At 38.3% G+C, this 258809-nt stretch overlaps 7 protein-coding genes and 1 pseudogene across 18 annotated transcripts in view; 1 reads left to right on the top strand and 7 right to left on the bottom strand.

Moving 5' to 3' along the window:
- Positions 1 to 37979: 37979 nt before the first annotated feature.
- auh (AU RNA binding methylglutaconyl-CoA hydratase) lies at positions 37980 to 78903 on the bottom strand. The gene is made up of 10 exons (XM_039677991.2): positions 78632 to 78903; positions 78289 to 78356; positions 76523 to 76610; positions 74841 to 74927; positions 72059 to 72151; positions 65941 to 65997; positions 46020 to 46207; positions 45883 to 45933; positions 41675 to 41722; positions 37980 to 38495 (listed from the first exon to the last, which is right to left on the bottom strand). The coding sequence occupies exons 1-10, from the start codon at positions 78849 to 78851 to the stop codon at positions 38418 to 38420; spliced, it is 978 nt and encodes a 325-aa protein (XP_039533925.1). The 5' UTR covers positions 78852 to 78903; the 3' UTR covers positions 37980 to 38417.
- Positions 78904 to 80382: 1479 nt separating this feature from the next.
- nfil3 (nuclear factor, interleukin 3 regulated) lies at positions 80383 to 86388 on the bottom strand. Its single transcript, XM_039677779.2, has 2 exons — positions 86240 to 86388; positions 80383 to 82158 (listed from the first exon to the last, which is right to left on the bottom strand). Exon 2 carries the CDS (start codon positions 82030 to 82032, stop codon positions 80707 to 80709), a length of 1326 nt encoding a protein of 441 aa, XP_039533713.2. The 5' UTR covers positions 82033 to 82158; positions 86240 to 86388; the 3' UTR covers positions 80383 to 80706.
- A 1377-nt stretch (positions 86389 to 87765) lies between these two features.
- ror2 (receptor tyrosine kinase-like orphan receptor 2) lies at positions 87766 to 184110 on the bottom strand. Its single transcript, XM_039675351.2, has 9 exons — positions 183699 to 184110; positions 113958 to 114038; positions 102458 to 102745; positions 100477 to 100504; positions 93684 to 93805; positions 92850 to 93152; positions 92148 to 92405; positions 91847 to 92052; positions 87766 to 91340 (listed from the first exon to the last, which is right to left on the bottom strand). Exons 1-9 carry the CDS (start codon positions 183787 to 183789, stop codon positions 89925 to 89927), a joined length of 2793 nt encoding a protein of 930 aa, XP_039531285.2. The 5' UTR covers positions 183790 to 184110; the 3' UTR covers positions 87766 to 89924.
- On the bottom strand, positions 162637 to 163292 carry LOC120481616 (peroxisomal membrane protein PMP34 pseudogene; annotated as a pseudogene).
- A 2564-nt stretch (positions 184111 to 186674) lies between the features above and the next one.
- sptlc1 (serine palmitoyltransferase, long chain base subunit 1) lies at positions 186675 to 202074 on the bottom strand. The gene is made up of 15 exons (XM_039675353.2): positions 201975 to 202074; positions 199903 to 200010; positions 198697 to 198791; positions 198478 to 198571; positions 196912 to 196984; positions 196697 to 196829; positions 196485 to 196614; positions 194278 to 194367; positions 193942 to 194049; positions 193761 to 193856; positions 190594 to 190690; positions 188387 to 188441; positions 188082 to 188199; positions 187284 to 187357; positions 186675 to 187189 (listed from the first exon to the last, which is right to left on the bottom strand). The coding sequence occupies exons 1-15, from the start codon at positions 202026 to 202028 to the stop codon at positions 187096 to 187098; spliced, it is 1419 nt and encodes a 472-aa protein (XP_039531287.1). The 5' UTR covers positions 202029 to 202074; the 3' UTR covers positions 186675 to 187095.
- Positions 202075 to 204689: 2615 nt separating this feature from the next.
- Positions 204690 to 240636, bottom strand: cdc42se2 (CDC42 small effector 2). Of its 4 annotated transcripts, none has more exons than XM_039675354.2 (5): positions 240394 to 240636; positions 219174 to 219414; positions 211097 to 211198; positions 209063 to 209182; positions 204690 to 208786 (listed from the first exon to the last, which is right to left on the bottom strand). In XM_039675354.2, the coding sequence occupies exons 2-4, from the start codon at positions 219225 to 219227 to the stop codon at positions 209081 to 209083; spliced, it is 258 nt and encodes an 85-aa protein (XP_039531288.1). In that variant the 5' UTR covers positions 219228 to 219414; positions 240394 to 240636; the 3' UTR covers positions 204690 to 208786; positions 209063 to 209080. The 4 variants fall into 4 exon arrangements, with proteins under 4 accessions (XP_039531288.1, XP_039531290.1, XP_039531289.1 ...); XM_039675356.2 differs by having other exon boundaries at positions 219174 to 219357; XM_039675355.2 differs by lacking the exon at positions 240394 to 240636 and adding an exon at positions 226438 to 226638.
- A 3381-nt stretch (positions 240637 to 244017) lies between these two features.
- LOC120482121 (uncharacterized) lies at positions 244018 to 248688 on the bottom strand. Of its 3 annotated transcripts, none has more exons than XM_039676130.2 (5): positions 248575 to 248688; positions 246530 to 246743; positions 244737 to 245122; positions 244573 to 244658; positions 244018 to 244328 (listed from the first exon to the last, which is right to left on the bottom strand). In XM_039676130.2, exons 3-5 carry the CDS (start codon positions 245110 to 245112, stop codon positions 244182 to 244184), a joined length of 609 nt encoding a protein of 202 aa, XP_039532064.1. In that variant the 5' UTR covers positions 245113 to 245122; positions 246530 to 246743; positions 248575 to 248688; the 3' UTR covers positions 244018 to 244181. The 3 variants fall into 3 exon arrangements, with proteins under 3 accessions (XP_039532064.1, XP_039532065.1, XP_039532063.1); XM_039676131.2 differs by having other exon boundaries at positions 246640 to 246743; XM_039676129.2 differs by lacking the exons at positions 246530 to 246743; positions 248575 to 248688 and having other exon boundaries at positions 244737 to 245543.
- A 7-nt stretch (positions 248689 to 248695) lies between these two features.
- Positions 248696 to 258809, top strand: part of sec31a (SEC31 homolog A, COPII coat complex component) — a 34828-nt gene continuing 24714 nt past the window's right edge. For all 7 annotated transcript variants that reach the window (XM_089126368.1, XM_039676126.2, XM_039676128.2 and 4 more), the window contains exons 1-10: positions 248696 to 248836; positions 249349 to 249428; positions 250875 to 250998; positions 252246 to 252444; positions 252545 to 252640; positions 255402 to 255542; positions 255746 to 255888; positions 256786 to 256885; positions 256962 to 257123; positions 257214 to 257366. In XM_089126368.1, coding sequence (XP_088982494.1) covers positions 249350 to 249428; positions 250875 to 250998; positions 252246 to 252444; positions 252545 to 252640; positions 255402 to 255542; positions 255746 to 255888; positions 256786 to 256885; positions 256962 to 257123; positions 257214 to 257366 — 1197 coding nt within the window. In that variant the 5' untranslated portion in view covers positions 248696 to 248836; position 249349. The remainder of the gene's footprint in view (positions 248837 to 249348; positions 249429 to 250874; positions 250999 to 252245; positions 252445 to 252544; positions 252641 to 255401; positions 255543 to 255745; positions 255889 to 256785; positions 256886 to 256961; positions 257124 to 257213; positions 257367 to 258809) is intronic.

Genomic DNA, 258809 nt, shown 5'->3' with positions numbered 1-258809 from the left:
AAATGTTTTTTGACCCTATATAATCGTATATCTCTAATCAAACTACAAAAATGGCCGGATGGGGTGGAGTTGAACCGAGTGCGAACTCAGCGATCTGGAGAGCGGGCGGAGTACGACACTTCTCCTTTTTATTTAAAGGGGCCGCTCCAAAACGAGTCGCTCACAGACGCACATCAGAAAAGGGGTAGAAAAGGGGCCTGTGGCGCTATAATGTGGAGGAATTCAGACCCAAGCATTGCAGTTTCACTTTATATAGACCACAAATGCATGATTTATAAGTAAAAAGGAATGATTTAAAAGCTTGATATGTACCCTTTAAAGTCCCTGTCAGACACCCGCTGGTCTGCACATGCCTCAGCAGCTAAACTACTGTGCTACAACTATTCAAATATTCAGCGGTCTCTTATTGACTTGTCTGAGGACGAAAATCTGAATTTATCCACGCGTAACGAAGCTAGAGTGCTATCAAAGCAAATGGACAAATTGGAAACCGCTCTTCTTTGCAAATACTGGAACTGCGTACTTCAACGATTTGATGCAACTAGTATAGTCCTACAAACATTGACCTTGATCCCTCCAAAGCTGTGGAAAGGAATGTCACCTACTACTACTCCCGTTCAAACTCGTTCATCAAAATAAACAAATCTTTTTTCGAGTCAATTCATTCGTTTCATTCGTTCATTCGTTGAATGAACCACATGACTCGGAAAAAGATTTGTTCATTTTGATTTTTTCTAAAACTTAAACTTTGTTATATATTTATTAAATGAGCGATCGTTTCGCTTGATAAGACCCTTATTCATCGCCTGAAATCGTTTAAAGCCCTTGGAAAAAGTTTGCACTGAAACTATTTTTTGGACCTTGAACTGTTTGGTTCGCAATGAAGTCCATTATATGGAGAAAAATCCTGGAATATTTTCATCAAAAACCTTTATTTCTTTTCGACTGAAGAAAGAATGACATGGATATCTTGGATGACATGGGGGTGAGTAAATAATCAGCAAAAGTTTTTTCAAAAGTGAACTACTCCTTTAAGAACTAAATCTGATAGCAAAGCTTAAACACTCATTTTTTCCCACCAAGCACAATAAAAATAAGTATAACTACAATAGGCTAACTATAATCTATATAAACCAATGCATGATAATGTTATGTTTATTATAAGCGCGCTGCGTTTTTTGCATCTGCCGCTTTAAATGATCGAGCTCTTCAAAGCAGGATGGATTCTGATTGGCTGACTGTCAATGTTAATTTCTTTTTAATCAGCTGGAAAGAATCGTTCTGAAAGTGAATATTGTTTCTCGGTGTCGATATCGTTGTATGAGTAATAAATACTGTGTATTTATATGAGTCAGTATGAGTGTATGTAGTTCTCATAATCATGTGACCTACCAGCATCGCTGTCGTTCATAAATCCTCAGGTTAATCATGCCATACTGAAATTAAAACAGATGAAAATGATGCTGTGAGGGATGGATGTACAGTCTTACAATTACATGCATAAAGGTCCTAAGTAAGCCTCAATTCCATTCCTCTCAAAATGTATTTATTTATTTATGTATATTCTATAGTAGTAGAAGCATAATCATCTGGGATTAAATGTGCTATACACAGGATGAGATAGGGGAATACAGACATGAATCGTGACTATTATTTGTCACGAATGTGTGGCTTGGGTCATGTTATCCAAAACATAAATGTCATGGTTTAGCAATCATTTGCTTTGGCATTCAGCTCTTTCTGGTATTATCAAGGTTATAAATACGGGCAAAAGTATTTTTGTTTTTATATTATTTTATAATATATAATATATTAACTAATTAGCACTAGCACTTAGCAGTTTCACACGGTAAAGAGCAGTTTCAGTGATCTCAGAGCGGTTGGTCATCAGAGTGAGATCGCTTTGTTCACAGGATTGTCTTGTGTCTTGAATTGCTGCTAGGTGGCGCTGTTCTTCCACTTTACAACGCCACTGTGTCCCTGTAGCAAAGCAATGCTGCACAAACACACCTCGAGCGAAGCTGGCTGAATCTGTGAATGGAAACACAGTCTGCAACCATTAACATGAGCACAGGTAACTTATAGACATTTGTATACTGAATTACAATAATGATAATAATTTCTTGTGCTCAACCGGAATAGACCTTCCATAATTACAGTGACAATCCACTTATTATATTTATTTAATTAGTGTTAGTAAGAGTGTGAGTAATAAATATTTAAGGGCATCGTAACTTAATATACATTTGGATATTCTGTTTTAAACACAGTACAAAGAGTTCATAAGTGATTAAATTAATAATACAAATGTACTGAAGGTGATTAGGTGGAGAGTTTGGTTGTAAAGTTGGTGAAAATATTTTTTAAAAACTGTTAACTTTTTTTTTTTTAAACCGTGATTTCCTATTACTTTTCCAGTTGTTCATGATTATGATTTTTAACAATTATTTTAGATTTCAATTAGTGCAAACAAAGTATTTAAGAACTGAGCATAACTAAACCTTATTCTATAATATTATATAATAGTTTAAAATACAATAGAAAACATTCTTTTATAAGAAGCCTTTTCCAGGAATGGAAATCACAGTCATGAATTGTCCAGATTCTCCATGACCACTGGGACCCTGAACTGGGGCTCTGATGCGCACATGCAAAACGTACGAAGTTGGGTGCATGAAAGATCTGGGCCATTCTCTGAGATATTTAGGTTGATCAGAAGATTGAGGGCAAATTTCAAATGGAATTTTAAAAGGCACTGCAGAAATTGGATGATTCCAAACAAATGTGAGGAACTGGATGCACAAGATGCAGAATTTTATTTTCCTTAAGATTATTAACATTATTGACAGTATAAACTTGAATTTGAGTTCTTTTCTATTTTACAGGATCTTAATTGTGTTTTGGATGTCTCCTAAAACATCACCTCATTTCTCAAAGACCCTGAAAGGGATCAATCAAAGATTCAGTCTCTGAAAACCACCCTTTCCAGGAGTGTACTCTGCTCTGATTGGTTAGAGAACCCAGTCTGTTGTGATTGGTCTACTCTGCTCTGATTGGTTAGAGAACCCAGTCTGTTGTGATTGGTCTACTCTGCTCTGATTGGTCGGATGACCCAGTCTGTTGTGATTGGTCTACTCTCATCTGATTGGTCAGATGGTCCAATCTGTTTTGATTGGTCTACTCTGCTCGGATTGGTCAGATGACCCAGTCTGTTGTGATTTGTCTACTCTGCTCTGATTGGTCAGATGGCCCAGTCTGTTGTGATTGGTCTACTCTGCTCTGATTGGTCAGATGGCCCAGTCTACTCTCCTCTGATTGGTCAGATGATCCAGTCTTTTGTGATTGGTCCACTCTGTTGTGGTTGGTCTACTCTGCTCTGATTGGTCAGATGGTCCAGTCTGTTTTGATTGTTCTACTATGCTCTGATTGGTCAGATGGTCCAGTCTGTTGTGATTGGTTTACTCTGCTCTGATTGGTCAAATGACCCAGTCTGTTGTGATTGGTCCACTCTGTTGTGGTTGGTCTACTATGCTCTGTTTGGTCAGATGGTCCAGTCTGTTTTGATTGGTCTACTATGCTCTGATTGGTCAGATGGTCCAGTCTGTTTTGATTGGTCTACTCTGCTCTGATTGGTCAGATGACTCAGTCTGTTGTGATTGGTCTTCTCTGCTCTGATTGGTCAGATGGCCTAGTCTGTTGTGATTGGTCTACTCTGCTCTGATTGGTCAGATGGTCCAGTCGGTTGTGATTGGTCCACTCTGTACAAGTGGTGCAGCACACAGTAAAACATAGAACAACAGGGAAACCACCACATGCACCTGTTCATTTTCAGGGAATAAAGAGGAGGCCATGCTTTTGCTGGGGATCAATGGCACATTAATGCTGCGAACTGCCCGGCTGCAACTGCAACATGCAGGAAGTGTAAAACGATTGGACATTACTCTAAACTGTGCTGAGTACCTGCGAGGTCTTTGAAATTACTGTACTGTACACAGAATATTTAGCTTGTACTCCCAGCATTACAATCACAGTGACTGCATCTACTTCTGACTCACAGACTTGAGTGGTGGACTTGATGACTGACACTGGGTCTTCTTCATCTCTCCTGCCCTACAGCACTTATGCATGCCATTTCAATAATGTTGTCACAACCCCCAGCCAGGCTGGTGACATTTTCAAAAAACAAATTTTGGTTGTTGGGTTGGGGTGAGCGAATGTTTCCCTACATGACCACTCAGTTCCTATGTAAGATACACTCAGTTTCGGTAAGATCCGAAGTTCTGCCTAGCCAGTGCCAAGGCCTGATGATGACCGTAAAGAGTGACATTACAGTACAATTTTAAAGATGAGGAGGCCATGTTGTGACATTACTCAAACTGAAGCCTACACTTGTCTGTCTGTAGTGTGCATCTCAAAGTAGGAGACAACATATATAGTGTGTAACGAGACTAAAAGCACTGGAAGCCGGGACTAAGATCCCTCTGTTATCTAACAAATTTCCCTTACAAGACGGCCTAAATACCCCATTACATCATGTAGCCAAATCTGTGCTGGTTTGTTTTGGCTCCAACTAACACCGTAACATAATTGTGACGTCAGTGCAAAAATAATCTATAAACTGACGAAGCAGAAATTGATTTACAGGAAAACATTTCCTTACAATGGGAATTTACATTGAGTTTACACCTTTGAGAACAGGAGGCCATTTGCCTGAAGGCCCACCCACCTTTGTGTGCAATTTATCTCTAAACTCTTAAAAACTTTATTACCTTTTGTTTTACTTCTTTGGGAATGATACATTTATACCAGTCGCACTGTGACATTTCAAATGATACCAAACATGTAATACTGTATGACAGTGGTTCTCAACCTGCGGCCCATGGGCACATCGCAAATGCCGTTGCGGCCCATGATGCTGATCACGTTAAAAAAAAAAAAAAAAACACTTATAGTTTTACAATTCATATTTCATTATTGTTTTTTTTTTATTTAACCAGTAAAAGTATGAACAATATCAATTTTTTTGTCAAAATATTTTTGGTGATTATTTAGGCAACTGGTTTCACATATGCGCAGTACTGATGCAACTATGATCTCACAATAACACAGTTAACGTACACAATTACAAGTGCGCGCTCTGGCAGATTTTAAACGCATCAATTTACGATCAAAATGGACAAATTTGTTATTAGAGGATAAAAAAGACGCAAGGAAAATGCTGATAAAGGAACACGTGCAAACAAGAAGAGTCGTAGTATCAGCAGTGAAGGTAGGAAAGTGCTTGAAGAATGGAAGAATCAGTTTGCTCTCAAAGAGCGAGATGGACAGCCTTTCTGCTTGCTCTGTAATAAAATACTGGGCGTATGCAAAACTTACAATGTGAAAAGGCATTTCGATACCACCCATGCAACTTTTGACACGAAATATCCACCTGGAACTCAGGAAAGAGCTTTCAAGATAACTAATCTTGAAAAAAATGTGATTGTTGAACAGAATACAATGCGAGCTAGCTTAAAAGTGTCTCAGGCCGTAACATTAACAAAGTTCAAAATTTCCTGGCTCCTTGCCAAACACGGCAAACCATTCAGTGATGGAGAGCTAGTTAGGAACTGTTTTCTTGAATCACAATGTCTGTTTGATGACATGAGCAACAAGAGCAAAATAATTTGCAGGATAAAAAGTTTACAGCTCCGCAATGACACAGTTACTCGTCGAATTTCTGAAATGTCTGAGAATTTGACAGAACAACTAATAACTAAGCTAGCCACTGCTTCAGCACTCAGTTTGGCTGCGGATGAATCGACAGACATCGAAGATGTTGCTCAGCTTTGCATTTGGGTGAGATGTGTGACTTCTGAGACTTTTAAGGTTACAGAAGATTTATTGGCATTGAAATCACTACATGAATGAACAAGGGGCGAGGACATTTATAGAGCACTTAGTGAAGCATGCAAAGACATGAACATACCGGAGTCCTCAGTTGTCTCCATCACTACTGACGGTGCGCCCTCAATGACGGGAAAACACAAGGGTCTCGTAGCTGAAATGCGAAAAATCTCCCCTGACTTGTTGGCATTTCACTGTATTGTGCATCAACAAGCACTATGCAGCAAGCTAGATGATGGATACTTCGTGGAGGTTATGGACACTGTGGTCAAGGTGGTCAATTTCATTCGAGCGCGGCCTCTCATGCACCGCCGTTTTATTACGTTGTTGGGCGAACTGGACAGTGCTTACGGAGACCTCATTCTGCACAGTGAAGTGAAATCACTTTGCATCACTTTCTGGCTGTACTCCGCAAGATTGTAAACTTTCTTAATGACATTGGCGAGGGAGAAAGATTTCCAGTCTTGAGAGACAATGAGTGGAAAACAAACGTTGCTTTTCTTTCAGACGTCACAGCTCACCTAAACAAGCTGAACTTCCAACTTCAAGGTGATGAAAAACATCTTGATGACCTGTTGAGCTGTGTTGAGAGTTTCAAAATGAAGCATCAGCAGTGAAGGTAGGACAGTGCTTGAAGAATGGAAGAATCAGTACACGGCACAACTCAAAGATGATGATTTTTAACTCACTTTCCACTTCTGAATGACGTGTGTGAGGGTGTACTGGACATACAACAGAAAGAACGATTTGTTAAAACTCTCAGTCAAATGCAGGAAAAATTCACCTCTCGTTTTTCTGATTTTGAGAAAATAAAATCTGCAGGACATTTCATCAGAGAGCCGTTGACTTTCCCTGTGGAAAAAATCAAGGACTTGGCTGCAACATTCGGTTTGTCCCGCCGCGCACTCGAAGATGAACTGATGGATGTTCAGGCAAGAGGACACAGCCATTCTGTGCAACAGTCATCCTCAGTTAAGGCGCTTTTCCACTGCATAGTACAGTACGGTTTGGTTCAGTACGGCTCACTTGTGGTGCTTTTCCACTGCATGGTACGGGACAGTATGGTTCGCTTCAGGTCGCTTTAAATGGGACCTGGTCTGTTGAGGTTCCAAGTGTACCGTACCGGTACTAAAATGTGACGTGAAACACTGCAGATCACTGATTGGTCAGACAGAATTGTCACTACCAGCGTCACTACTAGCGTCATTGGATTTGCGACACGAGACACGAGACACTTTTTAGCAGTATTTTTGTTTTGCTGCCATCAGCCTCATTTTAAACACATTTTTCCGTCTAGCAGTTAAAAACAACCACATACCGAGAATCAGGAACACCATCCCCTCGATAGTCTCCATTGTTCCTGTGTTGTGGGTTTGAAAATGTGGCGCTTTTAAGATGATGTCATGGCAGTAGAGGCGCGCGCAAATAACGATCAGTCCCACACACTTTGAAGGGGTACTACTACTGCAATGGAAACGCAAAGCGATCCGAACTGTTCCGCGCCGAGTCGAAGCGTACTGGGCCGAACCGTACCGTACTATGCAGTGGAAAAGCGCCATTACAGAAATGTGGCAAACATCTCTGGACAAAACCTCAGATTATTAAGTTCAAAAGTGCTTTCTATATTTGGGTCGACACACATTTGCGAACGCACATTTTCTGCATTAAGTCACGTTTCTGTGCGCGTCTTACAGACTGCAACTTACAGTCATAACTTCATTGTGCTGTTACTCCTTTTGAGCCAAATTTCACCAAATTGGTCAGCTCCCGACAACATCAGGTGTCCCATTAATGGTAAGTAAAATTATACTCTCTAATAATAATAATAATAATAATAATAATAAATCTAACTGTAATCATTTAGATACCTTAATGGTCTATCTTAGTTTGCATTGGTGACGGCTTATGTAAATGATATGCGGCTCGTGAAACTTGAACTTAGACATAGTGTGGCCCAGTGAAAAAAAGAGGTTGAGAACCACTGCTGTATAAGATAATTATTCACATTAAACCATATAGATTTTTGGGTGAATTTCAGGAGGTCTCAGCATAAGAAATAGGGAGTGGAGGAAGTGGGAAAGAGATGTATTCTGAGGATTTCTCAAATGGAGAAAATTCAGATGTTAATTTCCAGAATGGTCCTTTCAGGGAGTGGTCATTCTTCAAGTAGACTGCCCGGCATTTTCAAATTTCTCAAGTCTTACACTAGAACTGTTAAGGACAACTTCATCTTGTGAGGCTCACAGCTGATAGCAGCTGGTTCACAATGCTGACTATTCCTGCCAGTGTTGTGTGTAATGCATTACAAAGTAACTACTTTTTCAGGTAAAAAGTAGTGTAAGGCACTACTGCTAAAAAAAAATGTTAATGTTAGTTCCTTTTTTAATTTGGCGAAACTTTACTTTTCCCAGGGACAGATTTTACAGTGACCTCCGTCATTTGACAGATTTGACAGCGATCGCCATCTCCGTTGTGAACGCCTACAGAGAGAAATGCTCATAATGGATTACATAATCTTACATAATCAGAGAGTAGCCTATTTCTTTTCATTTTGAATTGTTTTGTTTAAAGACATTTCAAGCTTTCTATATATAGATATATTTATCATGTCTGTTTCGGTTAATTTATGATGAGGTGCACTCCTGTTGACGTCCAATGCAAGTGATCGTGCTGGCGCCTACATGTCATGATTATATTGTCTGCTATATACTTCTTATTTATTAAATCCAGGCAATAGGGCTTGGGCGCCACGTTGCATTCTAGGACGTGGCGGCCATCTTGACAGCTATACGAATGTAAACATACAGCAAGTCGAACGAGGAGAAGCAGAGCTGAGAGAAAGAAAAGAAAATAAATATGTTAAAACACCTAAAAGGATGTGCAATTTACCGCGATAGCCAACGCATTCTCACCCCAAGGCGTCACCTTTGACCATGCTTCAATATTTGGCGTTTTAGGCGCCCTTTAGGCGCGATCCTACGGCGTCATCTAACTGACGCTAAAGGAAAGCGTCAGTTAGAGGACGCGGTTAGGTTTAGGTGTGGGGTGGGGGTAGGGTACACGCGATCCTAGGGCGTCATCTTACTGACGCTAAAGGGCGCCTAAAGCGTCAGATATTGAAGCATGTCCAAATGCTTCCCAAGGCATCAGTTAAGTGACGCCTTGGGGGTGAGAATGGGCTGCGATAGCTTGTCCAGGAAAGCCGACCAAAATGTGGACAAAATCGCCATTATAAATGGTTTGGATCCTTATGAAATTTCACATAAAGAGTGGAGCACCGACGAGGATTTGCTTGTTCAGTTCACTAATGGATGGGTTCAGGAGCAGCAGGACATACCGAACAGTGGGAATGCAGTAATCCGGACAAAGGTAAGCTGTTAGTTTAGGAACTGTTAGTGCTAACAACCATTCACTCATGTACTTTTAACTTCATCACTTCATCATGCAATTTTTTTTGTGCTCTCCACATCTCTTGCATCAAGCTGACAGTGTCCTTTTGTGAAAGCATGGATCTTTCCCTCGGCACACATAAGTCCCACACTGTCCTGTATGTCAAAGCCACGATCAGTCAACACCAAATTCCCTGCTAACAGTTCGTCCAGAATCCCCCAGTTATCAGTTATGTGCTCATCAGACCTTCGCCTCTAACCGAACGCCACTTTTGGATCGATTTAGACGGTCTTACACTCTCTTCACTACCCAGCAGATAATGGTGTTGTAGAGACGCTCAAATACACTATCCATCCAGCAACATCAGCCATGGACGCCTGTGGTAACTGGCTTCTTTCAGGTGAACTGTGCCTGAAAGAACACTTTTTTTAAGAAGTAACGAGATATTGAGTTAGACTACTTTTGAAAAGTAACTTCCCCAACACTGACATCCAGCTGAAACCGCAGCCAGGTTGACCATGGCAGAAAGTGGCTGATAATATAGTCGGGCCATTTGACACTGCTGCATCTGACAACAGGTTTACTATTCCCTTAGCTGACTATTACAGCAAATGTCCTGAGGTCTCCTTTTCTCATTCTGTCGATTTGGTGGTTTCGTTTCTATCAGTCTTCAACCGCCATGGAAATCCATTGACTAAATAATTACTTATAACAGTTGTCAGTATTCATCTGCTGCTTTCTCTGCTTTTCTGGAGTGAACGACATATACTCCTTCCCCACATCCCCCAACTCTTGCAGAGATCACCCACACTCACAAGAATTTATATGGGTTTAATGTGAATTATTAAGGATTGTTTAGTATAATTTTAGAGGTCTCAGAGTGACTGCTATAGATGTCTCATTTCCAAAGAAGTAAAAGAAAAGATAATAATAAGGTTTGGCTATATAAGGAAATGCAACGGAGATCAGATCAGCCTGTGATATGCTGTGTCTTCGAGGTTTAGCATTCATGTAGTTAATATGTTAGGTAAAGTTCTTTGTTCTAGAAACATTTGATGGTTTGCATTGATTTTCTAAATTGATTATGGAATTGAAATAATACATTTACCTGGCATAATAAATTGTTATATTTGATTATTCTGACAGACTTTGACTTTATTTTCATTACAGTTAAAATAGTCAAACATTACCGTGTATTTAATGATGCACAGATATCATTGATAAACCTTTTTCATTTTATGGAGTCAGATGAAATAAGATATAATTTATTGGATTTAATTAAAAATAATTTTGCCATGGGAAAGACGGAACGCACGTCAGACCTTTGCCTCTAATCGAACGCCGCTTTTGGATCGATTTAGACGATTTTACACTCTCTTCACTACCCAGCAGATAATGGTGTTGTAGAGACGCTCAAATAAACTGTCCATCCAGCAACATCAGCCATGGATGCCATGTGGTAACTGGCTTCTTTCAGGTGAACCGTGCCTCTCCACGTGCCTAAACACTTTCTATGGCAGGCAAATGCGCACAAAGCTGTCTGTTTTGCCATGTGCTCCTGTGTGTTGTGTTCATAAGTGAATTGTGTTGTGGACTACTAAGTCTAAACTGTTGTGTTATGATGTAACGTTTGTGAGAATGGAAGTGAATGGGTAAAAAAGACCGATAAATTTAGCTATCTTGTCTCGTGCGCTTTATTGTTCAATAACTCCTGACAGATACCACAGTGCTCCTGAGTTTCATTACTTTTGGATGCAGGCCCAACAGAGCCTCGCATATTCACCAGAGAAACACACAATCGCACCACAAAGAGCAAACACATCCGGCCACATGCACACACTCGCCAGCCTTCCGATCAAAGGCCCTCACACACACACAGCCTTTATAGCAGTAATTTTGTATGTGATGGGTTGATAATCGGATTTGAGAGGGAAGGTGCAAGAGTGCAAGGCCCGGCTGCGGTTTTGAAGCATTATGACTTGTATGTGTTTCTGTGGTTGGTTACAGCAGGAAAGAAGCTTTTTATAAGGAGAAAAGCCACCAAGACAGAGATGGTTCAGATAGGTAACACTTAGGCAGAAAATTGGCCATTTGAGTCCATTGAGGCCATTTTCTGGTAACTGAGGGACAAAATTGAAATAAATTCAAGTCTAACCAACAGAGTAGCGGATGTCCTGCCAATCTATACTCCATTTAACCCTCTGGGCTTCTTCGGTCAAAAATGACTAAAAACTGTTACGTTTTGTAAATGTTTAGTTTTTTTTGCTTTATCGGAATAGGATGAAAATTGGTGACTTTTGTTGTATTATTACCTATGTGAACACACAAAAAAATCAAGGAGATGATTCGGATATGTTAAAGGGTCGTAAAAAAATAGTCACACTTAGGTTCTTCCCGGTCAAAAATGACCGACCATAGGAAATGAATGGGAAATATGAAAAAATAGGAAAACACAGAGAAACTTTTGGTGTTACATACTACAGATCAGCCACTGTGCAAAAAAAGTGTACAGCAATGAAGGGGTGGCACTCTAAAACATCAAGAGTGAAAACATTTTGAGATTAAAACATTTCGAGATTAAAGTCGAAACATTCCGAAATTAAAGTCGAAACATTTCAAGATTAAAGTCGAAACATTTCGAGATTAAAGTCGAAAACATTTCTAGATTAAAGCCGAAACATTTTGAGATTAAGTTTGAAATATTTACAGATTAAAGTCAAAACATTTACAGATTGAAGTCAAAACATTTACAGAGATTACAGAGATTAAAGTCTATTCACTGATTTCACGCAGCCGCCATTTTGAAATCGAAAGTGAGGCTCCGGTGGAAAGAGCCCCTGAAGTACAGATAGACAACAATGCCTTGGACTACCAACCTGAAGCTGTTGCCGCGATTTACACTATTGGATGTTAAAGGGGGGTTGACTGCGATTTCACTTTTTTCATTTTAAATAGTGTGTAATGTTGCTGTTGGTGCATGAACAGTGTCTGCAAAGTTGCAGCGCTGAAAGTTCAGTGTAAGCAGAGATATCGTCTTTTAAAAACGACTCGATTGGGACTACAGCTGGGTTTTAGACGTCACTAACCCGCACATTTGCATCAACCCCTCCCTCCGGAATATGCAGAAAAGGGCATGGGCATATTTCTGCTGCTCGTCGAGTGTGTTGTGTTCACGCAGCTGTCGGGTCTTCTGTGTTCGAGCTTCCCACGGACGCTGTACTTCGTCAACAATGGATACAATTTATGTTTGCTTAATGTTCCTGAAAATGACGATCGTAATTTAGCTCTCTGTGCTGCGCATTTTACGGAAGACAGCTTCCAGAATCTCCACGAATTCAATGCCGGATTCAACAAGAAACTGTTACTAAAACATGAAGCAGTTCCGACTTTAAAACCAGAGGCAGCAGTTGTTGGACCACAACCTGTAAGTAGGCGAAGACTTCATCATTTTAAATGTGTTTCATTTTTTTTTCAAATGCCAGCATTGGCTTTATCCATTAGGCTACTAGTTATGCTATTTTGTGTCTACGACAAACGTGTACAAACATGAATTTTGTATAAGTACTAATGTTGTAAATGTATTTTTCATGTATATATGCTTTATGACGTTATTTTCGATTTGATCAAGAACGTAAACTTGCCAACGCTGTTTGAGTATAACATTAGTAGCCAGTCAGATGCTATTGTTGCCAGTCAGATGCTATTGTGTAAAACAAATGTGTATAAAGTTAAAAAATGTAGCAAATTATCATTCAGAGACGTTTAGTAAGAGCCGTGTGTGGTGAGATTCTGCTTGACTCTCTTCATCGTCTGATTCTGCCTCAAACTGATACTGCAGTTCGAAACCATTATTTACATCTGGACCGGAGCTCATGACATGCACGTTTCGCCCGTAAAGGTAATGGGCGTTAGTATCTGGACAACGCGCACTACTTAGTTTAGCCAATCACCACACACCGGGTCAAACTAACCAATCTGAGCCCACTGCCTGTTTCTGAGGGAGTGGTTTCATAGACTCAGGAAGTCAACCACTCGTTCGAGGGCAGAGGAGAGCGCGGCTGACAATAAAGGTGAAGTTTATGAAAAATAAGACTTTTAAAAAAAGAAAAACCACAAATACATGTTATATTTCACCCCATAAACACAATCATGCAAAGAAAAAAAGCAGTCAACCCCCCCCCCCCCCCCCCCCCCTTAAACTGACTTTAAAAAATGCATTGAAACTTGGACACCTCATAAGAAAAGATGAAACTTTTCATGAGTTAAGCAATATAAAAACATTATATATATTTACAGTGCATTTGCAGGCAACTATTTAAAGATTATGTTGCACATCACTGACTGCATCTGAAAGAGCTCGAGCTGAGGGTCTGAAGAACATTTAACACATTCAGTTTTGGGTTTTGTGATGATTTGTTGCTAATAACCTTTTGACCACCAAATTTCACATATTTCAGCAGAGAACGCCTTTCCATTACCAGAACAATGAAGGATATTGAACACTGAATATAAAGGTGAAACAATGACACAATCTGCAATACTAACATACCAATTCAGTTTCATTTACCATTCGCAGGCAACTATTTAAAGATTACGTTGCACATGACTTGCATATCTTAAAGAGCTCGATGAATGAGTTCAAGCTGCGATATATTCGATCCCCACAAATACAAAGCTCTAAAGCAAACTAATACGCAACATTCATCAAAGCCAGTACGGTTGCTGGTGAGAGCTGAGAGAGAAAGGCAGGTCTCTTGTTCTCATCTGCAGTCGTTGGCTCTCTGGCCCAACGGAAGCATCGGCCCCACACCTCACAGCAAGAGGAGAACCACCTTTACGCAACCCCCACACCCTGCACCCCTTCCTCCTCGCGTTTCTGTGGTGGAATCGTCCTCGGCCTGCACTGGGACATCTGCCGGAAGCAGGTCACCCACAGTGGGATGTGCGTTGCCTGACAAAGGCCCCTGAAGCTCAGGGACTGAAGCCACAGCTCAGGGTCCCAGGTCAAGGCAGATCGCCTGCAGGCGTGTGATAGCAGCCGTCGGATCCTGTGCTCAGACACGCAGACTGAGGCGATCACCGCAGAGACGCTATTTCTGTTGTGGCAGAACTCCAACTGTGCTTCTGCAGAACGACACACACGTCAACGCAGCCTCTTTCCACCTCAGGTGCTTCAACAGTCACTCTCAAATCCTCAAAAGATGGTCTATCAAAGGAAATCAATGGCCCGAACAACTGAAGCTCCGGTCATCGGGTTCAAATCTTTTGGCTTTTGTGAGGGCCCTCTCCCCTTAGATGGATTAAGACTATAGCAAAATGTCAACTTTAAACCATGAGAATCGTCTTTGACGCTGATTAAAGGCACATTTTGCGACAGTTGCAAAACTCTCGTTGGAACACATAATTTAGGCATTATTGTTACTCAGATTGAATATCTATAGATTATTATTGTTGAATTGACGCGCTCTGAGGTTTAAACTCAGGCTGTTGCAGCAGCAGGCGGGGAGCTAGGAGGTGTGTGCTTCGATGTTTAATTTATTATGCAGTGGATGGCAATTCAGCTGCCAGTTCAAACCACTGGATATCCGCTGGAAGTCTATTCAATCTTCCCTAAGCCCTATGTGGTCGCCCTGCGGTCAAAACACAAAGGCCACCACTCAGCTAAGGACAGTATATGCTTCATTTGTTGTGGGCAAAAAAATGCTGTGGGCTTCACTGTAGAACAGACAAGCACACCTAGGTTACTTCTACGAGCCACTGAAGTTCACACACCAGTAAATAAATGTTCATTATATTCAGCAGCTGCCACTGAGCATGGTATTCTCTGATGACAAATAGCTTGGGTTTTAGTAGGTCTTGACACATGAGCAGAGCTTTGAGACAGAGAGACGAGATCATGTACTGAAACTGTCATATACTATTTAATGCTCTTTCTGTTCCCTACACTCTCAGAAAAAAGGTGGGCCTACAAAACCTGTCACTGGGACTGTAGGGTTCTAATTTATGTACTAATATGTACACTTTTGGTACCTTTGAGGGACTAATATGCACTCTTCAGGTACAAAGGTGTACCTTTTTTTTTATCAAGTGTTGAATGTTGATTTCACCAAGTACCACATGTTCCTTGATCATCATCTTTTTTCAAATTAACCAATCAGATTTGAGGACAAGTTTACAGTTTATGTCAAGTTAAGGCTAAGAACCAGGGTGAAGTACTTAAACATCAGTGTTATTCACCTATCATTATCCTATAATTTTAGGGAAAGGTTATGGGTGGGGTTAGGTTTAGGGGTAGGGATTGGGTAAGGACTGTAAGTTGGTATTTTGGGACAGGAATGTTGATCCAGGATCAACAAAATATGTTGATCCAGGACCATGTCTTATACTTGGCAAAATCACTGTGACCAAGGGGGTCGACAACGATGAAACGGGCCACAAAACACTCTCACTGGTATAACATTATACTAATGAACTTTTTTTTATAAAGCTATTTTTTGTACCATTTGACTTTACTGATGTACTAAAGCGTTTTTGTGGTTTGGCATAATCACCTTCATGTGGGGTGCCTGAAATTAAGCAGGTATATTTATTTTCTTAATAATACTTTCAATGAGCTTGAGCATACATGACTAAACAGTAAAGCTATCAAATATGTAATAACTTTGAAGAGTGGGAACTATATAGTCCAGACTATGTTTTGTTATATATATATATATATATATATATATATATATATATATATACTTTTGCCACCTTTATATATATATATATATATATATATATATATATATATATATATATACTTTTGCCACCTTTTGCCATGATTCTGCGATACTTTCTAGGGAAAAAAAATCTAAGTTATCACTTGATTGCGGGTTTTCTGGTAAAAAAAAAAAAAGCATGCACTTTTTAAGCATGAACCTTTAGAAACATTTCACTCTCTCTCTTATTGTCTTTTGTCACATTAATATTTAACCATAAACTTCTAAATTAGACAAATGGTCATGTACCATGGAATATATTATACAGTCCTATTATAACATATTTTAAATTAGTGTTCACCCTTTCAGGACTAAGTAGCTGCCCTACACAAGTGTATACTCATTAGTACACACTACAAACGGCAGACTGCATGGTTCGTAGGTTGATCACCAGTAGGCTACCATTCTGCAGCACAAGAGGGCGTGCGCAGAGAATAAAACTACTCGGGTCTTTCTACGATAGAGAGTAAAAGAGCTTTCTACTACTCGAGCGCAGAGACCTTCTCCTGAGAGACACATACTGAGAGATACATGGGGTTTGTAGGCCAGGTAGCCATAACGTTTTTTTAGGCTGCGTTTCAAATCGCTTTAACTTAGAGCTTATTAAATAATTCAAGAAAAATGATACTTGAATAAAGTATAAATCATAAAACCACTGGGGATAAAACACTAGTCTGCAATGCACTATTCTCCCGTTATATATCACATTTTGCCCGATTACTGTAGCCTAACACACTTAGGCTATAGGCTATGCAGTATCCTCAACAACAAATAACGCTTTTAACAAGAGAAAAGTTCCGCTTTATCTATGATAACAACTCAGACTCGATCATAATCGTAACTGTGAGACATATAGGCTAGTGCATATGAAGAGTTCAGATGCAAAAGCCTCTAAATGCCATTTGAAATTTTCTTCTTTAATGATGATTTTTATCAAACTTGTATATTTAAGTTAAGTAATTTCACTTAAATAGCCTAACAATTAATAGGTAATTATCATTGCCATTTAAGTGAAATTACTGAACTTAAATATACAAGTTTGATAAAAATCATCATTAAAGAAGAAAATTTCAAATGGCATTTAGAGGCTTTTGCATCTGAACTCTTCATATAGTTTGATGTTTGAAATTAAATTGCTGTGTCTACACTAGCCTAACGTTCGCATGCAGGATCTGTGAAATTTGGTGACGTGTCCTCCGGCGCGAAATTAGTTTTATTTTCATTGTTTAAATCTACAAACACTTATTGACCTAGATCTATTTGGGTAGCCTACGTTAGTTGGTAAAAAATGTTTTCTGTAACAGTCAGGGAAGTGAAAGTAGCATAGGCTTTCTTCAGGGCTTAAACAGGTCGGGATGAACCCTTGTTTTAGATCAGAGATGACAACTCTCCACTGTCCTGCAGAGTTTATCCTCATCCGTGTGTCAGGAATGTTGGACAAGGGTTGACATGCTTTTGCACTCAGGTCAAAGTCTCACAGCCCTCTATCATAATCCAGAGTTTTGAGAAGATTGGAGAAACTTAATTTTTCGCCCAAAAACAAAAAACAAAATGAAAGGGGTAACACTGTCGTTTTTTTTTTTCGGGTCGAAATTTTGAAATTCGAATTCTCAGCTCTGGAAGGGTCTAGAGCCTCCATTTTTGCACTCAGGTCAAAGTCTCACAGCCCTCTATCATAATCCAGAGTTTTGAGAAGATTGGAGAAACTTAATTTTTCGCCCAAAAACAAAAAACAAAACAAAAGGGGTAACACTGTCGGTTTTTTTTTCGGGTCGAAATTTCGAAATTCGATATCTCAGCTCTGGAAGGGTCTAGAGCCTCCATTTTTGCACTCAGGTCAAAGTCTCACAGCCCTCTATCATAATCCAGAGTTTTGAGAAGATTGGAGAAACTTAATTTTTCGCCCGAAAACGAAAAAAACCGAAAGGGGTAACACTGTCCTTTTTTTTTTCGGGTCAAAATTTTGAATTTTGATATCTCAGCTATGGAAGGGTCTAGAGCCTCCATTTTTGCACTCAGGTCAAAGTCTCACAGCCCTCTATCATAATCCAGAGTTTTGAGAAGATTGGAGAAACTTAATTTTTCACCCGAAAATGAAAAAAACCGAAAGGGGTAACACTGTCGTTTTTTTTTTCGGGTCGAAATTTTGAAATTCGATATCTCAGCTCTGGAAGGGTCTAGAGCCTCCATTTTTGCACTCAGGTCAAAGTCTCACAGCCCTCTATCATAATCCAGAGTTTTGAGAAGATTGGAGAAACTTAATTTTTTGCCCGAAAACGAAAAAAACCGAAAGGGGTAACACTGTCCTTTTTTTTTCGGGTCGAAATTTTGAATTTTGATATCTCAGCTATGGAAGGGTCTAGAGCCTCCATTTTTGCACTTAGGTCAAAGTCTCACAGCCCTCTATCATAATCCAGAGTTTTGAGAAGATTGGAGAAACTTAATTTTTCACCCAAAAACGAAAAAAAACAAAAGGGGTAACACTGTCGTTTTTTTTTTCGGGTCGAAATTTTGAAATTCGATATCTCAGCTCTGGAAGGGTCTAGAGCCTACATGTTTGCACTCAGATCAAAGTCTCACAGCCCTCTATCATAATCCAGAGTTTTGAGAAGATTGGAGAAACTTAATTTTTCGCCCGAAAATGAAAAAAAACGAAAGGGGTAACACTGTCGTTTTTTTTTTCGGGTCGAAATTTTGAAATTCGATATCTCAGCTCTGGAAGGGTCTAGAGCCTCCATTTTTGCACTCAGGTCAAAGTCTCACAGCCCTCTATCATAATCCAGAGTTTTGAGAAGATTGGAGAAACTTAATTTTTCGCCCGAAAATGAAAAAAAACGAAAGGGGTAACACTGTCGTTTTTTTTTTTCGGGTCGAAATTTTGAAATTCGATATCTCAGCTCTGGAAGGGTCTAGAGCCTCCATTTTTGCACTCAGGTCAAAGTCTCACAGCCCTCTATCATAATCCAGAGTTTTGAGAAGATTGGAGAAACTTAATTTTTTGCCCGAAAACGAAAAAAACCGAAAGGGGTAACACTGTCCTTTTTTTTTCGGGTCGAAATTTTGAATTTTGATATCTCAGCTATGGAAGGGTCTAGAGCCTCCATTTTTGCACTTAGGTCAAAGTCTCACAGCCCTCTATCATAATCCAGAGTTTTGAGAAGATTGGAGAAACTTAATTTTTCACCCAAAAACGAAAAAAAACAAAAGGGGTAACACTGTCGTTTTTTTTTTCGGGTCGAAATTTTGAAATTCGATATCTCAGCTCTGGAAGGGTCTAGAGCCTACATTTTTGCACTCAGATCAAAGTCTCACAGCCCTCTATCATAATCCAGAGTTTTGAGAAGATTGGAGAAACTTAATTTTTCGCCCGAAAATGAAAAAAAACGAAAGGGGTAACACTGTCGTTTTTTTTTTCGGGTCGAAATTTTGAAATTCGATATCTCAGCTCTGGAAGGGTCTAGAGCCTCCATTTTTGCACTCAGGTCAAAGTCTCACAGCCCTCTATCATAATCCAGAGTTTTGAGAAGATTGGAGAAACTTAATTTTTCGCCCAAAAACGAAAAAAACAAAAGGGGTAACACTGTTGTTTTTTTTTCGGGTCGAAATTTTGAAATTCGATATCTCAGCTCTGGAAGGGTCTAGAGCCTCCATTTTTGCACTCAGGTCAAAGTCTCACAGCCCTCTATCATAATCCAGAGTTTTGAGAAGATTGGAGAAACGTAATTTTTCGCCCGAAAACGAAAAAAACCGAAAGGGGTAACACTGTCGTTTTTTTTTCGGGTCGAAATTTTGAATTTTGATATCTCAGCTCTGGAAGGGTCTAGAGCCTCCAGTTTTAAATACTTCCACACATGCTACATAGAAAAAAGCGTCAAAATTCAGAAATCTTTGAAAGATAGCACTATTTACCATAGCAAATTGAATTTCTTAATTATATAAATTTTTCATCTCTATTTTTGGTGTTAATTTTAAATTATGCAAATATGATATTATTTTAATCACTAGCCGGATTTAAAGGAGTAGTTCACTTTAAAAAAAAAAAAAAACTTTTGCTGATAATTTACTCACCCCTATGTCATTCAAGATATCCATGTCTTTCTTTCTTCAGTCGAAAAGAAATTAAGGTTTTTGATGAACACATTCCAGGATTTTCTCCATAGGCCTGTGATGATGGCATGTGTCTCATCTACTGCGGCATCACCACCCCCATAGTTTGTAACATGAGAAAAATGTGAATAAAGACTGAGAGTCAATGTTCAGAAATTAAGTATTATTATGTTTTGAACTATGTTGTATAGCTGTGTTTTCTGGTGTGTTTGTTGACAAACTCTAAAACTATTTTATTTTTAATTATTTAAAAAAGTCATTTTACATGAAAAAGTGAATAATTGTATTTTATTGAGAAAATATATTACTTTGTCTTGTATATATTTTTTCAATTCAGCATTTTAAGTTGTCATATGGTCATGTTACATTGTGCCCCACCTATGGGGCATGTTACATTTCACTTTCAATCTTTCAGGGTATCAAGAAAAAGGTATAGACTGTATTAATAAAACAAAATCACATAATTGTACTAGACATGTGGAAATGAATGTGGGAAAGTGTACATGAATGGTGTACCAGTGTACATGAATGGTCAAAATGTTTTTAGTTGAAAATGTTACAACCGTTCGCAGGCCTGCTCTGAATGTGATCCATGATCCATTTTTAGCACACATAACCACCTATTACAAAGTAAAATATTATGAAAAAATTTCATAAAAGAACATTTTAAAAAAATGGCGTACTTGACATATCAGAACAAAATGTAACTATGATCTGATGGCGAGTGAACCGCACAGCAGGTGCCGCACAAAACGTGAGTGTGAGAATCTGTCAGTGACACAGAAGCCGAGGATATGGGTGCGTGGTGAATGAACCTGGTGGCCTCGAGTCGTGGCAGTATAAACAGGCCTTCAATAGGGCTCCGCGTGAGCGAGCAGAAACACACAGGCCGAGGGCCGACTGGATTAGGTGTTGGCTCTTGGAAGGCAGCCAGGGGATCAGCGTTCGATTCCAGCTGCATTCAGCATAATAGCCAACTAATGTGACGGCTCAATCTTACATCAGACCAGCCAGCGCTTCAGCCATCGACCCACGGCTAAAATTAGGCCAGCAGCTGCATGCTCAAAAACAACTGAGACTTCGAACCTGGGCATGTGTAACGGGTAAATGGCTATCAGTGTCTGAGTGAAGGACTCGAACACCCAAAGCAATCTGCGACACTGCATTCAAGATATACTACTGTACATTTTATCAGCTTGTGTGTTTCCTGGGAATCAAACACATGACCTTGACATTTTTTGGTGCTGAACTAAGCTGTCGCAAAATCCGCAATTTGACATCAAATTATGGTAATGCTTTAGAGTATATCCAGGAAACTAAAGGAGTAATTCACTTAAAAAAAAAAAACTTTTGCTGATAATTTACTCACCCCCATGTCATCCAAGATGTCCACGTCTTTCTTTCTTCAGTCGAAAAGAAATGAAGGTTTTTGATGAAAACTTTCCAGGATTTTCTCCATAATGGACTTCAATGGGAACCAAACGGTTCAAGGTCCAAAAGACAGTTTCAGTGCAGCTTCAAAGGGCTTTAAACGACACCAGACGATGAATAAGGGTCATATGTAGGACCCTTCAAGTCATGACTCGAAAAAAGATTTGTTAATTTTGATGAACGAGTTTTGAACAGGAGAGTCACGAACACACCAAGGCGAGCTTTTGTGCTTATAAAACGTAAACTTTTTTATTTATTTTTTAAAATGAGTGATCGTTTCACTTGATAAGACCCTTATTCATCGTCTGGTGTCATTTAAAACCCTTTGAAATTGCACTGAAAATGTCTTTTGGACCTTGAACCGTTTGGTTCCCATTGAAGTCCATTATATGGAAAAAATCCTGGGATGTTTTCTTCAAAAAACTTGGTTTCTTTTCGACTGAAGAAAGATGCATGGATATCTTGGATGACATGGGGGTGAGTAAATTATCAGCAAAAGTTTTTTTTTTAAAGTGAACTACTCCTTTAAAGCGATTCTACAGTGTAACTTTTGTCAATTAGTGTACCTGTAAAGTACTTGTAAGTATAAGGGAACAAGTTTGTGGAACAAAGGGGTAACAACAAGGAGAATATAAAAATACTTATACTGTAGTATTATAGAAGTAAGGGTTGTTAGCAATTTAGCGAGAACATACACTGCGTACCTTATTGTAGTATAGGCTTTTTGTTTAAAAATGACAGGGTACATATCTATGTTACATCATCATCATATCAAGAGACTATGCACTTCTCCTCACCCGTTCATCCTGTGTTCGCCCTGTAATCCCTACAAAAGCTTTTCTGGATTCACTTAACCTCTGTTTAAGTGTATATTTCCTGACAATGACTGAATACTAAGATTAAATTAAGATGCCAGATTTCATTTTGCTCAGAGTTTCCAACATGCTTGCGGGTTTGCATGACTCATAAAGCTAAGCAGAGTTTCTGGACTGCTCTTCCATTACCTTGTTTTGCAATGATTAGTTTTACCTTGATAAATAGGAGGTGATTATCAGGCATGTGGTTTGAAGTTCCCAAAGGTTGTTATGGCAACACTCATGTTACTTTACTCATAAATAGATGTATTTTTGTTTCTTCCTTGAACACTGTGCCATGAAGCTGATGTTGAACTTGTATTGCCCCTTCTCGTGCCGCTCCACGTCCTCATGCCCACTCCCACTCCTGGCTTCTGCTTACGGTTGCCGAGCAACACATCTTCACTCAGGTCGTTGCATGTGATGTGCACATGAAGTTATTAAGCTGATGACATCACTCTTTTCAACCAATGATTTCTTCTCTGAGCAGAAAAACATCATCAACACTGAAGATGATTGTGAAGGCTATAAATAACAAAAGGTTTTGAGTAAACTATACAAACGAAGTATAGTTTCTACATCAATATATTGCAGAATGGCCATAACAAAATTTATATATATATTAGAATATAATGATATTTAAAAAAAAAATATTTTATTTATAAGTATTAATATTAAATCTATCTATCTATCTATCTATCTATCTATCTATCTATCTATCTATCTATCTATCTATCTATCTATCTATCTATCTATCTATCTATCTATCTATCTATCTATCTATCTATCTATCTATCTATCTATCTATTTATCTATCTATCTATCTATCTATTTATCTATCTATCTATAATGTCTGTCTATTTATCTTCTGACTGTCTGCATGTACTGTATGTAGTACCCCAAAAATGCCCCGAATATAACATGTATAACAACAGCTAGAGCTTTTCCCAGCTCATGTTCTTCTTACAGTTTTTCTCCGTCGCTTTGGTGCATTTCTCACATCACTATTTACATTTGCACAACAGTTAATGCAGTTCTCAAAACAATTAGTACAAACTGCAAAACGTAGTTGATAACCTGCAAAAGTGTGTCACTTGCTCAAAATGGATAACTCATCAAAAGCAAGTATTCATGTCATTGAAAGTGTCAGTGTCGCCAAGATGAAAAGTCCTAACACCAGTGTTTATGAACAAGATAGTCAAATGGCTTTTTCATGTTTTCATTATGACAGTTTACTCTGTAAGTGTTTGCCAATACAAAAAAAAGTCAGATATTGGTGACACTACCTGAAAAAAGGCTCAAGACAGTCCTATAAACTATTTGCACAGCCATTTGAAAACTACAGTAAAGTTTCACATTACTGTATTTACGTACTGAGGTACAGTAATTGAGTTCAAGACACTGAATATGTATGTTTCACATTTTTTCTGCATGCTCTTTGCAATTCTAATTTGTTCACAACATTGTACAAAAGAAAAAATACACCTTTGTTTACAACAAGCATACAGTAAACTCCCTTTGGGTAGATCGGTGCACAACTGTAAACGATATCACAGTACATATTGGAACTGAACAAACAACATACATATATACTGTAAATCATTCATGCACATCTCTTCTCATCAGTCAAAGCTGAGGTTCACCTGTGAGAAATTGTTCAATTTAGGATAAAAAAGGTTTTTTTAAAAGATTAAAAAAAAAATACTTGACGGATTTTGACAACTAGTTCAACATTTTTGTATGTGATGACTCAAGCAATGAAATGAGGACTATTAGTTTTATATGACTATTCAACATTCACAAGTATAGTTAATTTGGACTAATATGAAGCAAATGATAATGTTATAAAACAGCAGTGAGTTGTATATGAAAGCAATTGATGCATGTCCAAAAGCATTTGCAATTTGTTGGAAGGAATGAGAAACTGCTACTATGATGTGCACAAATGACAAAAAGTTGTGGAGGTTGAACTAACTGTTGTGCAAATGTAAATAGTGATGAAGCGAAGCGACTAAGAAAAACTGTAATTTTTGCTCTTGTCTCTTTTTTCTTTTTTTACTTTCTAACAGATTTTTTAACCAAATGCTGTTACTGTAAGGTGATTTTAGTGAATGTAGAAGTCAGTTCTTCACCACAGGTGTAATTCATCAAATGAACTACTATTAACATGTTCCACTATTGTTGACAAAAGTTTCTTGATGATTTTGTCTCTTTTTAATGAACTTTATATCTATAGTTTTGTCAACAATCTGTGTTTGTGCTTTCTTGTAAATGAATGCCCCCTTACTGGATACGCAGTACTGTCTTCTAAATGCTTTGTCATTCAGATATAAATGTGACTGACGAGTGCAATATCTTGAGCCCCTTTATATCGAATAAACTGTGTTCCACGGCTGATGCTTAAGACGTGTTGAAAGCTGAGCAATTTAACTGTAAGAATAACATTCCTCAACCCAGCAATGTGGTGAAGGACTGTCACTTGCGCTCACTCACACAATCACAAATATGACCAAAAATTTCATCTAAAAAACCCCCCCAAAATATCACATGGTCCCAGTTACTCAACAGTTCCTCCCAGTGATTGGCTCCAGCTGCCAGCACGTGTCCCAGCGAGTCTGCAAAGAAAGGCAGCTATTTATAGCCCTGGGTGCGGCTAGGAATAGCAACACGTGAGTCTGGAGCAGCTGGACTGGAGAAGCAGGAGAGAGAGACAGATTCCCCATTCATTGTTATCCTGGACGACCTTTCTAAAGTCGGCAGTCTGAACACTCGGGCTCTGTGTCAACACCACCGTGAGCTCTGCCGTGTCTGAGGCCTTGCCGAGCCCAATCCTGACTCAACCTGAACCTCTTCACATGGGCACATCAATATCGGCACCACAAACATTTCTGTCACGTTCCCCTATCTTGAGTTTCTTCACTGAGTTTATCGAAATTCTTGGGATTGCCATCACTTCAAAAGATACATGCAATTCTGCCTTAAAATGTGTCCCTAAGAAAGTATTTTGCTAACACTTTGAAGTAAGGTTCATTAGTTATTGTATTAAAGGAGTAGTTCACTTAAAAAAAAAAAAAACTTGCTGATAATTTACTCACCCCCCATGTCATCCAAGATATCCATGTCATTCTTTCTTCAGTCGAAAAGAAATTAAAGTTTTTGATGAAAACATTCCAGGATTTTTCTACATATAATGGACTTCATTGGGAACCAAATGGTTCAAGGTCCAAAAGACAGTTTCAGTGAAAACTGTTCAAAGGGCTTTAAACGATTTCAGACGATGAATAAGGGTCTTATCAAGCGAAACGATCGCTCATTTAAAAAAAAATAATAACAAAGATTTACTTTTATATGCTCAAATGGTCGCATTGCTCTGTTCTGTGATGCGCGTTCGTGACTCTCCTGTTCGAACTCATTTATCAAAAAGAACAAATCTTTTTTCGTGTCATTTGGTTCATTCAACGAACAAAATGAACGAGCTGACGAAAAGATTCGTTCATTTTGATGAATGAGTTCGAACATGGGAGTCACGAACGCGTATCACAGAACAGAGCAAGGCTTTGAGCTTATAAAACGTATTATTATTTTTTTGTTTTAAATGAGTGATCGTTTCGCTTGATAAGACCCTTATTCATTGTCTGAAATCGTTTAAAGCCCTTTGAACAGTTTGCACTGAAACTGTCTTTTGGACCTTGAACTGTTTGGTTCCCATTGAAGTCCATTATATGGAGAAAAATGCTGGAATGTTTTCATCAAAAACCTTAATTTCTTTTCAACTGAAGACAGAATGACATGGACATCTTGGATGACATGGGGGTGAGTAAATTATCAGCAAAAGTTTTTATGCTCCTTTAACTAATATGTCATGAACTAACATTGAGAAATACACTTGTTACAGTATGTATTCATCTTTGTTAAAGCTAAAATACAGCTGTTCATTGTTTGTGCACGGTCATTAACTAATCTAAACAAATACAACCTTGGATTTTAATAATGCATTTGTAAATGCAGAACATTTATATCAACTAGGATTATAATAAATGCTGTAGAAGTATTGTTCATTCTCAGTTTATGTTAACTAATGAACCTGATTGTAAAGTGTCACCAGTATTTTGCAAATCAATTATGCCGTAACATGTTGAACCGTACTAGATTTGGGCTGTTGTACACTGTATACACACACTGCCATTGACAAGTTTGCGGTAGTACACTTTTGAAATGTTCTCGAGGCACTGAGAACACATTACTGCATCTGATCAAAAACAGTAATAATGTGAAATATTACAATGTGAAATAACTGTTTTCAAAGTGAATATAGTCAACTGTAATTTATTCCTGTGATCAAATCTGAGTTTTCAACATCATTACTCCAGTCTTCAGTGTCACATGATCCTTCAGAAATCACTATATGATGAAACATTTCTGATCATTATCAGTGTTGAAAACAGCTGTGCTGCAATATATTTATGTAAACCACAATACATTTTTCTTTTCAGAAGTTCCTTGATGAATACAAAGTTAAAAAGAGCAGCATTTAAAGGTCAATTGAATGAATCCTTGCCCAATGAAAGCACAACAAATGTACAATAACACTCTACGAACATTGTGTGATCAATATGTAGCAGAAGACGCATGGTATAAGTGAAACGTGCATTAAAGCACCCAGTACACGTTTAGAGTAAAAGCAGGAAATAGATTAGGTATAATAAATAGTTTATTTGGGATTTGTGGAAATAAACGTGCTGTTCCAGGAACTAAGATCTATTTGTCTCTCTTTCTGGAACTTTGACAAAAGCGAAGATGAATCATGGAACAAGCTGGATTGCACAAGGATATATATATATATATATATATATATATATATATATATATATATATATATATATATATATATATATATATATATATATATCACATCTGCTTATTTTCATTCGGTTAATGCACAGTGAGTTTCATTCAAGTTTCTAAATGTTTCTTAGTATGTGGTAGGGGTGTAATGATGCCCTCATGTCACGATTCAATACATATCACGATGAACTCATGGTTTAATATTATTGCGATACTCCAAGACCTATGATAAAAGGTTAAAGATAAATGTACTGTTGATAAATATTGTGTGTGTAAATGAATAAGATGGACTTGATGATGGAAACCCAAAGCACAGGACAATAGAGACACCAGTATAACAATATTCATCTGGAGCTGAAAATACTGAATTATTTCAGACAAATATGCTTGTTCTTGTAGATATTTAAAATAATGTAGAACACTTTTTACTGGTAACATCAGACATTTGACATCACCAAGACACATATTCCCCCATCGCATTATTATACATTAGCCTATATATAGTTTAAAGGGGTATATCATGCTAAATCCACTTTTTTAGCCCTTAAATGCATTTTGTTGTATATATGGAGTGTTTATAAGTACAGAAAAGTGGAAATTATTCTCTTCAGGTGCTTCGTTTATATCTTTATATTCTGTTTTGGTCATATTTTTCAACCTGTTCAGATTTTTCTGTTCTCTATTACGTTTTTTGAACAATTACGTCACAGTATTTGCAGCGGAACTGACAAATAAGGACATCGACTACCAACCCAACACTTCGAGCAATCCGCAAATATTATTTCTCGCTCCGATTTTGTAGTTCAAGCTCAATGATGCAGAAGTTACGAGAGGGCAAGTCAAAATGTTCGGTTGTTGGATGTACGTTAGTGACCTGAAGCACTTCAAGGATTCCCACTTCAACAACCTCCGCCAGTATAAAGAAGGGTTTGCTGATCAACTTCGTCTGAATGAGAGGTAACGTTAAATTCCTTCTATCTTTGGAGACGACGAACAGAGCATTTCGATAAGCTGTAAATATCGTTAATATTAAAAATAAAGTACTTTACTTTCTTATAACACATGGTGGTCATGGTTTAGCAGTACCTTTGTCTTTCTTTGTTTTTGTTTCGAAGTAACGTTACACGTCTGCACTATCATTGTTCTTGAGTTTTATCAATGGTCATTTAGCTGCTGTGTTTTCGGATGCTTTTCTAAACGTATCATATTATCAATACAGATTTTTAGTGCTAAGATTAGACCGTAGTCATTTATCTTGTTAGTGTGCTTGTTTTAGCAAAAGAAATAATCGACTTTCACTTATAACACAATTCAGTTACATACCACTGCAATACATCCATATGAAGACGTTTTGCAGGTTCGTCGTCTTCTTTTTCAACTCGCTCGCTCTGGCTCGAACATGTAAGGCTTGATGGACAAGTCTTCCGTTGTTGACATTTTGTTGAAGTGTGAATAAAAATGTTCTTTGACGCTATATAATTGTGTATCTCTAATCAAACTACAAAAATGGCTGAACGGGGTGGAGTTCATCTCCTTTTTATTTAAAGTGGCCGCTCCAAAACGAGTTGCTCACAGACGCACATCAGAAAAGGGGTAGAAAAGGGGCCTGTAGAGCTGTTATAATGAGGAATTCAGAACCAAGCATTGCAGCTTCACTTTATATGTATAAAGGAACGATTTAAAAGCATGATACGTACCCTTTAATGTAGTACTGACACTAAAACTTGATGTTTTTTTTACAGACAGTAATTTTTTCTTTGTGGGAACTAAACACAATACATATTTTCGATATATCCACCTTACATAATGTAAATCCACCATACATAATGATGCATTTTTGTATTGCGTAATATTGTTACACCCCTAGTATGTGACCAACATTTACTATCAGAAAACATCCTCAGGTTTGGTGACTCCACATGTTCAGGCTCGACTCCTCACGCTCACTCTGGTCCTGTGACCATGGCATGACCTGCCGGACACATGGGTCAATGAGAAGAAAGCAGACGCATGACGCAAGGCCACGAGGATCTCTCCGGCAACAGCTGAGGATTCAGATCGTATGAGCTCAAGAGATGAACCGTCTGCCAGACACACACACGGAAACGCGTGTGGATGAGTCGCACAAACACCACAGTTTAGGTTAGTCTACGTGACTGACAGCACCTGGTGGACATCACAGTACAACTTAAGTGTGTGTGTACTTCACGTCGGTGTGTACAGACGAATGCTCTCACATGCAGCTGACGTTTGGATGAGTGAATGTTTACAGGTCACTTCACCTCCGGGAAGGGATGTAAGCTGTGTGTATGTGTGTGTGGTCCCGCACGTAGGCTTGGATTCTGGCCCTTAAACCAGCTCATTCCCCCTTCCCTGTGTGTGTGTAAGAGAGAGGCCACTGAGATTCCTCGCAAAACTCCCAACGAATGTTTAACCGTACAAAGATGAAGCCGAGAGTTCCCACTTCACTTTAGTTTAGATGGTCAGAACATAAAAGCTCTGAAAAACTGTGTGTCTGTGCATGCACATAAACATCATTTACACAGGACACATTCAGAGCCAGAAAACACTGTTAATTCATTGGAGTCAAAAGATGATGGAAAAATAGTTCAATGCTCTTGCATATACTCACAAATCTTCTGCATTCCTGCAAGAAACATTGTTTTTTTTTTTTTTTTTTTGCATTCCTCAAAAAAAAAAAAAACGTATTTGCTCCAAAAGGCATTCCTCCCAGAAACTGCATTTGCTTGCAAACATATTGTTTCTTCAAGAAATGTTCTGCTCACTCACAAAAGTTTTGGGTTCATCTGAGAAATTTTGCGTTTGCAGGCAAAAATGTTTGCGTTTCTCTAAAAAAAAAAGTTCAGTCGCAAATATATGGCATTCATCAAAAAAAAAAAAAAAAAAAAATGTGCGCTTACTCAAATTTTGCAATCCTCCAAGAAACATTCAGATCCCTTTCAAAATGTTTGTGTTCTTCCAAGATACTTTGTGCTGATATTCTGAGAAACTTTTGCTTGCAAACGTATTTTATTTATGAGAAATTTTGCATTTACTTGCAAAAACACTTATTTTGTGTTAAAATAGTTTGTTCGCAAAAGTAGTTCTCTGAGAAACTTGCTCACACACAAGTTTGCTCCAAGTTTGTGTTCCTCTCCAAGAAATTGTGTTTGCTCACAAGTTTTGCATTCCTCTGAAAAACATTGCGTTCACTTGAAAAATGTTTGCGTTCTCCAAGACACAGTTCCCTTGCAAAATAATTGCAAGTTTTCCATTCCTCCAAGAAACTTAGTGTTTCCTAGCAAAAGTTTTGTGAGTAAATGCAAAACCATTGAAATGTAATTTTTCCTCTCATCTATTTTTTTCCTAATCAATGTGTCCCACAAGTGGCTCCATAACACAGTAAACTAGATTAAAAATTGGATTTCATGAAAAAGTTATTTTTGAAAGGGATAATACTGAAAACATGTTCTCCTCTTTGGCCAAAAATTACCAAATCCATTTGCATCAAAAAAGACAGATCTGTCTGTCTGTAAACCAATAATACTAAACATGATCAAATTTCAATAACATGACAAGTGTTTAAAATATGTTCTTGCAACTTGTATAAATTTGTGACTGATATAATGAGCCATGACATTAGTCTTTCCAAACATGTTAATGCCAGCTCTGCTGCATAATAGCGCAAAGAAGCCAGGGCCCAGCAAATGTCACTATAGCACCACATTATTTATAGTATGCTTTGAGCCAAGAATATTTCCAGCACACAAACAAAACCTGTTATGGGACTACTGCGCTTGAAGAAGCACATGAGTGGATTAAATAACTAGTGTTATGCTGTCATGCACACGTTGAGCAAACACTGCACTGTCATCTCATGCAGATTCTGCTCTGTCATGACATGTGTCTACATGCTGTAACACACAACATATGTCTACATATTGTAACACACATGGCGTATGTCTACATGCTATAACACACATGGCATATGTCTACAAATTGTAACACACACAACATATGTCTACATATTGTAACACACATGGCATATGTCTTCATGTTATAACACATATGACATATGTCTTCATATTGTAACACACATGACATGTGTAACACACATGACATATGTATGTTGATTTATGTCTTCATGTTGTAACACACATGATATACAGTATGTCTAAATATTGTAACACATGTGACATGTCTACATATTGTAACACACATGACATATGTATACATATTGTAACACACATGACATGTCTACATACTGTAACACACATGACATGTCTACATATTGTAACACACATGACATATGTGTAACACACATGGCATATGTATGTTGATTTATGTCTTCATGTTGTAACACACATGACATATGTCTGCATATTGTAACACACATGACATGTCTGCATATTTTAACACACATGGCATATGTATGTTGATTTATGTCTTCATGTTGTAACACACATGATATATGTCTACATATTGTAACACACATGACATATGTGTAACACACATGTTGATTTATGTCTTCATGTTGTAACACACATGACATATGTCTGCATATTGTAACACACATGGCATGTCTTCTTGTTGTAACACACATGATATATGTCTACATATTGTAACACATGACATATGTGTAACACACATGGCATATATATGTTGATTTATGTCTGCATATTGTAACACACATGACATATGTCTGCATATTGTAACACACATGACATGTGTAACACACATGGCATATGTATGTTGATTTATGTCTTCATGTTGTAACACACATGATATATGTCTACATATTGTAACACACATGACATATGTGTAACACACATGTTGATTTATGTCTTCATGTTGTAACACACATGACATATGTCTGCATATTGTAACACACATGGCATATGTCTTCTTGTTGTAACACACATGATATATGTCTACATATTGTAACACATGACATATGTGTAACACACATGGCATATATATGTTGATTTATGTCTGCATATTGTAACACACATGACATATGTCTGCATATTGTAACACACATGACATGTGTAACACACATGGCATATATATGTTGATTTATGTCTTCATGTTGTAACACACATGATATATGTCTACATATTGTAACACACATGGCATATGTCTTCTTGTTGTAACACACATGACATGTCTACATATTGTAACACACATGACATATGTCTACATATTGTAACACACATGACATATGTCTACATATTGTAACACACATGACATAGGGTATGTCTACATATTGTAACACACATGTCATATGTCTACATATTGTAACACACATGACATATGTCTACATATTGTAACACACATGACATATGTCTACATATTGTAACACACATGACATATGTCTACATATTGTAACACACATGACATATGTCTACATATTGTAACACACATGACATATGTCTTCTTGTTGTAACACACATGATACGTCTACATATTGTAACTCACATGGCATGTCTTCATGCTGTAACACACGACATACAGTACTGTGCAGAAGTCTTAGGCACACTAGTATTTTCGCCTCAAAGAAATGGGTTTAAACCAGTTATTTATAGATTTTGTTGTAGTGTCTCAGTAGGAAATATCAGTTTACATTTCCAGACATTAATTGTGCCATTAATTGTAATAATCCAGTGAAATTAGGATTCTGACAACAGCCAATGCTCCACACGGAGGTCGGATCTCACCATCATCGAGTGCATCTGAAATTATATGAAGAAACAGAAAAAACAGAGACTAAGACCAGAAGAACTGCAGCAACGTTTCCAAAGACGCTTGAAAAAACCTGCAAAACTAAAAACTATGTGCAATACCTGGACAAAAGCTGTTTTAAACGTAAAGGGTACTAAACACCTATTGATTTGATTTAGTTAACTGTTAAAAGTTAATAACAGTTAATAATAGTTAACTAATAAAAGTGAATTGATAAATAACATCTATTTATGATTATGACATTATTTTTGAAAACATTCTCATTCACAGCATTTTTACACAAGTGCCTTAAACTTTTCCACAGTACTGTAGCTTTGCAGGCAGGCAGGCACTACCTTTGAGATGTTACCGCAGTTCTTCTGGTCTTAGTCTCTGTTTTTTCTGTTTCTTCATATAATTTCAGATGCACTCGATGATGGTGAGATCCGACCTCCGTGTGGAGCATTGGCTGTTGTCAGAATCCTAATTTCACTGGATTATTACAATTAATGGCACAATTAATGTCTGGAAATGTAAACTGATATTTCCTACTGAGACACTACAACAAAATCAAAATAAGCCTATAAATAACTGGCTTAAAACCATTTCTTTGAGGCGAAAATACTAGTGTGCCTAAGACTTCTGCACAGTACTGTATGTCTTCATGTTGTAACACACATGACATATGTCTTCATGCTACAACACACATGCTATAACACACATGGCATGTCTACATATTGTAACACACATGACATGTCTTCATGCTGTAACACACATGTTATATTATATATTCTATTATAGTATGTTGATTATATAATACTATATCACAACATTTCAAAGATTGATTCATTTCATTAAATATTTCTGTAAATACCCCATTTTGTTTGTGTATGATAAGATGTTTATGGGTAATTCATACAAAAAAATTAAATGTAGTAATATTTTGATCTATTTTAATTGTTCTTTGTTATATTTAAATGTGAAGTACAAGTGTGTATAGTGTGTGCTAGGAGAAGGTTAAGCATCTGTGTGTGCTGAGAGGTCCTGGCGCAGGTGTGGAGCTCGGACCTTTTCATGGAGATGAATATAACGAGGAACTGATCGCTGGAGCGCATGTGAAGACATGCTAGGTCTTAAACCATGGGAATAAAGGCTTCATTGAGCACACAGGAATGCAGACTGACGCTGTGTAAGATGTGGTTCACATTCCTGAGCCGCCGCCACACGCTGCGATGCCGTCATTAAAGAGAAAACACCACTTTCAGTACCCAAGTATGCATGTCATTTCCTGCTCAATATCTCTGCTCTACCAATAAAAGAATGCTTAACACGCTTAATAATGACCTACTTTGGCCTTTAAGTATTCTTTCAGGATCTATCTTCTATTCTGCTGTTCAGGGTTTAAATACATCAACGTATTCTTGTTTGCTCAAATGTAAAGGGAAAATGATAACACTAGTTTTAACTGTAATGCATACATTTTTGTGCTAGTAATAGAAAGTTTTTAGAGACACAACCAATGGTGTTGCTTTTCGGTCGACTAGATATTGAAGAATTTAAAACATCACTGTGTTCTACAGAACAAAATACATTTGTGTTTTATACTTCCGAAACAGTAACGAATCACTCAAAAGTCGAAATATTACTGTTCATATTTACAGTACTTATCTCAGACAGTTATAATTCACCAACCAATTATAATGTGGCAGAAAAGCTCTAATTTCATTGGAAAATGTGAAGTGGAAGGATCATTTCCTGATCTTGTTAATTGATCGGTTAAAAACTGTTGGTTTAAAGTTTATTAACAAAGGTAAAATTGCTATAAGCAAAACAGAGTCTTGTTCTTTACAGTCTGACTGGACAGAACAATGTGTGGTTCGTCTCATTTTAAAAATCAGAAGTGAATGGACAAAGCACTCCACAAAGAAGTATATATATATATATAGAGAGAGCGATAAACTTGACATTTTTGACATCTGAGCCTGCTGCAGAAGCTATGAATGAAATGAAATGAGAATAAAAGCTGACACGAGCGAACACATCCTAGGCTTATATGTATTGTGGCAGTCATGTGCTTTCCTGCTGTGTGTGTGTGTATTAGATGAGCATTACATCAGTGTGTTACTAACCCGATCCCCCATGAGCCCCTGGGGCGGTGCTCCGGCTGGCTGACTCAGCTGATCTAGCAACAGTTGGGGGTTTTCCTCTCCTGCCAATGAAACTCAAATAACAAAGACTGTAAAACCACAACTGTAATATTAAGCCACAACTAATCCATCATGATGGCAATTAACATTTTTAGCCGAAGACCAACACATGAGTTTTGAAGATTTTTATCAGTTCCTGTGAAACGATCGCAGAGCTCCTGGGAATGGAGAAGCTGGGAAGCATGACTCAGTGTGTCAATATTACAGAACAATGGGATTTTAAGTTGCAAATAATATATATATTGTTTAATTATGTCTTATCGAAATTTACATATATTACATCTTAATTCTACCAGAGTGCTTGGGTCCTTTTGGAGCGTGATAGCTGTGGTGACGTTATTTCTGTCATTCCTTGATGTTACTACCGTTCATAAGTTTGGGGGTTTCCTTAAGTCTTTTCTGCTCACCATTTATTTGATGAAAAATACATTAAAAACAGCAATATTGTGAAATATGATTACAATTTAATATAGCTGTTTCTATGTGAATAAATTGTAAAATGTAATTTATTCCTGTGATCAAAGCAGAATATGATTCTCCAGTCTTCAGCATCACATAATCCTTCAGAAATCATTCTGATATGACAAAAGATTTCTGATTATTATTAATGTTGAAAACAGTTGCTGATTCATATTTTTGTGGAAAATGATACATTTTTGTCAAGGATTCTAAAGAATAGAAAGTTAAAAAAACAACATTTATTTGAAACAGAAATATTTTGCAACATTAGAAATGTCTTTAGTGTCACAATTTAATGCATCTTTGCTGCAATTTAATGCATCTTTTACTTATTTTTTTTTTTAAATCTGTCTAACCCCTTTTAAACAGTAATGCATTCATACTGTATATGATTTTCTTGTTATACATTTCCTTGTTTGCAAAGTTTGCATGAATAAAGCCCTTTCTAGTCCAGTGACGTTCAGTAGCAGATATCTACCCTATGAAGACACAACTGTAAGATAACATGAGTAATCACTGAGGGCACAGGGTCAAAACTTACGGGAGTACCTGTCAGTATTATCTTGTTTTTAAAGGGGTGATGAACTGAGAAATCAATTTTCCTTGAGCTTTTGACATCTAAGAGGTCATCATATTATAAGAATATCCTGTAGCCTAAGTTTCAGAACTGAAAACGTTCTTGTTAGTCCAATAAAAACTTTTATTGACACCAGGCTCAGCAAACGACTTGTTTTTAAAAGTGAGGAACTATGACGTCAAAGAGGATAAAACACCACCCCCACAGAAGAAGATCAACACCTACTTCAACACGGCCGGTTCAGCCCCGCCCACCGGTTCGCGTATTAAGGCCCGTACACACCGTGACGAATATCATCACGCATTATTCGCCAGCGTTTTTCAACGTTTTTTGTGTTCACACCCAAGCGATTTTCGCTGACGATGAGCCGAGTGAACATGCAAATTCATTCCCTGACATTAGATGGCGCCAATTTGCTCTGCAATACCACTCCATAACAATTCTCTTTTATCAAGATGTTTGTAGTCCCTGTCGCGTTTGTCATATAGTAATTTATGTTCTAGCACCAACGAGACCAGCAGCTCTACATTCATCTTGCGTTGCATCTTCCTCGTCTTATTTCTTCCTGGCTGTGTAGACGGCGACGGGTATATCTTCTTCACTGTTACATATGTGAGCTCGGCAAAACCGTTTTGTGTTTGAGCGCCCCCAAGTTGTGTTTTACTGTCTCCTCAGAAGCTCCAAACACGTGAGTAAAAGCGCCAATCTCATTGGTCGGATAGTTTTTGATGCGGCGCGTCAAACTAAAAAAACGAACCCGAGGCGTTTTTTTTAAAAATGAAGTTTTTATGCATGCCGTTTTACGAGTCGGTGTGAACACTCACATTGGCGCCCTTTGTTTAGTCACGAGGCGTTAAACGTCGGCGAATAACGCGCGCGAAATTCGTCCCGGTGTGAACCGGCCTTTACACGCATAGCTAAATAACATAGGCCTACCTCGTGATGACAAACCGGGTCAAGCTACCGAGCAATACAGAATATTGTGCAGAGCCTGGTTGTGGAAGAAGACAGTGGCTGCATAAGCTTCCTGTGGATTCCAATAGGACTGCAAAACTTTATTTTTAATGACGTTCCAGCTGATGAGGGTAAAACATCGTCCGTCTGTTCGCTTCATTTCACTGAGGATTGTTTTGTAAACAAGACTGGATTTGCAGACCGATTAAGAGTAAAGAACGGTGCTGTGCCGTCTATATTGGATCTGACAGGAATTGTGCAACACACGGACTCTGGGTCGAACATGTATGGGCCAATCATTCTGGTTGCCATTTTACAACATTGGACGTTTTCAAAACATTTTTCTCCAAGTGTATCGACGAGGTGAGTTGAAACTCATTATAATATTCAAAACTGTTATCCACTCACAGCAGAGGACGTTTACTTCCAAGTCTTCCGTGCGAGATGCCCATAAAAACCGAGTGTTTCTGAGCAGTTCTCAAAACTATGGTAGAAAATTACTTATTAGTTATTCATTTTGATGTTTTTAAATGCAAAAACCAAGTGAACGTCATAAGTTGACCTCAGACAACAATATAATACAATTTTAAAAGCCGCTTCATGACCCCTTTAAGATATTAAAAAGTGGATACGTTTTAATGCATAAACAACAAATTTCAGTACTTTCTCCTAATAGCTTAGCTTACGTCACTTCATTATGACATACACCTTGACCCAGAGACTGAGACAGATCAATATCCTCAGGGAAAACACTGTAGCTGTTGAGTGAACTAATTACACACACATGTTTGACGGGAAAGCAGCTTTAATGCTTAATATCAGTGCTGATTCCTGGAATCACCCGACACAACCAGATTTAGTGTGAGACTTACAACTGTCTTATAATGACATGTAATAGTTCATTCCCATTTTGAGTTAGTTTGAAGTGCATTCTGTATTATATGAACTGATGAGAATGAACAAAGTCTCTTTACATTATGTAACAAACAAACAACAGAAAGAAACAAAGTTCATAATCACAAAGGACATACCATGCCAAAAAAGCTGATCCACTGGCGAAGGCATAGCTTTCATCTTTCAAGCTCTCCCACATTTCAGCTGAAATGCCAACAGATCTGACTATCATGGCAGTGCTCACAATATTTCAGGTGTGCAACGATCTTTACGGGACCCGAAAAGGCGGTGTAGAAGGTGGCTGCTTGTAACTGGGTTGGTTAGGCCAGTGTCACTCGCCCTTAAAGCGAGGAGGACGCTTTTCTTTGAACGCCAGCAAACCCTCCAGCCGGTCTTGGGTTGGGATCACCTAGGAGACAACAGTCGTGTCAGAGGAGCGCCACAGCTGTGCCGTCTCACGAGCTAAATATAGTGGCTCTCGGAGCGATCTAGGCCAGCGCTCACTCTCTGCATGAAGCGCATCGTGTTAGCCCTCGAAATGGCTGATACACAGACTGATTACATGAAATTAAAGGAATTCTTTTTATGTAGCTACTATTTATTTTTGCCTTTACTTGCCAGGACACGATGAGGACGGACAGGAAGAGAGGGGAGAGGAGAGAGGGAAAGAGGATCGGGACTTGACTTAAAGGTTCACTCCAGAATTAGTTCACTCCAGATTCTAGAATTAAAAATGTCCAGATAATTTACTCAACACCATGTCATCCAAGTTTATTTATGTCTTTCTCTCTTTAGTCCAAAAGAAATGAAGGTTTTTGAGGAAAACATTCCAGGACTTTTCTCCATATAGACTAGTGACTTCAATGGGGTTCAACGGGTCAAAGGTCCAAATGTCAGTTTCAGAGCAGCTTCAAGGTCTCAACATCAGTGATAATGAGCTGATGAGTTAAATCCGGTGTGTTTGATTAGGGAGTCAAAGAAAACGGGTACTCTAGGAGTCAGGACAGGTTTGGGAACCACTGCTCTACACCATCCCAGCCGAGGGATACAGCAGGTCTAATCTAGACAAACCATCGGCCATTAAAAAACATTTATATACTTTTTAACCACTAATGCTGGTGTTGCACTAGCTCTGCGATGCGCCACACATTACGTAATCAGGTTGAAAGGTCACATGTGACGTAGGTCGAAGTACCAACCTAGTCTTTACAAAGTGAACGTGCAAAGAATAAGGCCACGTCCACACGTTCCCTATCCGTTTTTTTTCCTCGTTCTAAAAAAAAAAAAACGTAAACACGGCGTCGTCTCAAGAAATATCTGCGTACACACGAAACCACTGAAACCGACTGAAAACGGTGTAGTATATATGCCAGACCAGTATGGGGCGCTGTAATTCTGCCACAGAGATACACTATACACGGAGAAGAAGACTTTGAGTATGCGTATAACCTTTCACGCTGTATACGAACCAAGAAGAAGAACACGAAGATGGCGTGTGACGCAGCCGACGTGTGATGTGATGACATCATCGTTTCACAAAATATACGGATTGGCTGTACGCATGAAACCGCAAGGGTGTCGTTTTCAGATTTATCCACTTTTTCAAAAAATAGCAGTTTCACTCTCCCAAAACGCCAGATCCGTGTTGACAAAACGCCAATACGATAAAAAAAATGTATACGTATACAGTGAAACACGTCTTTGTGTGGACGGGCCCTAATTCAAATGCCATAAAAAATACATTAATAAAAGGTAAAACAACAAATGTTGGATGATTTTGACGTTGGAGGACAAAATGAGATTTCTACATTTTCCACATACACTCACCGGCCACTTTATTAGGTACCCCATGCTAGTAACGGGTTGGACCCCCTTTTGCCTTCAGAACTTCCTCAATTCTTCGTGGCATAGATTCAACAAGGTGCTGGAAGCATTCCTCAGGGAGTTTGGTCCATATTGACATGATGGCATCACACAGTTGCCGCAGATTTGTCGGTTGCACATCCATGATGCGAATCTCCCGTTCCACCACATCCCAAAGATGCTCTATTGGATTGAGATCTGGTGACTGTGGAGGCCATTTGAGTACAGCGAACTCATTGTCATGTTCAAGAAACCAGTCTGAGATGATTCCAGCTTTATGACATGGCGCATTATCCTGCTGAAAGTAGCCATCAGAAGTTGGGTACATTGTGGTCATAAAGGGATGGACATGGTCAGCAACAATACTCAGGTAGGCTGTGGCGTTGCAACGATGCTCAATTGGTACCAAGGGGCCCAAAGAGTGCCAAGAAAATATTCCCCACACCATGACACCACCACCACCAGCCTGAACCGTTGATACAAGGCAGGATGGATCCATGCTTTCATGTTGTAGACGCCAAATTCTGACCCTACCATCCGAATGTCGCAGCAGAAATCGAGACTCATGAGACCAGGCAACGTTTTTCCAATCTTCTATTGTCCAATTTTGATGAGCTTGTGCAAATTGTAGCCTCAGTTTCCTGTTATTAGCTGAAAGGAGTGGCACCCGGTGTGGTCTTCTGCTGCTGTAGCCCATCTGCCTCAAAGTTCGACGTACTGTGTGTTCAGAGATGCTCTTCTGCCCACCTTGGTTGTAACGGGTGGTTATTTGAGTCACTGTTGCCCTTCTATCAGCTCGAACCAGTCTGGCCATTCTCCTCTGACCTCTGGCATCAACAAGGCATTTCCGCCCACAGAACTGCCGCTCACTGGATGTTTTTTCTTTTCGGACCATTCTCTGTAAACCCTAGAGATGGTTGTGCGTGAAAATCCCAGTAGATTAGCAGTTTCTGAAATACTCAGACCAGCCCTTCTGGCACCAACAATCATGCCACGTTTAAAGTCACTCAAATCACCTTTCTTCCCCATACTGATGCTCGGTTTGAACTGCAGGAGATTGTCTTGACCATGTCTACATGCCTAAATGCACTGAGTTGCCGCCATGTGATTGGCTGCTTAGAAATTAAGTGTTAACGAGCAGTTGGACAGGTGTACCTAATAAAGTGGCCGGTGAGTGTATGTCAGGTTACCACCTGACCTTTCCAACGGGATTATGTAATGTGTGAAGTTGTGGTCGTGCAGGACGAGCATTTGTGGTTAAAAGCATATAAAAGATTTTTTTTTTTTCAGAAAATGGCAGACGGTTTGGCTAGATTAGACCTGTATTCCTCGGCTGGGATCCTGTAGAGACTTTGAAGCAGCACTGAAACTCACATTGATCACTATAAGTCACTATATGGAGAAAAATCCTGGAATGTTTTCCTTAAAAACCTTGATTTCTTTTCGACTGAAGAAAGAAAGACATGAACATCTTGGATGATGTGGGGAAGAGTAAATTATCAGGAACTACTGCTTTAATGTGAGAGCGCCAGGATATGGCTTCTTGAAAGGTATATCAATCATTGGTAAAAATATATTTCTCCATGTTTAAAACAAATGTTTTTTTTTTTTACTTTGGATCCCAACCATTGCGCTCTATTGTAGAACAGCATTTTGGCTAAAAACAAAAGTTCATTTTTGATTCTCAGATTAATGGGAATTTATCATCATGTAAACATACTGTACCTGAGAGTAACATGCCTCTTCAATAGCCAATCCTGTCTTCAAATCCACCTGGAAAAAACAAAACAACATCCAACACTAGTTTTGCATCAACCGTTTTCATTTGCAGAATGTTTGCATGAACCACAACAACTGTATAAGTCAACAGAGAACTAAAGTCTGATTCGATGTCGAGTGCCCACACAACCTTTCTTTTCTCCTTGTAGCCGTGGGAACAAACCATCCAATAAACGTGCAAGAGCTCCTTATGAAAACACAGAAGAACAGAGACCTACTTTTGTAGGTGACCTTGGCATTTCACAAACACAGAAATATCTGAACTCCTCACTAGAAAAACAACTAAAATTTAAGTAAATGTCCTCAAAAGGCTCAATAGAGCTCTTTCTTCATTTTAACAGCGACAGCTCTTCTAAAGAAGGCCAGATGAAAACAAGTTATTTTGCGTCCTAGTGAAGCCTCTTCAAATATAAGAAATTGATTTTTTCAACCAAGGCTCATTGGGAAAAACTGCTTTCATGGTTTGCAACACTTCCAAAAAGTGAAATGTCCAGTGAGTGACACTAAAAGCATGTTCAGTTTTCTCTGAAACAGATTCATTTGAATCTCCAAATATTTTACTGTATGTAAGCTGACAGTTCAGAAATTAAATGCATGTTGAGTGATGCTAAAAGGTTAATGCTCTACCGCCTTTGAAAATAACGTACCACTTACACTAAACCTGACCGTGTGTTAAAGCAAACATGAGATAAAAACCATTTGCTGCAGCAACGATGACGCTTTAGTTTGCTGCTTTAAGTCTTTGAGCTCTTCTGTCAAGACTGGTGGACTCGACGAGTGGACCAGCTGAGAAAAGCCACGCATATGGAGCTAGATACGGGACACAAACAGCAAAATGTATTGGTTTACAAAGGATGTTGGCATACACTGATATGAAAATTTTGGCCGGTACGGATAAATCTTTCTATTTGAAAGCCGATAACCGATATATTGGACGATAAATCTAAATCAAAATTTTTATATAATTTTTGAGAGCCTGATTACTAAAACAAAAGTCTCAGCATTAAAAGCCATGTCCCAAACACACAATTATAATGTTCTCATTATAATCTGATGTAGCCTATATGACAGACTTGCGCTGGTTTAAGGTTTTTGATGAAAACATTCCAGCATTTTTCTCCATATAATGGATTTCAATGGGAACCAAACGGTTTAAAGTCCAATAGACACTTTTAGTGCAAACCGTAAACTGTTCAAAGGGATTTAAACGATTCCAGACAATGAATAAGGGTCTTATCAAGCGAAACGATCACTCATTTAAAAAAAAACAAAAAAAACAAACAAAGTTTACGTTTTATAAGCTCAAATGCTTGCCTTGCTCTGTTCTGTGATGCACGTTCGTGACTCTCTTGTTCGAACTCGTTCATCAAAATGAACGAATCTTTTTCCGAGTCAATTCATTTGTTTCGTTCGTTGAATGATGAACGAGTTCGAACAGGAGAGTCAAAAACGTGCGTCACAGAAAAGAGCAAGGTGACCATTTGAGCTTATAAACTTAAATTTTTTTTATTTATTTATTAAATGAGCGATCGTTTCACTTGGTAAGACCCTTATTCATCCTCTGGAATCGTTTAAAGCCCTTTGAACAGTTTGCAGTTTGCACTGAAACTGTCTTTTGGACCTTGAACCATTTGGTTCCCATTGAAGTCCATTATATGGAGAAAAATGCTGGAATGTTTTCATCAAAAACCTTAATTTCTTTTCGACTGAAGAAAGAATGACATGGACATCTTGAATGACATGGGGGTGAGTAAATTATCAGCAAAAGTTTTTTTAAAAGTGAACTACTCCTTTAAAAACAAACATATGTAAGGCGATACTGTGGCCGATATATCATGCATCCCTAAAAGGATGTCCTATGGTAAAAGTGCAAAAGGTCATAACACACTACGCCCTTATTAATTAATAATCGGCCCCTGTAGTCATAATTTGTGTACAAAAAAATAAACGTTGTTGGAGTTTTACTGCCTCTAGTGTTCATTTCAGTGAATTTCATGTTCAGGAACGTTTTCAGGAGTTTTGCTAACATGTTTACTAAATACTAATATGGCACATTTTCCAATGAGCCTGTGTTAGCTTTTTTCCTCTTTTAATGAGATCCACAGAGAAGATGAGGAGCTTACTTCCTAAAGGACGTGTGGCGTTGACAGGCCGGCCTCTAGGGTCAAGGTAAGGTCACGGAGCAGACGCATACTTTGGTAACTCGGATGACAGCTGCACATGACTTCACGTACAAAACACTCTTCTACTGGTAAGCATATACATGTTGAGAGATAGATTATATGTTTGCTCACAAACAGCAAGGAAAAGCAATATTTATTTAAATATTATTTTTATTATATTATTTATTATGCCCCATTCTCAAGATATAATACAAGTCTCAGGTGTCCCAGAATGTGTCTGTGAAGTTCCAGTGTGTCCCTTTAAATGCAAATGAACTGCTGCTCCCTTTACAGCTTGTGCTTCAAATACACTGACAACAACAAAATTGGAGAATCTCATGCAGCTAATATGTCAAAAAAATTGTCAATAACGTGTTCAACCAAGCCAGAGTTGGACACTGATGGAGAGACTCGGGAAAAAGTTACAACTTTTAGTATGCAACTGTTACTGAATAGTGGATGAATTAACATAGTAAAATATACAAATATTTATTGGTTTTAAAATCCGATATTCCGATATATCGGCCGATATTTTTTATTTAATTATTTATTTCAGAAACACGCAACAAAACATGAACAGATTTCCCTAACATTAGTTATTTGTAGTTATTTATGAGTTTTAACTAAAATAACATGATAATGCATTTTAAAAAGAAACTTATTTCTTTTATTGTCACAACAGAACCGAGGAATATCAAACTATATTAAAGTTCTGATAAATAAAATAACAAATAGTCCTGACAGTCTGCAACGCACACTTGGCGTCATTGGATTTCACACACGTGTAAAAGAAAAGCTAACTTTTCTGCACAAGATACATTTGATACTTTTTCTCTAAATGTTCACTCTTCGCAAGTCTAACTTACATTTTACAATGCAAGGACTGTAACTACAGATATGCTAGTTATAAAATACAGTAATCATTACTTTATTTAGGCAGAAAAAGTTTGTTGTGGTTTCCAAGCTCATTAATATTAACGTTAGCGGTCTTCCACTGATGATAATGGCATTAGCTAGCTTTGTGGTTAGCTAGTCTATGATGAGCCAACACTCATGACATAGTTGAAGCGTGATTTGTCCATTTTTATTTTATTTTCGAAATATTAATTTATCGGCCATTATAACTGCTGCTACCGATATTTAGAAAAATGCCTAATATCGGCCGATAATATCAGCCTGCCGATAAATCGGTCTGGCTCTATTGTGGAGTTCAACTAGCATGTAGCATGTACCGTAATGTTAATATAAAAATCGTTCAGAAACAACATTTGCGCAAATCCAGCGTTAAACTGACCCTTGTTTGTGAAGCTGTCCGGCATACAATGATTTGTGCAAATAAATATCACTTTAATGATTTTCTTTAGCACATTTCCTGCCTAAATGAAATGTAACCACAGTGTCCTCAGTGGGATCGATGCCAGGAGTCTGTAGAGATTGGTGTGTGTGCTAGTACATCCAATAACAGAACATTTGTTATGTTTTTTGACGCAGACGTATATCTCCGGCTGCTACAGTGAGGAAACAGAGACGGCGACTGCAGCGGCTCACTCGGGCTGGGATCTATGCTAATAGGGCAGATCGTTAAGAGTACGAGTAGAAAATCTGGAACCACTCATTTGGAGACACTGTTTATGATTTATGGGGATTATAAAAAAAAAGGAGTGGGTGGATATACCATTATAGGCTGGTTGTTTACACACACACACACACACATCAGTGTTCAAACACCTTATTAAAGTGAATTATGCATAATAGGTCCCCTTTAATAGTCATGGTACCTTATATCAAAATAATGATCAACTTTTAACTTTTAAAATGCTCCCAGACTTTTTTTTTTTCTTGACATCAAAGGAAGTTTCATCAATCAAACTCTTATGGTATTTTGGCAAGTCCCTTGGTAGAAGATGCCAACACAGATTGCCTCACTCACACCCAGGAAGAAAACAGCCCTTTATTTTTGACCAGATAAGTCAGTACATTGTGCAATCTTACCTCCATTCCTTGGTTGATTGCCAACTTCGCCATTCTAATCGCAATCGGCCCCTTGAAGATAAAAAGCGTCACACCTTCATTAGAAGGATACAGTAAGAAACTGTTGAAGCTGATTGAGCGAGCATGGCGGTTCATACCTGAGGGATGAATTCTCGAGCCAGATCCAGAGCTCGCAGATACGCCGCATCTCCACTGGGATTCTGCTCCACCGCATGATTGACTAGGCCGAGACGTTTGGCCTCTTCGCCGCTCAGCACCCGCGCCGCGAATATCAGCTCTTTAGCTACGGACACTCCTACAGTTCGGGGCAGGCGCTGAGTTCCCCCTACAGACAGAGTATGAGGACACATTAATCTGTGGCATTCAATCACATTCACAGCATGTTTGATTATAGGGTTAGTAAGATTTTCAAAGTTTTTGAAATAACTCTATTATGCTCACCAAGCCTGCATTTACTCGATCAAAAACACAGAACAAACTGTAATATTGGGAAATATTACCACCATTTATAAAAACTGTTTTCTATGTGAATTTTGTTTTCTTCCGGTGATGCAAAGCCGAATTTTCAGCATCATTACTCCAGTCGTGGACCAGCTGAGAAAAGCCACGCATATGGAGCTAGATATGTGACACAAACAGCAAAATGTATTGGTTTACAAAGGATGTAGGCATACACTGATATGAAAATTTTGTCCGGTACGGATAAATCTTTCTATTTGAAAGTCGATAACCGATATATTGGCCGATAAATCTAAATCAGAATCTTTATATTATTTCTGAGAGCCTGATTACTAAAACAAAAGTCTCAGCATTAAAAGCCATGTCCCAAACACACAATTATAATGTTCTCATTATAATCTGATGTAGCGCTGCACGCGTTGAGCTTTACTGTATTTTCATGTGGCCAAAGCCGAATTTTCAGCATCATTACTCCAGTCGTCAGTGTCACATTAAATTTCAATTAATTTCAATTAATCTCTTTGACTCTCTACCTTCCAAAGACATGTTCTCTGATCGGCTAAACTATAGTGTCAAATTCTTCTCTATTTTTGTTTGCGGTGTCTAGGGCTGTCTAAGAGAAAGATGCAACTTCCCAGGACGCCTTTTGTTGATTCTCTGATTTTGGGAAAACAAAATCTTTAAAGTGTTCCAAAAACTCCCCATGTGGCCACAGTCGAAGTTGGAAAATTAAGCAAAAAGTTAGTGTGGGAAGCTGATGAGGAGTGAGAACAAGAGGAGTTAGTTGCATTGTGCTTCAATGCTGTTAACACTATATCAACAAATACACATAATACACAACTGCAACAGAACACCTCTCCATACACAACTCCAGACACTTATATGATAAATATCTGTTGCACACAAACATTTAAAGCTGCTGGTCATTCATTGAAAGTGTTGTGGTTGAAGACAAACACACACGGCCTGTGTTTTAGCATGGGATCTACTGTGCAGCCGGAGCTTTAGAAGCACCCGTCTTAGAAAATTGTACAAAACGAAGCTAATTGCTTTGTAATGAGTCTTGAAAATGACTGGCCACTCGCAGCATCAATGTTCAAAGGAGCTTCATTTATTTCAATTTACACAAAGATTTTTACTACTTAAACTAAACTACCGGTACACTATTTCAGAGGGCAGTTTAAGTCACAATCCACGTACATAATTGGAGGTATAATTATGATTCCATAATTACCTTCAAAGCAAATCAACAGAGGCAAGGAAAACTGTACAAACTATTTTTTATTCAATTTAGAGCAGAAAAATAAAAATAAATTGCCAGCAGACAAATGAATGCACAACGAGTGTGTGTGTGTATGTGTGTGTGTGTGTGTGCACACCCATGTTTGAGAATCTGAAGCTGTGCTTATGACAGGCTGTAAAGTTTGTAAACAATAGACAGCATTTTATCTATTCAACAGCAAGAAAGGCATTTCATTGATATCTAGGTACTGTATGTTGAAAACTTGTTTTGCTAAATGGGATAGATGTGGAAAGTGATAAGAAGAAAAATAAATATGTACTCAAGTTATAGATGAGGGCAAACAGTGTATTTTTCAAGTCTATTCCAAACTTCTTAACCGGTAGACTACAGAAGAACTCAAAATGACCAGAGTTGTCAAGTTCAAGGAAACAAAACAAATAAATAGCAGTATAAAATCATATTAAAAGTAGATCATAGAAATAAGGCTGAAAACAGACTTCAGACTGCAAAACGCCACTGGTTTGTATGTGTGGCATAACTTAATAAAGGTGCAAGTTTGTGATACAGTATGTTGCTTTAAATGGAGGAAGTTTTGGTGGAAGGGAATTTCTATCTTTGCTGCATAAAGCTACCAGCATCAGGAGACGTGGAATATACTAGTAATTCTACTACAGTATAGAGTACTAGTCAAATGGACTAATTTATGGTTCTGTCTGTGGTGTTTTATTGGAGTTAGAGGGATAGTTCACTTTGAAATTACCTCAAGGGAATCCAAGATGTAAGTGTCTTTGTTTCCACAGTATTTTCAATTTTGATATTTTTAGGTCAAACCGTTGTTGTCTGTCAGTCATATAATGCAGGTTTAGGGGGTCCACCTCAAAGAGCATGCACAGAGAAGTCAAAATTAAACTTGATTTAATGACTCGTGAATGTAAGTACACATTGATGGCCTAAGACACGAAACGAGCGGTTTGTGAGAGAAAATGAGCAGTATATATATATCGTTTTTACCTCTTGTAAACACAGCCATGTTCAACTGATCTGAATCAGTTGGCCAATGTCCAACATTCCGCCGGAAGTGATCTCTTGCTCACTCATTGTTTACACAATGAGTGAGCAAGAGATCAATGAGTGAGTTTCATTGTACGTCACTCATTGTTTACACAGAGATTTCGGAAGTTTTACCTTTCACTAAAAATATTTAGATATATCGAAATCGTCTTCCATTGCGATTTCCTGTGTATCTAAATATGTTTAGATCTTCACAGTGAAAGGTAAAACTTCCGAATTCTCTGTGTAAACAATGAGTGAGCAAGAGATCACTTCCGGCGGAATGTTGGACATGATTCAGTTGGACATTGCACAACTGATTCAGATCAGTTGGACATGGCTGTGGTTACATGAGGTAAAAACGATATAAATACTGTTCGTTTTCTCACACGAACCGCTCGTTTCGTGTCTTAGGCCATCAATGTGTACTTACATTTACGAGTCATTAAATCATGTTTAATTTGGACTTCTCTGTGCATGCTCTTTGAGGTGGACCCCATATACCTCCATTATATGACTGACAGACAACATCGGTTTGACCGAAAAATCAGTATGTCAAAATTGAAAATACTGTGGAAACAAAGACACCTACATCTTGGATGCCCATGAGGTAAGCTAAAACATATCAATAATTAATTTCAAAGTGAACTATCCCTTTAAGAGACTTATACTTGGCCTATTCTTGTATGGAAAAGAGCCATTTAAACTTTCCTAAATGTTTGCATTGTACACACAAGACAACAACAGACAATTGATACATTTCCATTTTACGGATATTTTAATGTGCAAAATGAGTTATAACTCAACCATTGATTTCCTGAAGAGTGTAAACCAGGGGTTTCAAACATACGGCCCCGGCTTGGGGGATGATTCAAACAACTAATAGAAAATAGAGATGCCCATGTGTCGAAGCGGTTTCAAGTTTTACTTTGGCCGATCTCTTTTCTGGACTTGCACAAAAACTGCTTTGCAATCATATCCCAAAATAATAGTAGTAATTTGTGTGTGACGATTACAAAGTCTATAAACATGACGTTAACACAGGCCAGAGATGGGAAACGCTGGCCGGACGCAGAGAAAACACAGACGCTCAAGCAGAGCAAAAACTGTTCCAGACACAGAAAGCTCACTGTTTCTGTAGGAACATGTGAAGTATAGGAAGACAACATTGTGGTAGGGGTTTATATCAATATCGATTAAAGGGAACGGTCTTCAGAATAGTTGCGATAAAATTACCTCGCCCTCTTACCTCCGTATAAAGTAGTGTTATACAAGCAGCGCTGGTTTGTGTACAGCATTAAACAAGCAAGCGCTATATTGCTGCGGTTTCATAAGCGCCACCTACTGGCAAAAGCGTGAATTTGCATTTTCATTCATTCCGTCTGCTGTGTTTGGTTTGTGCAGGTGTCTTCTAGAGTGATTATAGCATTTCATTAAAAAAAAGTCAGACTCTGTTTTTGCTAAAAATGTAGAAGTTCCATCTAATTTAAATTAAAAACAACTGTTCGCGCTTCAGCATCTGTGCAGCATCTTTGTTTGCATCGTGATGTAAATGTGATGGTAAATGTGATGATGGTTTCCTCTAATTTAAAATGGCAACTAATTTATTTTTGTTTAACAGTGGCCTGTACAGAGCAAATAAACAACAAACTAATGTCCTTAAAGAAAAAATAAATCGGCAACGGGTATCGGAATCGACCAACAGGTGGATTGCCGCTGCTGTCACTGCTAGTCGTTTGTCTGCTGTCTGTTAGCGTCACCCTCAGCTGTGTTTGTGCTTTCTTCGGGATTATTTCATACAATTTTATACACGTATTATACCTTCGCCCGTGCACACCGTCAGATTCCGTCGTTGTCGAGTATGGAGAGAACAACCAGCGCCGTATTTCCAGTTGTTTCCCTCGAATGCACTAGCACTAAATGGATGTCTGACAATTTCAGTGCTTTCAGTGGATTTCTAGTGCATTTACTTGAACTTCTGAGGTAATATCTTTGGTTTGACCCATCTGAGAAACTGAGAGGCGGCCAAAATCAGATTGTAAAATGGACTGAATAACGCTCTTTACGAGCTTGACGTGCAATGCCATGCTGACTAACATGTATGCATGAATCACTGTCATACGCACAAACTCAGAGCAATATTGTAAGTAACTGTCTGCATGATAATACATTTTTAACTAGCAGAATAATAATTCATCACAATACACATAGTTGACTGCTTATGTTGTGAGTAATGTATGTGATCTGTGTTATGTACTTGTATACATGTTAACTAATTGCCCCTTGTGGGACTAATAAAGTTGATAAAAAGTAAAGTAAATAGTCTCACTTTAAGTTACGTCTTAACTATTATAATATTTCGAAGGGCAAAAACATGAACTTTAACTTTTGGCTTTACTTCTTCAATCAGCTGTCTCTTTAGCCCGAGGCCAGTAGCATAAAGCATTAACACCTCAGCTCCACAAGTCCCGCCTCTTTGCCCATTTTATTTTATCAGGTAATGACGAGAGGTGACGCGCAGCCAAGATGGCTTCAAAAACGCTTTTCAGAAACCTACGGGTGACGTCACGGACACTACGTCCATATTTTTTTTACAGTCTATGGCATATAACAGAGACGCGATGGCTGAGCGTGAAATCCAAACACCCTCGTTAAAAGCTGACGTGTGGAAATATTTTGGCTTCTATGAAGTTGAAGGGGGAAAGGAGCTGGATAAGAGCCACACTATTTGTTAGCTTTATAGAATAAAACTAAAATATTTCGGAAACACGACAAATATGAAAAGCCATACGACACGTTTCCACCTAGAGGAGGAAAAACACTCGGCTGTACTGGTCGTTGTAATATTATTAATTTACAACAACTATGCTCCTAGTTCAGGCACACATTTATTTTCCTGTTGGTTCTTTGCAATGTTAATAAAATATATTGTATGTTAATTGTTTATGGGTCATTACTTTGTACTTTTAAAGCCCTTTGAATCGTAATCGAATCGATTACGATTACTAGAGATTCCCACCACTATATTTATCATTTCTAAGACAACTTGCATTCATAATCTTTGAATCGTGAATCTCTTCTTGAGAAATTTGCAGTTATGGCATGTAACCGCAACTTACAAGGACAGGTTCCTTTCACAATTGTAATCAGGTCATCTCTTAACTCCGTTGCACAACTCTTACTCAAGAACTTGTGTGAGAAAGATGTTTACACATGAAAGCAGAGACGTGTTGCATAAGTACTCACTAATAAAGAAGTTCACAACCTACAAACCCCACATGAATAAATCATAGTGTTTAATAAATCTAGGACACAGCCACGCTGACTGTCTGACTATTTCTGATGCACAACGCATGACTTTTATACAGAAGACAACCACACTACAGAAACATGCAACTCAACCGATTGGGCTGAGTGTTACATATGACACACTTTATTTATTCATCTTATGTCTCATCTTTCTTAAACACAGTTTGATCTTACCCATTTTAATTCAAGTACCATCATCCGTTAAGGCCGATCATTACAAACACAACCATGACGAGATCTATTTATACTGCAATCCTCTTATTCAATAGCCATCTTTCTGTTTCACCAACATTTCTATATATTTGGCTTCCTATTGAAAAGTTTTTATGATAATTGTTGATGTAAGCGTTTCATGTCATTTTTTGAGACTAAACTAATGCAACATTTTGATATGCGCCAGAGATTTAGCAAGAATTTCAGGGAAATGATTGCATCACATCAGTTCTGGCCCATGAGAAAGTGGCCTTTGCCTTTATACAATGCATTTACAACACCAACCAAACAAGAAAATAAAAAAAAAAAGAAAGAGGAAGATCACCATACACGGAGTCAACATGCAGAAGAAAGACTCCGGACAGAGAATGTGACAGAGGGTAGCTCAGGGTTGTTTTGAAATCAAGCAGAGGCTGGCGAGTGTTACACATTTCATTCCAAGAAACTGGAGAGGCCGTGAAGAAAGAGCATCACAGTCGAATATGTGCTGCAGTTCCTGGAAGGGCTACACAATCCCTGCAACCTTTAATCTAATCTGGTCATATTTGACAGGGCAGAGAGACTGCAGAACAGTGAAGTGTCGCACGTCTACTTTCAAATAACGTGTATTTGAAGATTGATGATGGAAACATATATTTTGTGTTTTGCTTTGGGGTCTTGAGTAACCTAATAATAAGGGCCTAATTCCTAAAGGGCCTAATTTCTTTGTACAAATTACGGGTCTCATTCATAAAACACATGCAGAATGCAAATAATTCTTATATAAATTGCAGCATTTAGACATTTTTATCTTATTAAGGAATGAAGCCCAATGTTTGCCAGGAAATCTGTAAATTTGTATATTATAAAATGTGTTTTTTAATGATATATGTGCACACATTCTTATTTGACTACTGAGAAATGTCACACAAACACTCTTTTAAGATAAAGATAAGATACAAGTTTGTCTTTCAACACCATGAGAAAATAAAACATCAACAAGCACACACACACACACACACACACACACACATATCATCTACTGTAACACTCCCCATTAAACTGGTATTACTGCTTTCACACTATTTTAAAGTGAGTCATTTATGTCTTATGTCTGCGCATTTAAACACACACCTACAGAATTACAGAAGACCTATAGCCTGTTCTCCTGGCCTGGTCCGAGCTCCTGTTCTTCCTCATTCCCAGCACAGGACAGGAAGTATGAAGAACTATGAAAATAAGCAAGGGAAGTGATCTGCCCACGTACAACATCATGACTTAGAGGGAAAGTTCATCTGAAAATCAAAATTGTCATCAAAACTTAGTAACATTTTACAATAAGGTCCCATGTGTGAAAGGGTTAGTTCACCCAAAAATGAAAATGATGTCATTAAATCAGTCCAAGCCTGTAAGACCTCAACAGAACCGGAAGACAATACAATGCTGAATAAAGTCGTAGTTTGTTATTTTTGGATCAAAATGTATTTTCAGTGCTTCAAAACATTCTAACAAACCCACTGATGTCATATGGACTACTTTGATGATGTCTTTATTTCATTTCTGGACAAGGACAGTATACCGTACATACATTTTCAATGGAGGGACAGAAAGCTCTCTGCCTAAAATAGTCTAAAATATCTTAAACTGTGTTCCGAAGATGAACGGAGGTCTTACAGGCTTGGGACGACATGAGGGTGAGTCATTAATGACATTATTTTCATTTTTGAGTGAACTAACCCTTTAACAGGGCCTGGATTTCGGCACGGAATTTTGCAGAATTTTACACATTCCTGCAGGTTTTGCGATTCTAGACGTTATTTCACAAAAAGTGATTCAGCTGTGCCTCATCTTCTCACTCTCTCTGTGTTACAAGACAGTTGAGGGAATTGTCACTTGCCTATTCAGGACAGTGTTGCATCATCACTAAAGTTTATTTGCACGTCATTTTAATTCTTACCCATTTAAACATTTACGCAATTTTAAACTTGTGCGCTCTCGGCCAAAGCGTGCGCATGTAAAGCCGCCTCTCAAACAGATCGCAAGTTTCGTGGCACATAGACAATTACACACAAAATGATGTCAAAATTTGCCATTAACACAGCCAGTAGCCGAGTTTCCACTGCCGGGCCGTGCTAGTGCGTGCCAGGGCTAGTCGCGTTTCCACTGTCACTTCCGGGGCTTGATCGGGGCTAACTCGGGGCCAACGGCCAGGATTTCTGGCCCGTCGAATACCTTGGGCCAGAGCGGGCCAGCTCGGGCTAGAGGCGTGCCCAAGGTAAAAGGCGGAGTTTATCGGTGTTATGGAACGTTAAGATCTGAAGCAATATCGCGCAAAAAACAAAAACAAAAATCGCTGCTTGAAATGGAGAATCGCCTGTACTGGTCTGTCGAGGATACCACAGCACTTCTGAGCATTTGGGCAGAAAAAAGGGTACGACATCAATTTCTACAACGTCACAGCGTGTGAAGAAACCAGGATGTTACAAAATACATCGATGCTGAACTTTCTAAGCTAAACATTCAGCGAGCAACGCTTCAAGTTCAGGAAAAAATAAAAAAGTTGCGGGCGCAGTATCGTACAAGGCGATTAAAATGCACAATGGACAAAGCGGAGTTCAGAGAAGGATTTTTCCATGGTTCGACTTGATGGACGGTGTGCTGGATCACCGTCCCTCTGTTAGTGGCGATTCGGGACACTATTGCAGCCACGGCCGGTGAGTTAATATACATGTTATCTTCCTAGCTTAAAAAATAAATTAATTCATAATACCCGCTGAAATGGGCTGGGTTGTATGACGTTTGATCCAGAAAGGCGTGTTAGGGGCGGGGTTTAGGGCAGCGTTGTGGGGCTACTGGCCCAGCAGTGGAAACGCAAGCCCGGTGTGAGATCTGACTGTCAATCACAGATCGGGCACACGCCACCCCTCGCGCACGTTACAATCACATGCACACGCCTGAAGTTCGCGCAGTGAGTGATGGCGGAACACTAACAAACCAAGTAAGCTCATTTACAGTATAAATGACGTTAGCAATTGTGATATATTGCTAGATTAGCCAGGGCAGCATACCTCCAAATAATCCATGGTGTTGATGAATGCTGATGAGACGGTCGCGTTCACAGATAACCTGGTGCGCACGCACTCGAGCACGAACTCTGTGGGAGGGTATTCGTTGATGGGGGGGGGGGGGGGGGTCAAAATTTTGCCAAAGTCCACTCAATCTGCCAAACTTGCCGACTGCAGCTTTAAGTAAACAGTATGTGCTACAGTATTTTAAACCCATGCTTAAAGAAAGCGTAATATAACTACTGAAGTTCAACAAAAAAATTGTTCAAAAAAAAAAAAAAAAACAGGAAATCACTCACTGCTCTTGACTGAATAACTTTAACAAGGAATAATATATATTCAATTTATACAGTTAAGACTATGCAGAGATATTTTATATTTTATTATTCAATTTCTGTGGTATTTTCATGAATACTATACTGTTCCCTGAAAAGTGTACTTCACTGTTTCATTTCATTTGTTTCTTCTATTGTATTTTTTTGTGCTTCTGCTTGTAGTCTCTGTACATTTTCTTGTTTTTTCCTCTCTCTAAATTCAGTTCAAAGTTTGAAATCAAGCTTCCTTGTGTTGTGTGCAAAAACACAACTACATTGAGCAAACATTTAGGTAAGATAATTGTAATTTATTTCTTTAAACATGTATAAAAATGCAATAAACAACAATAAACAGAGATAGCTCAACCTGAAACCGGTTGCGACGGTCGTTCTAAAGAATCTGGGCCAGGAAAAGCAAGGCATATCGAAGCACTGAGAAGTGGGTCAGTAGACCTGTCATAAACTCACTCTTACAGGTTTATTATAAGGAATGATTTAGTCAGTAAAGAGCTCACGATATTTCAGTACTTCCATTCAATAAGCTTATTAGTGCCTGGAACTACTTAATATCAAATAAACATTGCTTGAAAGGGTGTGAAAAACTAGACATTTTCCAAATTGCCTAGTTGATCAGGCACCACACCTAAACTGATTTACTAGATTTAAGGAAGCACACTATAATTAAGGTGGTTTCAGTATTTAAAAAGCAACTTTTGTGACATGAGGTCTAAAAAAACCAGCATGATAATAACATAGATTCCCCCCTCGGGCCCCTTTCTAGCTATGAAGACGGCACCTGGTCTTCTATTTCTGGCCGTCTAAATCATGTTTATTTTTGTATAATTTGACAGCGGTTTCAAAAGCTTTCACGAGTCAAATGTGTTGTTCAACTAAATCTGGTTACAAAAATAAATATGTTTTTTAGAAAGACATGGTCTCGAAAAGCCCTTATATGGCAATGCAAATGGATATTGAAAATTGTAATCTCCTTGTGATTTAATTTGTAGGAAGGCAGCAGAACTAGGATGGGTTATAAATGAGATACTGTATATTGCATCGGTAGATGGACAAAAATAACTTTGTCAGCAGTGCTAACTGCAAATTGCACATGCAAATAGTCTGTGGGGAGGGGCAAAATAGCAGATATTACAAATACAACACAGGATCATTGGAAATATTTGCCTCAAATTCTTGGCAAAACTGCATAAAACATATCCATAATTATCCACCTGAAATGAACTAAAACCATTTTTTTTCCTTTTATGGGGCACAATTTATGGGGGCAGATTATTGATTGATAGAGTCTTATTTTTGAGTAATTTCTTGCAAAATCTTGTTATCAAAACACATTTGTCATAGTTCATGGTTTGTAAACTATTTTGACATTTGCATCACATAATCAGCTCAACAAACACGGTTGCTTCAGTATTTGCTGTTGTTTAGTGTAGGGTTTACTGTAGGTGGTATTGGTTATTACTGTAGAAGTATTAATCTTTTAACACCACTCAACAGATATTTAAGTTTCGAACTGCCATCATACATACAACAACCAACACAATAAAACGTTGCCAGATTCACGTTTCATTGGTTTCAGATTGAATGCAGCTTAAAGAAGTAGTTCACTTTTGAAAAAAACTTTTGCTGATAATTTACTCACCCCCATGTCATCCAAGATGTCCATGTCTTTCTTTCTTCAGTCGAAAAGAAAATAAGGTTTTTGATGAAAACATTCCAGGATTTTTCTCTATATAATGGACTTCAGTGGGAACCAGACAGTTCAAGGTCCAAAAGAAACTTTAAGTACAAACTGCAAACTGTTCAAAGGGCTTTAAACGATTCCAGACGATGAATAAGGGTCTTATCAAGCGAAACGATCGCTCGTTTTATAAATAAATAACAAGTTTTATTTTTATTTTTTTCTATTTTTTGATTAAGTTTTATAAGCTCAAACGCTCGCCTTGCTCTGTTCTGTAACGCACTCCTGTTCGAACTCGTTCATCAAAATGAACAAATCTTTTTCCGAGTCATTTGGTTCATTCGGCGAAAGAAACGAACGAATTGATTCGGAAAAAGATTTGTTCATTTTGTTGAACGAGTTCGAACAGGAGAGTCACGAACGTAGACCACAGAACAGAGCAAGGCAAGCGTTTGATCTTATAAAACTTACACTTTGTTATTTTTTTTTTTAAAAATGAGCGATCGTTACGTTTGATAAGACCCTTATTTATCGTCTGGAATCGTTTAAAGCCCTTTGAACAAGTTTGCAGTTTGTACTGAAAGTTTCTTTTGGAACTTGAACCGTTTGGTTCCCACTGAAGTCTATTATATGGAGAAAAATGCTGGAACGTTTTCATTAAAAACCTTAATTTCTTTTCGACTGAAGAAAGAAAGACATGGACATCTTGGACGACATGGGGGTGAGTAAATTATCAGCAAAAGTTTTTTGAAAAGTGAACTAATCCTTTAACACCACTCACTGGAAACCTCACTAAATGTAGCGAAACATTCATGCAGCAATGTGACATTTTGCTACATGCACACATTTCCAATGAACATGAATTTTACATCATGGTATCCATAAATAAATCAATAAAACTCTTGTTCTCTTGCAATTCTATAAGTGTTATATTATAAACACAATTCATCATTTTTTAGCGTGAAATACATTAACGATGTTGATTGATATACATTAATATGCCCAATCCCAAACCTAAAAGATCATTATAGAGGAGTTACTTCCAACCTACACCACCAGAACTGCATGGATGTTTCCAGTACTACGGATCACCTTGATTATTGTGTAGTTAGGGGTGGAGATGAACTCTGCAGGAACTCTGTCGGAAATGCAGCAACTATCGCCAAAACCAACATGACATCATGACTTTTGCGTAAACATACACGCCATTTACAAGTCAAGTAGAGCGTTATCTATACGCATTTTGAGCTATCCGCGTGTATGTCTACGCCGTTAAATGTCTGAGTGACTCCGCGTGTATGTACACACTGTTAAATGTCCGAGCGAAACGAAGCAATATTTTCTTCCCTAGGATGGTAGGGGAAGACTCATAAATGGTATTAACCCCAGTGACAGGTAGGTTTAGGGACGGGGTTGGGGTAGATCATGTATTTTATTGTAACGTTAAGTCAACGGCATTCATAAACACGCTGAAAAGCGATTATGCGTGTCGATAGCACGCCAAAAATGGAAATACGAATTGGCGTGTCATACATACGCCATTACATGAGATCAGTCATCTTTTGCCAAAAGTGGTAAATACCTTAATGAAACAGGGGAAACATGGAAAATCTCAAATCTTCATTCATTTTCATTAGCCGCGTTTCCACCGCAATTACCAGGAACTATTTGTCCCAGGAACTTTTTTCACAGGAACTTTTTTCCCCCCAGACCGCTTGATTACAGCATGTTCAAAGTTGGTTCGGAGTTGGTTCAACTTGCGAACCCGTTCAAAACCTGTTTGTTTTTCCACTGACTAGAGCGCCCAGGGAACGACGTTGTTACGTCACTGTGCACGTCGCATGAAACTTGTGTACCAAGAAAACTTTAAAAACAATTGAAATATGCAAGTCTTTTAATCTTTTCGTTTGATATGTAATCTTTTCTGATAAGTTATGTACCCCTGTCTTGTGTCTTTTTTCTTTCCATTTATTTGTTCTATATTGTGACAGTTTTTTTCTTTGCTTATGTTTCAAATAAAAAAAATAAATAAATAAAAACGCTTGCGTGTTTCTGCAGTTTCTCCTGGCTTTGCGATAGTCCGAAAAGATGTTTAGAACACATCTAACCCCGCCCCAGCCCCCGACGTAAATATAACGTGCCAAAAGAACGGTTCTAGTCCAGCAAAGAGTTGGTGCCGCTTTGGAACCAGTTTTCCCGACCGCGAACCGGTTCTTTGGCTGTCGAAACACAAAGAACTGGTTCGCGCGCAGGCACCGGCTCCGAACCGGCTCCCCTTCATATTTCCCTTCATAAGGGCCAAACAGGCTGTGAGATCGGTCCTCTCGAGTGGAAGGTCTCTCCTGATCGTCCTCATTCTTAGAAGAGCTCAAAATAATATTCATCACTGCTAGAAGCATTTCTATTGTCCCAAATTGACTTCCTAAAGGTTCTGTGCTATAAAAGCATTGAAAGTTTGTTATGACCTACAAAATCTCTAAGGAAGAGGCAAATCGGGTCCGCCCTGCCCTGCTCCATTGGTGCCGACGGCATGTGGCCCTGTGATTTGTCAATCCGGGCGTGAATATTCCTTAGCATAACAGTTGCTATTCTGACTCCGCCATGTGCTGAGTCATTGGAAACCAGATTTAAGCAGGGAAAACGCTGGCATGATTAAGCCAGGCACAGGCTATGATCCCACATACTTAATTCAATACCACTAACTGAAAATGTTCTGTTTTTTAAGTTTTTTTTATATAATTAATGTGCATCAAACAATTTAAAAAATGAGACGTTCACCTCTTTAGATGTGCCAGGTCAATGAGGAAATTGGATCAAGGGTACAGAACAGCAGCACAACACCAAAAAAAGCACCAAAAGTCTTGTGCTGATGTCTAAGGCATGCTTTTTCCAGGGACTCTCAGCCCGCCGAATAAAAACCTCTGACTGGTTGGGTGTGTGCCAAGGCTCTGGTGACCTATTTCCATCCTGAAGAGAGAAAACCTCTGGCGGCAAGTCAAGTCTTGAGTGATAATCATACAGGCTGTCTGGACTGAGATTATTCCCAAACAAAAGGTATTTTCAACCTCATGTACAGAGATCTAAGGAAACTGGAACAAACTGCCACTGGTTCTCACCCAACAAACAATTCTTCAATAACAAATCTGCTTGTTGCAGAATACAAATTGATGAGCCACAGTCTTTGAACTTACTGTAAGCCACATTCGAACATGTCTAAATGTCACTGTATTAGATAACCAAACATCCAACCAGGTGCCATCAGTAAACAATGCAAACACTTTAAAGGCAGTCATGTATAATTAATAATAAAAGTATTTATAATGCATTAATTATGCATTGTAATGCACCTAGGGGAGACCTAATAAAACTTGAGGCGGTAAAAAAGAAACCAAACATGAGGCGGTCAAAACAAGCTATATACAGCGTGCTAACCTCGAAAATCCTGCTGTATTCTAACAATAACTTAGCTCTCCTTATTAGCTAGGCTCCTTGCATGCTGGCTAATAACTTTTTTTAAAGCTGGGTCTCCAACATTAACAGCGCAGTGTTGGACAGATGTGTGCAGCCGTGTTTCATGAGGGAGAGGGAGCGCGAGGTACGGGTGAGAGAGTGCGCTGAGGTAATGCTGCGTGAATGAGCTACGGCCCTCTGCAATCAAATACGATTTTATATAGGCTTAGTAAAAATTGAAAATCAATGTGTGGCGATCGTTGATATTGCGTCGGGCCGCCACAAATAAATGAACGTATGGGAAACTCTAATTTTACTGTAATCTTCCTCAGGGATGATTTAAGTTGTGTTCGGTTCTATATTTGAAGTATCCAGGTCTAGTAATTTTACTTTTAACTTTCTCAGTCCAAGGGGGATTATACTGTAAGTGCTCCTGCTAATGTTCATATGTAGCCTTAATATACACTCACCTAAAGGATTATTAAGAACACCAGTTCAATTTCTCATTAATGCAATTATCTATTTAACCAATCACATGGCAGTTGCTTAAATGCATTTAGGGGTGTGGTCCTGGTTAAGTTCACTGTACTAAAATGGCACCCACAGTTGTACATATGCCGCAACACAACCTAGCCAAGAATAATAAATAATCTCATGATAGAGAAATTGATCATAAACCAAAAAACACCTGTTAACGTCGTAATCGTAAACAATTAAATTATTATATAACCAGTTAATGTAATTAATGCAATATTGGTGTAATCGATATATGAATATGATAGGCTATATGTCAGTGTCAATAGAATATTTTACTATTGGCAACACATTTTCAAAATGATGAATATCTGGTTTCTGAGCATGACCATAATTAACTGGATAACCGAAAGTAAGAATTTTGATGGATTATTACTATCAGTTAAACGGTTAAAGTAATTTAAAGTAACACGTTACGTCAAAATTGACCAATCAGAGCAGAATAGACCAATCACAACAGACTGGGTCATCTGACCAATCAGAGCAGAGTAGACCAACCATAATAGACTGGGCCATCTGACCAATCAGAGCACAGCAATCACAACAGACGGGGCCATCTGACCAATTAGAGCAGATTAATCACAACAGCCTGGGTCATCTGACCAATCAGAGCAGATCAATAACAGCAGACTGGGCCATCTGACCAATCAGAGCAGAGAAGACCAATCACAACAGACTGGGTCATCTGAGACAGAATAATTTATCAGACACTGGAGAAAAGGACTGATGCTGAAATGTATTTAATGAGAAAATGAAAGCATTTCTTGACCTCGGATGTTAACCTGCGTGAAGTTGGCCCCCCACCCAACGCAAAACGTCGTCAAAATATGCTCAATCGTTTGTGCTCCGTTTGTGCTGGTTTGTGCTGTAAAAAGTTTCGTTTGTGCTGCTTCGGTTTTTTAGATATTAAAATAATATTTTTAGGTCATTCTGAGGTCACTCAGCCCCCCCACATGATCAAAATTCACCCAAAATAGTCTCGTTCGTTTGTGCTTCGTTTGTGCTGGATTGTGCCAGTAAAATTTTCGTTTGTGCTGCGTCGGGTTTTAAAATAACAGACTTTGAATTATAGGCGATGACGTCATCAGCCCCCCGCATGCTCCAAATTAATCCAAAATAGTCTCGTTCGTTTGTGCTCCGTTTGTGCTGTTTTGTGCTGTAAAAAGTTTCGTTTGAGCTGCTTTGGATTTTTAAATATTAAGCATTGAAGGTTAGGTCGATGACGTCACTCAGCCCCCCACATGCTTCGAATTCATCCAAAATAGTCTCGTTCGTTTGTGCTCCGTTTGTGCTGGTTTGTGCTGTAAAACGTTTCGTTTCAGCTGCTTCGGTTTTTTAGATATTAAAATATTTTTAGGTAGGTCACCTGAGGTCACTCAGCCCCCCACATGATCGAAATTCACCCAAAATAGCCTCGTTCGTTTGTGCTTCGTTTGTGCTGGATTGTGCCGGTAAAAGATTCATTTGTGCTGCGTCGGGTTTTAAAATATTAGACATTACATTATTGATGACTTCACCAGCCCTCCACATGATCGAAATTCACCCAAAATAGTCTCGTTCGTTTGTGCTGGATTGTGCCGGTAAAATTTTACCGTGCTGGCGTCGGGTTTTAAAATATTAGACATGAAATCAATTAGAAATGTTAGAAATGTCAATAGGCCTATTTAAGCTGCAGTTTTAAAGTTTTTAAAGGTCAATATTTTTTTTTTGTTATGATCATAATGTTCGATATGATTAAATTTCAAAAGTTAAATCATTTTGACTTAATTCATTGTCATGAGTTTCCACATACATAATAATAATAGTTATTAAACGAATTAGGCCTATATATAGCCTAGTCTACACATACAACACACACAGTACCAGTAAAAAGTTTGAAAATATTTGAATAGTCCCTTCTGCTCACCAAGGCTGTATTTATTTGATCCACTTATTTCAAAATACAATTATTTCACTGCTGTTTTCTGTGAATGTATTGTGAAGTGTAATTTATTCCTGCTCTAAGCTGAATGTTCAGCATCATTACTCCAGTCTTCAGTGTCACATGATCCTTCAGAAATCCGGATAATATGCTGATGTTATTAATTTGATGCTCAAGAAACATTTCTGATCATTATCAATGTTGAAAACAGTTGTGCTGCTTAATATTGTTCTTTTTTCTTCTGGAAACCAAGATACAACCATTAAACGCTTTTTGGTTAAGTAATATAAAAGAATAATAAAAGAAAGTTGATTGATTAAAAAGAAAAAGACTTTTATTTAGCAAGGATGCATTCAATTAATCAGAAATTATTTTTTATTTTTTTATGGTTTCCACAAAAATATTAAGCATCTAAAACCCACGCAATGGGTAGGCTATTCAACATTGGTAAAAAAAAATACAAACCTTTCTTAACTGAGCACCAATAATAATTGATCAATCAACATTTTACTATGATTTCTGAAGAATAATGTGGCATTAAAAACTGGAGTAATGACAGTAATTTCAGCTTTGACATCACAGGAATAAATTGCTATGTTTAGGCTAATTAAAACAGAAAATCGTTATTTTAAAGTGTAATCATATTTTACATTATCAGTGTATGTTTGATCAATAACAACAAGAAAATCAGCCTTGGTGAGCTTAAGAGACCTTTAAAAAAATATCCAAACTTTTGACCTGTACTGTAGCCTATAGATCTATAGCCTACACGCACGCTGCCATAAGGCAAAGTGCAGTAAATACGCAAACAAAGAAACGGAGAAAAAAGCCTTTAAAGTTTTTATACCAACCAGTCAAAAATGTTATGGGTAGATTAGTGGTAATGCATCTCCGAAACGGGACATAATTTAACCCCGATATTTTTTCACAAGACAGAACACATGTCATAAAGCCCTTTACAAGTCTTAACTCATTTTTGACTAAATGTGTTTACTGCGCTTTGCCTTTGTAGGGCACAGCAAAACAGATTATGGTGCATGTATTTTTGACAATGTATTATTATAGACTATTAACAAAACCTCATAATATGTAAAAACCGGTAAAAACACTTAGGCTACCTTGGAGTTTGTGTTACATTCCACACATCCAATGATCCTTAGTGTCCGTTAAGAGTTGAATTAGGCTACACACAGGATAGGTAACAGAATATTGTGATTTGGTTTGCCGTTTCGGTCTTCCTTTAACTGTTGTCTTACTGTTGTGCTGCTGTCTATAATTCTCTCTCATTCAGTCTCATATTTTCGGATCATTCGGATCTAATATCCGACGCCACGGTAAAATTTTAGCACAAGCACACAGTAAAATTTTAGCACAATCCAGCACAAACGAACGAGACTATTTTGGGTGAATTTTGGATTTGTGGGGGGCTGGTGAAGTCATCATTATAATGTAATGTCTAATATTTTAAAACCCGACGCAGCACAAATGAATCTTTTACCGGCACAATCCATCACAAACGAAGCACAAACGAACGAGGCTATTTTGGGTGAATTTCGATCATGTGGGGGGCTGGTGAAGTCATCAATAATGTAATGTCTAATATTTTAAAACCCGACGCAGCACAAATGAATCTTTTACCGGCACAATCCAGCACAAACGAAGCACAAACGAACGAGGCTATTTTGGGTGAATTTGGATCATGTGGGGGGCTGGTGACGTCATCAATAATAATGTAATGTCTAATATTTTAAAACCCGACGCAGCACAAATGAATCTTTTACCGGCACAATCCAGCACAAACGAAGCACAAACGAACGAGGCTATTTTGAGTGAATTTCGATCATGTGGGGGGCTGAGTGACCTCAGGTGACCTACCTAAAAATATTTTAATATCTAAAAAACCGAAGCAGCTGAAACGAAACGTTTTACAGCACAAACCAGCACAAACGGAGCACAAACGAACGAGACTATTTTGGATGAATTCGAAGCATGTGGGGGGCTGAGTGACCTCAGGTGACCTACCTAAAAATATTTTAATATCTAAAAAACCGAAGCAGCTGAAACGAAACGTTTTACAGCACAAACCAGCACAAACGGAGCACAAACGAACGAGACTATTTTGGATGAATTCGAAGCATGTGGGGGGCTGAGTGACGTCATCGACCTAACCTTCAATGATTAATATTTAAAAATCCAAAGCAGTTCAAACGAAACTTTTTACAGCACAAAACAGCACAAACGGAGCACAAACGAACGAGACTATTTTGGATTAATTTGGAGCATGCGGGGGCTGATGACGTCATCGCCTATAATTCAAAGTCTGTTATTTTAAAACCCGACGCAGCACAAACGAAAATTTTACCGGTACAATCCAGCACAAACGAAGCACAAACGAACGAGACTATTTTGGGTGAATTTTGATCATGTGGGGGGGCTGAGTGACCTCAGAATGACCTAAAAATATTATTTTAATATCTAAAAAACCAAAGCAGCACAAACGAAACTTTTTACAGCACAAACCAGCACAAACGGAGCACAAACGATTGAGCATATTTTGACGACGTTTTGCGTTGGGTGGGGGGCCAACTTCACGCAGGTCGGATGTTAATCTTTTGGGGGGAGACTCCAACACTAAATTAGGAACCACTGATTAGGAACCAGGAAAAATTAATTAAAAAGCCCCCAAAAAATAATTAAAAAAGTAAATGAATAATTTGCAGCAGAAGTCATATATATATATAATTACTTTCAAAATAATTTACTTTCAGAAGTCAGAAGCAAATACTGAAAACATTACAAATAAAAACACAGAGAGAGAAACTTACCAGCGCCGGGGATGATGGCCAATTTAGTTTCAACTAATCCCATCTTAGCAGAGGCAGCTGAAAAACAGGTAAAGTGCGGAGAACCAGTTAGCATATGCTTTTTCAAATGAGATAAATGTCTAGTGAGCATCAAAAAAAAACCCTGATAAATATGAATGCTTTCAGAAGGCATACATTTAAAACCAAGCAAATAGTGACAACTTTTAAAAAGTAAGGTTTATGTATTACATACTGTACAATATCTCATAAAATAACACAAGTACTAACAGTACTGTCTCCAAATAAAAACATGAAGTTTCGTATTGTTTTCATTTTGGATAAATTATATATATATATATATATATATATATATATATACACAGTATATATATACAAAATATACTTATATTTCTTTTTTTAAGGGACAAGACAGAATATTACTTGCCTGATCTGATTAGAACAAAAATGCGTGTGTGTGTGTGTGAACGGAGACATAAAAACTAGATATTAGATATTATTCAAAGTGCAAAGGCCTTATATTTGTGTACACTCGCAATAAAACACAACCTTGCGCTTTTGTCTCTTATCACCCAACCAAAATCTCTCTAACACACACACACAGAGTTTAAAAGCAAAAAATATTTATCCAACTCATTTAAAAACAGTCTGTGGGTGCCATCATTTGAGCATTCTTCATATTGCATTGGTTTTAATTTCTTGTCCTCGAACAGAGCCCTAATCTCTTCATTTTTCAGTTACACACTCTACTTTGATTAAAAAAGAAAAGTTTTTATTTATACAGAAATACATTATTTATAATTAAGCTGAGAATAAAGTTAGTGTTAGTTCAAATTTTAAGAAAAACAAACAAACATATGATCTGAACTATAGCACATTCGTTTGAAATATAGCACATTCGTTTTAAATTCATTCAGGATCATTAAGACGTTCGCCTGCCGACAACTTATGGTGGTTTAGGGTTATGTTTAAAAGTATCGTTCTTTCCAACGATTTTTAATTGACTCTAATTAAAATTGTTTTAATTAATGATTTAATTGATCTCATAACATTATGTAATGCATTTCAGTATCTAGGGTAACAGCTCTATAGTGTCATATTATTCTAAATAATTGAATTTATTTATCAAATTTACAAATTAAAAATGAAAGATGAAGCATACATTTAATAAGACTAGACTAGGGGTGCCCTGCAGATATTACAATATTCATGACCATGAATGACCATATTCAAACCAAAATATCCGACTTTCTGTTGGTCAGAGCTAATCACTGTAAATTAAAAGTTGTCCGGCTTGATGAGTACAATATACGTACTGAGTTTTGTTACTGTAGAGAAAACTAATCCCCCAATTAAGCCCTCACTACCCCCGTTTCTGAAACTTTGCACATCTACTGGATAATAAATGCAATGTGTCTGTCAAGTTTCATGCAATTTCAAGCATGTTAAGAGTCTCAAAAGCATCAAACAAGAATATCAAAGTTTGATGCGTTGCCACAGCAACAGTATCAAAGATATCAATAATCTTTTCACAGGTCTACATCTGCCGTGTGTTTGCATTATACACAAAGTTTGAAGCAAATCTAGGGCCCTATAATTTCCGCAATCACGGAATCGCGGACGGAATCGCGGAATTGGCCAATTAACGCGGAATCTAGTGTTAACGCGGAATTTAGCGGAATTTTACATATTTGGAATGAAATTCGGTTTTTGTGTGGGAGAAGAACGTATGTCTGGGGAAAATGCAGAGAGACGGGGAAGCAAATCTGGTCGACACAACCCCTCTCGTCATTTCAGCTCATGACGGCATCAAAACAATAGCCGCGTTTCCACTGAAAGAATGGCGAAGCGGCTCTCCACGGCTCTGCTTTCGTCTGCGAAAAAGTTCAGAAACTCGTCGCACACACGCACACACGCACACACACACAAAGTCCCCTCCGTGCACGCATGTCTATGAGGTGCCGGACCGAGTGTGTGTGTCCGAGTCGAGAGCGCACGAGAGAGACGAGACCGCACGCTCAACAGTGCGCGCGAGAGAGACCGAGTGTGTCCGAGAGAGCACGCGAGAGAGGCCGAGTGTGTCCGAGAGAGCACGCGAGAGAGACCGAGTGTGTCCGAGAGAGCGCTCGACAGTGCGCATGAGAGAGACCGAGTGTGTCCGAGAGAGCATGCGAGAGACCGAGTGTGTCCGAAAGAGCGCGCGAGAGAGACCGAGTGTGTCCGAGAGAGCGCTCGACAGTGCGCGCTAGAGACAGAAGCTGCGTCCCAATGTGCACACTATGCCCGAAATAGTATTGACAGTTACTAATGTCACATACTATTTAGGATGGATAGTATGCACATTACGACGCAGCTAGAGTGTGACTTTTATTTTAACTTATATAAACTAATATAATTTATTTTTACAGGACAGTTTAAAGCTCATAACCATATTTTGTTGTTACTTGAAGTACTTAGAGTGCAGTGTTATGTTGCATCATGCAGTATTTGTCATTTTAAGAGTAAATGCCTATTCTATTTGTGTACAATCACAATTTAATCATTAACATTAAAAGCCACATTAAAAGCTCTTTTTACAACTAAAATAACAGTAAAGGGTAAAAAAAACAACTGAATTCCCAAAAATTAAAACGGAAAAAACGGAATTTGGGAAAAAATAAAACAGAATTTGGGAAAAAATAAAACGGATTTTATAGGGCCCTACAAATCCGGTAAAAATAAGAGGGTGATTTTAAAGCATTTTCTTTAAAATCACACTTCCTGCTGCCAGTTGGTGGTGCTATAACTTTGACTCACAATAGTCACATCCATGTGATCAGCCTCTTACATCAAACACACTGGTGAAGTTTCAACAAGATCAGTTAATGTATAAAGAAGTTACAACACACTTCCTGTTTCTCAATTTCACGCCATAATTTTGTTTCCTCGCCACGGCCAAACTGTTCAAGATATCAAAAAAATCTTGACTTCACGCTGACTGAGTTTGATGGCATTTGTTGGAATACTCTAGGAGGAGTATTTCAAATTCCATTGAATGCGTTTTCCAAACAACCCTAAATAGCTGACTTCCTGGGGTAAAAAGTAAGAGTATGAAGGATATATGAACCAATGAGATCTATAGGTGTACCGAGTTTCATATTATTACATGCAAACGTGTTTGATTTATGGACCAAGCCCCCATTCCAGGGGATGCTGTCGAGCCACCCTGCCATGCCCGGGTACCAGCTTCAGCCTGGCCCTGATGGCCGCGGGTTCTGACCCGTGTGCAAAGTTTCTAGAGCTTTAGAGCACATTAAGGGCCCCAAAAGTGCCCGAAAAGTCGTTAGAAAAAAAACACACACACACACACACACACACACAAAAAGCAAAACAATAGGGCCTTCGCCTTTTCAAGGCTTGGGCCCTAATAATAATCCTAAGGAAAACAACAGGGCCTTCACCTTTTCAAGGCTTGGGCCCTAAAAAAATTACAAAATTACTTTGACAAATTGCTTTAAATTTACCTAAGTGATATGTTCCTGTAGATGGAACTGGTAGAGCAAATTGCTAGCAAAGCATTGCCATGGGAACACACACTCTACAGAGAAATACTGAGAAATAATAATACAAAAAACACTTAAAGGCATTAATTTTTTTTTTTTTACAGCATGGCAAGTTTGAGTCACATTACACCAATAAAGTTACTAAAATAGCCACAAATGAAAAGAAGGTGCCTTGTGTGCATATGGTCCATATGGTGTGAATTGATCATTGCAGGAGACTTGTTATCGCATCATTTCTATCTAAATCTGGGTGTGTGAAGAGAACATATGAAAGAATACATCTGCTAACTAACTGACAGCATAATGAAGAAATGCAAATTCATTTAATGTCCCCCTGTGGTGAAAATAAAGCTTTTAAATGTTGTTTATATGTCTATGTGGTGTTTTTAGTGTGCTTTAAGACAAACCAAGTGTACATCCATAAGTCGACAGCATTGCTGAGTATTTTGTGATAAAAACTGCAGTGAACCAAAGACAGTCTCAAAACCATGGTTTGAAATCGCTGGTGTTTCTGACGTCACACACTACCTTGTAACCAATCAGATCAAAATGTGATTGTCAACCAGTGGATCTCTGAGCTGAGTGAGTGAGTGGAGGCAGGGCTCAGTTGCATATTCATAGAACCGCGTATACTAAATGAGGCAAGGGTGTAGAGTTACATTCAAGATATTTTAAGGCCTGATGAATTTTTCAAGGAAAAACTCAAAGTTGAGTTTTAAGGAATAATATTATTGACTACAGGGGGACTTGGGAATAGATCACCCAAAAATTTGCCAACCTAGGTGTATATTACTTTCTTCTTTTCTTCTACAATCGGGGTTATATTACAAAATATCCTGGCTCTGCCCAGGTTTGTAATGGCATTGAATAGTCAGGTCAGGTCACTCATCAGGTAAGAGGTAACTCTTCAGCCGGAAATAGACTTGTGTACGGCTGTTACCGGAAGCCAGTGATTATAGTTTAAAAAGTTATAAATATGGATATTTTTCTAACAAAAACGCATGGCTTTGCTTCAGAAGGCCTTTATTAACCCACATGAGTCGAATGGATTCCTTTTAAGGCGGATGTGCTTTTTTTGTTTCAAATCTCGTACACTATTCAGTGTCATTATTTTGTATTATACCATGGTCTGGGTGAATACTCGATTCTGATTGGCTGCAGGGTGTCCGTTAAAAAGTGATAGAGGACACCTAGTAAAGTAGTTCTGGTGAAACTGCCTGTTTACCATTCGAAATGAATAAATAAATGCGCTGCCTACAACGGCTGTGAGTAACCATAGCAACAGGCAGTCACATGCTCTATCATCTAACGTTAGATATTATAGCCTAATACAACAATGAGCGACTTCGTGCTATTTCTTTTAACATTTATGGAGAATATGGCAACTTTGACGACTGGTATGCTGCTGAAGAAAGAAAAAATGTAAATAAAACGGAGAAAATTACACCGCTGCTGCTCTGCTCCATTGAACTCTATTGGTAACGACGTAACTTGCGACCATAGTTGGATAACGATGCTTTCGGGAAACGCACCCCTGAATGAGACCCTGCGGGAGTTTTACGCAGCTGTCCAGACAACCAAGGCAGGAGAAGGCTGAACGTTACAGCGTTTCAAGCCTAAGGAGCCTGAGGCAAATGACCCTCTCTTTGATCTGATTAATTTATTGCCCTCTATAACGTTAAGCGCAAATCGCTGGAGATCAGAGCTAATTGTTTTCTTATTGTTGTTTGATTAATGTGTAATAAAAAAAAAAAACTATGCCTACCTTTGTGTTTCATGAAAAAAAATGCCTTTGTGAACCTGAAGGGATACGAGCTAAGCGGACTATATCTCCGGTTGCTAAATAAACAGTCAGGCAGGCAAGGCAAGTTATTATTTGTAAAAACTAGATTTAGCCTAATTAAAATATAAACTAATGTTTTATTTGGCAAGTGACCATGGTATAAGCGGGTTAATGCCCTCCGAGGTGTCCATTGTCAGGTTTTAATGGACTTCGGCGGAGGCAACCGTCCTCCGCTGCGCGTCGGCCGGTTTACGCCTCGCCGTCGTCCATTAAAACCTGACAATGGACACCTCGTCGGGCATTAACCCTTACATATAACTCATAAATAATTTTAACTTCATAAATAATTTTTGGGTGAACTATATCTCTAAAAATATTCTCATGAGTGAACCAAGATGAATTCATTAATTTATAAAACCCTTAAATCATTTTGGGTTGTTCACATTTACCACAAATTAGACCCTGACTACTCCTGATTTCCAGTGGAGCTTTAAACATAACTAGTGTAGTTAAATCAGTGGCCGGTTGCATAAACTAGTCATCAAATGTTTTCTTCAAGACTGTTCCTAACTTTTTAAAGTCAGTCTTAACATAGTGGCTAAGTTTATGCAACTGGCCCCAGGACTAACTTTGAGGATCTCTCTACATCTCTAACATGGATTCACATTGGAAGCATGTGGCAACAATAATATTTTGCAATAATTATTCTGAAAACATTCATGTTGCACTGCGTGATCAGCTTCAGGTTGTGTTCATATAACCTTACGAGGAAAACCATAAAAGAAACATGTTGTACCTGCCACTCTGATGTCACAGGCAAGAGCCATTTCAAGACCCCCTCCGAGAGCCGCCCCATCTAAAGCTGCAATCGTTGGCATGGGAAGATTACCTGAAAAACATTTCATCAATGCTAAATCTGTTTTACACATAAATACAGCTCCTACACAAAAGGATCACACCCCAGCCCATCTTGATGCCTTCGCCTCCACATTCACGTTACGACGACTACAGCAGACTCTGCTGTGCCTGCCGCCCGAGGGTATGATGTCATCAATAAGTGAAAGCAGTTTGTGTTACTGTGATAATTCAGGTCGAATGTCTAATTGCTATCTAGCTCCTCTTCTCCTTTGGTGGCCCATCCCAAAATACAATTACTGTTTTCATGAACAGCTCCACGATAGTCCAAGTAACTCATATATTACAAATGTGACAAGATTAGGGATGGGACGGTATGAAAATTTCATATCACGATTATAGTGTCCAAAATAATCGTGATTATCAATATTATCACGGTTTTGTTAAAAATTTATGAAAGTGCTCAAAAAGAACTGATGCTCACACTGAAAACATTTCAACAAGTTTTATAATTGAAAATCAACAAACAACAAATAAAACAAGCCTCTCTATGCAGTTTTTTTAAGCAAGATTCTATTCTATGGCATTTGCTTCTTTATAATGCCCGTCGTCAATAGCAACGCATTATTACACAGCGCACATCCATATCACAACGGACGCGCGCTCTTGTTTCATTCAAATACAACTTGCCATCTTGCGTCTCTGGTTTTTGATTGTATTGCAAAAATGAAATCAGAGTTGATTTATTGCTTACAGAGTTTGATAATATTGGTGAGATATATCTTGTCTGGACGATTGTTTTACAAAATGAATTCATAAATAGGTAAGATTTAAAACATTAGCTAATCTCATTATCAATTCAATATGTCCCCGTAATTATGTGGTAAAAAAAAAATCGGTTTAATACGTGATGTGTCTATACTTTACTATCCCTTAAAATATCACTCTTAATAATAGTCTTGTTTGAAGTTGTTCGTTCGTCTTTAGCTCAAATCCACTTGCTACGAACTTTTCTTCGCGGAAGCTTCACGTCTATTTCAAGTGAGTGACATAAAATGTTTCAACTCAAAACAACATTTCGTGCCCAATTGTTTCCCAGACGTAGTTTTGGTATTAAGGTCAAAGTTAACTTGCCTTGCGTTCGGGTGATGATCACACAAGACGACTCGGCAGATTTGAAGTGTTTCTATTGCATTGACTTTTTGTTCGGCAGACAGGGTGACCATTCCTCGATCAAGTTTCCCTCAAGACTTTTGTAAAACCCAAAATATGACCACACCTCAGATTTGGTCCTTTTAAAAGGCTGAAAAATCTCCTGAGCACAGTCACTGCCTTCCACCATTCCTTCTCGAATAGTAATTAAAAAAAATATTGTGTGCTGCGCGCCTGCGTCAGACTGGCCGACAGGATTCAGTGAGTTATTAAAATCACGATAATCAAACACGGTTTTAATGATAATTAAATTTTAAACGATAATACTAACCGTCAGTACATTTTATCACGGTTTATCGTGAAACCGGTTATCGTCCCATCCCTAGACAAGATTAAGGGGTTATAGTGATTACTGAAATGATAAAATCTTGTTGGTGATTTTGTTTTTCACTGTAAATTCAGTTTAAAAATTATTACAGGTAACGTTAGGCATATAATTTTGCATCCTACTGCTGATTGGCGGTCTCTCTCTCTCCTCCCCCATCATGAGTAGACACACCCCCTCTTGCTAATTGGCTCACTCTCTCTCCTCCCCCATCATGAGTGGACATGCCCCTTACTGCTGATTGGCTCACTCTCTCTCCTCCCCATCATGAATGGACACACCCTCTACTGTTGACTGGCTCTCTCTCCTCTCCCATCATGAGTGGACACGCCCCTTACTGATGATTGGCTCACTCTCTCTCCTCCCCCATCATGAGTGGACACGCCCCCTACTGCTGATTGATCACTCTCTCTCCTCCCCGATTATGAGTGGACACGCCCCCACTGCTGATTGATAACTCTCTGTCCTCCCCCATCATGAGTGGACACGCCCCTTACTCCTGATTGGCTCACTCTCTCTCCTCCCCATCATGAGTGGACACGCCCCCATTGCTGATTGCTCCCTCTCTGTCCTCCCCCATCATGAGTGGACACGCCCCTACTGCTGATTGGCTCGCTCCTCCCCATCATGAGTGGACACGCCCCTTACTGCTGATTGGCTCGCTCTCTCCTCCCCATCATGAGCGGACACACCCTCTGCTGTTGAGTGGCTCTCTCTCCTCCCCCATCATGAGTGGACACGCCCCGACTGCTGATTGGCTCACTCTCTCCTCCCCATCATGAGTGGACATGTCCATTACTGCTGATTGGCTCTCTCTCCCCTCCCCCATCATGAGTGGACACGCCCCCTACTGCTGATTGGCTCACTCTCTCCTCCCCCCTCATGAGTGGACATGCCCTATACTGCTGATTGGCTCTCTCTCTCCTCCCCCATCATGAGTGTACACGCCCCCTAATGCTGATTGGCTGACCCCATCAATCCCAATAAAGAACCTTTTTATTAAGAGTGTATGATGTAAACTAAATTAACAATTTGTTCATTTAATCAAATTCTTCCAAACACTATCCATCTCTGCTATTGTTAGTTACTGTACATTTTACACACAATGACGCAAAACGTAACAGCCTATGAAATTTTCTCATTGTGATAACTTTATAATTAATAATAACATAATAGTTTAACTTACCAAGCTCTGTTATAAGTGTCCTTGCTTTAGTAACAAAAGGTCCTACTTCACTCTGGTGCATCTTTGCTCTTTCTTTTAAGTCTGCACCTGTTCGAAAAAATGTGTGTTAATGCACATTTGTGAAAGATACTGTAAAATCCATTTTTTCTAATGCAATGGAATTAAGTAGTTTTTAATAAAGTAATGGAAATGTAACCACAACAGGTACTTTTGTGTGTACTAAAATGTGTGTATTGTGTGTATTAAAATTAAAATTCCCTTGTCAAATTTTTTTTGTTTTTGTTTAAATTACAAAGGAGAATACAAAGGAGTAGTTTGTATGAGTTTTGAGAGTTTAAGTTATGAGTCTGTGAAATGAATTTATAAAAGCATGTCACAAACAACTGAAAACAACTGATCAGTTAATCAGATGATCCGGTGACTCCCTGACAACTCAATGGAAATGTACTTTAAATTTAAATTTATAGACAAAAAAAATAAAAGGAAAGAAATCTAAATGTAAATAGACTAACCAGTTTCCTGATTTAGTAAATAAACAAAGGTGTTCCAAAGCTGCGGTCACCTTTCTTCTGATCAAGTAAAACATAAGTTTAAGTTTGATTCTACATTTGCGTACTCTTTCTAGTGTTCAAGAGTCTCTCAAACTTTGGTATGCAGGAGAAGACTTTCTCGTACTCTCGAAATGTTTCGACTTTACTCTCGAAATGTTTCGACTTCTATCTCGCAATGTTTCGACTTCACTCTCGCAATGTTTCGACTTCACTCTCGCAATGTTTCGACTTCACTCTCGCAATGTTTCGACTTCACTCTCGCAATGTTTCGACTTCACTCTCGCAATGTTTCGACTTCACTCTCGAAATGTTTCGACTTCACTCTCGAAATGTTTCTACTTAATATCTCGAAATGTTTCGACTTCACTCTCGAAATGTTTCGACTATACTCTCGAAATGTTTCGACTATACTCTCGAAATGTTTCGACTTCACTCTCGAAATGTTTCGACTTCACTCTCGAAATGTTTCGACTTCACTCTCGAAATGTTTCGACTTCACTCTCGAAATGTTTCGACTTCACTCTCGAAATGTTTCGACTTCACTCTCGAAATGTTTCGACTATACTCTCGAAATGTTTCGACTATACTCTCGAAATGTTTCGACTATACTCTCGAAATGTTTCGACTATACTCTCGAAATGTTTCGACTATACTCTCGAAATGTTTCGACTATACTCTCGAAATGTTTCGACTTCACTCTCGAAATGTTTCGACTTCACTCTCGAAATGTTTCGACTATACTCTCGAAATGTTTCGACTATACTCTCGAAATGTTTCGACTATACTCTCGAAATGTTTCGACTTCACTCTCGAAATGTTTCGACTTCACTCTCGAAATGTTTCGACTTCACTCTCGAAATGTTTCGACTTCACTCTCGAAATGTTTCGACTTCACTCTCGAAATGTTTCGACTTCACTCTCGAAATGTTTCGACTTCACTCTCGAAATGTTTCGACTTCACTCTCGAAATGCTAGATTATTATTATTTTTTATTTTTTACGTTGCAGTTCAGGGCTTCTGTAATTTTCTGTTGATCTAACTAAGACTGTGTAACCAACAATAATATCATACCAAAAACAAATCCTGAAAATGTGCATACAACTTGCGTTAATCAATTTAATGGCTCCATACCTGCGCAGAATACTCCAGGCACCAGACTGCATAAAATCACAGTACGCACTTTGTTGTTCTTCTTCAATGACTCTACGGCTTCAGACATCTGGCAAAAAAGAAATCACAAAAGTGGGGACATTATGTAGGCCATCGCTCTTATTTGTTATCCAATCAAATTCTAGTCTAGTCTATCGAGCCCTTCAGTGTTCTAGGAATTGGTACAATTTCAACATTAACCCTCTTCAGACAGGACTGTTTTTTTCGGGGGGAGGTTATAGAAATTCATATTTCAGACGTACTTTGTAATTATAATCCCGTCTGAATCTGCCAAGTCCCATCAGAATGAAATCACAGATTTCGAGTGAAAAGAATTTTAACGCAAACGTATTTTGGAAAAGTAAATGTGCACCAAGGCAGGGGTTTTCAATCTTTATAAAGATTTGCCAGAGACCCCCAAATATGATCAACCTTGTGTGAGGGACTTTGTGTGAGGGACTTTGCAAGACTTCAAGGGCATCAACCTTTTACAAACACCTAAAATTAGTTACTATTAAGTAATTTACATTTTTATAGATATATTCTACTTACTATAGTAATGTACATAGCCCAACATATTCATATATATACTTATTTAATTTTAATATTTTAATTTTATAAATCAAATGTTTTAATACAATTCATGCTATTGTAAAGACTATGTCTATTCCTCACAGCCTCATTTTCATCTGTGTTAAATTCAACATGGAATCTAACCTGACTATGATCTCTATAGTACAACAGCGGGCGTCCCTTTTTCAGTGGCGCTGATTCCGGAAGTGTTTTTTTTTATTTTTAAAATATTTTAAAATATTTTTTATTAAAGACTTAAAGCAGGGCCTAAAATTAACACTCGACAAGTGCCAAATGAGAGTTTTGGGAAGTTCAAGAAACACTGGCAATCACCAGTTGGCCAGTAATATTTTTATGAATTTTAACAATGCTTGTTGATTTAAATATTCAAGTGCAAGAAGCAAGAGGGAACTCAATTCATTACTCGTTACTGAAGCATGCATCTAGAAATCTGCGTCTCAGACAGTGAGAATAGTGAACCGAGCTCAACATCCTCTAGTTTGAACAAACATATTCAAACAAAATGATGTCAAAATGCCCATCTTGGCAAGTATCCTCGTAAACATAGTCAGCTATGTCTTAAGTGATCGTAAACAGTCGAGAAAGAAATCGTAACAGTGTAATGGATCCGTGCATTCAGTCTTAAAGTGACAGCAGCCTAATATTCCTGTGTGGCTTTTATGTTTTTAGTGAGGGAAAGAGCAACAATCCCTTGAAGCATTGTGAACAGCATAATCAAAAAACAAAACAAAAAAAAACTACCATTACCAATGCTGATTCTATGTATAAAAATAAAAACAATACATTTTAAGTGTATTGCAAAATATGCATATACAAAAATGTCAGTATTTTGAGAGAGTATGGGAGAGGGGTGGAGCTAAAGAGCTATTTTGCAGTGTTGCTTTTCTGATTGGTGGAATTTTCTGTACAGCATCATGGGTAATGTAGTTTTCAACCAGGAATTTCAGCAAATACTGAATTGATTATTGACTGTAGTATGCAAATACTACAGATGAACAAGCGCATAGCTCACAGTAGGTCTGTCTGTAAAGGTTTATAAGTTATTGTTCAAAATGTATTTCCTAATGGAGAAAATGAGAGGAACTTGAGTACTTCCCGAACTTGACTGTTGTGTTACATTACATTTTGACAAGAAAATTTTTACAAATACTCACCATCGTAACAAGATTCTTGCTGATGGCATTTTTAGATTCAGGGCGATTTATCCCCAAAACAACAATCCCTAAACACAAGAACAGTTAGACTGCAGAAGACAGACAAAAATAACTGCAGGAAAATGAACAGCATTATGGAAAAAAAATGCTATATAAAAATAAAAACAAAACAAGTTAAGAACATTTAATTGAAAATATGTTATGTCGGGGTAAGGTTAAATCCTAAACTCGGGCATTTGTCAAGGACAGGCGGTGGAGAAACTGTCTGCGTGGCTTTGAGTGACAGCTAGACTCGTATCCTACAAGACTCTGTGATCATCAATGCCTGCATCTGGTTGTCTACCTGAGTCTTCACCGTCCAGGTGTCTAACGATAAGGTCATCTCCAGACTTAACCTCGGAGCTGTGCAGTCGGACACCTCCGTTGAAAACGTGACGCGCACAATGCGCCCTCTCGGTTAGAAATGTATGCAAAACACTGTCCGACCTGCACACGCCGTTAATAATGCTTGTTTGACATCGGAAAGCCTGAACCAGCACTCTGCACTTCACTAAAGCCGCCATGCTGAAGCTTTCCTCCACTTTCAACTCTGAACTGTGTGAGTGACGTCATCCGTGTCTGAGGTCACGTGACCGCTGGCTGGGATTTCTTCTCTGAAGAAAAAAGCTGGATTCGCCAAGACGTCACTAACCTCAGCACACCGGTAAAAATAGCCTATGATATAGCCTGTATATGTTATTTAAAATTTAAATAATACATTTGTAAAGACCTGTGCAGCATTTGTTATTGACTTTTATGTGTTCATTTTTAACAGACGCTTTTATCCAAGCGACTTACAAGTTACAAAAGGGACATCACAAACAGTTTTTCAGAGGTTTACCGCCCAAATATGACCGTCACCTTTTCTATCTGTGTTAATCATTTGTACAGTCAATGGGAATTAATGGATTTCGTAATTTTGAATACATTTTTGTTTACATTTGTAGAAGAACCAATCAATGTTGTTCTGTTGATTAGAAATTTTCAATGGTTAAAAAAATAAATACAACCTCGCATTATGTCAATCACGCTTGCAGACTTCCTCCGAAACTTTCGTCCGTCAGAAAAAAAAATCGAATCGGCTTCGATTTTCTGCGTTATATTGATATGGTTTGAGATCTGCATAATATTTCGCTAGGCTACATCTTAATGGGCTCTATGCACGGCGGTATTTCCGGTAAAGGATTAAGGATGCTCGATAACTTCCGCCGATCGTAGAGTCCAATGCAATACCGGGAATTTATATTGAATTTTATACTCCATGGTCATAATAAAGAAACGTTAGTCACAAAAACAGACACCCCTCGTTGTGTTTATGCTTCTTTTTAAAATTATATTAAATAAACATAACTATATATAAAATTACATCTAAGCGTATGTACGTTTCGTTTCAAAGACGGGAGGACATTACATTTTGAAGACCCATAATCCCGTTTTCCTTGGTTCTCCTCCGCTTAAATCTCCACAACCTGAAATGGACGAGCATCCTTGCGTCAAATGCGGAACTTATGCGTGCATATAGCCCATTAGGTGGTTGTTCATATGCAAGTGTTTCCTGTGAAGCTAATGTTAATGTCTGCGTGAGCTAATTTAAGTTCACTGGTAGCTTAAAAAGAATGCAATTTGGGTGTGCTGATATTACAATGGCTAAATACTGTAAATGTCATATGATCCATTCATGATATATTATGATTGTTTAAAAGAAAACTTTACTTAGATTACTTTACTTAAAGCAGTCAAAGACCACTTGTAAATATTATGACCAATTTATAAAGCCTTTTCGATATTTACAAGTCTTTGTATTTGTAACTTGACAGTAACTAAATAGATAGGCCTATAAGATATTGTGTAAGTCTTAATGTCAAGATATGAGCCTCAGAACACATCATAAAGGAACTAGAATACATTATCTATTGTTCAATATGTTATCATGACACTTATAAATGTTATAACCACAAATAAACTAAACATTCAATAGTAAATGTTCTTTTAAAGTTGCAAAGACAAGTTGATATTCTTACCTAGGTGAGCGAGAAAGGGGAAAAGAGACAAGTATTTCAGTGCTTGCATTTATTGTAAACAAAAGAGAACATACAATGTACAATACATTTCGAGAAGTTAACATTAACAGTAGCCCAATTTTTGGCTTTTGGGCTACAAATGGAGTCATCAATAAGACACGCCAAACTACAACAGTAAGTGCACAAAACACCATTCTTCTCAATGAAGTGCAGCTTTTTGACACCATAACCACACAGTGCAATAGCGAACACAGTGGAAAACAGGCGTTGTGCAAATAGAGAGAACTCTGTTTCAGAAACGTCCTTTTCATAAGTCAATTTCAGTAGTGCTTTTTGTGAACTCGATTACAGACCCCTTTTAAATCAGTCTTTTCAAGGAGGCCACTTCTGCCGACAGATCGGCAATGCCCTGTTTCAAGTACAAGTTCTCAGATCCGGAGTTGGCATACGAGTCGTTTTCAAGGTCGGCGATGAGTTTGTTAGGTCTGGGAGAGTCTGGACTGTGCCGGTGTTTGCAGCTGGTTGGTTCCTCTTGGTGATCATTCTGCCACTCATTTGGCTGGTGACTCCAGTCCTGAACATTGTTCACCTGGAAGGACATTGGGCTAAGAGATGACTGGATGTACTCAGGTGTAGTGTACTGACTCATTTGGTAGCATCCACTTGCAGACATGTCAATGGGACAGGAGGCCTTGCCAGATGATTCATAGTCGGGATCGATAGCCTCCACTTTGATCTGGATGGCCCGGGCTTTGATCCTCAACTTGTGAGGCAAAGCCGAGGCACTGGCATCTGGCACTCTGAGGGTGGACACAATCACACTCTGTGAATCCGCCCTGGGTGGAACTGGACCCTTCGGGACCTGCTGTTCGTCCTCTCCATCCGAGGACTTGCTCACGGCCCCGTCATCACCATCAGATATTCGTGGCGAATTGCTGGAGGATCTGGTGATTTGCAAGAACGGAGATGGCTGGGAGAAGCTACCGGGGAAAGGGCTACTAAGGTAGTTCCTGTACAGTTCATAAGGACTGGCCCTGTCTTTGGCATATCTGCCGGTTTCCAGGGGCTCTCGTTTGATGCTGTCAGGGGTTCTGGAGATATTTATAAGTGGGCTCCCTTTGGTCACTGTGCTTGAGTTGGATCTATCGGACGAGGCGCTGTGAGGTGAGTGCTTGATGACCGATATGCAGCTGCTTGTCAAGCGTGTCGGTTCCAGTTCACTCGGGTAGGAACCATTGCTAGCACTGGCTGGCATAAAGTCCTGGTAGAGCGCAGCAGTGGAGCTGGAGATGTTTTGCACCTCCTGAGCATAAGCTGCTGAGCTCACTAGACCAAACCTGAGTTTAAGAGACAGAAGCTCAGACTTTAGCGACGCGTTCTCTTCCCCGAGGGCCATGAGTTTGTTCTCCAGAACCATATCGTTGAGTCTGCGCTTTTCTCGTGAGCGCTTGGCTGCTTCGTTGTTCTTACGCCTTCTCTCCCAGTACGTGTTGTCTTTCTTCTCATCTGGTATGAACTCACGTTTTCTGCGACAGGTGTTGGACTTGGTCTTAAAGGGCATTGTGGACAACTTGTGGTTAATCAGGTCCTGGTCTGTCCCTTGCAAAGCCACTGCCAGCACCAGGGCATCATCTCCACCATAGGGCTCCTTTTTAATGGCTTGCATATTACACAGGGTTGTCATCAAGACTGCGTATAAGCTCTTTAGTTGACTCCAGTTTTAAGTAAACATCTCATCGTAGACCACGTGCTATAGAAGTCATGTGTGTCCTCTTTGTGAAGTCAGTTCCAGAGCATCTTTTTAATGGATCTGGGGAGATAGAAAAACAGAGACACTTCATCATTAATATGGTCAGGAGCGTTTCAAGCCTTTTATCAGGAACCCCACCTCATCACAAAAGTGTCTTCGATGCGTTTTGGTCGATCTACCAATAAGTGGATGAGGTAGACACATTCCTCTCTTTTTTCCACTTTCAACCACCTCTGTTCTGATTTATTCGAGGGGAGGGTCAATGGACGGGTTAATGAATGGGTTTTTCCAGATCTTTCGATCTAATGGACAATTTGGACAATGAACACACTCGGAGATGACAGAGAAACACACGGAGAGCATCAGTTTTCATTTTTCATCTTCAAACCAAACTTGGGTCTCTAACCATCAAAGTTTAAGTCTAAGGATTTAAGGTTAAAGTTTAAGGATTAGGCCAGTAGACGGAGAGTAGACGGTCTACTGTGGCTGTTTGAACACATTCGATCACATGAGTGTTTACACTATAAAAGAAATCCGGTCAAATGCATTTTCGGCTACCTCTGGAAGTGGTCAAAAGTGGACAAGCTTAAAACGTTTTACACCTGTATTAGCTTCGTCCACTTGGGCCCCGATCAACAAAATGCATCTTAATACCAGCTGTAAAGAGGACTGTCTATACCTGCAATAAAGAGTGATATCTGCACGAGCAATAAATATCTTCTAATAATCAGATGAAGACATTTGCAAGTTTTGTTCCCTATAATGGGTTGTAGGTAAATATCTACCTCACCCAGCACTCTTTTTGTTTTCTGTTTTATAAATAATTCTTAATGGCGTGAGAAATTGCAAATGTGAGTGAACTGTCTGAATGACTCTCGAACAGTTTCAGATGATCTGCAAACCTGTTTGACACTGGTCAGATCAAAAGAGAGATTCGTTTGTGGTCTGGCATCGCTAGTTCTGATCATAAACAGAAAACAGATGGGACAAGTTTGCTGAAATATTATAACAAGGAAAAATATTTTTAAGGACGCCCAAGTACGTAACACAATTAAAGTCACTGACCAAAGCTGTGTTATTTTAGTATCAGTAGTGAGAAGTTTTTTAAGGTGCAAAGTGTAAAACGATTTAGTATCTATTAACAGAAACATAATATGACATCCATAACTATGTGTTCAGTGGTGTATAATGTTTTTATTACCTTGAATGAGACATTTATATCTACATAACCGCGGGCACCCCCTTCTATAAAGGTCGACATTGTGATGTCATGTTTCTACCAAAGCCGAACGCGAACAAACAGCATTACAGAGCGCGTTTCGTCACTACCTTGAATGAGAAGCCGCAGAAACCTAGAAGCTAGCCATGAACACTGTGAGTAGTGACTTTTGCCTTATCAGTGGTGTAAAATATGTAGTTAGACTTAGTTCTTCTCCCTCTCTGTGTTATGGCTTTGCTATGTGGGAATAAATGTGCTGGTTACGTTCGTGAGACAGCTCATTAGTACTCTTGTCATTGACCGTAAAACAGTATGGGAATCACCAACTCGTCGATCGCGGTCGACAAGTCGATCTTGGAAGCATTTTAAGTCTATTGCGAAGAGTTTTCAAAATCAGAGAAAAAAAGCCTATTGTGCGTAGTAAATGGTGTCTAGGGGATGTGGACGTCATTTTTCAATTCTCACTTTAAATGGTATCACCTCTGTTGAGGTTCCAAGTGTACCGCACCAATACTAAAATGTGACGTGAACACACTGATTGCTTAGACAAAATCGTCTCTACCAGCGTCATTGTATTTGCAGACATCAAACCCGCTAGATTTAAAAAACCACTTTAGCCACCGCTGTAGCACCAGTTTTAAACTGCTTGCTTGACTTGCTTGAAGAAAAAAGAAAGAAAACTTCCAAAAAAGAAATGGCTGAATCATAGTCAGTGCATGAACGACGTGCAGACGTTCCTCTCATTGGTTGCAGAGGAGAGGATAAACTATAACGGTCAGACTATAAAGCAAACCGAGCCGTACCGAGGCGAGTCGTACCACGCAGTGGAAAAGCGAAGTGAGCCGAACCACGCCACGCCGAGCCGAACCATACTGAGTCGTACTAGCAGTGGAAAAGCGCCAAATGTTACACACTCTTGGCTTACTCTAGCCAGGCTCTGACTCTGCTGTCTTAGATGAGGATATGTTTGTCCCTTTTTAGCCACCGTAGCTTCTTCGAAAGGGAGGGGTGAGCAGTGGGCTGAGCTAGACCGAACTGCTAGATGTTGCTAAAAATCACACACTGCGCCTTTAATTCTTATATTTTATGTTTTCATTCTAATTTTAAAGTTTTTGTAATTTTGCTGTGTTTTTGTCTTTTGTTTTCATCTAAAATCGGTATATAGATTTTTTTTTATTAATTATTATAATTTCAGTTTTAGTTTTTCTTTTTGGAGGCTACATCAACTTTATTAATGAAAATGAAAAATTTTGCCATGGCAATGTCGGCCAAATATTTATTTTATTACTGCATTTATTTATTTTTATTTATTTCAATTTAATTTTTTATTTGTGACAAAAGGTTTTTATGGTTTTAGTTTTAGTTAATAGCCCTTAACCAAAGTTGACTTTGAAACTTGAGAAGAGTAAGAGTGTTTCTATTTTAAAAAGGACAGGAAAATAGTTAGCCTACATGTTGATGCAAGGCGAAACGTGCGTATTAAAATGATGCTCTGACCCATTATGTCATCATTTCGAGGCGGATCGCGCTCAAAGTAATATAAGCAAGCTTTCAAACGTAAAGGGCTTGAAATTTGGCTCTGATTAAATTAAAATACGGACACCCTTTCGAAGCAGTGCGTTCATATAGAGGTCGCTATAATTGTATCATATTCATCATTCACATCGTTGCCGGAGACGAATTTGAAGACCGGATCTGACCATGACCTTTACGGTGCAGATCAAATAGCTGGAGTTACATCATCTAAAGCGAGCTGTGGTCATAAACTAAAGTTTTCCGTGGTAACAAGCACTGCGGTTGATCACAACACTAAAGAGAGTTAAGAGCCAGGCTGAACTCAGGCTCCAGTGCAGGCGCAGATCGAGCAGGGAACAAAGGAATGCGAGCATCACACACACATACACACGTGGCTGATCACAGACTAATTCATTCATACAGACAAAAGCGGTCGAAACTCTCACCTCCAAAAAACACGGAAAAGGACTTGTGTTATTATAGTATAATGGTTTATGGCAACACATTAGTTCTCTAAGTCGAACCGACACATTTCGGGTGAGTGTTCTGGTTTTGGGATTCATGGAATAATAAAGAGATGGCTAAAGTTAGCTGGCGTGGATTGACACTTAAACCTGGTTTAATATGGAAAACGCATCATAGGTTACCCCTGTTGTGTTGTTCTTTGACAGGCCGTTAATGCACACCGTCACCCCATCCCGACAGACACACTCAGGACAGTCGCATCTGTGCGCGTGAAACATTAACCCGAGCGATTCAAGATATGGATTTGTACAGATTGTCAAGAAATATCAGTCGTCTCTGAGCATCAACAGCTCGATTGTGATGTCGTGCCGTTGCGGTGTTTTTTTGTCAGAAGTGTCCCAGCTTCCGTTATTATGCAAGGACTGTAAGTAGCCTATCAGTCACTATTACACAATGAACGCAAACAAGCGGAGCGACATTTAATTTATGCACGTATTATTAACATTTACTATTAAAGCGATTTTAATTTGGGAAATATTAAATCCACCAATTATCTATAGGCTATGTAACATCTTCATTTTTAAACTGTATTAAATGAACTTGCACAACGTGTCAATGCCTTATGTGCTGACCCGAGAGCTTGATACACCCACATGGATACTGGGTCACTTGGTCACAAATTTCTCCAAAATATCATAGCCTATATGATTATGAGCGGTACAAATGGATAGGTAATAATAACGTTGAAAACTAAAATTCGTCTGCATTGATATGCCGTTGAGCGAAAATTAAGTATGGCGCACATATTGCAAATAAGCCACGTTAAAGTTGCTTTACTGTATTCATCTGGTACAGTCATAAACACCGGCTACTGGTTGAAACCCCTAAACGAGCCCTATCCGTTCATACAAGCCTCACAGTAAAAGAAGAAAGCAGTAGTACCTCTAATAAGCAAGGGTCCAATTAGACGGAGGTCCGGGATAAATAATGTTGGCCTATATGAAAACATTCAAAGCTTCAGCAGCGGTCATAAAAATCCCATCTGGAAATGATAGTTGTGTTTCTCCTGCGCGTTTTCCTGGCGGAGTGATTGCTGCCTCATGGATCTGTGTTAGTAGGTCACCAGTGAAGCGCATTGGCGGCGTGCTTCGACTGGCACGTCGAGCGACCAATCAAAACACAGCATCTTCCGACTTCAGCCAATCAATCGCTCCTCTAGCGCACGTATGCAGTAACAACTCAATAACAATATGAACCGTGATAAACCTCACGCGCTAGAGAAGGTTTATTCTCACCAGTCAAAAACTCTACTAGATATAAAGCAGTCACAACTCATTCTGTAATTTGGGTACATTTAACAGCAGTTAAGAAATATTATCTAATGTGGTTAGTGCACACCTTTAGATCTTTGTGTTTCCGTTTTTTTAGCTCAGTATATTTCTATGGCAGTGTTGAAGAGCAATCTGGTGTATTTACTTATTGTAGAGCATTGTAATGTTTGAAGGATGTCATAACAAAATACCAGTAGAGCAGGTTTGATTTTACAACTATGCGTTCATTCATAAATCCGTAAGATCTTATATCCACATGCTGTGGAAATACAGAAAAAGGGCTGGGCTACATAAGAGGAATACCTTTAAAAACATAATCTTATGAAATGCTCACAATGAAACCTACTAAAAGCACGTTCTCCAACCGGCAACCACATTTAGAATATATAGACGTGAATTTCTGCGTGCCAAACATTATTAAACTATGTCTGTGACTATAATACATTTGCTAGCCTGTTATTATCATAATTACTGCTGCATATAGTAGCCTAGTAGGACTAGTATTATTATAATTGTAAATCTTGATATAGTTTTTCTAACTATTATGTCGTGTGTGCAGTTATTAAGAGAAATATCTGTTTGAAAGAAATAAACCCAGCTAGTGGTATTAAAAGAAAATTTTACAGTCAAATATACCGTTTGAACAGACTTACATAAAGGTGTTATGTATTATTATTACATAGTTTCAAAGGACACAAGCTCCCATTTCCATCACAAAACTCACTTACCATCGTATGCTTTCCCCCAACAAATAAAACTAGTTTGATATATTTGTTATGACATGTAATTTTTTTTAAATATAATTTATGATTGTTTAATGGTCGATATGATATAACAGGTGTGAATCTGTTATGTAACCTAAAACTAAAGGAGTTGCACAATGTGGCGCCCGAGATGACCTACATTAAAAGATGTGTGCGACTGCGCCATCCAGTGGAACACACACACATCGTTGATTTCAGAAAGAGTTTCATGCAAAACATACACACATATTAAGCATAAACCAAGAAGCACATGCGCGGAGTTTACGCTCATTTCATATTCATTAAAACATTTTAAATATAATTATTCTTTTTTGTAAGTGGCAAAAGGTTTGATGTTTAGCAATGTTCAAAGCATAACACATAAAGCACCCACTTGTGCAGAAACAACACCTTTTATTTAAGAGGTATTATAACTAAAGATTCACAGTGCAAGGTGAGTGATTTTCTCTTGATTTAAAAGTGACCAATCAGAAAAATGCAATAAAAATCTTTTTATAACAGCCAGGAACACATTTGCAATGAGGAAAATATAGCACAAACGCACGGTCTGCTTTTCTTATTTTCCATCAGGGTGAAAAGCACGTGGACGCAAACCTTGCGTTTCCAACTTTGTATCGCAGTTTGTGTGGAAGCAGAACGGACTGTTTGCTCGCTTGTTTTGGGCAGGTTCGTTCCACAGCACGTGTTTGCGCGGCTCCGATCGGTCCAGCCAGGCGCGCGCAATTCTGTGCCATTTCAGACGGCGAGCTATACGTGCGCGACAGGTCGACCAGTGCACCCCTGTAGACTGGCAGCCCAAGCATCGTTTGAGCAGAGTCATTTCCATTCGCAAAACTCCTGTTCCTCATATAACCCGCGCTGGTGCACGCGTTTGTCCCGTTACTGTACCTGCCCATTGGATAATATCCATCCAATAAACTGATGCGCGGCGGTTTCGTAGCATTATAGGCAGCGCTCAAATCGAAAGCCGAACTAAAATGATTCGTTTGAGGACATGACCCGCAGAACGCAGAAAACTGGCAATGCGGCAGACTACGCAATGGCAACGCAGTTGTAGCGGGTAAACCGCGCGGATGGGGCAGTCCGATGGGGAATCCGAAAGCAGCCTCCACTGGTGGTGTTTGGAGATGTACAGCAGAGAGGGCAGCCTTTAATTTGTCATTTTCCCGTTGAAGCTCGACGGCCCGAGTTTCCAGGAGATGTTCCTCCATCCTCTTGCGCTGGCGAGACCTCTTCGCTGCCTCGTTATTGCGGTTCCGTTTCAGCCAGTAATTCGTGTCTTTCTGCTCGTCAGGCGTGAACTCTCTTTTCCGTCGCGTCGCGTTGTTTGCGGGGAGGCTCGGGGTCGCGTGAAGTTGGTAGGCATCCCGTGCATTACTGATGCAAGTCAGTTGATCATGCGTGGAGCAACAAGTACCCGATGACATCTCAGCAGGGGGAAGCTGGTTTCGGTATGCAAGTGTAAATTATGTGCAGTTTGTGTGCCTAAAAGTGGAGGATATATCAGTTATTATTTTGGTCCCGCCTTTCTTGGGAAGTGGCATGAGATAAAATACACCTACTTTACAGTCATTGGATAACATTAACCTGCACACAACTCACTAGTACATATCATGACCCATATAAAATAAATGATTGTGCCGTTTTAATTACAATATCAATGCAAAATGCTTTTCCAATAGCTTTCTAGAAGTTGAGGAAAACCCCACAAGTAATATCATATTATGTATTACTTTATTGGATTCTCCACGTGCCTGGATGAACAAAATATATGGTTAATATTTGTTAATAACATCTGGGTAGAAAGAAAGTTTCGGGTTGGTATGACTTTAAAGTAATACTACTGATTAAACAAAACCTGCTTTAAAAAATGAGACGAAGAATATTACAAACCAGTTACAAATCTTCAAGAGAGTCAATGGCATAAATTACAAATCTTTACAACAGGAATTCAATGTTTTATAAAAGCAACTTCTAAAAAAATAGGACAAATGGCTTGTCTTTTCACATCCACATCTTATATAGTCCAATATCGTGATCCATGATGCACATCAATGCCCTCAACAAATCCATTTGATCCTGTGGAGCTAAAATAAGTAAAATAATCAAAGTCTTGTTCTCGATGACACTGCCAACTATGATGTGGTTACATTAATAAATGGTACCCACAAAATAGCAGAAATGGTGTTTCAAGTTGCACAGCAACAGTAAGAACATGCATTCTTCTGAATAGCTTTGCAACAATTTGATTAAAACGCCAAACCAACGAGATCCATTGCTGTCTGCTACCGAACCCAAAGCAAAGCCTCTTCTTCATAGACGGTGAAAAACTACAGCTGAAATCTCTTATAAAAATATCTCCAACAGCATGACGTGTCCATCCATCATTGTCTGCTGATAAACCCATAAATAACACCACGTCCATGTGTCATTCACCGGTTTCCCTTCACTTTTTAAACCTGTACAACTGATAAAAAAGTAGAAAAATGAGACCGCAGAGAATGCCTCTTCTCATCTGCTGAAACAGATAGTCTATGCTTCTGAACTAATGGCGTTGCGCTCAGTCTGCGTGCTGTCGTTGTCCCCCAGGAGCTCGGTCTCGGGAACAGAGAGGTCCTCATTGTGCAGGCCGCTTTGAGACGCCCCGTCGGCGAAATCCTCCTCTGTGGCCTTCAGGTCTTCAGTAATGAGGGCCCTCTCGGCGCCCGACCCGTTGGAGGGGGCCGTGGTGACGTAGCCGGTGCTGGTGGAGCCGCTGCCGCTGTGGTGCGACCCGGCTTTGGCCACCATCAGCTGCTGAGGGGGGGGCATCTGCACCGGGATCTGCATGGGGTAGAAGTTCTGCAGGTACGGGTACGCCGGCATCGGCTGGTAGCCATTGACTGGGATGTAGAGTTGGGGCGGCACCATTGGGCGCATCTGGCCCTTCATGGACACAAACTGAGGTTGAGGAAACGGAGACTTTTTGGGACTCACGTAGCGGGCGTTGCTGATGTTGCTGACGGGGCTTGTGCTGAGGGAGCTGGTTTGGGTGGTGTTGCTCGCTCCTGAGGTCTGAGCCGAGCTGTTGTAGTTGGACAAGCTCTCCCAGGTGCGCAATCGAGCGTGAATGTCTTTGAAACGAGGCCTCCGTGCGGGGAACTCATTCCAGCACTCTAACATGAGTGTGTAAATCCAGGCTGGACAGTCATCGGGGCAGGAGAGCACTTGTCTGTTGCGGACCATCTCAATCACGTCCTGGTTGGAATAGCCGCAGTATGGCTGAAGGCCGTAGCTAAATATCTCCCACAACACCACGCCGTAAGCCCAGATGTCCGAATCCGTGGACAACTTCCCGTATAGTATGGCTTCCGGGGACATCCAGCGGATTGGGAAGGGATTGGCGCCCATCAGCTTGTAGTAGTCGGCGGAGTAGACCTCTCTGAACAGCCCGAGGTCCAGGATCTTGACATTGAGCTTATCACACACCAGGATGTTTCGAGCAGCCAGATCCTTGTGGACCACGTGGTGGCTGGAGAGGTACTCCATCCCGGCGGCGATCTGCGTGACGATGTGTAGGAAGTCTGCCTGCTCCAGGGTGGATTTTACCGTCTTGTCGTCGTCAGAGCTGCCGACATCGGAGTGAGGGGATCGCATGACCAGGAACTCGTGGAGGTCGCCTTGGCCTGAGTAGCTGAAGATCATGCTCATGGGCTGCTCTTTAGTGATCACTCCCAGCAGGCAAACGATGTTGGGGTGTTGCAGGCGGGACCGGAGCATGGCCTCGTGCCGGAACTCTTCCCGGAGAGGGCCCTCGTCCTTGTCTTTCACCGTCTTTATAGCCACAACCTGAGTCTGTTCACCTGGAGCTGTGCCGTAGAGGTGACCTTTGTAGACCTTTCCGAAACGGTCCTCTCCGAGCTCTTCCATGAACCGGACCGCAGAAAGGTTGAGTTCTCTGAGCTTTGCCTAGAAGTAAAAGAAAACGAGACATTTCAAGTCTGCTTTTGCTCAACTAAAGAGGCAAAATGTCAAGATGTAATAAAATTCTGGCACAGCGTTCCTCAAAGCATTCAGGTCCATTTTGACCCAGAAGAGAATTTTGGCACGGGTTTCAATACTGGAACCAAACTTGATCAAAATTTAGTTTTTTTTAAGGACTATAACAACTTTTTTTAATAAATCTATGGGTGTTTGTAAAATATTTGGCCCCTTGAGACTTACTTTAGTTAATAAACATATTTTGACCATTGCAGCATAATTTTTTTTTTTCAATCTTTTTTTTTTAAAGAGAAAGTTTATGCAAGTAAATTAAATATATTCAGTTTCAAAACATTTCAGGATGATATTGACATTTTGTTAGAACATTAATATGTATCTGATTGAAGTAAAAACCGATATGTAAGCATACGTTTGCAGATTCTGAATACATGAAGAGGGTTAGGAGGTTCAACAACTCAAATGCTGAAGATTACCTGCTGCTTGTGCTGATTGAGCAGCGGCAGCTCCATCTCTTGGCTCGGGGAGGCCGAGAGCTGCCGGCGAGCAGGGCTGTCAACAGACTCCTTCTGTTTGTTGCGACACATGCAGATCAAGAAAAATAAGCAGGCAATCACAAGAGGGGTGGCTATACTGGGGATCAAGATGTACAGGATCTCCTTTTTCATTTGCTCCGGAGGATCTGGGAAAGATGGAAAACAAAATGTTTAATATTGCTTAAATTCGTTGAATTTTCAGCCCACCCTGAGGGTCATGAAATTGAGATGTTCTACTCACTGCAGGGCTGGATGTCACAGACGTCCGCTCTAACATTCGGGTCCAAAGTGAAACACCAAGGGCTCTCCATTTGCCCACCAGGGTTCCTGCAGAAGTTGTGTCCCCCCCTGAGCTCAGGGTACTCGACAGGCGTCAGGTGATGGCTATGTGGATACTGGGCACTCCAGGGCTGGCACTGGTAGCCTGATTTCGTGACACTCACCGTGCCTTTGTAGTTGGCGCCACTTCCATTGTAACAGCTGTGATTTGGGGGTGAATCTTTAACAAGGATTGAAAATTAGTGGGTATTTTCACTCAGAACATTGAGAAAATGTACATCAGAATCATTGAAAGTCAGAGTTATAGACTAATACAACCTTAAGAAATGTTGGTTACACTTTATTTTAAGGTGTCATTGTTTCAGTGTAATTATATGTATGTAAGTACCGAGTAAGCAACTACATGATGTACTTACTATAGGGGTAGGGTAGGATTAGCATTTGGTTGAGCATGCATGTAATTATGCATAATTTACTGTTATTACCATGTAACAAGGACACTGTAAATAAAGTGTAACCGAAATTTGACACACCACAAGAGGGCTCTCTCGCTTTAATTGCTGCTGCTCTTTGAGGCCAGTTACATTAGATCTCATGCTATTATTGAGTTTTTCCTGGCTCTGAACCGCTTCTTGTGTTTGGGAATGGAGTGGTGATGACCTACATTGGGGCGGAAGGCCGATGCGAAGGCAGCTGGCCGCGTCCGGAGAGCCGGGGTGAGGGAGCAGGTTACACACGGGCAGCTCCAGCTGCATGAGGATCAGAGGGTTGGAGCGTGCGATGGTGTACTCCGTGTTACAAAGGTCGTTCTCCAGAGCCTCGCACTCGTCCCGGCAAAGCTGGCGCCGGCGCGGACCACGGCTGCCCTCCTCACATAACGGGAAGACGTAATAGCAGAACGATGGGATGGCAAATTCAGAGCACTGGTCTGAGAGCTGGGTCGAGGTGCCGATCATTGTGAAGGCCGCTGGAGAACAACACAGGAATGATGAATAATCGCAGAATGTATGGTAGGGCTGCTTGATATATCATATTAAAATTGACATTGAGATGTGGCTTAGCGTGACTGTCAAATCACACAGGCTGCTATTTAATAAAGCATGTCATTTACACTCTTCATGATTCAGTGTTTCAGAGTCTCAGAACGGCTTGGTTCATTTGCAGTGAATCCCGCTGGGACCAGCAGGACATGTACAGTTCTGCTCATAAGTTTACACACCCCATCTAGAATATGCAAGATGCTAATAATATATATTTTTTAAATGAACTTTTTTTTAGGACTGTCCTAACAGATGTTTACATAAAATCCACAAGACAAAATAATTACTGGAGTTTCACAAATTAACCAGTTTCTGGAATGATTCATTCTTTCCAAATAGAGCTATTCAAGTCATCTAGTGATATTTCCTGTATTTTTTCACTTCACTATATATCGCAGGAAAACAAAATCTGGCAAAGTCAGTTTTTAATGATGATGTGTGTTAAACTGTTTGCTCACCAGTGATGCGGTTTTCACTTTCTCCCTGCATCTGCAGAGACTCCACGTAGATGCTCCTGTTTCCAATGAAACGAGCACATGCAATGCCTCGGTATGGCTGGCAGAAGCCCTTCTCATGCGGTCTAGAAGAAAAGGACAGACAGTGATGATGACCAAGATGAAAGGTTGCCTGAATGGCACACAGCTGATATCTAGTAAGGCAACTCGACTAATAAAGCGGTGCGTTGTATAATAAGACCCACACAGGACAACTCGGGACATCAAATTACACATCACAATACCATGTGATTATGACAATTTAAAGTCCCCCTGTGGTGAAAATCCATTTTTTAAATGTTGTTTATATGTGGTGTTATTAATATGCTCTAAGACAAACCATGTGTAAATTCATAAGTCAACAGCATTGCTGAGTATTTTCTGCTTAAAACTGCATTCAAAATATTTAAATATAGGCCTAAATAAATTATTTTCAGGGAAAAAACGTTTAAATGTGTCATTTTGAGATTTGTCATTAAGGGATACAATTATTGACTATAGGCTTTAACACTAATTACAAGGTCTATATTTGGTGTATGTCACAATTTCAACTTATCATTCATTTTTCATGGATAAGAGTAATGATATTTCCATCCAGACTGACTGATCTGCAACCCTGGCTTCTAATACTGATGTTAAACTAATATCCTGCTGACCTCGGCGAAGAGACCACAGTAATGAGCATTAAGGGACTCTCGAAAGAGCCTGTTCATCTCATGACCTCTTGTTCCTGGATCCTGAAATCTAGGTGCTCACAAAGAGCCAACGCGATACAGTAGTACAGTCACCGTGGACTGCGGTTTGAGTGTTATGATTGGAGCACTTCTGAAGAAGGTTCGATGGTTGTTTATTACGCTACTTTGGGGCTTTGCTGTTTCTCTCATCATAATCTGAATTTGAAGTGACCAAAAGATTTGCTGCTCAGGATATCCATCTCTTGCTGTTTATGCAGTTACCAACTGGATAAAAGTGGTCTATTCTGGCAAAACAGAAATGGGAACTGCTTGGAATTGGATTCTGAACTTGATGCCTTTGGGGATTTTTTTTTGTCTCCACAACAGCCATTTGTTTCAGTCTCACAATGAACTGACAACACAACAGCAATGATTTCCAGAGCTGAAATACGATCCTGTGTAAGGCTCTGGTCCAAAACTGTGTTCTAAGGCAGCATCCAAGCTCAAATTGACCTGGAACACGCGCAACACAAGCAGAAACTGTTCCGTTAAAACAGTAAAGGTGCAAAACTCTTTTGCTTCATTCACCATCTTAGATTTTTTTTCAAAGAGCTTGATGAAATGTGTGAAGGATTCATACAATGCTACCTAAGAATTTGGCCAATATATTAAAGCCGATAAATAATGGATTGTTTCCTTCAGCTGAGACACTTAAGATGTGCACTGTTCACCATGATGGTTTTAAATTGCTTGAAATATGATTAGAATCACTTCAAAAAGGAAGATACGGTAAAGTGCAACACGTGCACCAAAAGGGTCAAACAGGCTACATAAAATTATGAGAACATTATAATTGTGTGCTTGGGGCATGGCTATGAATGGTGAGGCTCTCAAAAATTACATAATATGGATTCAGATTTATCGGCCAATATATTGGTTATCGACTATCAAATATTAAAGGGGGGGTTGACTGCGATTTCACTTTTTTCATTTTAAATAGTGTGTAATGTTGCTGTTGGTGCATGAACAGTATCTGCAAAGTTGCAGCGCTGAAAGTTCAGTGTAAGCAGAGATATCGTCTTTTAAAAATCAGGAAGTTTAATGCCTAAAAAAAAAACGACTCGATTGGGACTACAGCCGGGTTTTAGACGTCACTAACCCGCACATTTGCATCAACCCTCCCTCCGGAATATGCAGAAAAGGGCATGTGCATATTTCTGCTGCTCGTCGAGTGTGTTGTGTTCACGCAGCTGTCGGGTCTTCTGTGTTCGAGCTTCCCACGGACGCTGTACTTTGTCAACAATGGATATAATTTAAGTTGGATTATGTTCCTGAAAATGACGATCATAATTTAGCTCTTTGTGCTGCGCATTTACGGAAGACAGCTTCCAGAATCTCCACGAGTTCAATGCCGGATTCAACAAGAAACTGTTACTAAAACATGAAGCAGTTCCAACTTTAAAACCAGAGGCAGCAGTTGTTGGGCCACAACCTGTAAGTAGGCTAAGGGCCAATCCCAATTCTACCCCTTACCCCTTCCCTTTCCCCTAGCCCTACCCCTTCGCCTTCCCCTTGACCCTTGAAACAGAGTGGCAATGCGTAGGGGTGAAAATATTCCCCTAAGAAATGGGACACCACTACGCCTCCGTTAAACGTCATTATAAGTCGTCGCTAGCGCCTACGTCACAGGAGATGCGCCGATGTTTATCACAACTTCCAAGATCCCGTCGACAGCTGCAGTTATCTCAGTCGCGTGGGTTACAGCTATTTTCTTGCATCTTGTGAAGTTCGCAGGAAACAACGGAGACGACGAAAATATGTTGCGGGACTATCACTAGCAAACTACAGTAATTTTAGCGATTTTTTTACAAACGTTTCTGTGAAGAAACTGACCGTAAATATGAACACAATATTGAATGTAACATAAAGCAAATAATTATTTGTTGTTATAATACTTATTAAAGCCACAAATACTTAAATTTATGGGTCTCCTTTGTCGCTTGGGCAGCCAGCCTGGGTTAGCAGTGACACTTCTCACACCCCTTCGTTTGAAGTGTGCTCCCGAAAAATCTTCGTTTGAAGGGCTATCTGGCCCTTCCCCCTAGCCCTCCCCCTCCAACCAAAAGAGAATTGGGACAGCCCTACCCCTTCACGTGGACGCGCAAAACGGAGGGGAAGGGGAAAGTGAAGGGGTAAGGGGTAGAATTGGGATTGGCCCTAAGACTTCATCATTTTAAATGTATTTGCATGTACAATTAGACGTAGAGACGTAGCCTTGCGTTTTATTTTTTTCAAATGCCAGCGCTGGCTTTATAGCCACTAGGCTACGAGTTATGCTATTTTGTGTCTACAACAAACTTGTACAAACATTATGGATCTTAATTTTCTATAAGTACTAATGTTTTAAACATATTTTTCATGTATATTTTATGATGTTATTTTCGATTTGATCAAGAACGTAAACATGCCAACGCTGTTTGAGTATGATATTAGCAGCCAGTCAGTTGCTATCGTTGCCAGTCAGATGCTATTGTGTAAAACAAACGTGTATAAAGTTAAAAAATGTAGCAAATTATCATTCAGAAACGTTTAGTAAGAGCCGTGTGTGGTGAGGTTCTGTTTGACTCTCTTCATCGCGGCTTTCTCGGTCTGATTCTGCCTCAAACTGATACTGCAGTTCGAAACCATTATTTACATGTGGACCGGAGCTCATGGCATGCACGTTTCGCCCGTAAAGGTAATGGGCGTTAACCTTCCGGACAACGTAAGCGACAGTTTAGCCAATCACAACACCGGGCCAAACCAACCAATCTGAGCCCGCTGCCTGTTTCTGAGGGGGTGGTTTCATAGACTCAGGAAGTCGACCGCTCGTTCAGGAGACAGAGGAGAGCGCGGCTGACAATAAAGGTGAAGTTTATGAAAAATAAGACTTTAAAAAAAAGAAAAACCATGAATACATGTTATATTTCACCCCATAAACACAATCATGCAAAGAAAAAAAGCAGTCAACCACCCTTTAAGAATTATCGGTTATCGGTAGCGACCAAAATTTTCATATTGGTGCATCCCTACTATATGGAGTGCATAGTTTTGCTTGCTTGTGGTGCACTGCAAACAGAACAGATCCACTACCAGTCCTGGACAACAGAAATACATTTTCTGTAATATCTCACTAATTTTGTTGAGTTTAGTGATATGGGCAACAATTTTCTGAAAATGTCCTAACCTGGCCCATATGCAACATGATCAGAAACAAACACACTTATCAGCCGGAGGGTTTTTAAGCTGATCCCTAGTCATTCAAAGTTTTCCAATGTTTTTAAAACTGTTATAAATCACACACTGCGGCTCTGAGAACTCCTGTGCTGAAACCTGTGAATGGATGTAGTGTGAAGCTTAGCTAAAATAACTGCTCTCTGAAGGAATTTCGCACTATTCACTTTTCATTTTGCTCCATCTGTGGCAGATTGCCAGCATACCCATCAATGCCCCAAACTTCTGCTACGTCCAGCCTCAATATCACATATGGTTACAATTTCACCGCAGTTTGGATTGAGCAAGGAATTTTCTCTCAAACTAATGTTTAGGGACTCGTGCCTAACAAGATTCAGGTTTACTTCCTACTTTTTTTGAGTTGTTGAAATATTGTAATGCAAAGCATTATTTGCCTAATGGCTGTTCTTTGTAACCAGTTCAAAGTTTACAACAACTGGTAAACTGGTAACTGGTAATTAGTTTTGCTTAGAAGTTTGACGTTAAGAAGAAAAACATTTTTTTTTTTACTTTCTGACCCCCCTCACATATCCTCAACATTTATCAGTGTGAAAAGACAATGAGGCTGTCAAGTTGTAAGCAACGCAACTGGAGATTTGTGGGTCTTCTGTGCTCATCTGTAACCACTTAAGTAGAGAAAAACAATACTCTGCCTCGATCAAATACATCTACATGTGGTCTTAAAGGGAGAGTTCACTTTGAAATTAATTTTTGATATGCTTTAGCTTACCTCAAGGGCATCCAAGATGTAGGTGTCTTTGTTTCCACAGTATTTTCAATTTTGACATTTTTCAGTCAAACCGTTGTTGTCTATCAGTCATACACTGGAGGCTAAGGGGGTCCACCAAAAAGAGCATGCACAGAGAAGTCCAAATTAAACATGATTTAATGACTCGTAAATGTAAGTACACATTGATGGCCTAAGACACGAAACGGTTTTTGTGAGAAAACGAACAGTATTTATATCGTTTTTACCTCGTGTAATCACAGTGACGTCCAAGTGATCTGAATCAGTTGTGCAATGTCCAACTGAACCGAACTGAATCAGTTCAATGTTACGCCGGAAGTGATCGCTTGCGTGTGACGTCACTCAATATTTACATGGAGATTTCGGAAGTTTTACCTTTTACTAAACATATTTAGATTTACCGAAATCGTCTTCCTTTGTGGTTTCCTGTATATCTAAATGTTTAGTGAAAGGTAAAACTTCCGAAATCTCTGTATAAACAAAGAGTGACGTAGACGCGCAAGTGATCATTTCCAGCGCATGCGCAGACCGAAGCGCCCGTGCCGTCAGATCATTTTGTCATGGCTATGATAACAAGAGGTAAAAACGATATAAATACTGTTTGTTTTCTCACACAAACCGCTCGTTTCGTGTCTTAGGCCACCAATGTGTACTTACATGTACGAGTCATTAAATCGTGTTTAATTTTGACTTCTCTGTGCATGCTTTTTGGTGGACCCCATATATCTTCATTATATGATTGACAGACAAGAACGGTTTGACCTAAAAATATCAAAATTGAAAATACTGTGGAAACAAAGACACCTACATCTTGGATGCCCTTGAGGTAAGATAAAACATATCAATTAATTTCAAAGTGAACTATCCCTTTAATGCTCTTCTACTTGGATAATATTCTTCTTTGATGGCTCTTATTGTAGATTATTGTCGCTGTCCCACAGAACAAATGCAGCCTGGGACTTTCGTTTGACCCCTTAAGGCCCCGATATACTTCAAGCGAAATCGAAGAACTGGTGTGACGTCATTTGCAGGGAAAAAACAATAAAAATAAATGTGGACAGAAACTATAGAGCCCAAAAAATTACACAAAAAGGTCAATTTGTACTCTATATTCAAGTATGGTCTGTTTCTCACACACGTCTATTATAGTAGGGCTTCAGAAAATCACTTCTTTTATTTTTTATCTTTCACCACTTGAACTTTTTACAAAGTACAAAAGACAGACATTCAGGATTTTAGACATTCACTGTCTACAGTGTAGCGACGTATAAAGCAGTGCTCGCACGAATGCCACGTTAAAACCAGCCATCTGTTGGTCAACAAACATATTTAGCCCTCACACACAAGGACTGATTACGCTAAACCGCGGTAAATGTGGCTGCACCTTCACAGCATTGATCTACAGTATGTCAGTTTGTGGGAATGAAGGCTGAATCCCATTAACACGAGCACTGCCCTGGAAATATCCCCACAGACATTGTACCATTTATTTAACCTGGAAAAGGAAACATGAGGACCTGCCATAAAATTTTCCCGAGCAAAGGCGGCTGCCAGCGATCTCTTCGGCTCTTAGGGAAGTTAAGTCAGATTGTGGTTCGTGCCAAGATACAATCCTGTGTTTTTGTTCTTTTTGGAAAAGCAGGTCCTGCTTTTATTTCCACTAATCAACCAAAGCTTTTTGTCATGACAAAGTAAATAGAAAGCGAGTAAGAGAAAGAGACACTTAACGTAGATCTACCCTTTTGCCATATTTATGTAATAAGAGCAAAGAGCTTTAAACTAAACACTAAACTGTTTTTCTATCTTCTCAAGCTTCAGTTCACACAATTGCGAAGATATCAGATCAATTTTAAAGCAGACACGTCTTTTTAAACAATGTGACCCAACTCTTTTAGAGAAGAATTTTTTAAAACTCATGACATGTAGGGCCATTTGCAAAGAGATGAGGCCAATGGGTGGAAATAAACAATTGACCGTGAGGAGGAAAATGTACCCTTTATTTACAGAAACAAACACAAAAAGTGAATGCACACAGAGACAAGCGGACAGAAGCAGTACTTACGGATCTGATCCAGTGGGAGGGGACTGTCCTGTAAAACACAGATAGGAGGAATTACGGACAAGCGTCTTAACATGATCTTCCCTTAGGGAGCAGCTGTTTTCACAAAGCCTAATTTGCCGTTTCAGCTCAAGAGAAGTTGGAGTGTTATTACGCCAAGATGACTTTTCAGAGAGGCAGGAGGCACGGCGCAAGCGAGCTCCTAAACCTGTCTAAGGCATAATGTGAAATATTGGACGTGCTCCTTGTGGAGAATTTACCGTATACGCACATAAAAGGGATTTTTCCCCCCCAGAAGGAAACAGTGGGATGTTGTTTCTTAAGAAGAGTCCTAATGCAGGAACACTGAGATTTATGCCGCTGCTTTCCTATAAATATACAGGGATGCCAGGGTGAGATTTGGCGCATATGGTTGTAAAACAGTGCTGCTTTAGTTTGCTCTGTAAATCAAATGGACTCCCCAAATAAGGGAAAAAAGGGTGAACAGGAAAAGAAAACACTAGAGCTACAATACAGAGGAGAACGCACTGATTGTGGCCCCGACTGTGAGGAACTAGAGAGTTATAAAAGTCTGAGACGAGTTTATATTGGGAAACCAACCACACAGGTATATTTAATTGAGCTGGGTTCATGTGACGCCATCATTCATGGCAATCATTTACAAAATAATTGCATTAAAACCAACAAATATCTGCAATGAATGGAAATGTGTGCCTTTCAATAAACCTTTCAAAAGAGACCTACACAATTTAAAGAATGAAATATGCCCCTATGGAAGGCAGTGTGACTTCAATGTCATTTTTTATTATTTAATAGCCAGATTCCGGGTGGAAAAACTCCACTACCCATAATCCCGAAGAGAAGGAGCTCAGCAGGGATCCCCTATCCCATGAAGCATTGCGAATGACGTCACTGAGTCTCAAAGTACAATATACACTAGCTTTCAAAAGTAATCGGTGTGATTTTTTAAGGGTTTTGAAAGAAGTCTCTTTTGCTAAACAAAGAGATCAAAACTTAAATAGAAAACCGTTATTTTAAACACAATATTACTGATGTTGTGTTTAAAATAACGATTTTCTATTTGAATATATAGTAAACTGTAATGTATACCTGTGATATCAAAGCTGATTTTCAGCATCATTACTCCAGTCTTCAGTGTCACATGATCCTTCAGAAATCACTCTAATATGATGAAACTCTTCTGATTATCATCAGTGTTGGAAACAGTCATGCTGCTTCATATTTTTGTGGATTTTTTTCAGGATTCTTTGATGTTATAAACAGCATTTATATGAAATCTTTTGTAATGTTATAAATGTCTTTACACTTTTTTTTTATCATTTTAATTCGCGATTAATCGCGATTATAATTTTAAATCGCGATTAATCGCATCCAAAATAAGTTTGTGTTTACATAATATATGTGGGTGCACTCTGTGTATAATTATTTGTGTGTATATATATATATATATATATATATATAAATACACACACACACATGCATGTACATCTAAGAAAAAAATATTATCTATATATAAAATATTTATTTAAATATAATATAAATTATATATAAATCTATATGCAGTATATACATGAAAATATTTCTTAAATATATACAAGCATGTGTGTGTATTTATAAATATATATATATATATATAAAATAATTATACACAGTACAACCACATATATTATGTACCCACAAACTTTTATTTTGGATGTGATTAATCGCGATTAATCGTTTGACAGCCCTACTATATTTGTACACAAAAACATTTTATGTTCAATAAAGGCAATGTTTTTTTTTAATCACTTCACTCGCAATGCTTCATGGAACCAGTAGTTCATATTTCCCCTTAAAAAACAAAGAAGAAAAAAATTATGCGTGATGTTTTGTAATGTTGGTATTCATTTCAGATCCATTCATTTGGATCACAGATTAAAGGTCTTCAATGAACCAGAATTGGAGTAAAAGAGCAATCATTTACCCAGGCGCACATACAGCACTCCAGTTGCCGAGATAACTTTGATGGAGTTTGAAGCCACACACTGGTAGTACCCGGTGTCGGTGGTGTCCAGGTCTTGAATGCGGAGCTTGGATCCGGCCTCAGTCTTGCGGATAGAGATCCGGCCCTGCTCCTGCACCACCGGGGCGTCGTTCTTCAGCCAGCGGATGTTGGGCCGTGGGTGGCCCGCTACTTTGCAGTGTAAAGTGGCAGTCTGGCCCTGCACTATAGTTATATTGTTTGGCGGTTCCACAAACTCCAGGAAATAACCTGAGGGAAAAGGGCAAGGAAGGCTGTTAGAGGGGTCAAAGGTGGAGACCCGGAGCATCAATGCAGGCTTAAGATGAAATCAACCCCCAATCCTCCCTCAGAGGCCTGTGACAGACACCACATTTAGACCGTGAAACCATTTAACATTTCAAATGATGTGTTGGTTTCTGCCTCAGGAAAGAGCACAAGACTCAAGTGTCAAAGAAAAAAAAAAAACATTGTGAATGGAAACAAATTAAGGGCCAGACTTTACTAACAACTTGCCCCAGCGCAAACCATCTTTTGCAGTTAAAAACTACAGTCAGTGAAAAATTAGCAATGAAAAGGCATGGATACAGATATTTTTGTGAGCTTCCCTTTCAGAGGCAACATTTAACTAAAGATTGCAGAAGTCAGTGTACTGGTATTTGCAGTATTATTTAATGCCGAAAAAAGCAGTTTACTAAATCTGGCCCCAAATATCAATTTCACATCATACATTCACACATTAAAACTGAACAATTTTAGAATGGAATAAATCCGAGGCTGAACAATTAATCAAATCATGATATATCTTAGTGCGATTATCAGATTAGATGCACTGAACACACAGGAATAAGACGAGAGTCAACATTGGGAAGGCTTTCAACAAATGGAGAGATCTCCGGTCTGCTCTAGGGCTCAAACGGGACCCTATTCAAAGTAACAACTTATGATTGTATTATTATGGAAACAAGTTCATGAACAATATAAGTGGATACAGTAAACAGATAAAAAAAGTTCAACATGGAGATAGATGGAAACAAAAACCCCAGTTTTCCCCTCACACATAAGTGTGCAATTTACTCAAATGCCTTTCCTTTCATATATTTAAAATGACTTGCAGATTTATAACTTTATTACCTCTGAAGACATTATGACTGTAACAAAAGATTTGGGCAGCTGATGCTCCTTTGGTTATGAGCAGCTAATGCAAGCGTGCGTGTGGCCCATGAGCGCACACACCTCTGGTTGCAGTTTCGCTTGCCGCCAGAGGGGGCATAGTTCTGCAAAAACTCTGATACTTGTGCAATGCACCTTTAAAGGCGCAATGTGGGATTTTTAGCGACATCTAGCGGTTCGGTTGCGAGTTTGCACCAGGTTTGCACTAAGGGCTCAGCCCACTGCTCACCCCTCCCTTTCGAAGAAGCTACGGTTGCTGAAACGGGACAAACATCTCGTCGGCTGAGACAGCAGAGGATAGCCAGAGTAAGCCAAGAGTGTGTAACATTGTCACTGTTTCTGTACCACAGTCCATTATAAACCACATCATGGATAAAGTTTACAAAGCCATAGTCAGGTGAGGATCAAGGGTTTTAATATATAATTTAATAAAATAATATTAATCAGCTGATTGTCTCACAAACGTAACCAGCAGCACATTTCTCCCCACATACTGTAGCAAACCCATAATACAGCGAGGGAGCAGCTATATATTTTTTATATATAGTTTAGCTGGCTAATATGAGCTGTTACTGTGGCTGAGCTGGGACGCGTACGCATGAGTCCAAAGGTTGGAGGTGCGCGCGCTGTTACAATCATGTCATTTTTGACGCGCGCACGTCCGCATCCTATAGATACTATTTACTACTAGGCTTTTTTCTCTGATTTTGAAAACTCTTCGCGATCGACTTTAGTGATCTAAAAGTCTCTATCGACGGGTTAGTGATTCCTGTAACGTACTGTTTTACAGTCAATGACATGAGTACTAATCATCAGCTGTCTCACGAACGTAACAGCACATCTATCCCCACATAACAAACCCATAACACAGCGAGGGAGAACTAAGTTACATAAAACAATCCCAACTACATATTTTACACCACTCACAAGGGAAAAGTCACTACTCACGGAGTGTAAGGCTAGCTTCCAGCTTTCCGCTACTTCTCTTTCAAGGTAGTGATGAAACGCGTTCTGATGCGCTGTTTGTTCGTGTTCGGCTACGGTAGAAATATGACGTCACAACATGGCGACCTTCAGAGAAGGGGATTCCCGCGGTTATGGAGCTATTAATGTCTCATTCTAAGGTAATAAAAACATTACGGTTCATTAAGTGAGTTCTTTATACACCACTGAAAACATAGTTATGGATGTCATATCGCATTTCTGTTAATAGATACTCAACTTTTTTACACATTGCACCTTTAATATGTGCTTTTTAAATAAACGGCACAATATCCTAGTAATATGGATGCTTACAAGCAACTAGTTAATCGTGAGAAATGTTGTCAGTAAAATGTTACTGACAATGTTAATAACTGAAAACACATCATCACAGTCTGTGAAAAGACTCACACAATTGTGCCTCTTACTCCACCAATTCCCCAGAAAACACTTGTAACGTGACATTCTCAAATTAATAACAGAAGCTTGGACACTGACATCTTTTGAACTATAGGTTGACAGATCCCGAATCTGTGGCGTAAGAAAGTAGAAGAAAGAAAAGAAAGTTCCACAAACAAGAGCTTCTTTTTGACACTCGCTTGGTCTATGAACTGTTATAAAACTCTGGTTCATGTGATATTGCTCTATTAAAGGATTAGTTCACTTTTGAAAAAACTTTTGCTGATAATTTACTCACCCCCATGTCATCCAAGATGTCCATGTCTTTCTTTCCTCAGTCGAAAAGAAATTAAGGTTTTTGATGAAAACATTCCAGGATTTTTCTCCTTATAATGGACTTCCATGGGAACCAGGTCGAACCGAGGTCCAAACGACAGTTATAACAGTTACAAATGCAGCTTCAAATGTCTTTAAACGACACCAGACGATGAATAAGGGTCTTATCATGCGAAACGATCGGTTATTTAAAAGCTTATTCCAAAAATGTAACTTTTCTAAGGACAAATGCTAGCCTTTCTCCATTCTGTGAGGAGCGTTTGCAACGTCACGCAATACGTAATTACGTTCAAAAGGTCACGGGCGACGTAGCCAGAAGTACAGAGTCAGAGTGTTTACAAGTTGAACGCATAGGTTGAACGTGAAAACTAACTCAAACGGCGTTTACAAAAAAGGAATTAAAAGGTAAAACAACGATGTCGGACGATTTTGATTCTGTACTTCCGGCCACGTCGCCCGTGACCTTTTGAACGTAATTACGTATTACGTGACGTTACAAACGCGCCTCACAGTATATTACAAGGCTAGCATTTGTCCTTAGAAAAGTTACATTTTTGGAATAAGCTTTGAAATAACCGATCGTTTCGCATGATAAGACCCTTATTCATCGTCTGGTGTCGTTTAAAGACATTTGAAGCTGTATCTGAAACTGTTATTAACTGTCGTTTGGACCTCGGTTGGACCTGGTTCCCATTGAAGTCTATTATAAGGAGAAAATCCTGGAATGTTTTCATCAAAAACCTTAATTTCTTTTCGACTGAGGAAAGAAAGACATGGACATCTTGGATGACATGGGGGTGAGTAAATTATCAGCAAAAGTTTTTTTCAAAAGTGAACTAATCCTTTAACAGACTAAAAATTTTGTTAGCATGAGCCACATTGAAGCCGCTCCAGGATTTTTGCTCTCCGACCAAGAATTTTCAAATTTGCTACATCACATTTTTGTGTTTGTTTTAGTTGAAGTTTTTGTCGTATTTTTTTGAATGGAGAAGATAAACAGGAGCAGACCGGTCAAGCCCTGACCCCCTGCATTAGATGGCAGAGTTTTAAATGATCTAATCAACTCAGGGAAAGCACATCTGGATTAAACAACTCCAGCTTCAGCTCAAAACAAACATCTTCTGTTGAGTGGTCCCATCCTGACAACTGCGGATGAAAGGAATGTCTCAGGAGGGGTTTTGTTTGTTTTGGCGAACCTATGATTTGTAGACCTAAGCAATGTAGCAAACAAACCCTGAAACAGCTATTCATGTTGGGGAGAGCAGAGCTTCGCAAATGTGTAGGACAGGAGTTAATAAAACACCCGAACATCATTTCAAAGCAGGACTTTTAAAAATAGATTTTGAATACCGTGGCTACAAGAATTCACAATTACAATTTTAATTGAAGTTTAGGAAAAAAAAAAAAAAGTTATCAAATCAATTTTTCTTGTTTGCTTTTTATTTTCACAACAAAAACGTTTTCGCTCAAAATATGAGTTTAGGGAAATAGAAACGAGAGTTTGTAACTGTAACTGTCCATAAGCAGAACGTCCAGTTGATCAGCATTTCTAGGGAATATAACACTCACTCACTGAACCAACTTTCCTTCTCGACATGACTTTATGCGACAGCAGCAGCTACACACGGCCTTTCTTTTTTGTTTTATGACAAGTGGCAGCCAGCATTAAGGTGCAACATTAAGGTGCCGCCTACTATGTTGGAGGGTCAACCAATATCCCTGATATTAATGTTAATTTTATATAATATTAATATTTAATTTTTGAAATATCACGATTCTCGTCAATTCCAGTAAATAGCAAATCCCCTATTTCAAAGACTCTGCAATCTTTCTCTACATCGCCATTCTTTAATTAATATTATTATTATTATTTCCTTCCAGGAGAGTCACATTGAGATATTACTATCTCTTCTTCCAGAGAGACCTGGTCAAGACGGCAGCACAAAAAGTTTCATAAACAAAAACCACAGAATAACAATACCACAATTTACACATTCACAAAATATATAGATAGGGGAGGGTCAGGAAAAACAGTTACAATTGTCCTTTAAAACATTGAGCAGGAGATGTTTAAAAGAGGTCAGGGTTGGAAGTGCATCTAAGTTAAGAACATTTTGTATTTCATTCCAAAATCAAGAAGCATTAAAAAAAGGACTTTTACCGAATTCTAACAATACCCTTGGGACTTTTAGCCGGATGTGAGAGTCAGATATAGTGCGATAGGTAATAATAGTGATAGTGTGATTTGTGTAATAAATTAAAAGATTTGATGTATAAGAAGGTAACTTACCAAAAAGAGCTTTTGCAATAAATAAGTACATGTGTAGCTTTCTCCTTTGATGTAAAGATGACCAAGCTAGACAATCATAAAGAATACAATGATGTGTCCGTGACTCTGCACCAGAGACGAAGCGTAAAGCATTCTTCGAGTAATTCTTTAACGCCATTCTTTAACCCTCTGCATTGTAAATCTCTCACATATATCAATAAACTTCAAGCTAGACAAATGTCTGTGAAGGAAGATTTAGGTTCCCAGTGATTAGGCTAACAATTGTGTTAAAAAAATGGTAAAACATGAAAATGTTCTGCAATCAGTTAAGAAATAGGTTCTTCTATATAAACTTCTTTGGCATTAAGTATAATTTAGAATTGATTCAAGGACCCTAGGACTCTATATGGAACCCCACTGAACCTTTTATTACAGTAATAACAATTATTCAGTTCAGTTAGAGAACAAACACTACAGTTAAAAGCTGAACACATCTGCTCAATTCAGCATGAGCCAAACGAGTCGCAGCAGGATTCAGATTTCACCTCATCTCACTCTGACTGACAAGACAATGGCGGAAGATTTGTTTAAGCAAATTCGTCATTGTTCTGTTTTGTTTATGTTCTGTTCTGTTTTTATTATGAATAATAATGAACCCACAACTCAAGCAATTGACTATTTGCAAAGACCCGCCCCCTTTAGTTACTGTTGCTATGTCCGACAAGCGACGCCGCTCTCACACACACACACACCATGTTCTCATACAGCAGTTTAGCAGATTTTGCACTGCTGACTAGCCTGAATAAAGTAGACAAGTTATTGTCTACAACTGGTTTGTTGAACATGATTTGCCGAATATAAAGGTGTAACTATTTTTGCAGTTTGTCTATTAATGTTTCTACTCTCCAAGGTTAATTAATATTGAAGTAATTTTTTTTGAATGAAAAACAATAGGCCCACTCACATTTTCACTGGCCCTTCCAAAATACAATTTCTGCCTACGCCACTGGAATAAACATAAGGAGTGTTGTTTTAACTGCGGAAAGATGTCAGTACACTCCATTTTTCAAGTTCAAATCCTCCAAATGTTAATCTACTAACTCTCCTGAGTGCTTTGTCGGACAAAAATGGCGGATTCAGTGGATGGCGGATTATGAATTGTCAGATCACCTGTCAATCAAACTCCCTGCGAAGGGTCAAATTGCCGCACCCAAATAGCTGGGTTTCAGTCACGTGATTATGATGACGCGCGGAATTCAGATGGAGGGCAGGGAGTGAAGAGCGCAATGGACGAGATGGAGGAAAGTCCGTACTTTACTGTCTTTACACGTCATTATAACTATTACTATTACCACGCTATTACAAGAGAAAGATATAAACAAAAGAATCAAACATGTGTTACACAAACAGTCACTTAAGTTGTATTAACTCACCTTTGACGAAGTGATCACTAATGTACACACACGCGCATTGTCCCATTCAGCTCCCCCCGACCGCAGACGTAGGTTTGCAAGCTGTTTCTCCAGAGTTTTTCGATCAATTTCTTGCATTTTCCCCCCTTATGAACAACAACTTTTGGTACACGATAAAAACTCCTCGTGGTTTGATCGATTCAAGTAACTATAAATGACTCAAAACACAGGCATTTTGAGTTTGTTATAGTGCTTTCTAAATACAGTAAATCACTTCCTGCCCTCCATTTACATTTCACGCCATGGCAACGCAGTGGCGTGACGTCACGTGAAAACAAGCTATTGGTGCTAATTCACCAATTCGCGAAAGTAAAATGCGCACTCACAAGGGTGCGTGTCCACTGGCTTTGAGCAAGCGGAGCAATGCAGCGTTTTCAGTTCATTTCTATGGAAGCTCAACTTTCATGGGAATTATTTAAACACACTCATTCTGCTCCGCACCGTTATGAATGCACGTGCGGCTGTGCACATTTTACTTTCGCATTAGTGATTAAAAATCTAAGTGAAAAAGAGGTCTATATATATGGCGATTGTATTGTAAATGTTTGCGTCACGGAATGTAGTTAGTTTTAAAACAGCAGTGTCTGGCCCCAGTGAGTGTGAGGCCTCCTCCTCTTCACAAAGACATGAGAGATGACTCGATGTTGTGGAAGTGAGAAATGCAACAGCACGGCATGATGGGAAAACAGAGAAAGTGGCAGCAAAAGGGCAAAGAGAAGAGGCAATGGGCCTGGGTAACCTCAGCCTGAACAGTGTGAGCTCATAGCATGTACAGAGCCAGACGGAGCTCAAATAAACAGTCGTGTGTGCGAGAGCCAGACCTCAGCCTTATCAAGCAGACATGAAATGTGCTGCGCTCTTGAACCTGATCTGAGATCATATCTCCACAACCCACAGCCATCATAAGGGTGGTATGTAGCCTTAAATGGGTTGACACGCAGTTGCCAAGTTGTCCAACCCACGTATAAATGATTACAAGCGCAAGTATACAGTTTTTAGGCAACACATTCAAATGTGTGGCCTTTCGAACTTTATAGTGTGCTCGATACACACAAACTACAAAGATTCATCTTCATCTAGTGTCTGTGCTAAGTTATGAAGGGTAAAAATGTCTTGGTACTCTTTTAAACTAGCGTGGCGTGTATATCTTCATCCCCTCGCAGAAGCATATGGAGGACAAGAGGTTAGAAACATCCCATGATGCACTGTATGAATACCCTAGCGAATAGGTTTTCAAACTGGTCTGTGAAAAATTCTACTATTAATAAAATAATAAAATAGCAAAATAATAATAATAAATAATAAAAACATATTTATAATTTAGTAAAAATTATTTCTAATCTACTATCAGTTATTAATCTCTTAAATAGATTAAATTAAATTCAATTAAATAGATTGAATTTTTTGTACAAACCAAAGTATGCTTTGGGCTTAAGGCAACTCTAGAGACACCATTCAATTAGGAACAACGTGAAACCATAATGATCCTGAGAGGCAGATAATTCAACAGTCAACAAAAGACGACAAGTATAAGCCAAAACAGCACACACACAAAACACCATCAAAACGAGGCAGTGTTGACAAGATCTGCATCACATCACAGAAGATTTGTAAAGCAACCGAGGCATTAAAGGCCCGTTTGTGTTGCACACCCAAACTGAGAAAGTGAGGAGTAGCTGTAAAAACACAAGCGGCCTGAGAATGAGCGAGTGGTAAAGGCAAGTTGTTACAGGCGCTCGTCATCGGTGTGGAAACATGAGCGAGGGTGTTGTGATCATGCTCAGATGACGTTCTGAAGACATGACATAATGAGAGAGTCTACTACTGTACATGAGTGTGTTCAGCACCAGTGAAGCACAGCGCTCTCCAAACACCGTCTGTGCCGGCTAGACTTACATTCAGGTAAGGTCAGCATGTTACAACAAGCAGAATGTGGAAATAATGTTACACAAGTCCATTATCTCTCATGCATGTGTGCCAGTGCAATTGAATCCCTAAACAAAGTACGAGTCTGCACCTATTGCGAAGATGCTAAATTGTACTTGCAACCATGCAGGGTCACAATAAAGCATTCGTTTGAGTCAGACCAGGGAAAGGGCAAGTTGAAGTAAAACAATAGGAGTTTTGTCCTGTGATTCAGATGGCACCATTATTGAAATATTAATAATAATAATAAAAAATAATAATAATACGACTCAAAACCTTTAAATCTCCTAGATGCCTCTCTCTGCACCATAGCTGTCAACATTGAACATTGAAAATAAGGGAGTTTTCCCGGAATCCATCCCCAAAATAAGGGATTTTTTTTTTTTTTTGCACGATTCTCACCCACAAACTTTAAAAATAAAGCACTAATCCTTAAAAGTCTAAAGAGTTCATAAGCCTATGTGTGAGAGAGAAAGACAGTGTCATTTAAAGGGAAATCTACATTTGGATTAGCGTGTGTTGCTCTAGCATTTGTACAACAATTTCAACATTTAGCCTATCACACATCTTCCAAAATCCGCAAAATTGGGAGGTGGGCTGTCTGTTTATTTAAATTACATTTACACATTTTGTGTAGCTTTAAAGAGCCTATTTAGCCTGATGGTGGACCATCACTCAGAAGACACACTATCCTATCTTTATATCCTCCTATAGGCCCAGAACGTTTTTTTTTTTTTTTTCAAAATTTTTTTTTCTTCTTCATGTAATCACATTGTTAAGAGCATAAGAAACAAATGGAAAAAAAGAAAACATATTTTATTCATATATTTGAAAATCTATTTATAATAATTATTATTTGTTTAAATTACTTTGATATCTGAATTTATGTAAAAACCTAGACTTTCAAACATCAAAATATAATGTATTAATATGTATTCGAGTACAAAATTACATACAGCTAGCCTAAACATCGTTTCCTATTTTTTATTTATTTTTTTGCCTGGAAACGCAAAGAAATTCCAGGCAAAAAACACGCTTGCCTGTCGCGTGAAAAATAGGCGTCAGTTCTATTTCTAGCATGCACACGTTTTCTGGAGACGCGCGTGTCACGCAGGCAGCGTGCAATAAAAACAGACACGTCATGCAGCCAGTGTGTCTCCGGCCAGCGCGCGCGGCACCGCAGCCGAGGATAAACGACTTCAAGCCGAATCTGTCCGAGCTCGTACGTCTCACACAATCAGAGAGTAAAAATACGGTATATTTTACGGGAAAAATACTAAAACGGGAAGACAGCGGGAAAAGAGCTAAAATACGTGAGAAACCCGGAAAAAACGGGAGGGTTGACAGCTATGCTCTGCACTGCAGCTCCGGTTTGGAAAGCGAGGTTAAGTGGGTTTGACTATTTGTGGCCGGCTATGATTGGAACGATAAACAGCACAAGCAGTGCTGGCAGGCCACTGTAACCCTCCATATAACCAACCTCTGGCCTTCAAATGCTACACTAAATGCTACATTTACATTTTCAATCATTTAAGATGAATAAAGGGGATTTTAAGGGTGAATAAAAGAAAACTTTTAAAAGATTTTAAAGATACATCTTTTTTGTGTCATTAAGTTATTACTGATCAAACATCCCAAACATGTTATTAAAACGATGGAGGAATATGCAGACCTGAAGCCAGGTTTTTGTGTGCAGATCTCAGAGCCTAGGCTGCCACTGAGACACAGTTTTTTGACGGCCTGCAATGGGGCGGAAAGCTAGCAGATAGAAAAGATTAGATGAATGTGATCATTTAGGTTTGGGCCTTTTTTGGGACTGAAATCGCCGACACAAACTTTAATTTGACATTATTATAAAGTGCACTTTTAAAAGTTAAAGTGTGTTAAAGTGGCCACTGGTAAAGACATTGTATAATGTCTGCCTAGATGTTGTACGTCACCGCCAACAAACACGTCTACTTCTGTTAATAACCTGTACAATCGGATGACCCAGACTGGGTCATCTGACCAATCAGAGCAGAGAAGACCAATCACAAAAGACTGGACAAAAGATTTTCATTAATGTGAACAACTTTTTCCATTTTGACAAGTTCAGAGCATCTCTTAATATGCATTTATGAAACCTGTGCCATCATGCACCATTTAAATGAGAATATACAATTAATTATAACGTATTGTATTGAGTGGTGATTTTTATTGAATCATGAAATCTGTATCGATACCCAGCCTTCCTTGAAGTGTTTTGAGATTTGTGGCATTACAAACTGGTGGATCAGCAAGATCTATTGTGGGAAGAGCTTACCAGCATAACACATCTATAACACACACCACATAACTAACTAAATATCCTGTCGAGGAACACTGTTAACAGTCACTTACAACTGCTTATTGAATTTGGAGCTTTAATATACGCTTTATTATGCACCTGCTTAGATAAAAAATCATTTTTTATGTTTTGCTTACTAACATGCTTCGCAGCCACTGTGAATGTTTATCTGGCTACAAGATCATGCATGGTTTAGAGACGCTGCCCTTTATACACACACTCACTCTTCTGAACCATCACTGCCTCCTCTCGTCTTAGTTATTGTTCTTGGTGTAAAAAAAAGTCTTAAAAGCCAATCAGAACATCAGATGTGTAATATACAACTATGCGAGTTGGATTTTTCTTGATGCTTAAACAAAACAGAAATTGAGCATCAGTAAATAACCACAGAATTCGCATTTTGGGGCAAACTTTGGATTTGAATTTTCCAAATTGGGATTGTGATGTCAAATTGAATGAAACTGCACCATAATTATAGAACATGTTCATTAAAAGGCAATATAAATCCAGTGTTAGCGTGAGCCGGATACTGGTGTGCTATTATCTCGGCATGAGGTGTATCGTGGGTTTGTGCATCTGTACCTTCAGCTGTCGGCAGTCCTCCGCTCTGGGCCTCAGCGAGAGCCTCGGCCTCTTCAGACTCCGGCGGGGTCACATCAGGCGCTGCGGGACAAAGAGCAGACTGTGAGTCCTGCGCCGACATAACCAACCAATAACAAGGAGATGCGCTTATAAAAATTGTTACATCAAATATTCTGCCCGTTTCATCAGTGCAATTCAATTATGAAACTTTAGGCATAGCATCTGTTCTGATAAACACAGTAGTAACTACTATAATACATACAATACAAATATACAACAACAACATATTAGAATTCAATAAATGGGTTATCAAAAATAAAAAATACATAAACATGCAGTTCATTCATACCATGACTTGAATACACCTTTTCTACACAGTCAATAACTGAATTAAGTATTTTTGTGAGGCATGTAAAATCAAAAGTAGTGCAACACAGATTAAACCAAGATGAATACATAAATCCAACATATATCTTGGATATATACATGCATACATCCAAGAAGTTGACATGTTCATTTAATATATATATATATATATATATATATATATATATATATATATATATATATATATATATATATATATATATATATATATATATGAAGAGTTCAGATGCAAAAGCCTCTAAGTGACATTTGAAATTTTCTTCTAGAATGATCATTTTTATCAAGCTTGTATATTTAAGTTCAGTAATTTCACTTAAATGTCATTGATGATTACCTTGTCATTTAAGTGAAATTACTGAACTTAAATATACAAGTTTGATAAAAATCATCATTAAAGAATAAAATTTCAAATGGCATTTAGAGGCTTTTGCATCTGAACTCTTCATATATATATATATATATATCTTCTTTTCCTATTGGATCACATTTCGCACTAACAAAAAGAAAGAAAATATAGTAAGAAAGCATCAGACTGAGAGTAAAGGTCTCCACACTGGAAAATTCCCGTTATCCTTGATGTTATGCAAGCAAACGCAACGGAGGCGGCTTCGAGCCTGCATGTTTCATCTAAAACAGTTTAGTTCACCCTTATATCTGTTCCAACAAGAGCATCATATTTATCATAACCCCTCTAAAGATCATATTACTGCTGACGCTGTGGTGTCTGAGATACATGAAGACCCTACATTTAGTAATCCCACAGCCAACAGGAGTGGAGTTTAGATGGTAAGCGGGCCGGTGTTTAACAAGCTCACTGTATGCGGTTATGTAAATTACATCCTTGTTTAACAGTCTGAAATGACTTCCTTCTGAGACTGAACACATCGTGAGAACCATTACATATGAGAAACATAAAGCACAATGCTGCAATGTACCCTCAATTACTTTTTTCTTTCATCCGTTCCAATAAATTAAATTGTTTTTCTTTTCATAATGGCTAAATTATCCTCAAATAAAAGAAAGCTGAGAATGTGTGTTGAAAACCACTTTATACATGCTATAAACAGCTGGTCTAGTAGTGCTGTAGTGGAGTTGTATTCCAGCTGAACCATTAGTGAGTGATTAGGACTCATCCACACAGTCCTTACAAACGCGCCACATGGAAGACATTAGATGGGTCATATTTTACCCTAAACGCACTGCAATACAGTCATGAAAATGATCCCATCCCATTTCTGTGTTTATACATTGATGCATTTTGGTAGTAAAGCAATCAAATTGGGGGTTTGGGCGTGTGTAAAGCTGCCAAGACATGAACATGCAAATTATTCATGAACTATTTAACATTTATCTGGGCTAAAACAAAGAACTGCAAAGATTAGGAGGATCCAGAATCTGATGTTGAAGTTGATGACTCTCCTAAACAAACATTGATTCTTTAAGCCTATAAACTCTGTCTATTTTATGCCATCTTGAATAATTATCTGCCATAACACACACACACACAGATGGTGTCTATCAGAGCTGGCAATGGCCAGGGTTAAAATACACATTTTTCTTGTAGTTTAGAAGTCTAATTCATAAATTATTTTAAACACTCCAATGCCTGAAACTCTTGCACAATGCAATCCAAAGGCATGAAACACATAAGAGAAATGGATGCTTTCTGAATGTACACATTTATTAAGAATCCATTAGTGGATTATTAATGGAATCAACACAGCAGAACTCCTGTGGAAATGCATTATCATAAGAAAATATTTCTCTCTCACCAGGGGCCGGTTTCACAAAGCCATTTTAGACTGGTCTATTGTGTTAGCCGATAGACTAGTCTAATGCAAGTTAGACTGTTTCACAAAAATAAAGACTGACTTAATATAGACCAAAAAAAAATTAGTTAGTTATTCAAATTAGTTATTGGATTAGTTAGTTTAATCCAAATTAAACATTTCTTCTTGTTACTACATTCTACACTAAATTTCCCAAGTAAAATGTCCTTGTAGCTGTTATTATACTCCTCCAAACACAAACACATTTTTCGCTGGGGTAAAATGCACTGAGTGGTTGAATACGCTTACTCGATCCGCCATGTTTTTTGTTTTGAAAAGTCTTATTTGACCCAGAATGCATTGCAGTGTAATCCTACTTCAGATATGGCCCTTTTCCACTGCTGGTACAGCTCAGAGCGGTTCGGCTCGGCGCGGCAAGATTCGCTTTTCCACTGCGTAGTACGACTCGGCTCGACATGGTACGGTTTGGTTCGCTTTAGCTCGGTTGCTTTTCCACTGCAGTTAGTAGCTTTGAAGTGGGTGGGATTATAGACTGATCGATAATAGAGCCAGACCGATATATCGGCAGACCGATATTATCGGCTGATATTAGGCATTTTCCAAACTATCGGTATCGGCAGTTATAATGGCCGATAAATTAATATTTCAAAAATAAAATAAAAACGGACGAAACACGCTTAAACCATGTCATGAGTGTTGGAGTTGTATAGTTTGTCCACCAGAGGGCACTCTACACCGTTCCTGTTGGCAACACTCGTTGAGTTGGTCACGATACATACATTGCTTGAATAACAATTAAAAGAACATCCCCATCAGTTCTCTTAACTCAAATAAGCATGACAAAATTTGTGACTATCATGTCCAGTTTCAAATAAATAAATAAAATATCGGCTGATATATCGGAATATCGGATTTTAAATCCCAAAAATATTTGTATCGGTATCGGCCTTAAATCCTTTATCGGTCGGGCTCTAATCGATAACAATGGTGGCCGTTACTGCCTATTTAAATCTAGCGGGTTTGGTTTCTCGTGTTGAAGTCTATTGGTCGCAAATACAATGACGCTGGTACTGACGATTCTGTCTGACCAATCAGTGATCTGCAGTGTTTCCCATCACATTTAGTACCGGTACGGTACGCTTGGAACCTCAACAGACCAGGTACCATTTAAAGCGAGCCGAAGCGAGCCGTACCGTACCATGCAGTGAAAAAGCGCCACAAGTGAGCCGTACCGAACCGTACCATGCAGTGGAAAAGCGCCAAAAAGTGCCGTACCGAACCAAACCGTGCCATGCAGTGGAAAAGCGCCAATAGTCAGAGTCTTAAGTGCTTTGTGCAACAGTCTGATTTAGATGTCTGAATATCCACTATTAGGGATAGGCATGATTAATCGACGATCGATTATTGATCATTAAGAATTTCGTCGATCACGTTAATTTGTTATCGATTATCACTAATGCTGCTGCGTTGCGTTGTGTAGTGTAAGTGGAAAGTGAACGTCAGTCCCCTCATCAGAGCGGTGTTTTCAGTGGCTGGACTGAAGTATTTGTTTACAATCGACGCGTCCGCACGAGCGTGAAGGTGCGCGCGAAAAAAATTAGTATAAATATAAACACCTCCCACACATCACATCTGGTCTCCCCATAAATGAGAAACTATTGCGATAAAGTAATAATGTTTATAACTCTAAGAATAGGGATGTCGTCACCACAGCTCTCACGACACAGAGGAAGGAATGATATCAGTAGCCGCGTTTCCACTGCCGGGCCAGGGCCGGGCCGTGCTAGTGCGTGCCAGGGCCAGTCGCGTTTCCACTGTCACTTCCGGGGCTTGATCGGGGCTTCCTCAGGGCCAACGGCCAGGATTTCTGGCCCGTCGAATACCTTGGGCCAGAGGGGGCCAGCTCGGGCTAGAGGCGTGCTCAAGGTAAAAGGCGGAGTTTATCGGTGTTATGGAACGTTATGATCTGAAGCAAGATGCACATAGGGGTGTCCATGTTTAACCGATTAACCGTTTAAAATTGCATAACATTTTAATTTGAACTGTAGGCCTATGCCAAATGCTGCGCAACGATATATAGGATATAGCTACATATCGACGAATTTTCAGACATTTGTTTGATTTTTTTCCCCTTAAACATTTAAAATATTTGACAAATTAATATGAAAAAAATATATATTTTACTGGTTTTCTGAGGCCAAATTAGAACCTGGAAATTATATTTTCCCCGCAGTGCTGAATGAGAAGAGCTGTAACCACAGCCTACAGAAAGGGGATTTATGGGTGATTTATAGGCTATAATAAATGTGTCTGATAATAAAATAATATAAAATAACGAGGCATTAATTGTTTATTAATAAACTATTGTTTTCTAAATGATTTTCGGCTAAAAACATATCTCCATCTCCGGATGCACATTTAGAGAGAAATTAAGCTACATAAACATAGAAGATATTGGCTTTCGATTCGAATTTGTTCGTTTTAAATTGGACATTTAAAGCTTTAATCTACAAAGGATATAAACCCTGTAGACTAAAGCTTTAAATGTCCAATTTAAAACGAACAAATTCGAATGCGGTGGCTGTTTCAGGTCTCGCGCTTCAGTTCACGGAGATCATGAAGCGCGCCTTGATTAATTGTTAAAGCACAACGTTTTCTTGTTATAAATAAATTTATTTGCGAATAATGTATTATTATTTTCTGTATGACCAGAAATGAAAGAGTATTTTAAGTTGTTTCCACTGAAAGAAATGCAATGAAACTGTTCACATGGGCGTCTCGCAGCCATCAGTGCGTGCTCCACACACACTGGATATGCGCTGATATTTGTCAAAAATATTGTGTTTATTTGTGCTCTATTCCTTTTTTGGATAAAGGCGTCTTCTACATATGCAGCCTAATAAAATGTTACAATAATGATGATGATAGTTATTATTATTATTATTATTATTTGCAGACACGGAGTTTTTGTGAAATGGACGTTTTGCTTATTTTCAATTGGCAATTTCAGTTTGAAGGGTGATGGAAATGGGGCTTTAACTGCTCCGTACTTGCTGCGTTTTATTTATATAAATTAATTTCGTTTCAAATGGGGTCCAATCAGTTATTAAAGGTGTTAAAAATTTACTCTGTATCTCGAGGTTGCGGCGCGCACACTATGCACCGAGTATTAACCGATGGGCCTCGGTTAACGATTAATGAATAACTTGAAAACGTGCCCGCAGCCCTACTTATATCAAAAAATCGCTGCTTGAAATGGAGAATCGCCTGTACTGGTCTCGGGACGCTATTGCAGCCACTACGGCAGGTGAGTTAATATACATGCTATCTTCCTAATTTAAAAAATAAAATTAATTCATAATACCCGCTGAAATGGGTTGGGTTTTATGACGTTTGATCCTGAAAGGCGTGTTAGGGGTGGGGTCTGGGGCAGCGCTGTGGGGCTACTGGCCCGGCAGTGGAAACGCAAGCCCGGTGCTTGAGGCCCGAGGCCACTAGCTCGGCCCGGCTCGCTGTTAGCTCTGGCCCAGCCCTAGCCCGGCAGTGGAAACGCGGCTATTGGACTCACTATTAGAATAATTTTGCATCCAATCAGAATCCACTCGAGCTTGCTTACAATAAACTGAACGTTATCGTCGGTTTGTCCAGACGCTAATATAGTTATCGTTCTTAGAGTACACTAGTCTTGTTGTAATGTCAATCTGTGTTCCCCTGTCTTTTCATGTTTAGCAGTTCCCTGTCATGTTTATTAGTCTCCCCAGGTGTTTCAGATTAGCCACACCTCCTTGTTATCTTGTTTAGCTCGTTTGGCCTTGTCTTTAAGCCCTGTGTTCTAGTCCAGTCTTTGTGAGTACTTGTGTTGTTACTGTCGCTCCTGAGTACTGATGGTCTGAGCCTGTATTGATTTCAGTTTATTGAATTAAGTGTGCTGCATGTGGATCCTGCTTCCTCCTCGTTTCTACCGCATCGTGACAAGTCTTAAGTCACTCAGTAAACTGAGGACAGCTTATTATGCTGAAAGATAACACTTGCCTCCATTTGTGTAGAACCACAATTACAGTTGTGTTTTACTTAAAAAAAATGAATACCATTTAATTTGTAAAAAATGAAAAGCACATGTAGTTTAGCACCTTCTGCGCGCTGAACAGGTGTTTCCGCTCTCCAACAACGTGCAGGAGGATTTGTGGTCTTGGAACAGCCAAAGGCACAATAAAGTCAATAATTAGGCTGACTTTGGCAAGTTGTGGGAGCAAACTGAGATGTATAAGCAAGCATGTTATTTAAAAGCAAGGCTATTTACATGCACACTGACTGACAAATAAAGGCCAAGGTGATCATTTATGTTTAATAAATTCATTCAATTCTTTTTACCAAACTCGAATAAATTCACAAAACCATCTATTACTGCTTTTGAGCTCGCTTAAATTTGCTTTCTGCTAATCGTCTCATTTGATAAATCATTTGTACACGTACTACAACAATCATGCTACAAACTAAATAAATTATATTGCTTTAAAAGGTGAATATGATTTTTTTTAACCTTAAAATAGATTCTTCAATCAACCCTGTTCCTGGAGGACCAAAGTTGTTTACTTGTAGTTCAATCAGCTTCAAGTTAATATGATCGTTGATATTTCATTATAAATGTTAGTTTATCTCATTTTTGTATCGGTTTGTTGAGCAAACTGAAAAGGTTGTATGGAATTACCTACGCATTCTCATCCTTTTGACAATGCGTATGTACTGTACATCCAATGCACATGGCAGCCTTTAGCATCAATATAACACGCTTTGGTTATGGTAGGTTTTGGTCTGGAGTAGGGTTAGAGTTAGACCACTAGGAGGCGCCTTCTGGCCCCTATATATCTCCGTCTCATATTGATGATTAAGGGTGCCATGTGCGTTGGATGTTTACGCATTGTCAAAAGCGTCAGTATATGACGCCTTGGGATGAGAACGGGCTGGAATTACTTACTATACACCAAATATACACATGGAGACATCTCTAATGACTGCAATAATGACTTTTACAACAAAATATAAATCAAAAATACTATAGAGCTAAAACTTTCGATATTTCCCAATAACAAATATTCATGTCATCATGACTCCCCAATGCTTTGACCCAAAATACTAATTATTCAAAACTATTCTATTTTTCGGAGACACCTTGCACACCGAAATTTTCGCACATTAAAAAATAAATACAACCTCATGTTATGTCAATCCCGCTTGCACACTAATTCTGAAACTTTCGTCCGTCATAAAAAAATGCGTTTTTCGCATCCGTAGCAAGCAGTTTGAAAGGCGTTTTGAAAATTCAGAGCCACCGAATCACGAATACGAAAAAACGCAGTGTGCAAGGGCTTTAAGTCTGGATTCACGGGAAACTCCTTAAGTTATGACATTTCTAAGTTAAATTCTAAGATCTTTTTAAGAATGCATGAAAAATCGTAATTGAAAAAAAAATTTAATTTCTTAAATTCCAAAATTCTTAAGAAAATGAATGGCTTTCATTCAACTCAATTGACAAACACCTCAAACTCCTCAAAATAATCACTGAAATAATCATAATAAGCATGCACATTATTGTCTTGATGGGAGTTCAGCACATGGAGCACATGCGGTTTCTTTTGTAATTTCTTGTAACGTCACGATATCTCATCGGGTCGCCTCTGCTTGTGGACTGAACCTGCAGCCCAGGTCAGTGATCCACACCCCACTGGAGCGAGGCCAACAAAAGGCCCAGTGTCGAGACCCAGGAAAAGTCGCTGATCTAATTATTTTGGCTCGGGGTGCCTGCGAGCACTCAAGCCTCTGAATCACCACCTTTCACAGCAGATTCTCCTTTTTCAGCGAGTTACTGGCCTGGCAACTGTCTGCACGCAGGCGCTCATAAAGAGGTGATGTCTGCGTGCGCCGAGCCCCCGTGGGAGCGTCCGGCTCCAGGACGGGGGAAACAAACCCTCGGCCAGACGGAGAATGCAGGAGCTTGTTAACACTCCATCTTGTCCTCTGGAGAACCGTTTAGGCAGGAACCGGTTGCCAGATTCATAAAAATCAACGACTGAGATAAAGAGGAGAAACTTTGAAGGAGCTGAACTCATTGGGAAAAACAACACCGTTAAGAACCCATTTAGTTTAACTGTAACAAGAAGGACATTGCATTCTCTTCCACGAATGAGATGTTTAGTACATGACCATATATGAGAAACTGAGCTTTTTTAAGAGGGATTCGGTTCTTTTGGGGTTTTCTGACTAGGCACATTCCTGGCCTTATTGAGTTCAATCGCTCAATCGCAAAAAGACACCAAGACAGTTCACTTCCAGACCTGGTTTACCAGCACATCTGCTGATGTACTTAGCAAGAGGTGCCAAGCATGAAAAACAGCTCCTGGTGGTTCCTGACAAGCACGTAAGCAATGACTCGGTGAAAGCATTGCTACGACATTCCTTCGCCGCTTGTTTTCTTACCTTGCTCTTTTAAAGAATGAAAAGCCCCACAACAAGTTTCGTTAGACCCAGTTACACAACAGCTGGTTGATATGGTTAGTGAGGTCAGCAGTGGCTCATTACTTCGAGATTGGCTTCTTCCAATAGTGTTAAAGGATATCTGAGACATGGATCAAAGCCTGCTTTGTTCAAAGTTGGCAACAAATCACCAATGCCATCAATCCACCAAAGCTCAAAAGGACGTCCAATCCTACAATAACATGTGACAACATCAAATCAAGCCCTCCAATTGCTGACCATGTATACTTCATCCATTCATTCTCCAAAACACTGTGGGGGCAGAAAAAAGTTTTCTGTGACTACTGTAACTAAAACATCTCTTTTCAATAGACACTAGCCATTGCCCTTCAAATGGCATAAACTGAAATTGCGAATAGAAAATACGCCCAAACGGAAATTGGAAACGGCAATTTTGTAAAAACTCCCATATACCGCAAAAAATCTTTACGCTCGCATGAGGTGATTTCTCAAGCAATTAGAAAAAGGAATATTTCACAAAACTGCAATGGAAATAGGTTTTTTTTTTTTTTTTTTCGCATTTACAGTTACCTGTAATAAAAAGGTGGCTACTGGCACCTATTTTTAAAGAGTAACTAAACCCTAAACCAACTTTTTTTTAGTTAATGATCTGTAAGAATGGATCTTTATTAATAACAGCCATTGATTTGAGTAGCTTTTTGACATTTGTGTATAAAGTGTTTTATTTCTACAATATATGGTGTAAAAACGTCTTAGTGCTGCCCTCTTCAGGTTGAACGTTGGCTACTGCAGTTGAATTTTCCTATAGAATGTTCCGCACTTCGTGACGTACGCAGGTTTCAGCTCACCATGCTCTTGGTACGAGCTACGCCCTTGGCAGTGTAAAAACCAGCTTTTTTGCCCACTTTTTCAGCATTTTTCAAAGATTGCCAGTGGGTTGAGTCAGGCTCTGACCAGTGGTTTAGTTAGCCTTTAAGAGAAACTTGATTTAATTCAGTATCACCATAAATGCCATGACATAATCCACAACTTTGTATTAACAAAAACTGTTTAAATATCAGATATTTGGCTTTATAAATCGACTGCTATAGAAAAATGTTCTATAATGGTGTGGTTGTGTGGTGAGGTTTTCACACTGACTTCACCACATCTCCAGTGTGGCTTTCATATATCATGCAAGGCCGCTGGAAGCTTGTGACCAAAAAGCTAATTGCCAATGAACCCAAAGCAGAATGTCCCGCTGCAATTTTTTCACTCAAGTTTTATTTTCAAATTACACACAATATGTCCCACCATGTACATGCTTGTTAACAAGCTGGGAGATTTTGGTGTAGTATGTATTTAACAAGAGTGGTCAGGATTGCAGGTTGCATATAAAACAAGTACAGACAATAAACATTTGAACAAACTGATTTGAGGTCTCAAAAAGCCTTACTCGTTCCCAGAGAGCATCTAAAAGAGATAATCCAACAATTGTTTCAAATTACCCATCCTTTTGTAGTCATTTAACAAATCAAACAAGAAATTCCCAAATTTCTTCCCAAGTTTCACAAAAAAACACACATGCTCACTGCTCACAAGGGTTTCTTACAAATCAATCAATCAAATCTGTTTTTAATACAAGAACTTGAGGACCACCATCACACAGTAAACAATTGCTGGCGAGACCATTGGAAACAGACTTCAAAAGAGATGTTAAGAGCAAACATTTGTTTGCAGTTCAAAACCCACCAGTTTCCCCCCCTCAAGGCCTGCAACTTTCTGAGCATCTGAGCAGAACCGGCCAGAGCTGAACCATCCAGCAACTCTAACAACCAAACTGTAGATCTCTACACCAATAGGCTTTATGCCGTGCGTCACGTGACCAAACCGGACAACGTGTCTCATCGCATCCGCTTGTCAGAGAAAGTGTTAACGGCCGTAAGAACTGACTACGATATCTATGGATATTTAAGGTAATCAGCTAACCTACCTAGTTCACTTTGTTATTGGCGTTTTATTACATTTAAATATCTAAACGTTACTGTGAAGAATAAAAAATATAAAACGTTTAAATATCAATCTGCACATGTGAGGGATATTGGTTATGCTAATCTTTGTTCGCTCCTTTTAAGTTATCTTGAGTAAAACCGCAAAAAATTTCATGAAGCACCATACAAAAGACCTGGACCGGAAGCGATGCGACCTGTTTTACAGAGAATGCGGAAGTAAGTTGTGCATAAAGCCTATTAGGCTAATCGGGGAAAACGATTTGAAATCAATGAGGGATGATGCTGGAATCAGAACCAAAAAAATATTTACATACAGATGCATGTAATTCTAGGAGAGATATTTCCATTCGCCCAGCTTCTAACGCATAGAATAGACAGCAACACTTCTAAAGCAGCGTTTACGAGTGTTCATCTCGGAAAAAAACATTGTGATGATGAGCTTGGTGAAAAATGCGTGTCAAAATGGCAGATAAGCTGAGAGAAAGGGCAACTACAAATATACCTGAAATGGTATTTTCATGAGAACATACTGCAATCATCATATTTTCTATGTATTTTCTAAAGCTTGAAATATTACAGTGCTACTCTTAGAAGAAATGGTTATATTTAGAACCAGAAATGGTTCCATCCCCCGCTTCATATATGGAACTCCAAAATGGTTCTATATAGAACCATTTTTTTGGTAATATATAGAACCCAGAGGCACCCTTTTTTTTAAGAGTGTATAGAACATTTTAGGGGTTCCAAATACGTAGCGCTGATAAAACCTTTTAAGGTTCTATATAGGACCTTTTCTTCTAAGAGTGTATATCTATATAACTTTACGTTTATTCATATCCATCCATCCATATTTAAATGAATTTAAATGTATCCATCCATCCATCCATCCAAATGTATGTGTGCAATTGTTTGGCCTTAGTACAGTACATACTTTAGTAAAATAAATAAGCAAGTCTCCCAACTGCTATATGCATTTAGCCATTGTAAGATAATGAATTGAGATAATAACACTGCCTGTTGAGCCAATAGCTTGTTTTCATATGACGTCACGCCACTGCGTTGCCATGGCGCAAAATGCAAATGGAGGGCAGGAAGTGATTTGGTGTATTTAGAAAGCACTATAACAAACTCAAAATGCCTGTGTTTTGCGTCGTTTATGGTTACTTAAATCAATCAAACCACGAGGAGTTTTTATTGTGTACAAAAAGTTGGCGTTCATAAGGGGGAAATGCTAGAAATTGACCGAAAAACTGCCTGTGTGTGCAGTAATCACTTCGTCAAAGCTGAGTTAATACAACTTAAGTGGCTATGTTTGTGTAACGTGCCAGTTTCCGAACTTTTTAAAGTCAAAGTATGTCTGTAAGACAAGGTAGTTCCTGATATCCACCGCCTTGATGGCAGGAAAATCTCAATTCAGTTGAAAAATCGCTCCTCTTCATAAAATAAGGATCATATCCAACATGTTTGATTTTTTTTTTTGTTTATATCTTTCTCTTGTAATAGCGTGTAAAGACAGTAAAGTACGGACTTTCCTCCATCTCGTCCATTGCGCTCTTCGCTCCCAGCCCTCCATCTGAATTTTGCAGAATCATAATCACGTGACTGAAACCCAGCTATTGTTGAGCCCAAAGTTGATTATGGCGAGTGGAGACCATTGCCACCAGTATTCTTGATTATAAACATCGCAAACACAGCCCATATCAAAACAGATTACATAAAAAAACAAAACAATGTAAGGCATACATGGATCTGAAATTTAAATTATACAATCCATTAACAGAGAGTAGTGTAAATAAATGCCCTGCCGCCAACAGTAGAAAGTTTAAACTAAGGCACTGCCAGCAAGTTGAGGAACTTGATCTCAGCGTACAAGCAGGGGCATTTGTGTTTATTAATTCTGAAAGGTGACAAGGTGCTAAATCATGACAAGCCTTGAAAACTAGTAAGTATTTTTAAGTGAATGCGATAGAGAACAGGGAGCCAATGAGATTGCAGTAGGATGGAAGTGATGAGAGCTGCGTTTTGAACAAGTTGAAGTTGTGGGGTTTAAGACATAATTTGAAATCAAATAGTAGATTGCATTGGTGAAGTAGGTGAAGGATAAACTATGACTCCATTAATATTAATGGGGAATTCATGTTGGGAGGCGACAAGGGATTTAGGGCCAACTAACAGGACTTCAGTTCTTTTAGTCGGTTATTCAGTTTAAAGAAGTGGGTGTGTGTGATTGACTGGACTAGTGTCAAGACGGGAAACAGAACATTTGTCCCTAAACATGAGAAGTGCAGAACATGAAACAGTCTTTCACACTCAAAACTAAGTCAGGAGAGATTCCATAAGAGTAGAGTATTTTTTTTTTCAGGGCAAAAGTGTAATTACATGGCAGCATACGAGCTTTGCTCAGATCTTCCACACAAATGATGGGATAATAACAGCTCTCTCCACACACATAAACTCCCTCTGGGCACTGTGTTTATCTGCAGGAATGCTGGTAGTCATAACAAGACTAAATATATAAAGTGTAATAGGTCATCAAATAAAATGAGGAGCATAGTGCAAATGTGATCATGTAATCAAGTCAAGTCACCTTTATTTATACAGCACTTTTTACAATACAGATTGTTTCAAAGCAACTTTACTGAGATAACAGGAAAGTAATGCAACACAGTTTGTAGAGAATAGCATCATAGTCCAGTGATGTTTCATTTTTGTTGTAAAAAAATTATTAATTTAGTACACAAAATGTAGTCTCTTCTGCTCACCAAGGCTGCTTTATTTGATGTTAACAAAATTACAAACAGTAATATTGTGAAATATTATGACAATTTAAAATGACTGTTTTCTATTTTAATATATTTTAAAATGTAATTTGAAAGCTGAATTTTCAACATCATTACTGTTTTCAGTGTCACATGATCCTTCAGAAATCATTCTAATATGCTAATTTTATGCTCAAAAAACATAAATTATTATTTTCAATGTTGAACAGTCGTGTACCACCCCCCCCCCCAAAAAAAAATTCTATGATGAATAGAAAGTTCAAAAGAACAGCATTTATTTAAAATATAATCTTTTCTAACATTAAAAATTTCTTTATTGTAACTTTTGATCAATTTAACTCATATTTGATGAATAAACGTATTTTCTAATTTCTTTCTCCTAAAAATAAAATATAAATTCTTACTGACCCCAAACTTTTGAATGGTAGTGATTAATTAATTTCAGATCAATTCTGTTCTTTTGAACTTTCTATTCATCAAAGAATCCTGAAATAAAAATGTAAAAAACTGTTTTCAACATGGATAATAATCATAAATGTTTCTTGAGCATCATATTATCATAATTTCTGTAGGATCATGTGACACTGAAGACTGGAGTAATGATGTTGTAAATTCAGCTTTGATCACAGGAATAAATTTATAACTATTATATTTTATATTAACTATTTAACTATTTTTAACTATTTTTTTTTTTTAATCAAATGATTGCAGCCTTGGTGAGCAGAAGAGACTTCTTTTAAAAACATAAAAAATCTTACCGATCTAAAACTTTTGACCGGTAGTTGCGTGTGTGTGTCATATATATATATATATATATATATATATATATATATAGCCGCTCTGGATAAAACTGTGATGTCATTGTCCAGCTCAGTTCAGTTCTCAATAATCAATAATATTGTTGAATACTAAAATGTTATGTTATACTACTAATATAAGATACTATAGTTCAAATACTTTCTTCTAACACTTATATACACAATTGTCAGGGTCATCGTAACAACAAATGTTGTAATTCACTTGTAACTGGATCTGAAAGCACATGTAAGGTCAGGTTTGGTGTTACAGGAACATCATGTGTCAGTCGAACTATACTAGCGGCTATAGCATTCAGCAGTGACCCTTTGAAAGCATGTAATGCTCCGGCTGGAAAGCTGACAAAACTCACACTAACGTTCCAGCCCTCCTCGCTGGCTCGTGTCGGACGACATGCTGCAGTTCACATCACAGCTGACACGAGGAGAACTGCAGTCTATAGCTCTCCGATGCTCACATGATTATGATGCTGAAAGTGGGGCAGTGGGCAGTATTCAGCAGAGAGGAAACTTTCACAGTGCTTCATCTGACATGTTACAGACCAGATCTGTGGGGCGTCTGCCAACATAATCGTTTATTTTAGAAACCATCCTGTTATTAGAGCAAAGCAATAAATTCCATTTGCATGAGGCGGACGCTGATCCGCACTATTCTCTATGCCATCCTCAAAGTAAAACACTAACAATTATGAAAGAGGTTTTCACAGCAATGCCATACAAGAACCATTCTGGGTCCTACAAAGAACCGATAATTGAACAGTGCTTTTTTTTTTCTCCGGTCGACTGGAGATTTCTTAGTATGCAAAACGTTGTTTTTTTTTGTTTGTTTTTTTGTGCAATGGAAATTTCACACTGTGGCTAAAAATGCCAATACAGAACCTTTACTTTTATGAGCAGTTCTTACTGTTGATCATGAGCAGACGTAACCTGTCAGAGGTTCAAAACTTCAACCTCAAGATCAAATTTTGTACTATTCTATCAAAAAATGTAATCGCACCATCCTTTTAGGAATTCAGGAATTACGCAAGATAATGTTAGATAATGGTTTTGTTTGTGTGTGTCCATGCAACCATTTGTAAAGAATCAAAAAAGTACATAAAGACACAGGGTTACACTTTATTTTAAGGTGTTCTTGTTTCAGTAATTAACTACATGCACTTGCTATATAATTAGGGTTATGGTTAATGTTTGATTTAGGGTTAGTTGCATGTAATATGCATACCTTAGTGTTATTACAAGTAACAACGTGTAAAATGTGTAAATAAAGTGTTACCAGACATTGTAAAAGTAATCAGTGTAGTCCTCATGTAATCCATATGCTCTATATGCATATGTGTTTCTCAATGCTTAAACATGAATACACGTGACTTTTGTAAATTGTAAAACTGTAAATGAAACAAAGATTATTGGAGTACAGTTTCAGTCTTTCTACTTTAAAATTTCACGTTTAATTCAAATGTATTACTTTCCATTCTTTGTAAAATTTACAAGAAATTTATAAGTGAAAATTGCATCGTACACCAACATTGGGTAACAGTTTAAATTAAATTATCTTGAATGAAATTGCTCAATGCATACGATTTAAATTTAGGAAGTCTTTCAACCATTTAAAGCTAGAAAATGTGGGACCTTCAATGGATGGACACATTTTTTTTGAATAAATAAATGAAAGTCTCTAAAATTTGGAACAAAATGAAGACGAGTAAATTGTAAAAGTATTTTCCTTTTGGCTGAACTACCCCTTTAAGATTGGTCCCGAAAGAAATGCTTATAAAATCAAACACTATTTGATTAGAAGGGGGGGTGTACACAAACTCCTGGTCATATAGTCTATCAGAGGAGGTGCTGTAGAACAAATCCAAAGTATACATACAGTTGCCTTATTGTTGAAGAAACACTCATTAGAGTTCATAAAGAGAATGCCACCTGTTCATTAAACACAACGAGAGATAAACGGGAGAATGTTATGTTTGGTCATGCATTGCTGGACGTGCCGAAGCAGGTCTGAGAACCGCTGAGGCTTTATTGAGAGATGTTCTGGTTTTCATCACCTCCAGCCTGTCAATAGCCTGAACTACACGCCTCCGGGGACAGACCTCCACAACTCCCACAGAACCGCTCTAGCAGATGCGGAAACCAGTCTCAGAGCCAGCCTTCTCCAATAAACCTTTTGTTCTTGGCAATCCCAAATGAAGAATGCTTTGACAAAAGGGAAGACTTGTGTGCACGTTTTGCTTTTGCATGATCAACTACATTGGAGACCGAATTTTAAAGAGTTGACAGCAATGTCCAAATAGGCAACAACACAGAACATAGAATTTCTTACAAGTTATTTAGAAAACGGAGGATCACTTTTTAACCCCCTTTAAAGTGGATAAGTGGATTTTATTTCTCTTCAGAAGTTATAAGTGCTAAAAATATCTTTGTTTTTGTTGCATGCATCTTTCCATTTATGACATTTGGTTGGGTTATCAGAGCTGGAATATCCAGGTGTGAACAGAATTCCACATTTGCGCTGTTATTAAAAAAAAAAAAAAAAAAAAAGTGTAACCAGCCCCAGTTATGGCTCCATTATGGCTAAAACTGAACTCAATAGGAAACAATGGTTTCTAATGCATTTCTGCCGCTTCCTTTAACACTTCTGCAGAGTCCATAAGCCCGGAGTCTAGGAGACACGAGACTGCAAAGCTGCTAGATGCAGTGCATGATCATTTAATATCTTGGCTGCATTTTCCTAAATAAACACAATTAAATATTGTCTCCTTTATTTCCTCATAATTTGGAAGTTGTTGGAAATGACAACAATATTCTGTGTGACGTTTTATTTTATTTTTTTATTTTTTTCATACCTTTTACTACTGGAGCAAAATGGTGTGGGAATTTTGTGCAGCATTAATATAATAATTCATAGTTTTATAAAGGATTTTCCCAGTTGAAGCGAGATCATGGATTCGGCACTAAAAAAGACTGGTTTTGTTGATGTTTACAGTAAAAGTCTCTATAATGACTGATTTGCGTCAGTACCAATAGACCGATAAACTGATTAACGAAACTCACTTTTCTGATTTAAACGGCTAACTCAAACCAAACGCCCAAACAGAGGTTTAGATCTGCGTTTCCTTCAAGGGAGAAATAAACCTTTATGAACTTGAAGACATTTACATACAAGATCACAATCTGACTGTCAACAGTGTTTTCAGACAAAACAACAAAGGGCCATTTGGTAAATTACATAAACTGTTTTCGTCTGAAAACACTTTTTTCTTTGTGTACACAAAAGTTTATTTGGTAAACTAAAAAACTGTTTTTCAGATAAAAACGGTTCATTTGGCAGATAAAACAAACAACTGATGTAAATAAAATAAAACAAAGTTCTTTCATGACCAATTATAATAAAGTAGCTTATCTCTTAGACAAAATATTTAAAAATATTCATAATCAGACGAGTTACATTTTAATATGTTTATTATATATTATACAAAAAAACTTAAGTTTTTTAAGTTAAGTCAAACATTATCTTAAAGTTAATCACAAAGTTTCCAGAATACATTACCTAAAATGTGTAATGTGTAAAAAGTGATTATGTATATATAAATAAAGATCATTAATTTGCAATCTGTAACTGACTACAATTGTTTAGTAATCTGTATACAATATGTGTGTGAGCGTGTGTGCCTTTTTTGTATGATACTATAAGACCCATATTTAATTGTAAGCTGGAGTTTGCCTTTATTGCTTGATAATTTTGTCATTTCAATACCTTAGCTTAAGTCCACCCCATATAACATACTCCTAATTATTAGTTTAATAGGACCTGAAGTGTCCTTAAATGCAAATATTGTGCAAATATCCCCTATTGTATATATCCATGCACTTATAGAGTTTCTCTTTTAATGTATGGTTTGTTTTCTGTGGTTTAGTGTAAACCGCTGTGGATTTCTAGGCCTGTAATTATATAATCAACTTAACTTTAAGTGAGAAGCAATCAGGCCTAATAAGTTAATTCCCAACGGCTGCATTGAAACGGCACTTCACTTGTCAAGACTGAGAACAGCTGCATTGTAAAAAAATTAAATACAAATAAAACAGTACCTAACGGCTTTCACACAAACACAAATATTCAGTGGCATACAGATTATTTCGAAACATGTGTGTGAACATGTGGCCACAACATCATTTTTTATTTTTGTGTGGGCCGCTAAGTTTTGAGCTTTGTGTTGCGTCTAGAGCCACTGCATGTATAAAGTCACTGAAGAGACTCATCTCACGCTAATCACACACACACACACACACAATGAAACTATTACTAAATTACAAACACTAAACTCTATAGAGTAAAAAGTATGTCAGAGCAGCCGAAAGGAGCATTGCACCATCTATTGTACCAGTGTGAAACTGCTTTCTGTTCAACACCATGGATGTGTGTGTTTTTTTTTTACCTGAGATTTGTTTCATTTAATTTAATATTGTATTACATTTTATTTCAATACTCTTGCATTTAGGAGCATCACGTTTAAATGCTATCAAACAGTTCTAAAAAATACTGGGCTGTTTTAACACAATTTTGGGCTAAAATACAGACAAACCCAGCCATTGGGTTAAAAATGTAATTTAAAAATGTAACCCAATGTCTGGGTTTGTCCATATTTTACCCAAAATTGGGTTAAAACAACCCAGCATTTTTTTTTAGAGTGAACTATCACTTGTAATTAATAGATTCAAATTTTACTATCATTGCTGAATTGTTTACATTTGGACAATGCTTCATGCGATGACTAGTTCATTTCCTTTACCAATGTCTCTTAGTTACTCCCCATTTTTATTCATTTTGCTGTGTGATACAGCAAATATAATTCCAGAACTCATTGAATCTCCATACTGTACTTCATGTACTTCATGAAGTTTATTCCACGACAGAGCTTCAGTATTACGTGCCAACAATTCAACTGGTTACAAGCCATTTCTAAACAACCATTAATATTCAGGCTTGTGAAATGGCAAAATCAGCCCACAAAATGGCATTTCTCCTCTGGAAAACACATTACACAATAATGCACAAATATTTTAATGTGATCCAGGGACGAGGACTAATAATGCTCTATATACACTGCAAAACATAAATGACCTGCTATTTGGAGTCATAAATAACAGAAGATACAAGACTAAATCAACAAGGGTAAAGTAAAGCATTCGCCGATGCACTTTTACACACACAGAAAAATCTTTTCTTCGCTGCGTTTCTTGCTTTCTTTCCAATCTAGTTATCAAAATAAACCTGGCATTCGTTTATGAATATTGTTGGCTCCTCGACTAGTTTTTCTTGTGTAAGTCACCTTGGATAAAACCATCTGCGAAATACAAACATGTAAATGTAAATTAGGAGAGTAAAGGCCCGTTCACACCAAGCACGGTAACTATAAAGATAAAGATATAATTCTAAAAATCGTTCTCCATATTAAAGAATAACAGAGTTCACACCACAACTACGATAAAGATACGAGGAACGATATCGTTAGAATCACTTTCAGAGCGATTTTTTTCCAGCTGTCCAACGATAAAACACTGACAACCAACCAGAATCCATTCTAATTTAAAGGTCTCGCGCATTTAAAACGGCAGATGACATTGCAGACAAGTTAATCGTCGAGGTACAAAAAGAAAATCCTCCACTGTTTGACGAGTTAAACCCCCTTTTCAAGGATACGTTAAAAAAAGATCAATATATGGAAAGCAATCGGTCGCATCCACGGTGAGAAGTATTTATACAGAAAGAAGATATTATACAGTTTAGCATAGTGTAACAAAATTACCACAGGTAGGCTATCCAGCGCTAGTTGACAACATTGCTGAAGTTGCAGTGAAAAAAAGGCGTGTTGACTGCAATGTTTTTATCCCATCACTGACTTTGTCTGCTAAATTCACAGTTAGATATTACACTAGACTTGCTAGATTCACTGTTCAGATGCGCTCTCAACTCCTCTCGTCTTTTAAGGATATCGTGACGTGTACCCAAAAGCACCTGTTTTTCTTTTGATATTTTTAAAGCAGCAGCAGGTCATCCATTTTCGCCACTTTGAAACCGCAGCGCGGGAGCGCGCATGCTTAGAATAAAAAGACCATTATCGGTCGTTGGTGTGGGCGCATATCTTTAGTTATCTTTATAGTTATCGTGCTTGGTGTGAACGGGCCTTAAATGTTAAAATTAGTAAATATTTTATGTTTCTGAGTAAATGGAAAGACTTGTTTAGTTAAGCTGGTATGCCAACATGCGCTATTGCTAGCTAGAACTTGGATTTACTAAAATGTTAACTTTATTTGTTTAAATGGTCATGTTTTAGTTTTCGTCTAGAGGTACAAACCTAAATCAACTGTGTGGAAATGTTACTCAATTTATTTATGTTCAGTGACAAATTATTTAAATTTAATCTAGACTCTAGAGAAAACAAACTCTACAAAACATGCTATTAAAAGCAACTAAAAACAACTCAAACACTGCACAACTGAAATGAGCTTTAATCTGAGAATACCCACAAGGGCATCTTATCAAATCAACAGATCGAGCCAAGTTAAATTCACATGATGTCATTCTTTGGAAAGTACTAAAAACTAAGCTTGGCTTGACAAAAGATCCTGTGATGCTCCTCAGAAGCCCTTCCATTAAAGCCCTTTGAAATATGCCAACAAGTGTAAAGTATTTTTAAATGATGCGATGAATGATAAAATGATATTGGCAAACCAATCAAGTAAACAGCAATTTAATGCAATCATGTGACCACTTTCTTTGGCCTGAACGGTCATGAGAAATGAACCAAATAGACTCTTTATTGCCACACGAATGGGCAAGTGGAAACGGTCAAAGGTACGTTACAGTTAAGAGCCAATCATCTTGCTCAATATGCAGTTTGTTCATCAAGAATGAATCCCAATACAAAACTACAACAACTGGGGGTGTAACGATACACATATTCGTATTGAACTGTTCAGTACGAAGCTTTCGGTTCGGTACGCCTACAAACCGAATAATTCGTTGGACCGATGTTGATCAAGCGACACTTTATACAGCGCTAAGAAATCCAGTAAACAAAGCATTCGAGTTTGTCACTGAAGTAATAACATCAGGGCCTGAAATTAACACCCGACCACCTGCCAAATGCGGGTGAATTTTTCTATTGGCGGGTAACACTGTCAATCTACCTGCCACATTGGCCGGTAGCCAATGAGAATTGAGTGATTCATTAGGATTTTTACATTTCAACTAAGTCCGCCATTGCGTTTGACTTTAGCTAAAATGTGGCGGCACATTACTGGGGTAAAGAGGCCATCTGAAACAAACAACTAACAAAAAGATGAGGATGAGAAAAAGTAAAGTAAAAGAAGATATTTTAATACAAAGTGGACAATTGGCGGCAATGGCAAGGTTCGTGAGCGGCTGATTTATGACAGCGACTGTTGTTTCGGAACGTTCATGCGATCAGAAGAAGACGAGGCCCTATTTCTGACTACGTTTGGATGTGCGAGTATTAAACTGTTGGTGAGATGGGATGAGATAATGTAACGCTGACGTAGCCTTCAGTACAATGACAGTTGCACAGATGTGTGTGTGCGTGTGCAACTGTGCATGTTGGGAGTTGGGAACCAGTGAGAAAATATTCGGTACCCGGTAACTTTACCAGTAATAACATTATTAATTTAGTTCATAGTTAACGGTTCCTGAACGCTGTAACTAAAAGCTCGCAGGATCTGTCTACGTGACTAAATCAGCCATCAACACAGCCACGTGTGATTTGTTTACATACGAGCTGCGGTAGGTTTATCTGTTGAGTATAGCCTATACTAGCCTATATATTGTGTGAGTGTCAAAATCAATGAATAAAAAGATTTTAAAAAATGTATGTTCTTAGAGTTATTATTATTACTTGACAGCACTTAAATGTGTATTCTTACAAGTGAAAGAACAATATTGTGAAATTCCCGTTTTTTTTTTTTCACCTTTAGTCTATATAAAGGTAAAAAAAAAACAGCAATTTCTCAATATTGTTCTTTTTACCAGCCATTTTTTGGCTGAGGCAAAATATGAGGCAAAAAAAAAAAGTGGCTGGTAACAAGTCTCTGTGGCAGGTGAATTTTTAAATCCACCTGCCACAGTGGCCGGTGGCCGAAAAAGTTAATTTCAGGCCCTGAATAACATCGCTGCAAGATCTAATGTGAAGTGTTCAAATTTCTCTGTTATTAACGGATCAAACAGCTCTGACGTGCAAACCAGGAAAAACATCATGCCATGAATGGACAAACGTTAGTTATAGGCTTTAAGTCCACAGATCAGCAACATTCACCATGGATTTAAAGGGATACTCCACTTTTTTTGGAAATAGGCTCATTTTACAACTCGCTCAGAGTTAAACAGTTGAGTTTTACCGTTTTCGAATCCATTCAGCCGATTTTCTGATATTTAGAAAAATGTCAGTAACCAGACAGTTTGTGGTCTCATTGACTTCCATAGTAGGAAAAACAAATATACTATGGAAGTCAATGGGACCAGAAACTGTCTGGTTACTGACATTTTTCTAAATATCAGAAAATCGGCTGAATGGATTCGAAAACGGTAAAACTCAACAGTTTAACTCTGAACGAGTTGTAAAATGAGCCTATTTCCAAAAAAAGTGGAGTATCCCTTCAATATAGAAACACTCACTGAAACCATGGAAGTTTGGGTGAAATAGCAAATGATGCTTCAAAAGTACGCACACATCTTTATCCAGCCCTTCAAAACTCAAATATTATCATATTTAAAATCTTATTTTTAATGTGATGACCAAAACATTATTTGTTCATCCTTCAAAGATTAACCCCATTATAAAACTAAAAGTTTCAAGATGTAGGAAAACTCACACTTATTTAAAAATAATTTTTCTTTCAATAAATAGGAAATTTCTCTGGCATTTCTTTCTTTTTGCTGTATCGAAAATGTACCGAACCGTGACACAAGTGTATCGTTTTGAACCAAACCGTGAATTTTGTGAACCGTTACACCCCCATACTATGTCCTGTTCTGTAAAGCCTCACTTTGGCAGAATGGGGTGGTATTATTATTAACATGCTGAAAGATGCATGAAAGAGCACAGGCATTCATCTCTGCGGCTGGACTGGACCAGTGCCATGTGCTCCGCAGATGTGGGAACAAGTGCTTTCCTTCTGGACCTTAGTCTTCTTCTGCATCCGGCTTGCAACCTCAGTGCTCATTAATGAAACTCTGACTCTGCTTTACAAAGCCAGGAGCCCAGACATGTGTACTCCTTCACATCAGATAGATTAAAATCCATTACCTGCAACTGAGCTCATTTAGTTCAAAATATTACGTAAACTGACCAAAATGTACAAATTCAACCCAGGCTCACTGGGAAAAACGAGCCAGTTGGGACATTAGTCAAATGATATTCCTTTATGCACTATTCGCAACACTCTCAAAGTGAAAGTGTATTCAGTTTAATCTGAAATGTGTGTTATTGTGTTGGTCAGATATGAAATATCAGTTGAATGGCATTTAAAGTTTAATGCTCGATCACAATTGAAAATAACACACAACCTGTATACTAAACCCTACACTAATCATAACCTTCAGCTGCTTAATGCCGTTTACCACGTCAGAAGAAGCCATGGAGCTGGTTATGTGATGCAAATGTCAAAATGTTTTTAGTTTGCAAAACATGCACTATGAAAGTGTTTTGAGGTCATTGCATAGTATTGTGCAAAGAACCACATGAAAACAAGCCTTCCTTCATTCTTGTCTAATCCCAATTTGTGTGAAAATGGAATAAAAATTGGCCTTTTAATGTCACTAGTCTTCATTTCAGCAGAAACCTGCAGTGAATTGTATTTATAGGCATATTTTTCCATTGAGCCTATGTTGTTTAAATGAATGATTCTAACCCATTTAGGAACCATGTCAAATCCAAGGTTGACAAGTTTTCACCAAACCTCACAGAGCTTTCAGGCCAAATACCAGCTTCAATCAGATTAGAAAACATTCGGTTTGCCCTGAAAGTGTAATCTGGATTTCTGCTCGATGGCTTCAGCTCTTGGCAGAGGATATAAATGTGAGTGTTTGTAGACGTATGAGCGCAGACACACCACCAGGGCCATTTCACATACACACACACACCACAGCAGGGTTCAGAGGCCAAAACACACAGCCTCTTATGAACAGACGCAATGCTAACAGACAGAGCTGCTCTTTATCTTGACCTTTCACACACCGAGTCTGAGAGAGAGAGAGATAGAGAGAGAGACTTCCCTTTAATGCTACGGATTAGCACCATTTACACAAAGTCAACACAAAACCAAAATTGGCTCTATTTACGTTACACTATGAAAAATATAGCCACATTTCCAAGAGGAAGATTCATCAAGCTGTGTGAATGCTGTGTGTCCAGAGGTCCCCAACCCGCCAACTTGTTCTGCGGATCTGGTTATATCCCTTCTAATGGCCCCCAGACGAAGATCAGATAAGTCCAATTTTCTTTGATTTTATCCTGACTCAATTGGACCTCCATAGACCACATTTCTGACCGTAAGTTACTGAATTACGATTAAAAAAAACAAAAACCAGGGCCAGTTCAGGGGAAGCATTTATGGTTTAGGAAGCACTAGAGGAAGTCTTTACTGTCTTTGAACAACCGCAATTAAACTTAAAAGAGCCCGAACCAGCAAACAACAGGTCTACAACATTCATCCATTCATGAGTACAGCCTCTAAAATATGACTGAATAAAAAAAAAAAATTATTAAACTTTGTTCAAAAATGATATAAATTACCATGTTACCTTCCCACTAACAAAAATGTCCATGTTTTTTTGGATGTAGGCTATATGGCATGGTGATGATGCCATATGTGAACCTGGAGCACAAAACCAGTCACAAGGGTCAATTTTTCTTTCTTAAATAAGATTTCCATTGATGTATGGTTTGTTAGGATATTAGTATTTGGCTGAGAAAATCTTGAATCTGAGGGTGCAAAAAAAAAAAAAATATATATATATCGAAGCATTGAGAAAATCGCCTTTAAAGTTGTTCATTTATGCTCACGCTTTTGCTGCATCCACTCACACAAATACATTTATTTATGTTAAAATATCTCCACGAAACACAATTTTTTACTTAATAGCCAACTGATTTCTGACATAAAAGAAAATGGATAATTTTGGCCCGTACGATGTATTGTTGGCTATTGTCAGATACACCCGTGCGACTCGTGACTGGTTTGTGGTCCAGGACCACATATAGGCTCAATGCAATGACAGTGTGTGAACACTAGTTTACACAAGTCATGTCAAGTCAAGTCAATCCTTAAAGGAGCTGTATGCAAGATTGTGGCCAAAACTGGTACTGCAATCACTTTCAAATTAGGGTGTACCCCCCTCTTCCCCCATGACTCGAGGTTGCCAGAAATGCTGCAGGATCCAGGAGGAATGTAGGCTGCTACAAGAAGCTTCCAATGGCAAGTGACGAGTCCTACACAGTGAGTTTTTTTTTTCGTTAATTATTTATTTCAGACTTTGTAACAAAGTATTTCGGATTCATATCGAGTTTTTTGGGGTTTAGTAACGTTAAAAATGTTTTTTATCCGATTCCGACACGTTTGTATCTGCAGCTGTGATAACTAGAGAAGAGCTGGCAACCCGAATGCCGCAACACTACTGAGACCGTGATTGGTAGATCGTTGGAGGGTGACGCATCAGAACAAAACACAACATGACAACATCAACATCAGTCGAGGGCTGCGACTTCACTTTTTATATGACAATATCCTGGCCGGACTACTGTTGTCAGTGATATAAGAACATTTGAAATGAACATGATTTCTTAGTGACATATCAGGGAAAATGTATGATTCATTGAAATATGTTTTGTAAATACAGCTCCTTTAAATTATTAAAATGTAACAATATCAGACTGCAGTACCAGTAACTAGGGCTGGGCGATATATCGAGTATGTACGATGTATCGTTATATTTTTTGAAACGATATGGAATGAGGCAATACCGTTTATATCGATACAGTAGTTTGATATGAGCACATCTGAAAAATAGCGGAGTTTGCAGTGTGAGCTGCTGCAGTGAAAGTAGCTAGGCTACGTAGTACAATTTGTCCTAAACATGACACAAGCTTATATTAATTGCGTCAAAATCACTTTGATATAGTTAACAAGTTTGAGGGAGCTTTCCGCCCTGTCAAATGCTCTGACAAACACTGTTGCTGACTGACAGATATAACTTACTTGCGCTGTTTAATGCGTTTGAGATGTGGTGCTTTCCTCAGTGCTCAACTTACATTTCACAGGTATATTCTCCATCTGTAAATGTTAGAAAGTAAAGCAAATATGTCCATTTCACAACAAATATGTCCATGTCAGAAGAGGACGAGCTTCTGGAAGTGAATCTCCGCTAAAATTCATGCTTCCTTGAACGAGCGCCGGCGCGCGCATGCGCGTGAATAGTACTACGTAGTACGAAATAATTCTGACTAAAATAAACATATTGCTAAAATATTTGTTGTTGGAGAAAATAAATGTGCCATATGTGGAATTTTAAACCTACAAGTATATATTTTTAATGAAAGTGAAAGTGATTATAATGGGGTAATCAAATGCAGGCGAATATAATTAGTTTGTGCTTTTGTTTTTGTTTTTATTTTCATTTTTAGTTTAGCTTTTAGTCAATATAAATCAAAAGCTTTTTGCACATAATATATTGCATAGCCTATATTATATTTGTCTCCATATCCTTCAATATCAACATTGTTTGTAGGATATCATTGGGCCGAATGTGAATATATATATATGTGTGTACCGAGATATATATCGTATATCGCCATTTGACCAAAAAATATCGAGATATGATTTTTTGGCCATATCGCCCAGCCCTACCAGTAACTCAATTCATTTCTAAAATCTCTCATTAACATTTATGTAAGTGCGTTGAGAGAATGAGACCGAGTTATATAACTTTTTTCCTTTCATAATTAATCTTTTGGTTTTTGCCCAAGTTCGAAATAAACATTTTTATTTGCTAAATAAAACTTGTTCTATTTGAAGAAAAACAGTAGAATTGTGAAATATTATTTAAAATAATGGTTTTGTATTGAACACATTTTAAAGTGTATGTATAACATAAAGGGAGCTTGGCAAATTTCCTATTAGCGCTACAGTTTCCAGTGGATGTAATGCTCAAATTACAAATGCATGCATGCCTTCTTTTGTGTTCAGAAGTTTCTGGGTTACCAAGAGTGTTGTATATATGCAAATTCACGAATAAATTGGGCACTCACAAATAAAGATTGCATTTTTTTCTAAACTGTTATCATGCATATTGTTTGGCTGCACTGCTCACCCCCATTCAGAAACATTCAGCATTTTAATCCCGGTACCAGTCAAAACCTGCAGGAATATTGATTAGCTGATAAATATGAAATACTCTTTCTCAATATTACTTCTGAGATCGAGAGCTTTGAAAGGAAAGGTAGGTGTGAGTTTAAAAAGGCAGCGTTCCTGTGGTCATGAAAGGCCCCTTTGAGCCGGCGCATCTCCTGGCATCCTCATCCTCGCCGGGCTTGTTTCTCACTGGATCTCCCCCACTTTCCCTCTCTCTATGTGTCTTTGTTGTTTGTCAGCCCTCACCTTTCTTCATGTCAGAGTACTGTTAACGACCCCTAACAAAGCACCATTTACACGCGGGCACAATGACAGCCTTTTGGCCTGAATAACACCCCTGCTTAGGCAAATAAATTGTTGGTGCAGGGTATAAAACACTGCTTCTCAGAAACATGCCTTACATTCACCATCAATTACATTCAGTGCACGGCCACAAAGAAAAGAACAAAATGCCACGCAGAGGACTGACACGAAATGTGTGGGGAAATCCATTTGACTGTAGTTTAAGTGAGAAATAATGTCCCTGGTCAACCGCTATAGAGTGAAAACTGGTGAATGCAGGTTACAGGTTTCATAGAAAGAGAATGATGTGAGCACGTGTGATTCGCAGTGAGTCGTGTCGTGTGTGTGGACCAAATAGATCAATACGAGAGCCAACGAGAAACGCAAAAGACAAGTGAAATAAAATCGCATCATAATGTTTTAAAGAGTGGTTTGATTAAAGTGGTGAAAAAAAACAAACAGTCGATGGACACAACGGTAACAATTACACACCCACCCGCGTGCAAACTCAAAATACATCTTTAGTTTAAATAAATGTTTTTGTGTGTGTGTGTGTGGGGGGGGGGTCTAATATTAAGCTATTAGATCTATTTAAATGCTTCAGTGTGTTTTCATATTATACTAATATATTATGTAAACAAATGTAAAAAAAATAATAATAATAAAAAAAAAGATCCGGTAACCTAAAATGTGCTTAATTTAGTGACTTCTTAATTAACTGCTTGTTTTTCAAAAATATGATTTAATACCAAAAAGTTACATCAAGGGTCAAATAAAATAGAAATGGCATCAAGTTAAAAGTTACAACTGAATGTTGAAAACATTGTGATATGCTGTACATGTCAGATATAAAGAAAATTTTTGCTCAGGTGGCGAAAAATGTCCGCCCCATAAGGAAAAAGTTTTGCTCAGCAAGAAAAAAAAAATTGAAGGAACAATGGTGCCAACATTGTTTATTGCACAAAAGTAAACAAAAATGTCAATATAGCAATGAACTAAATAGTAGGGCTTTGGGGAAAAATCCAATAAAAATGGCAATTGCTGATTCATAAAAAAACAAAAACAAAATCAAGCTTGCACAATTTGGCCAAAAATGTTGTGCTTATATATCACTAACTATGAAATGATAATATTTAATAATAAGATAATAAAATTACAATTATTATTCCTAATTAAACAATTATTATTATTAGGAAAATGCATTTAGTTCTGAAAACAATACTATGGGTGCTTCAGAAAGGGTGCAAAATGCAAACAAAAGTGGATCGTTCTCCTCATGAAAGAGACTTTTGCATATGTTTAGCATTTAAAAAGCCTTTGTTTGCAAGGGTACATATTAAGAAAACACCCATGTGTATTGGCCCAAGCAAGCCTTCATCAGGGGGCCAAACAACTGATTAAGAAGTGACAGAAGTAGAAACATTCCTGATAGATATTACTATGTTCTAATTTCACTGTAAAATAAAACAGAAAAATAATCATTTCATTTTTTAGTACACCTGTAAAATTACAACATTTCTGGTTGTCTTATCTCAATTATCAAATGTTAAACCATCAAGATTTTATTCTGGTTGAAAACTGCAGACCCCTTAAAGCTTCTTCTCTTGATAAGACTCAAACTCCACAGACGAGATGACCTTGTGACAAATCCAGATCACAAATCTAGTTTTATTTCACTTAATTGTGCAGCCCTACTGTAGAAGTACAACAATACTTTTCCATACTCTCACGGTGTGTACCGGACACAGCCCAGGCCCAGCGTTGAGGACGACCTCGCTTTACTTTGTCACAGAACTCCTTTTTCTTCTTTGAAATTTGATTAAATAGTAATTACGGTTGTAACGGTACACATTATTCGGCCCACAAATTTCTGTCTTATGTGTACAAGACGAAAACAGCACTGTACACTAACAACCATTAACCCCAATAATAAGCTCCGCGCTTTATATTTCCATAAGAAACAGAGTGTAATTTTTCAAATGATGGCCATTTTATCACGAAATTCAAACAATGATTGGCATTTTGACACTCTTTAATATGGCGTGACCGATCACTATACAGGCTAGGGAGGAGTCGCAATTATCGAGTAGTTGAATAGTCGAACTGCGTTTGAAATTCGTTCATAAAATAGCTTTTACGAAATATCGTTATATTTTCACACAATTCCAATCTGTATATTTGACATAGTTGACGCTGCGCCTACTGTCACAGATCGGGGTATTTTCCAGGGAGACAAGGTGTCACTAACATGAATGAAACCCCCTACTGCGCGATCTAGGATAACAGCTTTTTATACATAGTGTAAACAATCAACAGTGACCAACCAAGAAGCTCCGTGTGTGGGACTCGTTTAAAAAAATTAACAATGATAAAGTTGAATAGAATGTGAAATATGCCTAAGCGTTAAGCTATAAATAGTTAACTTTCCATTGATTGAAACTAATTTGTTTAAAAAGTAGGCTATTGCCGGTAACAAGGCAAAAATAAAATCATTATGACATATGACATTATTCTTTGATCCAACAAGCATCTGGTTTGGCGATGCAAAAACGGACTGTTGCGCTTCTTCCAATTAGCCTACTACACTCTAAAAAATGCTGGGTTGTTTTAACCCAATTTTGGGTCAAATATGGACAAACCCGAAATGTTGGGTTAAAAATGTAATGTAAAAATTTAACCCAACGGCTGGGTTAGTCCATATTTGACCCAAAGTTGGGTTAAAACAACCCAGCATTTTTTAGAGTGTACGCAAAATAAATGACGAAAACATGTACCTTGTTCAATTAATAAACAGTTTGATGACAAATCGCTAAAGATGAAATTGGCCTCCTTTTCTGTCATTGTGAGTGTGCGTTTTTTCTTTTTTCTTTTTCAAAATTTTCGAACGATATTCGACTTTTGCTCCTCAATTTTCGAATTGCATTTTTGGCAGAAATTCACATCCCTAATACAGGCGCCTCAATTTACGTGATTGTCTTTTCCTAATAAACATGAATAAACATCCAAAGCTATGTTAAAAGATACAGTAGTAAAACATACTGAAACTCGTGTTTCTCCATAGTTTAATATTTTTATAGTTTTCTCTCCCCCTCTGCAGTACCGAACCGTGACGTCAAAACCAATGTACGTACTGAACCGTCAGTTGTGTGTACCGTTACACCCGTACAAAGCACACACTTCAGTGTCAGAGACTCTTCTGTCTACGAGTCTACAATGACATTACACCAGAAGCTTTTGAAATCTGGTTTCCAAATATGGACAGAAGAGGCGACCTAGTACTTCTTGCTCAGAGCAGACCACACACACACACACACACACACACGATAAATCCCTCACTGCTGTGCTGATGCGTGTCCTACACTGGCTCATGGGACTTTGATGATAACCCCCAGAGCTGGAATAAACAGTGCTGGACCCTCGTGGCTCTGCACGTATAATATCATCATCATAACTTCAGTTTCCATATACACAGAGCCTGTGGTCGGCCAGGGCTGGGCTTTTCTTCTCTGCCCTGTTGTTTTCATAAAGCGTGCCTCTCCCAGCTTAGAGGGCTTCAATACTGCATATCTCAGCACCTCACGCAGTTTACAGTTTCTCCAGATAAACACCGCTCAAGCGGGTCAGTGTGATTGGGATTAAGAGTCAATCTCGCCCGCTCTGACGTGCCGAACGCTGCTGCCGTTTCCCTTACAGTACTCCGGATCAGAAGAGCAGCGAGCGGAGATACGCCAAGAGTAACACCTTCAGATCAGCTTCACAGCGACACATTGCACATACCAGCACTATAACTAGGGATGCACCGATCCACATTTTTTCACTTCCGATCCGATCCCGATACCTGACTTTGGATATCGGCCGATACCGATACTTTTCCGATACCAGAGCTGTGTTTGCTTTAATAGTATTTATCATTATTGTTGATTTTATATGATGCTGAAATAAACTCCTCTCTACAGGCAAGGATGATATACGTATGTATGTATGTCAATATATATATATATATATATATATATATATATATATATATATATATAAATATATATATATATATATATATATTAAACAATAGATAGACAATTAAACAAAGATACACATTATACAGGCCTACACAGTGCTTTAATTTCAGGAAGGTCTACAAACATTATTCAGGTTGGTCTTAAAAAGAATTATAATAAAGTAATCAAAAGTAAAATAGCACTGCAAAGTTTATCATAGATAGATTTATGCTTATTAAAGCTGAAGTAATTCATTCAAGAGCTGTGAGTGATTTTCTCTTTGCCTTTGGGTGTTTGATTCTCAGTAATGTCGCAATCGTCACATTTATACTGCTGCCCCTTTAAGAACGAGTTCAGATTTCATAGTCTACTGATGCACCATATTTTCTCCCAAATATTTCCATAACTACGTTCATTTTAGACATAATAAATTGTTTAAGTGTTAATCTCCAAGTCGGTCGGTTTGACATTTTTGTGCAGGCTACATTTGATCGTTTAGACGCGCATATGAAGCCCAGAGTATAATTTGCTTGTCTTGTTGCGGTCTGTTTCGGAGCGCGCCGCACTGGGAACAGCATCTCTTGCGCAAATTTTGTGCTTGTAATAGCTCTTTTTATTATTAAAAGCGTCCCGCAATTTAGTAACAGCAGAGACTGCATTTTACTACAATCATCGATCGTGCTGATTCTGTCTTAAAGTTTGAGTTTTAGGGAGAAATGACAGCGCACCGCCGCGATGGGAAGGAAGTTGGCTAGACAGAATGCGGCTATTGTTTTTAATGTTTTTTTTTTTTTACCTCAATATATTCTTTAATATTTGGAAATCAGACTAATAGGCTATCACAGATCTAAAGTGTAACCAGGCTACGTACGTGCGTGCTGTTGCACCGCGTGAGAGATCTCTCTCTTTCTCTTCTGGACTGCGAATTGCAAACATGCATCAAATAGTTTAATTAATACGGCTTTGCAAACATTGCACTTTGCTGTCTTGCTCTGCTGCGGTGTTTCCAGTGTGAAGTATTTCCACCATATGATTTCCACACAGCGAACATGTTATAGCTCAGTGCTATCCTGCTAGCTGGCTGCAAACTGCGGAATGGATTTCCTGAGCGGGGGTGTGTCTCATTGAGCCCTATGTTTTACAGTCACTGATTGAGCTGCACCTCCGTTCAGGGTATCCATTCCCCAGTTTGCAGCCAGCTATAGCAGACTAGCAGGCCCGGCGGGAATCACTTTTGGAGTCATTTCAGCAGCCAACGTTAAAGCGCAGACATGGATCATAAATATCGGATTTCTCCGCAGGTTGGATCGGAAAAATCCGATACGTGAATTACGCTGGTATCGGTCCCGATACCGATACTGGATCGAATCGGCCCCATCCCTAACTATAACCTCTTCAAAATCAGGTTAATCACAGGTTTCCTCACTTTTTTAAGTAAATAAATTTCATTCATAATTGAAAAAAAAAAATAGGTTATGTAGAATTGTTAGGCAAATTGTTATTTTTTCAAGTTTATTTACTTAAAAAAAGGGAGGAAACCCATTGCCTTAAGTAAACTTATCACTTATTACAGTGGCATTAGATGGCAACTTCTTGATTCTGTAATCTTATTTTTCCCAAATACAGAAATTGTAAAAAAAAAAAAAAAAGAAAAAAAAAAAGAAATGAGTATGATTAGAAATCTAACAGAAATTAAATGATTAAAAAAAACGAAAAAAAACTCACAAGCACAAAAAATATGTGCTTCTACAGTAAATCAATTACTATAAATAAGATATATTACTATTGTAAAAATTCATTGTAAAATAAAAAGTATATATTTTTAAATTATATATTTGTAAAATTACAATAATACTGTTTATGGCTGTGAAATAAAAAAAAAATATGAATGAAAATCTGGTAAGTCCGTGCGCTCCGGGCGGGAATCATATAAAAAGCAAGAAAATTGTAAAATAATTCTTTGCTAATGTTACATATAGTACACAGCTAAAGAGCCCGATATAGATCCTGGTGTCTCGATGCATGTTCTGCAGAGTTTCCCACTTCACATAACTGTATACATCATTTATATGACAAATGATTGTCTCAAATTCAGCACAAACTCCCACTTTACAGCAAACAGTGTGTTCAGACGAACTGCTCGTCGCTAAAAACTTATTGCATCCGTGTGTGTTAGCACATCTGCGCATGCTGGTGTTTGCTGTAAAGTGGAGATCTGGGAAGCAGAGGAGTTGCTGGAAGTGTGCGTTTCTGGCTTTTTTCAGACAGGACAGTGAGGAGAGACAGGACAGGACTGTGAAGAGAAGGGAAGAGGATTGGGAAAGGACCCTTGAGTGCTGTGCTATTGCACCATACGCCAGAGCAGTTCAGACCAAAATGCCTTCAGAGACGGGGGGTGTTAATCAAAGGTAATTTCATCACAAAATTACTATTGTTTTACTATACTATATTTTATAGCATATTTTGTATTATACTTTAACTTTACAATACTATTGTTAGTAATAATATTACATGTTAATTTCTTGGAAAAACACTTAACGGTGATCATAAGATCAGCATTCTTGAATTTTTTTGCCATTTGAAGAAGTGTTTGTTTTTCATGAGACTTTTGGCGCTTTTCCACTACACAGTACCAGCTCGACTCAACTCGATTCGGCTCGGCGCGCCTTTATTTGGTTTTCCACTGTGTAAAACTTTAACCTGTTCCTGCTTTCTGGTACTTTTTTTGTACCACCTCCAGCGAGGTTCTGAGCGAGCTAAGGCGATACTAAAATGTCACGTGAAAACAATGCCGACTGCTGATTGGTCAGAGAGAACCGTTACCATAAACTGCATCATCATTACACACGCCAGATGGAGTATCCAGAATAACCTCGCTATTTTTAAATAGTTTGGCCAGAGATAGTCACTAAACTAACTACTATTATTATTATGGCAACTCGGAAGAATACGCCGTCGGTCAAACGACGAGGTGCAGACTTTCCTTTGTTTGGTGGCCAAAAAGAGAAGATCCAGCGAGAGCTTGATGGGGCAACGAGGAACGAAAGGCGTCGCTATGACGACCGGGTACTATTTGTGGCTGTCTGCAATAGAAAACGGAATGAAAAGCGAGCTGAGTCGAGCCGAGCCGAGTCGGTACTGGTAATGGAAAAGCACCATTTGTGACTTTTCCTACTTCATACTTCAATAAAAAAAAAGTGTCACTATGACAAAAATGTATTTCTTTATTTGATATTTTATAATAGGGATTTCATAATATCTAAACATAAATTTAAAAGGAAAACGTGAGGAAAAAAACTATATTAGTATATTTAAAGAGTCGAAGTGCTGGAAAAAGTGTGAAGCACTTGAAACCTGAAAGTCCATGAAAAGTGCTTGAATTTCACTCTCAAAAGGTTATACTAATAAATATAATGTAAAAACATTTGACCATTTCTGCCACGATACCATGGTTACAGTCAGTATGATTCTCTTGCGCTGTGCGAACTGATATCTGTGGTTTATAACAAAGAAGTCAGCGCTAAATATGAATGCTTCCCGCTAGATCTCGCAGGACAACCCTAAGGAAATGATGTGTTTTTTGGAACCTAAGTTGATTAATTGTTCGGAAACTGAGAAAAAAAGAAAAGAAAAATGAACATGGCAGTTGGGTTGTTTCAAAGAAGGTTATTATGTTTTAATTATATCCTGAAAACAGGCATATGTATTCATCTGGAATAACAGGCACCAATTGGCACCAGCAATGTGCATTAATCAGGTAAAATAAGAGCCAATGCTCAATATTGACTTGCAGATAAACGAACCGTAGCTTCCTGTGGACTGAATCTCCTTCCATTGATCATGAGCACACATTCACATACAGCTCAAGTGGTTCTTCACCGGATTTGCCACGAAACAATCATTCATGTCCAACATGCCATTCTAAAGACCATGCGATTAACAAGGTGTATATAACACTGATCTGCAATCCAGCTTTTGGGTGACTTAACTAATGTGGCCTAATGTCTCAAATACATCAACAATTATCTTGATTATTGGTTAATCTGTTGATTAATTATTTGGTTAAACCACAATCAAATGAAAAAACTGATGAAAAATAAATAGATTTGAAACAAATATTTGCAAAATTGTTGTTCCACATCCTTCCCATTGTTGTCCTCAAAGTAAATCTTGGCAGTAAAAACAAAGAGAGATTGCATCTATAAAGGCTCAGCGTAATTAAACATTATGTACAAAAAAGTGGTTCAAATTAAACCTGGTTGCTTATGATTGGAAAGCATAAGTTAAAATCACCAAATTCAAAATAATAAGAAAACCAAATGAAGGATGAGGATACAAAATGGAAATACGAGACATTTAGATAAAACGTAGGTTTCCCCATAGCCTTCAGTCTACGACACAGATGTCTCGGCCTTATCATCTCTGTGACTGCCACTGGGGTGTCTGTGTAACTTCACACGAAGAAACCATAACATCTTGTGGGAAATCAGGACAGATCAGCATGGAGATGTACAAAGCGGTGTGGCGAGGCACAGCTGAATAAGTGTTTTCGATAGGTATATGAACTTACAGCTGCGGACTCCACCCGCTAGACACACTTTATACATGCCTGGAAAATAAACTGATCCTGGCCCACACAACCGAGGCCTTTTGAGCAAATGTATTACACAGAGAGTAACAGTGATGCAGGGAACACCATACACACACCTCTGTGTAACAAGATAACAAACTTCAATGCAAAATACACCCAGCATTTTTTCCCACTCACTGGCTGAAAAGTGCAAGAAACTAGGGCTGCATGAAAAACGAATAAACGAATAAATCACGATAGTTTGCTCATTAAATATGATCGCGATAATTTAAATCACGATTATTCTCATTTGAAATTATATATAAATAATACGTTTGATAAAACGATTTTTAACGTATTTAATAATTAACAGCAGTCAAATACTTAAAATTTTGTAAAAACATTTAATGGTTTCAGCTGAAAAGTTTTGGTAGCTGAAATTTCATTGCATCCCTAATGTAAAAGATGGAATGTAATAAAGACAATCTCACGTATCGCATCTTCTTTACACTTTACACCTACACTTTGCCTAATAAGCCTGTAGTGGCACATTACAGTATGGACTTCATTTAACCAACTATGAAACTTCATCACACCGTAAATCAATACAAAAACGTTGCATCGGTTACAATTGTATTGATAAAAGTAAGTTGAACACTACTTACAATTCTTACAGCTCTTTGTAATTTGTTTTCACATAGGCTATGTGACCGTTGACCAAAACCAGTCACATGGGTCAGTTCTGTGAAATTGAGATTTATACATCATGAACGCTGAATAAATCATGTATGGTTTGTTAGGATATGACAATATTTGGACGAGATGCAAATATTGTAACATCTGGAATCTGAGGGTGCAAAAGAATCGAAACATTGAGAAAATCGCCTTAAAGTTGTTCATTTATGTTCGCGATTGTGCTGCATACTTAAAAAATAAATGCTTTATATATTTACGGTAGGAAATTTACTAAATATATTAATGGAATATGACCTTAACTGATTTTTGGCATAAAAGAAAAATGGATAAATTTGACACATACAATGTTTTGTTGGATATTTCCACAAATATACCCGTGCGACTTAAGACTGGTTTTGTGATCCAGGGTCATATATGATGTCTTATGAGAAGCAAATCAGTGAGATCAATGAGACAAACCACAGATTCAGATCGCTCCACTAATGCAAATTTACACGATACTCATCTTTGAAATGACTAAACACTAAACAGACCGCGGCTACGTAGTTGCTACGCACCTGAAAATGTGCAATTCCAAAAATTAATTTCAATAACTCCAAATGATGTAACATGTTCACTTTCTATCGTAGCACAGTTGCACAAACCACATTTATTCACCAACCATGATAGCAAACAATATGTTCAAGAATCATGTTAGGATTTATTAGTTCGTCTGGTTATTACAGAGAATCCATGACTACATTTACATGCAGCCAATAACACGTTCAAAACCGGGATATTAGCAATAACCCGGTCGCGAACGGCCATGTTAACACCAGCAAAAACCGAGATGTTATACCTGGGGTAGCCCTTTTCTAACCCGATTTTTTGGGTCATGTAAACCCGTATCGGCATATCCCCATAGTGATTTGTGTTCTGCGCATGTTCTATTCGCAAGGAATCTTGAGGTGCGTTCCATTCGACCGTAAGTGGACTGCGAAGTGGACTTCACAGGGTATTTCGCCATCTTAAGTGAGATTCCAATTCGAAGGGAACAAACATGTTCAGTTCGAAGGGCACTGCAAACGGCATAGGGAATAAGGGAACATCGATACATCACTTCACAGGAAGTCATTGAAGTAGACTTCAAATGATAAACCGTGTTCAGGGAGTAGGGAGCAGTGAACACTGCATAGGGACCCTGTCAAATGGAACGCACCTTTGGTCTTTTGAGTAGAGAAACTTCTCGGCGTGCAGTATACCGGAAGTAAACATGGCGAGACCAGGCGAGACACAGCACAGCACAATTTTGGAGCGAGCTCAGTAACGTTACCAGCATCAAAGTGCAAACAAAGCCGATCGCTATCTGCCCCGAACTATTCATTATTCGCGTGGTGCTGCTGTTGTTTTTGAATACAGGAAGAAGAATCGGAAATGACGCATATTGCGTCTTAAGTTTGTCCGTACGTCTAGACGGCGCTAATCGCGCGTTGCTGTTTACGTTGGGATATTGCAATTCCATGTATACAGGAGAAACTCTCTCCGCTCACGCATGTAAACGGGTTATTCCTAATGTTTCAGAAACCCGAATAGTGACCTTAACCCGACCATAACCCGAAAATTGGCTGCATGTAAACGTAGTCCATGAGTATAAGAGTGTGTAAATGAATGCGTTTGCCTGTTCCACAGCCCTTTCTGTTTGAGTGCAACAGGATATTCAACATGCACTCCTGCTTTCCTGTGAGGCTTCAGACTGATCACTGGGTTTGCTGAGCTTGACTTCTACACGCTCTGACCGAAGACTCCCGGCGGTCATACACGTCAAATTGTTTGCAGACTGGCAAGTTGGACAAAGCCCACAGCTAGCTTGTGTTAGAGGCAGCCAATCACCAGACTCCAGGAGCACAGCAGGAGGGATAACACACGGCTTTAGCTTCACACCTGCATTACATTACTCTAATCGCCACAGATGTGGATGGGAATGGAATGGGCCAGATTAGATTTTCACAAAAAAATAATTAATTTAGTAAATTAATCAGACAGTTCCAGATACAAAGTCATCAGATGTATGATAGAAATCACTTAAATTATGGTTTCCAAGGTGTTGCTATGCAGTGTTTTAATGCAATGCTAGGCAGTTGCAAGAGTAGTGGCTCAAATCAAAAGCCAAATTGAAAACGTAATTAATAATGACTGCAGTTTTTCTTAATAAACCGGCCGGCTTAAACATCATAATGGCAAAAGTAAAACCGATGTCATGGTTCAGTAACAGAACTAAAGGTCTTTCATGGGGAAGATACACATTTTGTGAAGCGGTGGGAGAGCATGTGGACAGAATATTCCCCTCAGGTCCTGTTCCTCAGGCATCCGAATCTGCCCTGCGGCTCCTCTAAGGGCAGGAGAGGTTTAATGGGAACAAGGAAGCACTTGTGTTGGGACTGGGAGGACTACACAGGATTCTGCAGTGTCTTCTGCTAAACTCCTGACATGCTTTAGGACCAGTTAAACACATGTTGGCGTGTGGCATGACTGCCTGACTGCCTCCAGGACTTACATGGATTCATCTCAACAATTTAATGTTTGATATGTGATGCACATTAAATGCTACCAGTCATTTCTTTCCAAAAAGAAAATCCCAGAACATCAATGTTCTTGTATTGTTGATGTCAGGATTTTAAATCAGAAAAGGAAAGCATTTAACTCAATAAATTATACTCACTAATAAAAGGTCTTTTCTGTATTATTCCCAATAAACACACTTGAAATAGAAGCAATTACATCCCCATAGAAAATGATCGAAGTTAATTTCCAATGATCAAAATGTGAATTATCCAGTTATCCTTTCAATAACAAAACAAATCAGATACGCAATTAAAGCCTATAAACATAAAATATTTACAATTCTTTTATATCATAAATATAATTTTAGAATTGTTTTTTAACAGCAAACCCTATACAGGAGCAAACATTACCATTATAGGGTATAAATATTATAATATTTAAAACCTAATGGACAGAAATTTTACAAAAAAATATAGCATTAAAACGATATTTTGAGCAGCTAGCCCTTCGTATATGCAAATACATTTCATTTTATTGCTGTCAATACATCAATATTTCAGGTTGCGTGCAACGTGGTAGAAACATTACGTAAAAATACACACAAATACGTGATGAGATCATGTTTGATAAAAACTAGCAATTGCGTAAAACCAGACCATATGGACTTTTTCAAAGGCAAAAATGACTTTTTTCACGGTCGGAAATCAGATTTCTTTTTAAATCGACATCATCGTCTCTTTAGTAGTGCGTAGCTAATAGATCTGTAAAGTCAACTACTCGAAAATCCCACCATAATAAAGGGTTTTATGTAAAGAAATGTAAGACAAAATAACGGGTAGTGGAAAAATGATGTAGGAGTAAAAACATTGTGTGAGGTGTGGCGAGAAACTTGAAATGTGTTATTTTAGGGAGAAGGGGCACAGAGAGTGCAAAGAGTCAGAATGGCTGTGGGCTGCCGAATGAAAACGGACTCGGAAACGGAGAACAGCGAGAGCCAGGGACTCCCTTTGGGCCTGTGCTCTCGGAAAGACAAGCCCAATTTATCATGTGTGAAGTGCAGCTCTCCGTTAACACCCCGAACGATTAAACGAGCAGACATGAGATGTCCTGGGGAGCAGAAAAATAACAGAGTCTGGAAAAATCATTCGAGGATCCACGAACCTCTCGTGCCGGTTCCAGCGCCAAAGGAAAACACACCTCAGACGTTATAGTTCCTCTAAGTGTCTTGGCCAGAATGGTGTCGGTTAAGAGGGCCAAGGCAAAAAAAACATCAATTTGCTCTGAACGTTGAGTTCTGCTGTAAGACTAAACAGGGTTTAGTGCTGACAGTCTCATCTGCCGTTTGACCATATACACTCACAATCCATAAGAAATGTTAAATAATCAAATCAAAAGGGTCGCAGCTGTTTAGTACTGAAGAGAATGATGGGATCTCGTACTCTGCAAGAAGATTGCATTAACTTTTTCTCTACAACCGTATTTCAAATGGTAAAGTCGCCCCCTGTTGTGAAAATCAAGCTTTTAGTGTTGTTTATATGTCTATGTGGTGTTATTAATATGCTTTAAAGGAACACTCCGACTTTTTGGGACTTTAGCCTATTCACCTTACCCCCCAGAGTTAGATAAGTCCATACATACCTTTTTCATCTCCGTGCGTGCTATAAGTCTGTTTGACGCACCCACCGCTAGCCTAGCTTAGCACAAAGACTGGATGTGAATGGTTGCAGCTTTCATACTAATCCAAATGAGTGACAAAATAACGCAAACGTTTTCCTATTTACATGTTGTGATTTGTATAGTCAGAGTGTGCAAATATCAAGGCCATATGAGACACAGACATCTTTTAACCGTATAAATAATTCTGAAGGCGAAGCACTGCTACTTGGGCAGATTGATAACCATCACCTGAGACGCACCGTGACGAGGAGCAGAGAGTTCGCTCAGTGTTTGGGTAACAGAGTCAGCAATTACTAACGTTAGATAGAAAAGCATAGTTTATCATGGGTGTTTGCTTTATTGTATGAGCTGTGACAATAAACAGGGGAGACCAGGTACCATGTTTCATTGATTTCCAACCAAAAACGCACCCAGATTTATAAATATCACATGAATAAATAATTATTATTACAGGAATCAATATATTTTAAATGCAATTTATTAGCTGAACCAAATGTATTCAACGTATACAGTATAATTGCATTACTATAGGATAGAATACGGGGAAAGTAATAGCACAAATTGTTTTTGCACAATGAACTCACAGCCTATCGTACTCTTTTGCACGCTCAAGTTCGTTATTTCCATGGTTATTTCAAATTTAGGCTACTAGGCGCGCAGGGTGCAAGTTCAACGCGGTGAACGCGCTCGTTTTTTTTCCAAGCGCGTCCGCACCGCATCAAGATAAAAACATATTCATACCCTAATCATATAATAGTGTCACTAACGTTACATTAGATCTGGCTAAAGGCACTGTTACAGTAGGTCATCTAAAAACATAACGGAACACTTACCTCAGCCGCAGGTGATCCACTTGTCCTGTCTGTGCTATCGATGGGATGGCCGTATCCTTCAGCACATTATGGTCCGTGTGGCAAATTCCATTTTTTCAAAATAGTCGTCCATTGAAATGTACCGAGCAAACATAATGTCCCTTGATAATCTATTTAGGTGTGTTTGGATAAATATCCAGAGTAAGTTAGCCATTTTCAGCGTTTTTAGTTGGAATTCTGTGAAACATGGTATTACCTCCCCTGTTTACAGTCGCAGCTATTTACAATAGAGCGAAAACCCATGACTCTAAACTATTTTACTATTTATAAATTGCTGACTCTGTTACCCAAACACTGAGCGAACTCTCCGCTCCTCACCACGGCGTGTCTCAGGTGATGCGGTTATTACTCCGTCAAAGTAGCAGTGCTTCGCCTTCAGAGAATAGTTCCCAGGTTTTATACGGTTAAAAAATGTCTGTGTCTCATTTGACTTTGTTATTTGTACATTCTGTGACTATACAAACCACAACATGTAAATAGGAAAACGTTTGCGTTATTTTGCCACTCATTTGGATTAGTATGAAAGCTGCAACCATTCACATCCAGTCTTTGTGCTAAGCTAGGCTAGCGGTGGGTGCGTCAAACAGACTTATAGCACGCACGGAGATGAAAAAGGTATGTATGGACTTATCTAACTCTGGGGGGTAAGGTGAATAGGCTAAAGTCCCAAAAAGTCGGAGTGTTCCTTTAAGACAAACCAAGTGTAAATTCATAAGTCGACAGTATTGCCGAGTATTTTCTCGGATTAAAACTGCAGTGAACCAAACACTGTGTCCTAACTACACGCGACGCGATAAAATTCCAGCGACAGCAAGTGTGTGTCCACACTAGACGTGACGCGACTGTGAGACGCCACGCATTCAGAATAGCGTGTGAGCAGAGTCTCTCTGTGAAAGCACACTGTTGGCCCGCACTCGCATTGGAAATGGGTGAGGACAATCAAATCAAGAAATAACATTATTAAAAATCTAAACATTAACAAAATATAGCCTACTCATTGACTAATTTTGTTATGAAGTACAGTTGTATGTTTGCATTGAATTCATTTTGAACGCTATATTACATGCTTTCAAAATCTGAGGTAAATTATCATCGCTTGTGGCACAGTGACCTAACCTGGCCCTAGCCAGATGAATTTCGCTCCGCCTAGCTCCACTCATCCATCTGGAACTGATCCATTGAAATGGTGTTTCAGAAGGCTGGGCCTTATCAAAAATCCTTGCATATGATTGGATAAGCCACTTGTCTGTCATCTTTATCGACGTGCTATTTCAACCACTCACACCGAAGCCAACCCGTGACGCTGATGAGAGCGACGCAACTGAAATATTAGGAAATATTAAATGAAACAATATTAGGTAGATTGGACAACACGGATGAAATAGCAGCATCAATGTTAACGCTTGCTTCCTCGATGCAAGCCGCCATTGTTGTAGCTTCTCCACTACGTCACATCTATGAAACTCCCGCCCTGCGTCCTGATTGGCTAAGCCATAAAGTTGGTTGGAGAAATCACTCTCAATGGAAGAGGTTCCAGATGGATGTGAGTGAAGCTAGGCGGAGCTAAGCGGAACGACATTCATCGGGCTAGGGCCAGGTTAACAGTGATCTATTTTTAACTAAAAATAAATAATGTATACTCATAACCAGTGTAATTTCTTCATTCTGTCAGCCATGACGTCGCAGAAATAGGAAATAACCGTTTCTAAATTAGAAACTTTGCGTGTCGCCGCCACGTCTGGTTAGGACAAAAACTCTGATTAACATGGAAAAGATACATTTTATCGCGTGTCGCGGCGTCGCGTGTATTCTTTGGCGATCATAGATAAGGTTTAAGGGATAAAATGGGAGGGTTTAAGACATTTGTGACCAATGTGTCCCCCTCAAACAGGTCATGGGTTTGATTCCCAGGGATTGCATGACCTGATAAAACATGCATCTTGAATGCAATGGATAAAATTGCTTGTCAATGCATGAATGTAGGCCTATATAATGCACTATATAAGGCCTATATAAGTGTGCATCCCCTAGATTTCATTAATCGGTGGTGTTCTGGACACAGGTGTGTGTGTACAGCACGTATAGAGTGCTGAAAGAGCTGAAACCAGGTGAACCATGCATGGGCACAGGAAATGAGGAGGGAGGAATAATGAGGTTTTTTGGTTTCTGAGTCACCCTGACTGTACACTAATGCTTTCACAGAGCGTCTCAGATGTATATCTGCACAAAGACAGGCCTGTAATTAGTGAGTCTGACGCAAACAGACCCAGACTCCACTTTTATTGCTGCCATCCTATTCTCATGACTGATAACTACAAATGGGTAACTCAATTGGGCAGACACATGAAAAGCTTGAAGGCTCTTCTTACCTTACTTGGAGAGGAGCTCTCTCAGTTTGATGTGGCTTGTCATCCCCGCTAGGACATCTACCCGTATCACGGTCCTGATCAAATGAGGGCTTTACACAAAGTAACCTTTCATAGCTGCTCCACTTCATCAAATCCTTGATAAGATCAAGGCATCTGAACATTCACAGAACCACAACTGTACTCAACACACTGTATTCAAAAGAATCTTTGAAAACATCAACACAAACTGTTTTAAACATCAATAATAATTAGAAACATTTCTTGATCATCAAACTAATATTGCACAATTTAACTGTTTTAGCTGAATTTCGGTTCAAATGAATGCAGTCTGGTTGAGCATAAGAGACTTTATGTTTTAGAGATTTTCTAAACCATAAAGTATTACGGTAGTGTGTCCATGAGAACCAATGCCATTTGGTTGTCGAAGACATGAAATCTGGCGTGATGCATGTGAAGGGCCCTTTCTTTTCTTTAGAAGAGCCACAATACAAAAGCCAGATCAGACTTTCAATGTTTTTTTCTTCTTTGTGGAGCTTGACTGTATAAATTAAAATCCAATTTTGCTGATTGGAAACAACAGCTCAGACATTAAGGTTTTATTGAAGAATGATAATAATGTGTGATTAAAGGATGCCATTTTTCATTTTGGGTGAAATATCCCTTTAAACTTCTAACATGAGTCACTCCAGTTGGAGTGGGATAGAGCCTTGGCCAAACTCAAATACAGGCCCTTTCGCGAACCTGCATCATCTGGTCTTTATTAATATAGTAAACGCTCCGACTGTGCTCAAAGAACGCGGTGTGAGGCAGCTTATGTGTCCCGGCCAGGCAAAAACGATCCATTTCCAGCTGCAGGTTTAAACTTTTCAGGGTATGATGGGAAGTTGTGTGCATTTGTGTGTTTGTCCTGATTTCAATCAAAGAGAAGGGAACTGTAAACATCATGACATCGAACACACAAGAGAGAAAGTGAGAGAGAATAACATAAGCCATGAATGATTGCACAGGTCGAGAAATTAAATGCAGATGTCATTGTGTACACGTTCAATAAATAGAAGCACATCTAGTTTCACTGCCTGTGCTCCATTAAGGGACAAACATTTGAGGCCATTTTATTGATAAAGTGACCAACATTACTTAACTCTCTAGTTCTCTTTAGGGATTCTTGTACTTCTTATGCTCATCCATAGGCAAGGGATTTGAACTTTGACTTCTAACAATTTCAAACTACTTCTAATTTTGTTTTGTAACTCGTCCTGCACCATTTGTGCTACAGAGAGGAATGATATTGTACGACTGGTTTTCTTGCGTTTCTTATGCTCACCAAAATTGCATTTATTGGTTAAACAAAAAACAGTAAAACACTAACATTTTGAAATATTATTCCAATTTTCCAATCAGAGCAGAGTAGACCAATCAAAACAGACGGTGTCATCTGACCAATGAGAGCAGAGTAGACCAATCACAACAGACTGGGTCATCTAACCAATCAGAGCAGAGTAGACCAATCACAACAGACTGGGTCATCTGACCAATCAGAGCAGAGTAGAACAATCACAACAGACTGGGTCATCTGACCAATCAGAGCAGAGTTGACCAATCACAACAGACTGGGTCATCTGACCAATCAGAGCAGAGTAGACCAATCGGAGCAGAGTAGACCAATCACAACAGACTGGGTCATCTGACCACTCAGAGCAGAGTAGACCAATCACAACAGACTGGGTCATCTGGCCAATCAGAGCAGATTAGACCAATCACAACAGACTGGGTCATCTAAACAATCAGAGCAGAGTAGACCAATCACAACAGACTGGGTCATCTAACCAATCAGAGCAGAGTAGACCAATCAGAGCAGAGTAGACCAATCGGAGCAGACTGGGTCATCGGTCCACTCAGAGCAGAGTAGACCAATCACAACAGACCGGGTCATCTAACCAATCAGAGCAGAGTAGACCAATCACAACAGACTGGGTCATCTGACCAATCAGAGCAGAGTAGACCAATCACAACAGACTGGGTCATCTAACCAATCAGAGCAGAGTAGACCAATCAGAGCAGAGTAGACCAATCGGAGCAGACTGGGTCATCGGTCCACTCAGAGCAGAGTAGACCAATCACAACAGACTGGGTCATCTAACCAATCAGAGCAGAGTAGACCAATCACAACAGACTGGGTCATCTGACCAATCAGAGCAGAGTAGACCAATCACAACAGACTGGGTCATCTGACCAATCAGACTTTAGGCTCTCAGAAAGATGTTTAGAGAGACCAAATTATTTATAGAACCCTTTCAGAAACTGTGAGAAAAGAGCATATGCTTTCATGTATAGCATAAGTATAGCACAGCATAAACCTACTGTAGGCGACTCCAAAACAAGATTAGGAACCTCTAAAATAGCACTTTAAAATGGTGGGTGTAAAAATGTACAAAATTTCATTGGAGTAATGGTTTCCCCTTAAGCCAACATGGAAAAATAAAACCTATTGCATGTTCAGGGTGTATGAGATTAATTCTTTAACATTATTGCAAATAAAAAATAGCCTAAATTTCCCTTAATCTTTCATCAAAATGCTAATCTTGCTAACTTGCTAATCTCTGATATGACATCTTACACCTGCCACAGTATCACTGCATCCCAAAAGCCTCCTCGACGACAAAAACCTTTTATGACTATTATTTTCAAAGTTCCTTCATTACAGAATATTGAAAACAAATATATCCTACGGCCCAAAAATGTGGAAAGGATGGCCTGGGCAGCTCAGGTTTGGGAACAGAGTTAAATGCTCAAAGCTTTTCGAAGAAACTCTCGGTTATATTTCATTTGAAACACTGTTTTGGTATGAAGTAACTTGAAACGACAATTCTATTTTGCCAGTTTCTAGAGCCGTTTTAAAGGCCGATCACATCAAAACAATGTGAGACTAAACTACACAGGCCTGGAACGAAGCCCATGCGTTTCAATTATGATAAAAAGAAAGCTAAAATGAGCTTAGAGTGCAAGAAGAAAATGTACATCCCGATCCAAGAGAGCCAGTTGATGCTAGGCCGTTACATACTTGTGGAAGTATGCTGTATTAAACATGAGGCAATGTCCTGTGACTGTTTATGAGGCAAATTAAAAACAGATTTCAGAGCGTTTGCTCAAGTATCATTAAAGGACCAGCATCTCAGCAGCTCAACATGAAACAGCAATCTGCGGGAAATACACTTCCATCTTCATCAGAGCAGGAATTAATCAAAATCAATGGCACAATATTACTTTCAGACAACTAGGGAGAAGAAACAACAGTGTAAAGACTGAAACAATCACCACACGTAAAACCACACACCCTTCCACAACTTACACATGAAACAGATTAAATCACAAGCATGAATCTGCAAAAACACATCCAACGTCTTGTATTAAGTGCCGGTAATGACAGTTTGATTCGATTTCAATAATTTATACCTAAATAGTTCACAGATTACTGACTTGTGTCTACCAATTTACATTATTGAACAGCTCTAAAACTAGGAACAAACGTTTTATTATTTTCAATTGATGTGACCGTTTTTTTCCATACATTCTGTCATCATTTCCCACAATGTCAATACAACCCTGTATGACTAACTATGAAATAATGTTGGTAACCAAGCCATTTGATTCCCACTGACTTCCATTGTTTGTGTGTATGGAAAAATTTATTATTTTCTCCACACAGATTTGGATCGACATGAGGGCGAGTACATGATGACAGAATATCCTTTTGTTTTGGTTATGGTTGAAATATCCCTTTAAGAGCATGGGAATTGTCCATGCATTTCTTCTTTTAGCTTATAAACCCAGATAAGTCTCGTGGCCAGCTACAACTCCCTGCCACCAAACATCAGCACGTCTACATTTGCCGACAGTGTCAGTCCAGTTGGATCAATAATACTGTTGTTGAATATTAAAGGGTTAGTTTATCCAAAAATGAAAATTATGTCTTTTTTTTTTTTTTTTTTTAATCATTTGACCACTGCTCAACACACAAGTACTCATGTCAGCGTGTGAAGTTCCTAAGACATCAGTGGGACGTCACTGTGCGTTTGACCCCCATGACCCTGAAGGTGGTGTTGGCAATCTTCTCGTACAGCAAGAACATCAGTGCGGCAGTGAGGACCGTCTGAAGCAGCTTCGCCTCCAGGCCTTTGAACAATCCCAGCATGCCCCACTTCCTGACTCTATTGATGAGCAGATACATGACAGATCTCAGGCTATTCAGGAGTTTGGACCGATCTGCAGACCTGCCATGCTGTCCGAACCGTAGAACAGACTGAACTGTCTGTAGTGGGTAGGTTATGGTGGTTGCTATGGCTTTAGCAATGGCTCCAATAAGAAACACCTCCAACGAGGACAGCTGTCTGTTCACGCCCCTCAGGAGATGCCTTTTCAGACCCTCGTAGAGCATGAACTGCACAGCTGGATTGAGCACCAGCAGCAGGGAGGGAAACGTCCCGTTCCATAACGCTCCCACTCCTTCCTGCTGCATGATCTGTACAAACGCATCCATAATTCCTCTGTAGTGTGTGGGCTGTATGTCCTCATTTCTGAATTTCGCACCCTGCAGTTTCAGTCTGGTATTGACTACCCAGAGTGGAGTGGTCACAAGAACATTCACTACACATATATATATATATATTGGTTGCTTGCTTGGTTGGTTGGTTGCTTTGTTGGTTGGTTGGTTGGTTGGTTGGTTGGTTATTGGTTGCTTGCTTGGTTGGTTGGTTGGTTGCTTGCTTGCTTGATTGGTTGGTTATTGGTTGCTTGCTTGTTTGGTTGCTTGGTTGGTTATTGGTTGCTTGGTTGGTTGGTTGGTTGGATGCTTGGTTGGTTGGTTGGTTGGTTGCTTGGTTGGTTAGTTGCTTTATAGGTTGCTTGCTTGGTTGCTTGCTTTGTTGGTTGGTTGGTTGCTTGCTTGCTTGGTTGGTTGGTTGCTTGGTTGGTTGGTTGGTTGCTTGGTTGGTTGGTTGGTTGCTTGGTTGGTTGCTTGCTTGGTTGGTTGCTTTGTTGGTTGCTTGCTTGCTTGGTTGGTTGGTTGGTTGGTTGCTTGGCTGGTTGGTTGCTTTATTGGTTGGTTGGTTGGTTGGTTGGTTGCTTGGTTGCTTTGTTGGTTGCTTTCTTGGTTGGTTGGTTGCTTGGTTGGTTAGTTGGTTGGTTATTGGTTGCTTGCTTGCTTGATTGGTTGCTTTGTTGGTTGCTTGTTTGGTTGCTTGGTTGGTTATTGGTTGCTTGCTTGGTTGGTTGGTTGGTTGGTTGCTTGGTTGGTTGGTTGGTTGCTTGGTTGATTGGTTGCTTTATTGGTTGCTTGCTTGGTTGCTTGCTTTGTTGGTTGGTTGGTTGGTTGGTTGCTTTATTGGTTGCTTGCTTGGTTGGTTGCTTTGTTGGTTGCTTGCTTGGTTGGTTGGTTGGTTGGTTGCTTGCTTGCTTGCTTGCTTGGTTGGTTGGTTGCTTGGTTGGTTGGTTGCTTGGTTGGTTGGTTGGTTATTGGTTGCTTGCTTGTTTGGTTGCTTGGTTGGTTATTGGTTGGTTGCTTGGTTGGTTGGTTGGTTGGTTGGTTGCTTTGTTGGTTGCTTGGTTGGTTGGTTGGTTGGTTGCTTGGTTGGTTGGTTGCTTTATAGGTTGCTTGCTTGGTTGCTTGCTTTGTTGGTTGGTTGGTTGGTTGCTTGCTTGCTTGGTTGGTTGCTTGGTTGGTTGGTTGGTTGCTTGGTTGGTTGGTTGGTTGGTTGGTTGCTTTATTGGTTGCTTGCTTGGTTGGTTGCTTTGTTGGTTGCTTGCTTGGTTGGTTGATTGGTTGGTTGGTTGCTTGGTTGGTTGGTTGGTTGGTTGCTTGGTTGGTTGGTTGCTTTATTGGTTGGTTGGTTGGTTGGTTGCTTGGTTGGTTGCTTGGTTGGTTGGTTGGTTGCTTGGTTGGTTGGTTGGTTGGTTGGTTGGTTATTGGTTGCTTGCTTGCTTGCTTGGTTGGTTGGTTGGTTGGTTGGTTGCTTTGAAAATTATGTCATTAATGACTCACCCTCATGTCATCCCAAGCCAGTAAGACCTCCGTTCATCTTCGGAACACAGTTTAAGATATTTTAGATTTAGTCCGAGAGCTTTCTGTCCCTCCATTGAAAATGAATGTACGGTATACTGTCCTTGTCCAGAAGACATCGTCAAAGTAGTCCATGTGACATCAGTGGGTTCGTTAGAATGTTTTGAAGCATCGAAAATACATTTTGGTCCAAAAATAACAAAAACTACGACTTTATTCAGCATTGTATTGTCTACCGGTTCAGTTGTCGAGCCGCGTTCAGTGACGCTGATGACGTGTATCTGGTGTGCCCGAGCTTCGTTTAGACGCACACTGTAAACTAAACAATCTTCGCAAAAACATGTTGACAAGGATTTTGACACAAAGGAAAACTTGCATTATTTTGCCCAGCCATATTTATTTTAACCCGAATGCACGTAAGCAGCGTCTTGCGTCATAAGTGTCGTGAACGCGGATTGACAACAGAACCGGAAGAGAGTACAATGCTGAATAAAGTTGTCATTTTTGGACCAAAATGTATTTTCGGCACTTCAAAACATTCTAACAAACCCACTGATGTCACATGGACTACTTTAATGATGTCTTTATTTCCTTTCTGGACAAGGACAGTATACCGTACATACTATTCAATGGAAGGACAGAACACTCTTGGACTAAATCTAAAATATCTTAAACTGTGTTCCAAAGATGAACGGAGGTCTTACGGGCCTGGAACGACATGAGGGTCATTAAGGACAATGAGTCATTAATAATGACAATTTTCATTTTTGGATAAACTAACCCTTTAATATTCAACAGTATTATTGATCCAACTGCACTGACACTGTTGTATGAGAGGTGAACCGAGCTGTTTTCTGCAGAGCTGCAGCTGAACCGTTTCATAATTGATGATTTTTACAGTTATTGAACTGTTAATGTTAAGTCAATGCAAAGGCGTGTTATGCGTGTAAAAATTCCTGCGGCGCGAATGAGGCGTAAAGCGCACCGCGGTAGACGCGAATACGCCTCATTCACGCGTCAAATTCGCGTGAATGGCGTGTCTGGCGCATTAAGCATGAATGATTTAGTTAGTGCTATTTGTGCATGATGCATTTGACGCGAATTCACACCTGCCGCCCGAGTTGAAAAATCTGAACTTAGGCGTCAATTCGCGCCGCGTTAACCAATCAGGTGGTGAAGTATCTGGATGCTTCAATAAATTAATTTGTAATATGACTAAATGCCTGCGTGGTTCTAATGCACAACAAAGCAAATATTTTATCACTTAAAACTTTATTTCAATATACGAGACATGTTCATTTTGTATTTATTTATTCCATAGATTATATGAAATATTATTATGATGTAAAGAATACCAACATATGTGCATTTGTGTCTGGAATCACAGGACAGGTTAATAACTTTGGGAGGCTGGCTCTATTTATCAAAACAAAATAAATTACAGATTAGATGGATGAGGGCAAGGGTGATCCTCATTCCGATGCGGACAACAGGTCATCAAACTCGGCGCAGGACAAGCGGAAGTACCACTGACAGCGGCCGTCATCCAGGTGCAGCTCCTGGAGCAAGCAAATGGTGAAACTCGCCAAACGGTTCACCTCCGAAGGGTCCGGTGGACACAAATGCGGCGATGATGATCCCCATGCCGCTGTTCTGCTCTCCAGAGCAAAAACAGTGCAGTGAATCTCTCGATGAATGCTCGATCAACATAAAAAGATGGCCGCCAAACGGGTTTCGATGCTGACGCACGTAAAAATAAAAGTCTGAGGCGAAATTTACACGCGTCAACATCGAAACCCGTTTGGAGGTTTCACTCTTGACGTGCAAATTAACACGAAATATTCAAGCGTCAAACTAGACGCAGTAGACGTGAATTTGACGCGCTATTCACGTCCGGTGTGAACGCACAGTTAGAGCTGCTTTACAGCTGAATTGATCTCCGTTTGAATTACCGAATTCTTATTTCCCTGTTCTCCCTGTAAATTTGCTTTGTGTTTGAAACAATCTGTATTGCATAAAGCACTACATAAATAAAGGTGACTTGATTATTAAACTTTTTTTTACTTATTATGCTGATAACATAATTTGTATATTTATATATTGACCACAATGTATATTATCCACCATGGTGCTTTGCTTCATAACCCCTTCATTTAGACACAAAATATTTGCCGACCAGCTGTCAGTGCTGAATATGAAAGTATTTTAGCATAAATTCCTCACGTGAGTGTGAAGCCAACAGAACATGCCTGTGGGTTATTAGTTTCTGGCTTATCTCATATGAAAGGCTCAGAGGATCAGTCACCTGGAGGAATGCAGCGAGCCAGGCTGAACACCTGCCGAAGCAGACGTGAGCGAGTGTGTGTGAGAGATCTACCGCTGGCTGATGGCCATCACACTCTTCAGCTCTCCAGCAGATCCATGATTCATGAAGGTGTAGGGCTTACAAACTTAAACCTTATCTGGACAGGCGCGCTCGACGTTTGTTACTTTTTCTGTGGGAGAGCTAGAGGCAAGGACAGTTTACAGATTTCTGATAGGAAGCAAGATCTACAGGATTTACAAACGTCTTATTTAAGTACCATTCATAAAATGTAATGTTTTTGCACTGTGAAACTGTCACATTGTGTGCTCAAAACATTTCAGTGAGAAATACTCCATGTATGTCTGTTTATGCATTTACATAATGCCACAAAATTTCCACACTCCTTGTTCTGTCCTTACACAACAATCAAAACATATTTGCTGTTTATTAACCAGCATATTATATAGATTATATGTTCAGCAAGATTATGGTTAAAACGAGATGAGACAGCAAAGTTATTCAGACCTCAAATTTTAAACTATGTATTTTGAACAAAATCTGAGTTTGTTTTGGGGTTTGCAAGCACAAGCTTTCCAGAAAACTTTGCACCGGCTGTTAAATACATTCAAATGTTGACACTGAAATCTTTTCAGGTTCATTACTTCATTCAGTCCAAAGTTAGACATGAGCAAAAAACATGAATACACTGAAGTGCAGAAAAACCCGTTTCAGAAAGTGCAGAAAGACACCGTTGCGCAGGTGTTTCAGACATTTTTTAACCCTTGAACAAAGAACAAAACAGTAGGGCTAGGTATTGACACAAATTTCATGATCCAATTTGATTTCGATTCAGATTTCGATCAGATTCAATATCAATTACTTTGGATATACATCACATAACAATACATGGCAATTTTTCTAAAAGAAAAAATATCTCTCAACTAATGCTGCAAACTATACATGGGAGTCAGTTGGCAGTTATGGTAACTGATTTGTATACAAACAATTAAATTACACTCAAGGTAGTTTTTATAATAATAAAGTTATAATAGGCCTACTAAAATTTCATTGTTTCTCTCAACTTGTCTTTTGAAACATAAACATTTAAATGGTGGCTGTCAACTTGACGGATTTATTCAAATATGTATTATATATTGAAGAACACAAAAAAAAAATCATAGATATGTAATATGGTGCTAGCAAAATGCTCCTCTCAAGAGTTAATTTATTTAGCTACCAATTTTTTGGTCATGGAATATGTTTTTGTGATGTAAATGGTACTGATTAGGGATGGGACGATAACCGGTTTCACGATAAACCGTGATAAAATGTACTGACGGTTAGTATTATCGTTTAAAATGTAATTATCATTAAAACCGTGTTTGATTATCGCGATTTTAATAACTCACTGAATCCTGTCGGCCAGTCTGACGCAGGCACGCAGCACGCAATATTTTTTTAAATTACTTTTCGAGAAGGAATGGCGGAAGGCAGTGACCGTGCTTAAGAGGTTTTTTCAGCCTTTTAAGAGGACCAAATCTGAGGTGTGATCATATTTGGGGTTTTACAAAAGTCCTGAGGGAAACTTGATCGAGGATGGTCACCCTGTCTGCCGAACAAAAAGTCACTGCAATAGAAACACTTCAAATCTGCCGAGTCGTCTTGTGCGATCATCACCCGAACGCAAGGCAAGTTAACTTTGACCTTAATACCAAAACTACATCTGGGAAACAATTGGGCACGAAATGTTGTTTTGAGTTGAAACATTTTATGTCACTCACTTGAAATAGACGTGAAGCTTCCGCGAAGAAAAGTTTGTAGCAAGTGGATTTGAGCCAAAGACGAACAAACAACTTCAAACAAGACTATTATTAAGAGTGATATTTTAAGGGATAGTAAAGTATAGATGCATCATGTATTAAACCGATTTTATTTTTACCACATAATTACGGGGACATATTGAATTGATAATTAGATTAGCTAATGTTTTAAATCTTACCTGTTTATGAATTCATTTTGTAAAACAATCGTCCAGACAAGATATATCACACCAATATTATCAAACTCTGTAAGCAATAAATCAACTCTGATTTCATTTTTGCAATACAATCAAAAACCGGAGACGCAAGATGGCAAGTTGTATTTGAATGAAACAAGAGCGCGTGTCCGTTGTGATATGGATGTGCGCTGTGTAATATTGTGTTGCTATTGACGACGGGCATTATAAAGAAGCAAATGCCATAGAATAGAATCTTGCTTAAAAAACTGCATAGAGAGGCTTGTTTTATTTGTTGTTTGTTGATTTTCAATTATAAAACTTGTTGAAATGTTTTCAGTGTGAGCATCAGTTCTTTCATAAATTTTTAACAAAACCGTGATAATATTGATAATCACGATTATTTTGGACACTATAATCGTGATATGAAATTTTCATACCTTCCCATCCCTAGTACTGATTTTATTTCAGTAAGTTGTACTGTATCTGTTAACATATACCTTCTGATGTTCATTCATGTTCATGCCGCGCAGTAACTGGTGTTAAAGGATGATCGGTTCACGCTTCTCTTGAACCGTCACGCCACATTAAAGAGTGCCGAAACGGCATTTATTGTTTGAATTGTATGATAAAATGTACAGAATTTGCAATCTGAGACCTTGGCTCATATCAAACTGAAAACAGGATAGACTAATGGATTCTTGGGATTTAAGAATCGATATCGTAAAAATTTAAATCTATTAAAATCGAGAAACCAATTTTTTTTTTACCCAGCAATACAAAAATATTACTTTGTCATGAGTTTATCATGGCTATTAAAGGTTTGCTACTGGTTGGGACTCAAAAACTTACTATTATACTTCATGATTGTAAGTAATAAAGAGTCATACCAGCTAACAAAAATATGTTCTAAGAATGTTTTGCTAATGTTCCCATTGAATTATGATGCATTATGCTCTCTGAATGTGACAAAAATGTCAAAATGTTTACTTTTAAATGTTTTAAACATCACTTGTCTTGGTTATGCGAACGTTATTATTATCCACGAACATTTAATTTTATCAATGCAAACATTATGAAAACATTACAGCTGAATGCTCTATGCACAAAAAAATGTTAGACGAACATCCAACTAAAACGTTTCAGAAAAAGCACCATGAACGATGTACAGATAATGTTTTAGTGATTCATCTTTTGAGAACAGTTTTAAAGATGTGAAAAAACAGTGAAAGAACATTCTATCAACATTCCCAGAAGCATTTGTGTTCATAACTTTGAGAGAACATTAGCGAAGCACTGAGAAGTTTCCCTGTTAGCTGGAATATTTAGGGTTGGTTTTATATGCTTTCACACACTCTGTATATATAAATACACAGAGATCTGAGGTAGCAGTAACAACAGCTTTTTCACTGGATGTTTGTTCAATGTCATATCTTGAAAGTAATTTTTATTCTACATTCCTCCTTTTATCCATATTTCCAAGTTACACCCACAGCTCTCCCTCTCCCTTGAGTTTGAGCACACAGCTTTCTGACCCTCTCTGGGAAAATTGGTACACACACACACACACACCAATTCTCACACACCAACAAGCACTGTTGATTAACATCTTACAAGGCACTAGATTAAAGGCATTTTGGCAGTTTCTGAAACGAATCGGCCATTTCCTCATCTCAGTACATCGGTGGTCTTTACGAAGCGCACAGCTGGTTTTCACTCTGCTTTGCCCAGCAGGATTCACACCTAATGAAATATGTTTGTTCCCTTCAAATTTGGACTAAATAAACCACGCTGATGTTTTACAGGTACGGTTTAACTACTCAGAGTAAAATGTCCGAAACACCAATAGTTGTTCTGGCCAAGAAAGACCCACACAGTTACTGAGTAAAGTGACTCAGCTGCCCTCATTGAGGCCTTGATATAGTCTCGGAGAAGTTCTTTAAACATTATGATTTCCATGTCAAAAGAGCCAATCATCGAGAGCCAGCTTCTGTTTAAAATGACATCACACCCGCCGGTTCTTCTGGTCCTTCAGTGGATTAATGGTGGTCTCATGATTTCCCCGCAAGAGATCCAATTCTCCAGTAGATGTGGATAAATCGGAGTACGTAATCCAGGCCTTTTCTCAAAAGCTTCTAGTGTCTCTGATGCCAAAAAAGCATCAATTTCTCTAATGAAAAACACAGCCCACGCAGCCATATGAATATGTATTTAAACATGAATAAGCACTTTGCTTTTTGTCTGATATTCTATTTATATCTGTCATGCAAAGTGGAAAACATCAGCAGAGTGGCACCACAGACGGAGACGCAGGCCAGTTTTCCAGCAGAAGGCAGCCACAGTAATGCTCTTAACCCGAGGAGAGATTGGTGATGGAGCACTGAAGTCTATTCCTGATCTAATGCTGGGTGGCCTTTGGAAAAATGTCACCTTGCTGGTTTAATGTGGCGTTTGGATGAACCGGGGTCTTTAAGCTGCCAATGGAAATCATAGTTTTCGGAGTCAGGACAAATCCCACTGACTCAAGACATCCAGCTACTGGCACTGGGAGAGAGTAACTCCATAACATGTTTGGCACGAGGCATTGAAGCCGTTCATCACAGGACTAAAGTGATGTAAAATCTGAGCAGATATATAGTCCACTGATGGCCACAAACATTACGTTGGATGGAGTGTTTAAATAACTTAAACCTAGCTTTAAAAAAAGTCAATGAGGCTTGGGAACAATCAGTTGGCATGTATACGAGTGCACCCCCACTTTACTCGTCCTGTGAATGTGTGCAGCTCTTCCCATTCGTCTGCTGCTATAAGGAGAGAACTACATGATGAATAAAGTGCAGTGCAACTATCTGTGCAACAAACCAGTGCGTTTATGATTTTGATAACTTAAAATATGATAACACATACTAGTTTGCAACAGACCAGCAAAAAAACTGACGGCTTTTGTGCGGCTAAAATAACTGGACCTGAACGACTCCAGAAGTCTCGCACACTCAAGGTACACCCGATCTTGCTTTAAAAATAAGGTGGATTTGCCGGCAGAGTTACATTCAAATCCTTTCAGGCAAGTCATGCCACTCAGCCGCTATCTGGGCAACGCCTTCGGGCAGCTATTTCGGACTAACAAGACCAGGCTCCTATCTAAATGAATGAATGAGACTCAGAACTGCACTTTCCCGGTCACCAGGATATAAAAACCCCTTGTATACAAACAGCATTAAAATATGATAAAAATCGTTGAAGAAGTTTGATGATTTTGCCCCAAAATAAGATTTAAAAGGTCTTTTTCCCCACAGGTTATACATTTACTACGCATGCGCAAGGGTTCTCGTCTCCGCTGTCGCAAACCTCAACACATGCGTCAGTGGAACCAGACGATAGGCTTACATGTTTTCCAGCTTGACTGTTAAAAGCAGACGATTGGCATTCCAGCGGGAGGGGGGTGGCATGTCCATACAACCACCATCTTTGGTGTTACAGCTTTTCCCTATATAGCTGTATTGAGGATTGAGGAAGTGGCATGTCTATATAAATTGTCTTGGGTTACATGAGGTTTTCATATTGATGATTGTTTTTATAACCCAAAACACTACTATACATTGCAGTGATATCACTGACTACGTTTACATGCAGCCAATTTTCGGGTTATGGTCGGCGATGCGCAATATGCGTCATTTCCGATTCTTCTTCCTGTATCCAAAGACAACAACAACAGCAGCAGCATGCGGATACAATGAATAGTTCAGGGCAGATAGCGATCGGCTTTGTTTGCACTTTGCTGGTAACGTTACTGAGCTTGCTCCAAAAGTATGCTGTGCTGTGTCTCGCCTGGTCTCGGCATGTTTACTTCCGATATACTGCATGCGGGTTTTTGTATGCGCCGAGAAGTTTCTCTACTCAAAAGACCAAGATTCCTTGCGAATAGAACATGCAGAACACAAATCACTATGGGGATATGCCGATACGCGTTTACATGACCAAAAATTCAGGTTAGAAATTGGGTACCCCAGGTATATCCCGGTTTTTAAAATCCTCTATTCGGATTTTGCCGGTGTTTACATGGCCGTTCACGGCCGGGTTATTGCTAATATCCCGGTTTTGGCTGCATGTAAACGTAGTCATTGTAGCACTGACTTTACACTGTCACATTTTTTCCCCAATAAAATAAAATACAGTTTTCACCCCTTGTAATTTTCTAAAGCTTTCTAAAACAAGTGTCTAAATGGGATTACAGAGGTTGTCGGACATAAAATCTTAATGGTTTTGGTAATTTTCATAAAAATTTCGTCCCGAGTCGACATTCCATTCAGTAACGTTAGGCAGTTTTGATTTATATGCTGTTTATTGTTGAATGATGATCGCGTTATGAGATTGCTCGTTTCTGCTTCTTCACATGCGTTTTGATCAGGAAATACTGCACTTGTTCAGGAGACGTGTAATAGCGCCCCCTATAGTATAAAATAACACACTGATCGGCCTACAGAAAAACATCACTGCAGCGCTCAATAGTGATGAATAATCTGAATAAGATAAGGACAACGGCAAAAACTGCTGATAAGTACACATCAAACAAGAATATGAGAAAGTAGCACTGATAAAAAAAACAGCCTACATGATTTAATGTGGCTAAATAAGTATGAATCAAGATTCTTTTAAAATTTATTTCAGGCATATTCTTACAAACACAACCATTCAGTAGAACAAGCCGCGAGTTTAATACAACAGAGGAAGGACAAAGAATGGTGTAATGAGTTAAAGATTACACAGGAAAAGCCATTAACTTGTTTGAATGTCACTGACCTGAATCCACATTTAAACAGTGTTTTCATGCTGCTAAAAGGACCAATGCCTCAGTCATCACACACTTCACTTACTAATATATAAAACAGCAATACAGTTTGAGAGAGATCGGTCTGCTCATGACCCGCAGAATACATTTTATGGTATCATTCATCATTTATATATATATATATATATATATATATATATATATATATATATATATATATATATATATATATTAGAGCCCGACCGATAAAGGATTTTGAAGGCCGATACCGATACAAATATTTGTTGGTTTTAAAATCCGATATTCCGATATATCGGCCGATATATATTTTTTTTTTTCAGAAACGTGCAACAAAACATAAACAGATTTCCCTAACATTAGTTATTTGTGGTTATTTTTGAGTTTTAACTAAAATAATATAATAATGCATTTGAAAAAAACTTGTTTCTTTTATTGTCGCAACAAAACAGACTGATGATAGTGGCATTAGCTAGCTTTGTGGTTAGCTAGTCTATGATGAGCCATAATTTAGCAATGGATAACGTCATTATTGTAAAACATAAATTTTCAAAATAACAGGCCGAGGAGAGATAATGCGTCTCATTGCTATAACTGTCACGCGCTATTAAAGAAATACTTCAGTCACGTTGTCAAAAGTTAAAAGCACAGTCAATCAACTACTCTGGAACGACGTAACGTATCGTAACTATTACTAGCTAATTCCGCTTCACTCTCGGCTTATTTAACTGCAGCAAAACTGGACATGATAGTCACAAATTTTGTCCTGCTTATTTGAGTTGAGAGAACTGATGGGGATGTTCTTTTAATTGTTATTCAAGCAATGTATGTCTCGTGACCAACTCAACGAGTGTAGAGCGCCCTCTGGTGGACAAACTATACAACTCCAACACTCGTGACATGGTTCAAGCGTGTTTCGTCCGTTTTCATTTTATTTTTTAAATATTCATTTATCGGCCATTATAACTGCCGATACCGATAGTTTGGAAAATGCCTAATATCGATATATTAGGTCTGGCTCTAATATATATATATATATATATATATAAGTTATTTTAGTTAATAATAATAACTATATACATCTTGTTTCAATACTCAATACAAAACAACATTGCAATGCATGTCTACACATTCAATATCCTTGTGTGCACTGACACACACTTACACAGAGCCACTTCACACAACTAGCGCCAGCCACACGATCCTGTTTAAATGTCCTATTCTTACCAATCTGCATTTGATCAAAAATAAAGTAAAAACCTTAAAAAAAAATAAAAAAAAAACCTATGTTACAAATATCTGTTTTCTATGTGAACATATAGTAATGTGTAAGCGAATTTATTCCTGTGATTTTCAGCATCATTACTTCAGTCTTCAGACAGGATCTCTGAAATCAATCTAATATGATGATTTGATGCTCAAGAAGCATTTCTGGTGTTGAAAACAGCAGAGCCGCTTCATATCTCTGTGGGGAACGGTGATGCATTATATTTTCCAGGATTCCTTGATGCATGAAAAAGAACATTTATTTGAAAGGCAAATATTTTGTAACATTACCTCTCTTTCTTGTAACTTTGATTAATTCAATACATCCGACTCCTCGGCGAACAGAAGTGTTAAACCTCACTAAGCCCAAACTTTTGAACGACAAAACACCTCTTTTGGGTTACGCCAGCATGCCGTCGCTTCATCAACAGTCAGTGAGCACTGCCCCAGCAGGAGTGTGTTCAGCGCTCGGTCCGCATGGATCGGCTCGTGATCTCCTCTTCTCATGCTCCTCAACAGTGCAGTTTTCTTCAACACCTCTCCATCTTAAGGAAGGACACTGCGGCCCACTGCACTCAACTTCTGCTGCTATGTTTTGATTAGAGATGCTTGGATTAGTGATGCGAGGGTTCAATAATGTTACAAAAACATATTTCCATTCCTCCAGCACGACCACGGACCGCAGAGCTCTCGACTGCTGTCAGGACTAAGGCTTGGCAGGCGACGGCATATTTCCTCTTTCTGATGTCTCTTTCTGTGGACAGCAGCGAAAACTGAATCTGCACCACTGCATGATTCAGCACAGCATTCACATTTGTCGTTTTGTCATCACATTGCAATTGCCATAAAATGGATAAAACTAATTTTTAATAGCAGCGGTCTCCTCTTTTTGTACTAGTCCAACAAACCAACAAAGTGCATGGTATAAATCTTAAAGAGGTGATGAACTGAGAAATCAAATTTTCCTTGAGCTTTTGACATCTAAGATGTCATCATATTATAAGAATATCCTGTAAGTTTCAGAACTGAAAACGTCCTTGTTAGTCCAATAAAAGCTTTTATTGACACCAGGCTCAGCAAACGACTCGTTTTTCAAAGTGGGGAACTATGACGTCAAAGAGGATAAAACACCACCCCCGCAGGAGAAGATCAACGCCTACTTCAGCAATGCCAGTTTAGCCCCGCCCACGGAATCACGCATTACACGCATAGCTAAATAACATTGATGACAAACTGGATCGAGAGTGAAACTCATTATAATATGCAAAACTGTTATCCACTCACAGCAGTGGGCGTTTACTTCCAAGTCTTCAGTGCGAGACGCCCATAAGCGTTTTTGAGCTGGGCTCAAATCTAGGGTAGAAAATAGCCTATTCATTTTGATGTTTTGTTTTTGTAAAAACCAAGCAAACGTCATAAGTTGAACTCAGACAATATTAAAAAAAAAATTAAAAAGCCAGTTCATGACCCCTTTAACCAAAGTGTATCAGCCATTTCTCCCAGGCATTTATTTTGTAATATTCCATTTGTTTTTTTTCTTACTTTCTTTAATCAAATGAAGCAGCACCGCTGTTTTCAACACTGATAATAATCAGAAACGTGTCTTAAGCATCAAATCATAATTTTAAAGTGATTTCTGAAGGATCATGTGACACTGAACACTGGAGTAATGATGCTGAAAACTCAGCTTTGATCACAGAAATAAATGACATTTTACTATATTCACATTGTAATAATATTTCACAATATTACTGTTGCATTTTAATCAAATAAACACTGCTCAATATCCTCAATATCACTTAGTTAGGCTTTTCTAATAATATATTATAGGCCTATTTCTGAAAGTCTAGAAAAGCGTAGAACCAAAACTACTTCCTAAATATTACAGACAGGCCAGTGGATTTAAGCTTACAGCGCTTCTGCAGAACCAGGGTGAACGAGATGCACAACAGTATTTCTTCGCATGCTAGGCTAATTGACGAGGCCTTTCCCATGGTGAAATTGGCTGTTTCCAGAAGAATTAAAGGATCAGCTGCCTTACCGCTGTTTTTCATGACGGGCGCTTTGAAGATTTCCCTCTTGCCCTGGTCAACTGTGGATTAACAGACTGAACTCTGAGTAACTCCACAGGCATGTCCAGTTCCTCGCCGTCCAGCTCGTTTCACAGCTCAAAAGGCGGGGGTTTGACCCCGAGCCGTAAAACACCAGTCAAACTTGTTTCTCTTTGTTTCAAAAAAATCAAGGCAAACCAGCTTTCTTTGAGTCGGACTTAATACTGATGATCTTCAGATGTCATGAACCTCATGAAGGTATAGCAGGATGGATCTTGTGAAAACAAAAGTTCACGTCATATTTCACCCCATCATAAGCAAAATAAAATATTTGTTAGCCATTTCACGACACCGGTTTCAAGTAAAAACAGAAAACTTTTGTGCGTTTTGGCCGTTCATTTACACAACAACAGTGGTTTTGCTGGCCAGAAAAAGAACATTTTTGAAAATGGGATTTAAAGTGCAAAAACGATACAGTTATCGCCTCCATGTAAACGAAACCTTTGTTAAAACTGTGACATCATGCGTATGTGTATTACTACACTGTAAAAAATGTTTTTCAAGATTTGTTATCACAACATTTTTTCTTTTGTTAAATCAACTTAAATAATTTATTTAGTTCAGATAACTTATTATTTTGAGTTCAAAATTGTATTAACTCACTTTTTCCAGTTCAATCAACTTAAAATTTTATGGCAACCAGGTTACTTTTTAAGTTAAACCAACAATATTTTTTTACAGTGTATAGAGTTTCTTTACAAAGTGGCATCGCCATCTACTGGGCTGGCAAGAATAATACAGCATTTTACGCTGTTTCCGTGGATCCGTGTGAACGGAGATCGTTTCGACAACATTCCCGTGCATTCGCGAAAAAAAAAAAAAACACAAAAGAAAAAGAAAGAAAACTTTTTTGTGTGTAAACATACCAGAAGACACCGGCTACATTTTTGATTTTGGATCTTTTTTTCCTGGGAAAAGACATTAAAAATCCAAAATATGAAATGCCATGGATAAATATTTACTGCGCAATCCACTTTTGTAGAGGGGGGTAGGGGTGTGCGATATATGACTTTTGATCGTGGATAATTGAAATGTCTCCACGATCTGCTGAAGAAATATATCGTGCTAAAGAGCGTTCAGTTGAAGCTCTGGCCACCCCAAGACACAGTACAACAACACGTACATCCACATCACATGTTAACGCAAGCAAATATACACTAGGTTTTAGAGCTGTGAAACGATTATTCGCGATTAAACGTAAAAGTTCCAAAATAAAAGTTTGTGTTTACATAATATATGTGTGTGTAGTGTGTATAATTATTTTGTATATATATAAATACACACATGTATATATTTAAGACAAATTGGTTATTAATATATCAAATATTTATATATAATATTAATTTTGTATAAATATATATAAAGTACATACATGCAAATATGTCTTAAATATATATGCATGTTTGTGTATTTATATATACAAAATAATTATACGAACTACACACACATATATTATGTAAACACAAACTTTTATTTTGGATGCGATTAATCGATTAATCGTTTCACAGGCCTACTAGGTTTACATAAACACAGTCGGTTAAGTCTTATGTCTAACCATACACATCCAAAACGGAATGCGTGTTTGTATATTAGATCAATGCATGAGGTCTTAAAGTGACAGTATCCTAATAAAACCTGCCGTGACTTGTCCATAATGTTGATCAACCAACAAAAGTCAAATAGAAACTCCCTCACTGTTCTTCACTGAATAACTACAGTAGCTAGAGTGTTATTTTTACAGTTACAGTTCTTGTAAACTGCTGTAAATCACTGTTTATTCCATTTGTATATTATATTTTATTTGTAATATGCATCTTTGTTCTCATTATAACAAATAATTAAAGATTTTAATCTTCGTTCGCCTCCACTTTGGCCAAAATGGTCCGTAATCACACACATTTTGTCTTTTATATTTTGTTACCTTGTAAGGTTACATTTTTTAAATAGGGAAATCAGTTTGTCTGTCCTGCTTAGTCACTTGAAATAGTAAAACCAAGATAAAAAAAATCCCTATAAAATAGTGGCGATAAAATGACTATTACTAAGTCTATTTATAAATAAAACATTTTTAAGAATTAATTAATTACAAAAATATTCTTATTTTTAAGTGTCAATTTTCCTTCATCCCAATGCAATACTTTGAATACCAATAAACTTTCTAGGACGTTCTCCTCTCTTTATGTGTTAGGAAGGGGATCCTGATATTAGGAGGCACTAAACAGAGTTCAGCACTACGCCGGCCCCTTTTGTTTTTAATGATTAACAGATTCATTCCGCATTAACATCCAAAGACTCAAAAGTGTAAACATGCAAATGGCTCAAAGGAGGAGGCATTAGGAGCTGAAAGCCACTTGACTATTTAAAATCACAAGCCCACTTCTTCTCAGTCTACATTGTTTGAAGCCGATTCAGTTGTCTGTAGGTTCAGGGACTCTTATTAGCAAGTGAATCAATTACCACATCAATGGGCTTGTTGAACATCTCCAACACCTTTCTGATGGTCTTAAGTGTGAGCCAAAAGAGGAGCACCTCCTGTGGACCGGCTGAGGCCGAGGCCCAACAGAACACAAACTCACGCATTTTAACATGGACGGGGGCGCTTTGATTGTTTACATCGTATGTAAATTGTACTGTTGCACAGCTCTATAAAGCTGGATATCTTTTATTTGCTTTTATTATAACAGCATACAGTGCACTCACGTAGAGCAATGCATACATTATAGCAAATCTCAACACAGAATAAGCTTTTGGATTCCACTGTACAGATTTGACTATTTAGCTAAAATTACCAAATATATTTTGAGACAAAAGTATTAAACTCAATGCATTAAAATGATGGTATTTTGGCGAATTACAATACTTTATATTAATTCTATACTGTAAATTATATTTTTAACTGCGACTATTTGAGATATAAACTCGCAATTGTATTTTTTTTTTTTACGTATGTATTGTTGGATAAGTCGCCAGCACTTTTTTTATTTTTAATTCTGTGGCAAATGTGAGGAAAACAGTGTTAGATATAAATTCGCAACTGTAAACCGGAATAAGTTGGCGAAACTAAAATTTTAGGTACGGTAATCGGTTAGGGCTAGGCATACATTTTTTTTTTAATTTAAGATATTTAAAGTTAAAGTAAGTAGAACTTTCACACATTTTAATTGCTCTTAACTTATTTTTAGTAGCTTGAAACTTAGCTTTAAGCTAATTCAATAAATGCGACCTTGCTAATTGGTAATACAATGCTTTGATAGCATTAACTAGGGCTGTCGCGGTTATGGAATTTCCCTTGCGGTAATGTTGAGTGGCTCAATAGCGCGATATGCGGTATTACCGCCATTTATTTATTTATTTAATTTATAAGTATTTGTTGCTATATAAATAAAGTTTACGATGTGGACAAAAACGAGGTCATTTAACCAATAACCGAAACTAAACAGCGTCTATATGCGCATTGAAAGCATGATTGAAGGGCTTTCACTCAGCGCGCATATTGTTATGACAACGGACTTTGAACCGTTCATTCAACGAACACGTTCAAAGAAGCTGATTCGTTAAAAGAGATGTAATGAAACAAGATGTTATTATTTATAACTTTGATTTTAACTTTGTTCCACTTTTCAAGGCTCAGCTGATCAGCAATGCGTCGCATGGGTAACGCGGAAGCTGATGCTTCACTTATTAGAGACCAATATGGCATTGATTCAATGCGTGACTGATATTATTTTCTGCGGCTTCCTCGCGCTGTGGGATTCTGACCAGCGCTGCTGCTGACGCGCATTTGTGGAAAATATCCGTGACGTGAAGCTTGATGATACGACAAATATTTCGCTTTCCTTTGACACGGCAACCTTTTCACGACTTCAAAGACAGACGCAGGTAATCGCACGCGCTCTGCAGATCTCTCTCATTCACTGTCTGTGTGAAGCCTCTGTAGGCTACACATCACTAAGATAAACAGTCTTGTTGTTATCATTATGAACTTGTTTAGCATTCAATACACATGCATGAAGTTCAAAACAAGAAGAAGCCTTATAAAAAAAAACGTGAATATCGCGGTTGCTGCGGTTACGTGCAATCCTCTGCGGTTGACCTGTCAGAAGCGCGGTACTGCAATATTGCGGTTATCGCGACAGCCCTAGCATTAACATAGCATAGCACTTGCTGAATCGAGTACAGCAATATACAATATTAACATATATCTGTTCTCAAGGCAAGCTAAGGTCAAGGGGGTAATCCATCGACCAGAAGTTGAAGCCTCGCGGGAGCTGCCATCTTGTAGCAGAACTTCACCTGCGTTAGCATTCCCACTGACTCCCATTCATTTTGGCGTCACTTTGACAGCGAATAACTTTACATCTGAGGTGTTTAAAGACCCCTTTTGTACTTTATTTACTTCGAAAGAAACACGACAATGTATAAAATGCTCCATTACCTTGTAGCTTATGTTATGGCCCTGTAGAAGCAGTTTTAGTGAAAGTAGGCTAACGATTGCGTCATACCCACGCGGCTCTCTGTCGCACAGTAGAGAGATTACCGGACAGGAGAAGAAGCTCGCGCGCAATCGGGGAGACGTGGAGGCAAAATGACAAAATAATTAATCAGAATACCAAGCAAAATTGTCTCCTTCTCCTAGCTCATGAACAGCTCCTATTCACACTCTCCGCCTCTGCATGTTTCGGAAAGGAATGATTCAGATTTCTCATGCCACAGCACTAGAAGACAGACGGGTTGCTCTCGTCACATCTTGAGTCTGCGCGTCAGGGATGGAAGTGCTAAAAAAAAAAAAAAAAAAATTCGCCAAAAAACGGGCTTAAATCGTCTTAATGGAGTTCCAATGAGATCGCTCTGTCCACTTCTTATACTGTCTATGGCTAAGGTCATGCTCCACTCGTCCACCCCACCCCCCATAACAAAACACACTACTAAATCTCCCACAAAACATTGATCTTGTGCAAAAAAACAAAAACAAAAAAAAAACATTATATAACAATTAATTTAATCATTTACTTCCCTTTTGAGTGTCATGGCTGGGAAATAGAAATCCGAGCCAAGTTTAAGTTAAATTTAGGTTTGTCTAAATTAAAAGAAACAAGGTCATAAAACTCAAAACAATGAAAAAATTCAGATGGCTTAAAATGTGTCAGTTTTGTGAACTCAAAAAAAGTTATAAATACTCATAAAAGTTCATTTAACGTAATTAGTTTCATTTGAGTTGGCTCAACTCAAACCAAATAATTCATTTAAGCACCTTTTTGTTTCTTAGTTTTTTATTCTGTGTCAGAAACGATCTTCCATAATATGGAACGTCTAAAGAAAAACTGGTCTTTTCTGCCTCCCATACACTCAAGTATCAAGCATCTTTAGACCTGGTGCCCCCCTCCCTTCAACTTCCCCGCATCTCGTGTATTTAAACACAAAAAAAAAACGTGTTCTGTGTGAACGAGTGTGTTCAAGTGTGAGGTAAAAACTGTGGCTGCTCACTTGCAGTCTTCAACAAATAGTTTGTGGCAATAGTTGCCAGGCTGATGAAGAAGAGTCAGTCACGTGTTGTTGACACACAGACACCTAATCAATGAGGCCAACACTTCCACTGCGCCCGGCCCACAGGCTCCAGTGCTGGGACAAAGCCTCAGCGCGGGGCGATAAAGGGGTCCCATCCCCCTTAAACCTCCAGACAAATGGCCAAAAGAGCGCAAACTCAAAACAGGAAATTTCAACATCTGTCACACTCCTCCCTGCGGGGAGGGAAACGAATTAACACGAAATCACTCTCAAAATATGCATCTGATTACCTTCAGCCAATTTCAACAAACAAACCCACGTAAATGCATTACATTTGATTTAAAGAGGGAATAATAAAGTTTGTGTTCGTTAAAACAGGCACAGTAAATTACAGATCAAAGTGAAGCAAAGGTGCATTCAGTTAGAGATGCTTAGATTAAATGCACTTAAAGGGATAGTTCAAAGTAATTTTGTAATTCTGTCATCATTTACACACCTTCCAAAATGCCTTCATTCTGTTGAACACAAAAGAAGATGCTTTGAAGAATATGGGTAACCAAACAGATGTGAGGCCCATTGACTTACATAGCTGGCTAAGAGAAAAAAAAAATACCCAGAAGTCAATGAGGACCAGACATTGCTTGGTTAACTTACCCATTCTTCAAAATATCTGTGTTCAGATCAAAGATATTTAGACATTGGTTCAACACGTAAATTAATAACAGAATTTAACATTTTTGGGTGAACTATCCCTTTAATCTGCTTCCCTTACAGTAGATTCAATCATTTTGCAGGAATCTGAACACCATATTTAGGAGACAAGGTAATAAATCATCTCACATCTTCGTAAGAGGGAGCAAAAACATTTTCCACACTTCCATTAATTATGCACACTCTTCAAATGATGAAATTCAGCAGACATTGCTTCCAATAGAATGTAATTAATACGATCATACACATATAAATCACGTTTATGAAAAAAAAAAACATAATAATAAAAGCACGAACTCTTACCTGCGTGTGTAAAAGTTGCGAGGAAGATGTATATGGCCAGCAGAAGAGTTTGAGTTGTAATCCTCAGTGTGTACATCCTTACGGGGAGCATTCCTCTGGAGCAGCGGGATTCCGGGATAAAGCCTCTCTCTCTCCACAAGTGAGGATGAAAGTTGAGTTTGCGCGTGCGAACAATGCGCGTTTTCCCAGGAGCTCAAGTGTGCGTTGAATGAAACTGTTTATGACGGTTCGTTTGCGAAACAATAACGCGTTTCATCCCGCTCAGTCGAAAGGTGTTCGTCGAGCGCCGCGGATCCCGTTCAAGTGTCCCAGAAGTCTCCTAACACCACAGTGAGCGAGTAACTCCAACTCCTCGTGACGTAGGATGGATCCGTCCCAAGGGAAAGAAGCACATTTACGAATCCTACTACTGCAACGGCTCCGCTCATGAATATTAATTAGCAAACGATACCCTAAATTGATTTAGCTGAATAGCTAACTTTGATTGGCTCTTGAATATTAACGAGGTCACGTGTCCCGACGCACCACGAAGGTTTTTAGGGGACGTCAGCATGGATAAGTGGTTTGGAAGTTCGATCACCTTGGAAAAACACGACACCTGCCGGTGAAACCTCGGGATCAGTCAGTGTTTTCATTCAGTAAATTGATCAAAATTAGTGGACTTTCGAGCTTTGTTTCGAATATTGAAGTATGACGCTGTAAAAGTTAGCCCACAATTGTTTTCAACATTGATAATTGAAATGTTTCTTGAGCAGAAAGTCAGCATATATTAACCCTGTCAAGCCTGATGTATGAATTCAGTGAGAATATTTTTGAAAATGGAGCAGGAGTCCGTCAAATCTAAAGAAACAGTAAAAAGATCAGCCCAAACTGAGCAAAAATGAGTCGTAAGAAATTATGATGCTAATGCCAATCAAAGCAGATACTTAAAGGAGTAGTTCACTTTAAAACAAAAAAACTTTTGCTGATAATTTACTCACCCCCACGTCAATCAAGATGTCCATGTCTTTCTTTCTTCAGTCGAAAAGAAATTAAGATTTTTTATGAAAACATTCCAGGATTTTCTCCATATAATGGACTTCAATGGGAACCAAGCGGTTCAAGGTTCAAATGAGAGTTTCAGTGCAGCTTCAAAGGGCTTTAAACGACACCAGACGATGAATAAGGGTCTTATCTAGTGAAACGATCGGCCATTTAAAAAATAAATAAAAAAGTTTAAATTTTATATGCACAAATGCTTGCCTTGCTCTGTTCTGTGATGAGCGTTTGTGACTCTCCTGTTCAAACTCATTCATCAAAATGAACAAATCTTTTTTCAAGTCATGACTCTAAGGGTCCTAGATAAGACCCTTACTCAGCGTATGGTGTTCCGCATACGGAAGTGCAAAAACTGCGGAACACCAAAAGATCCGCAGTGTGGCTTTAAAGCCCTTTGAATCTGCACTAAATCTCTCATTTGGACCTTGAACCATTTGGTTCCCATTGAAGTCCATTATGGAGAAAATTCTGGAATGTTTTCATCAAAAACCTTTGTTTCTTTTCGACTGAAGAAAGAATGACATGGACATCTTGGATGACATTGGGGTGAGTAAATTATCAGCAAAAGTTTTTTTAAAAGTGAAGTTACATAAACTATATTGTGCATTGGTGGTGTTTTACCCTCTATGTATGGCGCTTTGAGTACCCAGAAAAGGGCTATATAAATGTAACAAATTATTATTATTATTATTATAAAACCATATAAATCGTCACTCTATATCTGAATCTCTATGTCTGAATAAGATATTTATTTAAATGCTTAGTTTAATAATCAAAGCTCTGTCGTTTTAAAACATGAAGCAATGCAATACAATGATGATTGAGAGATGAACAAATAAGCCTTCCTCAAAAGCCTGATCATTCTTGATAATCATGATTTTAAAATGATGTATGAATAATCAAGTAAACAAGTTGCTTCAGCTCAGTAAGTGTTCATCTTGAAATTAAAGTTATTCTTATGTTCACTTTATAAAAATCAGAAAAAAGAATTTTCATTTGATAATTTAGAGGCCTGACAAATTAGCAAATCAAATATGATTCTGCAGCTTTATGGCTTCAGACTGACAGAGTTATGAAGATCCTGAAAACTTAGCTTTACTAATGCATTATACTCATGTTACATAACCGGATTACTTTTTCAAGTAATGAGTAGTTAACTATTCAAAAAAGTAACGCATGTTGCAACAAACCTGCAATAATTAAATGTTAAATTACACACATATACTTTATTCATTTAATCTTACTTCATTAAACAATGCGTCTACTTCTGACCTTCAATTAACCTTACGAAAAGGTCAAATTACTTCAGATAAATATCACATTGGTGTTTCTTTTTTTCTTCTTCTATTTTTATAGCTGAAATAAGAGAGGTGAACTTTCTTGTCTCATGTCATTTCACTTTTGGAGTGAGCCTTCAAGCTTTTTTACATTTGAAAAAAAGTAGAAATTCAGTTTTTTGTTATTTAAAAAAAAAAAAAAAACGCCCAGGTGAGAAAAAGTAACGCATTAAATTACTTTCCATTAAAAGTAACTAAGTAATCCAATTAGTTACTTGTTAGGGAGTAACATAATATTGTATCATTACTTTTAAAAGTAACTTTCCCCAATACTTACCACAGGAATAAATAATATATATAGAAAGAAAATGTATTTTAAATTGTTATATTTCACTGTATTCTTGATCAAATAAATGCAGAATAGACTTCTTTCAAAACATGACTCAAATCTTTGAACGATAGTGTATATTTCTGTATACATACATTTTTGGAGATTTTTGGAGAAAAAGATTTTAAAACCAATCCAACATGACTAACTTTGTATAAAGGCTTAAGCGGGTTTTATTCCTGAATTTTGCTAGAAAACAGTCACATTTTGAAATTGACAATCACTGAATCAAAACTGTGTGTGTGTGAGCAACAAATAAAATAAAAACCTGAATCCAAGAAAGAATAACTGCATCATTTAATGTATGATTCCTCAAAGCTAGAGAAAAAACACAATTAATTTGCAGTGAATGAACATTTTGAAACGTGGTATAGATGCAACTCTTTGGTCAAAGGTAACAAACAAAATGTAAAAACAAGTGTATAACAAAAAGTGACTATATATATAATAAGTATTCTCTTTTATGGTATTTATTGTTGATTAGTTAAGATCTCCCAACAGGTTTGATGTGCAAACAGCGTGAAGAACCAGCTCTGCGTTTATTTCAACGTGAAATAAAGACTCAAATAATCCACAGTATCTGTACACCAACATAAATATAATACAAAAAGGTTCGCTCAGTGTGTTGCAGAGGTCTTCGGGGTCAAAGGTCATCGAGCCGTGACTCTCACTTCCGTGTCTCTGATGGGCGTGGTCATTTCAGCAGGTTCACGGCGGCTTCTCGGATGCATGTCGCTGCTTTCTGGATGTCCTCCAGCGTCTGCTCGACGGTGACGACTACTCTAATGCTGAGGACACAGCAGAGGTTCAGGTCAAGAAATCAGGTTCACATCAGAACATCATTGCAGAGAGGTTAAACTGAGATCATCGTTCACAGCTGACCTTGGCGGTGGCAGGAATCGCTCTTCTTTGTCCAGATATCGAGCCAAAGTGAGCGCGATTTGTCTCTCCAAACTCTACGGAAATCACCAAAACAGATTATTTTACTCTCAGCGCATCATCCTGAAAGTCAACCTTTTTCAAAACTCTGTTTAATAATGTCTGTGATCTTATTGTGCACATTATATATTATAATCTAATGAGAAACTTTTATTTTGATTCATCACTGTATCTCTGCCTCTGAAATAATGTCACTTTTTTGGTTATATAGCCATGGGCTAATAAATATCATAAAATGGACAATTCTAACTCTAAATTGTGATTGGACGCGCCACGTTCAAATTACTCAGTGTCACATGATCCTTCAGAAATCAGTCTAATATGATTAAATATTTCAGATTATTATTATTATTAGTGTTGAAAACAGTTGTGCTGCTGCTTCATTTTTTTGTGAAAACTGATACATTTCAGAATTGTTTGATGAACAGAAAGTTCCATCAAACAGCATTTATTTGAAAATTAAATCGTTTGTAACATTATAAATCTCTTTACTGTCCCTTTCGTCCAATTTAATGCATCCTTGCTGAATAAAAGTATTAATAACTTTATTTTATATACTTATTTCAACTTTTCATGTTCATTTTGGTATCTAAAGCTGCAAAATTTGCGGAACACGAAACACTACGCACCGCTATGAGGTTACAGTGATATTGTTTTCCATTATTACACTGGATTGAATACTTTCACCAATATGCTGATGATCGAGACTCATTCTGTCAGTGATTTGCTGGCTGGACGTACGTAATCGACGATGGTTCGGAGCAGCTTCAGGTCGTTTGCTCTGGATCCCGTGCTGTTTTCCAGCTGTAGATGCAGAGCTGGAGCGAAAGACTCTCCCACCAGCTTCAGTCCTGGAGTCCTGCAACAAACCCCGAGGACATCATCACTCCAGGCCAGCCAACAGTACACAAGCTTATCAGTCCTCCTCCATGATGATTATAGCTCACAATAACATTGATAACACTGATTTGATTTTCACAGGCGATGTTTAATTTTTCTAAACACAAGATTTATTTCATGGAAAGAAGGAAGTAGGATTGACTTGCCCTTGCAGTGCTTCATGGACGTGTTGGCACTTTTCCTGCAGAACCCTGAAAATGCCTGTGAGGGAACATTTCAAATCACATATACACTCTCAGAGAAAAAAGGTACAAAAGCTGTCACTGGGGCGGCACTGCCATTTGAGAAATATTTTGACGCAAAAAACAAAACAAAAAAAACTAAACACCTTTTATTACTATAATTATTATTAATTATTATTATTTGCGAATTTTAAACATCTCGCGGCACGGATGTACCAATACAAATAAATGAAATGTGTTGTTTTTTTAAATCAAGTGATCAAAGTGCTCGTTGACTCGATCTGTGGTGCGGATAAAGTGTTCTCTTGTGGCTCGCACTGCCACAAGAAACATCTTCACACGGATACATACAGCGCTTGATCCGTTGCGGAGAAATCTCTATTCGTACCGGTGAAATCACATAGTAAAATGCACTCAAACATGTCCCTGCTTGACAACCACTGATAAAAATAATCGGACTAGAACCCAGAATCTCTTACGCGCTAGTTTAAAGTTCTGCCACTGGACCATTAAAACACTTACAAATAAAAGTCGGATTGGATTTATCCATTTCTTCATTTGAAAATTCTTGGCACCAGCACATATTAGATCTCATTAGGACAACAAATTAAACACAATGTACTATTTAAATAGATTGCTGGACATTTGGTACTGTATAGCCTACATATGATTTATGATTTAGCACTGTATTAGAAACTATGGTAGGAGGGGCATCAATGAGCGCTAGGGGGGCATGGCCCTCGAATGCCCCACCATAGCGCCGACCCTGCGGTTACTTCTGGAGAAAGTCAAAAAGAGCTGGGGATAATCTGGTGTTTCGATATGGCATGGTTCCCTCGTCAATGTAAGTCTATGGGATTTTCAGCCCTTTTAAAATCCGCCAAGCAAAAGTCTGATCGTACTTAAGAGTTTTATTCAAGTGCCTTAACTAAATGTGAGTAATTGTGTTGGCCAAGCAAATACAGCTAAAAATGATGTCTGAGCGTCGCTGCATATGGTTTAGATCAGCTGATTATCAAAGGGTCTCTTTAAAGCCCAGCCAAATCAGTCAACTAAAACACAGTTAAAAGTTTAAGAAAGAAAGAAATCCTTAGTCATGTTATATTAAGGACGGTGAAAAATCGTAATTCAGGTGTGTGTGTATATGTATATATATATATATATATATATATATACATACATATACTGTACACACAGAGTGGTGGCCAAAATTATTAGAACAGTAAGAATTTATGTTTTATAAGAAGCATCTTCTATTAACCAGGGCTTCGTTTATTTGATCCAAAATACAGCAAAAACAGAAATAGTGAAATATTTAAAAAAAAATATATATATATATTATTTTTTTCTCTTTGAATATATTTTAAAGTATTTTTTTCTGTGATCAAATTTCAGCATCATAACACCAGTCTTCAGTGTCACATGATCCTTCAGAAATTACTCTAATATGAAACATTTATAATCATCATCAATGTTGAAAACAGTTGTGTACAATTCATTTTCAAGATTCTTTGATGAATAAAGTTCAAAAGAACAGCATTTACCCAAAATAGAAAGCTTTTGTAACATCATAAATGTCTATGCTGCTCACTTTATCAATTGAATGCATCCTTACTGAATAAAATGAATAATTTCTTTAGTTTCTTTCCATAAAAAATATTCTTACTGACCCCAAACTTTTCAACGATAGTGTTTAATGTTACAAAAGCTTTCCATTTCAGAAAAATGCTGTTCTTTTGAACTTTCAATTCATCAAATAATTCGGGGGAAAAAAATTGTACACAACTGTTTTCAGCATTGATAATGAGAAATGTTTCTTGAGCATCAAATCATCATATTAGAGTGATTTCTGAAGGATCATGTGACACTGAAGACTGGAGTAATGATGCTGAAAACTCAGCTTTGATCACAGGAATACATTACAATTGAAAACTTTTCAAATAGAAAACAGTTCTTTTAAATTGTTAAATTATTTCACAATATTACAGTTTTTGCTTTATTTTTGCTCAATTAAACGAAGCCTTGGTGAGACTTTTAAAAGATTAAAAAAAATCTTATCGATAATTTTTGCCACCACTGTATATACAGGTATATCTAAAAGTATGTTCCCAAAATATATAGTAAATGGCTAGAGAAGATAAAATGCATGCTTTAGTCTAAGTAAATGTTACCTGGATCTTCCTCCATGATGTTCAGGCCTTCGATAGCAGCGGCGGCCAGCATGGGTGGAAGAGACGCGGAGAAACAGTAACCCTGGCCTGACAGACGCTGAAAACACACAACACACATTCATAATTCTCAACAGAAAACATTCATATTCAATTTAGAGTATAATAATGATGGGGAAATCTTTATCAGAAGCCAAGCAATGAAGGGTCCATCTGGATTTGTGAGTTTCGCAACCATTACAAAAACAAAACTATACAACATTTCATCGCATTTAAACAAAACTTAGATGTGGACAGTGGAGACAGTGGCAACTGGTGGTTATTATTAATCATTAATATACTTATAATTTTACAATTACAAATATGCTTTTAACCATCCCTGCAGAATCCAGCAATACCACATTTATCAGATCGCCAATATTATTGGTCCATTGGTCCAGATGGAAACTGCTGGATATTTGCCACACTTTGAAATTTAAGCATCTTTGGAACCAAAACTTGATAAATATGCTTTTAATGATTCAGTTTTTTCCCCCACTGAACTCTTTCCTATGCCTTTAGGGGACAAAATCAATAATGCCCTGTCGGTTTACTTGTCTGCCATTTTTTACCATTATGAATGTTTGTATACTTAATCCATATTCTCAAATCTTCACCAAACTGGACTATAAATTGAATGCTTGATCTTCACATCGAGCCACATGTTATCACACTGAGTTATTGGGTTTTGAGTCTCGAGGGGCATTATTTCAAAGTAACTGAGCAGTAAAAGTGCACGAAAATCTGCAAACAGCCCAGATTGTTGATGCTCCATATGCATTTCAGTGGAGCGTGTGGATTCACTTCCTTCACATCATTAAAGGGAAGAACGAATCTGATACGATCCATGTGATTCGCAAGCCATGTTATGACAGTCAAATAGGCAGGGAAAAGAATAAATGACTGTATGAAAGTTAAATCAAACCTCATAAATACAGAGGATAGCAAAATGCATCATATGGTAACTTAAGTGGAATTACGTCATAGCAAAAGATTGATTTCTGTCAATTATCCACCATAGAAACTTCTAACTGTGTTAGAAACTCCCATTTCATAAGGATCTGGATCACATATCAAAGACTCGGTCACATGAGGATAATTCCACACGTCCAGATTTAAAAAAGCATATGTATATAACTAGTTTTATCTTCAGATTATAAAAACCATATGTACAGAAATATACATCAAAAGAAGCCTCTTTTGTTCATTCAAACAAATGACCAGAAAGCCAAATCTTTTAGATTCGCAGCACCAGATAAGAGTATGTGCAACATACAGTTGCCTAATGAAAGCCTTTGCTTACTGAACACAGACACAAAACCAACGTCAAAAATTGAAAATACAGATTCTTTTCGGCTGTAAACACATTTCCCATGCACTGATATACACACAGTCAAAATGAATGAGTGTGGAAAAATGGACAGCAAGCCAGAGATGATGTGAACAGACATTAGACTGAAGCCAGGTGTTATGCCTTAAGTCGGATGTGGAATATTCCTATGTAATGCCGTCGGGGAGGGGTAACAGACTATGATTGACAGACGACAAAAAAAACTTACAAAAATTCACACAGTACACGGTTAAAGGGATAGTTCACCCAAAAATCAAACTTACCCCATGATTTCTTCCCCTCAAGTCATCCTAAGTGTATATGACTTTCTCCTTTCAGAAAAATGCGATCGGAGCTCTTACAAGCTTTATAATTGCAGTGAATGGCCGTTTCTGTTTTAGTCCAAAACAGTACATCTATCCATGAAAAAAGTGCACTTATGATGGATAGATGCACTTTTATGATGGATAGATGCACTTTTATGATGATAGATGAACTTTTGTGATGGGTAGATGCACGTTTATCAAGGATAGATGCACTTTTATCATGGGTAGATGCACTTTTGTGATGGGAGATGCACTTTTGTGATGGGTAGATGCACTTTCATCATGAATAGAAGCATTTTTATGATGATAGATAAACTTTTGTGATGGGTAGATGCGCTTTTATCATGGATAGATGCACTTTTATGATGGATAGACAGACTTTTATGATGGATAGATGCACTTTCATCATGGATAGATGCACTTATATCATGGATAGATGCGCTTTTATAATGGATAGATGCACTTTTATGATGGATAGACAGACTTTTATGATGGATAGATGCACTTTTATCAAGGATAGATGCGCTTTTATCATGGATAGATGCACTTTTATGATGGATAGACACTTTTATGATGGATAGATGCACTTTCATCATGGATAGATGCACTTTCATAATGGATAGATGCACTTTTGTGATGGGTAGATGCACTTTTATTATGGATAGATGCACTTTTATGATGATAGATGAACTTTTATGATGGATAGATGCACTTTTATCAAGGATAGATGCACTTTTATCAAGGATAGATGCACTTTCATCAAGGGTAGATGCACTTTTGTGATGGGTAGATGCACTTTTATCATGGATAGAAAAACTTTCATCAATGATAGATGCACTTTAATGATGGATAGATGCACTTTCATCATGGATAGATGCATTTTTATGATGGATAGATGCACTTTGATGACCATAGATGAACTTTGGTGATGGATAGATGCACTTTTATGATGGATAGATGCACTTTCATCAAGGATAGATGCACTTTCATCATAGGTAGATGCACTTTTGTGATAGATAGAAGCACTTTTATGATGATAGATGAACTTTTGTGATGGTAGATAAACTTTAATGACGGATAGATGCACTTTTATCATGAATAGATGTACTTTTATGATGGATAGATGTACTTTGATGATGATACATGCACTTTTATCATGGATAGATGCACTTTTATTTTAAGTTTGGAAGAGCCAGGGTATTTTTTTATTATAACTCTGATTGTGCTCGTCTGAAAGAAGAAAGTCATATACACCCAGGATGACTTGAGGGTGAGTAAATCAAGGGCTACTTTTCATTTTTTGGTGAATTATCCCTTTAAGTACATCGTGCATCAGTCGTTTGGGACGCAACCTTAAAGAGTCTGACTTTGAGTTGAATGGCAAAACAGACATTATGCTGAATATTCCTGTAATAAAGTGCCAATTTACAAAGTAAGTTTGATGGTGCAAATCAGTTGTTACTTTGTAGTCATACCTGATGATCAATCACAAATGACCGTCCACAGCAGAAACCTCCGATGGATGCCAACGCATTCTCCATGTTGGCACTTATGAGGTCAATATCATCAATCTGAAATTAAAACACACGTCATTATTTTTCAACAAAGCACCTACAACTGTAGAGAAGTGTACTGTTTATTCAAGCCATTACATACGTTGACCCCAAAATGCTCTGTGACTCCTCTTCCATGTTCTCCAAGCACCCCGAAAGACATGCTCTCCTCTAAAAAGATCCGTACTTTATATTTGTACTTCAGTTTTACCTGGAAAAGAAGATGCATCCATTAAGAAAACCAACTCGTGTTGAAAATGCAACCAGTGCAATGTAATAGTAGCAGTGATATGTTTGTTAAATCCCACAAAAGTTATAAACCGTATTAGAAGAGGTATACAGAGCATTCAGATCCTTTTCTTTTTTCTTTTAATACTTCTTATGTTGCAGCCTTATTATGAATTATTCTCTGAATGCACAGCAGGCTACATGATCTTACCAGTTCAGGCAGTGGACAGATATCTGCAGTGTTGATATAGAGACCCTCAACTAAAATGAACCGTCGGATTACTCTCGCCTTACGTGGATTCTGAAATAAAAAAACACATAACTATGAATGAACTAGCATGTCTACAGCAAAACAAACAGCTGCTGCATTCAAAATATTATATACTCTTTCATTATATGAAGAGTTCAGATGCAAAAGCCTCTAAGTGCCATTTGAAATTTTCTTCTAGAATGATCATTTTTATCAAGCTTGTATATTTAAGTTCAGTGATTTCACTTAAATGGCAATGAAGATTACCTATTAATTGTCATTTAAGTGAAATTACTGAACTTAAATATACAAGTTTGATAAAAATCATCATTAAAGAAGAAAATTTCAAATGGCATTTAGAGGCTTTTGCATCTGAACTCTTCATATATACTGAGTGAATGTAGACTGTTGCTAAGGTCTTTTGAGTGGTTGTTGGGGTGGATAGATGAATATATGTACTACTACATATATAAAGTATAACATACAATATACTGTATCTTATTGTGCTTGATACATCAGTGCATGTTCTACTAAAGAAAAAAAAATATATGAAGAGTTCAGATGCAAAAGCCTCTAAATGACATTTGAAATTTTCTTCTTGAATGATGATTTTTATCAAACTTGTATATTTAAGTTCAGTAATTTCACTTAAATAACAATTAATAGGTAATTATCATCGCCATTTAAGTGAAATTACTGAACTTAAATATACAAGTTTGATAAAAATCATCATTAAAGAAGAAAATTTCAAATGGCATTTAGAGGCTTTTGCATCTGAACGCTTCATATATAAATATATATATATATATATATATACACACATATATATATTTTAGCCTTTAATTTTTGGTTATCAAAACCCAAAAATTATCTCTATTTGCCCACCCAGAGATTTTGGCTCGTCCATGAGAAAATGAGTTAGGAAGTACGAATGCACGAGTGCGATCTGAGTTTTTCTGAGAGATATAATCACTTGCAAACGAGCGAAGCATGGCAGTTGATCAGTGTTCGGATGTACAAATGAACACAAAAGTATTTCTTAGTTCCTTCACCCGAGCCTCTGAAGAAACAATGGGCTAATTTTATTTTCCCTGGAAATGCGCCGACACAGCTTCCCAAAGTTTTGTATGGTCCAAACATTTCACCGACGACGGTTTCCTCAACTTGGGCCAATACAGAGCTGGCCTTAACGAACGTCTGAAAATAAATCTATCGAGCCACCAGCCAAGTTCAGAGAGGTAATCTTTCTCTCAAAATCATTCAATACTGTTTATGAATAAGTGAGTCAAGCCAGTGACTAAAATATCAACTTCACATCGTTTCTTTTAGTAGGATGAAAGTAATCTTATTTAAATTGTGAACAAATTATATACAGAAAGCAATCAAAGAACAATCTTTCCACAGCGCAAGTTTATCTGGACAACTCGTTATGAAATCAATGACGCACGTTACACTGCACAGCGAAGCTCTCACTGTATTACATCATCATGTCTGCATTGGTGAAAGCATTAGAGAGAGTGCAGAAAATGCGTTGCAATGATGAGATCTTCATTCTCGCGATCAACAGACTGTCCTCTGCTTGCTCAATGCTCATCACGGCAACATTTTATGTGATGGGAATAGATCTAAATACTTTAAAATCTTCTCACGATTTGTTAATCTCGATAGCTGTAATAGTAAAAACGTATAATAGCTGTAGTAAAAGTATTTAGAGAGAGTTTCACATGTTTCATATGCAAGCATGTCAGCCAATTACACTGAATCCCACAACAGACACACCCCTTCAAAAAAGCATTCAAATCAGAGGCTAAAATCAGGCTAGGAAAAATGCCTTTTTATTTATAAATTATGACTATTTTTGATCTAAAAAAACATACTAGCATTATAAATGCAGCCCAGGAAACATTATAAAATAACCCCATGTCAGGGGAGCTATAAAGATGCAGTAATTTCTGAGAAACGCTGTTGAACATTTAAATCAACACCTAAACAAACAATTTTGTGAATATTTGCTTGATGTCTCTTCTGTGTGTGCTGAAAAAAATATCTCTTACTACACCTTTAAAACATTATTTGATACCTTTTTACCAGGAAACAGGTTAAAAACACCATTTTATACTTAATCTATTGAATTTCTTTTCATGTCACCTGGTCAAATCCCTCCTCACCTTCTGATCTTCAATCTCTTGCTCCTTCAAAAGGCGCTCTAGGTCCTCCATATCGTTGTGTCTGAAGTATTTGATGAAGCTGCGTGAAGCCTGGAGGCCTTTCTGGATGGAGAAACACGCCGCCTCGTCGCTGAGAGAACCAGAGACACAGATCAGGATACGCTTTATTGTCTCTAAAGATGCTCCTGTTTTAGCTGTGGATGTTAACTCACACAAAGATGATGTCTCCTCTCTTGGAGTACGCTGGAATGGCACTGGCGATGGTGGCGAAGCCATACGAGTAGATAATGGCCTCCTCTGTTCTCATGAACCTTGCCAAGCGCTCTTCCAACTCCAGATGAACATCTGCAGAACATTTACATGCTTTAAACTGACAGTGTCCTCAGACAGACAGACAGACAGAAAGCTGAGGTGTAGATCCACCCACCGAAGGTCCCATAGAATCCTCTCGGCCCACATGTTCCAACACCATATTTTTTTAGTGACGCCAGTGCCTTCAACTGAAAACAGATTAATGATACCATGAGACACAGTGGATTAAAGCTTTTGTTGAAGTATGATAGAATTTTCATCACTACCAGAGTTCCTAAAAGGGATACTCCACCATTTTTTCATATTAAATTATGTTATTCCCTTTACTAAGACGGATGCATACATCTGTCGTCTCAGTGCGTGCACTTAATCGCTCTGGCACGCGAGACACTTTGATCGCACATAACTAGCCCAGTTCATTCAATATGGGCCAAGCAGAGAAGCGACCAATCTTTTTCTGAATCAATTCATTCGTTTCGTTGAATGAACCAAATGACTCCGAAAAAGATTTGGTCATTTTGATGATTTGAACAGGAGAGTCAAATGTGCATCACAGAACAGAGCAAGGTGAGCATTTGAGCTTATAAAACTTAAACTTCATTATTTATTTATTAAATGAGCGATCTTTTTGCTTGATAAGACCCTTATTCATCGTCTGAAATCGTTTAAAGCCCTTTGAACAGTTTGCAGTTTGTACTGAACGTGTCTTTTGGCCCTTGAACCGTTTGGATACCAGTAAAGTCCATTATATGGAGAAAAATCCAGTAATTCATTTCTTTTCAACTGTAGAAAGAAAGACATGGACATCTTGGATGACATGGGGGTGAGTAAATTATCAGCAAAAGTTCTCTCAAAAGTGAACTACTCCTTTAATATGGAAAAAACAGTGGAATATCCCTTTAATGACCAAGAATATCGAAATATTTACACTGGCCACTTTATGTACATTAATTCTTCTAGTTATATGAATAAATTAAAAATTGGCCCCATTTTCTAGTGTTCGTTTTGTTAAAGAAAAGTAGAAAAATGTTAGCCGACGACTTTTTTTTTTCAATGACTAAAAAGAGACGAGGACGAGACACCAATGTCATTAAATGATAACTGTTATTATAACATTTAAAATGTTGTTAAAAAAATAGAAACTTTACCAAAATCTCTCATCGTTTTGATTTAAAAAAGGACAAAAACAAATATAATAGCAAGGATGCATTAAATTGATGAAAAACTTATTTAAATTATTAGAAAAGATTTATAGAACAAAAAAAATGCTGTTCGCACAACTGTTTTCAAAATTGATAATAATCAGAAATATTTCATCATATTATAATAATTTCTGTAGGATCATGTGACACTGAAGACTGGAGTTATGATGCTGGAAACTCAGCTTTGATCACAGGAATACGTTACACTTTACTATATATTTGCATAAAAAACAGCTATTTTAAATGGTAATCATTTTTTGACAATTTTACTGTTTCTACTGTATTTTTGATCAAATAAATGCAGCCTTGGTGAGCCGCAAGTTATTTACAGTAAGTGTAAGCGCCATGTAAACTACACCTCAATCAAGATGTGTTTAGCATTAACGATCAATCTGCACGTTACAATCAGGAACAGCTACGCCGTCTGTAAATGTAAAGAATGGAAAAGCACTTGGACTAGCGTCTGTGCTGCTACAAACCTTCACACGCTCGTTGTCCAGCAGACCCAAGAAGTTAAATGAGGCGAAGTTAATGCACTCTTTCCCATTTACGATGATTTTGTGGCTTGGAGGGCTGTAAAAGAAAAACACTGCCTCAGTCAGGATAATTTACACCGTAATTATAATTCCATACGGGGGCCGACAGAGCTATGATGAAGGGAGACATGCTGGTCTCGCAGACCCACACACAAGACGTACCCTGTGACCACATCGTAATGAAGGGAAGGATGATCTTTAGATACGGGGGACACCAGCGGCTCAGGCTGCCACTCCTCAATTAACTCCTCTTTCTCCTGAAACACATGATTAGAGGACACACACAAATGCTTATGCAATCGAGCTAAATTTCCTGTGTTGAAGTAACTGGGTCAAATTTCCATTACCACTATTACAATACTGTCATTCCATTTTACACATTTCTAACTTGTCTTAAGAGCAAACGGTGACTCGGATAGGTCAAAAAATATGCGAGGCGAAGCGTTAGGATAATATAACATCAGTTTATATTATTTCTTAGATTTCTTAGAGGTCTGTTGTGTTTTTACTGAGGTTGTGTGAGAGAAAAACACAGACTGGGAAAATTCGGAAGATCACAAAGTATGTCTGTGAAAATTTTTTTTTTCTAACTCCCCCCTGAAAAACTAGTCCTGTTCAAACTTCAAATAGGGCTTATGTTGTGTTTTGATCTTGTGCAAATTTTAGTTGGCTTAATGGCAACTAATTGAATACAAATCAATTATAGTTAACAAACAGTAACTGTATTAACAGCAACTCAAATTAATACTTAAACATAAATGCGTAGGATTTTATTAATGGTTATTGAAAAAAAGTCTGAGCTTTACATGGATATAAAATTTGCAAAATATCAGATCATATTTGATATTCTTTAGTAAAACACAAAAGTTTGAGGTCAGTAAGAGTTTCTAAAATAAATTAATATAAATATGCAATTAATTGACAGTAAAGGAATACATAACCTTTTATTCATCAAAAAATCCTCAAACATTTCCACAGAAATATGAATCAGCACAGCTTTTTTCACGGATAATAATCTGAAATGTTTCATCACACATTAGAGTGATTACTGAAGGATCATGTGACACTGAAGACTGGAGTAATGAGGCTGGAAACTCAGCTTTAATCATGGGAATAAAATAACAGTTTACAAAGAAAACAGCAATTTTTTAAATTGTAATAATATTTCACAATATTACTGTTTTTACTGTATTTTTAAACAAATAATTGCAGTCTTGGTGAGCAGAAGAGACTTTAAAAAACATTTAAAAAATATCACTGGCCACAAACTTTTGCACAATGGTGAACAATAAGCCAAAATAGCTAGAATCAAACAGAAATCATCCTTCAGCTAACACTGCACCAGTGTGTGAAAGCAGGATCTCTCACCTTTTCTGTGAGGTCCGATCTCTCCTGAAGTTTATATGTTTTGGAAAACAGCAGTCTGATAATCCATAAAATCAGAATACCTTCTAAAATCAAATGATATGCTGGTGCCTAGAAGAGAAATCAACATTATTATGAAACGAACTGCATGTCTTCCTCATCTGATCATTAAACACATTCATAAGCCATGTATAATGGTGATGAATGAACACTTGTGATGCGCATCATATATTAATGTTTTCATCATTCATCAGATAAATTTACACCATAATTAAAATGCAATGCTTTTTTCCAGATCAAGCACCCCTTATCAGACATCCTAAAGATGAGTGTGTCTTATAACAGTATAACTTGTCAGCAATTGAATGTTTTATAAATTACAGTAAGTTGTGCAATGCAGTGATAAGATGCAGATTTTTTTCTTTTTATAGGATTATTGCTATAGTTTTCATATAAAACGCTCACAATCAATCAATATAAAGCATTCACGGGTGATTCTTTAGCTATGGTACTTTTCTTGTCCCTGGATGAAATAATAAAATCTAAAAAACATTTCTTCTTTTTTGTTTTTGTCAGACTTACTTCACCCTAAGGGGAACTTATAAAAGATTTATCATGGCTCAATCATTCTTTATATTATATAATATGAGGCCTTTTATGCATTATTTTTACTGTTTTCCCTGTCCCTAAGCCAGACTTTGTACCTTCAACCTCGCTTAATTCTAAATTAAATATTTAAATAATGTAGATTTTAAGTACAAATTATAAAATAATGTCTATTTCAATTATACATATTATATATTGCAATATTTATTCATATTTTCTTATATTTTTCTTAAGTAGAACCCTTGTCCCTTGGATTCACTGTCATTTCCACCACACTGTACAAAATAGAATCCTGGGATCATTGTTTTAGGTTTGAATACTTAGTAACCATAGCAATAGAAACTCCACAATGAACACATGGCTGGGTGAAAGGGTGACCTCTTTAGGGGGCAATGAAAAGAAGAAAAATCAAGGCAAATAAGACTAAAACAGATTATGTTTATTAGCCGTCATTTCCAAACGGCTCATATTTCACATGGACGTAAAAATAACTGGATAAAATTAATTTAATAATGTGTAAATGGTGTATATTTAATGCTAACTGTAATATCATGATATTTTAGAGGAAAAGGCGGGAAATGTCATTTCCACCACAGTCATTTCCACCACGGTGTTCATTGTGGTGGTAAAGACAGGTTGTGGTGGAAATGACATTGTTCGTGCAAAACAGCAAATTATTTTGGGCTATAATACTAAAACGTTAATGTAAAAACAAAAGAAAACATACAATTAATTAAGTTTAGGTAGTAAGAAATATTTTATTATTTTTTATTGCTACAAGTTGGTAAATAAGAGAACTTGGGCGTTTTCTTGGGCTGTCAGATAAAAATGCCAATATACTATTCGATACAAATCATCGCACCCAATTTAAGGGAAGGTTTCTAGACAGATTGAGAAACCAACTGATACTAAAAAACTGTTTGTTGAAATGTTTTTATTTTCTGAAACTGTCTAGCTCAAAGAGTACCATAGTTGAAGAATCACCCTCACACAAAAACTGATCATACAGATTTGGTCAAAGTTAATCACACACTTGAGTTGCAGATTCAGAATAAACAGCACACAATCCATTAAAACATTTACCAGGATTTACACCAAAAACAGTTGCTGTTAGTACTTCAATAACTTGAAATCAAACCCAAACATGACAGAATGATTCTGAATGCTTCTTAATTATATATTTATGATGAGAGCCTATATTAATGTCATGCTTTTGGTGTATTGACAGTAAGGGTAATAACTTTCTGACGGGGTCACTGAAGTAAACTCAGGTGTATGAGTGAGCCTCACCTGTCTGACTGTGAAACACTTCCTGGAGTTACAACACTGAAGAAGATTTATTATGTGTGTGAAATATAGCCAAACAAAATCATATGGGCCGGTGCTGTTCATCCGAACACACGCTAAATGTCTGTCGATATTTACGAAAATTAAAAAATAAATAATACAAGCAGAAAGTTTGTAGTTACCTCGTAAAAAGCTTGCACCATCTCCACCAACACCCACTGTTGCCCCGACGCCATTTTGACTGAGTCATGTGACTGAGTGCGCGCCCCTGATTCATGTGAGGCGCCATCGCGCGGAGATCACGCGCCGGTGCAGTTTCCCTCGTTTTATATTATTTTTTATAATATGATGTCACTTATTGACATATGATGTCAGAATCAAACCACGCTGTAGCGTTGGAAATGCAAAACAAATAACACCATTTCCCACAAAATACTACCCAGTGAAGCGTGTTTTGGAAAGAATTACCCTGAATATTTCTACCTGTCAACAGTTTTGCAAATGTGCATGCACGATAGACATTTGTTTTATTTGATGCACTTTTTTATTTTCAGAATGACTTTTATGTGAAGTAACTTACAATACATTAAGCAATTATTTATTTTATTAGGAAAACACATTAGATAAAAAGTGGACTCTTTGCAAATCAATTTGTCATTAGCTATTTTTATTTATGCATAGGCCCAAAGTCCTTTGATAGGCCTAAACAATGTGAAATAAACTATAAAATAATGTTACTGTGTTTTTAAAGGTGCACTAGCCTATGAGTATGTTTTCTGGCAGCTAATGTTGTCAATAATGTGAAATAGGCCTATAATATTTCTTGTTGTTGCGGAATTCTTTAAAACAGATGCTTCATATTTTTGTGGAAGCCATAACCCTTTTTTCCGGATTCCTGAACGAATACAAAATCACACTTTTGATAAATTTAATGTCAGGCTGTTAATTGCTGCTATATAAATAAATAAATAAATAAATAAAACGCTATCTTACTGACCCAAACATTTAGCCTAAACGGCAGAGTACAGAATCACTTTAAATATTGTAGGCTACACAAACAGCATGGCCCAAAATATCGTTGAAATATAGAAATAGCCCAAATTCACAATCAAAGTCTCTGTCTCTGCATATTTCTAGGCTCTGTGTGTGTTTATTTATGTGTGACCCATGTGATGTAACCATTTTATTTCACAAATCAAATGCGACTTTCTAAACTCTTCCTGTGTGAGCCTGACACCTAGTGGCGTTTTCGAGATCTGTACTTGTAGGTCTACGTCTACAGTATTTCATTCGCGTCGTCCGGAGACACGTGAAGTGTGTGCCATGGAGAGCTCAACTTTTTATTGTATTAATATATTTGTAGTCTTCTGTAATGTTGTGTTGTTTTTATACGCAAATGGCTGATGTCCATATATTCGACACACATTTTTTACCTTGTTCTGCTGCAAAACAAAAGTCACTAATGTGGTTTATATAGTTGCTATTGGGTTAGTGTGTCACGTGTTCACTATCTAACCTCAGGTCACTACAGAGACAACACTAAAGACAGCATCACACCGTCCTTCAACAGTGTATCCTGACAGATGAGGTGGTAATATGCTACCTAACTGCTGAAAGTGTAACATCTACTTTGAAATTAGTTATTACTAGAATGTTCTTCACTCAAATGTACCACAATGTTTAAGAAATTTTTCTTGAGCATCAAATCAGAGTGATTTCTGAAGGATCATGTGACAATACATGATTTCTACATTTACATAGAAAACAGCTATTTTAAATTGTGATAATATTTCAAAATATTACTGTATTTTGATCAAATAAATGCAGCACTTCTTGTCCCAGTCCTTCTCTCCGCTCTCAGAGGCAGAAGTCTCCAAACTCACCACCATACCTGTCCTCTTGATCCCCATTCATCTCCTTCAAGACACTTCTTCTTCAGTTGTCCCACACTCACTCATATCATTAACACTTCTCTTCACACTGGTATCTTTCACATTTAAGCAGGCTCGGGTAACCCCGCTGCTTAAGAAACACACTCTTAACCCAGCACAGCTAGAAAACTAGGCCTATCCATTCATTGCTAAAGCACTTGCACGAGTCATGTTGAACCAAATCTCTGCCTTTCTCACACAGAACAACCACCAGTCTGGTTTCAGAGAGGTCACTCAATTGAGACGGCCCTGCTCTCGGTTACTGAAGCTTTGAGACGTCAAGAGCAGCTTCATCTTCAGTACTCATCCCTCAGGATGTCTGCTGCTTCTAACAGTTAACCAGCAGATCATCCTGTCCATCTTAAAGATGAAGGGCATAGGTCACAACATCTGGCTACTGGGGTGCCTCAGGGCTCAGTGCTGGGACCACTTCTCTTCTCCATCTACATGTCATCACGAGGATCTATCACTCAGAAACATGGCTGCAATGCTGATGACACACCTTGCTATTTGTGCTGCGCTGGACTAACTGGGACTGGTCACTGCACTTACATATTGATGTCCTATTTTTTAATTGATTCAATTGCTCTCATTTTTTTTGCATTAAAGCATCTAAATGAATGTACATGTAGTGCCTCCTATTGTATAGACCTTTTGCACCAGAGAAACGTGGGCTCCGTCATCTTTAGAATAGTGTCTTTGAACTTCCGGTTCTGGATATTTCTGGTGAAGTGGATTTACTTATAGAGTTAACAAAAAAGTTATCATGAGCATTGTAATGTTTATCATAAGCATTCTAAAGCAGATGTCTTAACAAATGTCGAACAGGAATTTTTTTTACGAGCAGTTCATTCATACCTATGCAAGATCGCTGTGGAAATACAGACCGGAAGTCAAAAGACAACGAGCGCAACGCTGAAAAGGGGCGGGGCTACATGGGGAAAGAGTTAATAAGCGGATACATGGTTTGGATAAATTGTTTCACTTTTTGGCATTTAATATTAATAATACTATGCACCATATTAAATGCAGACATTTTATATAATACACATGATCACATTTACGTTTCTCACTCTTTAAAAATTAAAAAAAAATTGTGCAAGTAACATTGCATGTAAAAAATATTTATTTCAACAGAACACATCGGGAAATCAGTTAACATGGGTACCAAAAAAAAGAGTTTGACGCCTGATATTGACAAAGCTGAGCTTGTGTCCCTGATGCTGAAATCCATCCATGGTAAAAAAAAACAAAGGCAGAGAGTAGATTTACTGTCATGTATTGCATGTTGGTTGACAACACTTTGGCCACAGTTTAAATAACAACACAATAAAATTAAAAACTAGATGGGCTTCTCAATGTCTTTATCATCCCATCACGTATCCGCTCTGATTTCTGCCATCAGTATCACTTCAGTCCATCACACCTTCATGAGACATGAACACCGCCAATATCGGATGCAAATCAATTGTTAAACAAATTGCAGCAACAACTTACAGCAGAAATTCAGTTTACATTAAAAAAAAATGCTTGTCTTTCCTCACCAAGGCCCCAAATGGCTGATGAGCCAAAATGGCTGATGGCTTAATTGCACACCAGAGAAAGCTCTGAGCATTTGACAAATATGTAAGATGTATTTTAAAGGTTTAAAATCAAGCAGGAGTCCAGTGAGTGTGAAAACATCTGGCGGTTTGATGCACGTCTCAAAGTCACTGGACTGACGTGAGCTTTCTGAGCCAGCAAATAAGAAAACACAACAGGAGCAGAACAGGGACAATAATTTAAGGGAGAGTTATGGCAAACAGAGTGCAGATATATATATATATATACAAACATAAAGCACTTGATAAACGACAACAGTTAACAGGGACCGACACATTTAGCATTCCATGTCAAAACCTACATGGGAATTTACTTGCATTTTATTTCAAATACATGTGACCTTGTGACTTTCTCAAAGCCAATATTTCAAGATTCTACATTTCATCCGGCAAATATATTCACAATGACACAGCAGGCCTTAAATTGCACAAAATACCAAACAACTAAAATGATTTTACCCTTTATGAAAATTCATAAATCTAACCACACTGGGTCAAAATCAATGGGACACCCAAATATACAGTTTTAACTGTTTATGTGACGATACTGGAAAATAATTACTAGGGCTGTCAAACGATTAATCACGATTAATCGCATCCAAAATAAAAGTTTGTGTTTACATAATATATGTGGGTGCACTGTGTATAATTATTTTATATATATAAATACACACACATGTATGTATATTTTTAAGAAATATTTTCATGTATATACGGATTTATATATAATTTATATTATATTTAAATATAAATATTTTATTTATAAATAATATTTTTTTCTTAAATATACATGCATGTGTTTGTATTTATATAATCTAAAATAATTATACACAGTGCACCCACATATATTATGTAAACACAAACTTTTATTTTGGATGCGATTAATCGCGATTAATCGTTTGACAGCCCTAATACATTTTTGTCTTATACTTTTACAAAGTTTACTTGTGTCATGACATTGGCAATACTGGCTTAATCAGGTTTCAGGAAACTTTAGCCAGTGTTAGGCTATACATACGGTTCACAACCGGCTGGACTGACTGGCTGAAATCATCTGAAATCCGAATTAAACTTCCTGTTTAATCCTGAAAACAGCCCAGAGATGAATCTCACAAAAACATGTCCAGGTCAAGTTCACATTCACCTCAAAATTAAAAGAATACATGACATTATTTTCATCATTTAAGCACAATTTTGTTTCTTATGCAAATCAGATTTGTTTCTATGGTAATGTGGGAGGTGACTGGATTGTGAATATGCACATTCACAGTCCTAAAAATGTTTTATGCAGAATATAATGTTGTCCTGCTTTCTATTTGGGGGACTTAATTTTAATAAGGACTTTTTCTTGATGGGTTTCATAAGATTCAACACAACATTCGATTAAAAACTGATAAATGTTGCTTTCGGACGACACTTTCTAAAAGGTAGGACGTCCCAATTAACACTGATAGCATCACTCCTGTCTCCTGAGACCTTCATCTCGGGAGCGTTTCCCGAAAGCATCGTTAGCCAACTATGGTCGCAAGTTCCATCGTTATCAGCATAGTTCAACGAGTCGGTGTTTCCCGAAACCATCGTTCCAATGGACATTCGCAAAGTTGTGTGGTTTGAACGTCAGCTCTCGACCTGTGGTTAGAGGCATCGTTTCTATATTGCATCACATTTGGACGTAATAAATCCTTATCTTGAGCAAAATAAGCAAGCTGACATTCATACAACCGGTGCCGTTTATTTAGAATACATACAAATGTCATTTACGTCTTTTAGTTTTTCAAAAGATTTAAAGTAACGTGTTTGAAGAGTGCGCATGTGCGAAAGTGCTCCATTATGTAAGAACGAGCCAAATATTGAGTCTGGTAATAAAGCTAAATAACTGAGAATAATTAGAAATAGTCCTTAGATGACATGTCTGTAATTTATATGAACAAATCTAGCGGTAATTGGATCTCAAACAGTTTCATTAAAAGTAGTTATTACTCCACATCTGAAACCAACGTGGCTGAAGGATACTTAGTGGGTTTCGGGAAACATTCGCGACTAGCTAGTTGATTTCTCCAACGATACATCTTACTATGGTAGTGAAGCAGCGAGATACATCGTTGTACGGGAAACGCACCCCTGAACGATTTCTGAAATCAGAATTTATGTATCCTTCATTACTTTTAATATCCCACAATCCTGTGCTTATCATTCTGCGGCAGTTGAGCTAAAAAATAAAGATGGCGTCTAAAAAGGGTTGCGTTAGGTGTTCAGTTTGTGTGTAAATGTACGTCTTTGACCACTTCTGCTGTCATTTCTACTGAGAAATTACCATTATAGTTATTAAATATTATCTTTGTTTTCACCAAAGCTCTCTATTTTTCTGTAGATCATTAAACCGTGACTTTGCAATATGAAGGCCTTTCAGAATATAAGGTACCAATGTGATATTTCCATAATACTTCGGTTGGATCCAGCGGACGAGCCAGTGATCAAACATGCGTTTGCTCACCAACATATTGCATTCCCCCAAAAACTCACAAAAGCATTGCAACATAGATTTTGCTCAAATCTCATATCATAACCAGCTTTGAATCCAACTCAAAGTTTCTTGGGAAAAAAATGCAAAACATTTGCGAGCGAACGCAAAAGCATTGAAATAAAGGTTTGTTTTCCTCCCATTTGACATGTTTTCCATCACTCGGCCCCCTCAGGGTCTTTTACACACAGAAACAGGATCTCATTGTGCATCTCAAAGGTTTAATCATGATCTACTGTACCATCTTCAATCGGGCCGCTGCGGCCGCTGATGTTTCCTGAGCGAGGTCAATTTCACCTCATATGTCTTGTGACCTTATCTATTGAGTAACTGCAGATATATCAATAAAGAGCACTAGAACTAAAATAGCTTTTTATCCATTTGATCTGATTCTGAACACTATCCATAGCTCTACATCAAGTTTGGGACGGTAACATGGACACAGCAGAAAAGCCACTCATGACTTTCAACATCAGTTCTTATGTGAACAGAAAAAAACAAGAAATGCAAACTGGAACATTGTAAACAGCAAAGTAACAATCACATGTCCTTACGAATGGCATTTGTTGAGCTCGTGTTCAAACACAAGCGCTTCTTGACGGGTCAGTTTTGTCATACGAACATTGCTGTCGGCTGGCTCCGCGCTGAGGATTAATCCACACACAAACAGCAGTCTTTACACGAGCAAACAGAACAGAACCGACCCAAAGCGACTGTTCGGACTGGTTCCAGACCCACAGATGTGTGTGATGAGAAAGCAAGGGTTTACAGCAGAGCACAGATGGAAGCAGGACTGGCACTGGTAGGCATGCGAGCGTCCGAGATGAGGCGTGTGGCGTCCCTCTTCACCACCGTCCCTGTGTTTGCTGGGTAATGAGGTGAGGAGTGGCCGTCGAGGACACATGGAGAGAAGTAAGAGCAGGAATCACTCATCACTGAACCTGATTAAGAGATATCACACACACCGGCATCAGAGGATTACAGTGAACTGGGTCTGCAGGGATGTGGGGTTTTTGTCACGTCACTGTTATTCTTGTTTTGGTGATAGAGCTCTAACACTCCTTCTGTCTTGTTGTGTAAGTGTGCGGTTACAGTCACATACATAGATTTCAGATCAAAAACACCCCATAATCTGCAACAAGGGGCTTATAATATTCAATCAAATATGATGTTCCTGTAGACCACAAACAGTCCAAAGTAAAGAGTGTTTAACTCACCCCTGCCAGCAACACGCATTATCCTGCTTTTGTATCCACCAGCTGCATCTGCACGTTCACAGACATGGCCTCTCCTTCATACCCTCCTTTAGACTGCATCTGGTTCTGGATTGAGTTCACCTGGACACAGGATTAAAGCAAAACCAACTCAGACTAGCTTAGAGCCAATCATTACGACGCTAGGGCAGAGTCTGAGACACTCGTTTCCACCTGCTCATTCAGTGGATTACATAATGAAGGTATATTTCGGATATAACCTAGACCAGGGGTGTCCAATCCTGATACTGATATGCAGGTCCATTGATACATCATCAAATACATAATTATATTATTAAAAAGATGATAAAAATGCCTTAAAAAATGTCAATATTTGTACAACTGAGTTAATTGACTATTAACTAAACTTTAATTCTGTTTTTTGGCCAAATGCATCCTGAATTTTTCGTTTCAGTGCATCATTAGTATGAATGTACTGTAAAATGTGCTTTATGTACAAACAAATTAACTGGATTCATGCAATATCAACGACAAATTACATTAAAGTAATTAAAGAAGTCATTTTTGTGGGTTATATAAAGTTTAAGAATTTTTTGAGAGTTAGATAAAGCATAAATACAGTAGATCATGAAATTACAAATGCAAGTTTCTGACGTCACACACAACCTTGTAACCAATCAGATCAACGTGTGATTGTCAACGAGTGGATCTCTGAGCTGAATGAGTGAAGGCGGGGCTCATTTGCATATTTATAGAACCGCTGTATACTAAATGAGGCAAGGGTGTCGAGATATCACACGCGAGTCCCGCGGATAAAGGAATAAGGACCTTTAATTCTACCGAACTACCCATAAAGTCAGAATTTCGAGTTTATATCACTCAATTATGAGGTTAAAAGTCAGAATCGCTAGTTTATATCACTTAATTATGAGGGAAAAAGTCAGAATCGCTAGTTTATATCACTCAATTATAAGGTAAAAAGTCAGAATTGCAAGTTTATACCACTCAGTTATGAGGAGAAAAGTCAGGATTTCGAGTTTATATCACTCAATTATGAGATAAAAAGTCAGAATTTCGAGTTTATATCACTCAATGAGATAAAAATTCAGAATCGCTAGTTTATATCACTCAATTATGAGGTAAAAAGTCAGAATTGCTAGTTTATATCACTCAATTATGAGGTAAAAAGTCAGAATCGCTACTTTATATCACTCAATTATGAGGTAAAAAGTGAGAATCACAAGTTTATATCACTCAATTATGAGGTAAAAAGTGAGAATCACAAGTTTATATCACTCAATTATGAGATAAAAAGTCAGAATTTCGAGTTTATATCACTCAATTATGAGGTAAAAAGTCAGAATCGCTAGTTTATATCACTCAATTATGAGATAAAAAGTCAATTTCGAGTTTATATCACTCAATTATGAGAAAAAGTCAGAATCGCTAGTTTATATCACTCAATTATGAGGTAAAAAGTCAGAATCGCTAGTTTATATCACTCAATTATGAGGTAAAAAGTCAGAATTGCTAGTTTATATCACTCAATTATGAGGTAAAAAGTCAGAATCGCCAGTTTATATCACTCAATTATGAGGTAAAAAATTCAGAATTGCTAGTTTATATCACTGATTTAAGAGATAAAAATTCAGAATTGCTAGTTTATATCACTCAGTTATGAGGTAAAATGTCAGAATCGCTAGTTTATATCACTGAATTAAGAGATAAAAAGTCAGAATAGTGAGTTTATATCACTCAATTATGAAGTAAAAAGTCAGAATTGCAAGATGTAAACTCACAACTGCGAGAAATTGTGAGATAAAAGTCGCAATTACCTTTTAATTTTTATTTTCTGTGGCAGAAACAAGCTTCCATAGGTTTGCTCCCCCTGCAGTGCATCTTACGTCCCCACTTTCTAACTGTTATTTCCATATGGAGACCATTAAAACATCCATGTACTTCAGAAAGAGCAAAGCAAAAGGGAACTACACAAGACTTGCAGTGTTGATCACTAGATGAAATTGTCTCTGTACTTACAGAGTTCATGCCACTGAAGATATCTCCAGATCCTACGTGGGCCGTGTGTACAAAATTGGTTGGTTCACCGATCATACTCCGATCTATACGTCTCCGCCTCTTCTGCAGAGTGAAAAACAACACACAGACAAGCACAGGCAAGATTACATTAACCATGTTTGTATGTTACTCAATTAAATCCTAAATTAATCAGTTTATAAACTGTTAGATTCATAAGGATCACATTTATAATCAGGGCTTAGCCATCATTTCATAAGTGAGGGGGACAGAAATGTCAATAAGGCTTTTTTTTATCACAGAATAAGGCAGAAAGTTGAATAAAATATATGAAAATATACAGTTTGTTATATACTGTAATAAAGAATATGTCAATTAGCACTGCATTCATATATGAAAATACCCAGAGATGGCTTGAAAAACATATATTGTCAAATTGTTGTCACATTTCTCCTTCCTTTGTCCATATAAGGGATTTTCCGGGAACATCATAAGTTATTACTTGGACTTTCTAAAATGAAATGCTTCCAGTATGAATGAAAATTACATTACACTAGCGTTGCTCCGTATTTACGTCTTATAAAAAAAAGCATATTCTGCATATTCTACGTCCATGTTTTGGGAGTCTTTATTAACTTTTTTAAGCTTGAAAGTTTTGGTGCCAAGGACTTTCATTGGAGGGAAAGAAATCTCTAAGATTTAATCAAACTATCTTAATTTGTGTTTTGAAAATCAATGAACTTTGTGGATTTTGGAACAACAAATTTAGATTTTTAGTTGAACTAACCCTTTAAGGTAAACATGAAATGTTCATTCTACTCTTTTTTTTCCCTCTGTAATCGGACACATTTCAGACTGAGACTGGATATATAACAATATTTTTCTTTATTTATAGGTTTTGTGTATGATGCTGATAATCCGGGACTGATATAGATGCTGGTCCTGTATGCAGGTTTCAGGGCTCATCACAGGACAGATGACAGCTCGTAATTGGGACATATCATCTTTGCTCCGGGGGAAATGTGACCTAATTTAATAAGCACCCATCTTCTTAAATTACACACGGATTTAAGATGAACCGCCTTTATATATTAAGTTCAGCAGAAAACCTTTGCACTAATGTTACTCATTTGTGTAAAGCAATCCTGAGAAGAACTCATTACAGTAAAACTATTAGGAAAGGGAATAGAGAACTGAAACTGAATCAAAAAGGCGTTTTGGATTTATAAACTAATTTGGGTTTATATCATTGAATGAGGGCTTGGATTTAAATCCTTTTTATGATGTTTTTTGTTTTGTTATTTTGTCTCTGACATTTCAAGTGGTGTTTTTGAGTTTGGAAATAAAATGTATTGGTGAATGTTAAATGCTGTAAAGAGATGTTGGTCACATGACAACCAATCAGATGACTTAATGTTCCACCTGTTGCTGAGTTTGTTTTGTTGCTCTACCCGAGGACGGCATGGGCCAAAACGCGTTAGAGAGTTTAAAAAAAAAGTTTTTGCATGTAGCCATCTGATGATAATAAAGGCCTTTAATTTTAAATAGTGCCATGGTCATCCTATAGTTTTATTTAGCGCTTTTTGCACTGGAAGAACCTTTTCTTAGTAGTTCCTAGAAGTATTGGTGGAAGTACCCGTTTTCTGGCATGTTCGTGTTCGCACCGCAGGAACTAGTAACCATTTTAGTTCTAGGAACTCCTTTTGGAGGAACTAATTTCGCTCCTACTTCAGTCGGTCCAGTCTCGCGTAGGTCTGGACTCTATCGCAGCTTTTCTTGTCCAAGGACTGCCCAAGAGGACGTTTGACTGACATGTAACACAACCAATCACAGTTTGTTTTGTTCCGCTTCATGTTTAAAGGACAACTCCGGCGCAAAATGAACCTTTGGTCTAATTACACATTGCTACCTAGTCAACCGTTATCTGAGATTTGTTTTCATGATTGCCGAATGTAAATAGTTTTATCTCTAAAAACAGTTTGGCCTATAACGTTAGTATAATGCTAGTATATAGGGCATAGAGTAATGACAAATAAAAATCGCTTGTTATTACCACTAACAAGGCTCAAAATAGCCCCACACCAACACGACAGCATAACAAGGGTCCCTACATTCAAACCGAAGCATTGAGAACTTTGTCAGTGTCCAAACAGTTTAATAAGAAGATATTTTATACACACAGTCAACTTCGCGAATACAGGAAGAAGCCATCTTTGAAAAATAGTCTCTACCAGTCGATCTACGAGCGCCGATCCAAGTGCGCTGAACTGTGCAGAATCTTATATGGTCCATTGTTTCCAGAAGAAACACAAGCACAAACCGTTTACTTCTCTTCAATATGTACACGTAGCCTACTGTTCGCGCTCACTTTATCACCTTATTCACATCTCACCAGCGCACTTGGATCGGTGTCGTAGATCGACTGGTCGAGACTATTTTTCCAAGATGGCTTCTTCCTGTATTCGCGAAGTTGACTGTGTGTATAAAATATCTGCTTATTAAACTGTTTGGACACTGACAAAGTTCTCAATGCTTCGGTTTGAATGTAGGGACCCTTGTTATGCTGTCATGTTAGTGTGGGGCTATTTTGAGCCTTTTTAGTGGTAATAACAAGCGATTTTTATTTGTCATTACTCTATGCCCTAGTCAGTGACACAGAACAAGCATATTCTTCTAAAATAATTCAGTATTTTCAGCTCCAGAATCATGAATATTGTTATTCTGGTGTCTCTATTGTCCTGTGCTTTGGGTTTCCAGTACCAAGTCCATCCTATTCGTTTACACACACAATGTAACACCAATTTAATCAACAGTTAACTTTTTGTTAACCTTTGTGATAGATTTTTAAACTATTCTAAACACTAAACTTCCCTTTTTCAGGCCTAAACAGGCTTTTTACACAATCTTAAAAACCTAAAGTTCGCTTTTTTTCTATTTGTGTAATGACAACTTACTATTAAAGTGCTGATGATGGAAAATGGAAACTATCAAAAATGTACTGTCTGCATTGTGTCACGATACTGAGAAATCCCCTGAACTCTTAAAACTTTCCGCTTCTTTTTGATTCGAGATAGTTTTGCTTATGCCAGTGTGGTCAATGTTTTGACCACATAATGTTTCATTTTAATTTCATAACTGTATCTTTCCTGAAAGTGTCAGACTTCTACCGTGTGAGGTATGCCGGGAAACTGCAGGATGTAGTTATTAGAGAATCTTACAGTTTATATCAGTATTAAAATACAGTAGAAAATATGGGCATGGATTTCATTCAGTGCTCAGACAAATTCACAAGTCTCAGAAATTCCTTGTGTGCTTTAGTCTTAAAAGGCCAAAGGTCTCAAATCTCTTGTACCGATACAGAAATTCAGTCAAACCAAACACAATTCAACGTACTGTTTAAGAGTTCAGAAAAATATCACCAAACAAAAAATTACTCCTTACGGTTACATTTTCAGTTACAGTAGATTCTTATTGACCTTCATTTACTGAAACTGCCCTCCTTACTACATTTCATGCTGGTCAGCCTTTATTCATTAACGTGCAACAATACAAACACCTTGAATAACAACATCCACACATTCCTTAAGAGGGTCAAAGAGAGGGCATCAATGAATAATTAACACAGGCTTCAATCAGGAAGTTGTTGATGTGCTGTTGATATGCATATCAGTGTATTGTTTGATCAACTTTTTGACAATCACAAGCGATTAATCATTTACAACTTCTATTTCAAGTTGTATTGGAAGGATTTTTTAATGCTTACATCAAGAAAACGAATGAATCGATATGTAGCCTTTTGCTTACTAGTTCAGATCTTCAAAATAACGGACTACACAAGCATTACTGACCAATAAACTCCATATGGGCCAATCAAATTTACAATTTTTGCAAACCCGTCTTACAAACTATACCCAGGCCAACAATGTGAAACTAGATTTCCTCAAGCTGATCTCATCAGTAAATCCTTCTTTGGTTATGTGATGTCACGGTATGCCTGTTGGGGCTGAAGTGTTTGTTGTTTTAAATCTTGTCTGCTTTATTGACCGAGCAGAGAGAGACTAGTTCTGACATAATATGTTGTGACATCTGATGTCTCACAGGGTGTGTGATGATTCAAAAGGGCTGGAGCAGAAACATTGACATCAACATAGACTCAAGCCAAGGATAAGAGACTTGCACACTCTCGCAGACTCGCACACTCTCACACACTCTCACACTAGCAGACTCTCACACTCTCACAAACTCTCACACTCTCAGCCGTGCACACTCTCAGACTCTCACACACTCTTGCACACTCACACTCTCACTCTCACATTGACATCAACATACATGTAGACTCAAGCCAAAAATAAGAGACTCCTCTCACACTCTCACAGATTCACTCTCACACATCACACTAGCAGACTTTCACACTCTTGCAAACTCTGACACTCTCAGCCGCGCACACTCTCACAGACTCGCGCAAGCAGACTCTCACACTTTTACACTCTCACACACGCTCACACTCACTCTCGCACTCTCAGACTCGCACTCTCAGACTCGCACACTCTCACACTCTCACGCCAGCAGAATCTCACACTCTCGCAAACTCACACTCGCAAACTCTCACAAACTCTCACTCTCGCACACTCTCACACACTCTCACACTAGCAGACTCTCACACTCTCGCAAACTCTCACACTCTCAGCCGTGCACACTCTCAGACTCTCACACAAGCAGACTCTCACACACTCTTGCACACTCACACTCTCACTCTCACATTGACATCAACATAGACTCAAGCCAAGGACAAGAGACTCCTCTCACAGATTCACACTCTCGCAGACTCGCACACTCTCACACCAGCAGACTCTCACACTCTCACACCAGCAGACTCTCACACTCTCACACCAGCAGACTCTCACACTCTCACACCAGCAGACTCTCACACTCTCACACCAGCAGACTCGCACACTCTCACACCAGCAGACTCTCACACTCTCGCACACTCACACTCTCACTCTCGCACACTCTCACACACGCTCACACTCACTCTCGGACACTCTCACACTCTCAGACTTGCACACTCTCGCAGACTCTCACACTCTCACACCAGCAGAATCTCACACTCTCGCAAACTCTCACACTCGCAAAATCTCACACTCTCACTCTTGCATACTCTCAGACTCACACACTCTCACTCTCGCAAACTCTCACACTCGCAAACTCTCACACTCTCAGACTCGCACATTCTCAGACTCGCACACTCTCACACAATCACACCAGCAGACTCTCACACTCTTTCAAAATTCTCACACTCGCAAACTCTCACACTCTCAGACTCGCACACTCAGACTCGCACTCGCACACACTCTCACACCAGCAGACTCTCACACTCTCGCAAACTCTCACACTCTCAGACTCGCACACTCTCAGACTCGCACTCTCACACCAGCAGACTCTCACACTCTCGCAAACTCTCACACTCTCAGACTCTCAGACTCGCACACTCTCAGACTCGCACTCTCACACCAGCAGACTCTCACACTCGCAAACTCTCACACTCTCAGACTCTCACACTCTCAGACTCGCACATTCTCAGACTCGCACACTCTCACACTAGCAGACTCTCACACTCTCGCAAACTCTCACACTCGCAAACTCTCACACTCTCACTCTCGCAAACTCGCACACTCGCAAACTCTCACACTCTCAGACTCGCACATTCTCAGACTCGCACACTCTCACACTAGTCGACTCTCACACTCTCTCACACTCTCACTCTCGCAAACTCTCACACTCGCAAACTCTCACACTCGCAAACTCTCACACTCTCAGACTCGCACACTCTCACACAATCACACCAGCAGACTCTCACACTCTTGCAAATTCTCACACTCGCAAACTCTCACACTCTCAGACTCGCACACTCTCAGACTCGCACTCTCACACACTCTCACACCAGCAGACTCTCACACTCTCGCAAACTCTCACACTCTCACACTCTCAGACTTGCACTCTCACACCAGCAGACTCTCACACTCGCAAACTCTCACACTCTCAGACTCGCACACTCTCACACACTCTCACACTAGCAGACTTTCACACTCTCGCAAACTCTGACACTCTCAGCCGCGCACACTCTCAGATTCTCACACAAGCAGACTCTCACACACTCTCGCACACTCACACTCTCGCACACTCTCACACACGCTCACACTCACTCTCGCACACTCTCACACTCTCAGACTTGCACACTCTCGCAGACTCGCACACTCTCACACCAGCAAAATCTCACTCTCGCAAACTCTCACACTCACACTCTCACAAACTCTTGCACTCTCACAAACTCTCACACTCTCACACTCTCAGACTCGCACACTCTCAGACTCTCACACAAGCAGACTCTCACACACTCTTACTCTCGCACACTCACACTCTCAGACTCGCACACTCTCAGACTCTCACACAAGCAGACACTCTTACTCTCGCACACTTACACTCTCACTCTCACACTTGCAGTCTCACACTTCTCAACAAGCAGACTCTCACACACTCTCACACTCTCGCACACTCTCACTCTCGCACACTCTCACTGTCGCACACTCTCACTCTCGTACACTCTCACTCTCACACACTCTAACACTCTCAGACCCGCACACTCTCAAACTCTCACTCCCGCACACTCTCACACACTCTCACTCTCGCAGACTCGCACACTCTCACAGATTCACACACAAGCAGACTCTCACACTCTCACACTAGCAGATTCTCACTCTCTCACACTCTCACACTAGTACTTTCTCACACTCTCACTCTCGCACACTCACACACTCTCACATCTCTCAGACTCGCACACTCTCACACTAGCAGATTCTCACACTCTCGCAATTTTGCACACTCTCACTCTCACACACTCTCGCAGACTCACACACTGTCACTCTCGCACTATCGCACATTCTCACACTAGCAGACTCGCACACTCTCACACTAGCAGATTCTCACACTCTCTCACACTCTCACACTAGTACTTTCTCACACTCTCACTCTCGCACACTCACACACTCTCACATCTCTCAGACTCGCACACTCTCACACTAGCATACTCTCACACTCTCACAATTTTGCACACTCTCACTCTCACACACTCTCGCAGACTCACACACTGTCACTCTCGCACTATCGCACACTCTCACACTAGCAGACTCTCACACTCTCGCACACTCTCACACTAGGAGACTCTCACACTAGTGGACTCTCGCACACTCTCACTCTCGCCGACTCACGCACTCTTACAAGTCAAAATGTTAAAAAAAAATATATATGTGATTTGAAAGAAGACTATTCTGCTCACCAAGGCTAAAAATATTGTGTCAGATTGTGAAATATCATTACAGTTCAAAAGTTTTGATCCTTGAGAATGACACTGAAGACTGGAGTAATGAAGCTGAAAATTCAGGTTTGATCGCAGGAATAAATTAAATAGAAAAAAGACATTTTAAATTTAAAATTTAAATAGAAAAAATGACATTTTAAATTGTAATAATATTTCACATCATTACTATTTACACTGTATTTTTTTATTAAATAGATGCAGCCTTGGTGAGCAGAAGAGACTTCTTTTAAAAACATGCATAGTTATTTCAAACATTTGATCGGTAGTGTATTTTTTTTGCATATTTTAAATAATTTTAGCCAGAGAGAAAGGAAAAAGGAACCCACTTTATATATGTATATCTTTAAGTACGTATACAGAACATTTGGTACAATATACTTATCGTTTATGTAGTTACATTGTACTTTCCTTTAAATACCTGCATGTAATTGCATGGTTGGTGTTACCAAATCTCAAACCTAGGGCTAACCCTTACCGTATCACAACCTAGAACCCAATAGCTAAAGAAACCTATTATAAAGTGGGACTGAAAATGGTCATGAAAAAAACAATATTATGAATGTTTATGGTTGAAGATACCTAGACTAATATTATAAGTGGATTTGACAGATGATAAAGAAAGCGAGAGAACTTTTAACTGAACAGGAACTGGGATAAGGGTTTGGGTTTGTTATAGAGGCTGGAGGTGATGCTTGTTCCTCTTACCGGCTGCGGCTGCTCGGCGATACAGCAGTTGAAGCACAACCAGAATTCACTCATGACTGGCAGACGGTGCTAAAGTGCCGATGTGCCCGTGGGCCGGAGGGGGTCTGGGGTCCTGGACCGGGTCCCACGCCTCAGAGGTCCAGTCTGGGGTGACGGAGGAGCTATTCAGCCTGAGCTCAGGGTCCTGGGACAGGGGAGCAGAAGATCCACACGACTCAGGCCACTTCACAAACACTCAGACCTGCAGGACATAAGCATCTGTCAGATCATTTACTCCAGCGCTTCACACGCTCTGCCGCGGCATTTACTTCAAATAAACAAATGGGGCTGCAAAATTAATTCACATATAACTGAAATAGCAAGATTATGTAATCAAAAGCTGTGAGTATATAAATATGAGTATATCAGGGCCTTAAATACTGGTTCTCGCAAACATCTCTGGTTCAATTCATTTACATTTGCATAATTGTCAACATTTTAGTGGACAGACTTTTACAGCATTTCACCAGTATTCTGCCAAAATAAAAGTTTGAAGGTTTGAATGTTGGAAAGTGAATAATTTTTTTCAACATAAAATTGGCTTTGTAAATTAGTGTTAGGTTCTTGTAAAGGGTGAACACACGAGTGAACATCCTTAAAAGTTGAGTGTAGTCTTTTCTGCAGTTGCAATATGACAAATTTTTATATGGAATTAAATGAAATGTCATATAGCAGTTCAAAACGCAAAGGAAATGTACGACAAGTCGTGCAGCAAATCATTTTTAAATTAAAAACAATCCAAATAAAACCCTTGCTAAAACAAGATTAGATGTTTTATCTGTGTGCTTGCACGTCATGTAACATCAACCGACATCAAGTTACTGACACAAGTGAAATTACGCAAATTAAATTAATTTTCATTTAAAATCTCAGGGGAACTTCAAGTGTATTTTGACATATTTGACAAGCCCTCAGATTTACATGCGGGTTAGGGGTTGGGGATGATTGCATCAACCTTTTAAATACAGTATTTAGCATATTTATATAAATCCGGACCGCTTTCTCAAGCCAAATCAGATGCCAACAGAAGAGGGGACAAAATACTGTGCAACAAGGCCAAAGAGTTGATTCTTGACAGCATGTCCACAGACAGACAACAGGGACAAAAGGGAAGTATAGTCTAGGACAAACATGACTTGAATAGAAACCATAAATATGTGGCTGCAGGAACGAATGGCTCTTTATTTGTGTGTGCAGTATTCTTTTGAATCACACAAAGTTGTACACTATGTATAAATATATATTTGTACTTCTCATGAACATATGAATATATTCTTTCCTGTTTACTGTCAATAGATGTTTATTCTTCTAATGTATATTTTTGCTCCCATTCCAATACAACACTGTATATGCCAACCATAAAAAATTGGGTTCCACAACTTGGTTTAATAGCAATATTTCAGTAAATGAAAACAATTTAGGTACAAATATAGTTTTAAAAGACATGGAATCTACACTGTGACACTATACTATATGCTTTCATTTTAAAGAAAAGAACATACTGTCTAATATTTCCTTCTGTGTTTCATGGAAGAAAGAAAATCATGCAGGTTTGAAACAACATGATCATTTTTGGGTCTACTATAGTTAAACATCACTCTATTATTTTTTTTAAATAAATATACGTTTCATGTGCTGGGATATCATGGGTCATTGGTGAACGTGGAACACTTTGAAATATATAATAGCCTATATATATATATATATATATATAAAGAGAAATATTAAGCCAATAACACCAATATGCACTTTTAGACATGCAGGCTGTTCACTTTAAATGGATAATTAAAAAAAAAGTATTTGGATGCTTAGATCACTTAAAATGTCAAATATCAAACCAAATGTCATCTGATAGCAAATGACAAGAGTTGACAAGACTCTTAATCAATGGATGTGAAGGTGATTTTATCGCATTAACTATGGACATGTCTCACAACAACATAGTGTCCAAATATTTTGTCTTCACTACATCTTTTGTCATTTATAATCCAACAAACTTCCTTTTGTGAACTGCTTTGCTTAAAAGATGTGCAATATTTTATCATTCTTTCAAATAAACACCTCATCTATGCAGGCAACAGATACTTCTGAGGCTACTGAAAAGCCTTAACGTCTGAAGAAGACTGAAGAAAACAAGGATGAGTAAATAATAATTTCCAAACATTTTAAGGTTTCAATGAAATTTTCGTTTAGAGTTTGGAATACTTATCATTGTTCATTTTGCTGAAAGTATAGCCAAACTCCTACACACAATATAGCCTAATCCTGATTACAACCAGACATTGTGAGAGAAAACTCTGAACATCTGAAATTAGTCGCTTTAGACCTTCTGGATAATGAAGGACAGCGTGTCCTGTGGGACTGTAAGCGGCTTGTTCTAGATGATGAATTAAAGCTGAAGCTAACGGTTGTACAGCCACACCTGAAGGAAAGAGGGTTGTGGGGAAACTCAGCTGGTGGTGTGTTGCAGTCATTAGCGTCCAGAGTCCACGTCTGCGGTCATTAATCTGCCTCAAAGCACTCAGAAGCTGCTTGGGGGGAATTTAAACAGGCCATGTAAACTCAACTCACCTCTTCACATATTTTAGCTTCTGTGATCAGGTTGTTATAACTGTCATCATGTGTTGCGTGCAGTAGTCTTCAAAGATGAGATGTATGACGCAAAATGGACAATAAAAAGCGCTTTGTTGTGTTCATGATTGCGTAATGATGTACTGTAATGTGTGTGAGGACGGAAGTGAATGGGTAAACAACAAGTTCGCTACTCCTGTGTCATTACTTCATTGCTTACTAACTCCTGACAGATGCCACAAACTTTTAATAAACACACAGAACATTAAACACTGCAGAACACCGAACTGAGGAAACTGAGGGCTTAAATACACTGGAAATGAGCATTAACAGGGAGCACTAACCAGAAACCATAGTAACAAACACTGAACCATAACTGAATGAAAGTCAAAACTGACTTAGCAACTAAGGCTATGTTTACACGGAAACGATCTGAAGAGTAAATCCAAAAGTGGCGTTGCGTTTTGACTTTTTATTCTGCGTCTAGACGAGTGTAATGGTTGGGAAATCTGCGTGTGTATATAGTGACGCAAAAGTGTGTAAATTTCGATGTAGTATGCACTCCAGGCAGCTAGGTGGCAATGTGAAGCACTGCCACACAATAACACTAACGCCGCCTTCACACTGGCAGTTGAAATCAGCTCCGATGCGGCTGCGAAACGACCGGAAGTCATTAATTTCCTATGGAGATTCACAGACCGCATGCGAATGGGTCCGAAACGGGTCCGACCGAGTGCGGTGCGAAGAAAACCGTGTCCGTTGGTCATCCGGATGCGTTCAAAAATTTGAACTCGTGCGAAAAGCTACGGACGGTTCCTATCCGACAATTCCAGTTGAGCGTTGCTATGGTACTGACGACCAAACCTGAATTATTAACTTTTAATAAAATAAATAATGATTTTATAACGATAAGTTGTCATGTCATTTTTTATTTTCATGACTTTCTAACGTTTATAAGGGCAGTTAATACAATTAAATTGAAGGTAGATATTGAACTATTGACCACTATATCACATTTTTTTAGCCGACCTGACATGTCAACGTCCTCAGCAACTTTCCTCACGCAGCGTAACCCTCATCAGAGAGATCATACAGAACGGACAGAATCAAACTTTAATCTCTCCGCCATTTTTGTTCTACCCGCGTCCGACGCTTTTCACTGTGTAGTACGACATCTGTTGGGAACGTCTTGCGTATTACGGAGCTGATTTCAACTGCCAGTGTGAAGGCCGCGTAAGTCCGCGTGCCTGCGTACAACCTTCAAAGCGCCTTCTCTGATCAGTAATACTATCTGAGAATATTTCGTACAACTGCAGAAAAGACTCTTGTATGTTAAACAGAGCTGCTAGGGCAACTTGAAGGTCCGACGTATGGAAATAATCCGACATGTTGGTCGTTATTTTCCTGTACTGGCGCATGCCTGTGACGTAAACGCGTACGCGACGAGAGCCACCAGGAGCAGATTCGCATTTTTGCCATTTAGACGGGAACGCGGCGGTGGAGCGTTTTTAAGATTTCCACTCTGGAGGGTGGTTTCATTTTTTTGCGTTTTCAAGCCCCAAAAACGCCGTCGACGTGTAAACGAAAGGCACATCCGAAAAAATATTTTTACGCTTTCACCCGAAATCGTTCTCATGTAAACAGCCTAAACAGAACATGATTGTAACTATAATACTTAAAAATAGTCTTTTGACATATTAATGTTGCGCTTTAGGCATTTTGCTTGTTACCCAGCAAAAGTGTCTTCCAAATGAATTGTCTGGATAGAACACCAAAAATGCTGGTTATGCATGCTTTACTTTTGTTTGAAAGTGTGCTATTCATGTGATTGTAGGCAAGGTGGTGGACACATGCTGGCACATCCGGTGCTGAGAACACTTAGTGCTCAAATACATGAGCCAAATGTGTATGGAAATGAACCTTGAAACAGAGCTGGTCTCTGTGCAGCATCTTCCGTTGCTAAAATTATCTGTGTATTTTAATACACTTTCATTCCTTTATTGATGTGACAGTGTCTGGTTTCTCTGCAGTCTCCATTCATCTTGGAGTAATGAAGAAAAGATCTAACAGTTGACAGGATGTGATTTCAAACTGAACTATATCCGCCACATGCTGCCTTGAACTAAATCAACTTTACACACACATTAGAAATTAGAATTAGAAGATGATTAAATTTTAAACGTATGTTTGCTACAGTTAAATTGACTCAAGTTAATTTAGTCAACCTTTTGGGAACATATTACCTTCAAGCTAAAAGACAAGGGCTAAAACAAACACAACTCCAATTTTGATTAACTCTTTCTGCAGAAAAAAAAGACACCTTGAGCTCAACCAATCAGCTAATAAATGTGAACTCTACCATATAAAGGAGGGATTGTACTATTATTGAGCAAAAAATAGTAAATACATGAAACCACCGCAAAAGCATCTCCATTTCCCCCTGTAGGAAAGGCTGAAGGTTTCCAGGGAAGAACTCCACTTTACCGGGCAGGATGACAGAATGGGATGCTCACAGAAAACTCTCCATTAGTGGTGAGCCACAATGAGAGGCAGAGGCGGGCCCATTGAAAGAGACTGTCAGTGCAAGAAAGCCCTCTGTGTGAGGGGTCAGAGGAAGACCTGTTCCCAGGGTGTCTATCACACAATGGCAGAAATGTGTCAGCCCAGCCGCCATACCATAGTACTATACCGTACCATCCATACCAAACCATAGCAAACTATATAGCAAACCATAACAAAGCAAACCACACCATACAAAACTATACCATAGCAAAACAAATGGTAAATGGTAAATAGCTTTTTACTGCCTCAAATTCACCCATTCATACACCAACGGCGGTGTCAGCCATGCAAGGCGCCTTCCAGCTCGTCGGAAGCAGCTGGGGTTAGGTGTCTTGCTCATGGACACCTCAACACTTGGTCAGGTGGAACCGGGGATTGAACCACCAATCTTCCAGTTTGTAGACAACCTGCATGAACCACTGAGCTACTGTCACCCCTGGATACCAAACCATACCATACCAAACCATACCATACCAAACTATACCACACCATACCATACCAAACAAAACCATACCATACCAAAACAAAACCATACCATACCATACCAAACCATACCATACCATACCAAACCAAACCATACCATACCAAACTATACCACACCATACCATACCAAACAAAACTATACCATACCAAAACAAAACCATACCATACCAAACCATACCATACCAAACCATACCATACCAAATCATACCAAACCATACCAAACAAAACAATACCAAAGCAAACCATAACAAACCATACAATACCATACCATACCAAACTATACCACACCATACCATACCATACCAAACAAAACCATACCATACCATATACCATACCATACCAAAACAAAACCATACCATACCATACCAACCAAAACAATACCAAAGCAAACCATAACAAACCATACAATACCATACCAAACTATACCATACCATACCATACGATATACCATACCATACTATACCATACCAAATCATACCATAACATTCCATACCAAACAAAACAATACCAAAGCAAACCATAACAAACCATACAATACTATACCATACCAAACAAAACCATACCATACCATACCATACCATACTGTACCATACCATACCATACTATATTAAATACATCCAACAGCTATTAGCAGACAGGACTGCTACATGTTATTTACAGAGCTCTGAAAGCTCATTCAATGAGAATTTAGAGTTAAAATTATCTGTTGTATAATATTCATCTTTAGTTCACAGGTCAATGGTTACATAATTCTAAGATTTTTTTTTGCACTGGTGCGAAATTAATCATTGGTTGTGCTTGTGCATTTGTATATTTTTTTAATTTGTGGCCATCAAGTTTAAAATGAAAGAGACACTGATATTTCAATCACTGGATTTTCCAAATATTGAGATTATTACCACGTGGTTATTTGATACATAATCAATTTGTATTGAATTTCCAGTAAAATAACTATATCAATATTCACTACCCTTCAAAATTCAGCAAGAAATGCCTCAAACAGGACAGAAAAGACATGTATAACGTTACAAGATTCCTATTACAAATAAATGCTGTTCTTTTGAAAGTTATATCAACAAAATTTCCGCTATACCCAAACTTATTGAGCAGCACAACCATTTTAAATATTTGTACTATACTCATTAAAACTCTTAGTGAGCAGAAGAGACTCCTTTCAAAAACACTAAAACAATCTCACAAACAGCAAACTTTTGAACAGTAGTGTATATTACTGTTACAATGACATAAAATGATTCAGATCAGGCCATATAACATTTAGGCTGTACCACCTTCCCCAGTTTGCAAGAAACCAAGTGAATGCATTTTATAACTCAACTCAAATACAGCAGAGCACCATCATCATCAAGATCGGCAACGCTTCACGCCAGTCTCATTAGACAGATTTTATTAAACCACATCATTCTGTCAGGGACAAGTGACCTCATGAACTGGTCGCACAAATCACACACAACTGCAATTTTTTTATTTTATTTTATGAAACTTAAATAAATAAATAAATAAAATAGTTGCAGTTGTGTGTGAATTGTGTGTGAACTATTCCGTTCGAAACGAATGAATCAGAACCTTGAGTAAAGCGTTTAATACTCACCATCCTCAGCTCACTCCATTGATGAACTGAGAGGAGAGGCGAGTCGTGTACATCCCCCTCCGGTGTGAGCAAGGCTAAGGAGCTGTGAGATCCCGACTCCGCTCCCTCTCCAGGAGGGCTTTGTCCCTCACTCAGTTACGGATCAGCGGGCAAGAGGCATTCATTCACTGCATCACTGATCCCCCCCCCCCAACCAGGGATCATGCACGCTCCTAAGGTATAAGCTCCGCCCCCGACTCCCCATCCCACCCGTCCCTCTGTCGCGGAGCCTTTTATGTAAGCACCATCCTCCCACTATACGCAGCTTACGTAAGCAATACCAGGGTGGAGACACTCTGAATGCACTGGCTTACAAGAAAACTAGTGACGAAAAACCCCAACAACCCATAATCCTGTTCCCTGTATATATCAAATAAGAGAATTATGACGTGCCTTCATCTCCTAGAATCACATGCCAAAGAACAGTTTAGACTCATAAATGCCAGTGTTGTGTAATATTGGCAAAACGAAACATGAAATGGATATAACATGAGCAATGGCTGATTAGAGAAGTGGAAATATAAAGCTTTTTTTCAGTAAGGGAAAACCCAGCTGCCCTTTTCCAAGCTCATTAACCAAAGCACTGTTTGGGACAATTGCTTCGCTTGTTGAGTGCTGCTTTTCAATTCCTTCATCCTTGGATTTGTTGCCACAGAAGCTGCTGGTTAGTAGTTAGTAGTGTGTGTGTGCATGTGTATTGTGTGGGGAGGTCTACATATACACAGGCTGCATACACAGAGAGTGGGTGTATATGTAAAAGCAACCTATTTATTACTTCCCTTACTTCGAAACCAAATAACTATGATTTCTTGTTGCATTGATGCATCAATAGGAAGATAATTACAATAATATGAATGAAGTTTCAAGTTCCCAAACAAAGGAAACACTAATCACCATAATGGTGAGTTCAAACAAAAACATTTTTTAGGAAAATCAGCAACAATTTATGAAGTGAGCTTATGTGATTCTCTCTCAAAATGTTCAGTTGTATTAACAATTCGACTTTGGGTGAATCCAACTAGAGAAATATAACTGCAGAAGTGTAGGAAATGAGTGAAAAGTCTAATAAGAACTCACCGCCTTTTTTTTTTTTTTTTTGCTTGACAAAATGGCACTCATACCAATCAATTAATCTTAAAGGGATAGTTCACTTTGAAATTAATTTTTGATATGTTTTATCTTACCTCAAGGGCATCCAAGATGTAGGTGTCTTTGTTTCCACAGTATTTTCAATTTTGACATTTTTCAGTCAAACCGTTGTTGTTGTCTATCAGTCATACACTGGAGGCTAAGGGGGTCCACCAAAAAGCATGCACAGAGAAGTCAAAATTAAACATGATTTAATGACTCGTACATGTAAGTACACATTGATGGCCTAAGACACGAAACGAGCGGTTTGTGTGAGAAAACGAACAGTGTTTATATCGCTTTACCTCTTGTAATCATAGCCATGACAAAATGATCTGACGGCACGGGCGCTTCGGTCTACGCATGCACCGGAAGTGATCGCTTGCGCGCCTACGTCACTCTTTGTTTATACAGAGATTTCGGAAGTTTTACCTTTCACTAAACATATTTAGATATACGGGAAACCACAATGGAAGATGATTTCGATATATCTAAAAATGTTTAGTAAAAGGTAAAACTTCCGAAATCTCCGTTTAAATATTGAGTGATGTCACACGCAAGCGATCACTTCCGGCGTAACATTGAACTGATTCAGTTCAGTTCAGTTGGACATTGCACAACTGATTCAGATCACTTAGACGTGACTGTGATTACAAGAGGTAAAAACGATATAAATACTGCTCATTTTTTCACAAAAACCGCTCGTTTCGTGTCTTAGGCCATCAATGTGTACTTAGATGTACGAGTCATTAAATCATGTTTAATTTTGACTTCTCTGTGCATGCTTTTTGGTGGACCCCCTTAGCCTCCAGTGTATGACTGATAGACAACAACGGTTTGACTGAAAAATGTCAAAATTGAAAATACTGTGGAAATAAAGACACCTACATCTTGGATGCCCTTGAGGTAAGCTAAAACATATCAAAAATTAATTTCAAAGTGAACTATCCCTTTAACGGGTTGGAGTAAACAAGTCATAGAATGTGAATAGTACAGATTACTAGATTTTTACAATTAATTTAAGACATTAAGTAAATCTATCATGTGTTACTGTTGTATTTTACAGTGTATAAAATCCACACACAAATTGTACTGCTCTATGGCAGAACAGTGATTATTATACAGGCCCACAAAAAACTGGCCATCTGCACAGGGTTCAGCCCCTTTTGCCAATGCTGCCAAACGTGGACTGAGCAGTCTCTTTTCTTTACTTTCACTCCACTCAGGCATAATTTCTTCTTATTTGTCAAATAAAAAAGCGGCCTTGTTGTTTCACTCCCTGCTCTAACTCAATAAGAGAAGCAGCTCAATTTCAGTTTTTGTTCAGCTTTTTCTCAGAGACTTTAAATCAATAAATCCACCTCATTGTAAAACTGGCAAGAAATGATCACCCTTTTCATTTCTTAAAGGGGATGTCTAATGCCATTTCATGCATTCTGACTTATTTACACTGTTAAAGAGTTGGATTCTCATGCTAAACATTGCCAAAGTATAGAACTACACTATGACGCGTATTTCTGTCAAATACACTCCTTCAGGCTTTGTGTAAGTTTCGGAAGGTTTTTTTTTTTTTTCCTAGAATGGCCCTGGATGACGTCATAAAGGGCAGAATTTCTTGTATGGGCACTTCTCCCAGGAGAGTGCGCACAACCAGCCTGAGAAACAAATGATGCGACTCACACCAAACATCTTGGTCAATTTATATTCTGGATAATATAAACAACAAAAAACAATCAAGCTGTAGTTAGAGATTCAGAGTATATAGTAACTTTCCAAACAAGGTCAGATTCAATTCAGATGTTGAATGATGTCACAGATGGTTTGTCTATGTAGCAAGACAAACAAGCAGATACAGCCCTGCTGAAAAAAACAATAGAAACCATTACAGAATTCCTAATGGTTTTAATGGTTATAAAGGGAAATGTATTGGTTTTAATGGAAACTGTTAATTATCCTAGTAGGTCTCTATTGGTAATTTGCTTTCTTCTATTGGTGGCATGTTTTGTCTTTTTCTCTGTATTGGTTTTAATTGAAACTGTGATGGTCCTAGTAATTCTCTATTGGTAATTTGCTTTCTTCTAGTGGTGGTTTATGTTTTCTATTGGATACCATTAAGGACCAATAGAACACCTTTGAAAATTATAGGTTACATATTGGTATCTACTGGACACCATTATGAACCATTAGGACTCCAATAAATTTAGTGATTCCTTTGGTTTGATAATAATGATTTAGTGTAGGCTACACATGATTAATAGGCTAGATACAGTTTTTAAAAACTGGTCATAGCCATTGGTCAAAACATTGGTCCCATGTGATTTCAGGTTTAACAGCTCTTGTCGGGAGTGATCAGGTCAAAACCTGACCCACACACATAGGTTGTCCTAACCATTAAATATATTCAAATCATGACCAATACAAATTTGTAATGGAAACCATTAAATATGTTCAAATCATGACCAATACAAATTTGTAATGGAAACCATTAAATATGTTCAAATCATGACCAATACAAATTTGTAATGGAAACCATTAAATATGTTCAAATCATGACCAATACATGTTTGTAATGGAAACCATTACAAATCAGAACCAATACAAACTCTAAAGGAAACCATTAAATATATCATTACCAATACAAATGTGTAATGGAAACCTATACAAACCTATACAAATGGACACCATTTTGTAATGGTTTTAATGGTTAACGGCTGATGGTTTGTAATGGTTTTGTAGTGGAAACCATTACCATTTCTGTAATGGTTTCTATTGTTTTTTTCAGCAGGGAGAAGGTCTCCTGCTTCCTGAAGATGGCCAACATTATCTTCCTCTTGGGAATGTCCCACTTTGCCCAGAAGTCTGTTGAGATTAGAGGAGTGAGATTTACTTGCACAGCAATCCTGAAATTCTAAATTTACTGGATAAACATGTCATAAAACCCACTTCCAGTCATGTCATGAGGTAGTCCTTTCAGCCGGCACTAAGAAGATCTTGTTTTCCATGGAGTGAGATTGTTCTGAACTGGAGGTCTATCAGTGGTTCTTAACTCTGGTCGTAAGTACCCACAGCTCTGCACATTTCTCTCTTATTAACACATAACAACCCTGTTGTTTACAAACTAATGCCCATTACATCATCTACTAGCTATTTTTGCATTGCATCAAGCAACAGACCCTTAACATCTACGTCTGATTTCATTAATAAAGCTGCTAAAATATATACAACTTCTTCTCTCCGCTGTGCCGGGGGCTCGTTCTAATGACATCATGCATTTCCCTCAGTATCCAGTAGACAAGTCCTCCTTTTGTGATCCAGATCACAAGACCTAATAGTCACCAGCCTCTGTAGACTGTAGCTGGTTCACTTTAAGTTTTAGAAAACCTTTCAAACAAACATCTGATCTATTATTTCAATTCTCCCAGACAGATGAGATTTATAATCATTAATATATGCATGATGCCATGATGTTCCCATTATTTGCACGCATAACAGACCACTGCTTCCCCTTAAAACCCTTGCGGCAGATAATGGCATGACAATGCTAATCAAACAGGCATGAAACTCTAGAAGATGCAGGCTAATGGTTCTTTACATGCAATTGACAAGCAATCACATCATTACTGCAAGGCACAAGCTGATTGGCCACTGCTGATCATGCAACCAATAAGATGCTTGCTCAACATTTAAACAGTTTGGTTCGGTGTTTGCTTTAGGGTAGTCCTGCACCACATTATCATAGTTCCTCTGAGACCCTCTAGCTCCCCAAGCCAGCTCCACCTGCTTAGACCTGCTATGGGATTGATGTATTTGTATTTATCCAGCAGCAAAACTTAAAGGGATACTCCACTTTTTTTGGAAATAGGCTTATTTTACAACTCCCTCAGAGTTAAAAAGTTGAGTTTTACTGTTTTCGAATGTATTCAGGCAATTTTCTGATATTTAGAAGACTATCAGTAACCAGATAGTGTCTGGTCTCATTGACTACCATAGTATATATTTTTTCCTACTATGGAATTCAATGAGACCAGAAACTGTCTGGTTACTGATGGTCTTCTAAATATCAGAAAATCGGCTGAATGGATTCGAAAACCGTAAAACTCAACTGTTTAACTCTGAGGGAGTTGTAAAATGAGCCTATTTCTATAAGTGGAGTATCCCTTTAAATGCTCACAGCAGTGTGTCTGAGTATCTATTGGCAGTAGCAACAAGTCCATACATAGCAGCAATAATCAACAGTCTCCCAAGACCAAATACATTAACATTGCCATATTAATTAAAGGGATAGACACCCAAAAATGAAAATTCTGTTATTATTTAGTCACCTTCAAGTTGTTCTAAATCTGTGTAAAGTTATGTCTTCTGTCGAAGACATATACATATGTATATACATGTATATATATATATATATGTATATATGAATTTTCTAATACACAATAAAAAGTCAGTGATCTTTTGGCAGTTCAGTGCAACTTCAGGTTGAATGTGACTTGAGATGATGCAGCTACACCTTGCAGCACGCATGAAAGGATGTGTTTTACCACAAATGTCACCAAGTCTGGCAGGATATCTTTGCATGGGACCAATGCTAGAGGGTTGATTTCCCTTTGCAAAGAAAGAGGTAACAATCCTCGCCTTATACTATTACAGCCAGCGAAGGCAACATCAATGTCTCATCTCTCCTTAAGGCAATGACCCAGATACTACTGACTATTGACCAGTTGCTTAATAAAGCCATTACTGTCTGCCTTGCCCCTACTTTACATTTTTGGCTTGTGAAGGAATAACTCAGATTCTACAAAACCATAATACCCTTCAGGGCAATCAAGGAAGTAGCTTTTCATTTTTTAAGAATCATACCTTAAATATCCTCAGAAAAGTGCTGTTATTAGTGTACTTATTGATATAATTATATTAACATCTTAAATCAACTTTGCTAATCTCACACTACAGCTTGACATCAGCGAATTCTGATATGACACACAACATAATACATTTTTACATGCATTGCAAAGTCATAATTGGGTCATCATTGACATTGTGTCAAATGCACAATAGATCATCATGAGGCATGACTGAAACTGTGATCAGTTTCAACCTTTATTGCATGCTTCACTTCACTTTTGTCAAGTACAGAATCTGACCACAAAGAAATGGCAGTTTTTCACACCAAATCACAACTTTCAAATTATTTTGGGAAACAAAATCGCAATTTAAATCTTAAATGAATTTCTTTAACGAATTATTTCTGGTTATTGTAAAACATGGTGGTATCAAGCACTGCAAAAAGGGCAGGAGTCTTCGATAAATGTAACATCTACAAACAAAAAGCCAACAAGCTTTGTTTTACATTTCAAAAACAACAACCAATCAACATTTTGCATCATGAACCCACAATTGAAGAACACACATGCATCACCTGCCTGAAACTTAATTCCTGTGCACAACCACAGAAAACAGGAAGTACACTGATTGACAATGGCAGGGTTTCAGTCACTCTGGTTCATCTGAGCTAAAGACACCGAGCTGCTCCTGATACTATAGGTCATTCTCCCTTACTATATTTCTATGGGCATCTCAGAGTAGACATTTTTTAGTTTGGCTTTCATGAGAAATCTTTTCACAGAGTTTGGTGACGAGCCACGCTACCCCCCCCCCCCCCCCAGGCTTTGCTAAACTGCGCTGTCACTGAAACTTTAAAGGGATAGTTCACTTTGAAATTATTTTTTTATGTTTTAGCTTACCTCAAGGGTATCAAAGATGTAGGTGTCGTTGTTTCCACAGTTTTTTCAATTTTGATATTTTTCAGTCAAACCGGTGTTGTCTATGAGTCATATAATGCAGGTTTAGGGGGTCCACCTCAAAGAGCATGCACAGAAAAGTCAAAATTAAACATGATTTAATGACTCGTAAATGTAAGTACCCATTGATGGCCTAAGACACAAAACGAGCGGTTTGTGTGAGAATACGAACAGTATTTATATCGTTTTTACCTCGTGTAACCATGTCCAACTGATCTATGCATACTGATCTATAAGTTATTGTCTTTCAAAAGTGAGAGTCGACTGTGAGTCTATGAAATGAATTGTTTTTGAAACGAGTCATTAGCTGGTTCGTAGTGACGTAGATACGAAACATAAGCATATTGGCCGCGACCAGTTACTGCGCGCGCAGACGGAAGTGTAAACTTGAAGTCTACACATTCAAATACTTCATCATAGCATCATGTCGAGAAGACGCTGTGTTCTACAATGCAAAGATAGTTCAGCCACTTTCTTTTTATTTACTAGGGATGAGCATGTGAAGAATCGGTGGTTAGAGTTCATATTTGCAACGATACCACAACAGTATAGCCCGATTGTGTTTTAATCATTTTAATTATGAATAGTTCAAAAACATAAATGAATTCAAATGTGGATTCGCAAGCGGTTGTTCCTGAAGGAGGGCTCAGTAACTTACTTTACCCAGTGTATATGGATCAGCTTCCTCCTTCGAATCACAACCTGTAAGTATTATTAATAATTGTTGCTTTTATGGGTTTTGAACGGTTTTGTAGCGTCGGGCGCGAGGAGGGATGGCGCAATTAGTATGTGTGTGCGCGTGTGTGTAAGTTACGCTCAGCGCAGCTTCTAGGTCTCCAATGTCAATTTTTTTTAAATATGTGAAATGTTTGTCGCTGTTATTGGAGTTGTCATAAAGAATAGAGCGTCTTGTAGTACTGCAGTGCTTTATCAATATGTTTATGCGTTATGCTAACAAACAATAACTGACTGGGTCTGTCATCTGACCAATCACCGCCAATTAGCGTCATGCAAAGGAGTGGTTTGGAAAAATGAGTCGTCGTACGAATCATTTGGGAGTCGGTGAGCAAATCAGTTAAAAATAAATGCATATTATAAGACAAATAAAGTGTTTTTTATCCTTGCATGCATGTTAAACTGTTTTTGGGAACTCCTAAAACAAAAATAGAAACATTTTAAATGCGATGATAGGGGCTCTTTAAGAGGTGAATCGAGGGTGGACCCCCTAAAACTGCATTATGTGACTGATAGACAACACCGGTTTGACCGAAAAATATCAAAATTTAAAAAACTGTGAAAACAAAGACACCTACATCTTGGATGCCCTTGAGGTAAGCTAAAACATATCAAAAACTAATTTCAAAGTGAACTATCCCTTTAAGAAACATGATGGATACATTGTGACTACGAATCACATTAAATCAAAGTCTATCACCTTAACCCATTTCACACCCTCACAGATTTAAAAATGTCTCCTTTTTGATTAATTAATTACATTTTCATCTTGGTCCATGAATCTGTCTGTATAAGGCCTATAAACGTTACATTTCAAGATTTTTTTAAATAAAAATATAATAACACAACCATGCTGTGTGTGAGTATGAAAATAACAGTTGTTGTGTAATCATTTACCCTCATGCCATTCCAAAACCTTTCAAAGCTCTTTAATGTGAGTTCAAAATCATTTTTTAAATGTTATTTTCACCATTTCTTCAGCATAATGACTAAAGTGACACATTGTACATCAAGAAAATCAGACAACACGCATTGAACAAATTGGAAAAAAACTGTAAAGTTAGAACTCATTTGATAGGTAACAAGTGTGGGTCTCTGCACTCCATGAAACTGATTGAAATAACATCAGCGAGATGCTTTACAGAGTTTCTCAGCTGTAGAAGAGACATTCACACAGCAAGTTGATCATGTGGTTGGAGGAGCAGTTTTTCCAGTGGTTTTCAGTATGATGATATGCAGTTGTGAGTGTGTTCTGCTGCATTGTGATTATTTACTGAAGTGAAAAGAGTGTCTATGATATTTCAGTGCCTAGATAAGTCTCATGTCCTTTAATACAGATCCTGTATTTTTATCATTAACCTGCAGTTCAATAGCTTAGAATAGTAATAACACACCTTCTCAACAATCCGCATGTTTTGAGAGATTTTCTTATGTTCACTGAACAAATGGGACGAGTTACCACCAAAGTTTTTAACTCAGGTTCATTGGAAAATCGAGCTTGTGGAACATTTGGGAAACATGATATTACGTTGCTTCTTGCGCATTTTATCACGCTTTCAAAGTCAAATGTCCAGTGGTGCTAAAAGTCTAATCTAAAACAGATGTAAACGTAAAAATGTAAATCTGTCAACGTTTTATTGCATTGGTTGTTGCACGTATCGAGTTCTGAAATGAAATGCATGTTGTTAATGCTCAATCGCACCACTTTCTCCACGCACACCCTGACGAAGGCATTAGCCGCAACGCATAGGTGTATCTGTCACCAATTTTATTGATAAAAGCCATGATAAAATAAAGGCTTTTTAACTTTTTTTCTAATTCGAGTGCATTGGACTATTATTTTGTTTTTAATGCTAAACCTGACTGATAGTGTTAACAAAGCAAACGTGAGATAAATATATTTGCTGAAGCAATGTCCGTTTAGCTGCTTCTACAAGTGAGCTTTGAGCTTTTTTTTAATCAAAATGCTGTACCAGGTTGTACATGTTAGAAATGTCATATATACGGAGCTGATTATGTGATGCAAATGTCAAAATGTATTACTTTACAGATCTATGCACTATGATAAAAGTTTTTTCGGCTCATAACATAGTATTGTGCAAGAAACTGCACGAAAATAAGCCTTTATTACTTGATAATCGTCCCCTGTAATCATAATTTCATTTGTGTGAAAAATAATAAACTTTGTTGATGTTTTTTCAACCTCCAGTGTTCATTTCAGTGGGAAACTGAAGTTTTGAAAGTGTATTGGATTTTTGCAAACACATTTTTCCAATGAGCCCCGTGTTGCAAGTTTAATACTTTGATATAATGCTTGTCCTGGAATAAAAACACCAAATATTCTACACTCTTTAACATTGTTTACATCAAACACCCTGTTGGATATTCTAGTTAACATGAACTTTACGTGTGGTTGTTCAGCAAAGGCCAAAACTGAATTAAAGCTGAAATGCCACAAACTCTCAGGGACAAGTGCCAAGGTACAATTATGTAAGGAATTTCTGACCATCGCACAGACGAAAGGTCTTAAGCATGGGAGGATCTCTTAAAGAGAAACATATGGAGGCTAGATTAGATTAGGACGTTCCTGAGCATTCTGCAGTGTTGACTACAAACACGCGGCTTAACAGCATGCTGGAACACACTCGTAGAAAAATGCAATGGTTTGGGAAAAAAAAAAAAAGCGCTTTCACAGTCTTGGTATTAAAACAATCTGAATACACTCTTGTTTTGTTCCTGAATAACAATGGTGCAATCTCTCACTCAATGAGTATTTGACCGGATTTCTGTGCTTAGCACCAAATAAAGATTATTTGATTTGCACTTGGATAATATGATGAACTAGTTTGCAAAAACAGTAATACACTCTTACTGAAGCTTGCAGATATTCATTCACCCTCATATCTCATTCTATCAACCTATACGCTCAGATTTTTGACAGTGAATTTGACAAGTATTTTTTTACGAATATATATGAAAATGTTCTTTAAAAAATTTGATTTAAAAAAAAATCCATGCATACATATGTGGGACATCATAATGACATTAATTTTGGGTTACTTATACGACTAACCAGTGGGTACAACTTTCCGCTCACCAATTCAATTTCTAATTTGCTAACTGCTCTTGGGTTCACAAAAGTTCTGATAGGATTTGCCTGTGGATTTAATCCAAGCTGTTGGCCTTTGGCAACTAAATCTTGCTCGTACAATCAAGATCCAAATAATAACAGATGCAACACTTTATGCAACTTAAGCCTGAAGCGGTCCGAGCAAAGCAGAAAAAGAAAAGCATAAAAAACACAGTGTTCAATAGCATCCTTCCCTCACCTCTACAAGATCAAGTAAGATGCTGTTACTCTAAAATCCCCATGTAGACTTAAAATAGCTTGAATGTAACTCTACACCCTTGTCTCATTTAGTATACATTTCTGACGTCACACGCTATCTTGTAACCAATCAGATCAACGTGTGATCGTCAACAAGTGGATCTCTGAGCTGAGTGAGTGAGTGGAGGCGGAGCTCATTTGCATATTCATAGAACCGCATATGCTAAATGAGGCAAGAGTGTCGAGTTACATTCAAGATATTTTAAGCAGTGGTGGATAGAGTACTAATAAATTGTTAGTACTAAAGAAAGTAGAAAAGCTGAAAAATCTACTCAAGTAGGCCTACTGTAACTTTTACTTTCCACCTCTGATTTTAAGGCATGAAGAACTTTTTCTCAAGGAAAAAATTTTTAAATATGTAATTTTGGTGATCAAATAAGCGTTTTAAGGTATAACGTTATTGACTACAGGGGGACTTTAAGTTACACTGGGGATCCAGCTCTTCTCAGGCTACACATTCTAAACATAATGCCAATAATTAAGTAGCCAAGTCCAGATATTGATTGACCAGAATGATTAATAATGAAGGTTTAATCAGCGAGGTGTTCAGTGCTGCACACTACGTACGTTTGACTGATGTGTTTTGATAAAGGTCATTTCCTTCCTTTCTGCACAACCATGATGCGAGCGACTCTGCTGACAATATACTTTCCTGACTGCGAGTCTCACATGTCACACCGCAGAGCAAAGACCATATCTGCTTTCTCTGCCGCACTGTGACCAGAGAGATGATTACAATAAACAGAAAATTACTTTACGGTGATACAATGAGGTCTTATGCTTCCTGTCGCATAATAGGATAGTGGTGCGGGAATGTTTATGAATCCTTTAGCATTTTCTATATTTCTGCATAAATATGACCTAAAACATCATCAGATGTCTAAACGTCCTAAAAGTAAAATCAATCAAACAAATGTGATTTGTCTCAAGTCCTGAAAAGTGAAGTCAAACTGTTTCTATCGCCCCCAGGTGGCTGGATGCGGGATAGCTCATAAACCCCGCCCACTCCATTGTGATCTAATAAGACGTGAGACAAACTAAACAATCAAATTACACTTCAAATACATTTTAGGTAGTTTTCATCACGCTGATGTAAGATCAAATGTTCGTTTTTTAAATAAGTTTGGTTTTAGTTAAAAACGGTTGAGTGTGACGTCATGATCGACAGATCAGATTGACAGCCACTGAGGCACCAAAGACTTTTTCAGGATCTTCAGGAGGAGATTGGAGCTTAAACTTTAATTTCTACCGACATATTGAGTTGTTCTGCAGTAACTGTACAAAGCGATATACATGCAAAACGAAGCATTGAGAACTGTAAGTGTACAGACCGTTTAATAAGAAGATATTTAATAAAGACAGTTCACTTTGTGTATACAGGCAGGAGCCATCTTGGAAAACAGTCTCGACAAGTCGAACCACGAATGCCATTCATAGAGTTCAGAAGTTCGCTGAACTTCATACAGTTCAGCTCAATTAGCATGTCGTTTGTGGTTTGACTATTTGAGACTGTTTTCCGAAGATGGCTTCACGTACGACCTCACTCGTCCGAATTCGTACGATTTGTCTAAACCCACGTGATGGTTAGGTTTAGGGGCGGGGTAAAGGGTAGGTCATTCGTACAAATTCATACGAATTGGCCAATTCGTAAAATGTACGATTTAGCAAAATCATACTAATTCGTACGAGTTAGTACGATTTAGACACTTTTTAATCATGCGTCGATTTCGTACGATTTGGTCGTGAGATCGGGTTGGATGGTAGCCATTGACTTGTATTTAATCAATCACCAATGACCACTGTTTCAGATAAAAATCTTCTACTAAAGAAAAAAAGACACCTACATATTGGATGGCCTGAGGATGGCTTCATTCTTGGGTGAACTATCCCTTTCATGTGTGTTGCAGTTATTTTACATATCAATATGATAAAAGACACAGATTTTCAATAAATTATTTCATTCATTAATAGTAATAAATATTATGAGAAAAATTCGTCCACCAAGTCATATCTTTCAAAAGTTTTCTGTTTATGGTTGCCGAATACAACACAAAAGAGTGTGTTCATACATTTTAAACAAGTATTCATTACTTCAATTGAGCTCATTGTTTTTGCCTTAAATTATTACATTGTTAAATTAATACATTTTTAGCTAACTGTGATTTTGTATATGTACATTTCTGAAGTAACTTAGACACCTCTGATAACACATCACTCTAAATTGTAATATGGATATGCTGTAAAGCTGCTTTGAAACGATGTGTATTGTGAAAAGTGCTATACAAATAGATGTGAATTGAATTTTATGCACCAGGTATAACCAATCTATCATGAATTTCACTTTTTCAATGCAACGCTAAGACTAAAATTCTCATTTTCATAACAATGAGTGAGTCATCTGATTTTGCTTTGCTAGTAAAAGCAAGTCAAAACAGAATGAATATAAACTACTTCCTAAAATGTACTGGTATTCAACAGTTCCTACTGCATAATTTCTGTAAGGCTGTGTCTATCATAATGTGCAGTACCAGGATCATAATGTTCCAGCACACATGAACGCCGTCTATAGCCTACCAATACAGATAATGTGTAATACTACACATTGACGTTATGTCTTGCTATATACCCCCGTTATGTCTTGCTATAATAAAATCCTTTAATGATTATGAAAATTTGCTGCATTCCCCTCTTATGAAACCAGTTACTATTATTCAAAGCATAAATCCATTTAGGCTACAGGAAAATATGGTTTCATTGGGCTACTTATTCAGGCTTATTAATAAAGCAGTTGAGTCGTATCGTGAAGTTAATTGATGTGATCTGATGTAACTTACTGGCATGAATCATTTATATGAGTAGTTGTCTTACCGACTGATGCTGATGCTGATGTCCGAGGCTCAGCTGATGAATGCGGTAAATGATCCACCTGCGCCCGAGATCAGACCCGACGACCCGCAGACAGCATGAACACGGACACACATGCAGCACTGTCACGCGCTCAGATTTACACTCTCACCAGTCGTCTTTCTTTGTGTGTTTTCTGGTTGTAAATGACAGCAGTGTTGGAGAAGGAGCCCTTGACAGAGGCGGAACACTCCCACTGTGCGCTAACTGGACAAAACACAGAGAAATAGCGCCGCCTATGCGTCAATGTGGAATAATGCAACACCTACATCAGCCAACCTTCATGTTCTGTTGAGATACAGGTCCTTCTCAAAAAAATTTGCAAATTGTGATAAAGTTCATTATTTTCCATAATGTAATGATAAAAATTAAACTTTCATATATTTTAGATTCATTGCACACCAACTGAAATATTTTAGGTCTTTTATTGTTTTAATACTGATGATTTTGGCATACAGCTCATGAAAACCCAAAATTCCTATCTCAAAAAATTAGCATATCATGAAAAGGTTCTCTAAACGAGCTATTAACCTAATCATCTTAATCAACTAATTAACTCTAAACACCTCAAAAGATTCCTGAGGTTTTTAAAAACTCCCAGCCTGTTTCATTACTCAAAACCACAATCATGGGTAAGACTGCCGACCTGACTGCTGTCCAGAAGGCCATTGACACCCTCAAGCAAGTAAGGCTGTGTGTCCACCAAAGCGTTTGTCCACGCGCCTGGCGTATGTTTTCAATTGTTTTCAATGGGAGCGCTGCGTTTTTTAAACACCATGAGCGTACCGAGGCGCTGAGCGTTTTTTTCACGCTGAAGCGCTGAGTGCCCAGCGTTTTTTACTGGTCGCTGGGAGTTGAAAAATGTTCAACTTTGGATAAAACGCAGTGCTCATCACTGTCACTTTTTAGTGACAGCCGTCCAATCACAGTGGAGGAGGGGCGGGACTAATACCACACCGACCAACTGTCACAACATTCAAACTGCAGCGGACGTTCTGTATCATAGCAACGAAACGTCTCAACGCCAAAACACTCTCAAGTGCCCAAAGCACGGCGTCTTCAGCAGAGCGTCTAGCGTTTTCAGCTGGCTAAAAACGCTTTGGTGGACACACGGCCTAAGACACAGAAAGAAATTTCTGAACAAATAGGCTGTTCCCAGAGTGCTGTATCGAGGCACCTCAGTGGGAAGTCTGTGGGAAGGAAAAAGTGTGGCAAAAAACGCTGCACAACGAGAAGATGTGACCAGACCCTGAGGAAGATTGTGGAGAAGGACCAGACCTTGGGGGACCTGCGGAAGCAGTGGACTGAGTCTGGAGTAGAAACATCCAGAGCCACCGTGCACAGACGTGTGCAGGAAATGGGCTACAGGTGCCGCATTCCCCAGGTCAAGCCACTTTTGAACCAGAAACAGCGACAGAAGCACCTGACCTGGGCTACAGAGAAGCAGCACTGGACTGTTGCTCAGTGGTTGCATGTCATTCGGAAATCAAGGTGCCAGAGTCTGTGGAGGAAGACTGGGGAGAAGGAAATGCCAAAATGCCTGAAGTCCAGTGTCAAGTACCCACGGTCTGGGGTGCCATGTCAGCTGCTGGTGTTGGTCCACTGTGTTTTATCAAGGGGAGGGTGCAGCGCTATCAGGAGATTTTGGTGCACTTCATGCTTCCATCTGCTGAAAAGCTTTATGGAGATAAAGATTTCATTTTTCAGCATGACCTGGAACCTGCTCACAGTGCCATGGTATTACTGTGCTCAATTGGCCTGCCAACTCTCCTGACCTGAACCCCATAGTGAATCTGTGGGATATTGTGAAGAGAAAGTTGAGAGACGCAAGACCCAACACTCTGGATGAGCTTAAGGCCGCTATCGAAGCATCCCTGGCCTCCATAACACCTCAGCAGTGCCACAGACTGATTGCCTCCATGTCACGCCACATTGAAGCATTTATTTCTGCAAAAGGATTCCCGATCAAGTATTGAGTGCATAACTGAACATAATTATTTGAAGGTTGACTTTTTTTGTATTAAAAACACTTCTTTTATTGGTCGGATGAAATATGCTAATTTTTTGAGCTGTATGCCAAAATCATCAGTATTAAAACAATAAAAGACCTGAAATATTTCAGTTGGTGTGCAATGAATCTAAAATATATGAAAGTTAAATTTTTATCATTTCATTATGGAAAATAATGAACTTTATCACCATATGCTAATTTTTTGAGAAGGACCTGTATGTTTCCACTTCGACATTAATCATGATAAATTCCAATTTAACCCATTATTTCCTTTTAACTGCACTTTGACCCATCAATAAACAATAATAAAAAAAAAAATGAAGCAGTAAAAAGAATATTACTTAATATTATAATATAAATGTTTGAGAGAATACTTGGAATTAGCAAAATGCCCTTCAAAATACTTAGAAGGCTAGTTCACATTTCACTCAGCGGCCATCTTTGAAACGGCAGTTGTTTTAGTCATACAGCTCCTATGTCTTCCAATCAAATTCTCCAAAGCTATTCACCAAGCTTACGGTTAAATTTCATATTTGAGTCAAATTTGACATCAGCAATGAAATCTGACAAAAACTGTCTCATAAATTTGATTTCAAATCATGACAAAAAAAAAAAAAAACCGAACCCTGTTTCTGTAGTGACATGATGACTTTACTAATCAGCCATTGGCTGTTTTATCTAGAAGGCGGGACATGATTCGACATTATGCACGTTGCACTTTCTCTTCATTCAACCGTCTGTATAAAGTCTTATATCAAATCGCAAGACATCAACTCAGTTTTATCACTCGTAAAAGACCCAACAGTAAATGGGAACCAGCCAGAAAATTTGTAAAAGCAAAGAAATAGTTTATATATATATATACTTGTATATATATATATATATATATATATATATATAAAACACAATACGAAAGGATCTTAATACTTCCTGATTGCACTGTATTTAATATCTTCAGAAACACCTTTTTCTTTCTTCACAAGATATAAAATAGATCTAAAGAAACAGAGACAACCAATACAGGGTGGGGGGTTTGAAAAAAATATATACTAGAATTGATTAAGGTATTAATTTGACAAATTTTGGCAAAATAATTCTCTTAGAAGAAAATGTTCTATATTGAACCTTAAAAAGTTCCATTAGGTGCTTCATGCTTTTCAAACTTTTAAGGGTTCCCATCATGGGCTAATTTTATGAATGTAGTTTTAATTAATTAATTTATATTTCTATTAAATTATATGAATTAAACAGCTCAAAACATTATCACTAGCAAAAAAAAATTAACATTAACTTTCCTAAGAGTGTACATTGACTACAACATCAGATGATCGGATAATCAATAAATAAATAAATCTCTCTTGTTTTTACATGTGTCCATAATTTCTTTGCATGACAGCCTAAAGATTATGTCAGCATAAATAATATTTGAATAAAGGGTGAAGGTGTCGATTTTCCTAGGCCAGACATCACTTTTGGTGACTACTGTATATGGATGCAGATTTGAAACATTTCATGAATGTTTGTTGCATTATTTGAAGAAAAAATTATTTACAAAAACATAAACAAAAGTACAATAATGATAATAATAATAATTTAATAATGTGTGATCAAGTAATTTTGCAGTACTTATTCTTATATTCTTAAATATATCCTTAAACCAACAGGAAACAAGATTAAGCAACACAATATTTAAACCTTTTTTTCCCCTTACATTTCACTTATTTATTTCCCATATATAACATCATGTAAGAAATAAGTCTCTGTTCAACAGGTCTCGGTCCGAAGCACAGATCTCAGCGCTCTCCTCCTCTGAAGCGTCATGAAGCGGGACAGGAACACCCCTCTCCTCTTTGATTTCGTCTTGGTTGACGAGACTGAAACTGATGATCTAGAAAATGGACATAGTATTTTATTAGACATAAGAAATCTTCTACATGTCTACATTCATTTCTATTTAAAGAAAAAAATCATTTTAGTTTTGATCATTTCATCTCAAAGAGCAATTTCTGAATTATTTTTGAGCCTATAATTGCTCAGACTATATTAATTTAAATATCTCCAAGCCTGGAAGTTTCTGGAAGGATCTCCATCAACAGTTAATCATTTGCTCAGATATGCTTTAGCTCTGTCACCTGTCCGTGGCTTCCCAAAGACGGCGCTTCAGTTATGTGCCGGTAGAGATCGTGGCGGGTTATGAAACTATTAAGCCAATCTCGACCTAAGGAATCACAAACTGAAGTCAGCAACACAAGAGGAGTGTGTGATTCACTGCAAGAGCAGTCAGGTCAAGCCCTACCTGCTAACCTCTGCTCCCCCCAGTTGTTGGGCACAGGAATGTTGTTCTTCTGTGCGAATTCAAATGCCATTTCCCTGCATTTCTTTGGAGTAAGACTGTGTGTGCGTTCAGCCAGCGTCCTGATGTTTTCTGCCAGCTCCTCCTCCGATTCCTCGGACAGGATCCTCTTGGCTTCCGCCGTTCCCCTGTATCCGACTGTCTTCTCTCTCTTTTCCTCAGCCTTCTTCATGTACCTCTGCAGGGTGGACCTGCCGATCTTCCTTTCCTTCGCCACTGTTCTGATGGATTTCCCTCGCTTGACTTCGACGAACGCTTTCTCCAGCTCCTCGTAGGTCACCGAGCCCCAGTCAGTCTTTCGGATGTAGTTTCGTGGCATGATAGCTTTCCTGGATTTGACAACATGAAATTGCATTTTAACATTCAAAAGTTGATGTCAGTAAGATTTGTTTTAAATAGTTTTATACATTCAATGGATCGAAGTGACTGTAAACCCAGATGGCAACATAGTGTTGGTCCAGATCCGGGCCACATCTGGGCCACATTTCACAGGTATCAGATGTGGGCCGACACTGTGCTGCCGTCTGGGAAGACATTTGCACAAATGTTGTTTGTTTGAACTCTCTATTCATCAAAGACTCCTTTATTAGATGTATTAGAAACAGCACAGCTGTTTTCAACATTGATAATAATCATAAATGTTTCTTGAGCATCAAATTCATCATATTAGAGTGATTTCTGAAGGATCATGTGACACTGAAGACTGGCAATGATGCTGAAAATGCAGCTTTCATCACATGAATAAATTACACTTTAACATATGAAGAGTTCAGATGCAAAAGCCTCTAAGTGCCATTTGAAATTTTCTTCTAGAATGATCATTTTTATCAAGCTTGTATATTTAAGTTCAGTGATTTCACTTAAATTGCAATGATAATTACCTATTAATTGTTATTTAAGTGAAATTACTGAACTTAAATATACAAGTTTGATAAAAATCATCATTAAAGAAGAAAATTTCAAATGGCATTTAGAGGCTTTTGCATCTGAACTCTTCATATTCACATAGAAAACAAATTGGAATAATATTTCACAATAATACTGTTTTTACTGTATTTTTGATCAAATACATTTTTTTTAATCTACACTGTAAAAAAAATATTGATGGTTTAACTTAAAAAAAGTAAGTAACCTGGTTGCCTTAAAATTTTAAGTTCATTGAACTGGAAAAAGTGAGTTAATACAATAAAGGAGATTAATTTAATCATCAGAAACTCAAAATAATAAGTTATCTCAACTAAATAAATTATTATAAAGTTGATTTGACAAAAGAAAATATGTTGTGATAACAAATCTTGAAAATATTTTTTACAGTGTACATTTGATAAATTATTTTATGATTTACCAGTGGTCCATGAGTTTAAGCCCACAAATGAAAATGCTTCTCCAATTGATTTTTTTTTCATTACAAAGTATTATAAAATGAAAATATATTATCAAAATATATTACTTTTAATTCATAACCTTTGTTGTTTTTTTTGTTTTTGTTTATTTTTTTTGTTTTTATATATCTGTTTATTTTTACACCTGTATAGTTTAAATGTCAGATTTTCAGTCAGTAATTTTAGAGCTGAATATATATTTTTTTTAAATGAAAAAACTTTCTGTTTATTTTTACACCTGTATAGTTTAAATCTTGTTTTGAATGTCAGATTTGCAGTCTGCACTGTATAATTTTAGAGCTGAATATACTATGACTCTGAAAAACAAAAACTTTCCAAGTAAAACAAACTTACTTCTCCTTTGTGTTTCTCTCATTTACAGACAGCCGGATATGATGTGCAACGTTTGGTCACATGACAAAAGCAATGCACAGTTGCCTAGGTACAAGGGTGTCTCAACTTACCAACTGGCTCATCTTACCCCACTCAACCCTATGTTCTACTGTCTGCTCTAACACCAATGAAGAGAGTGATGCCGTCTGACAGTCTCTGCTTCAGGACTTGTCCTCTGAAAGAAATAATTTAGTTGTAACCATCTGAAGGTATAACTCATATTTACTCGACACAGAAACAATAAACATATTACAAGCTCAAATTAGGTTATTCAGGTTATTCAAGAAAATTAATGGCATTTTATTATAGAAATATGGTCCCCACCCAGATATTGTCAGGGAAGAAATTCTACAATGTAACAATATGCTGTAAATTATTACATTGGATGTGCACTGGATGAATTCTACTGCTGAATGTTTGATGTTCACTGAACAGTATAATGAAGAAAATCGCATAATTAAATGTCTTTGCTTGATAGGAGTGTTCTGTTGTGTTCTGTGGCTCGATCTTCTCAGCCAGGGGTCTGGGGCCCACTAGGGGGTTCTAGTTAGTCTTAAATTGATTTGAATACAGTTTCATTAATACAATCTTTAAAAAAAAGAAAAAGAAGAAGCTAAACACACTAAAAAATAAAGTTGTACAACATTAAACTCACATATTTTTCAGCAATTATTTTTTATATATCAGATTACAGGGTTTTCAAATTAGGGAATCTAATCTTGCGAAGCTCTGCTTTAGCACAAAGCTGCGGTCAAACTAGAGTTTGAGTATGCGAAATTTTTGACATAAACATGAATTCAACATAAGAAATAAGAATACACTCAAAATGAAAATTAATAAATAAGTAAATTTACTTGACTTTATTACAAAAAAAAAACCTGTTCTTTTAATTCAGGTCACGCCGTGACGTATTGATCTTCCACTGGTCACACACGTTCAGGTGAAGCGAATTGTCAGGTCAGAGTTCACCAAACTTGATCTTTGGAACAAAAGTTTTCGCCTGAACTTGCACTTGTGGTCTGAAGCATTCGTATGCATGAATGAAAGTCAACGGAATGAAAAGTGTAGTGTGATATATTTATGATGTAACAGCAAATCATAATAAAAGCAATAAGACACTTGCTATATTGTGCATATAGTCACGGCTCAATTGGCTTATAACCATATTAAAGCAGATTTATCCTACTTAATGACCATTTTGTAAAAATGTTGACATTGTTAGTACATTTATTATCTAAAAAACTTTAAATCTAATTATTGTGCTATAAATCTTTCACATCTTAACAACACTCTGTTCTCTCAATTTTTTTTTCTTCAAATGCATTCAGCTTATTTAACAGCAATTTCACTTCTACATTTATAATTATGTACAAATGCTTACACTAGTTCTTATACTATCACTTCTGTTTTGTGCTACCAAGAAAAACTATAACTGCCAATTTGTTTAGCCATAATGTGCAATGCAATGAACCAATGGGGTTTGTTCTCTCGTGTCAAGCTGGTTTATGTTTGCTGATCAAAGGTAATATGTTAATAAAAGCCAAAATGATATCTATTCATCATAGAAACCGCTCGATTCACATGGATTAGTTTAAAGATCTCTTTATGAACTTTTTGAGGCGTCAAAGTGGTAGCTGTCAATGGAGCCTCTCAGATTTCATTTAAAAGATCTTCATTTGTGTTTCGAAGATGAAAGAAAGTCTTAGGGGGTTTGGAACGACATGAGGGCGAATAGTTACTGATAACATTTTCATTTTTGGGTGAACTAATCCTTTAACCTTGAATAATACCATCACTGTACCATGGTACTGCCACAGTACTGCTGTAAATGGACTGATTATACACTGTCAATCTATCCACAGTGTATATGATTTCATACAATGAACTTTCTACATGCAAACATATTCTTATAAATCGCCGAAGCGGCTTAAAGCATCACTACGTGACATTTGAGAAGTACAAACACACACACACATGTGGCAAAAAACGCCAAAACACACACTTACAGGACAACACTGAGCTCTTCCGCCGGAATGGGAGTTGTTGCCGGAAGTCGTCACGAAAGTGGGCGGGACTTGTGGTGCCACGTTGATGGACAGCAGTGGGGACGTGGAATACAGTCCATCTGCAGCCGGAGCCGGGGCAAATCCCTCAGAAAACACACAAACCCTCGGATATTATAAAGTTATTTTGCTAATTCACTGCGACGCTCGTGTTTGTGTGTGGATGCATCTGTGTGTTTGACCGCTGGAAGAACGAAAACAGAAGGTAAACACTTTTAAAACTCAAGAAAATCCTCTTGTAGACTGCTGCATTAGCCTCTCTGCTACATTATTATCTGTTTTAAATGGACATTACGTGTGTAGATTGCATGTTTCATTCAATACGATATGTCTGTTGTGATCTTGTCTCCTATTACGCTGACAGTGTTTATGAAACCCTAATTAAGCGTAATCATATTTAATTGGCCCATTGTGATGGGTACCTGATGTCTTAAGTTATTCAGCAGCATGATCTTATTAGATTTGTTGGCATTTCAATGTCCCAGCTGCTTTTGCACTTTTGCTTTTATAATATATCACGTGTTTATTGTCATAATAATTATTAATTTTTAATTGAATTATTTTTAGGAGATTGCTCCCATTGAGTGATACAGTCTACTAAACAGAACAAACCTTATTACCTTTCCTTACCTGGAAAATTTGGATGCCAACTGTAAATGGTGACATGTGTTAAAGTGATCGTAGCCTATAACATGTGTGTTGTTGTTTTAATGTTAGGATGAAGCTAAAAGAGATCAACCGAACCGCTATCCAGGCCTGGAGTCCCGCGCAGCAGCACCCCATCTACCTGGCAGCAGGTAACGGTGCCCGTTCCTCCACACAAGCCGTCAGACACGGGACAGCCGACCTGATGGGACATGTCACTGGCACCAGCTAAGCTGTGAAAGAGCAACACAACAGTCATTTATTTACACTTTCACAAAATGCTCGATAGATTAATTGTCCATTAACTGTAAAATATGATGATAAAATATGATTCATAACTACTACATAGTCATTATAGGAAAAATTGATCACAAATCAGTCTAAATGAATCATTAGTGAATTGATTCTGGATTTGATTTTGATTCTTAAAGATCCCAATATATTCAGGACTCAAAGCTAAGGATGTGTTATTATGGGCCGTTTAGATTCCTGCTAAAATTTTAATAAAAAAGTAAAAAATAAAATTGGGCTAGTTATTGTCTTCATTGTTTTTAACCCATAATGTTAATAAATAAGGTTGTGAAACTTAAAACTACTAGCCTAACTCATATACATTACAAAATATTGTTAAAAAAGGAGGAATCTGTCATTAAATAGAATGAAAGTACAAGTAATAGAACAACCATACAAATAAAATAAACAGTAACTCTAAGCGTAATTTTCAGATAGAGAAAATCAATAAATACATGTAAAATATCAGTGCATAGTCTTTACTAAATTATAAATTAAATATAGATTAATCCTTATTAAAGTTAGAAAAGTTATTCAGTCAAGATCAAGGTGAGATTTTGTACTGTTTGATTAACATTAAAGCAAAGATGGCAGCAGGTTTATTAGGCTGCTGTCACTTTAAGAGCTGCACTCATCCTATAGACCATTTCACAAGATGTAAACAACACTGGTCCAGAAGCACTTCCTGTTTCAGTTTTTTAACACTACATAAAAGCTGGGATAAAATACAACCAACAGAACATTTAAAACTGAATCAAAAATTTAAACAAACATCTTTAAGATGTTCTCTTTACATGTGAAATAAAGAAAACGGTTACAAACTGAAACAGGAAGTGCTTCTGGGCCAGTGTTGTTTACATCTTTTGAAATGGTCTATACATTGTTACACGTTCTCTTTCTCAACTGTTTATTTTCACTTAACTTAAGACATAACAGACTGTGTTTACTAGGATACTCGCTGAGTCCGGATGTGAGATGTGAACGAGAGCTCAGTTCTGAGAAGCAGCTTTCTAGATGTGTGTGCTCACAACTTCTCACACTGTTGAATTGAGTTCTCTTTCGTGTTTTCTTGTGCTTGAATATTTAAATTGGCGATGCTTAAAAGCACGTTGTGCAAATGTTAAATGCAGCCCTGTCCCGATCAGGTGGTATTAACGTTTCTTCCCGTTCCGAATAGTTCTTCTCATCAAGACCTGATAGTAATCACAAGGAACTGGAAAATACATGGAAAAGTCATTGGCCAAAACGTCTGGCCTGGGAACCCTGATTATGTGGTCTAATTAGTCTTCTTTATGATTAATTGTCAGGTACCTCTGCCCAGCAGCTCGATGCCACCTTCAGCACCACTGCGTCACTGGAGATCTTCGAACTGGATCTGACGGATCCCACTTTAGCCATGAAGTCATGTGGCTCTTTCTCCTCTCCACACAGGTACTGATATATGCTCGCATCGCGTGCTAATGATTTACTGAAACAGTGCTAACAGACACTGAATCACACACATGCTTTTATGTGATCCTTTAACAGTTCTCCAAAAATAGGCAATGATGACTTATTTTGTATGTCTTCGGAAGACTTGGAATAAATTTTTAATGTAAGCACACATCCCCATTTACTTCCATTTAGAAAGGAAATTTAATTTACTTTTTACGATTCTCCCATGGTTTAAAACGGACAAACTAAAAAAAACAACATGTAAATTACTAGAGGTTATGAAAATTGTTAATTGCTAGGTATAAAAAAAATGGTTTGCAATTTGCATGAATGATTCAATGACTCGCTCATTAATACTTCACTTGTTTCATTACTGGATGAATCAGCGTTTTGCAGATCTGAATGTTCGCTGTGATTGTACTTGTCAGGTTTAATAGACACCGGGAATCGCTGTCGTCATTAAGGAATGAGATCGAGCGGGTGTTTTATTCGAGATCACAATCTTTTAAGGTTTAATCGTGCAGCTCTACTTTCATTGTAAGGTGAAGAGCACCTTTGAGTTTCTGTGAATCACTTTTAGTTTTCCATGGAAACAAGAACATTATATAGGTTTAAAAAAGATGATGAGTAAAATGATAAACAGAAAAGAAAAAAAGCATTAAACTACCCCTTTAAGAAAACGTGTTAAAGTGTCCCTTATTATATTCTTTTTCAGATATAGTGTGTTTATAGCTGTTTTTGAATGTCAAAGGTCTGCAAAAAAAAAAAAAAAGGATTCTGAACTGTCTGAAAGGAGTCGTCTCTGTTTTCATCGTTATGTTTTTTTCTTTAGCTTTGTGTTATGTCAGAAATTTTTTTTATTAGATTGTCCTGGACTTAACGCAAGCAGAAGGCTCTTTTATGAAGTTACTTCTTTGAAGGACATATTTAATGAGATTATGCCTGAAAAGGTCCTGAAAATGTTAATTTAAAAAAAATATATTGCATAATATGACTTCTTGTTTATATTTGTTTTGTTTTTGTTGTATTTATATATGATGTTTGTATTTTTGTAAATGAATTTTTGCCATGAAAATAGCTCTGACTGCTGACATGGCATGAAATAAAATAATCTGAATCTGTGTTATGTCAGCGAGGGAATATCATTTATAAAAATTGATATAAACAATTTAATGTTGTAATTCCGAATAAAGTTGGTTGGTTGGTTTTGAAGCGCAGTAGTAACGCTTGTGTCCTGTCTCCAGATACCACAAGCTAGTGTGGGGTCCGCAGGGCATTGAAGACCAGGGGTTGCCATCAGGCGTTCTCATCGCTGGAGGGGAGAACGGCAACATCATCCTCTACGACGCCTCCAAAGTTATTGCTGGAGATAGTGAAGTGATCATTTCCCAGAGCGAGAAACATTCAGGGCCAGTGAGAGCCCTCGATGTCAACTCCTTTCAGGTAATGACCCTAACCAAGGCTGGTTTGTACAAGAATAATGATTTGTCCATGACTGTAAGTGATGTTTTGATGATTAGTGTACATGTTTTCTTCTCTTCAGCCAAACCTTGTGGCCTCTGGGGGAAACGAGTCCGAAATCTACATTTGGGATTTGAACAACTTCAGCTCCCCAATGACGCCAGGACCCAAAACACAGGTACAGATCTTATGTGCAAATGCGTTACGTTTTATTGTGTCTTTAAGAATGTCATCTGATCATGTTTTTATCACTGACGATGTGTCCGAGTTGCACCATTGGGTGTTTCAGAAATGAAAACAAGTCTTTAGTTCACTGGTTAAACAACTTCTTTTGAACTAATTCAACTGGTCCACTAACCAGAGTTCCCATGTCTTGATGGTCAAGATATATGAGGAAGCCTTGTTTTAAAAATTGACGTCTAGATCTGGAATAAATTAATGGAATCTTAAAATGCCATGGCCATTTTTATATCGAATATATACAGGTCTAAAATTCTTTATCGGGTAGCAATTGTGAGTAAAATATATTTAGAGGGCCTTATCCAGCAAATCACCAACAACTGGAAAAGTCTCACAAATTCATTAGTTAAAAAATGTGGAACATTCAGCTCTTAAAACATCTGGATTCTTTCTAAATTGAATCAGTTTACTTAAGTTACTGTAATCTATGGACTCTAGAACATAAACACTGATTGATGTTTATGGTAGCGAAAATAAAGCAAATCACCTTTTGAAAGAAACTTACTTGACCCTTCAAATATTGATTACATTGTTATACCAGAATATGCAACAGGCGACTGTTAAAAAACGTGTGGCTTCGAATCATTCATTCAAGAGATTTGTTTAAAAACGCTGATTCATCCAGTAATGAAACAAACAAAGTATTTGTGCGAGTAGTTCTTTCAAATAATTGTTATTCATTCAAACTGGTAGTTTGTAACTTTAGTTGAACTGTGGGCGAATCCTGGTCTGAGAATCCTAAAAAAAAAGTATTCTCAATTTACAATGGACTAGTTTCTGTAAATCAGATGATTCCTGGACCTAGTGATGTACGTTACAGCGTTACAGCCTTTTAATATTATTGTGCACAATGAAGGCCCTTGGAAATAAAAGGCTGAGAAACACTGGGTTACAGGACTGAATCAAATCTCTCTTCTAAGCAATCAGATATGTGCCTAGTGGATGAAACAACTGTCACAAGAATAATAATAAAAAGGAAGCCTACATACAGTATATCGGTAACACTTTATTGTGATGGCCCCTTTTGAACAGTCTGTTGACAATTACCCCTTTTCCACGAAAAAAAGAACTGGTTCGGAGTTGGTTCAACTTGCGAACCGCTTCAGAACCTGTTTGTTTTTCCACTGACTAGAGCGCCCAGGGAACGATGTCGTTACGTCACTGTGTACGTCGCCATACGTTTTAGTTAGAAACGCTTGCAAGTAACATTACTTTGGGATTATCTCTAACTCGTGTACCAAGAAGGTTTTAAAAACAATTGAAATATGTAAATCTTTTCGTTTGATATGTAATCTTTTCTGATAAGTTATGTACCCCTGTAATTGTGTCTTTTTTTTCTTTCCATTTATTTGTTCTATATTGTGACTGTTTTCTTCTTTGCTTATAATGTCTTCAATTAAAAAAATACAAAAATAGAAACGATTGCGTTAACTTCAAGCATAACAATTACAAAGGTGGACTCACTCCATCGTGTTTCTGCGAATGTTTCTCCTGGATTTGCGATCCTTTATTATGGTCAGAAAAGATGTTTAGAACACATCTCAACCCGCCCCAGCCCCCGACGTAAGCATGACTTGGTAAAAGAACGGTTCTAGTCCAGCAAAAGGTTGGTGCCGCTTTGGAACCAGTTCTCCTGGCCGAGAACCAGTTCTTTAGCCGTCAAAACACAAAGAACTGGTTCGCGCGCAGGCACCGGCTCTGAACCGGCTCTCAAAATGCTTTAGTGGAAAAGGGGCTTATTAGTAACTTTGCAACTAAATTTCAGCAAACTCTCATTAGAGTATTAGTAAACGGTCTGCTTAATATCCGCTAAGTCTTTATTTTGATGTTCCTCAACAGACATTATACTGACTATAAGTTACCTTGCAACTATTAAAGTCCCCGTGAAATCAAAATTGAACCTATTTACTTTGTTAGCGCATATTACTAGTCTTGTGGTGAACAATTAATCCGTGCAAGTGAATATATATTAAAAAAAAATGTTTTATCTTAGTAATCTTTAATCAAAATCTGAAAAGTTACTTCCGGTCTGGAACGGTTTCTTTTTCTGATGACGTAGGTTTCACAGTTTGGGTGGGGAAACGCTTAACCACTCCCCTCAAACCGTTAGTTTGCTATGAGCGAGCGATGAAGAGGAGGAGCGCCTGCCCTCTGTTCAATATTCCGTTTCACTTGGAAATACGTCACAGCACTGGAGAAAAATCGTTTGCAACTTCTGGTTCACGGGGACTTTAAGAATGAGGAGTTGACGTCATTTTACAGAACCCCTCCCCTCTCCGCCATGTTGGTAGGATTCCCACGTCAAAAAAGTATTGTTTACGTGTGTTTTTAGCTCGGTAGTAGAGGAGTTTCTCGCAATACCGCACTGTTTGACCATGGCTGGAAGTAATTGCTGCGTTAAGAACTTATATTGGGAACTTATATTTATATATATTGGGGTTATAGAAATGGACACAGCAGGGAGTGTCTGACCTGACAAGGAGACGCGGATTGCTGGGTTTGCTGATGCCTTTAGTACGTCACGATTTTAAAATTTTGCTACCGAAATTGGTACTTTCTGACAACTCTAGTCAACAGAATGTGTTAAAGGAACCATCAAAATAAAGTGAAACCCATATATCTAGGGATGGAAACTTCATAGAGGCTTGTGCTGGACTGGTTTGCCCTTTCCAGTTTGACTGTGGTGTTTGTTCCCCCAGCCCCTGGAGGACATCAGCTGTGTGGCGTGGAACAAGCAGGTTCAGCACATCCTAGCCTCGGCCAGTCCCAGCGGGAAAGCTTCGGTCTGGGACCTGAGAAAGAACGACCTGATCATCAAAGTCAGCGACCACAGCAACCGGGTTTGTGCCTTTGCCTTGATTTGACTAATAACGGTGAACTTGCATTAATAACACCTAATAACTTGTGTGTACTTCACTAATGACAAAGTAACATGTTACGACTGTGGTACTTCTATAGTATTTCTTTGTCACTGTAACTGTTATCGTCTGAGACGTGTTTGTGTTCCTGCAGTGATGTGTGTGTTGTGTGTGTTGTGGTTCAGATGCACTGCTCTGGCCTGTCCTGGAACCCAGAGGTGGCCACTCAGCTGGTTCTGGCCTCTGAGGACGACCGGATGCCCGTCATACAAATGTGGGACCTGCGCTTTGCCACCTCGCCTCTCAAAGTGCTGGAGAACCACACAAGGTAGATGTAAACCAATACTGACCTAAAATCTTTTCATATTCTGTCAGTTCACAGCAGAAATGACATTTTTCATGAAGGCGTGATATGTGCCACCTTAAGTTGATTTCCTGGGGCAATTTTATCTTTATAAGGGCATTGTTTTAACCTTATTAGATTTATGCATAATCTGTTATGTAAAATTCTTACATTTAATCAATTAATTAGAACGAGACACTTTAGGCTTTTACCAATCAAAATCTATTTTTGCACTGCAAAAGTTGCATAGAAACTGCATCTAAAGCAGAATTTAGATGTATTTATTGTGTAAATACTCAATTTAATATAATACTTTAAATATTAAACTAAAACCTCCTTCAAATGGTGGCATGTCATTTGTCTTAAGTATTGAGTTAGTGACCAATTAGTTTAAACAACTCATTCAAGAAGCAACTGTCTTTATGAATGGGTCATTGAGTCATTGAATATTCAGGAACGGAGCGCAACAGTTCTGCTCTGGCTTTGTTTGGGACCAGAGTTGCAAATTGCGCGACTATGTTACTAGATTAGCGACTTTTCAGACCCCTGTTGCAATTTTTTTTTTTTAAAGTGACTGGCGACAAAGCCAACATTTTTAGATTGCTGGATAACATGCAGTCAGTCACTATATCATACTCTTTCCGTTATTTGACAAAAAAATTAAGTAAATGATAACAGCTTTATTGGACATTTGGCTGTATATTACATTATAATAACAATATTTAAGCATGGATTAGGAGAGAAAATGGTTGTAAACTGCCAACATTACGCCATCCAGCATCTTAGCTGTTTTTCATTAGAAATAGTTTTTTTATTAATTTAAAAAATAGTTGGCGATACACACCACACACCCCTAACCCTTATGTGTGTGTGCGCTTTCAGAGGTATCTTGTCCATAGCGTGGAGTGTAGCAGATCCAGAGCTGCTCCTGAGCTGTGGGAAAGATAACCGGATCCTGTGCTGGAACCCCAACACGGCTGAGGTGAGACCTGAAGAACACCGTGGCCCCGCCAACACTGAGAGCGGTATGACGTGCATGTCCTCCTGTCTCCTGTCAGGTCCTGTACGAGCTGCCCACCAGTGCGCAGTGGTGTTTCGACATCCAGTGGTGCCCGAGGAACCCAGCTGTGCTCTCCGCCGCCGCCTTCGATGGCCACATCAGCATCTACTCCATTATGGGCGGAAGCAATGATGCTGCCAATCATTTACAGGCTGATCAGGTACAACTGAACTCTGAATACACACATTCTCATAAGATGCATGGACGTTGATGATCTCACCGTTGCTCCTGATGTCCTTTGGGTCAATAGTTAAGTAGCTCGTTTGGAAATATGGATCCCTTTGGTACGGGGAAGACGCTGCCGCCCCTCCAGCTGCCTCAGCCCCCCTCCTCCCAGAGCACCATCACTCCTCTGAAGAAACCACCCAAGTGGATCCGGAGACCCGTCGGAGCATCTTTTGCTGTGAGTGGCCACAGATCTATCATGATGGGATTTCACACCGGACGATCCTTTTCATAGTTCCTAGAACTATTGCTGGAAGTAAGCAGATTTTGGCGTGTTCGCACCGCAGGAACTAGGAACGATTTTAGTTCTAGGAACACCTTTTGGAGGAACTAATTTATCTCCTACTTCAGAGTCGGCTCTAAACCTCTAAAAGTTGTAGAAAGAACAGTGACATTAGTGACGCTGATTGGCCGAAATACCAACAAAACACCAGTACTACCCGCCATTTAAAAAAAAAAAAGCTGTCTAAACACACAGATTATTGCCTATATATATTTACTCCATAAACTAACTCTAATGTATATGTAAAATATTGATAGATGGACCTCTTAACCTTTAAGGCCCGTACACACCGGGATGAATATCAGCGCGCGTTATTCGTCAGCGTTTTTCAACGCGTTTTTTGTCTTCACACCCAAGTGTTTTTCGCTGACGATCAGCCGAGTGAACATACAAATTCATTCCCTGACATTAGATGGCGCTTAATGTAAAACAGAAATAATAATAGAATACTGTACTAGGGTGATCATATTCATGTCTCAATGTTTTATTATGACAGATTAAAAAAGTAATGAATGAAATAATGATAGAAATAATGTCTTCTGTATTAGAAAAATAAATATATAAATAATAAATAACTAAAAGAAATGCCTCCAAATTTAACAAAAAATAGCTCTCACAAACGTACAAAAACAAACTAACAAAATCTATTTATATCTTTAGTTTTCATCCTCTTTATCTTGTTTTTCTTCCTCGTCCACCTTGTTTGCCCATTTTGCTGTAGAACTGATCTTTCCCAGCAGTTTTTTTTGAAAACCAGGACATTTTCATCACTTAAAAACAGCCAGGACAGGACGTGGAAACAGGACATGTGTAACGCAAAGTTGAGATGTTGCCCAGAGATAAAAACATAGCCATTGTCGGATGAACAGATGCACGAGAGACGAGAGTTGTCGTATTTCCCCGCGTTTAATAAAACCACTCAAACTTCACACTCGTCCTCATACATGGGGATCGAGCGAGAAAAAAAAACACAAACAAACATCTGGTCACAATAGAAAAATAAAATAAAAGAAAGAATACAAAGAGTCGGCAGAGCGGTTATCTCCTCTCCTCGCTTGTCAAAATCTAACTGACACTACGCACACTATGCGCATCTCAACTCAGATTTCTATAAAAGCACAAAGTGACCGTTACACATGTCCCATGAAAACAGGACTGTTGGTCACCCTTCTATACTTTTTTTTTTACAGAAATACTAATATAAATATTATCATAGCCCTTTATGCTCCAACATTCGTCGTGCCCATAGGTATCTTGCCCTGTAGGCTATCTTCTTCACCGTATGTGTGCTCGTCAAGACCGGTTTTGTGTTTGAGCGCCCCCAAGTTGTGTTTTACT

The sequence above is a fragment of the Pimephales promelas genome, chromosome 23 (assembly GCF_988280905.1).
Source record: "Pimephales promelas chromosome 23, fPimPro1.hap1.1, whole genome shotgun sequence".
In the NCBI taxonomy this organism is placed as follows: Eukaryota; Metazoa; Chordata; class Actinopteri; order Cypriniformes; family Leuciscidae; genus Pimephales; species Pimephales promelas.
This window is presented reverse-complemented; position numbering and strand designations above follow the sequence as displayed.

Excerpts from the sequence above, each read along its gene's own strand:
- auh (XM_039677991.2), bottom strand. The coding sequence starts at position 78,851 with ATGGCGGCTTTAGTGAAGTGCAGAGTGCTGGTTCAGGCTTTCCGATGT. Across the intron at positions 76,611-78,288 it reads GCAAGAATCTTGTTACGATG|ATGTCTGAAGCCGTAGAGTC; the intron begins GTGAGTATTTGT and ends CTTTTTTGCCAG. Across the intron at positions 38,496-41,674 it reads AAGAGGCATGTTACTCTCAG|GTGATCCCAACCCAAGACCG; the intron begins GTACAGTATGTT and ends GTTGTCTCCTAG.
- nfil3 (XM_039677779.2), bottom strand. The coding sequence starts at position 82,032 with ATGACAACCCTGTGTAATATGCAAGCCATTAAAAAGGAGCCCTATGGT.
- ror2 (XM_039675351.2), bottom strand. The coding sequence starts at position 183,789 with ATGCTCCCCGTAAGGATGTACACACTGAGGATTACAACTCAAACTCTT. Across the intron at positions 114,039-183,698 it reads CGCAACTTTTACACACGCAG|CGCCTGATGTGACCCCGCCG; the intron begins GTAAGAGTTCGT and ends TTTGTCCCGCAG. Across the intron at positions 91,341-91,846 it reads TCAATCAGCACAAGCAGCAG|GCAAAGCTCAGAGAACTCAA; the intron begins GTAATCTTCAGC and ends TTTTACTTCTAG.
- sptlc1 (XM_039675353.2), bottom strand. The coding sequence starts at position 202,028 with ATGGCGTCGGGGCAACAGTGGGTGTTGGTGGAGATGGTGCAAGCTTTT. Across the intron at positions 196,830-196,911 it reads AGGATTCTATGGGACCTTCG|ATGTTCATCTGGAGTTGGAA; the intron begins GTGGGTGGATCT and ends AATGTTCTGCAG. Across the intron at positions 194,050-194,277 it reads TCTGTCCACTGCCTGAACTG|GTAAAACTGAAGTACAAATA; the intron begins GTAAGATCATGT and ends CTTCTTTTCCAG.
- cdc42se2 (XM_039675354.2), bottom strand. The coding sequence starts at position 219,227 with ATGAGTGAATTCTGGTTGTGCTTCAACTGCTGTATCGCCGAGCAGCCG. Across the intron at positions 211,199-219,173 it reads TCGCCGAGCAGCCGCAGCCG|AAGAGGCGGAGACGTATAGA; the intron begins GTAAGAGGAACA and ends TTCACTCTGCAG. Across the intron at positions 209,183-211,096 it reads TCTTCAGTGGCATGAACTCT|GTGAACTCAATCCAGAACCA; the intron begins GTAAGTACAGAG and ends TCCTGTGTCCAG.
- LOC120482121 (XM_039676129.2), bottom strand. The coding sequence starts at position 245,148 with ATGCAATTTCATGTTGTCAAATCCAGGAAAGCTATCATGCCACGAAAC. Across the intron at positions 244,659-244,736 it reads GGGGGAGCAGAGGTTAGCAG|GTCGAGATTGGCTTAATAGT; the intron begins GTAGGGCTTGAC and ends GTGATTCCTTAG. Across the intron at positions 244,329-244,572 it reads CTTTGGGAAGCCACGGACAG|ATCATCAGTTTCAGTCTCGT; the intron begins GTGACAGAGCTA and ends TCCATTTTCTAG.